The 288,358-nt window shown below is 43.3% G+C and overlaps 1 protein-coding gene and 1 long non-coding RNA gene across 3 annotated transcripts; both read right to left on the bottom strand.

Moving 5' to 3' along the window:
* Positions 1–53,562: 53,562 nt before the first annotated feature.
* Positions 53,563–249,629, bottom strand: LOC121573950 (opioid-binding protein/cell adhesion molecule-like). Of its 2 annotated transcripts, XM_041886367.2 has the most exons (8): positions 248,826–249,626; positions 134,347–134,579; positions 106,079–106,204; positions 79,686–79,814; positions 73,403–73,523; positions 72,675–72,826; positions 72,015–72,050; positions 53,563–55,237 (listed from the first exon to the last, which is right to left on the bottom strand). In XM_041886367.2, the coding sequence occupies exons 1-8, from the start codon at positions 249,113–249,115 to the stop codon at positions 55,131–55,133; spliced, it is 1,194 nt and encodes a 397-aa protein (XP_041742301.1). In that variant the 5' UTR covers positions 249,116–249,626; the 3' UTR covers positions 53,563–55,130. The 2 variants fall into 2 exon arrangements, with proteins under 2 accessions (XP_041742301.1, XP_041742302.1); XM_041886368.2 differs by lacking the exon at positions 72,015–72,050 and having other exon boundaries at positions 53,563–55,225; positions 248,826–249,629.
* LOC121573953 lies at positions 142,028–144,209 on the bottom strand. Its single transcript, XR_006002121.2, has 3 exons — positions 143,806–144,209; positions 142,787–143,295; positions 142,028–142,650 (listed from the first exon to the last, which is right to left on the bottom strand). It is a non-coding gene; the product is annotated as an uncharacterized LOC121573953 (long non-coding RNA).
* Positions 249,630–288,358: the final 38,729 nt, after the last annotated feature.

Genomic DNA, 288,358 nt, shown 5'->3' with positions numbered 1-288,358 from the left:
CTTAAACTTGACAACTAACAAAAAGCAATGGCTGTGTTGAAATAGTCAATTAATGAGCTGTTGTAGGCCTTTTGTTCCATCTTAATGTGTAATGTTTAAAAGCTTTTTTTCGTTTGTTGAAATATTGCAGCATATAAATATGTGTCCAGATTTCTCTATGGTGGCTTAAGTCAAATTAAAGGTATTTGTTTTTTTTTTGCATTTTATAAAAATACACTCAGAGCTTCAAAAAAACAAAACACGGGAAAGTTATACTGAAAGTTGATAAACGTGTTATCCCACTTACGAGACAAGTAGGAGAAAATAATCTTGAAAGATTGTGTTTATGCCCATTCAGCATCGTTCACACCCACCCATCTCTTTAAAAATGCACATGCATGGCCAACCGTCAGCATCGTCAACCCCTCAATTAAATTTACATTTTACATTTTGGTTCGGATGGGGTTAGAAAATTTAACTAAGCTCATGAGGGATTTATAAGTTATATTCTTCAAGAATCAATGGGTATATGTCATGAATTTAAATGTCCAAAAATGGATTTAGCAATTGGAGATTACCCAATTAAGTGTGTGCTTTACTACTGTATTTATACTTTGAATATCCCTTTTCAACTTTTAAATACACAGAAACAATGGTTTGTATTGTACACTGTATTTGTGACTTTACAGGCCACTTACAATTATCATATGAAACCAATGCCGATAAACCAGTATTCAGAATTATGGCTGTGGTGTTCATGAAATTTTGTCAGCTGGTTATTGTCATGCAAAAGACTGCCGGTCTCACAGTAATTGACTGTTAATTAACATAAACATGTTTAGCATCTCCAGGCCTCCATGCATACAAGTGGCATACAAGCCGCTGATGCGCGCCTTTGGAACATCTACATTTAAAAAAGTATAATAAATCAATTGAACATACACCATCACAATAAATACATTATTTATTTTAGGCATGTCTAAAGAAACATTATGATATGAAGAAAATGTATTTCAGAACAGAATACAAGTTGGCCTACTGTATGTTATCTGGCTATGCACCATGCCATAGGCTGTAGGCTTGTTCATTTAGCAGACAAGATATGCTTATTTTATATTTATTGATTTTATAGTAAGAAGAATATAATTGAACTTAGCTGAATAAAATAGAAATGATATTTTTCCCATTCTGGAGCGAGTGCGCATATGAAGTGGCTATGTTCAGCGTAAAAGTGATCATCTGAAACAGGCCCTATATGCTAGATTTAGAGTTATTTGGCAACTTTAGTTGTGAATGACACAAACCTTAGAATGTCTTACAAATCAAAACATATATGGGCTGCATGATGTTACTGTAGGCTATTAATGATTTGAGAAAGTCGCAAAAAAAGCTTACGGTCTGTTCCTTGCCTCAGGCTGCACATGCTGTTCTCTAATCAAGTGATCATATTTTCACCCATTAGTCTATTCTCAATGTAATCGTGTCTTTACTAATATGTAAAATGAGTTTCAATTTAGAATGGCCCATTATCAAATGGGCAGGAACAGGGGAAAAAATGACATTTCATCCATATGCATTCTAATAGCGAATGGAGGCCACTTTTTCGCTGGTTTGTTTTTCACTCATGCTGGGTAGGCTACTCCGGTTATTTCACTCCGCACATCAACCACTGTTTGTGGAGCATGCAGCCTCTCGCTGCATGACAGGTGATATTCCGCCCAAACTCTGTATGCCATGGGCTCTCCAACCCTGTTTCTGCATCTACCCAGTGCTTAATTTCGGAAACCAAGTGAAATCTGTTCAGGAAGATTGATTGGTTTCACAGAGAAAAATATTAATTTCAACTGATGACAGCCCCTCTCTCTGCGCGCTCAAGAAAGGTATGAAGGAGAGAGGAGAGGAGATGGAAACGCACGGAGGTGAGATATTCTGTAGCTGAAGGTAATGTCAGCCTATTAATTATGAAAATATAAAAAATGCCCCATTACTAGGCTATTCAAAATCAAATACAAATGTACTATAATTGTAGGCTAACTCTGAATTTGTTTAATTTTGGAGTATAGGCCAGACCAAATATGTACCAAAGACATCTTAAATCAGTTTTTTGTTTATGTTTTTCTGCCATGCATAATATGAGGTAGTCTATGTATTGTATAGAGGCACAATTATTAATGTAATTCATTAATTTTTTTCAGGCTTGGGCTCATACAGGATATAGGCCTATGCATATGCATAAGCACTAATATGCATATCTGTGTTTTGAATCAATCATCACCTTAGAAAGCGCTGTCCATTTAATTGCATTAGGGTTTGAAACAAAATCCACAATGACCATGTTTTCCGCTCAGTTTCAACCTGTGGTTGAACTTCTTTCTTCAAATTGATCAATCACAGTGAGGTGAGTTTTAAAAGCACATACTGTTTTCATGATAAGTGTTTGATGTGATTTCGATTGCATTTGCATTGATGTCAGAGTGGTTAGAGGGACAATAGAGCCCTGAGTACCAGGCCATTAGTGACCTGATGATCATTAGTGAGTTGGGTACTACCAACTCATGTCCAGAGTGCATTAGCGGAGATTACATGGAATTTTACTGCGGTCATGGCTCATGACTGCCACTGCCAAACAAATAAATGTCATGTACTAAACAGATAATTAAATGCTTGTTTGTTTGTTTATCTGGATTTCTGCATGCATTTGGCTTCGTCAATCTCACCCTCAGGCATTAGTTGGCCCAATAGGTCACTCCTGTGGCATTAGATAAAGAACTCCATATGGAATATCATCCAGGAAACAGGTAAAACAAACAGTTGTTTGGTTGGGATTTTGTTTTAGTTTAAATTTGGAATGCATAAGGAGCACATAGGGCGATCATTCCCTGGATTCTGTCTTTTGTGGTCAGACAGCACATTCATTGGCCCTTGACAAAAGGGATGAGGAGGTAGATAGATGACTGTCACCTCATTAATCATGTTTTGGTTTCCTCCCCAAAGAGGGACTATTTTCCGGATGCCTCAGCACTGGTGTATTTCTTTGCTCATATCACCTTTCGTTTTGAAGCAGTGTTGGCCTATGTAGACAATGAATCATGCAAAACCAAATTATGCCCAGCCTTCACTGTAATTGTTTTGCTCCTTGACTTTGCAACACAGAAGATGTGTCATATTTTAAGGATGAACACCAAAGTACATTAGCCATTCCTGCAACTTCAACCACAAAACATCCTTACAACAAATCACCTTGAAATGTATCTCAATTGTATTGATACTCGATTATCATGACTTTGTGGTACTGTATGAAGATACGTCTTTAATAAATGTGTTCTCATACCCTTTGATCATTTAATTAACTTTCTTATGTTAATTTAGTATCAGTATGTTCAGTACCATCCTTTTTTGATATGTGACATCACAAACTTTAATATAATGAATGTATGAATATAACTAGTTTAACATAAACATTTTATTTCCCGAGTGGCGCAGTGGTCTAAGGAACTGCATCGCAGTGCTAGCTGTGCCACTAGAGATCCTGGTTCGAATCCAGGCTCTGTCGTAGCCGGCCGCGACCGGGAGGCCCATGGGGCGGCGCACAATTGGCCCAGCGTCATCCAGGGTAGGGGAGGGAATGGCCGGCAGGGATGTAGCTCAGTTGGTAGAGCATGGCGTTTGCAACGCCAGGGTTGTGGGTTCGATTCCCATGGGGGGCCAGTATGAAAAAAATAAAATAATGTATGCACTCACTAACTGTAAGTCGCTCTGGATAAGAGTGTCTGCTAAATGACTAAAATGTAAAATGTAAATGTAATTTCATCAAATTTGTATGAAGGCATGAATACTAAAGGGATTTTCTTACAATCTAGTCCATACAGTAAATCTCATCTGTATAATTTCAATTTTAAGTTGTACAACTTATTGTCTTGTTTGAAAGAGTTAATGAACTCACCTCTACAAAATTAATTTTCTTGTCTATATGCGTTTTCATGTGATCTGTGCTAGTTAATTATGCCTATCCATGCCTGCTAATTATTTTACCGTTTAACACTCCACTCCTGATATCACAGGAAAATTGTCAGTGCTCTGTATAGATGTGATTAAAGCATGGGATAATCACACAAAATATCAAGAGAACCTCACAAGTCCAATATACCAAGTCTGCCTTTTTTTACTCCAGGAAATAGATCAAATGTGTAAATTGATATAATCAAGGTCCTCACCTACTGTGATGGTGGGTGAATAGGCCTATGGCAGTAATAAAGGGACAAATCCTTGCTAGGGAATTGTAGACGTGATTCAGATTTTTGTGTAGTTATTCCTTTGGTATGTACACATTGTTTACGTAGACAATGAAACAATTGGACATTTAAGAAACAAATTGCTGTAGCATGGACAAAAGTGGTCAGGGAACTTTCTACAGTTCTTTTTTAGAGCTGCACCCCATGCAAATAGGAAGCTTCAGGAAATTTGGCCTATGAGCTATTGAACACTATTCCTATTCCAGATAGCTATTGAATATTGAGGATGAATATTAGTAGACAATCAAACAAGTGGATCATTTGAAAAAACAAATGGCTGTAGCATGGACAAGTGAGGTCAGGGAATCCACCACAGTTGGTTTTAGATCCAGGTCTATTGAAGATAAATATTCGACGTGAAAGGTCGGGTTCATGCAAATGTCAGGGCTGAATATTGTACCTACAGTTCCTTCAGAAAGTATTCATACCCCTTGATTTATTCTACATTTTGTTGTGCTAAAGCCTGAATTCAAAATGTATTAAATATATATTTTTTCTCACCCATCTACACACAATACCCCATAATGACAGTGAAAACATGTTTTTAGAAATGTTTGCACATTTATTGGAAATCAAACACAGAAATATTCTATTTACATAAGTATTCACACTCCTGAGTCAAAACATGTTAGAAACACCTTTGGCAGAGATTACAGCTGTGAGTCTTTCTGGGTAAGTCTCTAAGAGCTTTGCACACCTGGATTGTACAATATTTGCACATTATTATTTTTGCAATTCTTCAAGCTCTGTCAAGTTGGGTTGTTGATCATTGCTAGACAGCCATTTTCAAGTCATGCCATAGATTTTCAGGCCGATTTAAGTCAAAACTGTAACTAGGCCACTCAGGAACATTCAATGTCATCTTCGTAAGCTACTCCATTGTATATTTGGCTTGTGTTTTAGGTTATTGTCCTGCTGAAAGGTGAATTTGTCTCTGTGTCTGTTGCAAAGCAGACTGAACCAGGTTTTCCACTAGGATTTTGCCTGTGCTTAGCTCTATTCCGTTTCTTTTAATCCTACAAAACTTCCTAGTCCTTGCCGATGACAAGCATACCCATAACATGATGCAGCCAACACCATGCTTGAAAATGTGAAGAGTCGTACTCAGTGATGTTTTTGCTACGGCTGGCCATGCTTTCCACCTGCCTACCACTACCCCGGCCACCAGCTCTGCACCCTCTGCTGCAACTTGCCGATGCCCCCCCCCGCTTCTCCTTCACACAAATTCAGACAGCTGATGTTCTGAAAGAGCTGCAAAATCTGGACCCCTACAAATCATCTGGGCTAGACAAACTGGACCCTTTCTTTCTAAAACTAGCCGCCGAAATTGTCGCAACCCCTGATACTAGCCTGTTCAACCTCTCTTTCGTAACGTCTGAGATCCCCAGAGATTGGAAAGCTGCCGTGGTCATCCCCCTCTTCAAAGGGGGTGACACTCTAGATCCAAACTGTTACAGACCTATATCCATCCTGCCCTGCCTTTCGAAAGTTTTTGAAAGCCAAGTTAACAAACAGATCACCGACCATTTCGAATCCCACCGTACCTTCTCCGCTAGGCAATCCGGTTTCCAAGCTGGTCATGGGTGCACCTCAGCCACGCTCAAGGTGCTAAACGATATTATAACCGCAATCGATATTAGACAGTACTGTGCAGCCGTCTTCATCGACCTGGCCAAGGCTTTCGACTCTGTCAACCACCGCATTCTTATTGGCAGACTAAATAGCCTTGGTTTCTCAAATGACCGCCTCGCCTGGTTCACCAACTACTTCTCAGATAGAGTTCAATGTGTCAAATCGGAGGGCCTGTTGTCTGGACCTATGGCAGTCTCTATGGGGGTGCCACAGGGTTCAAATATTGGGCCGACTCTTTTCTCCGTGTATATCAATGATGTCGCTCTTGCTGCTGGTGACTCTCAGATCCACCTCTACGCAGACGACACCATTTTGTATACATCTGGCCCTTCATTGGACACTGTGTTAACAAACCTCCAAACGAGCTTCAATGCCATACAACACTCCTTCAGTAGCCTCCAACTGCTCTTAAACACTAGTAAAACTAAATGCATGCTCTTCAGTCGAACGCTGCTGGCACCCGCCCACCCGACTAGAATCACTACTCTCGACGGGTCTGACCTAGAGTATGTGGATAACTACAAATACCTAGGTGTCTGGTTAGACTGTAAACTCTCCTTCCAGACTCACATTAAGCATCTCCAATCCAAAGTGAAATCTAGAATCGGCTTCTTATTTCGCAACAAAGCCTCCTTCACTCATGCTGCCAAACATGCCCTCGTAAAACTGACTATCCTACCGATCCTTGACTTCGGCGATGTCATTTACAAAATAGCCTCCAACACTCTACTCAGCAAATTGGATGTAGTCTATCACAGTGCCATCCGTTTTATCACCAAAGCCCCATATACTACCCACCACTGTGACCTGTACGCTCTTGTTGGCTGGTCCTCACTACATATACGTCGCCAAACCCACTGGCTCCAGGCCATCTACAGTGGGGGAAAAAAGTATTTAGTCAGCCACCAATTGTGCAAGTTCTCCCACTTAAAAAGATGAGAGAGGCCTGTAATTTTCATCATAGGTACACGTCAACTATGACAGACAAATTGAGATTTTTTTTCTCCAGAAAATCACATTGTAGGATTTTTTATGAATTTATTTGCAAATTATGATGGAAAATAAGTATTTGGTCACCTACAAACAAGCAAGATTTCTGGCTCTCACAGACCTGTAACTTCTTTTTTAAGAGGCTCCTCAGTCCTCCACTCGTTACCTGTATTAATGGCACCTGTTTGAACTTGTTATCAGTATAAAAGATACCTGTCCACAACCTCAAACAGTCACACTCCAAACTCCACTATGGCCAAGACCAAAGAGCTGTCAATGGAAACCAGAAACAAAATTGTAGACCTGCACCAGGCTGGGAAGACTGAATCTGCAATAGGTAAGCAGCTTGGTTTGAAGAAATCAACTGTGGGAGCAATTATTAGGAAATGGAAGACATACAAGACCACTGATAATCTCCCTCGATCTGGGGCTCCACGCAAGATCTCACCCCGTGGGGTCAAAATGATCACAAGAACGGTGAGCAAAAATCCCAGAACCACACGGGGGGACCTAGTGAATGACCTGCAGAGAGCTGGGACCAAAGTAACAAAGCCTACCATCAGTAACACACTACGCCGCCAGGGACTCAAATCCTGCAGTGCCAGACGTGTCCCCCTGCCTGTCCAGGCCCATCTGAAGTTTGCTAGAGTGCATTTGGATGATCCAGAAGAGGATTGGGAGAATGTCATATGGTCAGATGAAACCAAAATAGAACTTTTTGGTAAAAACTCAACTCGTCGTGTTTGGAGGACAAAGAATGCTGAGTTGCATCCAAAGAACACCATACCTACTGTGAAGCATGGGGGTGGAAACATCATGCTTTGGGGCTGTTTTTCTGCAAAGGGACCAGGACGACTGATCCGTGTAAAGGAAAGAATGAATGGGGCCATGTATCGTGAGATTTTGAGTGAAAACCTCCTTCCATCAGCAAGGGCATTGAAGATGAAACGTGGCTGGGTCTTTCAGCATGACAATGATCCCAAACACACCGCCCGGGCAACGAAGGAGTGGCTTCGTAAGAAGCATTTCAAGGTCCTGGAGTGGCCTAGCCAGTCTCCAGATCTCAACCCCATAGAAAATCTTTGGAGGGAGTTGAAAGTCCGTGTTGCCCAGCGACAGCCCCAAAACATCACTGCTCTAGAGGAGATCTGCATGGAGGAATGGGCCAAAATACCAGCAACAGTGTGTGAAAACCTTGTGAAGACTTACAGAAAACGTTTGACCTGTGTCATTGCCAACAAAGGGTATATAACAAAGTATTGAGAAACTTTTGTTATTGACCAAATACTTATTTTCCACCATAATTTGCAAATAAATTCATTAAAAATCCTACAATGTGATTTTCTGGAGAAAAAAAAATCTCATTTTGTCTGTCATAGTTGACGTGTACCTATGATGAAAATTACAGGCCTCTCTCATCTTTTTAAGTGGGAGAACTTGCACAATTGGTGGCTGACTAAATACTTGTTTTCCCCACTGTATAAATCACTGCTAGGCAAATCCCTGCCTTATCTTAGCTCATTGGTCACCATAGCAACACCCACCCGTAGTATGCGCTCCAGCAGGTATATCTCACTGGTCATCCCCAAAGCCAACACCTCCTTTGGCTTCCATTCCTTCCAGTTCTCTGCTGCCAATGACTCGAACGAATTGCAAAAATCTCTGAAGCTGGAGACTCTTATCTCCCTCACTAACTTTAAGCATCAGTTGTCAGAGCACCTTACCGATCACTGCACCTGTACACAGCCCTTTTGAAATTAGCCCACCCAACTACCTCATCCCCATATTGTTATTTATTTTGCTAATTTGCACCCCAGTATCTCTATTTGCACATCATCTCTTGCACATCTATCATTCCAGTGTTAATACTAATTGTAATTATTTTGCACTATGGCCTATTTATTGCCTTACCTCCATAACTTGCTACATTTGAACACACTGTATATATATTTTCTGTTGTATTTTTTACTTTATGTTTTGTTTACCCCATATGTAACTCTGTGTTGTTGTTTTTATCGCACTGCTTTGCTTTATCTTCGCCAGGTCGCAGTTGTAAATGAGAACATAACACTTTGTATTCAGAACATGAAGTTCATTTCTATGCCATTTTTTTTTGCAGTTTTACTCTCTATCTGTTTTAAAATCACTGTTGGTCTCATGGCGAAATCCCTGAGAAGTTTCTTTCCTCTCCGGCAAATTAGTTAGGAAGGACACCTGTATCTTTGTAGAGACTGGGTGTATTCATACAGAATCCAAAGTGTAATTAATAACTTCACAATGCTCAAAAGGATATTCAGTGTCTGCTTTTTTTTTTTTTTTTACCCATCTACCAATAAGTGCCCTTTGTGAGGCATTGGAAAACCTCCATGGTCTTTGTGGTTGAATCTGTGTTTGAAATTCACTGCTCGACTGAGGCACCTTACAGACAATTGTATGTCGGGTGTAAAGGGTTGAGGTAGTCATTCAAAAATAATGTTAAACGCTATTATTGCACACAGAGTGAGTCCATGCAACTTTTATGTTACTTATTTAGGCTTGCCATAACAAAGGGGTTGACTACTTATTAAGTCATTACCTTTCATATTTTCATTTTTAATTAATTTGTAAAACTTTCTAAAAACATAATTCCACTTTGACATTATGGGTTATTGTTTGTAGGCCAGTGACACAACACATTCAGACTGTAACACAACAAAATGTGGAAAAAGTCAAGGGGTGTGAATCATTTCTGAAGGCACTGTATGTAGATGACTCCTACATATGATTAATGGTTGATTCAGTGTGGCTGGTTGTGTGAGTGTATGTCACACCCCAGATGGTTAATGGCCTCAAGTGAACTATACACATAGGCTCTAATAAAGGCCATACACATATACAGAAGTTATTTTAAACTTCATAGCATACATTTTACATTTTTACATTTTAGTCATTTAGCAGACGCTCTTATCCAGAGCGACTTACAGTTAGTGAGTGCATACATGTATGTTTTATTTTCATACTGGTCCCCCGTGGGAAACGAACCCACAACCCTGGCGTTGCAAACGCCATGCTCTACCAACTGAGCTAAACGGGACTCTCATAATTCATAATGTGAGAGAATAAGTATGCTAAAACAAGACTGTATTGAAGCCACACAATGAACAATCAAAGATGTAAATCATTTTTATGGATGAGATTAACTAACGAGATTTGCTGCAAGCCATGAAATTAGATGTACAAATGAGCATTCAGCATGCAGACAAAATAAGACATTTCACAAGGCTAACCTAGTTAAACATATATGTAGCATTGATTTGACTAATGCATTCTGGTCCAGTCGGGTCTTTAATACTGTATTTTCCGTGTTGCTTTGGGGAGCAAAAGGTGGCTGGTGTGAAACACAGATTCCCAACCATCATTAGCACTCCAAAATCAGTCAAGCAGACCTTTTTGCAAAAAAACAACAACAATAAAACAAAAAAGAAAGTGCGAGTATAAAAAATCCTGTTCCATCTGAGTGAGATCCCACGTGGAAGGAGCCGCACCCCGGTACATTTCAGTACAGATGGTATTCACTTTGGTTCTGATAAGCACCAAATAGCCGGACTGTGATACTCTGTTCCTCAGTCGGCACTGCACGGGCCTGTAAGGCAATATTTATCGGGCCGATCAAAGATATTTAGCCTCCATTAAGATCATCTGCTGCCTTGAAGAGTGATACAATTGGGGGGGAAGGTGGTGAGAGAAATAAACAATTGGTAAGGAAGGATTGCTAACTTTGTGACTCCATTTTGACACTAATTAGGAGGGGAAATAACACTGGGAGAAAGTGAGGGGAGATATGGTGTCTGCGGGGAGCCAGGAGGCAAACAGCTGTGACCTTTCTCCCGTGTTTACATGTCTATCATGGGCTTGGGTGCAGAGTTGAGCATAACCAATCAGCCTGTTCACTCTATTAACATTAACATTCATATTCGGCTTCTGAAGAGCCAACTACTAATGTAAGCTGTGGGAAAACCATTTCCAGCTAAATGTAAAGTGGTAAACACTTGACTATACATGTATTGTTATTTACAAGACCCAATACACATCAAACATGTTAGCCTGAATTTGGCACAACTTGAGTTTAGCTTGCCAGTATGCAGTATGTGAGTAAATCTACTTATATGGATTAGGAAGTATATACAGAATTCAGTGGATCCCTTTTGGAGTTATGCATGTTAAGTTTCACATTCGACATGTTGTACGTTTAACTTTCAAAAACGGGTCAAATTACTGACAAACATTCAGTCATTACAGTTTCAGAAGTGTAACATTGCCGTTTTGTTTTTGTCTGCCTAATTGATGAACTCCTTAAATTTAGAACCAACAAGTGCTTCAATGCCTATAAAAGCAGGGAAGTGGCTGCCTAGCTATCTGCTATTGATGGCAACCAGCTGTGCTGACTGTCAACTGAGGATAGACTGTTTGCATTGATCATGAAGTAAGTTACAGCGTGGAGACTCCTTTCATTATCAGTCAATATGGCTGCAGACAGACATGCATTGACTTCTATTGTATTTACTGAACTTCTCCCCAATTTATCCTTATTCTGTACTTTTCCTAGAAAATTGCCTGTTAAAGAAAAGTGATCCCCCTTTACAAAATAAAGAAAGTACCGTACAGTTAAAGATGTAATCTTATCGATGGGTCCATTTTCTTTTTAACGGTGCCGTTTTGTGCTTTCTCACAATTGCAGCAAGCAGATGTTTGCATGAATTAAATATCGGTTGAGGATGAAGTAGAACAGCAGGGTAGCGAGTGCAGAGAAGCAGAGGAGCCCAATTTGGAAGCATTTTGGGGGAAAAAGACAGCAATACACAACACAAACCTAAAGATGTGCTACACACTTAACTGTACACCCAATGGAAAAATATGGCTTTAAATAATAATCTGTCTGCAAAGCATTCCTCCTGGTAATGACCTATTCTCTAAGTGATGTCTTGGAGGAGAACACTAGGAGCTCTGCGCCTCTTTTCACATGTATTATCTATGGGGAAATGTGCTCCGTGCAATTAACATCCGGTTTCGTGGTGGTACGGCAGGGTAGAGAAACAAGATTCAACCTATTAAGGAAGCCCCCATGCTGTAATGGTACATAATTGATAGGTGAGAGGAGAGCACTTGAAACAGACCACTACAGTTTGTACTCAGAATCAAGAGGCCATTCTTTGGGGCATGGCCATTAGCGGGAGTTGGCACTGTGTTTGGATCAGGCCACAGTCAGTCGTGGCCAGGGTCAGTGAGAAATCAATGGGGCTCTCCGGTTATTGTGACAGTCACCACACACCCTCTCTAGGGACAGCAAATGTTCAGGCTAGTGCACTATGGAAGCTCTGGTCTATAGCACACATTTCATTTTTGCTTAGGAGCACTTTTAAACTCTCTCAATGGCTAAAGCAGTAAGAAATAGTATCATCCTAAATTAAAACATTTAATTATTTTCTTGAAAGTCGGGACAATCCTTTTCCAGCAAAGAAACTTTGCATTATTTGAGCCTAAAAAATACATTTAGGGGGATTTTATGAGGGAAACAATTTGCTTTTGGAATTGTCCACATATTTTCAATATTATTCATTTCCATGTCGGCTCTATGCCTGGAAATGCCCTTGTCCGGAGCAAAGGATCCCAATTTCAAACCCAAAAAGTTTTTTGTTTTTTTGGGGGCAATAATTAATATTAACTGAAAAATGATATTATGTAGTAGTCTCTTGCAATAGCCCTCTCTTTGTCTTCTCTCAAAACTGTGATTCCTAAAAAATGTGTCCGGAGATTTGGTGAACTCCGTCAGATTTGTCTAAAATTAATCAGGAACGAGCAGGGTCAGCTACACCATAAGCACCCCTATTTCATGTTCTCATTTCATGTAGTACAACAAGACCGCTCATGGTCTGTACAGTTCTCTACTTTTGATAGATTTAAACAAACAATATTGAAATCACCACGGTCACAACCATAAACTGTCAATTCCATCTCCCTGATAGATTAAGATAGGATATGAATTTTGGTTAAAATATGTTTATTTTAATTAGGTTCCAGTCATGACACAACTGAGGAAAAAGACAATTGTTACTTTGTATACCACTTGAATGAAGAAGAAGAAGAATGCAATTCTTGTCAACACCGTAAAACATAAACTCTGTCAGATTGCTGAAAGATCTGATAGAATGGTTTCTTTTATTGGGGATTTTCAAATGAATCATTTTATATTGCATTTGTATTTTTAGAGGTACAAATATGTATGTTTTGAGTATTTGCTGTCAACTCAATCAGTGGCTTGTCACTCCGTCACTGATGGCTGACTACCTTAAGATTATTATTTTTGGTCAATATTATGAAATAATATTTTAATCACTGTTCTGCAACATATGCTTAAACTATTGACTTATTTGCTATGTTAGATCTAAGGGATAATGTTTGCTTTATAACTGAAAAACATGCCAAAATGCTAACCAAATTAACCCTGGAGTATTATATAGCGCTATAAAATAAAACTAAAATAATTTTGGAGATTTGTATTACATACAGTATTTGAATAACCTAATATTAGAATTAAACAATCAAGAGAGGCACATGCACGTACCGATGGGGAGTGAGTAGCTCCATTTTGTACCGTCAAAACTGTGATTATATGTAGAAGACAGACAACATAGTTTAAATTAAGCCTCTATAATCTATAGATCAATATATTCACAAGCAACCGGGAGAGAGTGAATGGTCAGTTATATAGAACAACAAACCAATATGTGGGTAAGTCATGGATTCCCTTAGAGGAAAAGACAAAGAACAACTTGGAGATGCAAATGAGAGCAATGAACAGCTAAAAAATATCCAGGAAAACATAGCTAAAAGGCTCTCAATGCTCACCAAAACCCCAATTTAATATGTTGTTAAAAAGTAGATTTCCTTGAAAGGAAAGTAGAGTCTATTGTGTCAGATATGCATATACAGGGTGGGCGCGTGGACGAACAGGACAAGAAAATTGGCCTTCTGGAAACAAAGGGGCAAACTTTAGAAGATGAACTGGGCCAGCAAGAAAACAGAATGAGACAAAACAACATGAGGATATTGTCCCTACCAGAAGATGAGGAAAAAGGAGACCTTTCCAGCTATGTCATCAAGCTGATATCGGAGGAGCTTGGCATGGATGTATCACCGGAGGATCTGGAGTGATGCCATCGGATCGGCGTGAAACAGAAGAACGCTAAATATCCTCGCACTGTAATCTTTAAGCTGTGGAACTATCAGACCAAAGTCAACATTCTGAAGGCACAGGGGGGAAAGGAGATCAAAATCCATGGCCAGTCCATTTGAGTTGTCCAGGACCTTTCTACTAAGCTGAGGAAAAAATGCAAGCAATTAATTCTGATCACATAGTCACTGGAGGAAAAAGGAATCAAGTCTCAACTCCGATTCCCGGCAGTGCTGTGGGTATGGAAGGGAACACAGAGGATAGAGTTCACAAGTGCTGATGAAGCCCTGAACAGGCTGCAGGAAATCTTTCCAGTTGAAAGAGAGCCCAATGCCCTGAGGAGAGGAAGAAGCGGAAAAAAAGAGAGAAGCACACTTGGCTACATACAGTGATGCCCAAGACCAGTTTATCGTAAGTTGAGACATTCTTTCCCCCTCTCCCCAATACAATCTAGACTCTATTGTCCCCAAGTAACTGTTCTTCTCTAGGAAGTAACAATACAATTAGCCTATGCCAATGAGATACATGGACACTGAAAAGACAATATAAAAGGGGAAATATAGCATGTATGTCAATAATTGTCAATAATTGTTCTAAGGATGTGTGTGTGTGTGTGTAGGCGAGAGGGTGTGAGTGTGTGCATGTGTGTGTATGTGTCTGTGCATATGAATGAGAGAGTGAAGGATGGTATGAATATGAATATGTGTAGTAGGTCGGGAGAGAATGGGTGTGCGGAGGCATAGGTATATGTTGTGTATGAATGAATAAGAATAGATGAGTAAGTAGATGTATAGAGGGGTGTAAATAGAGGGGGAAAAGATGGGAGGTTGGGATAAACTTGTCCTGGGTGGGTAAGAGAGGGCAAGGATGGGAGGGTGGGACAAGCTTGGCTTGGGTGGGCAAAGGTGAGTAGAGATTGAAGGTTGGGATAAGCTTGCCTTGGGTGGGATAACGGGGCGAGGACTGGGAGGGTCTGGTGGAGAGGGATGGATTTGGTTTGGGAGAGAGAGAAGGAAGGACTTAATTATACTACAGTGTAATTTTATTTATTCATTTGTGACTTGTAAACCCGCTGAAAAATGAACAAGAGTTCTGGACAGGTTAGGAAAGGATGTCAAATTATTATTATTCGTTGTTTGTCATTATAAGTAAGATTCTATGGTGGTTATTGGGGAGAATGGTGAGGGGCTTTATCCGGGGAATTGGGATGGGGTGACTGGGAGGGCATCAGACACTCCTCTGAGGTGTGTGTGGGGCCTCCACTCATCCCATTTCAGTCTCTCAGTGGACCCACACTCCCCAAGTAGACCCCACCAGCCGCTATACTTTAATTTATAAGGTGATGCAAAATGACCACAGTACTTAAGTGGCAGTCTTTGTCCAATGTACAGTCCATTCGGAAAGTATTCAGACCCTTTGACGTTTTCCATTTGTTACGTTACAGCCTTATTCTAAAATGGATTAAATTAAATGTTTCTTCATCAATCTACAAACAATACTCCATAATGACAAAGTGAAAACAGGTTTTTAGAAATCTTTGCACATTTATTAAAAATAACAAACAGAAATACCTTATTTACATAAGTATTCAGGCCCTTTGCTATGAGACTCGAAATTGAGCTCAGGTGCATCCTGTTTCCATTGATCATCCTTGAGATGTTTCTACAACTTGATTGGAGTCCACCTGTGGTAAATTCAATTGATTGGACATGATATGGAAAGGCACACACCTGTCTATATAAGGTCCCACAGTTGACAGTGCATGTCAGAGCAAAAACCAAGCTATGAGGTCGAAGGAATTGTCCATAGAGCTCAGAGACAGTGATGAGGCACAGATCTGGGGAACGGTACCAAAAAATGTCTGCAGCATTGAAGGTCCCCAAGAACACAGTGGCCTCCATCATTCTTAAATTGAAGAAGTTTGAAACCACCAAGACTCATCCAAACTGAGCAATCGGGGGAGAAGGGCCTTGGTCAGGGAGGTGACCAAGAACCAGATGGTCTCTCTGTAGAGATGGAAGAACCTTCCAGAAGGACAACCATCTCTGCTGCATTCCACCAATCAGGCCTTTATGGTAGAGTGGCCAGACAGAAGCCACTCCTCAGTAAAAAGCACATGACCGCCTGCTTGGAGTTTGCCAAAAGTCACCTAAAGGACTCTCAGACCATGAGAAACAAGATTCTCTGGTCTGATGAAACCAAGATTGAACTCTTTGGCCTGAATGCCAAGCGTCACATCTGGAGGAAACCTGGCACCATCCCTACGGTGAAGCATGGCAGTGGCAGCATCATGATGTGGGGATATTTTTCAGCAGCAGGGACTGGGAGTCTAGTCAGGATCGAGGGAAGAATGAACGGAGCAAAGTACAGAGACATCCTTGATGAAAACCTGATCCAGAGCGCTCAGGACCTCAGACTGGGCCGAAGGTTCACCTTCCAACAGGACAACGACCCTAAGCACACAGCCAAGACAACACCGGAGTGGCTTCGGGACAAGTCTCTGAATGTCCTTGAGTGGCCTAGTCAGGACCCGGACATGAACCCGATTAAACATCTCTGGATAGACCTGAAAATACAGTGGCTTGCGAAATTATTCACCCCCCATGGCATTTTTCCTATTTTGTTGCCTTTCAACCTGGAATAAAAAATGTTTGTGAAACAAACAAGAAATAAGAAACAAAAACTGAAAACATGAGCGTGCATAACTATTCACCCCCCCCACCCCCCAAAAGTCAATACTTTGTAGAGCCACCTTTTGCAGCAATTACAGCTGCACGTCTCTTGGGGTATGTCTCTATAAGCTTGGCACATCTAGCCACCCATTCTTCAAGGCAAAACTGCTCCAGCTCCTTCAAGTTGGATGGGTTCCGCTGGTGTACAGCAATCTTTAAGTCATACCACAGATTCTCAATTGGATTGAGGTCTGGGCTTTGACTAGGCCATTCCAAGACATTTAAATGTTTCCCCTTAAACCACTCAAGTGTTGCTTTATGCTTAGGGTCATTGTCCTGCAGGAAGGTGAACCTCCGTCCCAGTCTCAAATCTCTGGAAGTCTGAAACAGGTTTCCCTCAAGAATTGCCCTGTATTTAGCACCATCCATCATTCCTTCAATTCTGACCAGTTTCCCAGTCCCTGTCGATGAAAAACATCCCCACAGCATGATGCTGCCACCACCATGCTTCACTGTGGGGATGGTGTTCTCGGGGTGATGAGAGGTGTTGGGTTTGCGCCAGACATAGTGTTTTCCTTGATGGCCAAAAAGCTTATTTTTTTTCTTTAAGCAATGGCTTTCTTCTGGCCACTCTTCCGTAAAGCCCAGCTCTGTGGAGTGTACGGCTTAAAGTGGTCCTATGGACAGATACTCCAATCTCCGCTGTGGAGCTTCAGAGCTCCTTCAGGGTTATCTTTGGTCTCTTTGTTGCCGCTCTGATTAATGCTCTCCTTACCTGGTCCATTAATGTTGGTGGGCGGCCCTCTCTTGGCAGGTTTGTTGTGGTGACATATTCTTTCCATTTTTTAATAATGGATTTAATGGTGCTCCGTGGGATGTTCAAAGTTTCAGATATTTTTTTATAACCCAACCCTGATCTGTACTTCTCCACAACTTTGTCCCTGACCTGTTTGGAGAGCTCCTTGGTCTTCTTGGTGCCGCTTGCTTAGTGGTGCCCCTTGCTTAGTGGTGTTGCATACTCTGGGGCCTTTCAGAACAGGTGTATATATACTGAGATCATGTGACACTTAGATTGCACACAGGTGGACTTTATTGAACTATTTATGTGACTTCTGAAGGTAGTAATTGGTTGCACCAGATCTTATTTAGGGGCTTCATAGCAAAGGGGGTGAATACATATGCACACACCACTTTTCCGTTATTTAAGTTTTAGAATTTTTTGAAACCAAGTAATTTTTTTCATTTCACTTAACCAATTTGGACTAGTTTGTGTATGTCCATTACATGAAATCCAAATAAAAATCAATTTAAATTACAGGTTGTAATGCAACAAAATAGGAAAAATGCCAAGGGGTATGAATAATTTTGCAAGGCACTGTATGAGGGTGTTGGGCATTCCATACAAGGGAAGGATCATAGTTAATGTATATATTACATATATAGAGCATGTGGGCTGAGCAGACATTTAACAAAAAAACAAAAAAATAATAACAAAGCAAAGTATGCCTTTGTACTTGAGGCGCAATGGCATTTTAGAGCTTTTAAACTCCAACTCCTCTCCTAATGTACCTCCAAAGAACTGTGGATTATTTCATGGTATATACAGTGCATTCGGAAAGTATTCAGACCCCTTTACCTTTTCCACATTTTGTTACGTTACAGCCCCCCCCCTCATCAATCTACACACAATACCCCATAATGACAATGCAAAAACAGGTTTCTCGATTGTTATGATGTCTTTTCATGGTGTTGTGGGAACAAGGTTACATTTATTAGATAGGTGACTCTTGGTGCCGCAGAGTCTGAATAACAAGGATTCCTGTATGTCAAGGGAGCTTACTGGTGGTTTATCTTAGAATGATTGATAGATATAATATACTGACTTGGGTACAGGGTAATACCATGAAAGAAGGGAGTGCCCACTGATGGTTAACAGATGTTGTGTTAGCAATATGTAACAGGGACTATAAGAAGAGAGATATTTTCTTTGTCCAGTAGTTCGGATGACAAGAGGCAAAGCACGTGCCGTTTGTTAGACGAACCACAGTACAGTGTCTATTAAATATTTGTATCAACTCTCCATCTAAGTGTTAAATATATTCTTGCATCCTGAATTACTTGATACACAAGAAACTCATCATAACATTGATTTTTTTGCAAATCTATAAGAAATATAAAAATGTAATGTTACATTTACATAATTATTAAGACCCTTTACTCAGTACTTAGTTGAAGCACCTTTGGCAGCGATTACAGCCTCGAGTCTTCTTGGGTATGACGCTACAAGCTTGGCACACCTGTATTTGGGGAGTTTCTCCCATTCTTCTCTGCAGATCTTCTCAAGCTCTGTCAGGCTGGATAGGGAGTGTCGCTGCACAGCTACAGTGCCTTGCAAAAGTATTCATCCCCCTTGGCATTTTTCCTATTTTGTTGCATTACAACCTGTAATTTAAATAGATTTTTATTTGGATTTCATGTAAAGGACATACACAAACCAGTCCAAATTGGTTAAGTGAAATTAAAAAAATTACTTGTTTCAAAAAATTCTAAAACATAAATAACGGAAAAGTGGTGCGTGCATAAGTATTCACCCCCTTTGCTATGAAGCCCATAAATAAGATCTGGTGCAACCAATTACTACCTTCAGAAATCACATAAATAGTAAAATAAAGTCCACCTGTGTGCAATCTAAGTGTCACATGATCTGTCACATGATCTCAGTATATATACACATGTTCTGAAAGGCCACAGAGTATGCAACACCACTAAGCAAGGGGCACCACTAAGCAAGCGACACCATGAAGAGCAAGGAGCTCTCCAAACAGGTCAGGGACATAGTTGTGGAGAAGTACAGATCAGGGTTGGGTTCTAAAAAAATATCTGAAACTTTGAACATCCCACGGAGCACCATTAAATCCTTAATTAAAAAATTGAAATAATATGGCACCACAACAAACCTGCCAAGAGAGGGCCGCCGAACCAAAACTCACAGACCACGTAAGGAGGGCATTAATCAGAGAGGCAACAAAGAGACCAAAGATAACCCTGAAGGAGCTCTAAAGCTCCACAGCGGAGATTGGAGTATCTGTCCATAGCACTGCTTTAAGCCGTCCACTCAACAGAGCTGGGCTTTACGGAAGAGTGGCCAGAAAAAAGCTATTGCTTAAAGAAAAAAATAAGCAAACACGTTTGGTGTTCACCAAAAGGCATGTGGGAGTCTCCCCAAACATATGGAAGAAGGTACTCTGGTCAGATGAGACTAAAATTGAGCTTTTTGGCCATCAAGGAAAACGCTATGTCTGGCACCAAACCCAACACCTCTCATCACCCCGAGAACACCATCCCCACAGTGAAGCATGGTGGTGGCAACAACATGCTGTGGGGATGTTTTTCATCAGCAGGGACTGGGAAACTGGTCAGAATTGAAGGAATGATGGATGGCGCTAAATACAGTGCAATTCTTGAGGGAAACCTGTTTCAGACTTCCAGAGATTTGAGACTGGGACGGAGGTTCACCTTCCAGCAGGACAACACTTGAGTGGTTTAAGGGGAAACATTTAAATGTCTTGGAATGGCCTAGTCAAAGCCCAGACCTCAATACAATTGAGAATCTGTGGTATGACTTAAAGATTGCTGTACACCAGCAGAACCCATCCAACTTGAAGGAGCTGGAGCAGTTTTGCCTTGAAGAATGGGTGGCTAGATGTGCTAAGCTTATAGAGACATACCCCAAGTGTCTTGCAGCTGTAATTGCTGCAAAAGGTGCCTCTACAAAGTATTGACTTTGGGGGGGGGGGGTGAATAGTTATGCACGCTCAAGTTTTCAGTTTTTTTGTCTTATTTCTTGTTTGTTTCACCCCCCAAAATATTTTGCAACTTCAAAGTGGTAGGCATGTTGTGTAAATTAAATGATACAACCCCCCCCAAAAAAAAAAATTCAATTTTAATTCCAAGTTGTAAGGCAACAAAATAGGAAAAATGCCAAGGGGGGTGAATACTTTCGCAAGCCACTGTATGTCATGTCTGCTAAAATGTTTTATTTGGTTCTTCATATCCTGAGGCCGCATTTATTGTAGCTGGCAACTTTAATATAGTAAATCTGAGGAAAAAGCTACTAAAGTTTTATCAACACATTGCCTGCAGTACTCACACGTAAAAAACTCCCAACCATTGGTACTCTCCCTTCCGGGATGGCCTCCACCGCCCTCCCTTCACCAAATCAGATCACAACTCTATTCTGCTCCTCCCTTCCTATAGGCAGAAACTCAAACAGTAAGTACCCGTGCTAAGGTCTATTCAACGCTGGTCTGACCAATCGGAATCCATTTTTCCAGATTGTTGTGATCACGCAGACTGGGAATGTTCCGGGTTGCCTCTGAGAATAACATTGACATACACACTGACTGAGTTGATAATGAAGTGTATAGGGGATGTTGCTCCCACTGTGATGATTAAAACCTATCCAAACCAAAAACCGTGGATAGATGGCAGCATTCGCACAAAACTGAAAGCGCAAACCAACGCATTTAACCACGGCAAGGTGATTGGGAATATAGTAGAATACAAACAGTCCAGTTATGCCCTCCATAAGGCAATCAAACAGGCAAAACGTTAGTTTAGAGAAAGAGAGAGTCGCAATTCAACGGCTCAGACACGAGACGTACTGTATGTGGCTTATAAAGGGAAAACCAGCCACATCGCGGACACCGACTTCTTGCTCCCAGACAAGCTAAACACCTTCTTTGCCCACTTTGAGGATAACACAATGCCGCCGACGTGAGTAAGACATTTAAGAGTGTTAACCCTCGCAAGGCTGCCGGCCCAGACGGCATCCCTAGCCGCGTCCTCAGAGCATGCACAGACCAGCTGGCTGGAGTGTTTCCCTATCCCAGTCTGCTGTCCCTCATTTGCTTCAAGATGTCCACCATTGTTCCTGTACCCCAGAAAGCGCAGGTAACTGAACTAAATGACTATTGTCCCGTAGCACTCACGTCTGTCATCATGAAGTGCTTTGAGAGGCTAGTTAAGGATCATATCACCTGGGGCCTCCCGAGTAGCGCAGCGGTCTAAGGCACTGCATCGCAGTGCTAGAGGTGTCACTACAGATCCGGGTTTGATCCCGGGCTTTGTCGCAGCCGGCCGCGACCGGGAGACCAATGAGGCGGTGCACAATTGGACCAGCGTAGTCCGGGTTAGGGGAGGGTTTGGCTGGCTGGGATGTCCTTGTCCCGTCACGCTATAGCGACTCCTCGTGGCGGCCGGGCACATGCATGCTGACTTCGGTCGTCAGCTGTACGGTGTTTCCTCTGACACATTGGTGCGGCTGGCTTCCAGGTTAAGCGAGCAGTGTGTGAAGAAGCAGTGTGGCCTGGCAGGGTCGTGTTTCGGAGGATGCATGGCTCTCGATCTTCGCCTCTCCCGAGTCCGTACGGGAGTTGCAGCGATGGGACAAGACTATTAACTACCAATTGGATATCACGAAAATTGGGCAGAAAAATGTGTATAAAAAACACACAAAAAAACAAACAAAGGATCATATCACCTCCACCTTACCCGACACCCTCGACCCACTGCAATTTGCATACTGCCCCAATAGATCCATGGATTATGCAATCGACATCGCACTGCACACTGCCCTATCCCATCTGGACAAGAGGAATACCTATGTAAGAATGATGTCATTGACTACAGATCAGCCTTCAACACCATAGTATCTTCCAAGCTCATTATTAAGCTCGGGCCCTGGGTCTGAACCCCGCCCTGTGCAACTCGGTCCTGGACTTCCTGAAGGGCCGCCCCCAGGTGGTGAACGTAGGCAACAACACCTCCACTATTCTGATCCTCAACACAGAGGACCCACAAGGGTGTGTGCTCAGCCCCCTCCTGTACTCCATGTTCACCCATGGCTGCGTGGCCATGCAGGACTCAATCATCAAGTTTGCAGAAGACACAACAGTGCTAGGCCTGATTGGAGTGGTACCAGGAAAATAACCTCTCCCTCAACGTCAACCAAATGAAGGAGCTGATCGTGGACTTCAGGAGACAGCAGAGGGAGCACGCCCCCATCCACATCGACGGGGCCGCAGTGGAGAAAGTGAAAAAGCTTAAAGTTCCTCGGCGTACACATCACTGACAATCTGAAATGGTCCACCCACACAGTCAGTGTGGTGAAGAACGCGCAACAGCGCCTCTTCGACCTCAGGACGCTGAAGACATTTGGCTTGGCACCTAAGTCCCTCACAAACGTTTACAGATGCACCATTGAGAGCATCCTGTCAGGCTGTATCACTGCTTGGTATGGCAACTGCACCGTCCGCAACAGCAGGGCTCTCTAGAAGGTGGTGCAGTCTGCCCAACGCATCACCGGGGGCACACTGCCTGCCCTCCAGGACATCTACAGCACCCAGTGTCACAGGAAGGCCAAGTAGATCATCAAGGACCTCAGCCATCAAAGCCACGGCCTGTTCACCCCGCTATCATTCAGAAGGCGAGGTCAGTACAGGTGCATCAAAGCTGGGACTGAGAGACTGAAAAACAGCTTCTATCTCAAGGCCATCAGACTGTTAAATAGCCATAACTAGCTGACCTCCACCCAGTACCCAGTACCCTGCCCTGAACTTTGTCACTGTCACTAGCCGGCTACCACCCGGTTACTCAACCCTGCACCTTAGAAGCTGCTGCCCTAAGTACATAGACATGGAATACTGGTCACTTTAATAACGTTTACATACTGTTTTACCCATTTCATATGTACAGTTGAAGTCGGAAGTTTATATACACCTTAGCCAAATACATTTAAACTCAGTTTTTCACAATTCCTGACATTTAATCCTAGTAAAAATTCCCTGTCTTAGGTAATTTAGTATCACCACTTTATTTTAAGAATGTGAAATGTCAGAATAATAGTAGAGAGAATGATTTATTTCAGCTTTTATTTCTTTCATCACATTCCCAGTGGGGTCAGAAGTTTACATACACTCAATTGGTATTTGGTAGCATTGCCTTTAAATTGTTTAAATTGGGTCAAATGTTTCGGGTAGCCTTCCACAAGCTTCCCACAATAAGTTGGGTGAATTGTGGCCCATTCCTCCTGACAGAGCTAGTGCAACTGAGTCAGGTTTGTAGGCCTCCTTGCTCGCACACGCTTTTTCAGTTCTGCCCACACATTTTCTATAGGATTGAGGTCAAGGCTTTGTGATGGCCACTCCAATACCTTGACTTTGTTGTCCTTAAGCCATTTTGCCACAACTTTAGAAGTATGCTTGGGGTCCATTTGGAAGACCCATTTGCGACCAAGCTTTAACTTCCTGACTGATGTCTTGAGATGTTGTTTCAAAATATCCAGATAATTTTCCTTCCTCATGATGCCATCTATTTTGTGAAGTGCACCATTCCCTCCTGCAGCAAAGCACCCCCACAGCATGATGCTGCCACCCCCATGCTTCACAGTTGGGATGGTGTTCTTTGGCTTGCAAGCGACCCCCTTTTTCCTCCAAACATGACGATGGTCATTATGGCCAAACAGTTCTATTTTTGTTTCATCAGACCAGAGGACATTTCTCCAAAAAGTACGATCTTTGACCCCATGTGCAGTTGCAAACCGTAGTCTGGCTTTTTTATGGCGGATTTGGAGCAGTGGCTTCTTCCTTGCTGAGCGGCCTTTCAGGTTATGTCTATATAGGACTCGTTTTACTGTGGATATAGATACTTTTGTACCTATTTCCTCCAGCATTTTCACAAGGTCCTTTGCTGTTGTTCTGGATTTGATTTACACTTTTCGCATCAAAGTACGTTCATCTCTAGGAGACAGAACGCGTCTCCTTCCTGAGCGGTATGACGGCTGCGTGGTCCCATGGTGTTTATACTCGCATACTATTGTTTGTAAAGATGAACGTGGTACCTTCAGGCGTTTGGAAATTGCTCCCAAGGATGAACCAGACTTGTGGAGGTCTACAATTTTTTTTTTTAGGTCTTGGCTGATTTCTTTTGATTTTCTCATGATGTCAAGCAAAGAGGAACTGAGTTTGAAGGTAGGCCTTGAAATACATCCACAGGTACACCTCCAATTGACTCAAAATATGTCAATTAGCCTATCAGAAGCTTCTAAAGCCATGACATCATTTTCTGGAATTTTCCAAGCTGTTTAAAGGCACCGTCAACTTAGTACATGTAACCTTCTGACCCACTGGCATTGTGATACAGTGAATTATAAGTGAAATAATCTGTCTGTAAACAATTGTTGGAAATATTACTTGTGTCATGCACAAAGTAGATGTCCTAACCGACTTGCCAAAACTATAGTTTGTTAACAAGAAATGTGTGGTGTGGAGCGTATGTAAACTTCCAACTTCAACTGTATATACTGTATTATAGTCAAGGCCATCCTATTCAACTATTTCTGTACATATACTATTCTATCCTACGTACTCTTCAGACATACTACATATTCATTCCATTATTTTACTTTTAGATTTGTGTGTATTGTTGTGTATTGTTAGATATTACTGCACTGTTGGAGCTAGGTGTCACGGTTTCGGCCGAGGCTGCCTCCCTCCCTTGTTCGGGCAGGCTTCGGCGTTCGTTGTCTCCGGAATACTAGCTGCCACCGTTGTATGTTTCATGTTCGTTTGCTTTTGTCTGAGTGTTGTCACACCTGTTTTCATTTAGTGTCATTAGTGTCCTATTTAGTTCCCGTTGTGTTTGTCAGGTGTTGTGTATTATTGATTGTGTCAGACGTGTTTTCGCTCGGTTGAGCTTCTCTCCACTGCGCTGGAGTTTACGCACCTGTTTGTGCGCTGTTTTGTTTCTTTTTCGCCTTCGTGCGTATTTCGCCTTCGGGCAAGTGTTGTCCGTTTGCCGTGTTTCAGCTTAATACAAGTCTGTTGGATTATCCGTCTGCGTCCTGCGTTTGATTCCGCCACTGCACCTACAGCACGCCTTGACAGAATAATACACCACAATGGAATCAGCAGGAGCCGCAGCAGCCCAGGCGACTCTGGAGGACAGGGTCCGGGAGCAAGGGGACCAGATCCTGCAGATGGGGACCGCACTGCAGGAGGTGATCACCACCATCCGAGGCTGGGGGACGCCTCCACCGCCACCCTCCGTGCCAGCACCATCGGCCAGTCAGCCTATTCCCGCACCAGAACCCCGAGGAGTCCGACTCTCGCTCCCGAGGGCTTACGATGGGACCGCGGCCGGGTGCCAGGGTTTCCTTCTCCAGGTGGAGCTGTACCTGGCCACCGTGCATCCGGCGCCCTCGGGACATGAGAGCGTGTCCGCCCTGATCTCCTGCCTGTCCGGGAAGGCGTTGGAATGGGCCAACGCGGAGTGGAGGAGGATTGACGCGGACACCATAACGTACAACGAAGTTCTCCCGCCGCTTCAAGGCGGTGTTTGACTCATCCCCGAGGGAAAGCGGCGGGGAGCGTCTGGTCTTCCTCCGGCAGGGGAGGAGGAGTGCTCAGGAGTTCGCCCTCGAATTCCGTACTCTAGCGGCAGATGCAGGGTGGAATGATCGGGCCCTCGTCGATCACTACAGGTGTAGTCTACGAGAGGACGTCCGTCGGGAGCTGGCCTGTAGGGACACCAGCCTCACGTTCGACCAGTTGGTCGACATGTCCATCAGGCTGGATAACCTGCTAGCTACCCGCGGGCGTTCCGAGGGGGTCCGTCCATTTCACCCTCCAGCGCTTCCGAGCCGTGCCCCATGGAGCTCGGGGGCGCTGGCGCTAGAGAGAGGAGGGGTCGGCTTACTAGGGGGTCCATCCCTTGCACCAACTGTGGTCGGGGAGGACACACCGCGGCTAGGTGCTGGGGATGGCCTCCTAGGGGAGAGGACGACAGGTCCCGCACTGGGGATTCCCTCCAGGTGAGTAGGCGCCCCACTCACCCAGAGCTCTCTGTTGCACATTTTTGTATGCCTGTGCGTTTTCCACAGGTAGATTCAGGCGCGGCTGGGAATTTTATTGATAAAAAGTTTTGTTTAGCGTTAGGGATTCCCCTTCTTCCTGTTGATGTTCCTTTAGATGCCCTAGATAGCCGTCCGTTGGGTACGGGCTTGATCAGGGAGGTCACGGCGCCACTTAGGATGTGTGCGCAGGGGGGTCATCAGGAGATGATTCAGCTATTTCTGATTGACTCTCCTGCGTATCCGGTGGTGCTGGGCATGCCCTGGTTGAGTACCCATAACCCATCCATTTCGTGGCAGGAGAGGGCTCTGATGGAGTGGTCTGCTCAGTGTGTGGGTAGATGTTTGGGTGTTTCCGTAGGGCCTACCTCGGTGGAGAGTCCAAACCAGGTGCCCGCATTGCACGTTCCCCCTGAGTATGGGGATTTGGCTATTGCGTTTAGTAAGGCGAGGGCGACGCAGTTGCCGCCCCATAGGCAGGGAGATTGTGCGATAGACCTCCAGGCAGGAGCTGCGCTCCCACGGAGCCATGTGTATCCTCTGTCTCAAGAGGAGAAGAAAGCTATGGAGACTTACATAGAAGAATCTCTGAGACAAGGATACATACGGCCTTCCACTTCCCCTGCGTCCTCGAGTTTCTTTTTTGTGAAGAAAAGGGATGGTGGTTTGCGCCCGTGCATCGATTACCGTGGTCTCAATCAGATTACGGTGAAGTACAGTTATCCACTCCCGCTGATTGCGACCATGACTGAGTCGTTGCATGGGGCGTGTTTCTTCACTAAATTAGATCTCAGGAGCGCGTACAACTTGGTGCGCATCAGGGGGGGCGATGAATGGAAGACAGCCTTTAGTACCACCTCGGGCCATTACGAGTATCTGGTCATGCCATACGGTTTGATGAACGCTCCGTCAGTTTTCCAATCATTCGTGGATGAGATCTTCAGGGACATGCAGGGGCAGGGGGTGGTTGTGTACATTGATGACATTCTCGTGTACTCGCCTACCCGTGTCGAGCATGTGGCCCTGGTGCGTAGAGTGTTGCGGAGGCTGGTGGAGCACGACCTGTATGTGAAGGCAGAGAAGTGTCTGTTTTTCCAGGAGTCGGTCTCCCTTTTTGGGGTATCAGTTGTCTGCGTCAGGGGTGAAGATGGAGGTAGACCGGGTGTCGGCCGTGCGTAATTGGCAAACACCAACCACTGTGAAGGAGGTGCAGCAGTTTTTGGGGTTTGCGAATTACTACCGGAGGTTTATCCGGGGTTTTGGACAGGTGGCAGCTCCCATCACGTCTCTTTTGAAGGGGGTCCGGTGCGTCTGCAGTGGTCGGCCGAGGCGGACAGGGCGTTTGGGAGGCTGAAGGACCTGTTTACCTCGGCCCCGGTGCTGGCGCATACGGATCCCTCTTTGCCGTTCCAGGTAGAGGTGGACGCGTCAGAGGCCGGTCTAGGAGCCGTGCTTTCACAACGGTCTGGCGCGCCACCTAAACTCCGCCCCTGTGCCTTTTATTCTAAGAAGCTCAGTCCGGCGGGAGCGGAACTATGACGTAGGGGACAGGGAGCTGTTAGCCGTGGTACAGGCCCTAAAGGTGTGGAGGCACTGGCTTGAGGGGGCTCAACACCCTTTCCTCATTTTGACGGCCCACCGTAACCTGGAGTACATCCGGGCAGCGAGGAGGTTGAACCCTCGCCAGGCAAGATGGAATATGTTCTTGACCAGGTTTACTTTTAAGATCACGTACATCCCTGGGTCACAGAATGGTAAGGCAGATGCGCTGTCTCGGCGGTATGACACGGAGGAGAGGTCCGTGGAGCCCACTCCCATACTGCCGGAGTCGTGTCTGGTGGCACCGGTAGTGTGGGAGGTCGATGCTGAACTCGAGCGGGCGTTACGCACCGACCCTAGTCCACCACAGTGCCCGGAGGGTCGGAAGTACGTTCCGCTCGAGGTTCGGGATCGATTGATCTATTGGGCTCACACGTCACCCTCCTCTGGACATCCGGGTATCGGCCGGACAGTGCACTGTCTTAGTGCCAAGTACTGGTGGCCCACGTTGGCAAGGGATGTGAGGGTTTATGTTTCCTCCTGCTCGGTGTGCGCCCAGTGTAAGGCGCCTACTGCCTAGGGGTAAGTTACTACCCCTGCCCGTGCCACAACGACCATGGTCCCACCTCTCGGTGGATTTCCTTACTGACCTTCCTCCTTCACAGGGGAATACCACTATACTGGTCGTTGTGGACCGATTTTCTAAGGCCTGTCGGTTGCTCCCCATGCCGGGCCTTCCTACCGCCCTGCAAACTGCCGAAGCCCTATTCACCCATGTGTTCCGGCACTACGGGGTACCCGAGGATATTGTGTCTGATCGGGGTCCCCAATTTACCTCCAGAGTCTGGAGGGCCTTTATGGAGCGGTTGGGGGTCTCGGTGAGCCTCACCTCGGGTTACCACCCGGAGAGTAATGGGCAGGTGGAACGTGTAAACCAGGATGTGGGCAGGTTTCTTAGAACATACTGCCAGGACCGGCCGGAGGAGTGGGCAAGGTACGTTCCCTGGGCCGAAATGGCCCAGAATTCCCTACGCCATTCCTCCACTAACCTAACCCCTTTCCAATGTGTGTTAGGTTACCAGCCGGTTCTGGCACCCTGGCAGCAGAGCCAGATCGAGGCTCCCTGCGGTGGATGAGTGGGCGAGGCGCTCGGAGGAGACATGGAACGCTGCACACGTCCACCTGCAGCGGGCCCTCCGACGTCATAAGGCGAGCGCTGATCTCCACCGCAGTGAGGGACCGGTGTACGCACCTGGTGATCGAGTCTGGCTCTCTACCAGGAACCTGCCCCTCCGCCTGCCCTGTCGGAAACTGGGTCGGCGGTTTGTAGGGCCATTTAAAGTCCTGGGAAGGTTGAACGAGGTGTGTTATAAATTACAGCTACCTGTTGAATATAAAAGTATTAACCCCTCGTTCCATGTGTCCCTTCTCAGGCCGGGTGGTAGCTGGCCCACTCCAAGACAGTGAGATCAGGGGAGACTCCTCCGCCCCCATTGGACATCGAGGGGGCACCGGCGTACTCCGTGAGGTCCATCTTGGATTCGAGACGTCGGATGGGGGGTCTCCAGTATCTAGTGGAGTGGGAGGGGTACGGTCCGGAGGAGCGGTGCTGGGTGCCGAGGAGAGACATTTTGGACCCGTCTCTCCTGACGGAATTCCATCGTGGGCACCCGACGCGCCCGGCTCCGCGTCCTCCGGGTCGTCCCCGAGGCCGGAGTCAGCGCACGTCTGGAGCCGCACATCAAGGGGGGGGTACTGTCACGGTTTCGGCCGAGGCTGCCTCTCTCCCTTGTTCGGGCAGGCTTCGGCGTTCGTTGTCTCCGGAATACTAGCTGCCACCGTTGTATGTTTCATGTTCGTTTGCTTTTGTCTGAGTGTTGTCACACCTGTTTTCATTTAGTGTCATTAGTGTCCTATTTAGTTCCCGTTGTGTTTGTCAGGTGTTGTGTATTATTGATTGTGTCAGACGTGTTTTCGCTCGGTTGAGCTTCTCTCCACTGCGCTGGAGTTTACGCACCTGTTTGTGCGCTGTTTTGTTTCTTTTTCTTCTTCGTGCGTATTTCGCCTTCGGGCAAGTGTTGTCCGTTTGCCGTGTTTCGGCTTAATACAAGTCTGTTGGATTATCCGTCTGCGTCCTGCGTTTGATTCCGCCACTGCACCTACAGCACGCCTTGACACTAGGAACACAAGCATTCACTACACCCGCAATAACATCTGCTAAATATGTGTATGCGACCAATACTATTTGATTTGATTTGATTTGTAATATTAAAGGCAAATTTAGGGAGCCTCCAAAGTGGCTGAAAATGTTCATCTCTACAAATAATTTAGAGGACACCTGGAGATTACTCTTCCCAACTACAAAATAATATTCATTTTTTCTCAAGGTAAGAAAAGTTTTTCAAGAATTGACCACATTGTTATTTCCAAAAATGCACTCAACAATTTACTGGATTCAAAAATTCATGATATAGTGAAATTCTCCTGTATAATGCTTGATTACACCAATAGAAAAAACACTGGAGAATTTGGAGAATGAACAGAGCACATCTTCTGGACCCGAAATGTATTAAATACGTAAAATACAAGTTTTAAAAAATGTTTACCATTACAAATGTAGACAAAGAGGACAGAGAAAAGCCGACCCCAGATACAATTTAGGATGCCTTTAAGGCGTACATTAGGGGAATGATAATCTCATATTCCGAAAAGTTAAATCTGATTTAGAAATTTAAGACAAATAAATCAATATCTTACAAAAAGCCCTTAAAAAGTATTTACAAGGTAAAGAAGAAAATACAACTTCTGAACTTAAGCAGGAATACAATATTTCACGTTTGAAGAGAGCCTACAACTATAGATTAAACTCCAATATAGCATACTACTTAATGGCAAATAAACATGGTAAATATCTCTGAGCTCTCAAAAAAATTATACACGCTAAACCAGTTATAATTCTAAAAGATAAAGATACGGTAATTAGAAACAACAATGCAATTAAAGACAATATTAAAAGCTTCTATGAAATGGTATATAAATCAGAAATAAACAACAGTTGGACGGATCCTACTGTCACGGAATCAGCCGAGGCTGCCCCTCCTCCTTGCTCGGGAAGGCTTCGGCGTTCGTCGTCCCCGGAGTACTAGCTGCCACCGATCTATGTTTCGGTGTTTGTCTAGTTTGTCCTGATTGTTTGCACCTGTTTCCCATTATGTTATATTGTATTCCCTTTATAAACCCCTGTCTCTCATTGGTTATTGTGTGTGATTGTTTTCTGTTAGGTCACAGTGCTGGTTGTATGCGTTATTTGTTCCTCCCTGTTTGGAGGTTTGTTTTGTACTTTCTTTACTGTGTTAAGTAAAGTACGTTCTGCCAGTAGTTCGGTGTCCTGCGCTTGACTTCGTTTCCCGCATACACATCACCTTGACAGAATCACACACCACTCATGGAGTCAGCAGGAGCGGCGGTGCCAGCTGGATCAATGGAGGAACGCGTTGAATACCAAGCAGCCATGATCCAGGCTCTCGGCACCGCCATGGAACAGGTGGTGAGCACTATTGGGCAATGGGAAAGAGAGGGTCTGCCTACGCCTTCTCCAACGATACCCCCACCATCGGCGATGCCCATCGCTTCACCTCCGGGGTCCAGTTGGATTCGGCTCTCGCTCCCGAGGACTTATGATGGCACAGCGGCCGGGTGTCAGGGTTTCCTGCTCCAGGTTGAACTCTACCTAGCAACCATCCACCCGGTGCCCTCGGGATACGAGAGCGTGTCCGCCCTCATCTCCTGTCTGTCCGGCAAGGCGCTGGAGTGGGCCAATGCCGAGTGGGGGGGAATAGACGCCGCTACTGTCAACTATGCGGAGTTCACCCGCCGCTTCAGGGCAGTATTCGATCATCCACCAGAGGGTAAAGCGGCGGGTGAGCGTCTATTCCACCTTAGACAGGGGAGGAGGAGCGCACAGGAGTTCGCGCTGGACTTCCGGACGCTGGCTGCCAACGCGGGATGGAATGACAGGGTCCTCATCAACCACTACAGATGCAGCCTGAGGGAGGATGTGCGTCGGGAATTGGCCTGCAGGGACACCAACCTCAGCTTCGACCAACTGGTGGACATGTCAATTCGCCTGGATACCCTGTTGGCTACCTGCGGACGTCCGGATTCAGGGCCGTCCATTCCATCCCCCATCACTTCCGAGCCGACCCCTATGGAGCTCGGAGGTGCTGGTGCTAGGGAGACCAGGAGAGAGACCAGGAGGGAGGCCGTCCCCTGCACCAACTGTGGCCGCAGAGGACACACTGCTGGTCGGTGCTGGGGAGGGTCTCCTAGGAATCGAGGCGGTAGGCAGCGCACTGATGAGTCATTCCAGGTGAGTAGGCACCCAACTCACCCAGAGCTCTCTGTTGCGCATATGTGTATTAAAGTTGTGTTTCCCGAGGTTTCTCCTCACTCCCAGCATAAGGCGCTAGTAGATTCAGGCGCAGCTGGGAATTTTATCGATCGCCAACACCTATAAGTTAGGGATTCCGATTGTACCTGTTGATGTGCCCTTCCCCATCCATGCCCTAGATAGCCGCCCTTTGGGGTCAGGATTGATTAGGGAAGTCACAGCGCCGCTCAGGATGAAAACGCAGGAGGGTCATGAGGAGATACTACGTTTGTATTTGATTGCTTGTCCTGCGTTTCCCGTGGTGTTGGGGCTTCCCTGGTTAACGTCTCATGACCCCAACATTTCATGGCAACAGAGGGCTCTCAAGGGATGGTCTGATCAGTGTTTCGGGCGGTGTGTAGATGTTTCCGTAGGGGCAACGACGGTGGAAAGCCTGAACCAAGTTCCCACCATGCACATTCCACCTGAGTATGCCGATTTGGCACTCGCCTTCTGTAAAATGAAGGTGACTCAATTACCACCTCATCGACAGGGGGATTGTGCGATAGACCTCCAAGTAGGCGCTGCGCTTCCACGTTGTCATGTGTATCCTCTGTCTCAGGAGGAGACGGCGGCTATGGAGACATACGTCACAGAATCTCTGAGACAGGGATACATACGGCCGTCCACTTCCCCTGCGTCCTCGAGTTTCTTTTTTGTGAAGAAGAAGGATGGGGGTTTACGCCCGTGTATTGATTACCGTGGTCTCAATCAGGTCACAATCAAATACAGCTATCCTCTCCCTCTGATTGCTAGTATGACGGAGTCATTCACGGGCGCGATTCTTCACAAAATTGGATCTCAGGAGCGCGTACAACCTGGTGCGCATTAGGGAGGGAGATGAGTGGAAGACAGCATTCAGTACCACCTCGGGTCACTATGAGTACCTCGTCATGCCATACGGTTTAATGAATGCTCCTTCAGTCTTCCAATCATTTGTGGAACGAGATTTTCCGGGACTTGCATGGACAGGGTGTAGTGGTGTATATTGATGACATTCTAATATACTCCGCTACACGAGCCGAGCATGTGTCCCTGGTGCGTCGAGTGCTTGGTAGACTGTTAGAGCACGACCTGTATGCGAAGGCAGAGAAATGTCTGTTCTTCCAGGAGTCCATCTCCTTCCTGGGACATCGGTTGTCCGCGTCAGGGGTGGAGATGGAGATTGACCGCGTTTCTGCCGTGCGTAATTGGCAGACTCCCACCACGGTGAAGGAAGTGCAGCGGTTCTTGGGTTTTGCCAATTACTACCGGAGGTTTATCCGGGGCTTTGGACAGGTAGCAGCTCCCATTACCTCCCTGCTAAAGGGGGGTCCGGTGCGTCTGCAGTGGTCGGCTGAGGCGGACAGGGCGTTTAGACATCTGAAGGACCTGTTTACCTCGGCTCTGGTGCTGGCACATCCGGATCCCTCTTTGGCGTTCCAAGTTGAGGTGGATGCGTCCGAGGCTGGGATCGGCGCTGTGCTGTCTCAGCGCTCGGGTACGCCACCAAAACTCCGCCCCTGTGCTTTCTATTCTAAGAAGCTCAGTCCGGTGGAGTGCAATTATGACATGGGGGACAGGGAGCCATTGGCTGTGGTTCAGGCCCTGAAGCTGTGGAGGCATTGGCTTGAGGGGGCTAAACACCCTTTTCTCATTCTGACTGACCATCGTAACCTGGAGTACATCCGGGCAGCGAGGAGGCTGAACCCTCGCCAGGCAAGGTGGTCTATGTTTCTCTCCCGATTTGTATTTAAGCTCACCTATAGACCAGGGTCACAGAACGCTAAGGCAGACGCCCTGTCCCGACTATATGACACAGAGGAGAGGTCCATTGAGCCCACTCCCATACTCCCGGAGTCTTGTCTGGTGGCACCGGTGGTGTGGGAGGTTGATGCGGACATCGAGCGGGCGTTCGTGCTCGATCCTACTCCCCCACAGTGTCCAGAGGGTCGGAGGTACGTGCCGCTCGAGGTTCGCGATCGATTGATATATTGGGCTCACATGTCACCCTCCTCTGGTCATCCTGGTATTGGTCGGACAGTGCACTGCCTTAGTGGGAAGTACTGGTGGCCCACTTTAACTAAGGACGTGAGGGTTTACGTTTCCTCCTGCTCGGTGTGCGCCCAGTGTAAGGCGCCTAGACACCTGCCCAGAGGGAAGTTACAACCCCTACCCGTTCCACAACGGCCGTGGTCTCACTTATCGGTGGATTTTGTCACGACCTTCCCCCCTCCCAGGGGAACACGACAATCTTGGTCGTTGTGGATCGGTTTTCGAAGGCCTGCCGTCTCATTCCTATGCCAGGTCTCCCTACAAACTGCTGACGCCCTGTTCACACACGTTTTCCGGCACTACGGGGTGCCTGAGGATATAGTGTCTGATCGGGGTCCCCAGTTCACCTCTAGAGTCTGGAGGTCGTTTATGGAACGTCTGGGGGTCTCGATTAGCCTTACCTCAGGTTTTCACCCCGAGAGTAACGGGCAGGTGGAGAGAGTGAACCAGGATGTGGGTAGGTTTCTGAGGTCCTATTGCCAGGACCGGCAGGAGGAGTGGTCAGGATATATTCCCTGGGCAGAGATAGCCCAAAACTCACTCCGCCACTCCTCCACTAACCTTACGCCTTTCCAGTGTGTGCTAGGTTATCAGCCGGTCCTGGCACCTTGGCATCAGAGCCAGATCGAAGCCCCTGCGGTGGACGAGTGGTTTCGGCACTCGGAAGAAACCTGGAACACTAAGCATGTCCATCTGCAGCGGGCTATCAGGCGGCAAAAGGCGAGCGCCGATCGCCACCGCAGTGAGGCTCCGGTGTATGCACCGGGAGATCGGGTCTGGCTCTCGACCCGAAACCTGCCCCTTCGCCTGCCCTGCCGGAAGCTGGGTCGGCGGTTTGTGGGGCCATTTAAAGTCCTGAGGAGATTGAACGAGGTATGCTATAGGTTACAACTGCCCATTAATTACCGCATTAACCCCTCGTTCCATGTGTCTCTCCTCAGGCCGGTGGTGGCTGGTCTACTCCAGGAGAATGAGATATGAGAGGCTCCTCCGCCCCCGTTGGACATCGAGGGGCTCCGGCGTACTCAGTCCGTTCCATCTTGGATTCGAGGCGTCGGATGGGGGGTCTGCAGTACCTCGTGGAGTGGGAGGGGTACGGTCCGGTGGAACGGTGCTGGGTCCCTAGGAGGGACATCCTAGATCCCTCCATGTTGAGGGACTTCCACCGGAGTCATCCGACTCGCCCTGCTCCGCGTCCTCCTGGCCGTCCCCGAGGCCGGGGTCGGCGCACGGCTGGAGCCGCGCGTCAAAGGGGGGGGGTACTGTCACGGAATCAGCCGAGGCTGCCCCTCCTCCTTGCTCGGGCAGGCTTCGGCGTTCGTCGTCCCCGGAGTACTAGCTGCCACCGATCTATGTTTCGGTGTTTGTCTAGTTTGTCCTGATTGTTTGCACCTGTTTCCCATTATGTTATATTGTATTCCCTTTATAAACCCCTGTCTCTCACTGGTTATTGTGTGTGATTGTTTTCCGTTAGGTCGGCAGTGCTGGTTGTATGCGTTATTTGTTCCTCCCTGTTTGGAGGTTTGTTTTGTACTTTCTTTACTGTGTTAAGTAAAGTACGTTCTGCCAGTAGTTCGGTGTCCTGCGCTTGACTTCGTTTCCCGCATACACATCACCTTGACACCTATAGCCTTCTTAGACTCAACAACCCTGAAGCAATTATCAGCAGACAAAAAATAATAACTAAAATCGGATATCACCCAAAAATAAATATTAGATACTAGTCTTTCTACCCCCCCACCCCACCCCTCCCCCACCCCTCCATAAAAAAAGGGTGGTTGTCCCACTGGCTATCCTAAGTTGAATGCACCAATTTGTAAGTCGCTCTGGATAAGAGCGTCTGCTAAATTACTTAAATGTTAAATGTTAATACTGTTAAAACATTTGCATGGAGAAAAGCACCAGGAATGGATGGCTTTCCCATAGAATTGTATTAGAAATGTTGGGACAAAGTAACGCCGCTATTTACACAAATGAAAACACACGTCACTCAATTCAGTACTTCCTAGTTCCATGTATCAAAAAGTTATTTCAGTTATATTAAAACCAGGAAAATAAATATAAGAATACAAGAACATGTTTCAGTTTAATACAATATGCAAAAAAAACAAGATATAGATCTCTAAATGGCTATTGATGCCGAAAAGGCTTTTGACCGTCTTGAATTGCCTTTTCTATTCAAAACTTTGGAAGCTTTAAACTTTCCAGCTGAAATAATACATGTAATAAAAATATTATATACACTACCGTTCAAAAGTTTGGGGTCACTTAGAAATGTCCTTATTTTCGAAAGAAAAGCAAATTTTTTGTCCATTAAAATAACATCAAATTGATCAGAAATACAGTGTAGACATTGTTAATGTTGTAAATGGCTATTGTAGCTGGAAACACCTGGTTTATAATGGAATATCTACATAGGCGTACAGAGGCCCATTATCAGCAACCATCAGTCCTGTGTTCCAATGGCACGTTGTGTTTGCTAATCCAAGTTTATCATTTTTAAAGGCTAATTGATCATTAGAAAACCCTTTTGAATTATGTTAGCACAGCTGAAAACTGTTGTGCTGATTAAAGAAGCAATAAAACTGGCCTTCTTGAGACTAGTTGAGTATCTGGAGCATCAGCAATTGTGGGTTCGATTACAGGCTCAAAATGGCCAGAAACAAATAACTTTCTTCTGAAACTCATCAGTCTATTCTTGTTCTGAGAAATTAAGGCTATTCCATATGAGAAATTGCCAAGAATCTGAAGATCTCGTACAACGGTGTGTATTACTCTCTTCACAGAACAGCACAAACTGGCTCTAACCAGAATAGAAAGACGAGTGGGAGGCCCCGGTTCACAACTGAGCAAGAGGACAAATACATTAGAGTGTAACACCAGTCTCAACATCAACAGTGAAGAGGCGACTCCGGGATGCTGACCTTCTAGGCAGAGTTGCAAAGAAAAAGCCATATCTCAGACTGCCCATCTTAACCTTTTCTTTTTATTGGCCAGTCTGAGATATGGCTTTTTCTTTGCAACTCTGCCTAGGTGGTCAGCATCCCGGAGTTGCCACTTCACTGTTGATGTTGAGACTGGTGTTTTGCGGGTACTATTTAATAAAGCTCCCAGTTGAGGACCTGTGAGGCACCTGTTTCTCAAACTAGACACTCTAATGTATTTGTCCTCTTGCTCAGTTGTGCACCGGGGCCTCCCACTCCTCAAGGAAATTTCTAAGTGACCCCAAACTTTTGAACGGTAGTGTAAATGTCCTAAAACAAGAACATACACAAATAATATGTTATTGGATTAAATTTATTTAGAAAGGGGCGCAAGTCATGTGTCACGGTTTCGGCCGAGGCTGCTCCTCCTCCTGGTTCGGGCAGGCTTCGGCGGTCGTCGTCCCCGGAGTACTAGCTGCCACCGATCTATGTTTCATGTTCGTTTGGTTTTGTCTGGATGTTGTACACCTGTGTCTTGTTAGTCCTCGTTAGTGTCCTATTTAGTTCTCGTTGTGTGTGCTTGTCGTTGTGTGTGATTGCGCTTCTGTTTCGTGTTTGGAGCTACATTTTCCCTCCAGTGTTTTGGAGAGGTTATTTTGCACATGTTTGTGCGCCGTTTGTTTTGTCGCCTGTGTGCGCCGTGTATTCGCCTTCGGCTTATTGTGCTTCTGTCTTTGATATATATTGCACTAAAGCCTTTGGACTGAGCCTCTGCGTCCTGCGCATGATTCCTACACACACCGCAATGGAATCAGCAGGATCGGCAGTGACACCTGTGTCGCTCGAGGAGCATCTCCGTGGGCAAGAGGGCCAGATAAGACAACTGGAGACCGCTCTACAGGAGGTAATCAACACCTTGCACCGATGGGAGGCCAGCAGGGTACCCACACCTCCACCTACCCTGCCCACGGCATCGGTCGGTCCACCAGTCCCAGGTTCGGAACCCAGGGGGATTCGGCTCTCGCTCCCGAGGGCGTATGACGGAACAGCTGCCGGGTGTCAGGGGTTCCTCCTGCAGGTGGAGCTCTACCTGGCCACTGTACACCCGGTGCCCTCGGGATACGAGAGCGTTTCCGCCCTCATCTCCTGTCTCACGGGCAAGGCGTTGGAGTGGGCTAACGCCGAGTGGAGGAAGATGGACGCCAACACCATCACCTACGCCGAGTTCTCCCGCCGCTTCAAGACCGTGTTCGACCATCCACCTGAGGGCAAAGCGGCGGGGGAGCGTCTAGTCCATTTGAGACAGGGGAAGAGGAGCGCTCAGGTGTTCGCTCTAGAGTACCGGACTCTAGCGGCGGATGCAGGGTGGAATGAACGGGCTCTCATCGACCATTTTCGATGTAGCCTACGAGAGGACGTTCAACGTGAGTTGGCCTGCAGGGATACCCATCTTACCTTTGACCAGTTGGTCGATATGTCCATCCATCTGGACACCCTGCTGGCCACCCGTGGACGTCCCGAGGGGAGTCCGTCCATTCCGCCCTCCGGCACCTCCGAGCCGAGCCCTATGGAGCTCGGGGGTGCCGGCGCTAGAGAACGGAGGAGGAGGAGCCCGAGGGGGCCTGTCTCCTGCACCAAGTGCGGTCGTGGAGGGCACACTGCGGCCAGGTGCTGGGGAGGGTTCTCCGGGGGAGAAGACAACAGGCCACGCACTGGGGGGCCTCCCAGGTGAGTAGACGTCCCACTTACCCAGAGCTTTCTGTTGCGCACTTTTGTATACCTGTTTGTTTTCCACAGGTTGCACCTCATTCCCAGCATAAGGCGCTAGTAGATTCAGGCGCAGCTGGGAATTTTGTTGATCGAAAGTTTTGTTTTGAGTTAGGGATCCCTCTCCTACCTGTTGACAAACCTTTTCCCGTTCATGCCTTAGATAGCCGCCCGTTGGGGTCGGGGTTGATCAGGGAGATCACAGCGCCACTTCGGATGTGTGCGCAGGGGGGTCATGAGGAGACTATACAGCTGTATCTGATCGACTCTCCTGCGTACCCAGTGGTGCTGGGGATTCCCTGGTTAAGCACCCATAACCCTGCTATTTCGTGGCAACAGAGGGCTCTCGATGGGTGGTCTGCTCAGTGCGAGGGGCGATGTCTGGGTGTTTCCGTGGGGCGACTTCGGTGGAAAGTCCAAACCAAGTGCCCGCACTGCACATTCCGCCTGAATATGGGGATTTAGCTCTCGTGTTTAGCAAAACTAGGGCGACGCAGTTGCCTCCTCATAGACAGGGGGATTGTGCGATTGATCTCCAGGCAGGAGCAGCGCTCCCACGGAGCCATGTGTATCCTTTGTCTCAAGAGGAGAGAAAAGCTATGGAGACTTACATAGCCGAATCTTTGAGACAGGGATACATTCGGCCCTCCACTTCTCCCGCCTCCTCGAGCTTCTTTTTTGTGAAAAAGAAAGATGGAGGGTTGCGCCCGTGCATTGATTACCGTGGTCTCAATCAGATTACTGTGAAATACAGTTATCCACTCCCTCTGATTGCGACCATGACGGAGTCATTGCATGGAGCGCGGTTTTTCACAAAACTGGATCTCAGGAGCGCGTATAACTTGGTGCGCATTAGGGAGGGTGACGAATGGAAGACAGCGTTTAGTACCACGTCAGGTCATTTCGAATATCTCGTCATGCCATATGGGTTGATGAATGCTCCATCAGTCTTCCAATCCTTCGTAGATGACATTTTCAGGGATATGCAGGGACAAGGGGTGGTCGTGTACATTGATGACATTCTGGTGTACTCGTCTACCCGAGCCGAGCATATAACCCTGGTGCGTCGTGTATTGAGGAGGCTGTTGGAGCACGACCTATATGTCAAGGCAGAGAGATGTCTGTTTTTCCAGGAGTCGGTCTCCTTTTTGGGTTATCGGTTGTCCGCGTCAGGGGTGAGAATGGAGGTGGATCGTGTGTCCGCTGTGCGTAATTGGCAAACCCCAACTACTGTAAAAGAGGTGCAGCAGTTTTTGGGCTTTGCGAATTACTACCGGAGGTTTATCCGGGGTTTTGGACAGGTGGCAGCTCCCATCACGTCCCTTCTGAAGGGGGGTCCGGTGCGCCTGCAGTGGTCAGCCGATGCGGACGGGGCCTTTAGGAGACTGAAGGACCTGTTTACGTCGGCTCCGGTGCTGGCGCATCCGGATCCCGCATTACCCTTTCAGGTCGAGGTAGACACGTCTGAGGCTGGTATAGGGGCCGTTCTCTCTCAACGGTCCGGCACGCCACCTAAACTCCGCCCCTGTGCTTTTTACTCAAAGAAGCTCAGCCCGGCGGAGCGTAACTATGACGTTGGGAACAGGGAGCTGTTAGCTGTAGTTCAAGCCCTTAAGGTGTGGAGGTATTGGCTGGAGGGGGCTCAACACCCTTTCCTCATTTTGACTGACCATCGGAACCTGGAGTACATCCGGGCAGCGAGGAGACTGAACCCTCGCCAGGCTCGATGGAGTATGTTTCTCACCAGGTTCGTATTTAAAATCACGTACATCCCTGGGTCCCAGAATGGTAAGGCGGATGCGCTGTCCCGGCGGTATGACACGGAGGAGAGGTCCGTTGAGCCCACTCCCATACTACCGGAGTCTTGCCTTGTGGCACCGGTGGTGTGGGAGGTCGATGCCGAAATCGAGCGAGCGTTGCGTGCCGACCCCAGCCCTCCACAGTGTCCTGAGGGTCGGAGGTACGTTCCGCTCGAGATTCGGGATCGACTCATTTACTGGGCTCACACGTCACCCTCCTCTGGACATCCGGGTATCGGCCGGACGGTGCATTGCCTTAGCACTAAATACTGGTGGCCCACTTTGGCTAGGGATGTGAGGGTTTATGTCTCCTCCTGCTCGGTGTGTGCCCAGTGTAAGGCGCCCCGACATCTGCCCAGGGGTAAGTTACAACCCCTGCCCGTTCCACAACGACCATGGTCCCACCTATCGGTGGATTTTGTGACAGACCTTCCCCTCTCTCAGGGGAATACCACCATCCTGGTCGTTGTGGACCGGTTCTCTAAGGCCTGTCGTCTTCTCCCTATGTCGGGTCTTCCTACTGCCCTACAGACCGCTGAGGCCCTATTTACCCACGTCTTCCGGCATTACGGGGTGCCCGAGGATATAGTGTCTGATCGAGGCCCCAGTTTACCTCCCGTGTTTGGAGAGCGTTCATGGAGCGTTTGGGGGTCTCGGTTAGCCTTACCTCAGGGTACCACCCGGAGAGTAACGGGCAGGTAGAACGTGTCAACCAGGATGTGGGTAGGTTTCTGAGGTCGTATTGCCAGGACCGGCCGGAGGAGTGGGCATGGTACATTCCCTGGGCCGAGATGGCCCAGAACTCTCTCCGCCACTCCTCTACTAACCTAACCCCCCTTCCAATGTGTGTTGGGTTACCAGCCGGTTCTGGCACCTTGGCAGCAGAGCCAGATCGAGGCCCCTGCGGTGGATGATTGGATGAGGCGCTCGGAAGAGACGTGGAACGCTGCCCACGTCCACCTGCAGCGGGCCGTCCCTTCGTCACAAGGCGGCGCCGATCTCCATCGCAGTGAGGGGCCGGTGTACGCACCCGGAGATCGAGTCTGGCTCTCTACCAGGAACCTGCCCCTCCGCCTGCCCTGCCGGGAAGCTGGGTCGGCGGTTTGTGGGGCCCCTTTAAAGTCCTGAGAAGATTGAACGAGGTGTGTTATAGGTTACATCTACCTGTTGAGTATAAGAATATTAACCCCTCGTTCCATGTGTCTCTTCTCAGGCTGGTGGTAGCTGGTCCACTCCAGGACAGTGAGATAGGGGAGACTCCTCCGCCCCCACTGGACATCGAGGGGCTCCGGCGTACACCGTTCGGTCCATCTTGGACTCTAGGACGCCGGATGGGGGTCTCCAGTATCTCGTGGAGTGGGAGGGGTACGGCCCGGAGGAGCGGTGCTGGGTGCCGCGGAGGGACATCCTAGACCCATCTCTCCTGTCAGAGTTCCACCGGGACCATCCCGCGCGCCCTGCTCCGCGTCCTCCTGGTCGTCCCCGAGGCCGGGGTCGGCGCACGGCTGGAGCCGCGCGTCAAGGGGGTACTGTCACGGTTTCGGCCGAGGCTGCTCCTCCTCCTGGTTCGGGCAGGCTTCGGCGGTCGTCGTCCCCGGAGTACTAGCTGCCACCGATCTATGTTTCATGTTCGTTTGGTTTTGTCTGGATGTTGTACACCTGTGTCTTGTTAGTCCTCGTTAGTGTCCTATTTAGTTCTCGTTGTGTGTGCTTGTCGTTGTGTGTGATTGCGCTTCTGTTTCGTGTTTGGAGCTACATTTTCCCTCCAGTGTTTTGGAGAGGTTATTTTGCACATGTTTGTGCGCCGTTTGTTTTGTCGCCTGTGTGCGCCGTGTATTCGCCTTCGGCTTATTGTGCTTCTGTCTTTGATATATATTGCACTAAAGCCTTTGGACTGAGCCTCTGCGTCCTGCGCATGATTCCTACACCACACCCACCTTCAGCATGCCTTGACATCATGTCCTCTCTCACCACTCCTGCTTGCACTGGCAATTGAACAGCTTGCAGAAAGAATTAGACAGGACCTGAACGTAACAGGTATCAGTATTGGTAAACATGAACATAAACTAAACTTATTTGCAGATGATCTCCTGATATACCTGACCAATATTGAAAACTCAATGCCCCCTTTGCTTAAAATATTTTCTGAATACTCTAAAATCTCAGGATATAAAAATTAATGTGGAAAAATCAAAATAATGGCATTAGGAAAAATATAAATAATAACTCACGATCTACAGCAATCCATTAAGTGGACCCAAAAAATATTATATACTTTGGATGCTTAATAAGTGACAACAAACAACAAACATATAAAGATAACTTTCATCAACAATATGAAAGCATATCTAATTAAATGGAACAATTTTCCCATAAATCTTACAGGTAGAATAAACCTATTCAGAATGGCAAGGATTCCAAAGTTGTAGTATTTATTAATGGTAATAACAATTACCCCACTGAAAAAGTATACTAGGTAATAACAGACTTTATAAGCGCAAATAAAATTAATAGAAAAAAAAGGAAAGTTTACATCTTCCTAAGTCTGAGGGTAGTTTAAACCTTCCAGACTTGGAAATGTATCAACTCGCTACACAAGGCTATAACTTGGAAAGTATTCAGACCCGTTCACTTTTTTCGACATTTTGTTACAAAATGGATTTAATACAATACACACAATACCCCATAATGACAAAGCGAAAACATTGTTAGAATTGTTTTGCTAATTTATTACAAATAACAAACAGAAATACCTTATTTACATAAGTATTCAGACCCTTTGCAATGAGACTCAAAATTGAGCTCAGGTGCTTCCTGTTTCCATTTATCATCCTTGAGATGTTTCTACAACTTGATTGGAGTTCACCTGTGGTAAATTCAATTGATTGGATATGATTTGGAAAGGCACACACCTGTCTATATAAGGTACCACAGTTGACAGAGCATGTCAGAGCAAAAACCAAGCAATGAGGTCGAAGGAATTGTCCATAGAGAGCTGAGACAGGATTATGTCGAGGAACAGATCTGGGGAAAAGTACCAAAACCTTTCTGCAGCATTGAAGGTCCCCAAGAACACAGTGTCCTCCATCATTATTAAATGGAAGAAGTTTGGAACCACCAAGACTCTTCCTAAAGCTGGCCGCCTGGCCAAACTGAGCAATCGGGGGAGAAGGGCCTTGGTCAGGGAGGTGACCAAGTACCCGATGGTCACTCTGACAGAGCTCCAGAGTTTCTCTGTGGAGATGGGGGAACCTTCCAGAAGGACAACCATCTCTGCAGCACTCCACCAATCAGGCCTTTATGGTATAGTGGCCAGACGGATGCCACTCCTCAGTAAAAGGCACATGACAGCCCACTTGGAGTTTGCCAAAAGGCACCTAAAGGACTCTCAGACCATGAGAATCAAGATTATCTGGTCTGATGAAACCAAGATTGAACCCTTTGGCCTGAATACCAAGAATCACGTCTGGAGGAAACCAGGCATTGCTCATCACCTGGCCAATACCATCCCTACGGTGAAGCATGGTGGTGGCAGCAGCATCATGCTGAGGGATGTTTTTCAGCGGCAAGGACTGGGAGACTAGTCAGGATCGAGGGAAAGATGAATGGAGCAAAGTAAAAAGAGATCCTTGATGAAAACCTGCTCCAGAGCGCTCAGAACCTCAGACTGGGGCAAAGGTTCACCTTCCAACAAGACAACAACCTTAAGCACACAGCCAAGACAATGCCGGAGTGGCTTCGGGACAAGTCTCTGAATGTTCTTGAGTGGCCCAGCCAGAGCCCGGACTTGAACCCGATCGACCATCTCTGGGGGACCAGTATGAAAAAATGTATGCACTCACTAACTGTAAGTCGCTCTGGATAAGAGCGTCTGATAAATGACTAAAATGTAATGTAAAATCTGTTCTTGTCACGACTTCGGCCGAGGCTGCCTCCCCTCCTTGTTCGGGCAGGCTTCGGCGTTCGTTGTCACCGGAGTACTAACCACTGCCGCCCCAATCATCATCACAATTGTCTTGTATTGTTATCACACACACCTGGTTCTAATCCCCTAATTAGTCAGTGTATAAGTGCCCCCTTGTCCTTGTGGGTGATTGTTTATTGTGAAGCTCGGTGGAGCTTGTGTATATTGTTCGATGGGAGTATTTTCCTGTGTGCCTTGTATTTTCCAGTGCGCCTGTTTTGTGCCCTGGAGTATGTTTGACACAGTTCTGCGTAAACCTGTATTTAGCAGATTAAAGCCTGTTATTCTGTGATTTACCCTCCTGCGCCTGACTCCTTCAACACCACCTTATCACAGAATCACCCACCTGAATATGGAGTCAGCGGGAGAAGAGCGCATGCCTGGAGTCGTGGCACGGGTCCAGGAGCATTCCACGATGCTGGCCAGCTTGGGGGAAGCGATGGATCGGGATCTTCAGACCAGCTGGCCAACCGGATCCAGCCACCTACACCCCAGCACCCGGAGGGATCCAGATATCCCGACCACGGGCGTTTGATGGGACGACGGCGCTGTGCCAGGGATTCCTCCTCCAATTGGAGCTTTACTTCGCCAGCATCAGGCCCGGAACCATCGGAGCGGGAGAAGGTGTCCGTCCTCGTTTCCTGCCTCTGTGGGAAATCCCTGGAGTGGGCCAACGCGGTGTGGAACGAAGGAGGAGCCGCGTTGGAGGACTACAGGGAGTTTGCTCGCCTCTTTCGGGCAGTCTTCGATCACCCGCCTGACTGGTCCATCTGAGGCATGGGACGAGGACCGCGTAGGAGTTTAGGACGCTGGCAGCGGGGTCCGGGTGGAACGAGCGGGCCCTGATCGACCATTTCCGGTGCCATCTGCGGGAGGACATCCGACGGGAGCTAGCCTGCCGAGACACCATGTTGTCCTTCAACAAACTGGTGGACATGGCCATTCGTTTGGACAATCTGCTGGCAGCCAGAGGACGTCCTGGTAGGGGTCTGCCCGTTTCCACCCCGGACGACTCGGATCCCGAGCCGATGAAGCTGGGTGGAGCCGCCGGCCGAGAGAGCGGAGGAGGACAGCGACAGTGCCACTCTGGTGGGACGAAGGGACAATACACTACACGTCGTAGTCAACGTTATTTTAGGCCGGGAGGCGGCAGGCAGGGCACTCACATATCACCCCAGGTATCGAACACCCACACTTGTTCAGAGCCCTCTGCTGTGCACTGTACCCTACCTATCCACTTTCCCGATCTCATGGTAGTTCCCCAGTGTAAGACGATAGTCGATTCAGGCGCAGCTGGGAACTTTATGAACAGGGCATTCGCACGCCGTCAAGGCATACCATTGGTTCCCCTATCCATTCCACTCCCCATCAGAGCACTCGATAGTCGACCAATAGGGTCCGGGTTTGTTACGGAAGTCACGATACCAGTCACCATGATCACCCAGGAGACTCATTTTGAGCAGGTAATTTTTTCGATTATTGAATCTCCTGCTTTTCATGTGGTATTAGGTATCCCTTGGCTAGCACTCCACAACCCCACCTTCTCATGGCCACAGAGGGATCTCACGGGGTGGTCGCGAGAGTGTCAGGGTAGGTGTCTAGATGTTTCCATTGGTGCAACCACGGTGGAAAGTCCAGACAGTACCTCCACCGTGCGCATTCCCCCTGAATACCTCGATCTGGCGCAAGCGTTCTCTAAAACGCAGGCGACTAAATTACCACCTCATCGGGCGGGGGATTGCGCGATAAACCTCTGGGTAGATGCTGTACCTCCCAGGAGTCATATATACCCCGTCACAGGCTGAAACGGCGGCTATGGAAACCTGTCACCGAGTCCCTGCGCCAGGGGTATATACGTCCCTCCACTTCACCCGCCTCCTCGAGTTCCTTCTTTGTGAAGAAGAAGGACGGAGGTCTGCGCCCGTGCATTGATTATCGACCACTGAAAAGGGAGACGATAAGATTTAGTTATCCTCTCCCCCTCATTCCTTCGGTGATTGAATCAATGCATGGAGCGCGCTTCTTCACCAAATTAGATCTCAGGAATGTGTACAACCTGGTGCGTATCCGAGAGGGAGATGAGTGGAAGACAGCATTCAGCACAACCACGGGCATTATGAATACCTGGTGATGCCCTATGGTTTGATGAATGCTCCCTCAGTTTTCCAGTCCTTTGTGAACGAGGTGTTTCGGGACATGCTTGGTCGCGGTGTAGTGGTCTACATCGATGACATCCTAGTGTATTCCGCTACGCGCGCCGAGCATGTGTCCCTGGTTCGCAAGGTGCTGGTCCAACTGTTGGAAAATGACCTTTATGCTAAGGCAGAGAAGTGTATGTTTTTCCAGCAGTCCGTCTCCTTCCTTGGATACCGCATTTCCACCTCAGGTGTGGAGATGGAGGGAGATCGCATTTCAGCCATGCGTAATTGGCAGACTCCAACCACAGTTAAGGAGGTGCTGCGCTTCCTTGGCTTTGCCAACTACTTTTATCCAGGGCTTTGGCAAGGTCGCAGTTCCCATTACTTCCCTGTTGAAGGGTGGGCCGTCCCGGCTCCGCTGGTCTGCTGAGGCTGACCTGGCCTTCAGCAAACTGTGGAGCCAGAGCGACCGAGGCTCCTGCGGTGGATGACTGGTTTCGGTGTGCGGAGGAGACGTGGGACGCTGCCCACGTTCACCTCCAGCGCGCCGTGTGTCGTCAGAAGGCCAATGCTGACCGTCACCGCAGTGAGGCCCCAATTTTCGTACCGGGGGATCGGGTCTGGCTCTCGACCCGGAATCTGCCCCTCTGCCTGCCCTGTCGGAAGCTGAGCCCGCGGTTTGTGGGACCATTCAAAGTCCTGAGGAGAATCAGCGAGGTTACGTATAGGTTGTTATTTCCCCCTGATTACCGTATTAACCCCTCGTTTCATGTGTCTCTCCTCAGGCCGGTGGTGGTTGGTCCGCTCCAGGAGTCTGAGGTGCGGGCAGGCTTCGGCGTTCGTCGTCACCGGAGTACTAACCACTGCCGCCCCAATCATCATCACAATTGTCTTGTCTCGTTATCACACATAGCTGGTTCTAATCCCCTAATTAGTCTGTGTATACGTGTTCCCTCTGCCCCCTTGTCCTTGTGGGTGATTGTTTATTGTGAAGGTTAGTGAAGCTTGGTGGAGCTCGTGTATTTTGTTAGACGGGAGTAGTTTCCTGTGTGCTTTATATTTTCCAGTGCACCTGTTTTGTGCCCTGGAGTGTGTTTGACGCAGTTCTGCGTAAATCTGTATTTTGCGGATTAAAGCCTGTTATTCTGTGATTTACCCACCTGCGCCTGACTCCTTCAACACCACCTCATCACAGTTCTAAAACGTTTGACCGATAGTGTATATTATAAAAAATTACTAAACAATCTAGGCCTTTAAACACTTGTTGGACAATAAATGTACAAATGAAACGCCTTTTATGTTTTCTGATGAAGTTGACATAAATGCAGTCAGTTGCATAAAAATAATAACAATATAATTACGAGGTTGTTCCTTTACATGGTGTGATAGCTGATACTTTGGTCTATCAAAATATTTACTTCAAATGTAAATATTATGAAAAATATTTATGAACAAAAAGTAGAGATTGTCCCATCTTCCAAGAATCCCTGTATTTTATATTACGCCAATTTCCCCAATGTGGACAGTTTGTGTTACTACATAACTACACAACCTCGCATTTTCATAAAAACACAACATTTAGTGGAATTACTTTTTGTTTCAGATTGTTGATGTTAATATAAAAGTTAACAGTCATCACAAATACAGTAAGTCGATTGCATTAAACAGATTAATATATTTGGTTTGGTACCATAGATTTTTTGTATTTGCGCCTGTCTGTCGCAGGACTTACAACGCCATTATTTTTAAACTCAACTGGCACAGAAAATTTGGGGCACTCTGTATAAAAGTCGATGGTCGCACACCAATACACCGATTTGAGAGTCAAACTATCACTTAAAGGAACGTTTGTTTCATTAGTCCATTGTTGATTTAGTCCCAAAATGTCTTGCATGTCAGCAATCAAGTTTTCAAGATAGATAACTTTCGCAGTATCATATGATGCAAAAAAAATAATTGTTTTCCTTTAAATAACAGCCAACCGTTGTCAGTGTTGATATCCTATGCCGGGTCATGATTCGTTGAAGGTCAATAACAAAGCAACTGATTTGTTTCTGCCCCGTTTCGGCAGCCTCCTAGAATCTCTATCCGACATTATAGAAATTAGATGACGGTCTTTAACAAACTCTCTTCTAAGCAGTGATGTAAAAAAAACATCTCTGATTCCATGTGGCCTTTGAATAGCATTATTTTAAACAGCTCATACTCCCCAAACATTTGCCCCGTTCTATTGATTTCAATGTGATATTGATGTTCATGTGACAAAAAAAACATTTTACACTTATCACGTTGGTCACCCACTTCAATCAAAATGCAACACTTAAAACATTTTGCTAAGTGTCTTCTACAAGTTGTCCTCTAACCAGTGATGTACACATTATTCCCAGATTGTGTTTTTTTAGCTGTGTTAGTTTTAACAGGACATGCAACCTAATTTCCCACCTCTTGCGCTATTGATTTCAACGTGATAATCAATATTTGAGTGATTGACAAGACAGTGTTGCATTTCTCTTTGTTGGTGATCCCCACATATCAAAATGCAACATTATACAATTTTGCTGACCGTCTTCTGCAGGTTGTCCTCTAACCAGTGATGTCAAAATATCTCCAGTTTCCAAGTGTTTTTTGAGTTGTGGTAGTTTCAACAGCGTATACAATCTGATTTCCTCCCTAATCAATATGAGTGATTTATTGCCATTTGTCAAAACAACAGTAATATGTAATATGATTACTATTGTTGCACATGTACAGTACAGTATGTGTAGATAGTACATTTAATGTTTAAGTTTTCAATATAGCATGAACTGTTTCTGCATATTAGTTATTGATTTGGACACGTTAAAACTGTGTTTTTACATTCGGCTATTTATCAAAATGTCTTGTCAACAGGAATCAGCGACAGTATCATTTTCTATTTAAGTTTAGGAACATAATTTGAACTTTCAACATTAATTTCCAATGGTATTGTACTTAATCTGGTAAAAAAAACTGCTGAATGAGTCCAAAAACATGCTTTGATTTATTTATTTTGATGATATACCAGAAATCACAAAAACGGATTTACCCTGCCAACTCTCTCCACCTTCTGGCAGACCACTGGCATGATAGGCAGATTGATTTACCTAACGCACGTTAGCAGATTGGAGATGTCTCCCAAACAGAAAAATACACAATATGCAGGTCTGTCATGTGGGTTCTAGACAGGTATGGCTGACATGATGGAGTGACACAGTATCTGGAGACACCAGGTTATTTCAATTACCCAATGAAGCAAACAAACATGAATGATTGACTTGCAATTCCAAAGCATAGCAATGTGCACACTCAAACAAAGATGGTCAAAGCATGGGGCATTTACGATCATTTTTTATTATTATTGTCAGTTTGAAATTTGAACACACAATCTTCAACAACAAAATACATATGAACCAACAATATTTTACATTACAGGGAGTCAAATATAATGTAATTTTCCATTCACTTTGGAATCAACCAGAATAAAGGGACCACTGTGACTGACCTATGTCGGGTGAATGACTTGACTGTATTGGGGTAGAGGGAATGTATGTTCCAGTCATCAGAGATTCAAATTAAGTCGATCATGAGATTTGGTCATGCACCAACAAAGACATTTCTCTTGATAACTGAGACAAAAGTGCATCCGTATGCCGCCAATGTCAACAATTTTGTTTAAATTCACTGCTATTTCCAAAGTCCCTTTTCAAAAATGAATTATACCAAATGCCAATGCATACTTAAATGTCACATCACAAACAGCACTATACTATAGGGTAGGTCCAATATAAGCTCAGTCAAAAATAATAATTGGAAATAAGTTTCTGTGATGGTTATACCGTGGACTTCTCAGAAGCCCCAGATGTTGCTTTCTGTACATATGTTTTAAAACAACTACAAAAAAAGTCATACAACTTTTATTGAATCTACCCTTAGCATGGCCTTCATTGAGCCCATATTATTATATAGTTGCAGTCACTAGAATGAGGTTAACCCCATATTTCCATCATATCTTTCAACAGACATTGTGATCTGTTTTGTCAGTACATCACCACAGCAGAACACTTTACTAATTGTGTGGTACTTACTTAACCTTTATTTATCCCATTGAGGTCTGAAGACATCTTTTACAAGGGTAATACTCATGTGGTATTTATTTTTTAATGGATTTGGGATTCAAACAATTAAGCCGGTGTGGAGTGGGTAACAGGTGCGCTATCTCACTTTATTAGCTAAGTGCTTTAACATTTGGGACAATGACTTCAAACAAGTTCAATAACAATTTACAATAATTCCGATGCCTTGTGCATCATGAATTACAGTCATGTATATTCCTAATCATTATAAAATCAATGCGACCCTCACACAGACATAGCCCATTTGAAATTATTATCTGCTATAATATGGCCTATTTTGATGGTAGCACCACAGGTTTGAACCATTAAAATGTCAAATATTTCATAACATCAAAATGTGTCCCTTTCTCCACATTTGTGAATACAATATTAAAGGCAGACTTCATCGTACACGGCGTGCTGATATCAACAACAGAAGACTGACAAAATTGACTCCTAATTTGTGCCCTTCCTTGAGCCATTCCCATTTAAGGAAGAGCCAATACCAGCAGTCCTGGCAGATTAGATTTTGTTGTTGATTTCTGGGAGAAAACAGGAAGTCGCCCCGTTGTTCATGATAATGTCATAATGTTGAGTCTACCTTTAAGACCTCTGAATTAGGATTTGTTGGTCATGAGCTCCACAAGTGCTTAGTCTGATATAGGCAACGTTAAAACCAACACGGGAATTAATCATTTAGGAGACAGCGATGAGAGATGAACATTCAGGTGTGTCTGCAATGTCCTGTCAGAGAGCTGTGGAATAGCAATACATCCCTTATTTCATTGTGTGTAATCCATCTCTTATTACATCTGTCAACGCTACTCTGAACATTGGTCTTGCTTACATTTACATTACAGTACATGTATCTATTGAAATACATGGTGTTTAGAGGTCAGACTGAATTAAATCAAGACCAGGGTCAGCAATCATAAAGGGTCTCAGAGTAGTTGTGCTGTTCTAGGATCAATTCCCCCCTGTCCATGTCAACACATTCATTTTGAAGGCAACACTGACCCCAGATCAGCACTCCTTCTCTGAGACGTTTTGTGATTATGGGCACAGATATTTTAATAAAGTTAAAAAATCCTTGTATACTGAACAAAAATATAAATGCAACATGCAACAATTTCAAAGATTTTGCTGAGTTACAGTTCATATAAGGAAATCAGTCAATTGAAATAAATTCATTAGGCCCTAATCTATTGATTTCACATGACTGGGATACAGATATGCATCTGTTGGTCACAGATACCTTGAAAAAGGTAGGGGTGTGTATCAGAAAACCAGTCAGTATCTGGTGTGACCACCATTTGCCTCATGCATCGTGACACATCTCTTTCGCATAGAGTTGATCAGGCAGTTGACTGTGGCCTGTGGAATGTTGTCCCACTCCTCTTCAATGGCTGTGCGAAGTTGCTGGATATTAGCAGGAACTGGAACACGCAGTCGTACACGTCAATCCAGAGCATCCCAAACATGCTTAATGGGTGACATGTCTGGTGAGTATGCAGGCCTGGGACATGGGGATGTACATTATCATGCGAAACATGAGGTGATGGCGGCGGATGAATGGCACGACAATGGGCCTCAGGATCTCGTCACGGTATCTCTGTGCATTCAAATTGCCATAGATAAAATGCAATTGTGTTCGTTGTCTGTAGCTTATGCCAGCCCATACCATAACCCCACCATGGGGCACTCTATTCACAACGTTGACATTAGCAAACTGCTCGCCCACACAACGCCATACATGTGGTCTGCGGTTGTGAGGCCGGTTGGATGTACTGCCAAATTCTCTAAAACAACGTTGGAGGCAGCTTATGGTAGAGAAATTAACATTAAATTATCTGGCAACAGCTCTGGTGGACATTCCTGCAGTCAGCATGCCAATTGCACACTCCTTCAAAACTTGAGACAGCTGTGGCATTGTGTTGTGTGACAAAACTGCACATTTTAGTGGCATTTTATTGTCCCCAGCACAAGGAGCACCTGTGTAATGATCATGCTGTTTAATCAGCTTCTTGATATGCCACACCTGTCAGGTGGATGGATTATCTTAGCAAATGAGAAATGCTCACTAACAGGGATGTAAACAAATTTGTGCACAACATTTAAGAGAAATAAGCTTGTTGTGCATATGGAACATTTCTGGGATCTTTTATTTCAGCTCATGAAACTGGGACCAACACTTTACATGTTGCGTTTATATTTTTGTTCAGTGATTTCACATAGCATCGATTGTGCTTGCCTGTTATACAAAACCTAATTGAGCATACTTTTGTAAGTATGTTTTCTCCATAGTGTTAAATTAAGTGGATGGTTATAGAAAGTGTTCTTGTAGCTCCTGAATGTCACAGAGACGTCAAATAGGAGATATACCCGATTTCAAATAAATCCAAACTCAATCCTGATTATTTAACTCAGTATACAACACTGTATGATAATATATTAATGTATCTGCGTTCTATTGGGAGACAATATAAGCAATCTATTTGCATTGCCAGTCAAAATGTACCAGTTCAACACAACCAAACAATTAATACTTATTGGTTATGAGAGAGTATTTTGGAACAAACTCAAAACAATGACCATACAAAAATACTGATATTAACAGCTGAGAACCTTTAGAGGTGAATCATATCTTCCACTTCAGTCCAATTTTCACTTAATCTCCCATTGACATAAATGCATCACTAAGTGACTGATGTGGAAGTTAGGATTTTCCCTTAGAGTGATCCATAGAGTTGCTATTGGACACAATCTTCCTCCTTAGATTCCCACACTGGTTAGTTGAGACGGGAATACTTCAGAATTGTCCCCAAAGTGTGCAAGTGACCCATGTAAATACATTATAAGTTACAAAGTACCTTAAGGTAACACCAGCTGTAGTGACATTAATAAACTTTGCAAGAGATTACATTAATTGAAGTTAGATGTCCACAAAAATGGAAATAAACTCCCTTTCCATTCATAACTAGTTAAGTAATTATTCTTCACACCACCTTGTATAGACTTGTGCCAGTTAAAAGGGAAGACAAACATGGTCTTTGCACAACTAAATACAACTTTTATATTTTATTTAACCCTTTGAATATATGTGTTAAAAACAAAAAAAATAGCATAGCACAAACAACTGAAAAGATCAACATTTACAATGATGAGAGGAAGAAGAACATTTGTCGAATACCATTTCTTCTTAACCGTTGTGGTTTGTCAATGTATCAGAATCAGAAATAATTACAGCAAAAACAAACACGATTACAGGCTTTTAGGCCCTAGAGTGATTTCAGTCCTTCTGGTCCTTGCCTGTGTGTGAGGTGTTTGTTTAGTTCACCTCATACACGTAACTCTTGGGGCTAAGACTCTCGGGACTAAGATGACTGTCAGTAAGTGGAAATTTAGATAAATTAAATGTAAATAACAGACAAACCACATCGGACAGGTCTATTTTTGAGACCCACAAGAATAAACATTTAAGAATCATATCATAATGGGAGGCAAAATGAAACAAATCAAAACAAAAAAAGCAATTTGTTACGTCCTTAAAACTCAACATAAATGAATTTTTAAAAGTATATGTTACATAATAATTTTTAGCGGTTCGACATTATGTAGTAGGGTAGCCCATGCACTCTGTGCATCACGTTTGTGGTTCCAGGTGAGAGAAAACACACAAGACATGCAACCTTGCCCCTCGGATGCCAGAAAGCCCACTGCATCAAAACCTGAGCAGAAACGGAAGGAGGATGGCCAGAAGTAGACAGGTGTAGGTGTGTACGTGTGTCCCCATCGAGCTGCTGTTCCCATCCTGCACTGCTCCGGGTCCTGTCATTGCGAAGGTGGAGGGCGGAGGAGAGGGAACAAAACACTTGGATGAGTTTGAGGCATTCAAGATTAGTTTTGCACTTTCTCTTGCCTAAACCTGTCGGATGGATATTGACTATGTAAATCTTCTGATAACAAGTGATTCACTGCTCTAATACCTTCTCACCAGCACTCTTAACTCGCTGTCTGCTCAAGGAGAGGTGTGTCTCACCGATACTCGCAAGTTTGTGTGGTAGTAATAAAATATACAACTACTTCCTACTTTCCCCTAACGTCTCCTATAGGTTTCAGTACTGTTAATCATCTACGGGTTAGTGATTTATCATGTGTTGATCACGTTTTTTTAATAATTAGTTTTGCGGGTATTAGGTTAGGTTATAAAGTGGATTCATTACAAACCTGCCAGTAATGCAAAGGTTTCAGAGGTTGTCTTTTCTAACACAGATGAAGTCAACAATAACACATTGGTTGACCCCTCTAAAAAGAGAGATTATATGAAAGAAGGCACTCAAAAAATGGCAACAGAGCAGCTCAAAAGCAAATGCTGCTCACATGTAAAATTATCTGAGTAATTGACACTGAGCACATAATTGTTAGGCCTACTGCTGATAGGTAGCTCTCTCTGCTCTCTCCCTCCCCTCTGTCTGTCCTTGATTGCAGGAGTGAAGTCTGGTGTGCGGGAGTCAGGGTTCCAGCTGCAGCTCATTCACCATATCACCTCAGCCTTTAAGACCCGGTCAAACTTACCACTCATCGTCAGATCATAGTCAAGACGACCATGTTAGTCTCGCTGCCGACTCAACCTGGTTATTTTTGCTCTTTGTGTTTTTGGTCTATTCTATTTACTTTTTCTCCTGTGCCACAGATATTTGGAACCTGACTCCTGCCTCCGCTTCACTCCTGCCACCACCACCCTGCTCTCCATTACCGGACCTCTCTTTTGGACTCACCACGGACACTAGGACATTACGGTACCACACCTGCCCTGATCTGGATCTGTTACCCTCCCTGTACCTGGACTTGCTCTTCCCATATATTTGGAAACCTGGACTTTGAACATTGTAAATAAACCTGTTAAAACTTCTCTGGCTTGGTGTACTTGTCTGCATTTGGGTTCTTATCCAGTTAAATCATAACAGTATGATCTGACCAACATGAACCCAGCAGACAGTAGCTCGGATACCACCCCAGAGTGCACTCAAATTTGGACTGCCATAGCCAATCAGGGCATTTTACTTGGCCAACATGATACCCTGTTTAAAACGATTGCTGAGGACAGTCAGGTGCTGCTTAATCAGGTTCAATTACTCTCCAATCAAGTATCTGCCCTTACTACTCCTTCAGCCCAGATCAGAGAGCCTTTTGTTCCTGCTCCAGAGCGCTATGACGGGAACATGGGAACCTGTGGCGATTTTTTGACTCAATGCTCGTTAGTGTTTGAACAACAGCCCCTCACCTACGCCTCAGAAAGAGCCCGTATTGCCTACCTTATCAACTCTACTAGCGGTTCCGCTCGTGCCTGGGGATCCGCGGTCTGGGAGAGTCAGTCGGACATTTGCAACGCTTTACGTTGCCTTCACCACGGAGATGAGGAAGGTTTTTGACCACCCCGTACGAGGCAAGGAGGCTGCGAAAGCGGCTGTTTTCTCTTCGACAGGGGGCTCGTAGTGTGGCGGAGATGGCAGTGGAGTTTCGGACTTTAGCAGCAGTGAGTGGTTGGAATGACGAGGCATTACAAGGAGTGTTCATCAATGCTTTGTCTGAGACCTTAAAAGATGAATTGGTGTCATATGATGAATCGCCTACGCTGGATAATCTTATTTCACTCACTATCAGGTTGGATAATCGGATTCGGGAGCGCCGCCGGGAGAGGAGTGTTAGTTCCAAGCAACCTGTCTGTCATCAACAAACTCCTCCCTGCATCGTCCCTACGGAGAGAGCCGTGTCTTCCCGAGTCGATACGAGGAGCACTGAACCCGAAGCCATGGAGGTGGGTCGGGTGCGGTTGTCCTCAGAGGAGCGTGCACGTCGTATTCAGGCTCGGGTCTGCCTGTATTGTGGAGAAGCTGGTCATTTCGTTCCTTCCTGCCCAGTTCGTCCGGGGAAAAGGGCCGGCTCATCATTAATGGGAGAAGTTTTGGTGAGCCGAGCAGCGGATTCTTCCTCTTCTCCCCGCATTCTGCTCCAGGCATCCCTCCAGTGGCAGTCCCAGAATTTCTCTGTTAGTGCGCTGATTGACTCTGGTGCCGACGAAAGCTTTTTGGATAGAGAGTGGGCTCAACAAATGGATTTGGAGACTGTTCCTATGGACTGTCCGCTGCAGGCTAAGGGTCTAAATGGACAATTGTTGACCCGCATTACCCATCAGACTGTTCCTGTTTGTCTTAGAGTGTCGGGAAATCATCAGGAGAACATTCAATTCCATATTATCGACTGCCCACAGACTCCCCTGGTCCTTGGTATCCCCTGGCTCATAAAACACAATCCACACATTGATTGGGTGACAGGTAGCATTGTTTCATGGAGCACATTTTGTCATGTGAATTGTTTGTGTTCTGCTCAGACTCCTGCCAGTACTGTGCCTCAACCTCCACTGGAGTCCATGGATCTTTCTGCTGTTCCTGACGTGTATCATGACCTGGCATCCGTTTTCTGCAAACACAGAGCTACTTCTCTTCCTCCTCACCGCGCGTTACGACTGCGCCATTGACCTCCAGCCAGGAGCCCCGCTCCCCCAGCAGTCGCCTGTACAATCTCTCCCGGCCGGAGACGGAGGCTATGGAGAACTACATTCGGGACTCCTTGGCGGCAGGTATTATGCGTCCTTCCTCGTCACCTGTAGGAGCGGGATTCTTTTTTGTCGCTAAGAAGGATAAGACCCTCAGACCCTGTATTGATTACCGTGGACTTAACAACATCACCATTAAGAACAAGTATTCTCTGCCTTTGATTAATTCTGCTTTTCCCCTCCTTCATGGTGCTACCATCTTTACGAAACTGGATCTACGAAATGCGTATCACCTGGTGCGCATTCGTAAGGGTGATGAATGGAAGACTGCCTTCAACACACCCTTGGGACATTTTGAGTATCGGGTTATGCCTTTTGGGTTGTCTAATGCCCCTGCTGTTTTTCAGGCACTAGTCAATGATGTCCTTCGGGACATGTTGAATCGGTTTGTTTTTGTCTATCTGGATGATATCTTGATTTTCTCAGAGTCCTCCCAGGAACATGAACTGCATGTGCGCCAGGTGTTGCAAAGGTTGTTGGAGAACAAACTGTTTGTGAAGATGGAGAAATGTGAATTTCATGTGTCTGAGACCTCTTTTTGGGTTACATCATAGCTCAGGGGGAGCTGCGGATGGACCCAGCTAAGATCTCTGCTGTCACGGACTGGCCAGCTCCCTCTACCCGCAAACAACTTCAACGATTCCTGGGGTTTGCGAACTTCTATAGGAGGTTCATCAAGGACTACAGCCGCATTGCGGCGCCACTCACCGCTCTCACCTCCATCTCACGACCGTTCGCTTGGAATGAAGGGGCCGAATCAGCGTTCGAAGAACTGAAACATCGCTTCGCCTCGGCTCCCATTCTGATGCAGCCGGACCCCGACCGCCAGTTTGTCGTGGAGGTGGATGCATCCGACACTGGGGTAGGTGCAGTGTTGTCACAACGTTCTCCTGAAGATAACAAACTGCATCCCTGTGCTTTTCTCTCAAGGAAACTTTCTCAGGCAGAGAGGAATTATGATGTTGGAAATCGTGAACTGCTCGCCGTTAAGCTGGCTCTCGAGAGTGGCGACATTGGTTGGAGGGGGCGGAACAACCCTTCATCGTTTGGACGGATCATAAGAATCTGGCTTACCTCCAGTCAGCGAAGCAGCTCAACCCCCGTCAAGCCAGGTGGGCACTATTTTTTGGGAGATTCAATTTTTCTCTGTCTTACCGTCCTGGGTCACGCAACGTCAAGCCTGACGCCCTGTCTCGTGTTCATTCGGCTGTTGATACTGGTAGTAACCCTGAACCCATTTTGCCTCCTACCTGCAGTATTGCAGTCATCACATGTGACATCGAGGGGATTGTTAGACAGGCTCAACATCATCAAGCTGACCCTGGGAGGGGTCCTCCTAACCGGATGTTTGTCCCTGAGTCTGCTCGCTCCCAGGTACTTCAGTGGGCTCACTCGTCTCCCCTTACCTGTCACCCTGGAGTTTCGCGGACCCTTGATTTTGTGCGACGGAAGTTCTGGTGGGCCACGATGGAGGCGGACACTCGAGCCTTCATTGCTGCTTGTACGGTATGTGCACGAAGTAAAAACTCCACCCAGGCCAGCGCTGGTCATCTACGACCTCTACCTATACCCAGCCGGCCCTGGTCGCATATCGCTATGGATTTTGTCACTGGACTTCCCCCCTCATCTGGTAAGACTGTCATTCTTACGGTGATTGATTGTTTTTCTAAGTTCGCTAATTTTTTGGCCCTACCTAAACTGCCCACTGCCAGAGAGACGGCTGATATTTTGGTTGAACATGTGTTCCGCTCTCATGGTCTACCCACGGATATTGTCTCTGACAGGGGTCCCCAGTTTGTCTCCCAGGTGTGGAAAGCTTTCTGTAAAGCTTTGGGCATTACATCCAGCCTGTCCTCTGGATATCACCCCCAGACCAACGGGCAAGCCGAGAGAGCGAACCAGGAGATGGAGACCGCTCTTCGCTGTGTCACTGGGTCTAACCCTGGGTCATGGAGCTCCATGCTCCCCTGGGTGGAATATGCTCATAACACCTTGACTAACGCTTCCTCTGGTTTGTCTCCTTTTCTGTGTGCTCTGGGTTATCAACCTCCCCTGTTCCCTTCCCAAGAGAGGGAACTTGCGGTACCCTCGGTGCAGTCCCACATGCGCCGCTGCTTCAAGGTCTGGAGGAAGGCCAGGGTAGCTCTGTCCCGAGCTTCGGCGTACATGCAGAGGCAAGCCAACCGTCACCGGTCCCAGGCTCCCGGTTACTCTCCTGGTCAAGAGGTATGGCTGAAGTCACGGGACCTTCCATTGAAGGTGGAGTCTAAGAAGATGGCGCCTCGTTTTATAGGACCGTTCAAGATACTGTCTATTGTTAATCCCTGCGCGGTTAAGCTACAGCTTCCTGCCTCCCTACGGGTTCATTCCACCTTTCATGTTTCCCAGATTAAGCCTGTGTCGGTTAGCCCTTTGTGCCCGCCCTCTCGTCCCCTCCTCCGCCCAAGATCGTGGGTGGGGGTCCGGTCTACACTGTCCGGCGACTTCTGGATGTTCGCCGCCGAGGTCGTGGTTTCCAGTACCTGGTGGATTGGGAGGGTTATGGTCCCGAGGAACGTTCCTGGGTGCCCAGGAGCTTCATTGTGGATCCTGATCTGGTCCGAGAGTTTCATAGGTTACATCCCGAGAAACCCCGTCGGCCGCCAGGTGGCGTCCGTAGAGGGGGGTACTGTTAGGCCTACTGCTGATAGGTAGCTCTCTCTGCTCTCTCCCTCCCCCTCTGTCTGTCCTTGATTGCAGGAGTGAAGTCTGGTGTGCGGGAGTCAGGGTTCCAGCTGCAGCTCATTCACCATATCACCTCAGCCTTTAAGACCCGGTCAAACTTACCACTCATCGTCAGATCATAGTCAAGACGACCATGTTAGTCTCGCTGCCGACTCAACCTGGTTATTTTTGCTCTTTGTGTTTTTGGTCTATTCTATTTACTTTTTCTCCTGTGCCACAGATATTTGGAACCTGACTCCTGCCTCCGCTTCACTCCTGCCACCACCACCCTGCTCTCCATTACCGGACCTCTCTTTTGGACTCACCACGGACACTAGGACATTACGGTACCACACCTGCCCTGATCTGGATCTGTTACCCTCCCTGTACCTGGACTTGCTCTTCCCATATATTTGGAAACCTGGACTTTGAACATTGTAAATAAACCTGTTAAAACTTCTCTGGCTTGGTGTACTTGTCTGCATTTGGGTTCTTATCCAGTTAAATCATAACAATAATAAACTACCCTGGGCCAAACGGTTGCTAGTGTCATTAGGTACCAGACCTGGGTTCAAATACTATTTAGGGTATTTCTATGACTTTCAAAGACATTTGGAAGTAAAAATGTATATATGTTTTATTTGAAAAGACAAGTAGTTAAATATAGGAATGCATTTGGAGATACACTTGGAAAGTATTTGAAAATACTCAAATTGTCACACCCTGATCTGTTTCACCTGTCTTTGTGATTGTCTCCACTCCCCTTCCAGGTGTCGCCCATCTTCCCCATTATCTCCAGTATATTTATACCTGTTTCCTCTGTTTGTCTGTTGCCAGTTTGTTTTGTTTCGTCAAGTCTACCAACATTTTTCCCCTTGCTCCTGTCTTTTTCAAGTTCCTGTTTTCTAGTTTTCCCGGTTTTGACCATTCTGCCTGCCCTGACCCTGCCTGCCGTTCTGTACCTTGTCACACCACCCTGGATTATTGACCTCTGCCTGCCCTGACCCTGAGACTGCCTGCTGTTCTATACCTTTTGGACTCTGATCTGGATTACTGACCTGTCGTTTGCCTGCCCCCTGTTTTTGTAATAAACTTTTGTTACTTCAACACTGTCTGCATCTGGGTCTTCTCCTGAAACGTGATAGTAAGAACTGAACCTGACTGACCCAGTAGACTCGGACCAGCTCTGCAAAGCCATCTCCTCCCAAGGAGCCACCATTGGAAGGCACTAGGAGTTGCTTCGTGGTCTCATGGAAGTGTTCCAGACCTTGGCTGAACGCCATGACCGAGCGTTTAACACATTGCTGGAGCAATTCCGCGGGTTGTCTGTTAGGCAGCCTACCACGACGGTAACCTCCCAGCTTCTCAGTAACCCGGCTGTTAGCAGCGTGGCCTCCCCGGCCACCCCGGTTTCCCGAGAACCCTGCTTACTTCTCCCGGAACGCTTCGCTGGAGTGTCTGGAACCTGTCAGGCATTTCTGGCTCAGTGTTCACTCATCATCGAGCTGCAGCCCTCCTCCTTCCCCTTGGACCATTCTAAGATAGTGTACCTCATCACGCTGATGTCCGGGAGGGCTCTTGCCTGGGCTACGGCAGTCTGGGAACAACAGTCGGCCGTATGCTTCAGTCTGGAGGAGTTCTTGCAAGAGGTAAAGAAGGTTTTCGATGCTCCTGTCCGGGAGAGAGGCTGCCTGGAAGTTACACCAGCTTCGGCAAGAATGCCGCAGTGTAGCAGAGTATGCAGTGGATTTCCGCACGTTGGCAGCTGAGTGTGCCTGGAATCCGGAAGCGCTGTTCGACACGTTGCTGCACGGAGTATTGGAGGAAGTATAGGACGAGCTTGCAGCCCGGGAACTACCGACGGATCTCGAATCGCTCATCGTCTTGACCATTCGGAACGATGGCCGGCTACGGGAAGGAGAGGAAGGATTCCACCTCGCCTCCGAGGCATCCCGGAAGTCCCTGATGGCTCCGTTGCCGAAAGAACCCGAGGCTACCTGAGTTCCCCCGAGAGTCTCCGAAGTCTGCCGATTCACCTCATCCCGAGCCGATGCAACTAGGCAGAGCTAGGCTGTCTCCAGCCGAACAGCAATACAGGCTTCACACGAAGAGTTGCCTGTATTGCGGGACTACTGGTAATTTTCTGTCTACCTGTCCACTAAAAGACCAGGCTCACCGGTAAGAGCGAGTACTCTGGTGGGCAATACGGATAACTTTTCTTCTCCCCTTACTCGCACCCCCTTTCATGCCATCTTGATGTGGGGGAACCAGTCAAAATCTCTCCGGGTACTGATCGACTCTGGGGCCAATGAGAGCTTTATGGACACTACCCTGGTGTCCGAGCTGGGCATCCCCACTCAGCCCCTCTCCATTCCCATGGATGTTAGAGCGCTGGACGGGCGCTCTATAGGCCGGGTCACCCACAATACCACCCCCATCAACCTACGAGTTTCAGGGAACCACAGCGAGACGATCCACCTGGGGGGGTACTGTCACACCCTGATCTGTTTCATCTGTCTTTGTGATTGTCTCCAACCCCCCTCCAGGTGTCACCCATCTTCCCCATTAACCCCAGTATATTCATACCTGTGTTCTCTGTTTGTATGTTGCCAGTTCGTTTTGTTTCGTCAAGCCTACCTGCATTTTCCCCCTTGCTCCTGTCTTTTTCAAGTTCCTGTTTTGACCATTCTGCCTGCCCTGACCCCGAGCCTGCCTGCCGTTCTGTACCTTGTCAGAGCACCCTGGATTATTGTCCTCTGCCTGCCCTGAGACTGCCTGCCGTTCTGTACCTTTTTGACTCTTGATCTGGATTACTGACCTGTCGTTTGCCTGCCCCCTGTTTTTGTAATACACTTTCGTTACTTCGACACTGTCTGCATCTGGGTCTTCTCCTGAAACGTGATACAAATACACTGACATAAATACATTCCCATGCATTTAACCCAGGTATTAGGAAATAGTATTTGAAAATACTTTCAAACAGTAGGATATTTATAGGATATTATATGAAAAAAGTTTCAAACACTTCCATTAGAAGTAGTTGATTTGGGCCATATTATTTGAAAATACTCACACATACAAAATATTATTTAAATAACAAATACACATGGATTTGAACCCAGATCTATTAGGTACCCAATTCAAAAGAGGACATTATTGTTCTGTTTACTTATTACCCAGCATAGATACAGTGCCTTCAGAAAGTATTCACACCCATTGACTTTTTCCACATTTCCTTGTGTTACAAAGTGGGATTAAAGTGGATTTAATTGTCATTTTTTTGTCAACTATCTACACAAAATACTCTAATGTCAAAGTGGAAGAAAAAGTATAATATATATATATATATATATGAATGGAAAATAAAACCCTAATATATTTTGATTGACATTACATTTTACATTTTTTCATACTGGCCCCCCGTGGGAATCGAACCCACAACCCTGGCGTTGCAAGCGCCATGCTCTACCAGCTGAGCTACATTATGGGGTATTGTGTGTTGATCAGTGACATAAAATAAAAAAATTATATTCAGGCTATAACACAACAAAAGTTGGAAAAAGTCAAAGGGTGTGAATCCCTTCTGAAGGCACTGTATGTCCATGGTATCCCTGGCACATCTAGGTTAGCTAAAATAGCTATGCTAATCAGGACATTCCCAGACTATGGAATATTCCAATCCCGATTCCTGCTGATTGAATGTTTAAGTGGGGGCATTTTGGTGGCCATATAAGCATTGCCACAGCATCTGTTATTACCACTGCATCTGTTATCAACTATTTGGCCCCTTATCACCACCATTATTATCATCATCTTACTGTATGATATGATGAAACCTTGACCAGCCATGCCGCCCGCCCGGGTCAGCCTTAATTATGGCTGGCTATAAACAAGCTAATCAACTGAGAAAAAGGAGACAAGCAATAACCACTGATAGACAGCGGAGGAAAGAGCAGGACCCGGGCCTTTTTTCTCTTGGCTGGAAGAAGGTCTGACTTTTCAGTCTAAATTGATGCGCGATAGCAGTGGCTGGGCTAATGGTGTGGGGCCTGGAGTTGTATGCTGGTCCAATTAAAACTTTCTTACTCACTTATACATTCTTGTGAGTTTCAAAATATGCTATAGCATACAATAATATCTTCTTGCAAATTACAGTACGTTTACCACATTAGCAGTTTTTTTATTCATCTATTTAAAAGATAGTAGTGATGGTGGTATTAGTTACTTAACACATTGACGTTAAATAAGATTGGACCCATTTCAAGTTAGCATTTGGATATTAGCTGCTGATATCGAAAACATTTACTAAATTCCAAGCATGATTAATTTCCTGTTAATTTGATAGATTTTATTTTAACCCTGTGGGTTCAAATTATTGGTCAGTGTTGAGGTAGAAATGTGTAAATTATATGCATCATCAAATTATATAACATTCCGGGGAAAAATGTAAATGCTGTTTTGTCACCAGCAGGGCCAGCGCCAGAACAAATCAGTTGGACGGGCCTTTTATTTCCATAGGCGGGACCTCCTATGTGGGCACGCAGTTGCGTGTTCACAATTTTTTTAATAGGTGTAATAGTAAAGACCATATACAGTTGGTGAGTTTCAAGTTTGGGGAAGCTTACAATTTATCCTACCATTTCTACCGATCTGTGTGCCAGTTATGATTATTTTTATTTGCATATTTTTGTGGAACAGTTTGGCCTTTATGGTAGTGTGGCCAGACGGAAGCCACTCCTCAGTAAAAGGCACATGAAAGCCCGCTTGGAGTTTGCCAAAAGGCACCTAAAGACTCTCAGACCATGAGAAACAAGATTCTCTGGTCTGATGAAACCAAGATTGAACTCTTTGGCCTGAATGCCAAGCGTCACGTCTGGAGGAAAACGGACAACATTTCTACGGTGAAGCATGGTGGTGTTAGCATCCTGTTGTGGGGATGTTTTTCAGCGGTAAGGACTGGGAGACTGGTCAGGATCAAGGGAAAGATGAACGGAGCAAAGTACAGAAAGATCCTTGATGAAACCCTGCTCCAGAGTGCTCAGGACCTCAGACTGGGGTGAAGGTTCGCCTTGCAACAGGACAACCACCCTAAGCACACAGCCAAGACAACGCAGGAGTGGCTTTGGGACAAGTCTCTGAATGTCCTTGAGTTGTCCAGCCAGAGCCCGGACTTGAACCCGATCAAACATCTCTGGACAAACCTGAAAAAAGCTGTGCAGTGACACTCCCCATCCAACCTGACAGAGCTTGAGAGGATCTGCAGAGAAGAATGGGAGAAACTCCCCAAATACAAATTTACATTTATTTTAGTCAGTTAGCAGACGCTCTTATCCAGAGCGACTTACAGGAGAATTAGGGTTAAGTGCCTTGCTCAAGGGCACATTGACAGATTTTTCACCTAGTTGGTTCAGGGATTCAAACCAGCGACCTTTCGGTTGCTGGCCCAACGCTCTTAACCACTAGGCTACCTGCTGCCCTTAATACAGGTGTACCAAGCTAGTAGCGTCATACCCAAGAAGACTCAAGGCTGTAATCGCTGCCTAAGGTGCTTCAACAAAGTACTGAGTAAAGGGTCTGAAGACTTATGTAAATGTAATATTTCAGTTTTGTATTTTTTATAAATTGCTAAAATGTATTGTGTGTAGATTGATGAGGGGAAAAAACAATTTAAAACATTTTAGAATAAGGCTGTAATGTTGCAAAATGTGGAGAAAAAAAAAAGCTGCATGTGTGACATAACTCCACCAGTCCTATTTATGATAGCATTTACAAAGATTATACCTTTTTTTTTTTATTAAAAAAGTATGCTTTTTTTAATCAATTAGTATATTTGAGTTTAACCACAATATTTGTTCTATTATTTGTTTTGTATTTTCTGGTGGATTAAACTGAAATTGCAACCAACTTACTATGGCTTGTTTAAAAATAGCGATATTTTGGAGATGATTTCATTTTCAAATAACCGAAAGTGAGAGGTTGTAATCTGAATAAAGGGAAAAAGGCAAATTTTGAACATGGAGTGAGACATTCTTAATAATCTGCTAGAGAACCAGTTCGGATTTAAGTATAACTTTTGTATGACTGACAACTTTCGTGAGAGGTCTAATGCTTTAATATTTAATAATTTCTGCCCTCCGAACTCATATTCATTATATAAATAGGCCCGTTTAATTTTGTCTGGCTTGCCGTTCCAAATAAAATTTGGTAGCATTTCTATGTTGAAATTTTTTTTAAAAATTGGTGCATTTTTCCCAATATTCCATCCAGTTCGCTTTATTTTTATAATATATTACACTTAATCGTTCTTGAATAAGTTCCTAACTAACTTTTTCTGTGCGTCTATGGTATAGTTTTTATTGCCGTCTATCTGTACTGTTAGTCCTTCCATTTCATTTGTTAATTTGGAGTCTTTTGACCTAATTTGCTTTTGTTTTAGAGATGAGTACTAAATTGCATGGCCTCTGAAGGCACATTTAAAAGTGACCCATACAATAAGGGGATCAGCTGTACCTATATTATGTCAGAAAAGGTCCATTATAAATTATTCTGTCCTAGTTAAAAACAAGTTATCATCCAATAGGCTTTGATTACATTTCCATTATCCTCGCCCACGTGGAGGCTGGGAGTGTTGGAAAGCTTTTTCAAATATTGAGGAAGAGGCTGGGAGTGTTGGAAAGCTTTTTCAAATATTGAGGAACTATCATTCGCAATGGGTGTTAACAAAAATACTTTTTGACTTGTGTGAGGCGAAGAAGAAATTACAGAGAAGCTCAGCTTATTAGTGGTGTACGTGGTGAGTTAAGACAATCAGAAATCAGACATTGCCAAATGGGCACTTTCCTAAATATGCATACATTCTGGAGAGAGATGCACCATATCTTCGCCACACACCCCTCCCCTTCTTCTTGAGGCAACATTTTAAATTATCCTCAAGAGACATTATCTTCACACATATCTTAGACGCTTTTCACTGACAGCCGCAACTCAATCAACTAGAACAATTGCCATGCGCACTACCCAAATTGCAGGCTTCCCAAATAGGCATAGGCCTAGACACTTGTGATTTGAAACAATCCACAGCAAAAAAAATAAAGAAGCTATTGATCCTCCGTGGCTAAGTCATGCTCCCTGGTGAAGTATTTTGACAGATTTTTTTTAGACGGGAGTATAATTTTGGCGAAACATACATTTACTTTAGGTCAATCCAGCATTCTAACAGTGCAACGTGCACCCGTCAACTTTCCTTTCCAATTTGCAAGAGGCTGAAGCTAGAGATCTGTAGCCTATATAATGATGAGATGCTCATGTCTCCACCTTAACAATGGGAGTCTTTGTCCCAAAGGCGGGAAGGCAGGCGACAAGCTTAGGTCTGCATATTATACCCATATAAACACATTGGGCATATTCTGGACAGATTAGGAGAGTGAGCCCTTTCGGGTCGCCTATTCCTCTCTGCTGAAGCTACACTACCGTTCAAAAGTTTGGGGTCACAGACTGGCCAATAAAAAGAAAAGATTAAGATGGGTAGTCTGACATATGGCTTTTTCTTTGCAACTCTGCCTAGAAGGTCAGCATCCCGGAGTCGCCTCTTTACTGTTGACGTTGAGACTGGTGTTTTGCGGGTACTATTTAATGAAGCTGCCAGTTGAGGACCTGTGAGGTGTCTGTTTCTCAAACTAGACACTCTAATGTATTTGTCCTCTTGCTCAGTTGTGCACCGTGGCCTCCCACTCCTCTTTCTATTCTGGTTAAAGCCAGTTTGCGCTGTTCTGTGAAGGGAGTAGTACACAGCGTTGTACGAGATCTTCAGTTTCTTGGCAATTTCTCGCATAGAATAGCCTTCATTTCTCAGAACAAGAATAGACTGACGGGTTTCAGAAGAAAGTTCTTTGTTTCTGGCCATTTTGAGCCTGTAATCGAACCCACAATTGATGATGCTACAGATACTCAACTAGTCTCAAGAAGGCCAGTTGTATTGCTTCTTTAATCTGCACAACAGTTTTCAGCTGTGCTAATATAATTGCAAAAGGGTTTTCTAATGATCAATTAGCCTTTTAAAATGATAAACTTGGATTAGCAAACACAACGTGCCATTGGAACACAGGACTGATGGTTGCAGATAATGGGCCTCTGTATGCCTATGTAGATATTCCATTAAAAATCAGTCGTTTCCAGCTACAATAGCCATTTACAACATTAACAATGTCTCCACTGTATTTCTGATCAATTTGATGTTATTTTAATGGACCAAAAAATTGCTTTTCTTTCGAAAACAAGGACATTTCTAATTGACCCCAAACTTTTGAACGGTAGTGTACATCACAGGAGAAAGCATCCGAGCGAGCGAAACAGCGCCCCTCTATATGTAGCCCATGTATCTGATGCTGTCTGGCCAGAAATATTATGACATGCCATACTCTTTTAGTCCAGACAGCATCAGATACATGGTTTAAACATAAGGGGCGCTGTTTTTCTCGCTCGGATGCTTTAACTGAAATTGATGAGTCTTTCTGTCGGCGCGCGTCTCGGTCAAATATATGAACAATATTTCAATATTTTATTTGGATGGGCAAGGAGGTACGGTAGGGCGGCCAGGCCCCCTAAGGCCCACCCATAACGCCCTGGTCACCAGTATATAGTAAAATAATGTTTAGTACTGTTTTGTCACCAGTATATAACAACAGTAATGTACACTCACCGGCCAGTTCATTAGGTACACCACCCCGTTTACGAAAAATGGATTGCTCCTACAGACAGTGAGTCATGTGGCTGTGGTTTGCTATATTAAGCAAGCAGACAGGCATCGAGGTATTCAGTTACTGTTCGATTGAACATTAGAATAGGCAAAACAAGTGACCTAAACAACTTTGAGCATGGTATGATCGGTGCCAGGCACACCGGATCCAGTATCTCAGAAACGGATGCCCTACTGGGCTTTTTACGCACAACAATGTCTAGGGTTTCCTGAGAATGGTGCAACAAACAAAAACCATCCAGCCAGCGGCAGTCCTGTTTGGCGAAAAAACAACTTGTTGATGACTGAGGTCGAAGGATAATGGCAAGAATTGTGCAAGCTAACAGGCGGGCCGCAATCAGAAAAATAACGGCACAGTACAACAGTGGTTTGCAGAACGGTATCTCGGAACGGACAAGCCGTCGATCCTTCGCAAAACTTGTCGATCCTTGTCACAGAAGGGCTATTGCAGCACACGACCACACTGGGTTCCACTCCTATCAGCTAAAAACAAGAAGAAGCGGCACCAGTGGGCACGCAATCACCAACACTGGACAATTGAGTGAAATAAATATGGCTGGTTCGACGAATCCCGGTTCCTGTTGCATCATGCTGTGATGGCAGAGATTTGACATGATTTGGCATGAGAGCATGAGTCCCTGGACCCATACTGCATGTTGTCAACGGTACAGGCTGGTGGCGGTGGTGTATCACCATCCAATCTGCAGCAACTGTGTGATGCCATCCCTGTGAAACGTTTCAGACTTGTAGAATCCATGCCCCGAAGAATTCAGGCTGTTCTAGAGTCAAAGGGTGGTCTGACCCGGTACTAGATTTGTGTACCTAATAAACTGTGTATAGAACTGTTTGTCATCAGTATATAATAACAATAAAGTATAGTACTGTTTTGTCACCCGTATGTCATGTTGTATCCATAACGTACTGTATTAAAATGATGGTGCCCATAAGGTCTGGGATTTTATTCACCTAGAGTGGGAACAAGACTTGTTCATTTAGAGACTAAATGTAGTATTATTGATTTGCTCTTAACATTAACAATTGAATCCAGGCCAGACAACAACAATCCATTCCAAAGTCGGAGTAATCCTCGAACTCCATAAAGTAATGCCCTAGATAAGCATCCAAGTGCTTGGATCACATATCATATTGTATGTGATTTGGGACAAGTTTTCTTGAGGGCGAGAGTGGTACAATTCTAGAGGCAATTGTCACAACTGTTGTGTTATGTCACCTTTCAAGATGGATTTTTAAATCTCAGTAATGACCTTTGTGCGAAGCTCATATTGAATGTGAATTTATACTGTATGTAGGAGGCTGATGAGACGATCTATATAATAAGGCTTATATGAGTTAAACATATTTCCATTCTTTGGCCTTGCGGGGTCCTATGGTTCAGAAGGGCTTTCGAAATCCCATATAAAATAATATTGGACCACATGGGGAATTATTGAGAGAGAGAGAGAGAGAGAGAGAGAGAGGGACGAGATTATTGCTGTTTTTTACTTTGAAGCTGAGTAACACAATGATTTCTAATTTCCTTTGGATTTTCTTGGGACATCTATCCAACGGTGCTGCCACAGTAGATTATTCCTAAACCTTACAATAATAGTGCCGCTTTCCCCCCACAATCCAAATCAAAGCAAGTAATACATCTCTGAAGAGGGGCCCCACAGTTAATGGATCCCGTTTTACTTCCATTCCAATCATGAGTCTAATTAATACAATGATGACGTTGAGCACACATCAAATCAATCATTAAAATGTGCATCGCTAACACATTGCTAAGGGGTCAGTCGTCGGGCTACACTATAGTAGTAACGTTCATTACAAGTATTAGTTATAACTAACTAGAGGGAAGTTCGGAATGGAAAAAAAACACATGGCATTGAAAAAGAAACGGGAATTAGGAATGTGTGTATATGATTCCTATAAAGACACCATTCCACAACCAGACAGACAAATTATTTAACAAATTGTCACAACAGCTAAAACACACACAACACAAATGATAGTTTTAGGACAGATAGATACTTACACAGCAGATGAAGCACATGCAAAATCAAAATGAAGCCATGCCACATAGCGAGGCGGTTAGGCAGTTGAAAAAGGAAGAACAAAACAGAGTTCTTCATTGACCATTTCCACAGTGATTTGACTGACTGACTTTCTCCTCGTCCGGCCCTCTCCCAGGAAATGTAACTTGTCAGACATACATTTTTAACTTGTTCTCAATATTCATAAATTAAATTGGAAGCTAATAACATTTTTATGAGCAGCCCAGTAGCCATCTGACAATCTCATTTTGTCAGGCACTGCTCAAACATTATCTGGTCCCTTCCAGGGGCAGAAACATAGTCCTCCTGTCATCTCAGTATTATCACTGAGTGCTACACCAGTGATATTGGCATCTAATCAGTTTGTTGTCAATGTGAAAATGGCAATGTTTATGATGCGTTGTTAGAATTCTGTTAGCGCATCAGAGAGGTGAGAGTGAGTCGAAACACATGCTCATGCTGAATACCGGTACTAACCTTGCAATAATGTTGAGCTAGTAGGCTCAATAACCTCTACACCAGAAGAACAGAACAGAGCAAAATATATAAAACAAACAAAAGCAAACAATCATTAACAATGTTGCCTTAATGTGAACAACACAAAAGTCAAGCTGGTGAATGAGTCTTTAGCTTTGTGGTGCAGTATTAAAGGCATACATGATGTGAAAGGTGTTACTGTTAACCTAAATCATTATGATGATGTGCGTTAGATTAAGGCACAGATTACTAGACTTAGTATGCAGTTCTTCTTACACAAAATCAGTTTGAGGCGTTGATGTTAAGTATGGAAATTGCCTCAGTTATTTATATCAAACAAATTAAATAAAGAGGAATCACAGTCCATTTAAAGTGAACTGTGAGTCATGCACTGTGTAGAAATAACAGAAGTAAGAAATATTCAGTACACTTTATCATAACTTTCATGAATAGGCATTAATACATTATTTATAAACTATTACTAAATAAAAATTTCACTATTTGTAAACATTCATAATAAACCTTTATAACATGTTTAATAATTTATGAAGCATTTAGAAACATGTATAATGGCTTATTCATAAACGTTTTTAAAAAGTGTTACCAACAGACAACATTTTCATTTCGTTGCACCTTGAACACATGGTTTCATGTACTCACCATAAAGGACAAAGCTTGCGTTGGAGCTGCCCAGTTTGTTGATGGCGATGCACGTGTAGTTGCCATAGTCTGCCTCTGAGACGTTGAAGAAGGTCAGCTTGGAGAGCTGCCCGGCGTCCTCGATCTCCATGCCGTCTAAACCATTGAAGATCCTTGAGGAGAGAGAAGGAAACAACTCTGTAGTCAATTAATTCATTTATGAATTTATTTGACCAATTTAAAATGCATATAGAGCTGCCTCAGCCATGCAAGTAAAACAATACATAAAACTTCCTTGTAGGGAAACTCACTGCAGCTAGAAGTTAACGGAAGTCTGAGATAACCGCTATGTCGACTACATATAATATGTCATCGTTATGTTAATGACAGTGACTGTGTCTTGACCATGTATAATGTTAAGAGGTATTACACGAAATTATATGGCCGGTAGGCTTTGAGAGTCTAACCATTTGGTCACTCCACACGTTCTCGTTCTCTCTCTCTCTCTCTCTCTCTCTCTCTCTCTCTCTCTCTCTCTCTCTCTCTCTCTCTCTCTCTCTCTCTCTCTCTCTCTCTCTCTCTCTCTCTCTCTCTCTCTCTCTCTCTCTCTCTCTCTCTCTCTCTCTCTCTCTCTCTCTCTCTCTCTCTCTCTCTCTCTCTCTCTCTCTCTCTCTCTCTCTCTCTCAAAAATCTAAAAGCCTGGAAAAAGCACAGATTCATCATGTTTGCAAACATGCACAACAATTTACCTTCTGTCGTATCGATACCACTCAAAGTCTGCCTCAGGCACCGCATCCACTTCGCACTCCAGCACCCCTCTCTGGCCAAGGGCCACGCCAACGTCTCTGCCCTCTGACACACTAGGGGCATCTACAGGCACACAAGAGGGCACTCATGGGATCAGCGTGCCGGAGAGGCAGTCAAGGTTAGGGCTGTGGCGGTCACAAAATGTTGTCAGCCGGTGATTGTCAAGCAAATAACTGTCGGTCTCACGGTAATTGACCGTTAATTAACATAAACACAGACAGTGCCTTGCAAAAGTATTCATCCCCCTTGGCATTTTTCCTATTTTGTTGCATTACAACCTGTAATTTAAATAGATTTTTATTTGGATTTCATGTAATGGACATACACAAAATAGTCCAAATTGGTGAAGTGAAATGACAAAAAAATACATGTTTATAAAAACTCTAAAAAATTAATAACGGAAAAGTGGTGCGTGCATATGTATTCACCCCCTTTGCTACGAAGCTCCTAAATAAGATCTGGTGCAACCAATTTCCTTCAGAAGTGACATAATTTGTTAAATAAAGTCGACCTGTTCGCAATCTAAGTGTCATATGATCTCAGTATATATACACCTGTTCGGAAAGGCCCCAGAGTCTGCAACACCACTAAGCAAGGGGCACCACCAAGCAAGCGGCACCATGAAGACCAAGGAGCTCTCCAAACAGGTCAGGGACAAAGTTGTGGAGAAGTACAGATCAGGGTTGGTTTATAAAAAAATATCCGAAACTTTGAACATCCCACGGAGCACCATTAAATCCATTATTAAAAAATTGAAAGAATATGGCACCACAACAAACCTGCCAAGAGAGGGCCGCCCACCAAAACTCACGGACCAGGCAAGGAGGGCATTAATCAGAGAGGCAACAAAGAGACCAAAGATAACCCTGAAGGAGCTGCAAAGCTCCACAGCGGAGATTGGAGTATCTGTCCATAGGACCACTTTAAGCCGTACACTCCACAGAGCTGGGCTTTACGGAAGAGTGGCCAGAAAAAAAACATTGCTTAAAGAAAAAAATAAGCAAACAGGCATGTGGGAGACTCCCCAAACATATGGAAGAAGGTACTCTGGTCAGAAGAGACTAAAATTGAGCTTTTTGGCCATCAAGGAAAACATTATGTCTGGCGCAAACCCAACACCTCTCATCACCCCAAGAACACCATCCCCACAGTGAAGCATGGTGGTGGCAGCATCATGCTGTGGGGATGTTTTTCATCGACAGGGACTGGGAAACTGGTCAGAATGGAAGGAATGATGGATGGCGCAAAATACAGGGAAATTCTTGAGGGAAACCTGTTTCAGTCTTCCACAGATTTGAGACTGGGACGGAGGTTCACCTTCCAGCAGGACAATGACCCTAAGCATACTGCTAAAGCCACACTTGAGTGGTTTAAGGGGAAACATTTAAATGTCTTGGAATGGCCTAGTCAAAGCCCAGACCTCAGTCCAATTGAGAATCTGTGGTATGACTTAAAGATTGCTGTACACCAGCGGAACCCATCCAACTTGAAGGAGCTGGAGCAGTTTTGCCTTGAAGAATGGGCAAAAATCCCAGTGGCTAGATGTGCCAAGCTTATAGAGACATACCCCAAGAGACTTGCAGCTGTAATTGCTGCAAAAGGTGGCTCTACAAAGTATTGACTTTGGGGAGGTGAATAGTTATGCACGCTCAAGTTCTGTTTTTTGTCTTATTTCTGTGTAAATCAACTGATACAAACCCCAAAAACATATATTTTAATTCCAGGTTGTACAGCAACAAAATAGGAAAAATGCCAAGGGGAGTGAATACTTTCGCAAGCCACTGTAGCCTACAAGCCACTGACGCAGACCTTTGGAACATCTACATTTTAAAAAGTCTAATTAATCCATGTAATATAGCTATCACCTTCACAATAAATCCATTATTTATTTTAGGCAGGTCTAAGGAAGCATGATATGAAGAAAATGTAGTTTATTTCAGAAGAACAGAATAGCATACTCTGAGTTGTCCTTATGTTAGGTCCTGATGTGGCTACGCCAAATGGCTGTGGGTTACACTAGTTAATTTAGCAGACACTATTTGCTTAGAATTCCGTGGCATTATTTTATATTATTTCATAGTATGAAGAATACAATTGAACAAAGCTGAATAAAATATACATATTTTCTCCAAACAATTTGAGGGAGTGCGCACATGCGGCTATTCTGTGTTGAGCGGTTAACAAAGAAATAGGTACTTCTATATGCTTAATTTAGAGTTATTAATGTAACTTTAGCTCTATAAACGTTGGGGTATATGTTTAGATTTTTAATACATTGTAAGGCTGCATAATGAGAGTCTAATGACGATTAGAAAAAATTTGCTTGAAAGGCATGAGCTCCGCAATAGTCTCTCATTCACAATTAGACAAGCACTTGATAATGCCTCGAATTTCACGGCAGCATCCCCTTCGTGGCAGTAATGCACCCTAAAAATCCATGCCTTTTGCGGCCCGGAGTGTTGCGTTGTGCCCTTCTCCCTGAGTGTGCTGCGCAATCCGAAGCACCTCTCACTCACATGGCTCTCCGTCATGTGATCAGATCTTTCTCACAGGCTACAAGTGAAGACAGACACATCGGGGACGCAACTGCACGTGTCCTTATCCAATTCCGAGGTGCATATTGAAGACATTGGAAGAACTGTCCAAATGTAATGATAATATATAATTCACAAGTGATAGGCTAATATTGTCACCCATCAGACTATTCTTGATTTAATCTTGTCTTTACATATACCAAATAATATATGTGTGAAATTTGTTTTGATTTAGAATGGACCATTATCATGCACCTGTCTCGAAACAGGGGCAGCGGGAATAAATACATGTCATCTATGCACTTAAATAGTGGATGGAGGACGCTTTTCCCTTAATTCATTTTCATGCCAGACAGGTAGGCTATACTCCTGTTGTAAAGATAAGCAATGTCCTTAATATTAGGAAAGTTGAGAAATAAATATAGTAGGCCTAGCCTATAGAAAGCTGATGGGATCCTTCTCTATTTAGTAGAGGCCATCACTCTGTTTTCTCATGCAATTGCATAGCCTATAGAAATGGGCTCTCATGAAGTGTTTGATTTGATTTTCTAATACATTTGCATTGATGTAACAGTGATTAGTGGGACAATAGAGTGCTGAGTACCAGGCAGTTAGCAAGGCTGGTAGGCTACTAATGACCATGAGCAGCATCAGAACTTGGAGAAGCCTAATTATCGTGACTAAATGGTCATGTGGAATTTGACTTCCTTCATTACTCGTGACCGCCGGTGTGGTGGTAATACGGTCACCGCAACAGCCCTAGTCAAGGTATCACATGGGGGTCATGTGTAAATACAGTTGAACAGTTGTAATCAAGTTGAATGGCCAATCTTTGGAGGACAAATGTTTAAATGCAGTGGCGTTTAATTGAACTGGTACTTCAGAGCATGTGGGCTGCATTTCAAGCATAGCACAGTTAATGTTGTAATGTGACTGCCAGCAGCTCCGCGGGTGCATAGGCCATGCGAGAACATTGCTTGGATTGTTTTGTAAGCTATTTGATATCAGGGGGAACTGCCCCAATGAAATCGTAGGATTTCATAGCATAAATTATAACAGCACAAAGTAAATGGACTGTCCTAGGGTGCTCAAAAAGTGCGCTCAGTCAGAACTTCTGGGTCTGCTCTAGTCTCCCTCCCAATGAGTCTCTCGCGCCAGACAGCTTACTTCCGCACTAGAGACTAGAAGGTATAGATGGCGCTAAAGCAAAAAGATAATTGTAATTAACTTGTAAATAAATAATCATAACAGTCATGGAAGCCTGGGACCTGATAAACCGGACATCTGCATCCAACAAGAGTCGAAGGACAGAGGGATGCACTAGCTAGAACCAAAAAAGCATTACTGTGGCTGGCCAATTTTATTGTTCATCAGCTATAGCTAGCTGGTAGCTTGCTAGCTAGTTAGCGCCCATGCCAATTTCAAGTCTTTCTAAACTAATATCTGACTAACTCTGAAATGTTTCAATTATTTCAGGATGGCTAGCACATCATGCTTTGTGACATTATATTAGCTACCTATACCCAGTTAGATACAGTGAGGGAAAAAAGTATTTGATCCCCTGCTGATGTTGTACGTTTGCCAACTGACAAAGACATGATCAGTCTATAATTTTAATGGTAGGTTTATTTGAACAGTGAGAGACAGAATAACAACAACAAAATCCAGAAAAACGCATGTCAAAGATGTTATGAATTGATTTGCATTTTAATGAGGGAAATAAGTATTTGACCCCTCTGCAAAACATGACTTAGTACTTGGTGGCAAAACCATCGTTGGCAATCACAGAGGTCAGATGTTTCTTGTAGTTGGCCACCAGGTTTTCACACATCTCAGGAGGGATTTTCTCCCACTCCTCTTTGCAGATCTTCTCCAAGTCATTAAGGTTTTGAGGCTGACGTTTGGCAACTTGAACCTTCAGCTCCCTCCACAGATTTTGGGATTAAGGTCTGGAGACTGGCTAGGCCACTCCAGGACCTTAATGTGCTTCTTCTTGAGCCACTCCTTTGTTTCCTTGGCCGTGTGTTTTGGGTCATTGTCATGCTGGAATAACCATCCACAACACATTTTCAATGCCCTGGCTGAGGGAAGGAGGTTCTCACCAAAGATTTGACGGCCCCGTCCATCGTCCCTTTGATGCAGTGAAGTTGTCCTGTCCCCTTAGCAGAAAAACACCCCCAAAGCATAATGTTTCCACCTCCAGGTTTGACGGTGGGGATGGTGTTCTTGGGGTCATAGGCATCGTTCCTCCTCCTCCAAACACGGTGAGTTGAGTTGATGCCAAAGAGCTCGATTTTGGTCTCAACTGACCACAACACTTTCACCCAGTTCTCCTCTGAATCATTCAGATGTTCATAGGCAAACTTCAGACGGGCCTGTATATGTGCTTTCTTGAGCAGGGGGACCTTGCGGGCGCTGCAGGATTTCAGTCCTTCACGGCGTAGTGTGTTACCAATTGTTTTCTTGGTGACTATGGTCCCAGCTGCCTTGAGATCATTGACAAGATCCTCCCGTGTAGTTCTGGGCTGATTCCTCACCGTTCTCATGATCATTACAACTCCACGAGGTGAGATCTTGCATGGAGCCCCAGGCCGAGGGAGATTGACAGGTATTTTGTGTTTCTTCTATTTGCGAATAATCGCACCAACTGTTGTCACCTTCTCACCAAGCTGCTTGGCGATGGTCTTGTAGCCCATTCCAGCCTTGTGTAGGTCTACAATCTTGTCCCTGACATCCTTGGAGAGCTCTTTGGTCTTGGCCATGGTGGAGAGTTTGGAATCGGATTGATTGATTGCTTCTGTGGACAGGTGTCTTTTATTCAGGTAACAAGCTGAGATTAGGAACACTCCCTATAAGAGTGTGCTCCTAATATCAGCTCATTACCTGTATAAAAGACACCTGGGAGCCAGAAATCTTTCTGATTGAGAGGGGGTTAAATACTTATTTCCCTCATTAAAATGCAAATCAATTTATAACATTTTTGACATGCATTTTTCTGGATTTTTTTGTTGTTATTCTGTCTCTCACTTTTCAAATAAACCTAGCATTAAAATTATAGACTGATCATTTCTTTGTCAGTGGGCAAACGTACAAAATCAGCAGGGGATCAAATACTTTTTTCCCTCACTGTAATGTGTTTTCACTTATTGCATCTGCATGCAGGTTGCATTCTTCCTGGTGCACTCGTTCGTTTGTGAGCTGGCTGCTAGTTCTAAATAGTATAATCTAATCTGTTCAAAACAGTGGCAGCATGTGCAGCAGTGGTCATTCAGTTTTTTACATGCAAAAGTGAAATAGGTGTATTTATGATGTTGTTCAAATTCACATATCTTTTTATATATCTTCTCAAAGAAACTACTGGTAGTTCGAAAACTTGGCATCATATTTCTGTCATGCTGCTTTGTTGACAACTCCAACCGCCCGCACATTCAGCCAATCCGCAGCCGCCACTGGCTTCATCCATGTGTCTATATTAAATCCCTGCTCATGAGACCATTGACTCAGTGAAACTGTCTGCGAGGGAATAGAATGCTTAGTACAAACCGTAGCAAACCGTTTTGCAACGGAAAACATTTTGCAACAAGTCTCTCTTACTGGACAAGTTTAGGTTAGCCCCTCTCCGTTTCGGCCTGTTTGCTTCCGTTTGGTTCCTAGTGAATACACGCCAGGACTGGGCTGAGATTGAACTCACAGTTGACTGTGATCTCAACGGTCTGGACGTCTGTGGCGATGTCGTTGATGGCGGTGCATTCGTACATCCCCGCTCTCTGTTTGGAGATACTGGGGATGTCCAGGTACTCGTCCTCCGATACCAGGTCAGCTGTGGAGGTAAACAACAAGAAGAGGTTAGGTAAACAATAGGTGAGGTAAGCAACAACAACAACAACAACCCCAACATGTGAGGTAAACAACAACAACGAGGTGAGGTGAAATTAGGTGTACGGCCATGCTATATCAAATCAATGGCCCAATTATTCACCCCACTGTTCTCTAAAATACTTATCGTACATGTTTTCCCATTGGAGAAAAGGGTCAGCCATCATTTTCTAGACCGACCTTATCGACCAACTTATCAAAAGGCAGGGTGATTGAACTGGTCAAAGCCTCACCCTCACATGAAACAGGAATGAAATAACTCAGGTTGTATGAGATTTTGATCCAGGTGGGTTGAAATATGCATAAACAAAAAGATTGGTGATAAAATGCTAAATGGTTCAGTATTAATGTTGTTTGGAGATGGGTGATGGCCACATCAGGGTTGTGTGTTTGATACCAACATTTTTTATTTTTTATTTATTTAACCTTTATTTAACCAGGTAAGCCAGTTGAGAACAAGTTCTCATTTACAACTGCGGCCTGGCCAAGATAAAGAAAAGCAGTGTGATAAAAACAACAACACAGAGTTACATATGGGGTAAACAAAACATAAAGTCAAAAATACAACAGAAAATATATATACAGTGTGGGCGAATGTAGTAAGTTATGGAGTTGAGGCAATAAATAGGCCATAGTGCAAAATAGTTTGCACTAATTTCAGAATGGCTGTGTACAGGTGCAGTGATCGGTAAGAAGCTCTGACAACTGACGCTTAAAGTTAGTGAGGGAGATAAGAGTCTCCAGCTTCAAATATTTTTGCAGTTCATTCCAGTCATTGGCAGCAAAGAACTAGAAGGAATGGCAGCCAAAGGAGGTGTTGGCTTTGGGGTTGACCAGTGAGATATACCCGCTGGAGTGCAGACTACGGGTGGGTGTTGATATGGTGACCAGTGAACTAAGATAAGACAGGGATTTGCCTAGCAGTGATTTATAGATGACCTGGAGCCAGTGGGTTTGGCGACGAATATGTAGTGAGGGCCAGCCAACAAGAGTGTACAGGTCACAATGGTGGGTAGTATATGGGGCTTTGGTGACAGAATTGATGGCACTGTGATTGACTACATCCAATTTGCTGAGTAGAGTGTTGGAGGCTATTTTGTAAATGGCATCGCCGAAGTCAAGGATCGGTAGGATAGTCAGTTTTACGAGGGCATGTTTGGCAGCATGAGTGAAGGAGGCTTTGTTGCGAAATAAGAAGCCGATTCTAGATTTAACTTTGGATTGGAGATGCTTAATGTGAGTCTGGAATGATAGTTTACAGTCTAACCAGACACCTAGGTATTTGTAGTTGTCCACATACTCTAGGTCAGACCCGCCGAGAGTAGTGATTCTAGTCGGGTGGGTGGGTGCAAGCAGCGTTCGGTTGAAGAGCATGCATTTAGTTTTACTAGTGTTTAAGAGCAGTTGGAGGCTACGGAAGGAGTGTTGTATGGTGTTGAAGCTCGTTTGGAGGTTTGTTAACACAGTGTCCAATGAAGGGCCAGATGTATACAAAATGGTGTCGTCCGCATAGAGGTGGATCCGAGCATCACCAGCAGCAAGAGCGACATCATTGATATACACAGAGAATAGCGTCGGCCCGAGAATTGAACCCTGTGGCACCCCCATAGAGATTGCCAGAGGTCTAGACAACAGGCCCTCCGATTTGACACATTGAACTCTATCTGAGAAGTAGTTGGTGAACCAGGCGAGGCAGTCATTTGAGAAACCAAGGCTATTTAGTCTGCCAATAAGAATGCGGTGGTTGATAGAGTCGAAAGCCTTGGCCAGGTCGATAAAGACGGCTGTGCAGTACTGTCTTTTATCGATCGCGGTTATTATATCGTTTAGGACCTTGAGCGTGGCTGAGGTGCACCCATGACCAGGTACGGTGGGATTCGAAATGGTCAGGGACCTGTTTGTTAACTTGGCTTTCAAATACTTTCGAAAGGCAGGGCAGGATGGATATAGGTCTGTAACAGTTTGGATCTAGAGTGTCACCCCCTTTGAAGAGGGGGATGACCGCGGCAGCTTTCCAATCTCTGGGGATCTCAGACATTACGAAAGAGAGGTTGAACAGGCTAGTAATAAGGGTTGCGACAATTTCGGCGGCTAATTTTAGAAAGAAAGGGTCCAGATTGTCTAGCCCAGCTGATTTGTAGGGGTCCAGATTTTTCAGCTCTTTCAGAACATCAGCTGTCTGAGTTTGTGTGAAGGAGAAGTGGAAGGGGCATGGGCAAGTTGCAGCGGAGGGTGCAGAGCTGGTGGCCGGGTTAGTGGTAGCCAGGTGGAAAGCATGGCCAGCCGTAGCAAAATGCTTGTTGAAATTATTGATTATTGTAGATTTATCGGTGGTGACAGTGTTTCCTAGCCTCAGTGCAGTGGGCAGTTGGGAGGAGGTGCTCTTATTCTCCCAAAACTTTTTGGAGTTAGTGCTACAGGATGCAAATTTCTGTTTGAAAAAGCTAGCCTTTGCTTTCCTAACTGATTGTGTATATTGGTTCCTGACTTCCCTGAAAAGTTGCATATCGCAGGCGCTGTTCGATGCTAATGCAGTACGCCACAGGATGTTTTTGTGCTGGTCAAGGGCAGTCAAGTCTGAGGAGAACCAGGGGCTATATCTGTTCTTAGTTCTGAATTTTTTGAATGGGGCATGCTTATTTAAGATTGAGAGGAAATCATTTTTAAAGAACAACCAGGCATCCTCTACTGACGGAATGAGGTCAATATCCATCCAGGATACCCGGGCCAGTCAATTAGAAAGGCCTGCTCGCTAAAGTGTTTTAGGGAGCGTTTGACAGTTATGAGGGGTGGTCGTTTGACCGCGGACCCCATTATGGACGCAGGCAATAAGGCAGTAATCGCTGAGATCCTGGGTGAAGACAGCGGAGGTGTATTTAGAGGGTACATTTGTCAGGATGATATTTATGAGGGTGCCCATGTTTACAGATTTAGGGTGTACCTGGTAGGTTCATTGATAATTTGTGTGAGATTGAGGGCATCTAGTTTAAATTGTAGGTTGACCGGGGTGTTAAGCATATCCCAGTTTAGGTCACCAAGCAGTACGAACTCTGAGGATAGATGGGGGGCAATCAGTTCACATATGGTGTCCAGGGCACAGCTCGGGGCTGAGGGGGGTCTGTAGCAAGCGGCAACAGTGAGAGACTTATTTCTGGAAAGGTGGATTTTTAGAAGTAGAAGCTCAAACTGTTTGGGCACAGACCTGGATAGTATGATAACATGGGCCACATGCACTGAATACATGTAATAACTGTAAATCACTTTGGATTTGTACATCGATAATGACCATAACTACACTCAGGAATTTAATTGACTTATTGACTACATCACAAAGAACTGATGTTATTGTATTGTGGGAAAGTCAAGATCAACTACAAGCTCCTATGATTCCAAGCAACAATGATTAATGAATTGATTGACTAGCCAGATGCTTAAAGAACCAATGAACCCCTTTGTGTCAGGATTCTGACTGAGAGAAAGGTTTAAGTGTGAATCAATTGGAGACTAACCCAGAACATGCACAATGTCACATCATCATCAGCAGTGTACAGCATCATGAAGACGAATGATCCAGATCAATCATGCAATGAGCTGATCTGTTTTGAAATGCTTGGGTCATAAGAACATCACATGTTAGAAACAATTAAAATACTTTGCTTCAGGGGATTGAGGGGTCGGGGCTATTTCATGTCTTGTATATTAAGTGTCCTTATTCAACTGTTATTGTCTGTCTTTGGAAAACTGAAAATGTATAGATAAAGAAAGAAAATATACTATTTTGAAAAGTCTACATCTACAGAGGCTTTTGGAGCAGCCCATTTATGTTGTATTCCTCACTCTATCCTTTCCTTAAACATGTCGACCCAAAACTAAAACAGCCTCCACGCTCGTCACCATTCCGCATACTGACACTTTCCTGTGGAAAACATGACTAGCTGATTAGCGTAGCCGCCTTTGTAGTATTGCGATTTAGCCATCACAGCTCTGCTCACAGCTCGAATCACCTGACGAGGGTCAGGAGAACCCTTGGAATGCACAGGTGGTCTTGTCTCTCGTGTCCCTGATTCTCTCTCGCTCTCGTGTGTCTCTCTTGTGTCCCTCTCCCTCATCTCCCTTTCCCTCTCTATATCTTTGTCTTTCATCATTCTCATTAGCCTCTCATTATATTAACTCACTACTTTTTTCACTACTGCAAAGTCCAATTCAGACTGCATCAGGAAGCGAATTATCGGTTTCATAAAAAAACATATTTCGAGAACTAGATCTAATCTGTGCAGTTGTGTGTCAATAAATCAAATGTTCTTAGGAATGTTATGTAGCCTACTTAGCAATTAGCGGTTTAAATCTCCCCTTCATCACGGTTCTCTGTAGCTCAATTGGTAGAGTATGGCGCTTGTAACGCCAGGGTAGTGGGTTCGATCCCCGGGACCACCCATACCTAAAAATGTATGCACACATGACTGTGTCGCTTTGGATAAAAGCGTCTGCTAAATGGCATATTATATTATTATTATTATTATTATTATTATTATTATTATTATCATTCTGTTCAGAAACTCAGAAATGTCAAACTAACTTACATGTCTGTATATGTGTACCACACTGTCCAAAGAACAAGCTGAATCCATACCATACACCCTATGAAGGATAACAATATGCCTTATAGCAGGCTGTGTATCTAGCTGGGTATCTATCGACAGCGTTATGGCAGATTCTCAAGACCTTTAACTGAGGGGTCATCAGAAGACAGAAATCGACAGACTGTCCTCGTGCTCAACTACTGTACATACTGTATAGGCAACAGTAGACAAACTGCAACAACATATCCTTCACAACTTCACGAGTACAGACTGGGCATTTTCTTCAAACTCTGAAAATGTACTATCTATATGTGAAGGGTCAAAGAAGATTTATCATTACCAACAAGGTGATTTGAAGAGAAAAGACAAGCAAGAGTATATCTATCACACTTTAAAGTGGCTGGGTTAAGCATGGCTTTTTACGGTACAACACAGGCAGTTTGTAGGGGCCATGATTGCCAAGCTGGAGCTATTTTTATCAAATCAATGGTTCCTGGCCCATTTTATGGCTGCCATAAAATATGTGTGCCGTTGGGGGAAAGTAGCTAGCTGCTATCTGCAGTCACAGAGGAGACAAATCCCATGAAAACCAGCGAAAACGCAGCAGCGTATGCCAGTGGGAACCCGCAAATTCCGCTTCCTGTGTGGAGGAAAAAGAGAGGAAGGCCGTGGAGGCCATGTTGGCTCAGCCAAGGCGGAGTTGCCTATCAACTGCAGGCGTTACTGTGCAACTATGAACACAAAATGCTTGTGTGAGAAATACTGAAATAGACTGTATCAAATATAACAGACTGTACACTTTGGAGAAAATCTAACAAATAAACACTGTGTTAAAATGCAATCCGCTACTTGAAAATCCTGAATACTCAATACTGAAGTACTCAAGTAGTTCTTGATACTGAAGGGGTACAGGAGGACAAGCTGTCAGTGAGAGACGAGATGCCACATAGATAACACCGCTTTCTCCACGCTGTATCTCCAGTTGCCATCCATTTCTCGCAGACAAAGAAAAAGTGTACACTCAGGAGACCAGACCACACAGATGGAGAGAGCAGAGAGGTAGGGGTGGGAGGGGGCTGGGATAGGCTCCCTGTTGCCGAGGCTCCCTTGCACTCGCTGTGTCTTTGAAAACCAAGGAAGCACCACACTTGTGACGCAGGGAGATTCCGGTTATAGATATATATATACATATATATATATATATACATATATATATACAGTGGGGAGAACAAGTATTTGATACACTGACGATTTTGCCGGTTTTCCTACTTACAAAGCATGTAGAGGTCTGTCATTTTTATCATAGGTACAATTCAACTGTGAGAGACGGAATCTAAAACAAAAATCCAGAAAATCACATTGTATGATTTTTAGGTAATTAATTTGCATTTTATTGCATGACATAAGTATTTGATCACCTACCAACCGGTAAGAATTCCGGCTCTCACAGACCTGTTAGTTTTTCTTTAAGAAGCCCTCCTGTTCTCCACTCATTACCTGTATTAACTGCACCTGTTTCAACTCGTTACCTGTATAAAAGACACCTGTCCACACACTCAATCAAACAGACTCCAACCTCTCCACAATGGCCAAGACCAGAGAGCTGTGTAAGGACATCAGGGATAAAATTGTAGACCTGCACAAGGCTGGGATGGGCTACAGGACAATAGGCAAGCAGCTTGGTGAGAAGGCAACAACTGTTGGCGCAATTATTAGAAAATGGAAGAAGTTCAAGATGATGGTCAATCACCCTCGGTCTGGGGCTCCATGCAAGATCTCACCTTGTGGGGCATCAATGATCATGAGGAAGGTGAGGGATCAGCCCAGAACTACACGGCAGGACCTGGTCAATGACCTGAAGAGAGCTGGGACCACAGTCTCAAAGAAAACCATTAGTAACACACTACGCCGTCATGGATTAAAATCCTGCAGCGCACGCAAGGTCCCCCTGCTCAAGCCAGCGCATGTCCAGGCCCGTCTGAAGTTTCCCAATGACCATCTGGATGATCCAGAGGAGGAATGGGAGAAGGTCATGTGGTCTGATGAGACAAAAATAGAGCTTTTTGGTCTAAACTCCACTCGCCGTGTTTGGAGGAAGAAGAAGGATGAGTACAACCCCAAGAACACCATCCCAACCGTGAAGCATGGAGGTGGAAACATAATTCTTTGGGGATGCTTTTCTGCAAAAGGGACAGGACGAATGCACCGTATTGAGGGGAGGATGGATGGGGCCATGTATCGCGAGATCTTGGCCAACAACCTCCTTCCCTCAGTAAGAGCATTGAAGATGGGTCGTGGCTGGGTCTTCCAGCATGACAACGACCCGAAACACACAGCTAGGGCAACTATGGAGTGCTCCGTAAGAAGCATCTCAAGGTCCTGGAGTGGCCTAGCCAGTCTCCAGACCTGAACCCAATAGAAAATCTTTGGAGAGTGCTGAAAGTCCCTATTGCCCAGCGACAGCCCCGAAACCTGAAGGATCTGGAGAAGGTCTGTATGGAGGAGTGGGCCAAAATCCCTGCTGCAGTGTGTGCAAACCTGGTCAAGACCTACAGGAAACCTATGATCTCTGTAATTGCAAACAAAGGTTTCTGTACCAAATATTAAGTTCTGCTTTTCTGATGTATCAAATACTTATGTCATGCAATAAAATGCAAATTAATTACTTAAAAATCATACAATGTGGTTTTCTGGATTTTTGTTTTAGATTCTGTCTCTCACAGTTGAAGTGTACCTATGATAAAAATTACAGACCTCTACATGCTTTGTAAGTAGGAAAACCTACAAAATCAGCAGTGTATCAAATACTTGTTCTCCCCACTGTATATATATATATACAGTGGGGAAAAAAAGTATTTAGTCAGCCACCAGTTGTGCAAGTTCTCCCACTTAAAAAATGAGAGAGGCCTGTAATTTTCATCATAGGTACACATCAACTATGACAGACAAATTGAGAGAAAAGTTTTCAGAAAATCACATTGTAGGATTTTTAATGAATTTATTTGCAAATCATGGTGGAAAATAAGTATTTGGTCACCTACAAACAAGCAAGATTTCTGACTCTCACAGACCTGTAACTTCTTCTTTAAGAGGCTCCTCTATCCTCCACTCGTTACCTGTATTAATGGCACCTGTTTGAACTTGTTATCAGTATAAAAGACACCTGTCCACAACCTCAAACAGTCACACTCCAAACTCCACTATGGCCAAGACCAAAGAGCTGTCAAAGGACACCAGAAACAAAATTGTAGACCTGCACCAGGCTGGGAAGACTGAATCTGCAATAGGAAGCAGCTTGGTTTGAAGAAATCAACTGTGGGAGCAATTATTAGGAAATGGAAGACATAAACCACTGATAATCTCCCTCGATCTGGGGCTCCACGCAAGCTCTCACCCCGTGGGGTCAAAATGATCACAAGAACGGTGAGCAAAAATCCCAGAACCACACGGGGGGACCTAGTGAATGACCTGCAGAGAGCTGGGACCAAAGTAACAAAGCCTACCATCAGTAACACACTACGCCGCCAGGGACTCAAATCCTGCAGTGTCAGACGTGTCCCCCTGCTTAAGCCAGTACATGTCCAGTGCATTTGGATGATCCAGAAGAGGATTGGGAGAATGTCATATGGTCAGATGAAACCAAAATAGAACTTTTTGGTAAAAACTCAACTCGTCGTGTTTGGAGGACAAAGAATGCTGAGTTGCATCCAAAGAACACCATACCTACTGTGAAGCATGGGGGTGGAAACATCATGCTTTGGGGCTGTTTTTCTGCAAAGGGACCAGGACGACTGATCTGTGTAAAGGAAAGAATGAATGGGGCCATGTATCGTGAGATTTTGAGTGAAAACCTCCTTCCATCAGCAAGGGCATTGAAGATGAAACGTGGCTGGGTCTTTCAGCATGACAATGATCCCAAACACACCGCCCGGGCAATGAAGGAGTGGCTTCGTAAGAAGCATTTCAAGGTCCTGGAGTGGCCTAGCCAGTCTCCATATCTCAACCCCATAGAAAATCTTTGGAGGGAGTTGAAAGTCTGTGTTGCCCAGCGACAGCCCCAAAACATCACTGCTCTAGAGGAGATCTGCATGGAGGAATGGGCCAAAATACCAGCAACAGTGTGTGAAAACCTTGTGAAGACTTACAGAAAACGTTTGACCTGTGTCATTGCCAACAAAGGGTATATAACAAAGTATTGAGAAACTTTTGTTATTGACCAAATACTTATTTTCCACCATAATTTGCAAATAAATTCATAAAAAATCCTGTAATGTGATTTTCTGAATTTTTTTTTCTCATTTTGTCTGTCATAGTTGACGTGTACCTATGATGAAAATTACAGGCCTCTCTCATCTTTTTAAGTGGGAGAACTTGCGCAATTGGTGGCTGACTAAAAACTTTTTTTCCCCACTGTAGCTCTGCTGAGGAGTCCAACTGGCGGCACACTCCGTTAATGGTATTCTACAGCAATGGATACACTTGCTGCTCCAGCTCAAATTGAAATAGGATTTTAATGCGGAATATGTTCTTGTTATAAACATAATACTCCCTCTGTTGGTTTTATAGACTAGTGATGGGACTGTACAAGTGAATAACAGAATTAGCAGCTTTTCCTAATTAGGGAGAATGTTACCTTCTTATCTTCCCAGCTGGAAAGCCAAACTACCCACATGGAAATATAAGACAGGTTTTAACATCCAGCTGTGGACCTATTCAATCGGCCTAATTATTTCACCATTTGAGAAATAAATACACATCATGATCACCCCCCGTAAACTTTTAATGCGGCAAATATCAATTTGGAATGGATATTAATTAACGTAAATTGGCGTCACGTGTTTTGGTTTAATTATCTTGTAATAAGTGCAACCTGTTTTTGTCTGGTATAGTTTCGTGCGGGTGGGTATTTCTGTATTTCGTTAACCTACTTAATGAATCAGCAGTTCATATTCAAAATGACTGGATTGCTTTGTCGCTTGACATTGAGCCTCTGCACACTCTTTCTTTTCATTGGATCCCAATGGCAGTATCTTCTAAATAATTCAAATAATGTATCTTCAAATGAAAAGACAGGCTCATAAGTGCATAATAATTAACTCCCGTGTGTGCTGTTGCCATCTCTTCTATCTTTAACAGACATCATACATAAGGCTTGACAACAATGGAAGAGTTGACTACAGTACATACAGTATGAGGCTAGAAAAGCATGTACATACATACACAGCCTTGGGTTATATACGTGAACTTCACAATATTCAACAAGGTATTTATAGTATGCACATCTTACAGTGAGGCTTCAAAGGTCTATTGGTCTATAAATTGTGCCTTCTTGTTTTATACTGATGCTAAAATGTTTATTCTATTCTACGGAGCCATTTACTTTATGTTCATATTCTTTATATTTTTTCGTATTTATTTTTGTTGTTGAATTGTCGAGAAGGAACCTGCAAGTAAGCATTTCGTTGGACGGTGTATACCATATGTATCCTGTACATATGACTAATACAACTTGAAACTCTGAAACTACAAACGGCAAACTTCACCTCAGTGCCAACACCAACACTTGTTAAACCTGGCATTCAGTTACCTCTGTGCTTCATTGTGAAACGAAGCAGAAACTAAGAGGATCTACCTCCAAAGGCTCCAATTCCACTGTGTAAATGCAGTTAAGAGCAATTGGTAAAAACCATGAGCCTTGAAAGGAATAAAGCTGTTTCTTTGAGTGCATATTCTAAACACACTAGGCTTAAAGTGGAACTGACAGCGCTTTAGCAACATTAAATCTTATTAAAATCTGTTCATATACAACCCCAGGAAGAATGACACTTGTAGTTTTTTAAAAACGTTTTCTGACAAGCGATCACTTAGATATGGTAATTTTCATGTTTTCATAAATTCATACAATGTTTGGGAATGACGTTTACATTTGAAGTCGGAAGTTCACATACACTTAGGTTGGAGTCATTAAAACTTGTTTTTCAACCACTCCACAAATTTCTTGTTAACAAACTATAGTTTTGGCAAGTCGGTTGGGACATCATTTGAGTCAATTGGAGGTGTACCTGTGGATGTATTTCAAAGCCTACCTTCAAACTCAGTGCCTCTTTGCATGACATCATGGGAAAATCAAAAGAAATCAGCCAAGACCTCAGAAAAGAAAAATGTAGACCTCCACAAGTCTGGTTCATCCTTGGGAGCAATTTCCAAACGCCTGAAGGTACCACGTTCATCTGTACAAACAATAGTACGCAAGTATAAACACCATGGGACCACGCAGCCGTCATACCGCTCAGGAAGGAGACACGTTCTGTCTCCTACAGATGAACGTACTTTGGTGCGAAAAGTGCAAATCAATCCCAGAACAACAGCAAAGGACCTTGTGAAGATGCTGTGTCACGATCGTCGTAGAGAGTGGACCAATGCGCAGCGTTAGTTGCAAACATACTTAACTTTATTATCTATAGTGATAATAAAACAACAAAACAATAAATGAAACGTGCAGTCCTACGGTTAACACGGAAACAAACCAAACGGAAACAAGATCCCACAAACACTAAGGGAAACAGACTGTTTAAATATGGCTCCCAATCAGAGACAACCAGCAACAGCTGACACTCGTTGCCTCTGATTGGGAGCCACTCTGGCCAACATAGAAATACCACAACTAGAACTCCCACACAGAACATAAACACATAGAATTTACACACCCTGGCTCAACATATAGAGTCCCCAGAGCCAGGGTGTGACAGTATCCCCCCCAAAGGCGCGGACTGCGACCGCGCCTGAACATAAACAAACCAGGGGAGGGCTGGGTGGGCATTCCTCCTCGGAGGCGGTTCTGGCTCCGGGCTTGACCACCACCCTCTAATAATCCCCCCGTAGCGCCCCTGGTCCGGTCTGGCCCTGCTGGCTGGAGCTAGACTGGACATCGTAGGAGCGGCTTGCTTCAGCTCCGGTGTGGAGCAGCTGACCGGTACCTGACCAGGCACCGGTGACCCAGGCACGGGTTGTGCCGGACTGACGACGCACACCCCTGGCCTGGTGCGTGGAGCAGGGACGGGCCGGACCGGGCTGACGGTGCGCACCCCTGGCTTGGTGCGTGGAGCAGCTACGGGCCGGACCGGGCTGACGATGCGCACCCCTGGTTTGGTGCGTGGAGCAGGAACGGGCCGGACCGGGCTGATGATGCGCACCCCTGGCTTGGTGCGTGGAGCAGCAACGGGCCGTACCGGACTGACGATGCGCACCCCTGGCTTGGTGCGTGGAGCAGGAACGGGCCGCACCGGGCTGACGACTCGCACCCCTGGCTTGGTGCGTAGCGCAGGAACAGGCCGGACCGGGCTGACGATGCGCACCCCTGGTTTGGTGCGTGGAGCAGGAACGGGCCGGACCGGGCTGACGATGCGCACCCCTGGCTTGGTGCGTGGAGCAGCAACGGGCCGTACCGGGCTGGCGACGCGCACCGTAGGCTTGGTGCGGGTAGCAGGAACAGGCCGGGCCGGGCTGGCGACGCGCACCGTAGGCTTGGTGCGAGTGGCAGGAACAGGCCGGGCCGGGCTGGCGACACGCACCGTAGGCTTGGTGCGAGTGGCAGGAACAGGCCGGGCCGGGCTGGCGACGCGCACCATAGGCTTGGTGCGTGGAGCAGCAACGGGCCGTACCGGACTGACGATGCGCACCCCTGGCTTGGTGCGTGGAGCAGGAACGGGCCGGACCGGGCTGACGACTCGCACCCCTGGCTTGGTGCGTAGAGCAGGAACGGGCCGGACCGGGCTGACGACTCGCACCCCTGGCTTGGTGCGAGTGGCAGGAACAGGCCGGGCCGGGCTGGCGACGCGCACCGTAGGCTTGGTGCGAGGGGCAGGAACAGGCCGGGCCGGGCTGGCGACGCACACCGTAGGCTTGGTGCGAGGGGCAGGAACAGGCCGGACCGTACTGGGAACACACACCACTGGCCTTAAACGGGGATCAGGAACGGGCCGGACCGGACTGGCAATACACCTCAGTACCTCTCGCCGTGCCACTACATCTTCCTTCCCTCTTCTCACCAATGGCTCCCGTAACCTGGTGGCCTTCTGAATTCACCCCTTATCTGCCTCCAGCAGCCCCGTCGTCCATGCCATGTGCCCCCCCCTAAAAATATTTTGGGGTTGCCTCTCGTCCGTCCGACGACGACACTGTTGACGCCGTTGCTCCTCTCTCCGTCGCGCCTCTACCGTCTCACTCCATGGACGGCGATCCATCCCGGCCTGGATTTCCTCCCAGGTCCAGGACCCCTGCCCGTCCAATATTTGCTCCCACGTCCAGGCTGCCTGCTCCTGGACACGCTGCTTGGTCCTGGTATGGTGGGATCTTCTGTCACGATCGTCGTAGAGAGTGGACCAATGCGCAGCGTTAGTTGCAAACATACTTAACTTTATTATCTATAGTGATAATAAAACAACAAAACAATAAACGAAACGTGCAGTCCTACGGTTAACACGGAAACAAACCAAACGGAAACAAGATCCCACAAACACTAAGGGAAACAGACTGTTTAAATATGGCTCCCAATCAGAGACAACCAGCAACAGCTGACACTCGTTGCCTCTGATTGGGAGCCACTCTGGCCAACATAGAAATACCACAACTAGAACTCCCACACAGAACATAAACACATAGAATTTACACACCCTGGCTCAACATATAGAGTCCCCAGAGCCAGGGTGTGACATGCTGGAGGAAACAGGTACAAAAGTATCTATATCCACAGTAAAACGAGTCCTATATCGACACAACCTGAAAGGCCGTTCAGCAAGGAAGAAGCCACTGCTCCAAAACCGCCATAAAAAAAGCCAGACTACGGTTTGCAACTGCACATGGGGACAAAGATTTCTGATGAAACTAAAATAGAACTGTTTGGCCATAATGACCGTCGTTATGTTTGGAGGAAAAATGTGAAAGCTTGCAAGCCGAAGAACACCATCCCAACCGTTAAGCACGTGGATGGCAGCGTCATGCTTTGGGGGTGCTTTGCTGCAGGAGGGACTGGTGCACTTCACAAAATAGATGGAAAATTATGTGGAAATATTGAAGCAACATCTCAAGACATTAGTCAGGAAGTTAAAGCTTGGTCGCAAATGGATCTTCCAAATGGACAATGACCCAAGCAAAACTTCCTATAGAAAATGTGTGTGCAGAACTGAAAAAGCGTGTGTGAGCAAGGAGGCCTACAAACCTGACTCAGTTACACCAGCTCTGTCAGGAGGAATGGGCCAAAATTCACCCAACTTATTGTGGGAAGCTTGTGGAAGGCTACCCGAAACGTTTGACCCAAGTTAAACAATTTAAAGGCAATGCTACCAAATACTAATTGAGTGTATGTAAACTTCTGACCCACAGGGAATGTGATGAAATAAATAAAAGCTGAAATAAATAATTCTCTCTGCTATTATTCTGACATTTCACATTCTTAAAATAAAGTGGTGATCCTAACTGACCTAAAACAGGGAATTTTTACTAGGATTAAATGTCAGGAATTGTGAAAAACTGAATTTAAATGTATTTGGCTAAGGTGTATGTAAACTTCTGACTTCAACTGTATATAGTAAGGCATTTGTGAAAATTCTATAGCAACATAGAGTGGGAAAGCGGCCGTGCGTTTGGACAATGAATAGACATTGTAGTAGATAAAACCTAATAAAAACATCTGTCTTGTCCAGGACCGGAGTCTATGAAGACCGGTGTGACATAGCCAATCAGAGCTACAGTTGGACTATATACAATAAGCCATTTGCCACACGGGCCTGCCATCATTTACTTTGAACTGGACTGTGTTTTTACAGGGAGTCGCAACAGTGTGAATTTAGATCATTAGAATGCTTTCGCAAAAAGCCAAAAAATACAAAAAATGTCTGCAAATATGTAAATACCACAGGAGTCCTCTTACATTTGGGAACTTCACAGTCCTATTGATCAAACAACCATGAAAAGGTAGGCTCTCTCTCCCTCAGTTGCCTATGCACATGAACATGATCAACAACTAATGCTAGCCAGAGCGAGAGAAGCTCAAATCTAACAAGGGAACTTTAGATAAACCCTCTCAAACTTTTTAAGCTAGTTGGCCATCAAAATTGCACTAAAACGATGGGGAATAGTAGCCAGATCGTCCATCTGCAGCTTGTCTGCCAATGAATGCTTGTCCCAACCCACGTTTTGACAACTGAATGGGGACTTGCCTGCCTGCCCGCCAATTTGATCGATGCCAAATACATTTGATTGACAACTAAAAGATATGCTAACTGTGGATAACAGTCGTTCAAGTTCAGCATAGCTAGCTAGCTAGCAAAGTGATAACCATTTATTTTTAGCTAACCAAATGACACCTGCCTCTCTAGCTGTAGACTTAAGAAGAAGCCCACTCAGTACCATTGACTCAAATGTAAATGTCACAGACATGTCTACCTCGGATCAGCCTCTCAGAATAGCACTAAAAACAAACAAGCAACCCAGAAAAGGACAGAAAACAGCCCATATTAATATATGTAGCCTGAGAAACAAGGTTAATGAAATTGACAACTTAATAACATCAGAAAACATTCATATTCTGGCCATCTCTGAAACACGCTGTTATGATGAGTTTCTCGGGTATCAAAGAATCAAGGATGCAAGGATATACTTAGACACTTTGTAGAAAGTTAATGCAAATGTTTAATGATCGGTACTGGGTTCGTTACAACAATGACCAGAGCTTTGTCCTTGGTGTTACGAACTGATTTGATCAAAGGAGCCACTCTCCCTTATATACCCTCTGTTACCATCTTCCTGGCATACATCTGGTAAGTCTTCATTGGCACTCCCTGTCCTTGATGTTCATCACCCTTATCCCAAGTCATATATCCTGTCCCATCAATCATTCTAATATCAACCTCAGTAATCTCCTTTGACATAAGGAATGCAGACTCAGTGGAACCCAAGTCAATTATCCCCTAACTCTTCACTGGTCCACACAATACTATGAAATGACATCATTACACACACTTAGATCATTCCTTTGATGATGCAGTAGTAGCTATACGCGGTTATTAAATATATATGAAAAATTGAAATGCAAATGGAGGAGGTGTTGCCATGTATGTCCAGAGTCATATTCCTGTTAGGCTGAGAGAGGATCTCATGTCAGATCATGTGGAAGTAATATGGCTATAGGTTAATCTGCCTCACTTAAACCTATTCTCGTAGGAAGTTGCTATAGACCACCAAGTGCTAAAAGTCAGTATTTTCACTATTTGTGTGAAATGTTGGATAATGTATGTGATATCAGAGAGGTATATTTTCTGGGTGACCTACATATTGACTGGTTGTCATAAAGGTGTCTACTCAAAAAGAAGCTCCATGCTGTAACCAGTGCCTGCAATCTGGTTCAAGGTATCAGTCAACCTACCAGGGTATTTACAAACAGATCAGGAACTAAATCATCCACGTGTATTGATCACATCTTTACTAATGTTGTAGAAATCTGCTCTATAGCAGTATCCACACTTATCGGATGTAGTGATCATAATATAATAGCCATATCTAGAAAAAACAAAAGTTCCAAAGACTGGACCTAAAATTGTGATTTAAAAAATCATACAAGAGGTTTTGCAATGATTCCTATGTCAAAGATGTGAAAGATATGTGTTGGTCTGATGTGTGTAATGAGGAACATCCTGACGCTGCACTTGAAGCATTTATGAAACTGCTTCTTCCGGTTCCTGATAGGCATTCGCCCATCAAGAAACTGACTCTTAGAACTGCCAAATCCCCATGGATAGATGATGAATTGAACAACTGTATGGCTGAGAGGAATGAGGCAAAGGGAATCGCAAATAACTCTGACAACACAGTAGACTGGCAAACATACAGTCAATTAAGAAATTCAACTAAACAAAAAGAAGAAGAAACTATACTATTGAACAAAGGTAAATGATATAAAGAATGATAGTAAAAAGCTCTGGAGTACTTTGAATGAAATCCTAGGCAAAAAAGCAAACTCGGCTCCATCCTTCATTGAGGCAGATGGCTTGTTCATAACAAAACCCTTTGATATTGCCAACCACTTTAATAACTTTGTTGTTGATAAGATTAGAAAACGTAGGTATGACATGCAAACAACAAATGCTGAGCCTTCATATTCATGCATAATGGACCAAATAATGAAAGACAAGCACTGTAGTTTTGAGTTCCACAAAGTGGGTGTGGAAGAGGTAAAAATATTGTTGCCATCTATAAATAAAGACAAACCACCAGGTACTGACAACCTGGATGGTAAATTGCGGAGGTTGGTAGCGGAATACATTGTGACTCCTGTTTGCAAAATATTCAAAATAAGACTAGAAGACGGTGTGTGCCCTCAGACATGGAGGAAGGTAAAGGTCATTTTGCTACCCCAAAATAGCAGAGCACCCTTTAATGGTTCAAACAGCTGACCAATCAGCCTGTTACAAGTGCTTAGCAAACTTGAAAAAAGTTGTGTTTGATCAAATACAAAGTTATTTTACAGAAGAAAAAAATTAACAACAGACTTTCAGCATGCTTATAGGGAAGGACACTCAACATGCTCGGAACTGACACAAATTACTGATGATTGGCTGAAAAAAATTGATAGTAAGAAGATTGTGGGAGCTGTTTTGTTAGACTTCAGTGCAGCTTTTGATATGATTAATCATAACCTATTGCTGAAAAAATGTAGGTGTTATGGATTTGCATCCTCTGCCTTATTATGGATTGAGAGTTACCTATCTAATATACTGAACAAGAATATACAGGGCATTAAGAAAGTATTAAGATCCCTTGACTTTTTTTTATAGCCTTATTCTAAAATGGATTAAATTGTTTTTTCCCCCTCATCAAGCTATACACAAAACCCCATAATGACAAAGCAAAAAAAGGATTAGATATTTTAGCAAATTTATTGAAAACAAAAAACTGAAATATCACATTTACATTATTATTCAGACTTTGTCGAAGCACCATTAGCAGCGATTAAAGCCTCCAGTCTTCTTGGGTATGACGCTACAAGCTTAGCACACCTGTATTTGGGAAGTCGCTGAACAGCTATTTTCGGGTCTCTCCAGAGATGTTCGGTCAGGTTCAAGTCCGGGCTCTGGCTGGGCCACTCAAGGACATTCAGAGACTTATCCCGAAGCCACTCCTGCGTTGTATTGTCTGTGTGCTTAGTGTCATTGTCCTGTTGGAAGGTGAACCTTCGCCCCAGTCTGAGGTCCTGAGGGCACTGGATCTCTCTGTACTTTGCTCCGTTCATCTTTCCCTCGATCCTGACTAGTCACCCAGTCCCTGCCACTGAAAAACATCCCCACAGCATGATGCTGCCACCACCATGATTCACCATAGGGATGGTGCCAAGTTTCCTCCAGACGTGCCGCTTGGCACTCCGGCTAAAGAGTTCAATCTTGGTTTCATCAGACCAGAGAATGCTGTTTGTCATGGTCTGAGAGTCCATTAGGTGCCTTTTGGCAAACTCCAAGAGGGCTGTCATGTGCCTTTTACTGAGGAGTGGCTTCCATCTGGCCACTCTACCATAAAGGCCTGATAGGTGGAGTGCTGCAGAGATGTTTGTCCTTCTGGAAGGTTCTCCCATCTCCACAGAGGAACTCTGGAGCTCTGTCAGAGTGGCCATTGGGTTCTTGGTCACCTCCCAGACCAAGGTCCTTCTCCCCCGATTGCTCAGTTTGGCCGGGCGGCCAGCTCTAGGAAGAGTCATGGTGGTTACAAACTTCTTCCATTTAAGAATGATGGAGGCCACTGTGTTCTTGGGAACCTTCAATGCAGCAGAAATGGTTTGGTTCCCTTCCCCAGATCTGTGCCTCGACAAAATCCTCTCTCGGAGCTCTACGGACAATTCCTTCGACCTTATGGCTTGGTTTTTGCTCTGACATGCACTGTCAACTGTGGGACCTTATATAGACAGGTGTGTGCCTTTCCAAATAATGTCCAAGCAATTGAATTCACCACAGTTGGACTCCAATCAAGTTGTAGAAACATCTCAAGAATGATCAATGGAAACAGGATGCACCTGAGCTCAATTTCGAGTCTCATAAATTTGCAAACATCTAAAAACCTATTTTCACTTTGTCATTATGGGATATTGTGTGTAGATTGATGAGGGATTATTATTTTTTAAATCCATTTTGGAATAAGGCTGTAATGTAACACAATGTGGAAAAAGGGAAGGGGTCTGAATACTTTCCAAATGCACTGTAAACGCAACATGTAAAGTGTTGGTCCCATGTTTCATGAGCTGAAATAAAAGATCCCAGAAATGTTCCATAAACACAAAAAGCTTATTTCTCTAAAATGTTGTGAAGAAATTTGTTTACATCCCTATTAGTGAGCATTTGTCCTTTGCCAAGATAATCCATCCACCTGACAGGTTTGGCATATCAAGAAGCTGATTAAAAAGCATGATCATTACACAGGTGCACCTTGTGCTAGGGACAATAAAAGGCCACTCTAAAATGTGCAGTTTTGTCACGCAACACAATGCCACAGATGTCTCATGTTTTGACGGAGCATGCAACTGGCATGCTGACTGCAGGTATGTCCACAAGACCTGTTGCTAGAGAATTGAATGTTCATTTCTCTACCATAAGCCGCCTCTCCAATATTGTTTTAGAGAATTTGGCAGTACGTCCAACCTGCCTCACAACTGCAGACCACGTGTAACCACGCAAGCGAAGGACCTCCACATCCGGCTTCTTCACCTGCAGGATCGTCTGAGACCAGCCACATGGACAGCTGATGAAACTGTGGGTTTGCGCAGCCGAAGAACTGCTGCACAAACTGTCAGAAACCGTCTCAGAGAAGCTCATCTGCGCGCTTGTCGTCCTCACCAGGGTCTTGACCTGACTGCAGTGCATCGTAACCGACTTCAGTGGGAAAATGCTCACCTTCGATGGCCAATGGCACGCTGGAGAAGTGTGCCCTTCATGGATGAATCCCGGTTTCAACTTTACCGGGCAGATGGCAGACAGCGTGTATGGCGTCATGTGGGCGAGCGGTTTGCTTATGTCAACGTTGTGAACAGAGTGCCCCATGGTAGTGGTGGGGTTATGGTATGGGCAAGCATAAGCTACAGACATGAAACCCAATTGCATTTTATCAATGGCAATTTGAATTCACAGAGATACCGTGACGAGATCCGCCGCCATCACCTCATGTTTCAGCATAATGCACAGCTCCATATTGCAAGGATCTGTACACAATTCCTGGAAGCTGAACATATCCCAGTTCTTCCATGGCCTGCATACTCACCAGACATGTCACCCATTGAGCATGTTTGGGATGCTCTGAATCGACGTGTACGACAGCATTTTCCAGTTCTCACCAATATCAAACAACTTTGCACAACCATTGAAGATGAGTGGGACAACATTCCACAGACCACAATGAACAGCCTGATCAACTCTATGCGAAGGAGATATCACACTGCATGAGGCTAATGGTGGTCACACCAGATACTGAATGGTTTTCTGATCCACGCCCCTACCTTTTTTTAAAAAGGTATCTGTGACCAACAGATGCATATCTGTGTTCCCAGTCATGTGAAATCCATAGATTAGGGCCTAATGAATTTATTTCAATTGAATGATTACCTTATATGAACTGTAACTCAGTAAAATCTTAGAAATTGTTGCATCTTGCGTTTATTTTTTTGTTCAGTGTATAATAATCATGCATTGAAGTGCATCCATCTATTCTGCCAACAATGCCTTATTGTACGTCATGGAATTTTGAGTCAATTTGAACCTATATTTTTAATTTTCTTATAAAGTTGGTTTTGAAGCATAAACTGGGAATTTGATATTTTTTACATATTATGATTATCTGTTTCATATCTCAAAGTAGTTAAAACGCTGTCAGTTCCACTTTAATGCTAGTTTTAGGCCTAACATAAATTGTGCATTTGACAGCCAATTTTGACAGTGCAAGTAGTCTGTGCTTCCTTGTTTTAAACAAAAGAAACATTGGGCCATGACCCATGACATTTAGTATGAGAAGTTGGCAAAGGCAGTAATAGCTGCACCCTATGAATTTACAAAGGTATACTGTATAATAAAGTCTCTGATTGCTCTTGTTCAAGGCCAAAAAGGCTGAGATGCCCAAAGCTTTCTCAACTGCAAATTAATTTACCATCATTCTCTTGTTTTGTTCATCATTAGTATCACTAGTTAACACTCACTGTTTGTCTTTCACGGGTAAAAGAAAACAGAGCAAACCACAGCCAAGTGTAATCTTGCTGTAAAGGTTAAATAAAAATACAATGCAGTTACTATCTTGTGCACTCAGGAACAAGTCCGTGCCCACTTTTATATTCTATTTAGATTCAGATTTTGGAAAAGGTGTAGCACTCATAACGTTCAGTATCCTGTATCTCAAGAGCACGCAATGTCAGGTATGAAATGTAGAAGTGTGGGAGAGAAACACAACAGCTGTCATTATTTTTCAAAGGATTCTCTATTGGGATATGTGCACTTTTACATTTTAGCAGAGCGACTTACAGTAGTGAGTGCATACATTTGTCATTTTTCGTACTGGTGAGAATCAAACCCACAACCCTGGCATTGCAAGCGCCATGATCTACCAATTGAGCCACATGGGACCACAAATGACCACTTACACACAAATAGGGCTTGTGAGGACTAGTAATCACTAGACACTGGGAAATATGGAAGTAATACATGCTATTAAAGGGGAAAACATGAGCATAACGTCTCCCATCAGTGCATGCCAAACGCGGATATAATGCAGTAACAATCTAGTGCAGTTACAGTATGGTTCACAAGCATTAGAATTACCTCATATACTGTAGCTAAATCATACAGTAGAGAAGGCCTACATCCAGGGGTGAAATTGGGGGAGAACTCATCCCAATTCCACCCCTTCCAACAACCACATGTAGATACAAAACATAAAACCTACCTCAGGGATAACAGCCGTAAGTAATGGATTCAACTGAGCTATATAGTGCATTCAGAAAGTATTCACACCCCTTTACCTTTTCCACATTTTGTTCTGTTACAGCCTACATTTATTAAATTGAGATTGTGTCACTGGCCTACACACAATACCCCATAATGTCAAAGTGGAATTATGTTTTTAGACATTTGTACAAATTAATAAAAAATGAAAAGCTGAAATGTCTTGAGTCAATAAGTATTCAACCCCTTTGTTATGGCAAGCCTAAATAAGTTCAGGAGTAAAAATGTGCTTAACAAGTCACATAATAAGTTGCATGATCTCACTCTGTGTGCAATAATAGTGTTTAACATGATTTTTTAATGAGTACCTCATCTTTGTACCCCACACATACAATTATCTGTAAGGTCCCTCAGTCGAGCAGTGAATTTCAGATTCAACCATAAAGATCAGGGAGGTTTTCCAATGCCTCTCAAAGAAGGACACCTATTGGTAGATGGGTATAAATAAAAAAGCAGACATTGAATATCCTTTTGAGCATGGTGAAGTTATTAATTCCATTTTGGGTGAAGGCACTGTATGTACCTCCCCACCCGTCCCTCCAACTGGCTGCATGCACATCAAATCAAATCAAATTTTATTGGTCACATGCGCCGAATACAACAGGTGCAGACATTACAGTGAAATGCTTACTTACAGCCCTTAACCAACAGTGCATTTATTTTAAACAAAAAAGTAAGAATAAAACAACAACAAAAAAAGTGTTGAGAAAAAAAGAGCAGAAGTAAAATAAAGTGACAGTAGGGAGGCTATATATACAGTAAAATAAAGTGACAGTAGGGAGGCTATATATACAGGGGGGTACCGTTGCAGAGTCAATGTGCGGGGGCACCGGCTAGTTGAGGTAGTTGAGGTAATATGTACATGTGGGTAGAGTTAAAGTGACTATGCATAAATACTTACTTAACAGAGTAGCAGCAGCGTAAAAAGGATGGGGTGGGGGGGCAGTGAAAATAGTCCGGGTAGCCATGATTAGCTGTTCAGGAGTCTTATGGCTTGGGGGTAGAAGCTGTTGAGAAGTCTTTTGGACCTAGACTTGGCACTCCGGTACCGCTTGCCGTGCGGTAGCAGAGAGAACAGTCTATGACTAGGGTGGCTGGAGTCTTTGACAATTTTGAGGGCCTTCCTCTGACACCGCCTGGTATAGAGGTCCTGGATGGCAGGGAGCTTTGCCCCAGTGATGTACTGGGCCGTACGCACTACCCTCTGTAGTGCCTTGCGGTCAGAGGCCAAGCAGTTGCCATACCAGGCGGTGATGCAACCAGTCAGGATGCTCTCGATGGTGCAGCTGTAGAATTTTTTGAGGATCTGAGGACCCATGCCAAATCTTTTTAGTCTCCTGAGGGGGAATAGGCTTTGTCGTGCCCTCTTCACGACTGTCTTGGTGTGTTTGGACCATGATAGTTCGTTGGTGATGTGGACACCAAGGAACTTGAAGCTCTCAACCTGTTCCACTAAAGCCCCGTCGATGAGAATGGGGGCGTGCTCAGTCCTCTTTTTTTTCCTGTAGTCCACAATCATCTCCTTTGTCTTGGTCACGTTGAGGGAGAGGTTGTTATCCTGGCACCACACGGCCAGATCTCTGACCTCCTCCCTATAGGCTGTCTCATCGTTGTCGGTGATCAGGCCTGCCACTGTTGTGTCGTCGGCAAACTTAATGATGGTGTTGGAGTCGTGCCTGGCCATGCAGTCATGGGTGAACAGAGAGTACAGGAGGGGACTGAGCACGCACCCCTGAGGGGCCCCCGTGTTGAGGATCAGTGTGGCAGATGTGTTGTTACCTACCCTTACCACCTGGGGGCGGCCCGTCAGGAAGTCCAGGATCCAGTTGCAGAGGGAGGTGTTTAGTCCCAGGATCCTTAGCTTAGTGATGAGCTTAGAGGGCACTATGGTGTTGAATGCTGAGCTGTAGTCAATGAATAGCATTCTCACGTAGGTGTTCCTCTTGTCCAGGTGGGAAAGGGCAGTGTGGAGTGCGATAGAGATTGCATCATCTGTGGATCTGTTGGGGCGGTATGCAAATTGGAGTGGGTCTAGGGTTTCTGGGATTATGCTGTTGATGTGAGCCATGACCAGTCTTTCAAAGCACTTCATGGCTACAGACGTCAGTGCTACGGGTCGGTAGTCATTTAGGCAGGTTATCTTAGAGTTCTTGGGCACGGGGACTATGGTGGTCTGCTTGAAACATGTTGGTATTACAGACTCAGTCAGGGACATGTTGAAAATGTCAGTGAAGACACTTGCCAGTTGGTCAGCACATGCTCGGAGTACACGTCCTGGTAATCCGTCTGGCCCTGCGGCCTTGTGAATGTTGACCTGCTTAAAAGTCTTACTCACATCGGCTACGGAGAGCGTGATCACATAGTCGTCCGGAACAGCTGGTGCTCTCATGCATGCTTCAGTGTTGCTTGCCTCGAAGCGAGCATAGAAGTGGTTTAGCTCGTCTGGTAGGCTTGTGTCACTGGGCAGCTCGCGGCTGTGCTTCCCTTTGTAGTCTGTAATAGTTTTCAAGCCCTGCCACATCCGACGAGCGTCAGAGCCAGTGTAGTATGATTCAATCTTAGACCTGTATTGACTCTTTGCCTGTTTGATGGTTCGTCGGAGGTCATAGCGGGATTTCTTATAAGCGTCCGGGTTAGAGTCCCGTTCCTTGAAAAGCGGCAGCTCTACCCTTTAGCTCAGTGCGGATGTTTCCTGTAATCCATGGCTTCTGGTTGGGGTATGTACGTACGGTCACTGTGGGGACGACATCATCGATGCACTTATTGATGAAGCCAGTGACTGATGTGGTGTACTCCTCAATGCTGTCTGAAGAATCCCGGAACATGTTCCAGTCTGTGCTAGCAAAACAGTCCTGTAGCTTAGCATCTGCGTCATCTGACCACTTTTTTATTAACCGAATCACTGGTGCTTCCTGCTTCAGTTTTTTGCTTATAAGCAGGAATCAGGAGGATAGAGTTATGGTCATATTTGCCAAATGGAGGGCGAGGGAGAGCTTTGTATGCGTCTCTGTGTGTGGAGTAAAGGTGGTCTAGAGTTTTTTCCCTCTGGTTGCACATTTAACATGCTGGTAGAAATTAGGTAGAACGGATTTAAGTTTCCCTGCATTAAAGTCCCCGGCTACTAGGAGCGCTGCATCTGGATGAGCGTTTTCCTGTTGATTAATGGCCTTGTACAACTCATTCAGTGCAATCTTAATGCCAGCATTGGTTTGTGGTGGTAAATAGACAGCTATGAAAAATATAGATGAAAACTCTCTTGGTAAATAGTGTGGTCTACAGCTTATCATAAGATACTCTACCTCAGGCGAGCAAAACCTTGAGACTTCCTTAGTATTTGATTTTGTGCACCAGCTGTTGTTTACAAATATACACAGACCGCCGCCCCTTGTCTTACCGGAGTCTGCCGTTCTGTCCTGTCGATGTAGCGTATAGCCTGCTAGCTGAATGTTATCATTGTTGTCGTTCAGCCACGACTCCGTGAAACATAAGATATTACAGTTTTTAATGTCCCGTTGGTAGGATAACCGTAATCTTAAATCGTCAATTTTATTCTCACATCAACCTCTTTGATGCCAAATGACATAGCTCAAAGACTAACTGCTTGTTTGTGCACTTTAGCCATTCTATACAGTATAGACACTGAAGGAGGCGATAATTGTGTAAATGTGCATACGTCTTCAATGTTTTCAGGGGGTACTGGTGCAACAAGTGACAGTTGCTCTTTTTCAGCCAACGTGCTGCAATTATGGCTCCCCCCAGTCGAGAAGAATCCTGCAGTGCGTGGAAAATGGAGGCCCATCAAAGCAACTCGCCACTTATCTCCTAAAAGACAGGGCTAGTCACATCCTTGTCGTATTAACATTTCAATTCTGCGGTCCTTGTAGCGACACAAAAGGAGAGAGAGAGAGGGGAGGAAACTGTATCTACATGAAATGTAGCTCATTACAAATGCAAGTTTCCTCTTGCCTGATTAAATGAAGCATAGACACTGAGATAGGCAGACTATCTTATGGTTTTCCCTCTTTACAAGATAGTGGTATGTTTGAGCACAGTGCTCTAAATCTACTCAATGAACATATACTCGGACAACATATACTCTCTTTGCAACAACACTTCACACTATGCAAATGATTCTGAAATGTATCCCATCGTTCACTCACTTGCCTCCAAAACATTTACATCTCTCCAATTATCCCAATTAATTATCCCAAATGCATTGACAGCAATGTCTTTCTAGACATATCATTAGTGGGTAATGGTGATTAGGGAACAGGTAGTATACAGATAATGAGATACTCAGAAAGGAAAAGGATGCAGTTCACCAAGTGTCATTGGGGTTACCTAATGTCAAAGTGATAGACTGTGGATAGTTGAGAGAGAGGGGGAGTGTGTGTGTATATGTGTGTATATGTGTGTGTGTGTGAGAGAGTCAGTGAGTGAATGAGTGAGTGAGTGAGTGAGTGAGTGAGTGAGTGATTGATTGAGTGAGTGTGAGGGGGTGGGACTGGGGAATGAGCGAGAGTGTGAGAAAGAAAGAGCTAGAGAGAAAGAGTGGAAATGTAAATTAACAAGTAATTGAGGTGAGAGGCTGATAGGTTTTGTTTTACCTGAGGGAGAGAGGAGTTTCCAGGTGAACGAGGGTTCTGGTTTGCCGCTGGCTTGGCACATCAGGGTGACGTTGGAGCCTTCGTTGACCACGATGTCCTTCGACAGGTTGATGATTGTGGGGGGCACTACACAACACATAGAACATGACATTTATTTTATATTTGTAATATTTTAATTAAAAAAATTTGGACAATAAACAAAAACATGCATTGTTTTACCATTTTAATAGAACATTATTGTAGTAACTTTGTTACCCAGAATTTGGATTTGAAGATTAAATACAAAATATTGAAATATAAATACTGTAAATATGACAGGTGCGAGCAACGGAGTTCTCTGAATCTGATATCAAGTTAGCGTTGGGACAGCTACATCAGAGTGTCTCTTATAAGCCAGACTCCAAAAAGCGGAGGAGCACTCAGAAAAAGATAGCCTTTCCCGACATTACAGTTTACCCTTAAAGGCATTCACTGCTGGTACAGTGGACTGAACAAAGAGCCAGAGCTATTCAACCATGACCTCAATCAAAATGTGACCGTGTCACAGGAGTTATTCCACCTGAAAGGAAGATGGTGTATTAAATAGGCCTCAGTTTGCTGTTTGGGCCATGGGTGCAACTAAGGGCCACCGTAGTCTGCTCACCATCAATACACTCAGATAAATTCAGCTAGAACTAGGCCTACTCAAGTTGGGGGTGAACGCAAAGTAAGAAGAAAGAACAAAGTACACTAAACACTACTATGTTTGGTTGGAGTACATTCAGATGAAACCATTTCTACAGATCATAAACATTGGGTTTTAGAATATGGTACAGAGAGAGTAAACCATGGTTGCAAACCACAGATGTGATCTGAAGATACGGTCCTGAAAACCATGACCTTGAGCGAAGCGAGTGCAGATCCATAGAGGAAAAGCCAGCCACTATCAGGAGTCTCTTACCAGAACACACGTTTCAGCGTTTACTTTACACCTGCTCTTCACTCAAAAGCTCACTCCTGATGGTGCAAAGCACTGAAATTCTCACCTGCAAAGATCCGGAAACCAGTCTTTCAAATATATATATTTTTTCTATAAAAAGCAAAAGCACTAGGAATAGCCCTTGACCTAAAAACAGTCAAAGTATGAAGGGGAGGGAGTTGAGCAGTGACTACTATACGAGAAGGGAAATCAGCAAGCAAGCCTTACAATTTCTCCCCCTTTCTAAGGTCATGTGTAGATGTGATACAGCTTTTGTCAAATTGATGTCCAAAGTGGATGTAAAAATAAATAATTGCTAACCCTAACCCTTTTCCTAACCTTAACCTAATTATCCTAACCTGCTACATTAATTATCCTAACTTGCTGTGTAAGTTCTCCTAAATCTGCTACGAAAAGTCAATTTTGACAAAAGCTGTGACAATAGCCCTTTCTATGTCCCTCCTCAATGTAACTCTGGACCTAGCACAAGCTGCAAATCATAAGTGAAGTAGCAATAAACATTGTTCAATTGGGTGCTTTTCCACTAAGCCTATATATCCTTCCTCCCAAGCCACTTTGGGGAGTGAAAATGTCATCCATTTCCTACAACTGCATTTAAATGACATTGAAATATAGTGATATTGTAGGCTACATTGAAATGAGGCGCTGTGTGAGGCCAAAGCATCAGTATGTTCCACATCAGGGATGGGCAACTCTAGTCCTCTGGGGCCGGGGTGGTGTCACACTTTTTCCGCATCCCTAGCAAACTCAGCTGATTAAACTAATTGCATTCTCAACTGAAGATTAGTTGATTACTGGAGGTGTGCTAGCTGGGGCAAAGTGTGACACCACCAATCAGGCCCCCGAGGACTGGAGTTGCCCATCCCTGTTCCACATCTTTCTTTCAGGAAGTGTAATAGCACACTGACAAGCTATTTACCAAGAATAATGTGCCCCACCTGTGACGCTTTTCATCTCCCCAGCAAATGACAGGTAAGGTATCTACCAAACCAAAGAGAGGTGTCCTCGTGTTTTGACATCTCCAATATGTCCTGTCAACGGACATGTTTTGTTTCTCTCTCTTTATTCTTTTTTAACTTTCAAGGATTTATATTTCCAAGAAGACCAAGACAATATATACAGTGGGGAAAAAAAGTATTTAGTCAGCCACCAATTGTGCAAGTTCTCCCACTTAAAAAGATGAGAGAGGCCTGTAATTTTCATCATATGTACACGTCAACTATGACAGACAAAATGAGAAAAAAAAATCCAGGAAATCACATTGTAGGATTTTTAATGAATTTATTTGCAAATTATGGTGGAAAATAAGTATTTGGTCACCTACAAACAAGCAAGATTTCTGGCTCTCACAGACCTGTAACTTCTTCTTTAAGAGGCTCCTCTGTCCTCCACTCGTTACCTGTATTAATGGCACCTGTTTGAACTTGTTATCAGTATAAAAGACACCTGTCCACAACCTCAAACAGTCACACTCCAAACTCCACTATGGCCAAGACCAAAGAGCTGTCAAAGGACACCAGAAACAAAATTGTAGACCTGCACCAGGCTGGGAAGACTGAATCTGCAATAGGTAAGCAGCTTGGTTTGAAGAAATCAACTGTGGGAGCAATTATTAGGAAATGGAAGACATACAAGACCACTGATAATCTCCCTCGATCTGGGACTCCACGCAAGATCTCACCCTGTGGGGTCAAAATGATCACAAGAACGGTGAGCAAAAATCCCAGAACCACACGGGGGGACCTAGTGAATGACCTGCAGAGAGCTGGGACCAAAGTAACAAAGCCTACCATCAGTAACACACTACGCTGCCAGGGACTCAAATCCTGCAGTACCAGACGTGTCCCCCTGCTTAAGCCAGTACATGTCCAGGCCCGTCTGAAGTTTGCTAGAGTGCATTTGGATGATCCAGAAGAGGATTGGGAGAATGTCAGATGAAACCAAAATAGAACTTTTTGGTAAAAACTCAACTCGTCGTGTTTGGAGGACAAAGAATGCTGAGTTGCATCCAAAGAACACCATACCTACTGTGAAGCATGGGGGTGGAAACATCATGCTTTGGGGCTGTTTTTCTGCAAAGGGACCAGGACGACTGATCCGTGTAAAGGAAAGAATGAATGGGGCCATGTATCATGAGATTTTGAGTGAAAACCTCCTTCCATCAGCAAGGGCATTGAAGATGAAACGTGGCTGGGTCTTTCAGCATGACAATGATCCCAAACACACCGCCCGGGCAACGAAGGAGTGGCTTCGTAAGAAGCATTTCAAGGTCCTGGAGTGGCCTAGCCAGTCTCCAGATCTCAACCCCATAGAAAATCTTTGGCGGGGAGTTGAAAGTCCGTATTGCCCAGCGACAGCCCCAAAACATCACTGCTCTAGAGGAGATCTGCATGGAGGAATGGGCCAAAATACCAGCAACAGTGTGTGAAAACCTTGTGAAGACTTACAGAAAACGTTTTACCTGTGTCATTGCCAACAAAGGGTATATAACAAAGTACTGAGAAACTTTTGTTATTGACCAAATACTTATTTTCCACCATAATTTGCAAATAAATTCATTAAAAATCCTACAATGTGATTTTCTGGATTTTTTTTCCTCATTTTCTCTGTCATAGTTGACGTGTACCTATGATGAAAATTACAGGCCTCTCTCATATTTTTAAGTGGGAGAACTTGCACAATTGGTGGCTGACTAAATACTTTTTTTCCCCACTGTATATATATCTATTATTTTTTTTTCGAGAGGAGCCTTGTCTAATTCAGTACCAGAAAAATGCAAACAAGACACAATTCACCTCGTGGCTGATGTATTGATTGCCTTTGTACTTTGAACACTATTTGAGAAGAGTGCAGTGCAAGGCCTAATCCTTGTCTTTGTGGAACCCTTGCAGAGAACAAAAAGGAAACAGTCAGCACAAATATACATAAACAGTCAGCACAAATATACATAAACAGTAAGCACAAAAATACAAATAATCATATTATTTAGGGAGCCACTGGGAACATAATGGCATGCCACTCTCTAAAATGCTGAAGCACCGTTTAGAATTTGTTGGAAATTTGTGAACTAATGTGACACATTTGTGTCAAATGTCACACCGTCACTTTAGTCGACAAGTCAGAGGAATGTCTAATGATTTGGTGACTCTTCACTGAGTTCCCCCCGAGATGCACACCTACACACATACCCACGGAGAGGTTGGAGAACAGGATCAACCACAGTGCAGCGCCCCTGGAGCAGTTTAGGAGTTAAGTGCCTTGCTAAAGGGCACAACGGCAGGAGATGGTGACTAGGTCAGGACACTAATGCCAGCAATCAGATGTATATATATACATACATACATACATATCCTTTAAAATATATATTTCCCTTTATTACCCTCCAACCCCACCACCCCTTCCCTAATTGGAGCAAACTAGTGAACAACAATGCTTAGGCTTCTACTTCCAGCTTATACATACTATATACACTTTATGGACACAGTCAATTTTACAATAATTATATTTTGTTTGTTTTTACTCCTGAACTTCCTCTACCCTCAACCTCTCCGATCATGTTCATGATGTCCATCCGGTTTGCTTCTATATGCCATATCTTTCTAACTGTGCTCTTTCACAAAAGCTCTCAACCTATATACTTATTATTGACACAGTATGCTTACATTATTAGTTATCTTGTTGTTATTAGCTGTTGTTAGTTGTTATTGGTCCCATCCTTCAACTCAATTCAACACCACCTGTTATGATGTCAGGTCATAGGATAGTGAGGACCGAGGTAGAGTTACGAGATAATTGGTTTGGGGCCATGGAGTCTACATTCCCTATGTCAAAGGAGATTAGTGATGTTTATGATAGTATGATTGATGGACAAGATATAATGACATGGGGCAAAGGGTAATAACAACAGAGAAAGGGAGTGCCCATGATGGTTGCCAGATGTATGTGAAAGGAAGGATAACCAAGGGTATATAAAGGGAGAGTGGACCATAACACCACCCATCTATCTCTTAACACCATCAATATTTGATTTCTATTTGCCATATATTTTTCAGCTGTACTGTGATGGTTTAAAAAGTTCTGAACCTTTCTATTCTCATTGTTTCTACAGATTGTAAATTGAAAATAAACATTTTTCCTAAAAGTATTATTATATTATTGATCGATTGACTATGACTTTTCAGAACACCCAGTAATGCTATATGCAGGGTTAGCTCCAGGTAAATATTGCAATCCTTTAGCCATTCCTGGACCTGTGTCCAAAAACAAGCTACAAATGGACAGTACCAAAACAAATAAACTAATGAAAACAGGGAATTTTTACTAGGATTAAATGTCAGGAATTGTGAAATACTGACTTTAAATGTATTTGGCTAAGGTGTATTTAAACTTCCGACTTCAACTGTACATTTAAGCTTTCAAGCATCCATTAAAAACCCCTTCATATAGCTAAAAAGCCCCTTCATATAGATGTTGTATCATCTTCACCATATTTCATATCCACTCAACAAATATATTAACACAATTTCTAAGATGTTACTGAGTTACAATTCATATGAGGAAATCAGTCAATTGAAATAAATAAATTAGGCCTAATCTATGAATTTCACATGTCTGGGAATACAGATACAGTGAGGGAAAAAAGTATTTGATCCCCTGCTGATTTTGTACGTTTGCTCACTGACAAAGAAATGTTCAGTCTATAATTTTAATGGTAGGTTTATTTGAACAGTGAGAGACAGAATAACAACAAAAGAATCCAGAAAAACACATGTAAAAAATGTTATAAATTGATTAGCATTTTAATGAGGGAAATAAGTATTTGACCCCCTCTCAATCAGAAAGATTTCTGGCACCCAGGTGTCTTTTATACAGGTAACGAGCTGAGATTAGGAGCACACTCGCAAATGGAAGAAACATAAAATAACTGTCAATCTCCCTCGGCCTGCGGCTCCATGCAAAATCTCACCTCGTGGAGTTGCAATGATCATGAGAACGGTGAGGAATCAGCCCAGAACTACATGGGAGGATCTTGTCAATGATCTCAAGGCAGCTGGGACCATAGTCACCAAGAAAACAATTGGTAACACACTACGCCGTGAAGGACTGAAATCCTGCAGCGCCCTCAAGGTCCCCCTGCTCAAGAAAGCATATATACAGGGCCGTCTGAAGTTTGCCAAAGAACATCTGAATGATTCAGAGGAGAACTGGATGAAAGTGTTGTGGTCAGATGAGACCAAAATCGAGCTCTTTGGCATCAACTCAACTCGCCGTGTTTGGAGGAGGAGGAATGATGACTATGACCCCAAGAGCACCATCCCCACCGTCAAACATGGAGGTGGAAACATTATGCTTTGGGGGTGTTTTTCTGCTAAGAGGACAGGACAACTTCACCGCATCAAATGGGCGGGGACATGTAGCGTCAAATCTTGGGTGAGAACCTCCTTCCCTCAGCCAGGGCATTGAAAATGGGTCGTGGATGGGTATTCCAGCACGACAATGACCCAAAACACACGGCCAAGGCAACAAAGGAGTGGCTCAAGAAGAAGCACATTAAGGTCCTGGAGTGGCCTAGCCAGTCTCCAGACCTTAATCCCATAGACAATCTGTGGAGGGAGCTGAACGTTCGAGTTGCCAAACATCAGCCTCGAAACCTTAATGACTTGGAGAAGATCTGCAAAGAGGAGTGGGACAAAATCCCTCCTGAGATGTGTGCAAACCTGGTGGCCAACTACAAGAAACGTCTGACCTCTGTGATTGCCAACAAGGGTTTTGCCAGCAAGTACTAAGTCATGTTTTGCAGAGGGGTCAAATACTTATTTCCCTCATTAAAATGCAAATCAATGTATAACATTTTTGACAGGCGTTTTTCTGGATTTTTTGTTGTTATTCTGTCTCTCACTGTTCAAATAAACCTACCATTAAAATTATAGACTGATCATGTCTTTGTCAGTGGGCAAACGTACAAAATCAGCAGGGGATCAAATACTAGTTTCCCTCACTGTATGCATCTGTTGGTCACATACTGTATACCTTTGAAAAAAAGGTAGGGGAGTGGATCAGAAAACCAGTCAGTATCTGGTGTGACCACCATTTGCCTCATGCAGCGCGACACATCTCCTTCGCATAGAGTTGATCAGGCTGTTGATTGTGGCCTGTGGAATGTTGTCCCACTGCTCTTCAATGGCTGTGTGAAGTTGTTGGATATTGGCAAGAATTGGAACACGCTGTCGTACATGTCAATCCAGAGCATCCCAAACATGCTCAAAGGGTGACATGTCTGGTGAGTATGCAGGCCATGGAAGAACTGGGACATTTTCAGCTTCCAGGAATTGCGTACAGATCCTTGCCGTGCATTATCATGCTGAAACATGAGGTGATGGCGGCGGATGAATGGCACGACAATGGGCCTCAGGAGCTCGTCATGGTATCTCCTTGCATTCATATTACCATCGCTAAAATTCAATTGTGTTTCTTGTCCGTAGCTTATGCCTGCCCATACCATAACCCCACCTCCACCATGGGGCACTCTGTTCACAACGTTGACATCAGCAAACCGCTCGCCCACACGATGCCATACACGCTGTGTGCCATCTGCCCGGTACAGTTGAAACCGCGACTCATCTGTGAATCTTCTCCAGCATGCCACTGGCCATCAAAGGTGAGCATTTGGCCACTGAAGTCAGCTAAGACGCTGAACTGCAGTCAAGTCAAGAACCTGATGAGTACGACAAGCACGCAGATGAGCTTCCCTGAGACGGTTTCTGCAGAAATCATTTGGTTGTGCAAACCCACAGTTTTATCAGCTATCCGAGTGGCTGGTTTCAGACGATCCAGCAGGTGAAGAAGCCGGATGTGGAGGTCCTGGGCTGGCGTGGTTACACATGGTCTGCGGTTGTGAGGCCGGTTGGACGTACTGCCAAATTCTCCAAAACGAAGTTGGAAGTGGTTTATTGTAGAGAAATTAAACATTCAATTATCTGGCAACAGCTCTGGTGGACATTCCTGCAGTCAGCATGACAATTGCACCCCCTCAACACATGAGACATCTGTGGCATTGTGTTGTGTGATAAAACTGCACATTTTAGTGGCCTTTCTTTGTCCCCAGCACAAGGTGCATCTGTGTAATGATCATGCTGTTTCAATCAGCTTCTTGATATGCCACACCTGTCAGTGGATGGATTATCTTGGCAAAGGACAAATGCTCACTGACAGGGATGTAAACAAATTTCTTCACAAAATTTGAGAGAAATAAGCTTTTTGTGCATATCGAAGATTTCGGGGATCTTTCATTTCAGCTGATGAAACATGGGACCAACACTTTACATGTTGCGTTTATATTTTTGTTCAGTTTAGCATATTTTCTGACATATGTATCTGTTTCAGTGTCTGTTTCCTTGATTTCGCATTTACAATTTAAAGTAACGCGTCCCATCGTACAAAGTTTGACGATCACTAACTGAATAAATATCAAGACTGCAACACCACTATTTTATCTTATTTTAGTCACATTGGGCTTGTTTTGCTAGACATTTTCCATGAATAATGTATCACATGTCAAGTTAATCCTTAGTTCCCTCCCGTATGAATGACAAAGTGCACAGAAAGTTTGTCAGCTACACTTTGTTTGTCTTGGTTTTCTCGGGCTGTAGTAGTTCTTCGAGTTAGGGGTGAATCTTACAATATTTCTGGAGCTAAAAAAATACCTTCTTCAGTTGAGGAACTGAATGTGAGCTGTCATGTCACTGTAGAACTTCAACTGACTGCTCATATCATTTACCATGGCACAGCTCCGTTCAATTTCTATTCCTAAATCCTAGTCAGTGCATGTGTCAAAATTGAATAGAAACTGATATTCAATTGAAATCATCCAAGTGAACAGACTGCTACACGGATGTGACATCTCTGCCAGTGACAGTCTTCAGTCTAAACCCAGTTGATACTGTCAAATTGGCGTATTACTGTATCCAAATGGTTGTATTTTCAAGATATATAGCAAATAATCTAAAAACATGTGAGTTATCCAGTCCACCGACAGAAAAGAACACACCAACACAACTGGAGGCTGCTGTTTTTTTAAATTTATTTAACCTTTATTTAACCAGGTAAGCCAGTTGAGAACAAGTTCTCATTTACAACTGCGACCTGGCCAAGATAAAGCAAAGCAGTGGGATAAAAACAACAACACAGAGTTACATATGGGGTAAACAAAACATAAAGTCAAAAATACAACAGAAAATATATATATACACAGTGTGTGTGAATGTAGGAAGTTATGGAGGTAAGGCAATAAATAGGCCATAGTGCAAAATAGTTCCAATTTCGTATTAACACTGGAATGATAGATGTAAAAAAGATAATGTGCAAATAGAGATACTGGGGTGCAAATTAGCAAAATAAATAACAATATGGGGATGAGGTAGTTGGGTGGGCTAATTTCAGAATGGCTGTGTACAGGTGCAGTGATCGGTAAGCTGCTCTGACAACTGACACTTAAAGTTAGTGAGGGAGATAAGAGTCTCCAGCTTCAGAGATTGTTGCAATTCGTTCCAGTCATTGGCAGCAGAGAACTGACCTGGAGCCAGTTGGTTTGGCAACAAATATGTAGTGAGGGCCAGCCAACAAGAGCGTACAGGTCACAATGGTGGGTAGTATATGGGGCTTTGGTGACAAAACGGATGGCACTGTGATAGACTACATCCAATTTGCTGAGTTGAGTGTTGAAGGCTATTTTGTAAATGACATCGCCAAAGTCAAGGATCGGTAGGATAGTCAGTTTTACGAAGGCATGTTTGGCAGCATGAGTGAAGGAGGCTTTGTTGCGAAATAGGAAGCCGATTCTAGATCTAACTTTTGATTGGAGATGCTTTATGTGAGTCTGGAAGGAGAGTTTACAGTCTAACCAGACACCTAGGTATTTGTAGTTGTCCACATCCTCTAAGTCAGACCCGCCGAGAGTAGTGCTTCTAGTCGGATGGGCGGGTGCAAGCAGCGTTCGGTTGAAGAGCATGCATTTAGTTTTACTAGCATTTAGTTTTACTAGTGTTTAAGAGCAGTTGGAGGCTACGGAAGGAGTGTTGTATGGCATTGAAGCTTGTTTGGAGGTTTGTTAACACAGTGTCCAATGAAGGGCCAGATGTATACAAAATGGTGTCGTCCGCATAGAGGTGGATCCGAGCATCACCAGCAGCAAGAGTGACAACATTGATATACACAGAGAATAGAGAGTCGGCCCGAGAATTGAACCCTGTGGCACCCCCATAGAGACTGCCAGAGGTCCAGACAACAGGCCCTCTGATTTGACACATTGAACTCTATCTGAGAAGTAGTTGGTGAACCAGGCGAGGCAGTCGTTTGAGAAACCAAGGCTATTTAGTCTGCCAATAAGAATGCGGTGGTTGACAGAGTCGAAAGCCTTGGCCAGGTCGATGAAGACGGCTGCACAGTACTGTCTTTTATCGATCGCGGTTATAATATCGTTTAGGACCTTGAGCGTGGCTGAGGTGCACCCATGACCAGCTCGGAAACCGGATTGCATAGCGGAGAAGGTACGGTGGGATTCGAAATGATCGGTGATCTGTTTGTTAACTTGGCTTTCAAATACTTTCGAAAGGCAGGGCAGGATGGATATAGGTCTGTAACAGTTTGGATCTAGAGTGTCAAAGACAGCCCACTCTCTTTCCCTCTACAACTGTGCAACCCAAATTTGACTACATATAACATATGTATCTCATATTTGTATTCACTGTACCCCTTCCATTGTGTGATTATCTACCCCTCTGTGTGTTAGACTTATAATGACCTGAGGGGTTTTACCAACGGCAGCCATTTATAGTAGATGAAGTGTTTCAAGTAAAGTGTTTCAAGTAATTGATTAAAGAAAGCTGCACGAGTGTGACTCTGATCATTCAAAATATATGCCTATTTACTGGTAGTCATATAGGCCTATGTACCAACCATATTTCTACGCATGTGAATAACCAGCCGAGTGCACAAAAAGCACTTTCAAAGCCAACAAAGTGATTCCTGTGAGGTCTTTCCTTCTATATTGCAGTCTTTCACACGGCCAATAAAGAGATCGGCCTGTGTGAATGTGTCCCAAATGGCAATCTGGGAATAGGGTGCGAATTGGGACGCAAACCTGTGTATGTGTTGCCACCAGATTGAAATTCTCCAACCTTTATATGAGGTAAAGCATGTTACATTTATTTTTAATAGAGCTGTCCCTTCCCTTCACTTTTGATGGAGGATTTCAGAGCTTCAAAGGATTCTTAAGTCAACAGGCTGCTATGCTGAATCAAAATAATTTGCTTCGTGTCTGGCTGGCTGTATTAGCCCTATATTCTTAACCTAGAATCCCAGCTGCTTCACTATTGGAAGCCAGGAGAAAATATTATTACAGAAGATGGAGATTCCCTCATGCACATTGGTGGTATGGTCTTTGAGATTTTGATCCGTCATGAAATGAAGGCCTTACCTGAACAAGGCCTTATGAGACACTGAACCCAATTATTTCCAAGCTCAGGCCCGTAGAGATGACTAAAACCAGGACATCTCAATTAGCAAACTAGGATATCCACCAAAATAACAACTACAGTCATCATCTTGAGTGTGATTGCCAACAAAAAGATTGTTTCAGTGCACATCCAGGTGAAACCAATCATTCCAACGCTGTAACATCTCATATACAGCCACTCAAGTCGTAAGCAATCCGCTTTATTTTGCCCAATGTGACAAGACAAGATGTTCTTGCTCCTCAGTGAAGAAATAAACACCCTTACAGTGAATTCATTTTCTCTAATGGCTCCACAGCTGTGGCAACGTTGTTTGCATCTTGTGGAAATGTCAGATGATTTGACATGCAAATGATGACCTCTTCCAGGCATTGATTAACATGTAAATGTAGTAATCAAGCACGGCATATTTGCTGCATCTGCATTTCCACTGATGCAATTTGCCTTATATCGTAAACAGGACTGGGTCATTCCTTTGAGCGAGATAGCTACTTTGCAGAGAATTCCCTTTTCAGTTCTCAGACCCATTACATAAGTACTGATGATCTTACAATTTTACCTGCTTAAGGCATATCCCACAATCAATATTTCATTATTAATTTGGATTTATAGGAATTGTCTGGGTTCTTTCAGGGGTGTATTTTTATAGACTATACACTTAGCAAAAAGGGTTATTCGACTGTCCCCATAGGAGAACACTTTTTTGTTCCAGGTAGAACCCTTTTAGGTTCCAGATAGAACCCTCTGTGGAATGGGTTCTACATTGAACCCAAAAGGGTTCTACCTTGAACCAAAAAGGGTTCTTCAAAGGGTTCTCCAATGGGGACAGCCGAATAACCCTTTTAGGTTCTAGATAGCACTTTTTTAGACTTGCAGACAACAACAAAAAAACTTTGTGGCAGTTACTTGGACTACAATAAATGATTTGAACAGTTCATCTGGGTAGATACTTGAGGTGTTATGGCTTACACCATCTTATTCACCATAAAGCAGTGATCTAACGGTGTGGAACTGTATTTCAAATGAGGTCATATCTGAAGTCATTCAATCAAACACCTTAAATAATTTTGTCGATAGGTTGGCCACATCGCATAAAATACAGTTAATGATCCCTTTACCATTAGACAATACATTAGAATGTTAACTCAAGCCAAAGCACAGTTTAAAGTGATTATCTCAGGCAAATCCTATCCTTATTCAGCTCAGACTAATTCATGCTCTAAATCTAAATGTAATGAGTTTACGGCATAATATATGGATGAGAAAATAAAGCATGCGGAGGAAGTAGACCAAGTTCAAACCGTAAGCACTGAGCGAATTGGAGGGGAAAACAACAACTATGGGAAAAGAGACCAAACAACATGCCGTGCAGTCCCGTAGCCTCGAGACATTCTCATCTTCCCTCGTAAATGCGGATGACAGTGGTGAGAGCTCGGAAGAGCTCTGTGTGTGGAGATGATGACAAATTGGCTTTGTTTCTCCTTGACCTCCTCTCCTTAACACACACAACAAGAGCAACTACTTAAAGAAAGTAGATAGATAGATAGATAGATAGATAGATAGATAGATAGATAGATAGATAGATAGATAGATAGATAGATAGATAGATAGATAGATAGATAGATACATTTACATTTACATTTTAGTCATTTAGCAGACGCTCTTATCCAGAGCGACTTACGGGAGCAATTAGGGTTAAGTGCCTTGCTCAAGGGCACATTTACGTCATTTAGCAGACACTCTAGTCCAGAGCGACTCACAAATTGATGCATTCACCCTATAGCCAGTGGGATAACCACTTTACAATTTTTGGGGGGGGGGGGTAGAAGGATTACTTTATCCTATCCCAGGTATTCCTTAAAGAGGTGGGGTTTCAAATGTCTCCGGAAGGTGGTGAGCGACTCCGCTGTGTGTGGGGGGAGATAGATAGATAGATAGATAGATAGATAGATAGATAGATAGAAACCACTTCGAGCTGGGGCCTTTCAATCAGCGCGTCTAGCATCTTGGCATAAACTCACGCCTACATTTCCCTGCCACCTCTGCAAACATCATCGTGGAGATTTTTCCTCCCACGTCAGCAAAACTGGCTTGAGAGAATAAATGAGCACACAAATAGGAAAGACATTTAAGTACTTAACAGGCTCTTGATTTCAAATCGGCAAAGCAAACATTCAAAAGCTTGTGACGTGTTATTCGGTGTAATTGCTTCCCATCAGCGATCTCCTGAATGCGATGTAATCTCCCATCAACAAAAAATCTACCCTGTGCCATATACAGTCATGAGGGACTATGACACCACCAAAACAGAACACACTGAGTTGGAGATAAGGCACAAGCCATTTAGCATTTGAGCATGTCCGGCTATGGCCCTAAAACAATCAGTTGCAGATATAATAATGCCTTACTGTGGGTTCAACAGGAATGTTTATGTTTTATTGAAATTTCATGTGAACACATTAGAAGAACAGCTTGTGTCAGTTCTAACATGGTTAACACCTCAGATACACTGTAAACATTAATTAAATTTGTCTCTGTAAAGACACAAGTATGTTGAACTACCTCTGAGCAAGGGAGCTCATTCCAGTTTCTAACCCCTCTCTATCTCTCTCAAAACATGAGTGAATATACAATAATAAAATACAAGTTCTCTGGAACCACAAAATACATAAAGATTGTTAGCAACCTTTCATCCAGGCTATTAGATAATCGCTGTACCTATCAACATTTAAAATAATAATAATAATAATGCAGTTTGACATAGGGGCCAGACTGAAAACCTGCTATTTTTCCATCTTTATTATTTTCCCCTGGCCCTACCACCCCTCCCCTAATTTGGAGTAAACTAATGGACAACAACACTTAGGCTTCTACTTCCAGCTTATGCATACTACAAACACTTTACAGACACAGTACATTTTACATTAGTTATCTTTTTTGTTTGTTTTTAGTCCCACCCTTCACCTACCCTCATCCCCTCCCATCTACAGTGTGACCATGTGCCATGGAATCGGTACATCGAAAATCTCTTCCCAACTATTTTGGTCCTTAAATTAAACTGGTACATTTTTTTATTTATCACAAGTTTCTTTAATCAATTTTGGTCTAGTATGCAGGGCCGACAGACAAGTTCCTTGCCTTCTCCCCCTTCCACTTGCCTCCTTCATTTTTACAGTCATTCTGCAATCAGTGGGTTGTAATTTTGGATAGAGCAGACATTTCCATATATTTTTGTTAACTGCATGTGTCACATAACTCCACCAGTCCTATTGATAATATAATTTACAAAGATTATACCATAAAAAAAAAATATATATACTGTATTTTTTTTAATCAATTAGTATATTTGAGTTTAACCATAATATTTATTGTATTATTTGTTCTGTCTTTTCTGGTCGATTAAACTGAAATTGCAACCAGCTTTCTATGGCTTGTTTTAAAAATAGCGATATTTTGGAGATGTTTTTAATTTCAAATAACTGAAAGTGAGAGGTTGTAATCTGAATGAAGGGAAAAAGGCCATTCTTGAACACGAGGTGAGCCATTCTTACTAATCTGCCAGAGAACCAGTTCGAATTTAAGTATCGTTTTTGTATGACTGAAGCCTTTAGTGAAAGGTCCAATGCTTTAATATTGAATAATTTCTGCCCTCCGAATTCATATTCATTATATAAATAGGCCCGTTTAATTTTGTCTGGCTTGCCGTTCCAAATAAAGTGGAATATGTTTTGCTCATATAATTTCAAAAACGAGTCGTTAGGTGTAGGTAGGGCCAAAAGTAAATACGTAAACTGGGATAAAGAGTTAATTAGGGTGATTTTTCCACAAATAGATAGGTAGTGTCCTATCCACTGCTCTTTTTAAAGAAACATTCAGCTCACTGATGGCCACCTGTGGTTAGGTTAATCTCTCAGTTGCACCATCAGTCACAGCGCTGTATACTGACTTGTTGGCATCAATTAGAGGCCCTGCAAAGAAAGGGTTATTCTGCTGATATGCCTGTTACACAAAGCACCTTTTTGTCCAAAGATTCTGCCATCTAGAACAGTTATTTTTTACTCTTGTGCCAAACTATGACAAGGAATAGATGTATAGTAAAGACACTTCTATAGTCCATGCTTTCTTTGATGGATATTGGCATTGTGTCTAATAGCCCGGAGGCAAAACAAGACCAGGAGAGAGGATTGTGAATATGTCAACAGCTATATTAGCTCTGAAAGGTATATAGCGCTAGAGGCAGCAAAATTAGCGCTTGGCAATGTTGACTGATCATTGTTATCTGATTACACCTGTATTCACGGGTCATGCCGTTGACGGTCGGTCAGTCAGTTGAGGATCGCTAAACACATTCCTTATACATATTCAATATAAATAGCCATGAAATACTCAATCATTCTCATTAACAACTAAAACACGGTTATTATACAATAGTAACGGCTTGTTTTGGCAGACGATAAAGTTGAATACATTTCCAAATGCATTTTTAATACATTTTACTTTGTTACTTTTTTTTTCATTTGAGTAATTTAGCAGACGCTCTTATCCAGAGCGACTTACAGGTAGTGCAAATATTTTAAGATAGTTAAATTGGACAACCACATATCTCACTCATAAGTACATTTTTCCTCAATAAAGTAGCTATCAGCAAAGTCAGTACCAGTATGGGGGGGGGGGCTGTGGGATTATCTAAGATACTCTTTGAAGAGGTAGGGTTTCCGATGTTTTCAGAAGATGGGCAGGGACTCTGCTGACCTAGCTTCAGGGGGAAGCTGGTTCCACCATTGGGGTGCTAGGACAGAGAAGAGTTTTGACTGGGCTGAGTGGGAGCTTCCCTTCCGTAGGGGTGGGAGGGCCAAGAGACCAGAGGTGGCAGAACGGAGTACTAGAAAGCATACCTTTTGTGTACACAATACAGTAAACATTTTTTGTATTCTGTTGTGGGCTTCAAAGCGTACACGCATATTTACATGTCAAAAACGTAAGTTGAAAATGATGATGTCGGTGCTTCCTGTTGACAAGACATATTGATAAATAGCCCAATGTCAAAACACAGTTTTAAAGTGTCCAAATCAGTAACCGATATGCAGAAACAGTTCGTGATATATTGAAAAGATAAAATGTACTGTCTACACATACATGTGCAACAAGAGTAATCATATTACTTGTATTTCCTTAAACGAGCACCTTATAAACTGCACATGCACCAAAAAACAAGTGGGTCGCCAACACGGTAAGTGTAATGCAACACTATTTGTTAATCATTTCCATCAATATCAATAGAACAGGGGGCAAATGTTTGGGGTGTAGAGCTGTTTAAACAAACACTATTCAAAGGCCACACGGAACCTTGGAATAACCTATACATGGTTGGTTAGATGAACATTTGTACAAGGCTTCCATCTATATTTTGGAATGGTGGATGTTGATATCGGGAGGCTGCCATCACGGAAAAGGGAACAAACTACTTTTTCTGTTAACTTCAACAAATCACAACCCGCCATAGGATATCAACAGTGAAAATGGTTGGCTGCCATTTAAGTGATAGTTTGACTTTCAAATCCGAGTATTGGTGTGTGGCCAGTGACTTTTATAGAGAGACCGCCCCGAATTATCCGTTCGATTTGAGAAAGAAAATGATAACTGCGTTCTAAGTCCTGCGACCCCCAGCGCGTATGACAAAATCAACAGTACAAAACCAAAGATATTGATCTGTTTTATGCAATTGATCTTGTGTCATCGTGTTAACTATATACTATAGGATGTGTAATTCCCCCCCAATTCTATGTGGTCAAATACATTTACATTTAACATTTTAGGTTGATAGTAAATTAAGCAAACTCTGATTTTTTCAATAATCACATGTACTTCTCCTAAGCACAATTTAACCAGGCATTCTAGACTAGAGCATCCACAGGGTCTGTGCAGCCGGCTGAACGTTTCACATCCCTAAATTTAGATCTTTCCACAGGTCTGTTTGTCAAACGCCCCAAGCTTTAGCCAGAGCGATTTACTGTGGCTGCAGTAAGTGGGTGGAAGTGACTGCAGTAGGTAGGTGGTGTGAGTAGTGCAATTGTAGAGGAAGAGGCAGGGGGGGGGGGGAGAGTTGGACAAATTCCCATCAAAAGGTTGTTCAGTAATGAGGATGTTGCCCACACCCCCCGCTGAGACCTCCCCATTGCTTCCCTCCCACAACATGTGACTTTTACCCTCCGTTCCTCTTTGATCTGCCTTTTAATTAGAGTTGACACATTTACAAATGTAAATACACATGCACAGTCGCCTGATAGGAGCACACTCAATTAAAGCACACAGAGATCTGAAAACCACAATGATGACATATTATGATCAGCGAGGTTTGAGAAGACATCCACTATTCATTTTGAAAACCCACATAAGAAGACTGACTATGATGACTATGGCTGCGTCACAAATTACACCCTATTCAACATTTAGTGTCTTATTTTGACCTGGGCCTTGTTCAAAAGTAGTGCACTATATAGGGAATAGGGTGCAATTTGGAATGAAGAATGACGACTATAACTCTCTTTGATAAATTATTCCAAAAAGTAAGTCTGTTCTAACGAGCACATCCTACTCCCAACACATTAGCAAGCACCCCTCTCTGAAGTAGAAATCTAACAGCTCTCTCCACTTATGAAGATTTCACTACACGACTTCAGGTTTTTTCGTTAATATCTAGAAATGCAGAGGGTTAGCCAATAGCCAACTACTCCTACTGTCTGAGTCATGGGCTGGCAGTTTCATTATTTTGGCAGTTATCATCAAGCGCTAAAGTAATTCAAAGAACAATTCTTAAGAAACTATTTTTCATAGTGCATTTTGTCAAAATGAAAGGTTCCAAGTGTAATCTAGTGCTGTACCTGTGCAACAAAGAAAGGACCTTTTTATTTTTGACAGTGAGGACAAACCCGCTAGTAATTAAGTTTGCTTCAAATTAAAGGCCGGAGAAAAATATAGACTGAAAATGTTTTTGATCTGTAAAGCGGTGCTGTGCAGACTTCCAGGACACTAAATGTCTTTGAGTTGCCAGACTTGTTGAATTATTCTGATTGAAAAGAGTTGTCTGTTTGTTCTTTCATATTCAATGCATAATGTTCTCTTTAAAATCATAGCTTAGCTAACAATGCTGAAGACCAAGAGCCTGATAGAAAGTAATGAGATAAACTACAGAACTAACATACATACACTAGGAAAGACAATACTCCATATATGCAATACCCTTGCAGTAAATATTGTGGAACTGGAAACAGACACCATTGGCGCTTTCTAGAGTTCATGATTACCTCTATCGAAAAGCCATAGCCCCAGAGAACACCTAGCCCGTATACCCCCTAGGCACCTGTGTAGATTTGAGAAGACTACGTACTGTAGGTGTAAGCAATATTGCACCAAAGAACATCCAAGGTCACTGTCCTCAAACTCCCCCATTACATCATCATAAACCTAGTCTCAGAAAAACCTCAATTTGCACCTATACTGGTATGCTACATCATAACATTTTCCCCTTTTATGGCACACAGCGGTATTTAAATATTTTTGCCATCAAAGCTGTGAGAAAATGAAGTTTCAAGCTATTGGAGAACATACAGTGGGGTCTGTAATTATTGGATTCCTTGACAAAGATGAGCAAGAAAGACTGTATAAAATACAGGGTCATATGGTCATATGACATGCAAATAGAGCTCTTTGGCCACGTACACCAGAGGTGGGTTTGGCCTTCGAAAGAACAATGCATATGCAGAAAACACCTAATTCCTACTGTAAAATATGGTGATAGTCCTTTGATGTTATGGGTCTATTTTACTTCCACTGGTCCTGGGACCATTGTTAAGGTCAACGGCATCATGAACTTTACCAAGTACCAGGACATTTTAGCCAAAAACCTGGTTGCCTCTGCCAGGAGGCTCAAACTTGGCACAAGTGAATCTTCCAGCAAGACCATAACCCCAAGCACACATCGAAATCCACAAAGAAATTGTTAAATGACCACAAAATCAACAAGTCTCTGGACTTGAATCCCATTGAAAACCTGTGGTTTGAATTGAAGAGGGCAGTCCATAAGCGCAGACGAAGGATATCAAGGATCTGGAAAGATTCTGTATGGAGGAATGGTCTAAGATCCCTCCCAATAAAACATTTTAGAAAAAGGCTCAGTGTCGTTATCCTCACAAGGGGAGGGGGCTGGAGTATTGAAAACAGGGGTGCCAATAATTTGTATTTGTATTAATATTATTATTTGTTGTTAAACAAAATCCATTTCCCTGAGCAATTGTATTAGTATTTAAAAAAAACATTTTAGCATACAATATACCTTAGTATTTGTATTATTTACTTTATACAGTCTTTTTTGCTCATCTTTATCAAGGGATCCAATCATTCCGGACCCCACCGTACAGACTGGCCTTGCATCTCAGCCTGTTCAGTTCTCTTCTGTTCCGCCCTAATGCTCTGATGCTCAGCAATGACACCGCCATCAATCAAATTGCCTCAGGATCCGCTGACTAGGAAAAATATACTATCTCAGGGGTGCAATGCCATTGATGGGGCTCAAATCAGACCATTGTCCACTTTATTAGAACATATGTCTTGAACACTGGCAATTTTAACAAGAAAATATTGGTGGGGCAAACTCCATCAACAAAGCTCATATGCATCGAAACCAGTACAGTGAGGGAAAAAAGTATTTGATCCCCTGCTGATTTTGTACATTTGCCCACTGACAAAGACATGATCAGTCTATAATTTTAATGGTAGGTTTATTTGAACAGTGAGAGACAGAAAAACAACAAACAAATCCAGAAAAACGCATGTCAAAAATGTTATAAATTGATTTGCATTTTAATGAGGGAAAGAAGCATTTGACCCCTCTGCAAAACATGACTTAGTACTTGGTGGCAAAACCCTTGTTGGCAATCACAGAGGTCAGACGTTTCTTGTAGTTGGCCACCAGGTTTACACACATCGCAGGAGGGATTTTGTCCCACTCCTCTTTGCAGATCTTCTCCAAGTCATTAAGGTATCGAGGCTGACGTTTGGCAACTCTAACCTTCAGCTCCCTCCACAGATTTTCTATGGGATTAAGGTCTGGAGACTGGCTAGGCCACTCCAGGACCTTAATGTGCCTCTTCTTGAGCCACTCCTTTGTTGCCTTGGCCGTGTGTTTTGGGTCATTGTCATGCTGGAATACCCATCCACGACCCATTTTCAATGCCCTGGCTGAGGGAAGGAGGTTCTCTCCCAAGATTTGACGGTACATGGCCCCGTTCATCGTCCCTTTGATGCGGTGAAGTTGTCCTGCACCCTTAGCAGAAAAACACCCCCAAAGCATAATGTTTCCACCTCCATGTTTGACGGTGGGGATGGTGTTCTTGGGGTCATAGGCAGCATTCCTCCTCCTCCAAACACGGCGAGTTGAGTTGATGCCAAAGAGCTCGATTTTGGTCTCATCTGACCACAACACTTTCACCCAGTTCTCCTCTGAATCATTCAGATGTTCATTGGTAAACTTCAGATGAGCCTGTATATGTGCTTTCTTGAGCAGGGGGACATTGCGGGCGCTGCAGGATTTCAGTCCTTCACGGCGTAGTGTGTTACCAATTGTTTTCTTGGTGACTATGGTCCCAGCTGCCTTGAGATCATTGACAAGATCCTCCCGTGTAGTTCTGGGCTGATTCCTCACCATTCTCATGATCATTGCAACTCCACGAGGTGAGATCTTGCATGGAGCCCCAGGCCGAGGGAGATTGACAGTTCTTTTGTGTTTCTTCCATTTGCGAATAATCACACCAACTGTTGTCACCTTCTCACCAAGCTGCTTGGCGATGGTCTTGTAGCCCATTCCAGCCTTGTGTAGGTTTACAATCTTGACCCTGACATCCTTGGAGAGCTCTTTGGTCTTGGCCATGGTGGAGAGTTTGGAATCTGATTGATTGATTGCTTCTGTGGACAGGTGTCTTTTATACAGGTAACAAACTGAGATTAGGAGCACTCCCTTTAAGAGTGTGCTCCTAATCTCAGCTCGTTACCTGTATAAAAGACACCTGGGAGCCAGAAATCTTTCTGATTGAGAGGGGGTCAAATACTTATTTCCTCATTAAAATGCAAATCAATTTATAACATTTTTGACATGCGTTTTTCTGGATTTTGTTGTTGTTATTCTGTCTCTCACTGTTCAAATAAACCTACCATTAAAATTATAGACTGATCATTTCTTTGTCAGTGGGCAAATGTACAAAATCAGCAGGGGATCAAATACTTTTTCTCTCACTGAAGACTACATACACTGGCTACACATTGAATGCAATAATAACCAATCCCAGAAATGAGTTTTGAGCCGAACACACAAACATTATACCATTTGGGTTATGATCAGTTTATAGCTACTTCCCAGATCGAGCATACTTTTATAGAGTAAACTACTAGTAATTGGTCTGCAATATCGTGACACTGCGTGTGTCTGCCTGCCTGTTACAAAGGGGCCTGGATAACAATATGCTTCATCTATTGCACAGATACAGTTCCATCACATATATTTATAACTAACCCTTCTTCTACATGTGGTTCCATGGGTATTACAGTCTGCCATCAAACATCAACAAAAAGACATGTAGCCTATAGGATATTATAGCTAGCCTATCTCAAAACAGATGTTAGCCACTGCCCCATTATAAAATAAAATAGTATTGGTCGCATACACATATTTTGCAGATGTTATCGCAGGTGCAGCGAAATGCTAGCTCCAACAGTGCAGTAGCACCTAACAATACACCACACATCTATATATACATCTATATATATATATATACAGTGGGGAGAACAAGTATTTGATACACTGCCAATTTTACAGGTTTTCCTACTTACAAAGCATGTAGAGGTCTGTAATTCTTATCATAGGTACACATCAACTGTGATAGACGGAATCTAAAACAAAAATCCAGAAAATCACATTGTATCATTTTTAATTAATTAATTTGTATTTTATTGCATGACATAAGTATTTGATCACCTACAAACCAGTAAGAATTCTGGCTCTCACAGACCTGTTAGTTTTTCTTTAAGAAGCCCTCCTGTTCTCCACTCATTACCTGTATTAACTGCACCTGTTTGAACTCGTTACCTGTATACAATACACCTGTCCACACACTCAATCAAACAGACTCCAACCTCTCCACAATGGCCAAGACCAGAGAGCTGTGTAAGGACATCAGGGATAAAATTGTAGACCTGCACAAGGCTGGGATGGTCTACAGGACAATAGGCAAGCAGCTTGGTGAGAAGGCAACAACTGTTGGCGCAATTATTAGAAAATGGAAGAAGTTCAAGATGACGGTCAATCACCCTCGGTCTGGGGCTCCATGCAAGATCTCACCTCGTGGGGCATCAATGATCATGAGGAAGGTGAGGGATCAGCCCAGAACTACACGGCAGGACCTGGTCAATGCCCTGAAGAGAGCTGGGACCACAGTCTCAAAGAAAACCATTAGTAACACACTACGCCGTCATGGATTAAAATCCTGCAGTACACGCAAGGTCCCCCTGCTCAAGCCAGCGCATGTCCAGGCCCGTCTGAAGTTTGCCAATGACCATCTGGATGATCCAGAGGAGGAATGGGAGAAGGTCATGTGGTCTGATGAGACAAAAATAGAGCTTTTTGGTCTAAACTCCACTCGCCGTGTTTGGAGGAAGAAGAAGGATGAGTACAACCCCAAGAACACCATCCCAACCGTGAAGCATGGAGGTGAAAACATCATTCTTTGGGAATGCTTTTCTGCAAAGGGGACAGGACGACTGCACCGTATTGAGGGGAGGATGGATGGGGCCATGTATCGCGAGATCTTGGCCAACAACCTCCTTCCCTCAGTAAGAGCATTGAAGATGGGTCGTGGCTGGGTCTTCCAGCATGACAACGACCCGAAACACACAGCCAGGACAACTAAGGAGTTGCTCCGTAAGAAGCATCTCAAGGTCCTGGAGTGGCCTAGCCAGTCTCCAGACCTAAACCCAATAGAAAATCTTTGGAGGGAGCTGAAAGTCCGTATTGCCCAGCGACAGCCCCGAAACCTGAAGAATCTGGAGAAGGTCTGTATGGAGGAGTGGGCCAAAATCCCTGCTGCACCAAATATTATGTTCTGCTTTTCTGATGTATCAAATACTTATGTCATGCAATAAAATGCAAATTAATTACTTAAAAATCATACAATGTGATTTTCTGGATTTTTGTTTTAGATTCCGTCTCTCACAGTTGAAGTGTACCTATGATAAAATTACAGACCTCTACATGATTTGTAAGTAGGAAAACCTGCAAAATTGGCAGTGTATCAAATACTTGTTCTCCCCACTGTACATATACACGTCTCTATCTATCTATCTATATGTAAATATATATCTATATATATATATATATATTCACTGTACACTACCAGTCAAAAGTTTGGACACACCTACTCTTTCAAGGCTTTTTCTTTATTTGTACTATTTTTTACATTGTCGAATGTCACGGTTTCGGCCGAGGCTGCTCCTCCTCCTTGTTCGGGCAGGTTATGGCGGTCGTCGTCCCCGGAGAACTAGCTGCCACCGATCTATGTTTCATGTTCGTTTGGTTTTGTCTTGATGTTGTACACCTGTGTCTAGTTAGTCCTCATTAGTGTCCTATTTAGTTCTCGTTGTGTGTGTGTATGGTGTTGTGTGTGATTGCTCTTCTATCTTGGTGTTCTGAGCTACGTATCTTCCCTCTGTTGTTTGGAGAGGTTTTCGCACATGTTAGTGCGCCTTTTGTTTGACGCCTGTGTGCGCCTTTATTTCGCCTCCGGGCTAACTGTGCCACTAGAGATCCTGGTTCGAATCCAGGCTCTGTCGCAGCCGGCCGCGACCGGGAGACTCATGGGCGGCGCACAATTGGCCCAGCGTCGTCCAGGGTAGGGGAGGGAATGGCCGGCAGGGATGTAGCTCAGTTGATAGAGCATGGCGTTTGCAACGCCAGGGTTGTGGGTTCGATTCCCACGGGGGGGCAGTATAAAAAAAAAAAAAAAAAGATGTATTCACTAACTGTAAGTCGCTCTGGATAAGAGCGTCTGCTAAATGACTAAAATGTAAATGTAAATGTATTGTGCTCGTGTACTACGTGAAAAATTCTTTTGGACTTAGCTTCTGCGTCCTGCGCTTGATTCCTGCACCACACCCACCTTCAGCACCCCTGACATCGAATAACAGTAAAGACATCAAAACTATGAAATAACACATATGGAATCATGTAGTAATCAAAAAAGTGTTAAACAAATCAAAATACATTTTATATTTGAGATTCTTCAAATAGCCACCCTTTGCCTTGATGACAGCTTTGCACACTCTTGGCATTCTCTCAACCAGCTTCATGAGGTAGTCACCTGGAATGAATTTCAATTAGTCCCCTGTAGCTCATTTGGTAGAGCATGGTGCTTGCAACACCAGGGTTGTGGGTTCGTTTCCCACAGGGGGCCAGTATGAAAATGTATGCACTCACTAACTGTAAGTCGCTCTGAATAAGAGCGTCTGCTAAATGACTAAAATGTAAATGTAATTAACAAGTGTGCCTTGTTACAAGTTAATTTATTGAATTTATTTCCTTCTTAATGCGTTTGAGCCAATCAGTTGTGTTGTGACAAGGTAGGGGGTAGGGGTGGTATACAGAAGATAGCCCTATTTGGTAAAAGACCAAGTCCATATTATGGGAAGAACAGCTCAAATAAGGAAAGAGAAATGACAGTCCATCATTACTTTAAGACATGAAGGTCAGTAAATACGGAACATTTCAAGAACTTTGAACGTTTCTTCAAGTGCAGTCGCAAAAACCATCAAGCGCTATGATGAAACTGGCTCTCATGAGGACCAACACAGGAATGGAAGACCCAGAGTTACCTCTGCTGCAGAGGATTAGTTCATTAGAGTTACCAGCCTCAGAAATTGCAGCCCAAATAAATGCTTCACAGAGTTCAAGTAACAGACACATCTCAACATCAACTGTTGAGAGGAGACTGTGTGAATCAGGCCTTCATGGTTGAATTGCTGCAAAGAAACCACTACTAAAGGACACCAACAAGAAGAAGAGACTTGCTTGGGCCAAGACACACGAGCAATACACATTAGACCGGTGGAAATGTGTCCTTTGGTCTGGAGTCCAAATTGGATATTTCTGGTTCAAACCGCTGCGTCTTTGTGAGAAGCAGTGTGGGTGAACGGATGACCTCTGCATGTGTATTTCCCACCTAAAGCATGGAAGAGGAGGTGTTATGGTGTGGGGGTGCTTTGCTGGTGACACTGTCTGTGATATATTTAGAATTCAAGGCACACTTAACCAGCATGGCTACTGCAGCAATACGCCATCACATCTCGTTTGGGCATAGTTGGACTATCATTTGTTTTTCAAACCTCTGAGCTGTGTAAGGGCTATTTTACCAAGACAGAGAGTGATGGAGTGCTGCATCAGATGACCTGGCCTCCACAATCCCCCGACCTCAACCAAATTGAAATTAATTGGGATGAGTCGGACCGCAGAGTGAAGGAAAAACAGCCAACAAGTGCTCAGCATATGTGGGAACTCCTTCAAGACTGTTGGAAAAGCATTCCAGGTGAAGATGGTTGAGATAATGCCAAGAGTCTGCAAAGCTATCATCAAGGCAAAGGGTGGCTATTTGAAGAATCTCAAATATAAAATATATTTTGATTTGTTTAACACTTTTTTGGTTACTACATGATTCCATATGTGTTATTTTATAGTTTTGATGTCTTCACTATTAAAAAAATAATATATTTATTCAATTTTGAATTCAGGCTGTAACTATCTGAAGGCACTGTAGAAGTGGGTAAAACAGTATATAAACATTATTAAAGTGACCAGTGATCAATAACTATGTACACTGGGCAGCAGTCTCTAAGGTGTAGGGTAGAGTACTGGGTGGTAGCTGCCTAGTAACAGTGACTAAGGTTCAGGGCAGGGTACTGGGCGGAGGCCGGCTGGTGCTGACTATTTAACAGTCTGATGGCCTGGAGATCTAAACTGTTTTCAGTCTCTCGGTCCCAGCTTTGATCCATCACCAACCACTCGACTTGAATCTTCTTTTCCAGCTTTATTTTAATGGATGGCCATATTTCAAAGTTTAGGTGGCTATGAGAACTGAGACGGTGTATCTCTACATTTCCTTCAAAACGCCAAGTTATTAAATTATTTGCTAGAAGATAGCGAATCTAGTCCAGACGTGGTAACAGTGCGTGGTAAACAACTAGCAAGCTATGAAGTTGACACACCGGTCCATTCAAAGTTACTGGGCATAAGATGTTGATTTAACTGTGGCCAATGACAATGAGCTGTCTTGTGCGGGCACTTCTACTGTAAATCAATGGAGCACCGAAGATGTGCTCCATTTTGCTGGCTAGCTCTCCCAGCAGGTGAGTGACAGCCCCCAAGAGTGACAGCCCCCTGAGCCAATCACGTGCAACCAGAGAAGATCAACAATGCCTACGCTCTGTAATTTCTCTGTCTGCCCCTCCACCACATAAAGCACAGAGTGAGGCTGAAACAGCTGCATTTTGGAGCTGCCTTACTCAACAAACATTTTCCAAAACAACAATACAATGGGAAAGCATATGCTTTATTAGATTAAGCAATTTAAAAAAAAAAAAAATTAAAATTGTTTGCTTACTGACATGATAAATTGTTGTGACATGAAATAACAGAATTGCATGCACATTTCCTGGATTTTGGTGGGGCGGAGCCACCTGCCCCATGTGACGCATCGCATCGCCACTGGGCTTGGAGAATACTTATCATGAAGTTCACGAGTTTCTGAGATGAGCCCTGTGTTGGTGAATATTGTTTACAGCAATGTTCTGGGTCGTATTTATTAGGCACCAAACGAAAGAAAACAGACTGAAACAGGGAGGGACTACCTGGCCTTAAATCAGAAATGCTAATTTTTGTTTTCAGTTGCAAAATGTTTCGAAACGTGTGTCGTAATGAATACAACCCTGGATTCAAGCTTCTAGTAAATGCATACGGGGGTACTCAAGGTGATGTAGTCTTATATACTTCATATGTATATAGTCCCCTGTAGCTCAGTTGGTAGAGCATGGCGATTGCAACGCCAGGGTTGTGGGTTCGTTTCCCATGGGGGGCCAGTATGAAAATGTATGCACTCACTAACTGTAAGTCGCTCTGGATAAGAGCGTCTGCTAAATGACTAAAATGTAAAAAATGATTAGACTGTGAACGAGCACCACACGATGGATGCTTTCCATACTGTACGTTTTACAAGTTAGGTAGAATCTACTGGGAGATTGTAAAAGCTAATAAAACAATTACACCACCAACTAATGGATGCACAGATAATAACGGATGACTTATTGAAGTGCATTCACGGACTGGTGTTGTTCTACATGTTCTTCTCCCTTTATTTATATTGATTTATTTTTACATCCCTTCCACAGCGAAAGAGAAAGTAGAGCAATTTGCTTTTCTATGGGGTAATAAGAGGTTCTCATTCACTGAGGGGTATGAAGGCCATCAAATACACCAGAGAGGGAGATGCACACGCACACACATAAAGAGAAAGAGAGAGAGGGAGAGCGACACACACACAAGCACAAAGACACACACAGAAAGAGGGAGAGATATACGAGAGAGAGAGAGAGAGAGAGAGACACACACACATTCTGTAAATCAGACAAAATATGTTTTTCTACTTCATCTGCCGAGACAGTATCTAGATTCTAAGGCTTTGGCTTACCTTGGACGATGATGTGCACTGACGTTGTCCTCGGTCTGCTGCTCGTCTGCACCGCGCAGGTGTACGGGCCTTCATCTGTCATGTCCACGTCCTCAATCTTGATGGTGAACTCCTCCTGATTGAGTGTAACCAGGCTCACCCTGGGATCCATCGACCACTTATCCTTGCCGGCGTAGAGTATACTCGACCGGTTGAGCCAGGCCGTGTGTGTGACGATGTCCCCCTGTGCGCACCTGTAGGACCAGAAAGAAGGAACATTACCAAATCAAACACAAGGTGAAATACAAATGGAACAGTAACGCTTTGCTTTGCAGCTAGGTGAGAAACCACAGCAGGCCCCATTTGCGATGTCACAGCTTTGCCTCTGTGGCATTTGTCACTTCTGCTCTAGTGATGAGAGTGAGGGTAGTGTCAAGGGGGGCTGTTGTGTCATGAAGGAAAAATAAGACAGAAGTCACATGCTTGTGTATGATCAATATCGAGTGGCAATGGCTGTCATTGCAAAGGACCAGAGTGGGAAACAACTAAGCATCTTGTGATGCCTCTGTGGACTGATTTCTCTAGGATATCTAAGAGAACATGACCTTTGTTGCTTTAGAAATATGTACTACATGTGGTGCATTCAAATGTCTTCTGTGAGATACAGTAAATGTCAATATCCTTTCCATCACTGTCAAACTTTTTGGAGGAGTTAGTCCAGGGGTTATCCATGTCAAGTGTTCTTTGACAAATCACTAATATCTGTCAGTAGATTACTATATTTATTATGTTAACTATGCTAAATCATATGCAATTACAGTAAGAGCTAATGTAATTTCCATCATACTCTATTTGTGGCATCCCTGGATAAACTTAGGTTTACTGTTATATAATGACTTGACGGTAACACAAGAAGACTTACAACGTGGGTAGTGCACGTGTGTGTGTGTGTGTTTGTGTGTGTGTGCATGTGTGACGTGTGTGTGTGTGCATGTGTGTGTCTGTGCCCATGCAACTCCAATTAATGGAAAGCTGAGACCTTCCTTAGTCACTTTGCTGGAAGAGATCCAACAGAACACACTGTAACCTCTTTGGCTGATTGGCATATCTGGTCGGTCATCTTCCTTGTCTTTCATTCACGCCATTCCTCCGAAATGGGAAAAGCATAGGCATATACATACATATATTACCACATATACTTATAAGTGCAATGAAACTGCTGTTTTAACCCCTGGCATTTCTTTTTAAAGATAAGGCAGCAAATGCAATTTTAAGAATAACTCCTGAAAAACATGCATAAAACTTGCACAATATAAGTGTTTGCCAACCTGAGCAACAACTCTGAAGTTAAAGACATTCTCTGGTACTTTTGTATACTTTTTAGCCAGTATCAAATCAAATTTTATTTGTCACATACACGTGTTTAACAGATGTTATTGCAGGTGTAGCGAAATGCTTGTGCTTCTAGCTCCGACAGTCCAGTAATATCTAACAAGTAATATCTAACAACTTCACAACATATACCCAATACACACAAATCTAAGTAAGGAATGGAATTAACAATATATGCATATATGGACGAGCAATGACAGAGCGGCATGGACTACAATACAGTAGCATATTATAGAATAAAGTATATACATATGAGATGAGTAATGCAAGATATGTAAACATTAAAGTGACTAGCATTCCATTTCTTAAAGTGGCCAGTGATTTATATAGGCAGCAGCAGCCTCTAATGTGCTAGTGATGGCTATTTAACAGTCTGATGGCTGTTTTTCAGTCTCTCGGTCCCAGCTTTGATGCACCTGTACTGACCTCGCCTTCTGGATGATAGTGGGGTGAACAGGCAGTGGCTTGGGTGGTTGATGTCCTTGATGATCTTTTTGGCCTTCCTGTGACATTGTGTGCTGTAGGTGTCTTGGAGGGCGGGTAGTTTGCTCCCGGTAATGTGTTCGGCAGACCACACCACCCTCTGGAGAGCCCTGTGGTTGCGGGCGGTGCAGTTGCCATACTAGGCGGTGATACAGCCTGACAGGATGCTCTCAATTGTGCATCTGTAAAAGTTTGTGAGGTTTTAGGTGCCAAGCCAAATTTCTTTAGCCTCCTGAGGTTGAAGAGACTCTGTTGCGCCTTCTTCACCACACTGTCTGCGTGGGTGGACCATTTCAGTTTGTTAGTGGTCCCCGAAAATTGCGTACTACGTCATAAATGTGCAGATATGTGCACCATGTCATTGCTCACTCTGTGCATGCGTCTTGCTAGCTGTCACTCAAATGGCGAGGGGCTGAAGCTCATTGGCTGAAACTCTAATTGCTAGAGGGCTGGCCCACGTGGGGGTAAATGTAAGGAAAATGGTGCCGCACACTTTCCAGAAAACAGTTGCTTTCAAACTAGGGATTCCATGGCTAATAGAGGTAAGTCAGTAATTCTGCTCATTGACTATGCATGTATGAATTACACATTGACACATCCAGCCCAAAGCAGAAGTTCAAAAAATACTTCCTAGTCGCCAAAGTACCGGATCATGTCTTCAAATGCCCACATCAGTGAAAATCCAATTTTTTCAGCCGACAAATGATGCCTAGTGCATACCGGTGATGCTGCACAACGATTTCAGACAATAAGTCATCGTTTTAGTCAAAGTATGATATACAGTGCATTCGGAAAGTATTCAGACACCTTGACTTTTTCCACATTTTGTTACGTTACAGCCTTATTCTAAAATTGATTAAATTATGTTTTTTCCTCATCAATCTACACACAATACCCCCCAAAAAACAGAAATACCTTATTTACATAAGTATTCAGACCCTTCGCTATGAGACTCGAAATGCATCCTGTTTCCATTGATCATCCTTGAGATGTTTCTACAACTGGACTGGAGACCAACTGTGGTAAATTCAATTGATTGGACATGATTTGGAAAGGCACACACCTGTCTATATAAAGTCCCACAGTTGACCGTGCACGTCAGAGCAAAAACCAAGCCATGAGGTCGAAGTAATTGTCCATAGATCTCCGAGACAGGCTTGTGTCGAGGCACAGATCTCGGGAAGGGTACCAAAGAATGTCTTCAGCATTGAAGGTTCCCATGAACACAGTGGCTTCCATCATTCTTCAATGGATTAAGTTTGGAACCACCAAGACTCTTCCTAGAACTGTCCACCCGGCCAAACTGAGCAATCAAGGGAGAAGGGATTGTGATTGTAAGTGCTTACGTTTACTGGCTATATTCCTTCTGCTTGTCTGACTCATCAAATAATCTGTTAATGATTTGATTCTTTGAGGCCCCGTGTAGCTCAGTTGGTAGAGCATGGTGTTTGCGACGCCAGGGCTGTGGGTTCGATTCCCACGGGGGGCTAGTATGAAAAAATGTATGCACTCACTAACTGTAAGTCGCTCTGGATAATGCTCTGCTAAATGCCTAAAATGTAAAATGTCAGGGAGGTGACCAAGAACCTGGTGGTCACTCTGACAGAGCTCCAGAGTTCCTCTGTAGAGATGGGAGATCCTTTGTCGTGGAAATACTTCTCAAAGATATCTCTCAGACACTGGAGCTTGTGAGTTCAGAATAGACTTGATTACAAAGTAACAAGCCGAGCTGGTCCGTGGAGCAACTGCCAGTCCCAGACTCTGAGCTCTCTTTTTATACAGCTTCATCTTCTCATATCATATAGGAACCCCGTCTTTATTCAAATAGCCACCCTCCCTTGACCTTGAGCCACTATGGTTTCTTTGTCTAGCCTCTTTCCTGTCTATGCCCATGTCTGCTTGGTTTCCCCTCATCTTGGCTAACTCTATTGGTGGTGTGATTAAGACAGTTCCTTTAAAAATAATATACATACACACCTGATGATAATTATATAGTACATTGATTACTGCAGTCACAATGTGGTTGTCCAGTCATGCATCTCAAATCAAATAAAATGTTATTTGCCACATGCACCGAATACAACAGGTGTAGACATTACAGTGAAATGCTTACTTACAAGCACTTAACCAACAATGCAGTTAAAAAAATAAATAGAAAAATATTGAAGTAAAAAATAGAAAATAATTAAAGAGCAGCAGTAAAATAAGATAACAGTAGGGCGGCTATATACAGGGGGTACCGGTACAGAGTCAATGTGCGGGGGCACCGGTTAGTCGAGATAATTGAGGTAATATGTACATGTGGGTAGAGTTAAAGTGACTATGCATAAAAAATAAACTGAGTACCAGCAGCGTATCAGGCAGGAGCTAACGATTGGAGCAGCGGTAGTTCTTTGAAGCTTGCTAACACTTCTCAGTTTACAAGGTTGTTAAGTTTTCCAGTTTTCCTTTATATTAGTGCACAATAATGTCTCTTCGCATTCTACCTTTGATTGCAACAACGTTACAGCTAAACTCACGTTGTTTCGTTATTTTTATCAAACTTTTTCGTTGTCTTCTGTGCCGAGCATATTCACAAGCATCATCCTTTCTCTAGCTGCACGCTTCGCACCTCTTCTCCCGTCTCACGATAATATTGGCTAACACCAAAGCTTATATAACTCTTGACTGGTTGATAAAACTGTCCATTAACGAACACAGTTCCTCAAGCTATATACAGTGGGGAGAACAAGTATTTGATACACTGCCGATTTTGCAAAGCATGTAGAGGTCTGTAATTTTTATCATAGGTACACTTCAACTGTGAGAGACGAAATCTAAAACAAAAATCCAGAAAATCACATTGTATGATTTTTAAGTAATTAATTTGCATTTTATTGCATGACATAAGTATTTGATCACCTACCAACCAGTAAGAATTCCGGCTCTCACAGACCTGTTAGTTTTTCTTTAAGAAGCCCTCCTGTTCTCCACTCATTACCTGTATTAACTGCACCTGTTTGAACTCGTTACCTGTATAAAAGACACCTGTCCACACACTCAATCAAACAGACTCCAACCTCTCCACAATGGCCAAGACCAGAGAGCTGTGTAAGGACATCAGGGATAAAATTGTAGACCTGCAAAAGGTTGGAATGGGCTACAGGATAATAGGCAAGCAGCTTTGTGAGAAGGCAACAGCTGTTGGCACAATTATTAGAAAATGGAAGAAGTTCAAGATGACGGTCAATCACCCTCGGTCTGGGGCTCCATGCAAGATCTCACCTCGTGGGGCATCAATGATCATGAGGAAGGTGAGGGATCAGCCCAGAACTACACGGCAGGACCTGGTCAATGACCTGAAGAGAGCTGGGACCACAGTCTCAAAGAAAACCATTAGTAACACACTACGCCGTCATGGATTAAAATCCTGCAGCGCACGCAACCTTGCGTGCGCTGCTCCCCTGCTCAAGCCAGCGCATGTCCAGGCCCGTCTGAAGTTTGCCAATGACCATCTGGATGATCCAGAGGAGGAATGGGAGAAGGTCATGTGGTCTGATGAGACAAAAATAGAGCTTTTTGGTCTAAACTCCACTCCCCGTGTTTGGAGGAAGAAGAAGGATGAGTACAACCCCAAGAACACCATCCCAACCGTGAAGCATGGAGGTGGAAACATCATTCCTTGGGGATGCTTTTCTGCAAAGGGGACAGGACGACTGCACCGTACTGAGGGGAGGATGGATGGGGCCATGTATTGCGAGATCTTGGCCAACAACCTCCTTCCCTCAGTAAGAGCATTGAAGATGGGTCGTGGCTGGGTCTTCCAGCATGACAACGACCCGAAACACACAGCCAGGGCAACTAAGGAGTGGCTCCGTAAGAAGCATCTCAAGGTCCTGGAGTGGCCTAGCCAGTCTCCAGACCAGAACCCAATAGAAAATCTTTGGAGGGAACTGAAAGTCTGTATTGCCCAGCGACAGCCCCGAAACCTGAAGGATCTGGAGAAGGTCTGTATGGAGGAGTGGGCCAAAATCCCTGCTGCAGTGTGTGCAAACCTGGTCAAGACCTACAGGAAACGTATGATCTCTGTAATTGCAAACAAAGGTTTCTGTACCAAATATTAAGTTCTGCTTTTCTGATGTATCAAATACTTATGTCATGCAATAAAATGTAAATTAATTACTTAAAAATCATACAATGTGATTTTCAGGATTTTTGTTTTAGATTCCGTCTCTCACAGTTGAAGTGTACCTATGAGATAAATTACAGACCTCTACATGCTTTGTAAGTAGGAAAACCTGCAAAATCGGCAGTGTATCAAATACTTGTTCTCCCCACTGTATATTAGTTCCCAGGGGAAAGGCTATGAAGTCCATTTTGTTTCTCTCTGTTACATTCCCCCCTGCTAAACCCTGACATACCAGTGACCCTCCTCCAGCCACCCAGGTCCTGGAACACAAGGAAAACATAATACATTGCTGCAACTTTTTACATACTCATCTCTATTCCCCACCGGAATGTTAGCCGTATTACCTCCCCATGGGCGTCTTACCCTTTGAACATTATCTGAATACCCCTTCTCCCGGACTACACCCTGTGCTACATTCTCCCCATCTATGGCTCCTTCCCCCTGACCACCCCAAGTGTCTGTGTGGAATGGCATGTGGAATGTATACAAGGTTAGTGTAGTCTGTCACTACAGATCATGTGTTCTCTGTTGGGTGACTGGACTGTACAGTGTCCTGGCCTTATGAACACTGCTTTCTCTTGTCTTCTTGCCCAAGCACAGCCTTTGCACTGCTTCAACCAGCTCTGGACATCCTTACTCATTGTGGGCCAGTAATAGCTCTGTCTCATCATCTCAAGGGTGCTTCCCTCACTCGGAGACACAGTGGCTCAGGCACGACTAGCTACCACACTCTCTCGCCATCCCTAGGGTTCTTGATGCGGCGGAATAGCACTTTGAATCTTCAGACATTTTCACTGATAAGTCAACTTTTTCAGCTGCGGCCCCACACCCCGCAGCTGACCTGGTCCAGGTTGGGCACTTGTCTTCGTAGCAGTGAGGACAGGACCAATGGTGGGGACTTCCTCTGGAGTCTTTGGATCTCGTTCCAACTGTATCCATGGATGTCCCCTACCACATAAACGTCTTTCTTTGCAGGCCCCAGCCATGCATGTACATCTCCTGTCTTTGCCACACATTTAGGCTCTCCCTGAGGATATCTTATTTTTTCTCGTCTTGCCTGCGGCAAGGCACTAGATTCTTCTGACAGCCTAACCTGTAGCCTTTCAAACTATTTATCTAAATCTTCTTGCTCGGCCATGTTTGAGCCCTCAAAGGCCTGGGACCTTTAACTCGTAGTACAGCGCTTAGCTTTTAGGGGGCTGTATTAAAGGATTATTTCAATCTCGTTCGTGATGCCAGATGTGAAGACGGGTAGACTAGCCTGCCTTAGTAGGGGTCCTACCCGATCGTCTATGGCTATGAAGTCCATTTTGTTTCTCTCACCGTTACATATGATAGCCTATTAGTTAGTTCACATAAATATGATTTTATTTATTTGGACAGTGAAGCTAAAACATTGAATTTGGCTCTACTCCAGCATTTTCAATTTGAGATCAAATGTTTTATATGAGGTGACAGTACTGAATGTCACCTTTCATTTCATGGTATTTTCATACATATCTGTTTTACCTTTTAGAAATGTATGCACTTTATGTATCTAGTCCCCCCATTTGAAGGTGTCATTGCATTTAGTCAAAAGTGTAGTATTTGGTCCCATATTCCTAGCACACAATGACTACATCAAGCTTGTGACTCTACAAACTTGTTGGATGTATTTGTAGTTTGTTTTGGTTGTGTTTCAGATTATGTTGTGCCAAATAAACATTAATGGTAAATAATGGATTATGTCATTTTGCAGTCACTTGTAAATAAACATATAATATATGTTTCTGAACACTTCTACATTAACCATGGCAATCATTAATGAATCGTGATTAATGATGAGTGAGAAAGTTACAGATGCACAAAGATCATGCCCCCAAAACATGATTTTTGGGAAGTATGATGTTTATGCTTCTAACTTTCTCACTCATCATTATTCACAATTCATTCATGATTATCATGGCAGCATCCACATTTATTTTTGTCTTCTTCTGATGACTGGGAACTCGCCCCCAGTGATGAACTGGTCCATCCGAACCACACTTGAACAAGGGAATCTATATTCGGAGAGCCTGTTTGTGTCCTGCCCTTGACTTTGGTGCAGGGCATGTGATGTCCATAGCCTCTTCGTCGCAAAACTCCCTGATCTTCTCAAAAGTATACGTTTGTCTAGCTGTGTCCAGTCCAGGTGGTGCTTGTACACGCAGACCATCTATGGGAGGAAGGACGTCAGCGTTGCGCAGCAGCTGAAACCTGGTCCTGACTGAGTCCGAACGCTCCTTGGCGACAACAACACCAGGCTCCAGAGCATTGAAGATTTAAAACAGGATATAACAAAAAAAAGAGAATACATTACAACCTTGCATAACATCAATTCACCTCCCAAGTTTAGATAAGAAGAATAACCTCATACAATGCAATGAAAATGATATTCACCTGAAGTGCTGGTACTACTTGATCTGTGGCAGCGGCCTGAAGTACGGAGTCAGGTGTTGTTGCCAGCCATAGCTTTCCACCACCACCGTACCATTCTCCAGTCCAACCAGCTGTGGGATGTTGACCCCTGTCACAGTGCTGTCCTTCACAACACAAGCAATCTCGGACAAAGTGTTCACTCTGGTCTTTCTGAAGTGCTGCTTGACGAGGCCGAAGCACCATTCGGGGGCAAACTTGGTGTGGCCTGTGATCAGGAAGTGAAGGTCCAGACTGTGGTGGAGCTTGTGCATGGTCTGCCAGGCACAATACCAGAGCACAAACTTGTTCTTGTTTTGGCCACTGCAGTCATCACAATTCAGGTCCACATGTTTCCCCAACTCCATAGTTGGTGAAGAAATGGTGCATGTAGTTGATGACTGTGCTGCTGCCTTTGCTGGATGACATGCCTTCATCAATCAAGTAGTTGACTTGTTGACTGTTGGAGGAGAGTCAGGCGTGTTCTACTGATGCTGAAAGACAAATTCCAGACAAAAATATTTTAGCATTATTATATAATAGATAGCCGTAATCACCGTCAGACACACCTGGCTAACTTGATTGGCCAGGTAATCATTTGGCGAAATCCAAGTATTTTGTTTAGACATGTAGCTAGCTAGCTAGCTAAACAATGAACCATAATCCTAATCCATAGAGTACTAGCAATACAAACCGATTGTCATAGCTACCTAAAGTTAACCAAATAGGTTCAATGTTAGCTAGTTAGGCTATAACTAGCTAACATTAGGCTATAACTAGCAATTCTAATGGCTTGCTGAGATAATATTACTACACAGATCATAAACCTAATATTAGCTAGTGAGGCAGCCATCTAACATCAGCTAGCTAGCTAACAGTACGCTTTAACTTGGGGTCTTTTGTTTAGACATCTAGCTAGCTAGCTAAACAATAACTTGCAATGAAAACAACTTTCTGACAAAATTAGAAATGTATAATATCTGAAACTGTAGCTAGACTCTTACCCGTATACATGGATGAACGCTTCACGGGAGACTGCAACCCCTTTCATTAAATAAGACGTCCTGTGTCGTTTCCGTTTTGTTTGTACAGCTTGTTTAGGCTGTTGTGTCAAGTCACTCTGGTTCACACTGACCGTGTGCAATGCTATAAGAATCATCAGATCTTTCTCCCTCTCTGTCACTGATGCAATGGTTGTCCTTATTTTGAAGATGTTATCCGGAGACAGGTGTTTTATACAACAGCCTTCTGTGTTCTCTTTTCGACTCCCTCTGCATTTGCAATCAAACGCCAGAATTGTATTCAACTCCTTATCACCCTCTGCTTCTACCAGACATTCAACTGATTTCAAAACTCGATCAACTTCTTCCGTGACAACAACACTGTTGATCGCCATTTCTTCCCCATCACTGTCATCAGAAGACTCTACAATGTCTTCTTTAATTAAAATGTTTTAACTTAAATCAGGGATTTCCTCATCATCTGATTCATTTTCAGAGTCAGAAAGAGCCAGCATGGTACCGTCGTCCTCCTGAAAGTAGTCCATCACAACCATTTCCCACTGACCAATCCGAAACTCATCTATCGGCATGTCCAGCCCACCCATTATCTCAGCCAATCATGGCTAGCGGGAAGGTTCCTGTCTTTTCCTGTGGCTAAACCAACTAGGCTCGTAATTGAACAACTTTATTCGTATTTACAGATGGCATACAAGTTGGTTATTAAGACACATTAAAGTTCAAATGTTCCAGAAGGCATTTCTGCCAAAAAACGCATTTTGATTTAAAGAAATTTAAAAAAACGTTCAAATGCTTCTCCTGTGAAGTCGTCACTTGCGACATATCACATTTATGAAAACGTGAAAATGACCATATCTAAATGGTTGCTTGTCAGAAAATGTTTTAAAATGTGTCATAATCTTCCTGGGGGTTTGTATGAACAGATTTAATACGATTTCATGCTGCTAAAATGCTGTCAGTTCCACTTTAAATGCAACAATGTTTCACACACAGAGATGGTTAACAACAGCAAGCGTGCTGCAATGAACAGTTCCACTCACCAGATGATGATCATTTGAAACTGAATTTATTGTGTAAAGTTATTCTTGAAAAGCAACAACATCCTCTTTGAGAACACCTGCTGCCGCCGCTGCAAACTAGCCGATAACAAAAGCTAGCTAGCTAGACCATGGGAAAACTACTGCTCGCTATTGCATAAGGCAGAAGTTTCCATACGTTTTTGTAAAAATGGTCCCACCCATTAAGTCAAAATGTGATTGGTTGATTGCACTGTCACTCCAAAACTTTGCCCTAATACAGTTGAATGGCAGATGTCTTTATCTGGTCTTGGTCTTGACTCAGACTCAATTTGCTCCAGTCATGGTCTTGAATCGGTCTCGCTTTAGGTGGTCTTGAACAGAACACTGCAGCCAGGCATGCAGTCAGGTCAGCCTTACAAGCCTAGCTGGCACTACACGGGTTCAAGGCTGTGATCGATGGAAAGGCAACCAAGGTACGTTATTTATAGGATCACAGGGCCATTAGAACCAACTAGCCGCTTAGCCTTTGTCATGCCAACCAATCAGAAGCGGAGAATTAGGAAAACTAGCTAATAGTGAGGTCGGTTTTTTGAGGTTGGTTTGGTTTCGGTTAATAAAAAATAATCTTTTTTAATTTATTTCGGTTTTGATACTTTTTTTCAACATTAAATGCACTATGCATTACAGTTGAAGTCGGAAGTTTACATACACCTTAGCCAAATACATTTAAACTCAGTTTTTCACAATTCCTGACATTTAATCCTAGTAATAATGCCTGTCTTTGGTCAGTTAGGATCACCACTTTATTTTAAGAATATGAAATGTCAGAATAATAGTAGAGAGAATGATTTATTTCAGCTTTTATTTCTTTCATCACATTCCCAGTGGGTCAGAAGTTTACATACACTCAATTAGTATTTGGTAGCATTGCCTTTAAATTGTTTAACTTGGGTCAAACGTTTCGGGTAGCCTTCCACACGCTTCCCACAATAAGTTGGGTGAATTTTGGCCCATTTCTTCTGACAGAGCTGGTGTAACTGAGTCAGGTTTGTAGGCCTCCTTGCTTGCACACGCTTTTTCAGTTCTGCCCACAAATGTTCTATATGATTGAGGTCAGGGCTTTGTGATGGCCACGCCAATACCTTGACTTTGCTGTCCTTAAGCCATTTTGCCACACGTTTGGAAGTATGCTTGGGGTCATTGTCCATTTGGAAGACCCATTTGCGACCAAGCTTTAACTTCCTGACTGATGTCTTGAGATGTTGCTTCAATATATGCACACATTTTCCTTCCTCATGATGCCATCTATTTTGTGAAGTGCACCAGTCCCTCCTGTAGCAAAGCACCCCCACAGCATGATGCTGCCACCCCCGTGCATCACGGTTGGGATGGTGTTCTTCGGCTTGCAAGCATGCCCCTTTTTTCTCCAAACATAACGATGGTCATTATGGCCAAACAGTTCTATATGTGTTTCATCAGACCAGAGGACATTTCTCCAAAAAGTATGATCTTTGTCCCCATGTGCAGTTGCAAACCGTAGTCTGGCGTTTTTATGGCGGTTTTGGAGCAGTGGCTTCTTCCTTGCTGAGCGGTCTTTCAGGTTATGTCGATATAGGACTCATTTTACTGTGGATATAGATACTTTTGTACCTGTTTCCTCTAGCATCTTCACAAGGTCCTTTGCTGTTGTTCTGGGATTGATTTGCACTTTTTGCACCAAAGTACGTTCATCTGTAGGAGACAGAACGCGTCTCCTTCCTGAGCGGTATGATGGCTGCGTGGTCCCATGGTGTTTATACTTGCGTACTATTGTTTGTACAGATGAACGTGGTACCTTCAGGCGTTTGGAAATTGTTCCCAAGGATGAACCAGACTTGTGGAGGTCTACAAAAAAAATTTCTGAGGTCTTGGCTGATTTCTTTTGATTTTCCCATGATGTCAAGCAAAGAGGCACTGAGTTTGAAGGTAGACCTTGAAATACATCCACAGGTACACCTCCAATTGACTCAAATGATGTCAATTAGCCTACCAGAAGCTTCTAAAGCCATGACATCATTTTCTGGAATTTCCCAAGCTGTTTAAAGGCACAGTCAACTTAGTGTATGTAAACTTCTGACCCACTGGAATTGTGATACAGTGAATTATATGTGAAATAATCTGTCCGTAAACAATTTTTGGAAAGATTACTTGTGTCATGCACAAAGAAGATGTCCTAACCGACTTGCCAAAACTAAAGTTTGTTAACAAGAAATTTGTGTATTGGTTGAAAAACAAGTTTTAATGACTCCAACCTAAGTGTATGTAAACTTCCGACTTCAACTGTATGTGGGTTGAATGCTGTAACAACACAGAATAAAACAATGAATGAAAGTCCCATAATGGTAGTGACTGCCCATTACTGCTTATCACTTATTAACCATCATTTGTTCACAGTACTTTACTTTAATAACATATTTCAGTTGTTGTGTATATTACATTTGTTTTATTTGATGACTTTATTATTGAATTCCAAGTCATCATCTCATCTCTATAGAGCTGCTGCCTATTCTGTTTGACAAAATCACTATTTAGTAGTTCTTCAAATTAAATAAGTCATACTTTTATGACTGCTGAATGCCAACTAACAATCACTTAGATAATGTATTTTCCGGTAGAGATACATCGCGAAGGAACTGCTCTCCCTCTTGATCGCACATTATTCTGTCTCTTCTCTCCATGTCTGCTCACACTAACTTAACATAGCAGACACAAGAGAAACACAAAGACCGGACAAGTAGGCGCACAATGTATTATGGTCATTGTAGTTAATTACCACATTATCTGTGCTAAACTATGTAGAATGTTGGCCTGTTGGAAACTACAACTCCCTACTACATCACACAGTTCGGGCATGATCTGATTTCTCTAGAGAAACTGCGCAATGAGCGCATTGAGCTCACCTGAAAAAATAAATATGAAATGGAATTCAAATAATTGAACCGACATTGGTCAATTAGTTGTTTAAAAAACGAAAATTGCTCAACATTTGTAGGAAGTAGTCCCGTTCATTTATCATGCTGCGTATCAGCAAAGCAAATAATTGTTATTTATTTTTATTGAGACAATTGATGCCTTTCAGCACATTGTCGGTTATGGTGGAGGGTGTGAGGAATTTTAATTGGGACACATCCGGACATAAATATCATGCCGGTCTGTCTGCAGTGTATCTTACATATCCTTGTCTATGACATGTTTAAACTGGGGTACAGAGACAAGGAATGCCAAAGTATAAAATATAGTAAATGGAGGAGCTAATTGAGCTGAATCATAATTGGCAGCTGAATCATAATGCGCCACCTCCATGCCATCCCGGACGCTGTGACTTTAAAGAAGCCTAATGGGTATTTTTTCAAAGTGCAACTTCATTTGTGTGTGTCTGTTCCTCGAGAAGACAAGGTGATTTTCAGCTCAGGAGCTAATCCGACTGCAGCATGCTACGAGCAATCAGAATGACTGTTGGTCTGTCACACTTCATTTTTAGGCCCTGGCAAATCCAACCGATTACTTTAATTGTCCATTAATTGTGCAATAATTATTCCCTCCATCTCCGATTATTTGTACCCTCCCCTTGGTTAGGTGGTAACAAGGGGACTTTCATGCTTGCCATGGATGTAATTATAACACAATTACTAGTTTGGTCCAGTGTAGACAGATGTACTGATATGTTATGCTGCTAGAGAGAAAATGGAGGAGATGTAAGCGTGGAAGATAGGGCTATGTATGAACTTAATTATATTCGTCTCATTTGGTTCCTAGAATTAAATGAATGATGCAGTCGTGTATACAGTATGTATTTACCTATTCACTGTTGGAGCACTGGGTATGTCTACTGTATCTTTATGAAAACATGTATCTGACAGAAACAGATTTTGGGGGGGATTCAAGGTCCCTGAGAAACCATTTCATCAAAATTATGAATGCCATTATGTCACTGCCTTTACATGTGAAATATTGGCAGCTACACAAATCTCACACTATCTCAGTACATTCCAACGTTTTTGTTGTTGAAAATTGTCTCCTTTTAGCCATCAAAGCGAGTTGCTAGTTCAAGGTAACATGCTTCTGTATGGCGCCGTCATGTCCTAACTTAAGTGCTGGGAGTTTATACCGACATATAAATGGTTTTGAAAGTCTAGAAAAAAACTACACGACTTTTGCCCAGACGTTGTTGTTGTGCGCCTTAGCAATGTCTGACTTTTACGCACCTTTGTTACACTAATAATGTACATTGGATTAGCTATTGTTATTCGCTGGCAAAAGGGAAACAAGGGCCTCCCTTGTCTCTGATGCCTTGATTTATTGTATTTACTCTGGTGCTGTGTAAAACATTTGTATGAGGCGTGCAGAAGCTAGCGCCCCAGTGGTCTGGCCCCTGTGTGTGGGGCGCTGCGAGAAAGTTAATATGATTCATGCGGGTGCTGGATCCTTGGCTGGGTTTTGTGTCCAGCTCAATTAACCGAAGGCTCATACACCATCCCACATGTCAGGAGCCCAGAGCACATCAGCCCATCCCAACAGCTTACAGCCTGTGTGTGTGTGTGTTTGTGGGGTTGGTTGGTTGATGTGTGTGTGTGTGTGTGCACAAGCTAACTGTTTTGATGTGTTAATTTGGGGCATGAAAACGTGTGGGTGGATGGATGCTTTCTTTCCTGTTTTCTTTTCCACGGTGTCAAATGCTTTCACCCAGTGAAGCCAGCTCCGAACAAATCTCCTATTCCCCAAACAAGTGTACCGTCATCTTATTTAAGTGCCCCCGCGAGGCCCAAAGCAAGCAAACCAACCTAGCCTACATGACCCACCGGTGACCCCAGCTAGGAGTGGATATAAAACCAGAGATACAGTGTAGTGCATTAATCTCGGAACACATGGGAAATCCCAGTGTTATTGCACAGTAGTATTACAGCTTTAGGTTCTATTGCAGCTTGTGGTTCTATGTACGAATTGAACCAATGAACAAGTCACCGTTTTTACACTCATGCTGTCTTCATTTCTTGGCAATTGGCACTGGCAAGGCTGTTTCAAATATGGCCTGAAAACATTATTCATACAATACTCATACATTGTTTTCAACCATCATGTCATCTCCCAGAGTGACATTCAAATGGATCCCCCTGAGTTGCAAGCTACAAACAAACATTTCCGCCTGCTTTTTTGAGCTGTGTTCTAATGAAAGGCTTTGGCCACGATAGTACTGGTCTACGAGATCACTAGTGAATCGTACTGCATGCGGACATGTGAAGTCCCCCAATGGTTTTAAATGAGGGCCGGGCCCAGTCTATTGCCTGCCTGTGTGTGTGTGTGGAGTGTGTCACACATTTCGCACAAGTAATTTGTGTCTATTTCACGATAATTTGTGAAAGTGGGTTTGTGTGGGAAGCCAGGTGGGGTTGGTTCACCAGTGTGGATCAAGGGAATAGAATCAATGATCTCTCTCTCTCTCTCTCTCTCTCTCTCTCTCGCTCAACTGAGCCCACAATGTAAATCAGAACATAGTTGTTTATAGATGTTTTATCATTAGAATGATAATGAAAAACAAATTCAAGTGGTAGGATGTTGTTGGATTTGTTGTCTAAAACCCAATTTCTGAACTGGTGTGTTTGTTACCAGAGTTCACAGTTAAGGCATTCAGTTATGTAAAAAACTCTAAGAACGATTGAATAATATTGCCTGATAATGGCCACCTGCCTGATAATTGCAGGACCATTATATGTGCGTTGCCACCATTGAATGTACAAATGTTTTATGACCACTCACACCGTGTTATTACCAAATCCCCCATATAATCAGCAATCATTCAGTCACCATGTTACGCAGAGTCAACATTTTGCTTAGGGCAGATTTACAGTGCACAGACACACACACACACATACACACACACACATTGTGTGTGAGAGTTTTTTGCTGCCCTCAATAAATAATCCAAACAACAATGGGTCCAAGTCTCTATTTGACATTCTGGACTATGCTATCCTAAATGCTACGCTATGCTAAAACATTTTGTGAAATTGCCCTGACTGAACAGATTCATGATCAATGGTGAAACAGTAGCTGATAGCAGACGTGCATATGGCCTAACAGTTGTGGGGACGCCATCCTGTGATCACGTCGACTATTCGAAAGACTATTGTCGTCTGCAAGTTAGGGCTGGGCAATATGGCCTAAAAATCATATCTCAGTTTTTTCAAACTTATGTGTGATTCACAATATATATCTCCATTTTTGTACAATTAAAAGGTCAAATACACTGCATTTCAAACAGACAGCAATAATCTAATGAATTCAGGGCTCGTGAAGTTTTACCAAGGCTAAATATAAGCCTTCCACAACCATAAGACCCACTAATAATGTAATTATTTTATCAAAATAGTTAAACTTTTTTTGCAATAATGACTTTTCTGGCTTTCAAGTCTGTCTATGAAAATGCCCTTTTTTACTAGAACCATGCATAATGCACATTCACTAATAATGACTCACTTCTTGTAGCAGGCATTAGCCTATAGAAAATTAACACGCCTCATCAACAACCTCTCAAGCCCTTGTGCTAGTGATTAGCCACCTAATCATTTAATATTTTTATTTCAAGTTTAGCCAACTTGGATCTATTTGCAAGCTAACAAGGTTGAACAGTTGAATTATTATGAACACACCCTTCTGTCTGTCTCCAACTGTTTGAAAAGCATGTTAGCTTGTCCACTTTGTTCAGATGTTGAAATCAAGTGGCCTGTCTTATTCCTCAGAATGACAACGAGTTGCCAATTCCTTATATCATTGTGTTTTATGCTTATTGCACATTTATAAAACACACTCTAGCCAATGACTGTTATACTAGTGGTACGTGGTACCAATGTCGCGTGCGACAAACTGAGCATTCATTTTCCAGAATCAATGTTAATTGATACTCTTGTTTTAGTAGTGTCTGCTCTGCGCGCAATTTGAGTAGTTGAGATGTAAAAAGTGTTTCATTTGAAAAGTTAACTTATCTATTACAGTAAAATAATGTGTTTTAGTGTCCATATTACCGATTATTTTGGACTAAACCTCAAACGCAAATAGCGAGTTGAAACCGCTTGCCAGAGAGGAAGATGTGATCTCTCAACTTTGTTGGCGTAGAGGCAGGGTGAGGGGCTTTGTGTGTGTGTAAACCATAGAGGACGAGCCGAAGCGAGAGGTTTCACACTCGCTAAAATCTGTCCACAATAAAGCCAATTTGTTTCTATGGGCTTATTTTGGACCTAAACTTGTCGCCTGCCTTCCCGCCTTTTTGGGACAAGGACTCCCATGTTAGGGCGGAGACGTACATCTCGTCATTATATACAGATCTCTTGTGTAAATGGGGAAGGTACACTCAGCACAGAGGAGCGAAGGAGAGGAGACCAAAAATGCAACATGAGAACAAGCGGACATAAACGCTCATAAAAACGAGACAGGCATTTGGAATATCGTGCAAAAACATGAATTCAAATTAATTCAATATATCACCCAGCCCTACTGGAAGTTATCCAGGAGTTATACATTACAGCTGTTCATTTATCCTGGGTGCATGGATGTTTAATCAAACCAAAAATAAATACATAACTTTGTCACAAAACAGTCAAGGCTGTTTGTGGTAAAACGTATTTTCCAAATAAGCTTACTGTAGCCTCTTTTACCCCACACGCCATCTAATTGATTTATATGTTCAATCTCAGGTAGTTCCACACAAAACAGGGACAAGACATAGTGAGGCTCTCATTATATGGTGAATCTCTTATTATGTATCAATGACCTCAACTATTAAGCCCTATGGACTTCTTTCCGTTCACTGGCAAGTTTATGGAATGCCATACAGGTATGGATTGTGTGGTGTATGAGAGACACCTGTATGAGTGGCACTAAGCTAGTACCCATTTGTGTTGGTACACCAAAGAATAATACAGGATTGGCCATGATGGTCTTGTCATTCCTTTAAAGTGCATTTAAATTACATTAGCAACCTTTTCTACTTGAGAACTAAAGTGCAGCATTACACCACCTCTACATAAACACTGCCAAGAAACTATTCCAAGGTGCATCATTTCAAGGTTGAATAAACAATCTTCTTTACTTTACTTGCAACAGAGACTCTTAAAATGCCCTTTTCATACAACAGCACATTTATGATGTTGAATTTACATAGTGCTGGGGGCGTGTTGAGCAGGGCACAATGTTGTGGACCATTCTGTTAGAAATATGATTATGTAGAACAAATATGCCTCACGGCTGCATTTAGAAAGGCAGCCCAATTCTGATATTTTTTCCACTAATTGGTCTTTTGACCAATCATATCAGATCTTCTCACATCAGATCTTTTTCAGAGCTGATCTGATTGGTCAAAAGATCAATTAGTGGAAAGAAAATCAGAATTGAGCTGCCTGTCTAAACACAGCCTCTGGCATGTAGACTAAGGAATCATATCAGTTCTATTTATGAAATTTCTATCAGCAACGTTCCTTAACGTTTGCCCACTGACACAACTGATGTGAAATAACACAGGGCATTCTTTGCATTTATATGCAATGCTTTTACATGCAGATGGACTAAACCAGTAAGCACAGGTTCTGTCAAAGATTATTATGTAACTTTATTTATGGACAACCATTAATACTGTAAGTCGCTCTGGATAAGAGTGTCTGCTAAATGACTAAAATGTAAAATGTAATACAGACCCCTCAAATGATCATGACCTCACATTTTACATATTGTGAAGCTCATATGACAAGCGGTAGTGTGAAATTTAAGTGACAGCTACTGATTAAAATATAATGGGGTTAGGAAAGGGGGTACCATTCCTATTCTGAGATGGTACCTGAGTTAATGGACTGTTGATATCGTCTCATTTAGCTGCACTTCACATTGTTATGGTGCTCTCAAATAGGAAAGCAAGCACGCGTGTTTGTGCCTCTCTCTTCTTTCGTCATGGGATGATACTATTTATAGCAATATCATTGATGGGAGACATTTGTGTTTATTATTGTTTATTTTTGTTCAATCCCTCCAAGATTGAGTGACTAATGAAAGCTCTCCCTTCCTCAGAATGCTTTCACATTAATTCTTACATGTTTTAATCAAATTTTTTTGCTTATGACTCTGTTTTTCTTTACAAAATTGTTATTTTTGACCTCAAGGCACATTTATTTCCTTTTGCTTTCAGTTTGTATTTGTTTGGTTATGGATATTAATCATTTCAACTCAATCTATTGGCATCAAGTTTTCTTCATAGAAGATGACCTCTAACTGATAGAGGTTAATCAAAGACGTACATCTGTGTATTAAAATAACTTAATAGAATACGCTGGTCAAAGCAATGTCTCTCCCCTGATCTGCAATGACCCACAAGCTGTGCGTCTTTGCAATGTCTGATGTTTACAGGCCATGGCAATACATCCACAGAGAGTCTCCTCCAAATTCATGAGAAACCCTCTGACTAATAAGCTTAGTTTAGCACAACGTTTTATTTGATATTCTCCAGTACAGAGCCCTTCCATTAACTGCTTGTGGATATTCCAAAATGCGTAAAAAACAGAAAGACCAGCCAACACCCAAATATAAAATATGTATGTCACAGGAAACCAACATTTACCTTTCTAGTTGTTGTATTTGAAGAGTTAGTTTTACATTTGTATGCAGACTTTTTGCAGAGCCGTCCATATTGTTTAATACATCTCAACCATACAAAATGAATCTTCATCTTTTGTAGTACTTAAAACATCAATTGTTGTATTCCCTATGAACTAGCCAATGATGAGACTGCATTAAACATTAACCAACTCCATTGAAGCTCGCAGTGAACAAAGTACACTTGCAACCTATAATTGTGGGGAAGAGAAATGGCATGTATTTCTAATGATATGCACAGTGCAGTGTCAGCGTGCACCAGGGAGGAGGCAAGAAGTTGTTTATTTCACTTCTTAATTTTCACTTCCTCCTATGCAGTAGTTGGATCCCTTTCATAGCGCTGAAAGGGTCAACACTTTGTTTGGATTAAATTGGTTTGCAGTGTGTGCGACGGCGTTGAGGGAATAGCGCAGGATAAAATATTTATTTTTCTTTATTTGTAGGCATTATGGGGATTTGGTGTGGAGGTTGAACACACTGTACTGTATGACAACCTTGCATAGCACATGGTTTCAAAAGCAGGGCTCTTGCTTAACAACACCCCATAGCAGGCGACGGCTTTTTGCAAGTTGAGAATCATTTTACTGTATAATCAATAACATGCAACCTGAGAGATATATTGTTTGTTCTCAACGGGCTTCGCAATCTCAGAGACCCAGGTAAGTGCTACAACATAAGGGGACATCTTCCTTATGCTATGTCTATTGGCATCCTCATATCACCTTGTCAATCACAATTTATTTCCAATATCTCTGACTTTCCTATTACCTCTCCCCCAATGTCTCTCAACATGTTGTTGAGTTATCTTTACATTTATATGTACCCAGTAGGGTTCTCCAATCTCCTGCTGTGCTCTCCTCGGTTTTATCTCCTGTAAGGTTTCTGGAATGATAAATAAAATCCTAACTATGGCACTTTGAGCATTTGCAATTCTGAAAAACTGAGACAGAAGGGGCTGAATATTAAGTAAATAGTTGACTTCGGTGACATCATTTCTATTTTTGAGTAGAACCAGAATGTCCTGGGAGAGTTGCTAATGCTCCATGTGGCTCTCACGACAACCTTGTACTTTTTGCACCTCGTAGTGCATCTCCTTTAGGTATTACTGGTAACAAATCATTGTAGAGGCTTTGTGGTTACATTCACCATGGGACACATTTGTCACAGTAGCCATGTCCCAGGATGAATTATTGATTCACTGTGGTGCACTTCAGAGCAAGAGGACAAAAATAGTGTCATACTTGGAGAACATTAAAACATATATTTGTATGGTTCCATGTAAGGATGTCCCGCAGTATATCATAAAAAATAAAAATAAACATCGGGTTTGAACTTCACACTTTTAACACCTGCCCATTACAATGCATGACCGACGTTCTCTCCAGTTCCCCAGATAATGCGTGCCCTTGACTGGCAGCCAAAAAAAGGCAAAATCAGCTACACCTCAGCCCACTCCCAGGTGATTTTGGAGGTTACCCTTTGTGAAAGAAAGTAGACCAACAGGGTAAATAAGGCCATTATGCCATCAACTGGTAACTGGGTCAGGGATTCATCAAGATAATGTATATTTCATAATGAAGAAATAGGAGATGTTTTATAGAATGTGTTGTTGTCAATGGATCCGGAAGAGAGTTTTCAACAGTTTAATAAAAGTCTATGGCTCTCTACCTTGAATTACCATTTGTTGAATTATTCAACTTCCTGTCAAAGAGGTGGTAGTCTGGGGATTATGTTAAAGTACCCCTCCAGAGGAAGTTGTCGTCACTATTTCTTCTTAATTCCTGTCCTAGTGCGGTTTAGTTCCACCCTCCGAACACTGATTTATGGCTCCTTATAAATATTGATTTTATTCGGGCATACACATCTCCACCTTCCGTGTGCACGGCCCAAATGTTCTCTGGCACATCCCACAGCAAAACACAGCAAAAAGCCACGGTCAGGGTTGCTTTGCTAATACCTACGGCGCACTACGATTTTACCGGCGAAGCTAGAGACTAGCTAACTTACTCACTGAACTTATAAAGCTAGCTAGCTAGCGAGGTAGCTTCCGGTAACTATTAGCAACTGTGGATAATTGTTTCCAATGTTGTTTCAAGCATAAGAGTACCTGTAACTATGCTAGCTAGCTACCATTCAGCTGTTTTTCTGATAACCTCATTATCTGAAGAGTAAAGGTTAGGTAGTTAGTAGCTAGCTACTGTACTCAATGTATCTAGCTTGTTAGCTACCTGACGAGCTAACTAAACAACAGCTGGAACAACATAGCTGAAATGTTTACAAGTATCCCCACTAGCTGGCTACTAGATTACCAATATAACAGTTGGCCCTAAAGCCTTTTGTAGGGAGCCAAGGAAAACAACTTCTGCCCGTATCAGTGATGGACACTAGCTAGAATGTGGACCAATACTTTTATAGCAATATAGCTAGGTAGTTACTAATACAATAGCCCAACTTCTTGCAAATTTGTTTTGATGAGGCGGTTAAAATAAGGCTGTCACTTGGTTAAATCATGAATCATACTCTGTACCAAATGCATTGCCTATCAATAAACATCTGACAATGTATACATCAGGTAATTCTACTGTATGTGCCTTATTAGCATTCAGGACTCGAACCACCCGGTTTATAATATAGGTTATCAAATCAAATCAAATGTTATTTGTCACATGCGGCGAATACAACAGGTAGACCTTACAGTGAAATCCTTACGTACAAGCCCTTAACCAAAAATGCAGTTTTAAGAAAGAATAAAAAAAAAAAACTCCTATATAAAATAATATGAAATAAAAGTAACAAATAATTAAAGAGCAGCAGTAAAAATAACAATAGCGAGGCTATATACAGAGGGTGCCGGTACCGAGTCAATGTGCGGGGGCACCGGTTAGTCGAGGTAATTGAGGACTGAGCACGCCCCCATTCTCATCGACGGGGCTGTAGTGGAACAGGTTGAGAGCTTCAAGTTCCTTTGTGTCCACATCACCAACGAACTATCATGGTTCAAACACACCAAGACAGTCGTGAAGAGGGCACGACAAAGCCTATTCCCCCTCAGGAGACTGAAAAGATTTGGCATGGGTCCTCAGATCCTCAAAAAATTCTACAGCTGCACCATCGAGAGCATCCTGACTGGTTGCATCACCGCCTGGTATGGCAACTGCTTGGCCTCCGACCGCAAGGCACTACAGAGGGTAGTGCGTACGGCCCAGTACATCACTGGGGCCAAGCTTCCTGCCATCCAGGACCTCTATACCAGGCGGTGTCAGAGGAAGGCCCTCAAAATTGTCAAAGACTCCAGCCACCCTAGTCATAGACTGTTCTCTCTGCTACCACACGGCAAGTGGTACCGGAGTGCCAAGTCTAGGTTCAAAAGACTTCTCAACAGCTTCTACCCCGAAGCCATAAGACTCCTGAACAGCTAATCATGGCTACCCGGACTATTTGCACTGCCCCCCCACCCCATCCTTTTTACGCTGCTGCTACTCTGTTAATTATTTATGCATAGTCACTTTAACTCTACCCACATGTACATATTACCTCAACTACCTCAACTAGCCGGTGCCCCCGCACATTGACTCTGCAACGGTACCCCCCTGTATATATAGCCTCCCTACTGTCACTTCATTTTACTTCTGCTCTTTTTTCTCAACACTTTTTTTGTTGTTGTTTTATTTTAACTTTTTTTTGTAAAAAATAAATGCACTGTTGGTTAAGGGCTGTAAGTAAGCATTTCACTGTAATGTCTGCACCTGTTGTATTCGGCGCATGTGACCAATAACATTTGATTTGATTTGATTTAATATGTTCCTGTAGGTAGAGTTATTAAAGTGATTATGCGTAGGTAATAAACAGAGAGTAGTAGCAGCAGCGTAAAAGGGGGGGCAATGCAAATAGTCTGGGTAGCCATTTGATTAGATGTTCAGGAGTCTTATGGCTTGGGGGTAGAAGCTGTTTAGAAGCCTCTTGGACCTAGACTTGGCTCTCCGGTACCGCTTGCCGTGCGGTAGCAGAGAGAACAGTCTATGACTAGGGTGGCTGGAGTCTTTGACAATTTTTAGGGCCTTCCTCTGACACCGCCTGGTATAGAGGTCCTGGATGGCAGGAAGTTTGGCTCAGGGATGTACTGGGCCTTACGTACCACCCTCTGTAGTGCCTTGCGGTCGGACGCCGAGCAGTTGCCATACCAGGCAGTGATGCTACCAGTCAGGATGATCTCGATGGTGCAGCTGTAGAACCTTTTGAGGATCTGAGGAACCATGCCAAATCTTTTCAGTCTCCTGAGGGGGAATAGGTTTTGTCGTGCCCTCTTCACGACTGTCTTGGTGTGCTTGGACCATGTTAGTTTGTTGGTGAGGTGGACACCAAGGAACTTGAAGCTCTCAACCTGCTCCACTACAGCCCTGTCGATGAGAATGGGGGCGTTCTCGGTCCTCTTCTTTTTCCTGTAGTCCACAATCATTTCCTTTGTCTTGATCATGTTGAGGGAGAGGTTGTTGTCCTGGCACCACACGGCCAGGTCTCTGACCTCCTCCCTATAGGCTGTCTCGTCGTTGTCGGTGATCAGGCCTACCACTGTTGGGTCATCGGCAAACTTAATGATGGTGTTGGAGTCGTGCCTGGCCATGCAATCATGAGTGAACAGGGAGGACAGGAGGGAACTGAGCACACACCCCTGAGGGGCCCCCGTGTTGAGGATCAGTGTTTCGGATGTGTTGTTACCTACCCTTACCACCTGGGGGCGTCCTGTCAGGAAGTCCAGGATTCAGTTGCAGAGGGAGGTGTTTAGTCCCAGGGTCCTTAGCTTAGTGATGACCTTTGAGGGCACTATGGTGTTGAACGCTGAGCTGTAGTCAATGAATAGCATTCTCACATAGGTGTTCCTTTTGTCCAGGTGTGAAAGGGCAGTGTGGAGTGCAATAGAGATTGCATCATCTGTGGATCTGTTGGGGGCGGTATAAAAATTGGAGTGGGTTTCTGGGGTTTCTGGGATAATGGTGTTGATGTGAGCCATGACCAGCCTTTAAAAGCAGTCCATGGCTACAGATGTGAGTGCTACATGTCGGTAGTCATTTAGGCAGGTTACCTTAGTGTTCTTGGGCACAGGGACTATGGTGATCTGCTTGAAACATGTTGGTATTACAGACTCAGACAGGGAGAGGTTGAAAATGTCAGTGAAGACACTTGTCAGTTGGTCAGCGCATGCTCGGAGTACACGTCCTGGTAATCTGTCTGACCCTGCGGCCTTGTGAATATTTACCTGTTTAAAGGTCTTACTCACATCGGCTACGGAGAGCGTGATCACACAGTCGTCCAGTACAGCTGATGCGCTCATGCATGTTTCAGTGTTACTTGCCTCGAAGCGAACATAGAAGTAATTTAGCTCGTCTGGTAGGTCCGTGTCACTGGGCAGCTCGCGGCTGTGCTTCCCTTTGTAGTCTGTAATAGTTTGCATGCCCTGCCACATCCGATGAGCGTCAGAGCCGGTGTAGTACGATTCGATCTTAGTCCTGTATTAACGCTTTGCCTGTTTGATGGTTCGTCGTAGGGCATAGCAGGATTTCTTATAAGCTTCCGGGTTAGAGTCCCGCTCCTTGAAAGTGGCAGCTCTACCCTTTAGCTCAGTGCGGATGCTGCCTGTAATCCATGGCTTCTGGTTGGGGTATGTACGTACAGTCACTGTGGGGACGATGTCATCGATGCACTTATTGATGAAGCCAGTGACTGATGTGGAGTACTCCTCAATGCCATCGGAAGAATCCCGGAACATATTCCAGTCTGTGCTAGCAAAACAGTCCTGTGGCTTAGCATCTGCTTCATCTGACCACTTTTTTATTGACCAAGTCACTGGTGCTTCCTGCTTTAGTTTTTGCTTGTAAGCAGGAATCAGGAGGATAGAATTATGGTCAGATTTGCCAAATGGAGGGCGAGGGAGAGCTTTGTGCACGTCTCTGTGTGTGGAGTAAAGGTGGTCTAGAGTTTTTTTTCCCCTCTGGTTCACATTTATCATGCAGGTAGAAATGAGGTAAAACAGATTTAAGTTTCCCTGTATTAAAGTCCCCGGCCACTAGGAGTGCCGCCTCTGGATGAGCGTTTTCCTGTTTGCTTATGGCTGTATACAGTTCATTGAGTGCAGTCTTAGTGCCAGCATCGGTTTGTGGTGGTATATAGACAGCTACGGAGAGTATAGATGAAAACTATCTTGGTAGATAGTGTGGTCTACAGCTTTTCATGAGATACTCTACCCCAGGCGAGCAAAACCTTGAGACTTCCTTAGATATCGTGAACCAGCTTTTGTTTACAAATATACATAGACCGCCACCCCTTGTCTTACCAGAGGCTGCTGTTGTATCCTGCCGATACAGTGTATAGCCCGCCAGCTGTATGTTATTCATGTCTTCGTTCAGCCATGACTCTGTGAAACATAAGATAATACCGTTTTTAATGTCCCGTTGGTAGGATATTCGTGCCTTTAATTCGTCCACTTTATTATCAAGCGATTGTAAGTTGGCCAGTAGTATCGATGGCAAAGGCAGATTAGCCACTCGTCGCCGGCTCCTTACCAAGCACCCCGATCTCCTTTCGCGATATCTCCTTTTCTTTCTACTGCGAATGACGGGGATGAGGGCCCTGTCGGGTATCTGGAGTAAATCCCTCTCATCCGACTCATTAAAGAAAAATTATTTGTCCAGTTCAAGGTGAGTAATCACTGTTCTGATGTCCAGAAGCTCTTTTCGGTCATAAGAGACGGTAGCAGCAACATTATGTACAAAATAAGTTACAAACAATGCAAAAAAACACACAAAATAGCACGGTTGGTTAAGAGTCCATAAAACGGCAGCCATCCCCCCCTCAGAATGCTAAGTCATGGCAGACATATTGCCAATAGTAAAACTCCCCCTGTAATAGCTTTGTCTGGAGAGTATGACTGCCTGACAAACTGCGGAATACAGAATCCTTGGGTCTGCCGTGTTTCTGATCAAGGCTTGTTTCATTTCGTAAGTTCATAAATCATTCTCCTCCTCTCTGCTCAGTGTGATTGTCAGCTACCTCTGTGATGGAAAAGTGTCTCGGCGGTGCTCGCTCGGCTCAACAGATGGGCGGGAAAAAGTTGAGAGGGCTTCACCAGATGGTTAAATGGAAGAAGAATTATCCAGAGGACCACCTCTCCCGAATGCAAATTCAAAAACATTTAGGTGAGTGGGTTTGGAACCGTAGGTTTAAACTGAGAAAGTACTCAGTGCTTTATCACTATTCTAGTATTCGGACTGTGGATTAAACGTCTAGTTTCTATTGTCTACATTGTTGGCTTTATATTAACTCCATTTCAGGAGTTTGTAAGAGGCAGTATTTTACATACAACTTGACCCAGTGTATGCTATATGCAGTTTAAACAGTTTAGCGGTCAACAAAAACAACCTCAAGTCAAAAGGGATGTAAAACACAGGACATAACGAAGGGTAAATAAGAAGCACTTGTGTATAAACTTAATATGACACACAGAGGTTTCATGACCTACTGTACTTTAAGTGTGATTCGCTTGGCTCCCATTCCCTCTTTAAAGGCACTTTTAGGACTAATTATGTGATCTTAGCCATTATGCAGTTCACAATAGCTCGGGGAGGGCCTTAGTTTTGATAACTGACTGCTTTTTATTTGCTTTCCCCTAATCTCTGTAAAATTATCTCGTGAAAGTTTGTCATTTCCTGTATTACTTCTGGGGGAATGCCGTTAACAATTGTGATTGTGATGTGGGCGAGGATATTGGAAATTTAATCAAAGCCTATTGGATGATAATTTATTTATAATTAGAACAAAGGAATTTATAACTGACTTTTTCCAACATAACATAGGTACAGCGAATCCCCTTATTGTATGGGACACCTTTAAATGTGCCTTTAGAGGCCATGCAATTCAGTACTCATCTCGAAAACAAAAGCAATTTAGGTCAAAAGAGTTTATACTAAGAAAGGAAATAGAAAGTCTAACAGAACAGATAGATGGCAATAAAAACTGTAACATAGAGGCTCAAAATAAATTAGAGGAAAAACAAAAATAAATGGAGAAACTTATTCAAGAAAGATCAATTGTAATATAGTATAAAAATAAAGCAAACTGGATGGAATATGGGGAAAAATGCACAAAATTCTTTTTTAATCTTCAACATAGGAATGCTACCAAAAATAACTTAATGAAACTGGTTACAATTGACGGAGTCACCCATAATTCACCAAATTATATTTTGAAGGAAGAAACAAAGTACTTTAAGCGTATGTTTTCTTTTCAGTCGCCTCCATCTCCTCTAACTGAAGCTAATTGTAGAGAATTTTTTTCTATTGATAATGTCAAATTAACAGCCACACAGAAAGACTCATGTGAAGGTGAAATTACAGAGGAGGAACTTCTGGATGCAATTAAAGACTAAGTCCGGGAAAACTCCAGGGTTGGATGGCATACCAGTCGAGGTATACCAAACCTTTTTTGATATAGTAAGAGGACCGTTATTAGCATGTTTTAACCACTCCTATGTAAATGGTAGATTATCTGACACTCAAGAAGAAGATCTCATTATTACTGAAACAGGATACAAGTGGAAAATATAAAGATCCAGACCATTTACAAAATTGGAGGCCCCTTACACTTCAGTGTTGTGATGCAAAAATCCTAGCAAAATGTATAGCGCATAGAATTAAAAAGGTATTGTCGGATATTATTCATTCTAATCAGACAGGCTTTTTACATGGAAGATACATTGGAGATAATATAAGGCAAGTATTGGAAATAATAGAACACTATGGAAAATATGGGAAACCAGGCCTGCTATTCATAGCAGACTTCGAAAAGGCATTTGATAAAGTTTGACTGGGGTTTATATATCAATGCCTGGAGCATTACAATTTTGGAGAATCTCTTATAAAATGGGTCAAAATCATGTATAGTAACCCTAGGTGTAAAATAGTAAATAATGGCTATTTCTCAGAAAGTTTTAAACTGTCAAGAGGAGTGAAACAAGGTTGTCCACTATCGGCATATCTATTTATTGTGGCCATTGAGATGTTAGCTATTAAAATCAGATCCAATAATAATATCAGAGGATTAGAAATCCAGGGCTTAAAAACAAAGGTGTCATTGTACGCTGATGATTCATGTTTTCTTTTAAATCCACAACTAGAATCCCTCCACAGCCTCATAGAGGATTTAGATACATTTTCTAACCTCTCTGGATTACAACCAAATTATGACAAATGTACTATATTACGTATTGGATCACTAAAAAATACAATTTTTACATTACCATGTAGTTTACCAATAAAATGGTCTGATGGGGATGTGGATATACTCAGAATACATATCCCAAAGGAAATAAATGATCTCACTTCAATAAATTTTAATAGAAAGTTAGCAAAAATAGATAAGATCTTACTACCATGGAAAGGAAAATACCTGTCAGTTTGTGGAAAAATCACCCTGATTAACTCTTTAGTATTATCCCAGTTTACCTATTTGCTTATGGTCTTGCCTACGCCTAGCGAACAGTTTTTTAAATTATATGAGAAAAAAATATTCAATTTTATTTGGAACGGCAAGCCAGACAAAATTAAAAGGGCATATTTATATAATGAATATGTCAAGAGTTGCTGTAGGTAGGTGTGGTGTGGAATCAGGCGCAGGACGCAGAAGTTAAGTCCAACAAAGACTTTAGTAGATCACACAAAATATAATCCAAAAACAGCCCGGAGGCGAGAAAAGCGCGCACAGGCGTAAACAAACGGGCGCACTAAACAAGTGCGTAATCTTCTCCTTAAAACAAACAAGGAGGTAAGCTACAAAATAGCGCACCAAAACAGGTAGCGCAGCAACACGACAAGGAACAATTACACACAACACCTAAACTAACAACAAGGAACTAAATAGGGTGCTTAATGAGACATAACACAAAACAGGTGTGACAAACAGACAAAACCAATCAAACAAGAAACATAGAACGGTGGCAGCTAGTACTCCGGAGACGACGACCGCCGAAACCTGCCCGAACAAGGAGGAGGGGCCGCCTCGGCCGAAACCGTGACAGTACCCCCCCCTTGACGCGCGGCTCCAGCCGTGCGCCGCCCCCGGCCTCGGGGACGACCAGGAGGACGCGGAGCAGGGCGCGTAGGATGACCACGATGGAATTCGGTCAGCAGGGACGGATCCAGAATGTCCCTCCTCGGCACCCAGCACCGCTCCTCCGGACCGTACCCCTCCCACTCCACGAGATATTGGAGACCCCCCATCCGGCGTCTCGAATCCAGGATGGTCCGAACAGTGTACGCCGGAGCCCCTCGATGTCCAACGGGGCGGAGGAGTCTCCTCTATCTCAAAATCCTGGAGTGGACCAGCTACCACCGGCCTGAGGAGAGACACATGGAACGAGGGGTTAATATTCTTGTAATCAATGGGCAGTTGTAACCTGTAACACACCTCGTTCAATCTCCTCAGGACTTTAAAAGGCCCCACAAACCGCCGACCCAGCTTCCGGCAGGGCAGGCGGAGGGGCAGGTTTCTGGTTGAGAGCCAGACTCGATCTCCAGGTGCGTACACTGGCCCCTCACTGCGGTGTAGGTCGGCGCTCGTCTTCTGTCGACGGATGGCTCGCTGCAGATGGACGTGTGCAGCGTTCCCACGTCTCCTCCGAGCGCCGCACCCACTCATCCACAGCAGGGGCCTCGATCTGGCTCTCATGCCAAGGTGCCAGAACCGGCTGGTACCCTAACACACACTGGAAAGGGGTTAGTCTAGTGGAGGAGTGGCGGAGAGAGTTCTGTGCCATCTCGGCCCAGGGCACATATCTCGCCCACTCCTCCGGCCGGCCCTGACAATATGACCTCAGAAACCTACCCACATCCTGGTTGACTCGTTCGACCTGCCCATTACTCTCCGGGTGGTAACCCGAGGTAAGGCTCACCGAGACCCCCAACCGTTCCATAAATGCTCTCCAGACTCTGGAGGTAAACTGGGGGCCTCGATCGGACACTATATCCTCGGGTACCCCGTAATGCCGGAAGACGTGAGTAAATAGAGCCTCAGCGGTCTGTAGGGCAGTAGGAAGACCCGGCATGGGAAGGAGACGACAGGCCTTCGAGAACCGATCCACAACGACCAGGATGGTGGTATTCCCTTGTGAGGAGGGAAGGTCGGTAACAAAATCCACCGAGAGGTGAGACCAGGGTCGTTGTGGAACGGGCAGGGGTTGTAATTTACCCCTGGGCAAGTGTCTGGGCGCCTTACACTGGGCACACACTGAGCAGGAGGAGACATAAACCCTCACATCCCTGGCTAACGTTGGCCACCAGTATTTTGTACTAAGGCAGTGCACTGTCCGGCCAATACCTGGATGTCCAGAGGAGGGTGACGTGTGAGCCCAATAAATCAGCCGATCCCGGACCTCGAGCGGGACGTACGTCCGACCCACCGGACACTGTGGAGGGCTAGGGTCGGTGCGTAATGCCCGCTCGATCTCCGCATCGACCTCCCACACCACCGGTGCCACCAGACAAGACTCCGGTAGTATGGGAATGGGCTCCACGCACCTCTCATCCGTGTCATACCGCCGAGACAGGGCATCTGCCTACCCGTTCTGGGACCCAGGGATGTAAGTGATCTTGAACACAAACCGGGCGAGAAACATAGTCCATCGAGCCTGGCGAGGATTCAGTCTCCTAGCTGCCCGAATGTATTCCAGGTTACGGTGGTCGGTCAGAATGAGGAAAGGGTGTTGAGCCCCCTCAAGCCAATGCCTCCACACCTTTAGGGCCTGTACTACGGCTAACAGCTCCCTGTCCCCTACGTCATAATTCCGCTCCGCCGGACTGAGCTTTTTAGAATAAAAAGCACAGGGGCGGAGCTTAGGTGGTGTGCCGGACCGTTGTGAAAGAACTGCCCCGATACCGGCCTCAGACGCGTCTACCTCTACTTGGAAGGGTAAAGTGGGATCCGGGTGCGCCAGCACTGGAGCCGAGGTAAACAGGTCCTTCAGTCTCCCAAAAGCCCTGTCCGCCTCAGCCGACCACCGCAAGCGCACCGGACCCCCCTTCAGAAGAGACGTTATGGGAGCTGCCACCTGTCCAAAACCCCGGATAAACCTCCGGTAGTAATTCGCAAAACCCAAGAACAGCTGCACCTCTTTAACCGTAGTTGGGGTTTGCCAATTACGCACGGCAGACACCGGTCAACCTCCATTCTCACCCCTGACGCAGACAACTGGTAACCCAAAAAGGAGACTGACTCCTGGAAGAACAGACATTTCTCGGCTTTGACATACAGGTCATGCTCCAACAGTCTCCTCAATACCCTGCGCACCAGGGCTACATGCTCGGCCCGAGTAGAACTGTACACAAGAATATCATCTATGTACACCACTACTCCCTGCGCCTGCATGTCCCGGAAAATCCATCTACAAAAGATTGGAAGACTGATGGAGCATTCATTAAACCATATGGCATGACGAGATACTCGTAATGGCCGGAGGTAGTACTAAATGCTGTCTTCCACTCATCGCCCCTCCCCTAATGCGCACCAAGTTATATGCGCTCCTGAGGTCCAATTTTGTGAAGAACCGTGCCCCGTGTAAGGACTCCGTCATGGTCGCAATCAGCGGGAGTGGATAACTATATTTCACAGTCACCTGATTGAGACCGCGGTAATCAATACACGGACGCAAACCTCCATCCTTTTTCTTCACAAAAAGAAGCTCGAGGGCGCGGGAGAAGTGGAGGACCGTATGTATCCCTGTCTCAGAGACTCTGCAATGTATGTCTCCATTGCCCTTTTCTCCTCCTGTGACAAAGGATACACATGGCTCCGCGGAGCGCAGCTCCTGCCTGGAGGTCTATCGCACAATCCCCCTGCTATGAGGCGGCAACCGTGCCGCTCTTGTTTTACTAAACACGAGTGCCAAATCCTCATACTCAGGCGGAATGTGCAGTGCTGGCATCTGGTTCGGACTCTCCACCGAGGTCGCCCCTACGGAAACACCCAGACATAGCCCCTCACACTGAGCAGACCACCCTTTAAGAGCCTTCTCTCGCCACAAAATCGTAGGATCATGGGTAATCAACCCCAGTACCACCGGATACGCAGGAGAGTCGATCAGATAGAGTTGAATCGTCTCCTCATGACCCTCCTGCGTCATCATCCTAAGTGGCGCCGTGACCTCCCTAATCAACCCAGATCCTAACGGACGACTATCTAGGGCATGTACAGGGAAAGGCTTATCGACCGGAAGGAGGGGAATCCCTAACTCAACACAGAATTTACGATCTACAAAATTCCCAGCTGTGCCTGAATCGACTAGCGCCTTATGCTGGGAACGAGGTGCAACCTGTGGGAAACAAACAGGTAATGTTATGTGTACGACAGAAAGCTCTGGGTAAGTAGGGCGCCTACTCACCTGGGAGGACTCCCCAATGTGTGACCTGCCATCTCCCTCACCAGGGGACCCGCCCCAGCACCTAGCCGCGGTGTGCCCTCCGCGGCCACAGTTGGTGCAGGAGACTGCCCCCCTCGGGCTCCTTCTACTCCTCCCTCTAGCGCCAGCACCTCCGAGCTCCATCGGGCTCGGCTCGGAGGCGCTGGAGGGTGGAATGGGCGGCCCCCACCTGGGACGTCCGCGGGTCGCAAGCAGGGTGTCCAGCCGAATGGCCATGTCCACCAACTGGTCAAATGTTAGTGTAGTATCCCTGCACGCTAACTCTCTGCGGACGTCCTCCCGAAGGCTGCATCTAAAGTGGTCTATGAGGGCCCGCTCATTCCACCCTGCATCTGCCGCTAGAGTCCGGAACTCCAGCGCAAACTCTTGAGCGCTCCTCATCCCCTGTCGGAGGTAGAATAGACGCTCCCCCGCCGCCTTCCCTTCTGGTGGATGGTCGAAGACCGCACGGAAGCGGCGGGAGAACTCCGCATAGGTGACTGTGGCGGCGTCTATTCCCCTCCATTTGGCGTTGGCCCACTCCAACGCCTTGCCGGTGAGACAGGAGATGAGGGCGGAAACGCTCTCGTATCCCGAGGGCGCCGGGTGTATGGTGGCAAGGTAGAGCTCCACCTGTAACAGGAACCCCTGACACCCGGCAGCGGTGCCGTCGTACGCCCTCGGGAGCGAGAGCCGAATCCCACTGGGTTCCGGTTGTTGGACGGGCGGGTTGACCGAAGGTGATGGTGCGGTAGGTGGAGGTGTGGGTACATCGCTGGTCTCCCAACGATGGAGAATGTTCATCACCCGGTCCAAAGCGTGCCCGATCTGATTAATCCGATCATCTTGACCTCGGAGACGCTCCTCCATGATGTCGGTGGGTGCTCCTGCTGATTCCATTCGATGGTGTGTAATTCTGTCAAGAGTTGCTGTAGGTAGGTGTGGTGTGGAATCAGGTGCAGGACGTAGAAGTTAAGTCCAACAAAGACTTTAGTAGATCACACAAAATATAATCCAAAAACAGCCCGGAGGCGAGAAAAGTGCGCACAGGCGTAAACAAACGGGCGCACTAAACAAGTGCGTAATCTTCTCCTTAAAACAAACAAGGAGGTAAGCTACAAAATAGCGCACCAAAACAGGTAGCGCAGCAACACGACAAGGAACAATTACACACAACACCTAAACTAACAACAAGGAACTAAATAGGGTGCTTAATGAGACATAACACAAAACAGGTGTGACAAACAGACAAAACCAATCAAACAAGAAACATAGAACGGTGGCAGCTAGTACTCCGGAGACGACGACCGCCGAAACCTGCCCGAACAAGGAGGAGGGGCCGCCTCGGCCGAAACCGTGACAGAATATGAATTCGGAGGACAGAAATTATTAAATATTAAAGCATTAGACCTATCACTAAAAGCTTCAGTCATACAAAAGTTATACTTAAATCCGAACTGGTTCTCTAGCAAATTAGTAAGATTGTCTCACCCAATGTTCAAGAAAAGCCTTTTTCCCTTTATTCAGATTACAACCTCTCACTTTCAGTTATTTGAAAAGGAAATAATCTCCCAAATATCACTATTTCTAAAACAAGCCATAGAAAGTTGGTTGCAATTTCAATTTAATCCTCCAGAAACGACAGAACAAATAATGCAACACATATTGTGGTTAAATTCAAATATACTAACTGACAAAAAAATATAATCTTCGTAAATGATATCATCGGTAAGACTGGTGGAGTTATGTCGCACATGCAGCTAACAAAAACATATGGGAATGTCTGCTCTACCCAAAATTACAACCAAATAATTGCAGCCTTACCGCAAAAGTGGAAGAGGAAAGTGGAAGGGGGAGAAAGTAAGGAACTTGTCTGTCGGCCTTGCATTAAAGAACATAATTGTTTAAGGAAAACTGTGATAAATAAAAAAGTATATCAGTTTCACTTAAGGACCAAAGGATTGACAGCCGTCCCATATAGATTGCAAAATAGTTGGGAAGAGATCTTTGACGTACCGATCCCATGGCATAGTGTTTATGAACTGACACGCAAAACGACAGCGGATTCAAAAATTAGAATCTTTCAATTTAAATTATGATATAAAATTATTGCTACCAATAGAATGTTATTTATATGGGGGATACAATCTTCCCAGCTCTGCAGATTTTGCTGTGAAGACACAGAATCATTAGATCATTTGTTTTGGTTATGTCCATTTGTAGCTTGTTTTTGGACACAGGTCCAGGAATGGCTAAAGGATTGCAATATTTACCTGGAGCTAACCTTGCAGATAGCATTACTGGGTGATCTGAAAAGTCATAGTCAATCAATCAATAATATAATAATAATAATAATATGCCATTTAGCAGACGCTTTTATCCAAAGCGACTTACAGTCATGCGTGCATACATTTTTTTTTTTTTTTTGTGTATGGGTGGTCCCGGGGATCGAACCCACTACCTTGGCGTTACAAGCGCCGTGCTCTACCAGCTGAGCTACAGAGGACCATACTTTTAGCAAAAATGTTTATTTTTAATTTACAATCTGTAGAAGCAATGAGAATAGAAAGGTTCAGAACTTTTGTAAAACATCACAGTACGGTTGAAATATATATGGCAAATAGAAATCCTATATGGATGGTGTTAAGAGATAGATGGGAGGTATTGAATAGAGTTGAATGATGGGACTAATACCAAATAACAACAAATAATAACAAAGATAGCTAATAATGTAAGCATACTGTGTCCATAATAAGTATATAGGTTGTATGTTGGGAGCTTTTGGGAAAGAGCACAGTTAGAAAGATATGGCATTTAGAAGCAAACCGGATGGACATCATGAAAATGATCGGAGAGGTTGAGAGTAGAAGAAGAAAAAAAAAAAAAAAATAAAAAAATAAAAAATATATATATATATATATATATATATATATATATATATATATATATATATATATATATATATATATATATAATAGAATTATTGTAAAATTAACTCTGTCCATAAGGTGTAGATAGTAAGTATAGACCGGAAGTAGAGGCCTGGGCATTGTTGTTCACTAATTTACTCCAAGTAGGGAAAGGATGGTGGGGTTGAAAAGTAATAAAGGGGAGTATATATATATATATATATATATATATATATATATATATAAAACATGGGGGATTGGAAGTGATGCAGACAATTACATTGATAGAAGATACAATCTATCTGCAATATTAAGCTGATCCATTCCCCCCAAAAAAAAAAAAAAAAAAGAAAAAAAAAAGAAAAAAATTAACAATTGTGATTACCGTTGTGCAAATGAAGGAAGCGACGTCTCCTCCCTCGCAAACGGAAACGTTTGGCTAAACCCTACCCTTCCGCTAATTTCACCTGCATTTATCATGGCCAAAAAGCACACTTTTGTTTTCATACATTTTTACGATACAGCCAATTTTGACTTTGTGGATGTGGAATCTAGTTGGAAATCACCATACCAATTTAAGCACCGCCTTCGCCCAATCCTGATTCGTCCAAATAATCAACAACGAAAACCCCAAACCAGGAACTACTGCTGCTCGTAATCACATAATTCTATGTGAGCCTTGACATATTCTCGTCCTTTCATCTGTCCATGAGAATCTGTCCACGAGAGATTACCTTCCCCTTGCTACCTGACTGTTAAATAACACAAGGAACCATGCTGAGACAAATTCAATCTGAGGTCGCCATAAAACAGAGGAGGGTCAACAGCTCGGAGCCAATTCCGCAAGTGGCGCATATCAAGAGAATAAAGATGTTGTACCCTACCATTCTCTCCCTCTCGCTCTCTCCACCTGATGGAAAATAGTCTTATTTGTAATGTGTTCACCCACTGCTGTGCCCAAGTATTATGTACCGTAGTAAGTCACACCAGAGTTTTTCCAAGGAGATGAAGACCAGAAGAATTGCTGACTGATATGGCTAGATGGATATCAGGTGGTGTCTCTTTATCATTCATTACCCACTTATGCTGAACTAAAATATAAACGCAACATGTAAAGTGTTGGTCCCATGTTTCATGAGCTGAAATAAAAGATCCCAGAAATGTTCCATACACACAAAAAGCTTATTTGTCTTAAATTTGGTGCATACATTTGTTTACATCCCTGTTAGTGAGCATTTCTCCTTTGCCAAGATAATCCATCCACCGTACAGGTGTCACACAACACAATGCCACAGATGTCTCAAGTTTTGAGGGAGTGTTCAATTGGCATGCTGACTGCAAGAATGTCCACCAGAGCTGTTGCCAGAGAATTTAATATGAATTTCTCTACCATAAGCCGCCTCCAACGTCATTTTAGAGAATTTGGCAGTACATCCAACCGGCCTCACAACCGCAGACCACATGTAACCATGCCAGCCCAGGACCTCCACATCTGGCTTCTTCACCTGCGGGATCGTCTGAGACCAGCCACCTGGACAGCTGATGAAACTGAGGAGTATTTCTGTCTGTAATAAAGCCCTTTTGTAAAAAAAAAAAAAAAAAAAAATTCTAATTGGTTAGGCCTGACTTCCCAGTGGGTGGGCCTATGCACTCCCAGGCCCACCCATGGCTGTGCTCCTGCCCAGTCATGTGAAATCCATAGATTAGGGCCTAATTTATTTATTTAAATTGTCTGATTGTCTTATATGAGCTGTAACTCAGTAAAATCGTTGAAATTGTTGCATGTTGTGTTTATATTTTTGTTCAGTAGTTATTTTTTAACAGTGACTCCATTAGCATCAACCAATCTATAATTAGTTTCACCCTTCCATCTTTTAATCAGCCCAAGATTATGGAAAAGTTGTCAAAGAAAGATGAAAGAGGCATTAAAGGAGAATGCAGCGGGCGACGACATAGTTGCTGGTGAAAAATGTAAGGAGGATTACCAGTGGAGAGTTTTGTAGACTCGATGGATATGAAATCGCAGCCTCATTCACTCAGATAATTGCTATCCCCGTTCATTTGTGAACCTTGACACTCGGATTAGCCCCTTTATGTTTTGGAGACGCGGTTTAATGCTCAAACTTTCAAGCCCACTGTGGGCAATGCAACCACAGACAACGTTTTAACAGTTACAGTAGTTCAATTGATAATTGGACCCCAAAAGCGAGACCTTAAGTTTGACAAATTAACAGCTTGGATACTTATAGTATTACCTTTTGGAATGCATATGAATCTGAACATAATGTGTACAGTATAACTAGCTTACATATTGTTTGGTGTTTAACTCTGCATGACCTTTTAGCAGAATGAACACACAGCTGAATGAATGACCATTATCAAAACACCCAGCAAATATGATTAAAAACAACCATAAAATCCTAATGCAGATACACATTCACCATTAAACTTGGTCAAGACACCGATTAGCCCTTCACATCTGACATATATCAATTAACCACATTTCTTTATTTTAACCAAACAGTCCCATAACCTCAAAACGACCTAAAAACAAGTTCAAATAATTTAAAAAAAACACAAAAACATAAACCGCACCTAGCTGCAAATATAAAGATCTGTGAGTCTGGGATATTCCCTCCAGTTTAATTATCCCATTTTCAAGCTGCAGAGCTCCACTCGTCCATCCAATCCTCCAATCCGCCCCCAACTCGTTACCCAGGTGATTGAATGGGCTAGCCTACCGAAACTGTGGCAGAAACCTGATATTGATAATACCATATGCAGTTTAAATTAGTCTGGGGGCCTAATCAATACTGTGCAATTGTCAGGCCTTTACAGTGACCTCCGCCCTCTGCTGATGAGCATCAATCTGGACTCGGGCGGAGAGGCAAGGAAGAGCAGTGGCCCATGATGCAGATAAACAACACACACACAAGGACACACACACACGGACACACACCGGAGAATATGCATACAAGTGGAACAGTAAAAGGCTGCTTGTTTATCTGCCATTCACTGACATGTATGTAATATTATTAGAGAGTAAAGGAGACGCAAAGCATCCAGATAGTAGGCCGAGTCTATACGTGCAATAGAAATGGATTGGGTTGGGCCTTGTTGTTTTCTTTACTCTACATCGACAGCTGAGATGGATAGACTACTGTATGAATGCCCTGGGAAACATTGTATCGACAATACTAACCTATTGAATGATGAACAATAGTAATAATGGATTTGCATTTGATTGAAATTATAAAACAGGTTGTTTGGATCCTAGATGCTGATTGGACGAGCAGCGTTCCAAGCCGTGCTGTATTCACCGATATTGGCATACCTGTTCCTGCTAACAGTTCCATCTAAATTATCACTGCACTTCCATAATAATATAATTATGTTCATGTTACTGTCTGAATATATCTCAACTCGCACATTATTTCCCCCCTTTTCTAGCCTAGCATTTGGTTTGTAACAGCGGGGGTTTATGTAAACCTTGTTGTCTGCCTGTCCGACCTCTTAAACAATGTTTCAATTTTGACCATAGAGAGTAAACAGAGTCCAGACGAGACATCAACTTTTTCTGAGCCAGGTGAAATCACGCATCAGCATCATTGTTATGGATATATCCAACTAAATGTCAATAGAAAAAAAGCTAAAACAAACGAAAATGCAGCTAAATTGCCTGTTGTGCCTTATTGCTTAAAGTGGTCGTTTAACCAAATTACAAAAATAACATATTGGTTTCCTTAACCTGTCAGCTGTCTATGGGCAAGTTATGAGAGCAATCCATGCTTAGGTTTAGATTCCCTGACACTGTGCAAACCAATATGTCATTTTGTTATTTAATACATTTCCCACACAATAGAAAATACACTTTACCCCCCTCCTCCCTCTCTGTGGATGACTTCGTCAACCATTTTGAAAAGAAGGTTGACGACATCCGATCCTCGTTTGTTAAGTCAAATGACACTGCTGGTCCTGCTCTCACTGCCCTACCCTATGCTTTGACTTCTTTCTCCCCTCTCTCTCCAGATAAAATCTTGCGACTTGTGACGGCAGGCCGCCCAACAACCTGCCCGCTTGACCCTATCCCCTCCTCTCTTCTCCAGACCATCTCCGGTGACCTTCTCCCTTACCTCACCTCGCTGATCAACTCATCCTTGACCGCTGGCTATGTCCCTTCCGTCTTCAAGAGAGCGAGAGTTGCACCCCTTCTCAAAAAACCAACACTCGATCCCTCTGATGTCAACAACTACAGACCAGGATCCCTTCTTTCTTTTCTCTCCAAAACTATTGAGCGTGCCGTCTTTAGCCAACTCTCTTGCTATCTCTCTCAGAATGACCTTCTTGATCCAAACCAGTCAGGTTTCAAGACTGGTCATTCAACTGAGACTGCTCTTCTCTGTGTCACGGAGGCTCTCCGCACTGCTAAAGCTAACTCTCTCTCCTCTGCTCTTGTCCTTCTAGACCTGTCTGCTGCCTTTGATACTGTGAACCATCAGATCCTCCTCTCCACCCTCTCCGAGCTGGGCATCTCCGGCGCGGCTCACTCTTGGATTGCGTCCTACCTGACCGGTCGCTCCTACCAAGTGGCGTGGCGAGAAGCTGTCTCCGCACCACGTGCTCTCACCACTGGTGTCCCCCAGGGCTCAGTTCTAGGCCCTCTCCTATTCTCACTATACACCAAGTCACTTGGCTCTGTCATATCCTCACATGGCCTCTCCTATCATTGCTACGCTGACGACACACAACTAATCTTCTCCTTTCCCCCTTCTGATAACCAGGTGGCGAATCGCATCTCTGCATGTCTGGCAGACATATCAGTATGGATGACGGATCACCACCTCAAGCTGAACCTTGGCAAGACGGAGCTGCTCTTCCTCCCGGGGAAGGACTGCCTGTTCCATGATCTCGCCATCACGGTTGACAACTCCGTTGTGCCCTCCTCCCAGAGTGCGAAGAGCCTTGGCGTGACCCTGGACAACACCCTGTCGTTCTCCGCTAACATCAAGGCGGTGACCCGATCCTGTAGGTTCATGCTCTACAACATTCGGAGAGTACGACCCTGCCTTACACAGGAAGCGGCACAGGTCCTAATCCAGGCACTTGTCATCTCCCCGTCTGGATTACTGCAACTCGCTGTTGGCTGGGCTCCCTGCCTGTGCCATTAAACCCCTACAACTCATCCAGAATGCCGCAGCCCGTCTGGTGTTCAACCTTCCCAAGCATAATTCCCGCTCAGCCCAGTCAAAACTGTTCGCTGCTCTGGCACCCTAATGGTGGAACAAGCTCCCTCACGACGTCAGGACAGCGGAGTCACTCACCACCTTCCGGAGACATTTGAAACCCCACCTCTTTAAGGAATACCTGGGATAGGATAAAGTAATCCTTCTACCCCCCGCCCTTACTCCAACCCACCCCCCCCCCAAGAAAAAAATAAACATTGTAAAGTGGTTATCCCACTGGCTATAAGGTGAATGCACCGATTTGTAAGTCGCTCTGGATAAGAGCATCTGCTAAATGACGTAAATGTAAATGTAAATGTATGTCTTTAAAAGGTTTATGAAGTAGCATTTATACTTTTTTTCTATATTTTTATTACAGATTTTAAATTTACAGATTTTAAACTTTTGCAGCAGTTTTTTTATATTGATATTTTACAAAGAACAGCTCCAAACCCCCTCCCCACCTACCCCAATCCCACCCTCCTTTCCATCCCAAGAAAACATTTATGAAAATACTATTAATATAAGATGCATGTACCATGGTTTAGAAAACAGTGAATGTCTACATGTCATAAATGAGACAGTGAAATATATATATATATATATATATATATATATATATATATATACAGTGAGGGAAAAACAAGTATTTAGTCAGCCACCAATTGTGCAAGTTCTCCCACTTAAAAAGATGAGAGAGGCCTGTCATTTTCATCATAGGTACACGTCAACTATGACAGACAAATTGAGAAAAGAAAATCCAGAAAATCACATTGTAGGATTTTTTATGAATTTATTTGCAAATGATGGTGGAAAATAAGTATTTGGTCACCTACAAACAAGCAAGATTTCTGGCTCTCACAGACCTGTAACTTCTTCTTTAAGAGGCTCCTCTGTCTTCCACTCGTTACCTGTATTAATGGCACCTGTTTGAACTTGTTATCAGTATAAAAGACACCTGTCCACAACCTCAAACAGTCACACTCCAAACTCCACTATGGCCAAGAACAAAGAGCTGTCAAAGGACACCAGAAACAAAATTGTAGACCTGCACCAGGCTGGGAAGACTGAATCTGCAATAGGTAAGCAGCTTGGTTTGAAGAAATCAACTGTGGGAGCAATTATTAGGAAATGGAAGACATACAAGACCACTGATAATCTCCCCGCGATCTGGGGCTCCACGCAAGATCTCACCCCGTGGGGTCAAAATGATCACAAGAACGGTGAGCAAAAATCCCAGAACCACACGGGGGGACCTAGTGAATGACCTGCAGAGAGCTGGGATCAAAGTAACAAAGCCTACCATCAGTAACACACTACGCCGCCAGGGACTCAAATCCTGCAGTGCAGACGTGTCTCCCTGCTTAAGCCAGTACATGTCCAGGCCCGTCTGAAGTTTGCTAGAGTGCATTTGGATGATCCAGAAGAGGATTGGGAGAATGTCATATGGTCAGATGAAACCAAAAAAGAACTTTTTGGTAAAAACTCAACTCGTCGTGTTTGGAGGACAAAGAATGCTTAGTTGCATCCAAAGAACACCATACCTACTGTGAAGCATGGGGGTGGAAACATCATGCTTTGGGGCTGTTTTTCTGCAAAGGGACCAGGACGACTGATCCGTGTAAAAGAAAGAATGAATGGGGCCATGTATCGTGAGATTTTGAGTGAAAACCTCCTTCCATCAGCAAGGGCATTGAAGATGAAACCTGGCTGGGTCTTTCAGCATGACAATGATCCCAAACATTTTACATTACATTTTAGTCATTTAGCAGACGCTCTTATCCAGAGCGACTTACAGTTAGTGCATACATTATTATTTTTCATACCCCCTGTGGGAATCGAACCCACAACCCTGGCGTTGCAAACGCCATGCTCTACCAACTGAGCTACATCCCTGCCGGCCATTCCCTCCCCTACCCTGGACGACGCTGGGCCAATTGCGCGCCGCCCCATGGGTCTCCCGGTCACGGCTGGCTACGACAGAGCCTGGATTCGAACCAGGATCTCTAGTGGCACAGCTAGCACTGCGATGCAGTGCCTTAGACCACTGCGCCACTCGGGAGAGTACACACCGCCTGGGCAACGAAGGAGTGGCTTCGTAAGAAGCATTTCAAGGTCCTGGAGTGGCCTAGCCAGTCTCCAGATCTCAACCCCATAGAAAGTCTTTGGAGGGAGTTGAAAGTCCGTGTTGACGTGTACCTATGATGAAAATTATAGGCCTCTCTCATCTTTTTAAGTGGGAGAACTTGCACAATTGGTGGCTGACTAAATAATTTTTTCCCCCACTATATATATCTATATATATCTATATATATATATATATATATATATATATATATATATATATATATATATATATATATATATATTCTGGCCACTCAGTGTAAGTCACAGATAGTTAGTTTTAGATTGCTAAATTAGTTTTGCGGCCAGCTATTTAAACTTGTTATCATGGTCGAATTTCCGGCTGGGGGGCCCCCATTGGTTTTGTTAGTCAGTCTCACTCAGATATCATATTAAAAACTGCAAACATTTCTCTCCACCCAATGGCAAAATGTGTAGAATTGCATGGGTATGAGGGTATGGACGTGGGTACGCAGTTCCGCGAGAAACTGCGGCCCCTCATGATGAGTTCATATTTTTTGTGGTCCCCACCCACATCAAAGTTGCCCATCCCTGATCTATTGCCATAGAGGCAGTCTGGGTCAACATCTTGAATTGGAGTCAAATGAAGTAGACGGCAGGTAGCTTAGTGGTTAAGAGCGTTGTGCCAGTAACCGAAAGGTCGCTGGTTCTAATCCCCGAGCCGACTAGGTGAAAAATCTGTCGATGTGCCCTTGAGCAAGGCACTTAACCCTAATTGCTCCTGTAAGTCGCTCTGGATAAGAGCGTCTGCTAAATGACTAAAATGTAAGTAGCATTTCTGTGTTTTATTAATATAGTAATGATTCACAGGATGTTCCATTGCCGGCTGGTGAAACTACTCACCCAACGATAAAGGAAATAATATTCTTTATTTCGTCATTTTGGCAAGGTAAAGAAAACTGAACTAAAGCATCACAATTGAAATGGCAGTACCATATTGTCACCACACCAAACACTTCTAATTTCTTTATCCCTTTTCAATATAACTGGCCATTGCCAGTGACAAGTAACCAATTCGATTAGTTGTTTCCATCCAGTAGAAAGACCCACTGATCCAAACTATATTTCCCATGTTTCCCGGGCATTGGCACTACTGCAGAAGATTGATTAAGATACGGTAGACGTGGAGAGCACCGCTCTCTAGCCTCTAGTGCTTCAGGGTCATTGGATCAAATTTCAAGAGGGAAAGCTGCTGTTGGACCAATGAGGGGAGCACTGATGCTCTGAGGGCTCTAAAGTGTGGAGCATCACTGACATGTGTTGCAATATAAGCAACACTGTAAACAACAGATCGGCTCCACGAAAGTGTCCATAGTCTATCTCAATAATGTTGTCCCATGCCCTCACATGTACAAACCAAGGCCAACAAACAACCACTACAGTGCCATCAGAAAGTACTCATACCTTGACTTATTCCACATTTTGTTGTTTTACAGCCTGAATTCAAAATGGATTAAATGGATTTGTTTTCTCACCCATCCAGAATTTTTTGGAAATGTATTGAAAATGAAATAAATAAATATCTAATTTACATAAGTATTCACACCCCTGAGTCAATACATGTTAGAATCACCTTTGGCAGTGATTACAGCTGTGAGTCATTCTGGGTAAGTCTCCAAGAGCTTTGCACACCTGGATTGTACAATATTTGCACATTATTATTAAAACAATTCTTCAAGCTCTGTCAAATTGGTTGCTGATCATTGCTAGACAGCCATTTTCAAGTATTGCCATAGATTTTCAAGCCAATTTAAGTCAAAAGTGTAACTAGGCCACTCAATAACATTCAATGTCATCTTGGTAAGCAGCTCCAGTGTATACTTGGCCTTGTGTTTTAGGTGAATTTGTTCCCCAGTGTCTGTTGGAAAGCAGACTGAACCAGGTTTTCTTCTATGATTTTGCCTGTGCTTAGCTATATTCCATTTATTTTATCCCAAAAAACTCCCTAGTCCTTGCTGATGACAAGCATGCCTATAACATGATGCAGCCACCACCATGCTTGATTTGCCCCAAACATTGTATTCAGGACATAAAGTTAATTTCTTTCCCACATTATTTGCAGTTTTACTTTAGTGCCTTATTGCAAACAGCATGCATGTTTTGGAATATTTTATTCTGTACAGGCTTCCTTCTTTTCACTCTGTCATTTATGTTAGTATTATGGATTAACTACAATGTTGTTGATCACTCCTATTAAACTCTGTAACTGTTTTAAAGTCACCATTGGCCTCATGGTGAAATCCCTGAGTGGTTTTCTTCCTCTGCCTGTATATTTGTAGTGACTGGGTGTATTCATACACCATCGAAAGTGTAATTAATAACTTCACCATGCTCAAAAGGATATTCAATGTCCGCTTTATTTAATGTTTTACCCCATCTGGCAATAGGTGCCCTTCTTTGCAAGGCATTGGAAAACCTCCCTGGTCTTTGTGGTCGAATCTGTGTTTGAAATTCACTGTTCGACTGATGGACCTTACAGAAAATGGTATGTGTGTGGTACAGAGATGAGGTAGTCATTCAAAAATCATGTTAAACACTTATTAGTCCATGCAACTTATTATGTGACTTGTTAAGTACATTTTTACTCCTGGATGTATTTAGGCTTGCCACAAGAAAAGGGTTGAATACTTATTGACACATGACATTTCATTTTTTCATTTTTAATTAATTGGTAAAAATGTTTAAATACATAATTCCACTGACAAAGGATCTCAATTTAATCCATTTTAAATTCAGGCTGTAACACAACAAAAATGGAAAAAGTCAAGGAGTGTGAATACTTTCTGAAGGCACTGTAGCTCCTAACCCCCCTAGACACTTGTAAATCTGAAAAGATTGGATCAGTTTAAGCAATATGGCAAAACTTCCAACTAGCCTATCAGAGGGCAAGGCTGACCCACTATTATATTGCTTATAACTATCCAAATATTTTGGATCTAGCTATGACGTGCCTAGGGATTATAGGGGTTAGGGGTTGTTTTTGGATGGGGGCCCATGTCTCCCCCTTGAGGATCAAACAGCATCGTCTGATCTTAGGCTTTGCCTATGTTGTTGCCATCATACTCATCACGGCTCAAGCTCTGCGCCCCGAGGGGCAACAGAGTCAATGTCCTCGCAAGATTGCCTAAGGTCCCCTAACGCTCCGATCTGCCACAGCAACGTCCAGGTTATCACACATACACATGCTCCACCAGCCAGTCCCGCTGGCAGCAATCTGCTCCTCAAATGCTAGGGGTGGCTTTTCAATGTTCAATGACAGTCATCACCGTAATGTGACTTTCTCTAACTGCACATCATTGCTTTTTTCAAAATGAACCCCAAAGATAATAGTAGGACTACAGCTTACATTCTAGAGCTTGGGTGAATGGAGCCCCCAGTTCAATGTGTATTCTTAAGCGTAATATATGTGATGATTACAATATGATAAATAATGATAAAAGATGACTGAGGGGTAGCCTGTTAGACGCAACTGCTGTGGTCTCACTACAGGAGATGTGTGTTTGCATGTGCATGCTAGCATTCATTTTTCACTACACATGACAAGTGTAGGGAAGGCTGTGTGTATGTGTGTGTTTTCAAGCATCTGAGAGAGAGAGAGAGAGAGAGAGAGAGAGATATGAGAGAAAGAGAGAGGAGACAGTAAAGGAGGGAGAGAAGAAAGGAGGAAGTAAGGGAAGGAGAGAGAGAGAAAGGAGGGATAGAGAAACTGAGAGAGGAAAAAGAGAGGGAGGGGGATAGAGAGAGAGATTGATTCACAGTCTGCATTTTATAGATTTCATTACAGATGCACTTATTGATATGCAATAACTTTTTCAGTCCTATATCAAGTGACACAGTGTTTGTGTGGTTATGTTTCATGGTGCTAGTTCTACTCAGTTGGTAGAGCATGGCGCTTGTAAACAGTATGGAAATGTATGCACTCACTAACTGTAAGTCGCTCTGGATAAGAGCGTCTGCTAAATGACTAAAATGTAAATACTAGACCTACAATACATCTCTTAGGTAATGGTCTTATCTATCCAGCCAGGTCACTTTCACCCAGTCCTTTCTAACTAGTTCACAAATGTGTAGATGATCAAAACTAGGACACCACTGCAACCCATTCCTTCAAATAATTGCCCTTCGTTCTATGTAGTGTTGATGTCGCCCTCTGTTGGTGGGATTTGTCAGAGGCACTGACAGAACACCATTTAAAAGTCTACAATAGGACCTTATGTGAATTGTGATTTCTGACATTGCTGTCACGTGGGTTTTGTTTATTTCGGATCCCAACTATCCTTCACAGAGAGAGCTGGTTTGTATTTTTTCTTCCCCCCCCACTTGCCTTTCCCATGTTTATGAAAACCTAATTAAGACACAATGGTGTTGTGATTGCGGTGCTCAAGTCACTTGCCATGAAACAAACACATTTGCAAGTGAAGCTCGAGTGGATTCACTTTTCTGCAATTGAGACATTGTTTCCAGGTATACACACAATTTAAAATAATGGCTTCTGTTACATGTCTTCAATTAGCCATATGGAGGAGATGCTGTGCTTATTCAACATGCAACACAAATTGACTTCAGCATGTCTATTGTTAGCCTTGCAAGCCGCCTGATATTACGAGATTACATGAATGTTCCCTACCACCGAATGATAGCGCTGCTGTAATCAGTCTGGTAATTACGAGGCTATTCTATTGTAGCTGTGGGTAGAAAACAATGGTGAGTAGCTAAGCATTTCTCTGTGCTACAATAATGACATAAAGCAATGAAAACAAAACAATTGAATGTTTACTGCTTAACACGTTCTTAATAACTTGTACCTGTTTGAGGACTTGGAACCCTTCAAAACAAATAGACTCATTTTAAAACATCCTATGTGACTCTGTTACCCTCCCAGAGGGAATTTGTTGCTAGTGAAAGACCTCGACATATATGCCGTTTGTAAAAAATAATATATACAGTTGAAGTCGGAAGTTTACATACACTTAGGTTGAAGTCATTAAAACTTATTTTTCAACCAGTCCACAAATTTCTTGTTAACAAACTATAGTTTTGGCAAGTCGGTTAGGACATCTACTTTGTGCATGACACAAGTTATTTTTCCAACAATTGTTTACAGACATATTTTTTCACTTATAATTCACTGTATCACAATTCCAGTGGGTCAGAAGTTTACATACACTAAGTTGATTCTGCCTTTAAACAGCTTGGAAAATTCCAGAAAATGATGTCATGGCTTTAGAAGCAAGGAGGCCTACAAACCTGACTCAGTTACACAAGCTCTGTCAAGAGGAATGGGCCACAATTCACCCAATTTATTGTGGGAAGCTTGTGGAAGGCTACCCGAAACATTTGACTAAAGTTAAACAATTTAAAGGCAATGCTACCAAATACTAATTGAGTGTATGCAAACTTCTGACCCACTGGGAATGTGATGAAAGAAATAAAAGCTGAAATAAATCATTCTCTCTACTATTATTATGACATTTCACATTCTTAAAATAAAGTGGTGATCCTAACTGACCTAAAACTGAGAATATTTACTAGGATTAAATGTCAGGAATTGTGAAAAACTGAGTTTAAATGTATTTGGCTAAGGTGTATGTAAACTTCCGACTTCAACTGTAAGTATATTTTAGCAATTACATTTACTTTTATCGGTGCAGAATGCTGAAGTAGCCATGCTTGTTCAGTGTGCCTTGAATTCTAAATAAATCACAGACAGTGTCACCAGCAAAGCACAGCCACACCATCAAACCTCCTCCATGCTTCACGGTGGGAACCACACATATGGAGATCATCCATTCACCTACTCACAAAGACATGGCGGTTGGAACCAAAAATCTCTAATTTGGACTCATCAGACCAAAGGACAGATTTCCACCGGTCTGATGTCCATCGATCTTGTTTCTTGGCCCAAGCAAATCTCTTCTTCTTATTGGTGTCCTCTAGTAGTGGTTTCTTTGCAGCAATTCGACCATGAAGGCCTGATTCACGCAGTCTCCTCTGAACAGTTGATGTTGAGATGTGTCTGTTACTTGAACTCTGTGAATCATTTATTTGGGCTGCAATCTCTGAGGCTGGTAACTCTAATGAACGTATCCTCTGCAGCAGAGTTAACTCTGGGTCTTCCTTTCCTGTGGCGGTCCTCATGAGAGCCAGTTCCGTATTGACTGACCTTCATGTCTTAAAGTAACGATGGACTGTAGTTTCTCTTCGCTTATTTGAGCTGTTCTTGCCATAATATGGACTTGGTATTTTACCAAATAGGGCTATCTTCTGTATACCACCCCTACCTTGTCACAACACAACTGATTGGCTCAAACACATTAAGAAGGAAAGAAATTACACAAATTAATTTTTAACAAGGCACACTTGTTAATTGAAATGCATTCCAGGTGACCACCTCATGAAGCTGGTTGCAAGAATGCCAAGTGTGCAAAGCTGTCATCAAGGCAAAGGGTGGCTACTTTGAAGAATTTCAAATACTACATGTATACTACATGATTCCATATGTGCTATTTCATTGTTTTGATGTCTTCACTATTATTCTACAATGTAGAAAATAGTAAAAATAAAGAAAAACCCTGGAATGAGTAGGTGTGTCCAAACTTTTGAATGGTACTGTATGTCAACAATCCTTCCTCCAAATGACCATTTTATGGATTAAATATTGTGAAAATCCCCCCAAAAAAATCATGGTATTTTTTTTGTCCTGGTTTCGTCAGGATTCACTCTTTTGTGGATAGCCATGGTAGACATTAGACTGGACCCTTTTATTTATCTTTTGACCTAATTTCCATGTCTCCTTGATGTAATCTATTGTACTGTTTTGCTTCCTTCCATTTCTACAAGTATGCAATTTTTGGTTCCTTTAACAATTTTCGAAAAATGTTCCTCCTTAAAAGGCAGCCGCTGTTAATCAAATCATAAATTTGCCGTGGGGTTATATGGGGCACTTCGATCAGGGAACCAAGAGCACTCGATCCAGCCAAGTCCAAAGGGAACAAAACTATTTGGTAAAATGCCTTCGGCAGACGAATCAAAGGCTGCAATCAGGAAATCAAGCTGTTTGGTGAATTGTCCCTGAAGCGTCATCAATGAGTCTGAATAGCTTGTTGATTTGTCCTTCACTCCTACAAAGGCAACTCTCAATGTGTTTGCATGTAAACTGGGGGTGGCGCTTCAAATCCTCTCAATTCCACTGAAAAAAACTCCGAGTGGAAAGGCATCCATGGTGTAGCTGTGAAAGTACATAACCTTATAAGTAAACAACCTGACAGTACACAATCGTTTCCAGAGGAAAATGGTTTTCCTATGATTTGAGATGATTGTAGCAGATCTACAAGCTCACTTGCAAATTAATCCCTTGACAGCAGCCAACAAGTAAACAAATCTATATATTTGCATGTGAGAGTAGTTGGGGCTGCCGCTGCTCGACAGAAATTTCACAGAGGATCATGTCTACAAATTCTACCCATTAATACCCCCCTCCCGTTAGTTTCATCACGTTAATAAGCTTGAAATGAAAAAAGACAGAACGTATTGGCCTTGTTACGTAGGAAGTGATAAGGCCCTGTACTACACATAAAACACAGAGGAGGGAAATAACAGCAAGCGACAGGCATTCCACACAACAAGGAAATAAGCTACAGCTACTATACTGTACAATGCAGGTCTCCAACTGGCTCTTTTGCTATCTAATATGGGTCGAATCCTTACTTAAAAATCTGTGCTGGAATATTATTGGCTCTGTTGTTGTGACAAAGGAAACTTTGCTAGAGAAATTATATTATCCATGCATTGGTCAAGCAGACAAGTGAAGTTTGTTCAATAGGTTTGGTCAAGTATCGCAGGGGGGTTACATGAAATGAATATTAGCATGTAACATTTGAGTGTAGAGATCAATGCAGAGGGAAATTAATTTCCGCCCCCTACTAGATGCTCAGGCTACTATGAGGAAGGCTAAATTGACTGGATACATGAAGTGGTTTCTTTCAGCACTGCACTCGCTGGCAGTCGTGTGATGAAATTTCCCTGCTATACACTTGAGTGCCTCTTCCATCACGTAGTCAAAGAGAAGTTGAGAGGAGGCAGAGTGTATCTATCATTTGTCTCCTTTCACATTGAAGATGGGTACAATGTACACTGAGTATACCAAACATTAGGAACACCTTCCTATTATTGAGTTGCAACCCCCCCTCCCACCCTTTTGCCCTCAATTCGTCGAGGCATGGACTCTACAAGGTGTCGAAAGTGTTTCCACAGGGATGCTGGCACATGTTGCCTCCAATGCTTCCCCCAGTTGTGTCAAGTTGGCTGGATGTCCTTTGGGTGGTGGACCATTCTTGATACACACGAGAAACTGTTGAGCATTAAAAACACAGCCACGTTGCCGTTCTTGACACAAACCGGTGGCCTGGCACCTACTACCATACCCCGTTCAAAGGCCCTTACATTTTTTATCTTGCTCATTCACCCTCTGAATGGCACACATACACAATCCATGGCTCAATTGTATCAAGGCTTAAAAATACTTCTTTAACCTGTCTCCTCCCCTTTATCTACACTGATTGAAGTGGATTTAACAAGTGACATCAATAAGGGATCATAGCTTTCACCTGGATTCACCTGGTCAGTATATGTCATGGAAAGAGCAGGTGTTCTTAATGTTTTGTATACTCAGTGTATAATGTAATAACATTTTCTGAAAACCCTGGATATGTTTGCCATTCAAGCCAGGATTATTGCCTTTACATCCAGAGTAATATCCTGGTTGGTTAGTCTGCTATTGTTTTTTTCTTCATATTCTATGAACAACCTACACCATATATACAAAAGTATGTGGACACCCCTTCAAATTAGTGGATTCGGTTTATTTCAGCCACACCTGTTACTGACAGGTGTATAAAATCGAGCACACAGCCATGCAATCTCCATAGACAAACATTGGCAGTATACTGGCCTTACTGAAGAGCTCAGTGACTTTCAAAGTGGCACCGTCATAGGATGCCACCTTTCCAACAAGTCAGTTTGTCAAATTTCTGCCCTGCTAGAGCTTCCCTGGTCAACTGTAAGTGCTGTTATTGTGAAGTGGAAACGTCAAGCCTCACACGTTCACAGAACGGGACTGCCGAGTGCTGAAGCACGTAAAAATTGTCTGTCCTCGGTTTCAACACTCACTCCTGAGTTCCAAACTGCCTCTTGAAGCAACTTAAGCACAAGAACTGTTCGTTGAGAGCTTCATGAAATGCGTTTCCATGGCCGAGCAGCCACACACAAGCCTAAGATCACCATGCGCAATGCCAAGCGTTACCTGGAGTGGTGTAAAGCTTGCCGCCATTGGACTCTGCAGGCAGTGGAAAAGCGTTCTCTGGACTGATGAATCACACTTCACCATCTGGCAGTCCGACGGATTAATCTGGGTTTAGCGGATAACAGGAGAACGCTACCTACCCCAATGCATAGTGCCAACTGTAAAGTTTGGTGGAGGAGGCTGGGGCTATTTTTCATGGTTCGGAATTGTAATGCCGATTGCGAGCAAGTCCTAATCGCCCAACATCAGTGCCCGACCTCACTAATGCTCTTGTGGCTGAATGGAAGCAAGTCCCCGCAGCAAGGTTACAACATCTAGTGGAAAGCCTTCACAGAAGAGTGGAGGTTGTTATAGCAGCAAAGGGGGGGACCAACTCCATTTTAATTACCATGATATTGGAATGAGATGTTCGATGAGCTGGTGTCCACATACTTTTGGTCATGTAGTGTATGTGAAATGTTTTATGAATGTAATGTTTGTGTACTGTACATTGTTGTAAGCAACTATGCACAGTTACAAATGCCTACAGCAAGTATTATAATGCTCTATACCCCTTTTACATATGTATTCGATTTGAAACTCGCCCTCAGTTTATTGGCTGGAGTACATTGGTGACATCACCTTCCCTGAGATCTGAAGCCAATGCTGACCGTCACTCATGCTGACAGACCAGTTTATTGCTCTGTTGGATAAAAGGCGCTGCATGGTCATTCCAATGTCTGCATTGGCCGTGCAGCCTTTACGGTGATATGGCCTCTGTAGAAGTCAGGGCATTCATACTTCTTCCACTTCGCCAAGCAGCGCAGAGCTGTTGTGAAGTAAGTTGTCAAGGAAGTGAGTTTGTGTTTATACAGGACATCCCGCCCTCACCAACCGTCAACCAATCATGTCAATGCGGAGCCATACGGAGCCCTCCACATTGTTACAAAATTTGAGAGGCGCACGGCGATGCGGTACAGAGCTCAATTTGGCCTCTGCGTGCCTCCAGAGGCTTCAAATTGCGTCACACCATCCATACGGCGCCTGCGACAACATTTTTGGATCAATTATCAATTGGCTCTAACACTTGGCTTTGAGTTGTGTATGATGTTGTGTAGAAGGTGGTGTGTTAAAGCCCCCCTTGAGACAAAACAGAATGCACTCTGTTACACCTAAAACATTAGGAACGCAAAGGTAATAAGAATTAATTAAAGGGATAGTTTGGGATTTTGGCAATAATGCACTTTATCTGCTTTTTTCTATATCTCTCTCCCTGTATCTCTCTCTCGACTGGGACAGATTTCATTCATTGTATCAAATGGCACACATCAAGTAAATAATAATTTTGGGGGTGCTTATATTTGTCCTGTGTAATGGAAATGTATTTCTGAGACACCCACAGGGAGTGGGGTCATGGCCAGGGTCACCATTATCCAGCGCCCCTGGAGCAATCGGGGTTAAGTGCCTTGCTCAAGGGCACAGCGACAGATTTTTCACCTTGTCGGCTCCGTGATTCGAACCTGGCCCAACGCTCTGACCTCGAGGGTACCTACCACCTAAAGCAGACAAGATAACAATTTAGAAAAAAAATTCACCTACAGTGTACAATTTTAACAAATTGATCTTGCCTGAAACACACTGAATGGATAAGTGATTAACCACTCTTCATTGGTGAAACCAATAATCTCTTGCTAAATTGAAAATAAAATTTGATCTCCCCCAGAGCAATTGTCTCATTCTTGTGTCAATGTAAAAGCACCTTATTGCTATTCTTCGCTATGCCTCATAATATTAACCAGTGTCACGTGAATTTGAGAAAGATGGATAATTTCAAGACTTCTCATTTACCAGATGTTTACGATTTGAGAAATACTGTGTTATGTTGTCGTAAAGGGGGCCTCTGTTACTGTATATATATACACATACATACATACATATAGTGGGGAGAACAAGTATTTGATACACTGCCGATTTTGCAGGTTTTCCTACTTACAAAGCATGTAGAGGTCTGTAATTTATATCATAGGTACACTTCAACTGTGAGAGACGAAATCTAAAACAAAAATCCAGAAAATCACATTGTATGATTTTTAAGTAATTAATTTGCATTTTATTGCATGACATAAGTATTTGAACACCTACCAACCAGTTAGAATTCCGGCTCTCACAGACCTGTTAGTTTTTCTTTAAGCAGCCCTCCTGTTCTCCACTCATTACCTGTATTAACTGCACCTGTTTGAACTCGTTACCTGTATAAAAGACACCTGTCCACACACTCAATCAAACATACTCCAACCTCTCCACAATGGCCAAAACCAGAGCGCTGTGTAAGGACATCAGGGTTAAAATTGTAGACCTGCACAAGGCTGGGATGGGCTACAGGACAATAGGCAAGCAGCTTGGTGAGAAGGCAACAACTGTTGGCGCAATTATTAGAAAATGGAAGAAGTTCAAGATGACGGTCAATCACCCTCGGTCTGGGGCTCCATGCAAGATCTCACCTCGTGGGGCATCAATGATCATGAGGAAGGTGAGGGATCAGCCCAGAACTACACGGCAGGACCTGGTCAATGACCTGAAGAGAGCTGGGACAACAGTCTCAAAGAAAACCATTAGTAACACACTACGCCGTCATGGATTAAAATCCTGCAGCGCACGCAAGGTCCCCCTGCTCAAGCCAGCGCATGTCCAGGCCCGTCTGAAGTTTGCCAATGACCATTTGGATGATCCAGAGGAGGAATGGGAGAAGGTCATGTGTTCTGATGAGACAAAAATATAGCTTTTTGGTCTAAACTCCACTCGCCGTGTTTGGAGGAAGAAGAAGGATGAGTACAACCCCAAGAACACCATCCCAACGTGAAGCATGGAGGTGGAAAAATCATTCTTTGGGGATGCTTTTCTGCAAAGGGGACAGGACGACTGCACCGTATTGAGGGGAGGATGGAAGGGGCCATGTATCGCGAGATCTTGGCCAACACCCTCCTTCCCTCAGTAAGAACATTGAAGATGGGTCGTGGCTGGGTCTTCCAGCATGACAACGACCCGACACACACAGCCAGGGCAACTAAGGAGGGGCTCCGTAAGAAGCATCTCAAGGTCCTGGAGTGGCCTAGCCAGTCTCCAGACCTGAACCCAATAGAACATCTTTGGAGGAAGCTGAAAGTCCATATTGCCCAGTGACAGCCCCGAAACCTGAAGGATCTGGAGAAGGTCTGTATGGAGGAGTGGGCCAAAATCCCTGCTGCAGTGTGTGCAAACCTGGTCAAGACCTACAGGAAACGTATGATCTCTGTAATTGCAAACAAAGGTTTCTGTACCAAATATTAAGTTCTGCTTTTCTGATGTATCAAATACTTATGTCATGCAATAAAATGCAAATTAATTACTTAAAAATCATACAATGTGATTTTCTGGATTTTTGTTTTAGATTCCGTCTCTCACAGTTGAAGTGTACCTATGATAAAAATTACAGACCTCTACATGCTTTGTAAGTAGGAAAACCTGCAAAATCGGCAATGTATCAAATACTTGTTCTCCCCACTGTATATATATATTGTGATGTCACGAGAGGCTGTGTCCTGGAGGGACGTTACATCCCCCTGAGGTGGCTGCAAACCCAGACAGCTATGGCTCCATCTGCTGGTATGGTCGGGAACTCCAACCCTCTGTGGCCAATCTTCCCACGCAGCTGAAACCAATCAGGGGCTGATAGGCTGGGGTTGTTTTGGAAGGGAAGAGACACGGTCGGGAGGGTGGGCTCGGGGAAGAAGAGAATTGTGTTATAATTTCGTTAGTTGCCGAAGACCTTTAATAAAAATCCTTGTTTTGGTTGAACCTGGACTCCTTGCACTACTTGGGCAACCCCGCTGGAAGCGGTAGCCTCTCGTGGCATCACAGATGGTGGAGAATACGGGCACGCTCAAGCGTTAATAGTGCATGTCAGAGGAGGATACCGAAGGTTTGATCACCCAGTTTTCCAAGTTGGCCGTAGGCTCCCCGCCCGACTGAAATGGAGGACATATTGAAAGCCCTTGTTGCTGGCCAGCAAGCCCAGATGCAAGCAAACGTGGCTCTCTTGGAGGAGCAAAAGAAAGCCAACCTTCTGAAGGCAGAGGAATTGCAGTTGCAGAGACAGAGGGTGGTCCAAAATACCCGCCCAATAAAGGCAAGTGACTTTATATCTAAGATGGGAGCTACCGATGACATTGAGGCATACCTGCATGCATTTGAGGCCACGGCCACTAGGGAAGCCTGGCCCAAGCAACAGTGGGTTGGTCTGTTAGCCCCCTTCCTAACCGGGGAAGCGCTGAATGCTGTCCGGGACCTGGGCCCTGACCAGGTTACTGACTATGATGCCCTGAAGTCTGAGATCCTCAGCAGATATGGACTCACAAAATTTGGTATGGCCCAGCGCTTTCACAGTTGGACCTTCCAACCAGACCAACCTCCTCGGGCGCAGATGCATGAACTTGTCCGAATCGCAAGGAAATGGCTGGATCCGCAGAGGAATACAGCAGCGGCGGTGGTGGAGGCCGTTGTGGTGGATCGTTACCTACGCGCCCTGCCTTATGAGGCAAAACGGTTCATCAGTCAACAGGCCTTGACCACGGCTGATCTGACCGTGGAAGCTGTGGAAAAGTACCAGGCCACAGCGGAGATGCTGAATGCTTCCCGAAAAGACCCCAGGAGTGCGGCCCCACCACAAATGGGAAGGACCCGTCCAAAGGACCCCAAGGTCTCGAACCCAGCCACGTCAGGACTTATCCCGGCTCCAGGGGGAGCCAGAAACCAGGCGGGTCCAAGAAGAGTACACCAGGAGGGGGGAAACTCGACAGTGTTACCGGTGTGGGGAGATGGGACATATCTCCTGGCAGTGTGGGAAACCAGCCGATGAACCTATGCCCACTGCGGAGTCCTCCAGCTCAGCACCCACACACCGGGTTGCCTCGCTCTTGGGAGTCGTAGATGGCGGCCCAGATCGACCCCCCACCTGCCCGGTAACTGTGAATCACCATGATGTGGAGGCCTTACTGGATTCTGGTAGCCGGGCCACCCTGGTGCGTAAGGATTTGGTGGGCCCAACGTGTCTGACCCCGGGGAAAGTCCTCCCAGTTTCCTGTGTCCATGGGGACACCAGAGAATACCCCATTACTGAACTTACAATGACCAGCACACGGGGAACCATACACACGACGGCGGGGGTGGTTGATTCCCTCCCCGTCCCTGTCCTAATTGGACGAGACTGCCCAGCCTTTTACCCACTCTGGAGAGAGTCTCAGGAGAGGATAACCCGAGTACCTCGGAAACGGAGAGGCAAGACTCATCCTGGGAAGGCTCCGGTGCAATCCTCCGAGTTACTCACTCCCGCCCGGGCTCTGATAGGGATGGCAGGTGCCCAGACCGACACCGAGACTGGTCCGGATACGGGAGAAGAGAACGCAGCCCAGGAAAGTGCTCCGTTCTCCAGTGAAGAAGACGTCCCAGGAACCGGCGCGAGAAGAGGTTCAGCTGGGTCCAAATCTGTCCCCACATCAACGACAGATGGCCCTGGAACTCGTGGAGCAGAACCAGGATGTCTTCTCCTCCCTTCCCGGTCACACAGAGGTGGTCCAACATGAGATCCGCACCATGCCTGGCCGAACGGTAAACCAGCGCCCGTACCGCGTGCCAGAGGCTCGTAAAGTGGTTATACAGAAGGAGGTAAGGAAGATGCGGGAGTTGGGAGTAATCGAAGAGTCCCACAGTGCCTGGGCAAGTCCCATAGTACTAGTTCCCAAGCCAGACGGTTCAGTACGATTTTGTAATGACTATCGAAAGTTGAATGAAGTGTCTGAATTTGATGCATACCCAATGCCTCGTGTCGATGATTTAATAGACTCCTTGGGGCATGCTCGTTTCATAACCACTCTTGATCTCACAAAAGGCTACTGGCAGGTGCCCTTGACCCCGAGCGTCTAAGGAGAAGACAGCCTTTGCCACCCCGGGAGGGGCTCTACCAGTATACCCGACTTCCGTTTGGTCTCCACGGGGCACCTGCCACGTTCCAACGCCTGATGGATCGAGTCCTTGCGCCCCACAAGAGTGCACGCAGCGGCTTATTTGGATGATGTGGTTATACAAAGTCAGGATTGGGCCAGCCACCTACCCCGGTACAAGCGGTGCTGGATTCGCTCAGGGAAGCAGGGCTCACGGCAAACCCGAAGAAGTGCAAGGTGGCCTTCAGTGAGACAAACTACCTGGGGTACACCATTGGGCGGGGGTTGGTCAAACCACAGGAAGCCAAACTGCGGGCCATACAGGACTGGCCGCAGCCCATCAACAAGAAGCAAGTAAGGTCATTTTTGGGCCTCGCTGGCTACTATAGACGCTTTGTTGCAGATTTTGCTACCATAGCGGCACCATTGACGGAGCTGACGACCAAACGCCACTCACGAATGGTTAAGTGGAACCCTGCGGCGGAGGCGGCTTTCCGCAACCTGAAGCGAGCACTCTGCTCCAGTCCGATCCTGGTGGCACCAGACTTCAAGAAGGAATTCATGGTCCAAGCGGATGCTTCGGAGGTGGGTCTGGGTGCTGTCCTCACCCAGGCACATGACGGGGAAGAACATCCCATTCTCTACCTAAGCAGGAAGTTACTTCCAAGAGAGAAGAACTATTCAACGGTGGAGAAGGAATGTCTGGCTGTAGTCTGGGCCCTGGAGTCCCTTCGGTTCTATCTCCTGGGCCGACGTTTCATGGTGGTATCTGATCACGCCCCTCTGCAGTGGATGGCCAAGAACAAGGAATCAAACAGTAGAGTAACCAGATGGTTTTTGAGCTTGCAACCGTTTAACTTTTCGGTTGTCCACAGGGCTGGCAAGCACCACGGAAATGCGGACACCCTCTCCCGGCGTGATGCCTTCTTCACTGCCTTTACCCCGACGAGGACGTCGGTCCCGAGGAGGGGGATGTGTGATGTCACGAGAGGCTGTGTCCTGGAGGGACGTTACATCCCCCTGAGGTGGCTGCAAACCCAGACAGCTATGGCTCCATCTGCTGGTATGGTCGGGAACTCCAACCCTCTGTGGCCAATCTTCCCACGCAGCTGAAACCAATCAGGGGCTGATAGGCTGGGGTTGTTTTGGAAGGGAAGAGACACGGTCGGGAGGGTGGGCTCGGGGAAGAAGAGAATTGTGTTATAATTTCGTTAGTTGCCGAAGACCTTTAATAAAAATCCTTGTTTTGGTTGAACCTGGACTCCTTGCACTACTTGGGCAACCCCGCTGGAAGCGGTAGCCTCTCGTGGCATCACAATATATAGTGAGGGGAAAAAGTATTTGGTCCCCTGCTGATTTTGTACGTTTGCCCACTGACAAAGACATGATCAGTCTATAATTTTAATGGTAGGTTTATTTGAACAGTGAGAGACAGAATAACAACAACAAAATCCAGAAAAACGCATGTCAAAAATGTTATAAATTGATTTGCATTTTAATGAGGGAAATAAGTATTTGACCCTTCTGCAAAACATGACTTAGTACTTGCAAAACCCTGGCAATCACAGAGGTCAGATGTTTCTTGTATTTGGCCACCAGGTGTGCACACATCTCAGGAGGGATTTTGTTCCACTCCTCTTTGCAGATCTTCTCCAAGTCATTAAGGTTTCGAGGCTGAAGTTTGGCAACTCGAATCTTCAGCTCCCTCCACAGATTTTCTATGGGATTAAGGTCTGGAGACTGGCTAGGCCACTCCAGGACCTTAATGTGCTTCTTCTTGAGCCACTCCTTTGTTGCCTTGGCCGTGTGTTTTCGGTCATTGTCGTGCTGGAATACCCATCCAAATCCCATTTTCAATGCCCTGGCTGAGGGAAGGAGGTTCTCACCCAAGATTTGACAGTACATGGCCCCATCCATCGTCCCTTTGATGCGGTGAAGTTGTCCTGTCCCCTTAGCAGAAAAACACCCCTAAAGCATAATGTTTCCCACCTCCATGTTTGACGGTGGGGATGGTGTTCTTGAGGTCATAGGCAGCATTCCTCCTCCTCCAAACACGCCGAGTTGAGTTGATACCAAAGAGCTCAGTTTTGGTCTTATCTGACCACAACACTTTCACCCAGTTCTCCTCTGAATCATTCAGATGTTCATTGGCAAACTTCAGACGGCCTTGTATATGTGCTTTCTTGAGCAGGGGGACCTTGCGGGCGCTGCAGGATTTCAGTCCTTCACGGCGTAGTGTGTTAACAATTGTTTTCTTGGTGACTATGGTCCCAGCTGCCTTGAGATCATTGACAAGATCCTCCCGTGTAGTTCTGGGCTGATTCCTCACCGTTCTCATGATCATTGCAACTCCACGAGGTGAGATCTTGCATGGAGCCCCAGCCGAGGGAGATTGACAGTTATTTTGTGTTTCTTATAACATTTTTGACATGCATTTTTTTGGATTTTTTTGTTGTTATTCTGTCTTTTTTATTATTTTATTATTTTTTATTTCACCTTTATTTAACCAGGTAAGCCAGTTGAGAACAAGTTCTCATTTACAACTGCGACCTGGCCAAGATAAAGCAAAGCAGTGCGATAAAAACAACACAGAGTTACATATGGGGTAAAAAAACATAAAGTCAAAAAATACAACAGAAAATATATATACAGTGTGTGCAAATGTAGCAAGTTATGGAGGTAAGGCAATAAATAGGCTATAGTGCTAAATAATTACAATTAGTATTAACACTGGAATGCTAGATGTGCAAGAGATACTGGGGTGCAAATAGAGATACTGGGGTGCAAAAGAGAAAAATAAATAACAATATAGGGTAGTTGGTTGGGCTAATTTCAGATGGGCTGTGTACAGGTGCAGTGATCGGTAAGGTGCTCTGACAACTGATGCTTAAAGTTAGTGAGGGAGATAAGAGTCTCCAGCTTCAGAGATTTTTGCAATTCGTTCCAGTCATTGGCAGCAGAGAACTGGAAGGAATGGCGGCCAAAGGAGGTGTTGGCTTTGGGGATGACCAGTGAGATATACCTGCTGGAGCGCAGACTACGGGTGGGTGCTGCTATGGTGACCAATGAGCTAAGATAAGGCGGGGATTTGCCTAGCAGTGATTTATAGATGGCCTGGAGCCAGTGGGTTTGACGACGAACATGTAGTGAGGACCAGCAAACAAGAGCGTACAGGTCACAGTGGTGGGTAGTGTATGGGGCTTTGGAGACAAAACGGATGGCACTGTGATAGACTACATCCAATTTGCTGAGTAGAGTGTTGGAGGCTATTTTGTAAATGACATCGCCGAAGTCAAGGATCGGTAGGATAGTCAGTTTTACGAGGGCATGTTTGGCAGCATGAGTGAAGGAGGCTTTGTTGCGAAATAGGAAGCCAATTATAGATTTAACTTTGGATTGGAGATTCTTAATGTGAGTCTGGAAGGAGAGTTTACAGTCTAACCAGACACCTAGGTATTTGTAGTTGTCCACATACTCTAGGTCAGACCCGTTGAGAGTGGTGATTCTAGTCGGGTGGGCCGGTGCCAGCAGCGTTCGATTGAAGAGCATGCATTTAGTCTGTTCAAATAAACCTACCATTAAAATTATAGACTGATCATTTCTTTGTCAGTGGGCAAACATACAAAATCAGCAGAGGATCAAATACTTTTTACCCTCACTGTATATATGTATATATATATATGTATATATACAGTGGGGAAAAAAAGTATTTAGTCAGCCACCAATTGTGCAAGTTCTCCCACTTAAAAAGATGAGAGAGGCCTGTAATTTTCATCATAGGTACATGTCAACTATGACAGACAAATTGAGAAATTTTTTTCCAGAAAATCACATTGTAGGATTTTTAATGAATTTATTTGCAAATTATGGTGGAAAATAAGTATTTGGTCACCTACAAACAAGCAAGATTTCTGGCTCTCACAGACCTGTAACTTCTTCTTTAAGAGGCTCCTCTGTCCTCCACTCGTTACCTGTATTAATGGCACCTGTTTGAACTTGTTATCAGTATAAAAGACACCTGTCCACAACCTCAAACAGTCACACTCCAAACTCCACTATGGCCAAGACCAAAGAGCTGTCAAAGGACACCAGAAACAAAATTGTAGACCTGCACCAGGCTGGGAAGACTGAATCTGCAATAGGTAGGCAGCTTGGTTTGAAGAAATCAACTGTGGGAGCAATTATTCGGAAAAGGAAGACATATAAGACCACTGATAATCTCCCTCGATCTGGGGCTCCACGCAAGATCTCACCCGTGGGGTCAAAATGATCACAAGAACGGTGAGCAAAAATCCCAGAACCACACGGGGGGACCTAGTGAATGACCTGCAGAGAGCTGGGACCAAAGTAACAAAGCCTACCATCAGTAACACACTACGCCGCCAGGGACTCAAATCATGCAGTGCCAGACGTGTCCCCCTGCTTAAGCCAGTACATGTCCAGGCCCGTCTGAAGTTTGCTAGAGTGCATTTGGATGATCAGAAGAGGATTGGGAGAATGTCATATGGTCAGATGAAACCAAAATATAACTTTTTGGTAAAAACTCAACTCGTCGTGGTTGGAGGACAAAGAATGCTGAGTTGCATCCAAAGAACACCATACCTACTGTGAAGAATGGGGGTGGAAACATCATGCTTTGGGGCTGTTTTTCTGCAAAGGGACCAGGACGACTGATCCGTGTAAAGGAAAGAATGAATAGGGCCATGTATCGTGAGATTTTGAGTAAAAAACCTCCTTCCATCAGCAAGGGCATTGAAGATGAAACGTGGCTGGGTCTTTCAGCATGACAATGATCCCAAACACACTGCCCGGGCAACAAAGGAGTGTCTTCGTAAGAAGCATTTCAAGGTCCTGGAGTGGCCTAGCCAGTCTCCAGATCTCAACCCCATAGAAAATCTTTGGAGGGAGTTGAAAGTCTGTGTTGCCCAGCGACAGCCTCAAAACATCACTGCTCTAGAGGAGATCTGCATGGAGGAATGGGCCAAAATACCAGCAACAGTGTGTGAAAACCTTGTGAAGACTTACAGAAAACGTTTGACCTGTGTCATTGCCAACAAAGGGTATATAACAAAGTATTGAGAAACTTTTGTTTTTGACCAAATACTTATTTTCCACCATAATTTGCAAATAAATTCATAAAAAATCCTACAATGTGATTTTCTGGATTTTTTTTTTTCATTTTGTCTGTCATAGTTGACGTGTACCTATGATGAAAATTACAGGCCTCTCTCATCTTTTTAAGTGGGAGAACTTGCACAATTGGTGGCTGACTAAATACTTTTTTTCCCCACTGTATATGGGACGGCTGTCAATCCTTTGATCCTTAAATGAAACTGATATACCTTTTTATTTATCACTGTTTTCCTTAACCAATTAAGTTCCTTACTTTCTCCTTCTTCCACTTTCCTCTTCCATTTTTGTGGTAAGGCTGCAATTATTTGGTTGTAATTTTGGGTAGAGCAGACATTTCCATATGTTTTTGTTAGCTGCATGTGCGACATAACTCCACCAGTCCTACCGATGATATCATTTACGAAGATTATAACTTTTTTTAACATTCTGTCAAAAAATAAAGGTTTATTGTCACTTAGTATATTTGAAATTATCCACAATATTTGTTGCATTATTTGTTCTGTCGTTTCTGGAGGATTACATTGAAATTGCAACCAACTTTCTATGGCTTGTTTTAGAAATAGTGATATTTGGGAGATCATTTTCTTTTCAAATAACTGAAAATGAGTGGTTGTAATCTGAATAATGGGAAAAAGGTCATTCTTGAACATTGGGTGAGATAATCTTACTAATTTGCTTGAGAACCATTTCGCATTTAAGTATAACTTTTGTATGACTGAAGCTTTTAGTGATAGGTCTAATGCTTTAATATTTTACAATTTCTGTCCTCCGAATTCATATTCATTATATAAATAGGCCTGTTTAATTTTGTCTGGCTTGCCGTTCCAAATAAAATGGAATATTTTTTTCTCATACAATTTAAAAAACTGTTCGCTAGGCGTAGGCAAGACCATAAGCAAATAGGTAAACTGGGATAATACTAAAGAGTTAATCAGGGTGATTTTTCCACAAATTGACAGGCACCCACCTTTCCATGGTCACAAGATCTTATCTACTTTTGCTAACTTTCTATTATAATTTATTGAAGTGAGATCATTTATTTCCTTTGGGATATGTATTCCGAGTATATCCACATCACCATCAGACCATTTTATTGGTAAACTACATTGCAATGTAAAACATTTATTTTTTATTGATCCAATACGTAATATAGTACATTTGTCATAATTTGGTTGTAATCCAGAGAGGTTAGAAAATGTATCTAGATCCTCTATGAGGCTGTGGAGTGATTCTAGTTGTGGATTTAAAAGAAAACATGAATCATCAGCGTACAATGACACCTTTGTTTTTAAGCCCTGGATTTCTAATCCCCTGATATTATTGTTGGATCTGATTTTAATAGTTAACATCTCGATGGCCACAATAAATAGATATGCCGGTAGTGGACAACCTTGTTTCACTCCTCTTGACAGTTTAAAACTTTCTGAGAAATAGCCATTATTTACTATTTTCCACCTAGGGTTACTATACATGATTTTGACCCATTTTATAAGAGATTCACCAAAATTGAAATGTTCCAGGCATTTATATATAAACCCCAGTCGTACTTTATCAAATGCATTTTCGAAGTCTGCTATGAATAGCAGGCCTGGTTTCACCAATTTTCCATAATGTTATATTGTTTCCAATACTTGCCTTATATTATCTCCAATGTATCTTCCTTGTAAAAAACCTGTCTGATTAGAATGAATAATATCCGACAATACCTTTTTAATTCTATGCGCTATACATTTTGCTAACATTTTTGCATCACAACACTGAAGTGTAAGGGGCCTCCAATTTTTTAAATGACTGGATCTTTATATTTTCCACTAGTATCCTGTTTCAGTAATAATGAGATCAGACCTTCTTCTTGAGTGTCAGATAATCTACCATTTACATAGGAGTGGTTAAAACATGCTAATAGCGGTCCTCTTAGTATATCAAAAAAGTTTTGGTATACCTCGACAGTATGCCATCCAACACTGGAGTTTTCCCTGACTTAAAGTATTTAATTGCATCCAGAAGTTCCTCCTCTGTAATTTCACCTTCACATGAGTCTTTCTGTTTGGCTGTTAATTTTACATTATCAATAGAAAAAAAATCTCTACAAGCTTCAGTTAGAGGAGATGGAGGCGACTGAAATGAAAACATATGCTTAAAGTACCTTGTTTCCTCCTCCAAAATATAATTTGGTGAATCATGGGTTACTCCGTCAATTGTAATCCAATTTCATTAAATTATTTTTGGTAGAATCACTCTCCTTCTTGGTCAAGCCTGGAGGTGTGTTCGGTCATTGTCCTGTTGAAAAACAAATGATAGTCCCACTAAGTGCAAACCAGATGAATGAGGTGGTAGACATGCTGGTTAAGTTTGCCTTGAATTCTAAATTAATCACAGACCGTGTCACCAGCAAATCACCCCCACACCATCAAACCTCCTCCTCCATGCTTCACGATGGGACCCACACATGCAGAGATCATCCGTTCACCTACTCTGCGTCTCACAAGACACGGCGGTTGGAACCAAAAATATCTAATTTGGACTCCAGACCAAAGGACAAATTTCCACTAGTCTAATGTCCATTGATAGTGTTTCTTGGCAAGTCTCTTCTTATTATTTGTGTCCTTTAGTAGTGGTTTCTTTGCAGCAATTTGACCATGTTGAGATGTGTCTGTTACTTGAACTCTGTGAAGCATTTATTTGGGCTGCAATTTCTGAGGCTGGTAACTCTAATGAACTTATCCTCTGCAGCAGAGGTAACTCTGGGTCTTCCATTCCTGTGGCGGTCCTCATGAGAGCCAGTTTCGTCATAGCGCTTGATGGTTTTTGAGACTGCACTTGAAGAAATGTTTAAAATTCTTGACATTTTCCGGATTGACTGACCTTTATGTCTTAAAGTAATGATGAACTGTCATTTCTCTTTGCTTATTTGAGATGTTGTTGCCATAATATGGACTTGGTCTTTTACCAAATAGGGCTATCTTCTGTATATCACCCCTACCTTGTCACAACACAACTGATTTGCTCAAACGCATTAAGAAGGAAAGAACATCCACAAATTACATTTTAACAACAACACCTGTTAATTGAAATGCATTCCAGGTGACTATCTCATGAAACTGGTTGAGAGAATGCCAAGAGTGTGCAAAGCTGTCATCAAGGCAAAGGGTGGCTACTTTGAAGAATCTCAAATATACAATAAATGTTTTGGTTACTACATGATTCCATATGTGTTATTTCATAGTTTTGATGTCTTCACTATTATTCTACAATGTAAACATTTTTAAAAATAATGAAAAACCCTTGAATGAGTAGGTGTGTCCAAACGTTTGACTGGTACTGTACATCTATTACTATAGCCCATACTCCTCACATAAGTGTTTCTTGCCTGTATCAAATTCAGTTACCTGCTTTCAGTTTACTACCCTTGTCAGTTTGTCGCATGTCACAGTATGTGTGCTGGGGGAAACTATTTGGCCATAACTAACAAAACATGCATATACTGTACTTTCATAAAAGAACTTGGAGAAATACTATATTGCTTGACAACAGCCTCACCTTTTGTGTTAATAAAAATAAGCCTTTGAGGGATGTTACATATATACAGTTGAAGTCGGAAGTTTACATATGCCTTAGCCAAATACATTTAAACTCAGTTTTTCACAATTCCTGACATTTAATCCTAGTAAAAATTCCCTGTCTTAGGTCAGTTAGGATCACCACTTTATTTTAAGAATGTGAAATGTCAGAATAATAGTAGAGAGAATGATTTATTTCAGCTTTTATTTCTTTCATCACATTCCCAGTGGGTCAGAAGTTTACATACACTCAATTAGTATTTGGTAGCATTGCCTTTAAATTGTTTAACTTGGGTCAAATGTTTCGGGTAGCCTTCCATAAGCTTCCCACAATAAGTTGGGTGAATTGTGGCCCATTCCTCCTGACAGAGCTGGTGTAACTGAGTCAGGTTTGTAGGCCTCCTTGCTCGCACACGCTTTTTCAGTTCTGTCCAAAAATGTTCTACAGGATTGAGGTCAGGGCTTTGTGATGGCCACTCCAATACCTTGACTTTGTTGTCCTTAAGCCATTTTGCCACAACTTTGGAAGTATGCTTGGGGTCATTATCCATTTGGAAGACGTTCATCTCCAGGTGCGACAAAACTAGAGCCTGTAGGACCTGCCTTGTTGATAGCGTTTTTAAGAAGGCAGAGCAGCGCTTTATTATGGACAGACCTCTCCCCATCTTAGCTACTGTTGCATCAATATGTTTTGACCATGACAGTTCACAATCCAGGATTACTCAAAGCAGTTTAGTCTCCTCAACTTGGTGTTTCCACATTATTCATTACAATATTTAGTTGAGGTTTAAGGTTTAGTGAATGATTTGTCCCAAATACAATTCTTTTAGTTTTTGAAATATTTAAAACTAACTTATTTCTTGCCACCCATTCTGAAACTGACTGCAGCTCTATGTTAAGTGATGCAGTGATTTTACTTGCTGTGGTAGCTGACGTGTATAGTGTTGAGTCATCAGCATACATAGACACACAGGCTTTACTCAGAGCCAGTTGCAGGTCATTAGTAAAGATTGCAAAAATAAGGGACTTAGGTAGCTGCCCTGGGGAATGCCTGACTCTACCTGGATTATGTTGGAGAGACTTCCATTAAAGAGCACCCTCTGTGTTCTGTTAGACAGGTAACTCTTGATCCACAACAGGGAGTACAGGAGGGGGCTAAGCAAGCCCCCCTGAGGGGCCCCTGTGTTGAGGGTCAGCCTGGCGGATGTGTTGTTGTCTACCCTCACCACCTGGGAGTGGCCCGTCAGAAAGTCCAGTATCCAATTGCAGAAGGAGGTGTTCCTAGGGTCCTTAGCTTAGTGATGAGGTTGGAGGGCTCTATGTTGTTGAATGCTGAGCTGTGGTCAATGAACAGCATTCTCACATAGGTGTTCCTTTTGTCCAGGTGGGAAAGGGCAGTGTGGAGTGCAATAGAGATTGCATCATCTGTGGATCTGTTGGGGCTGTATGCAAATTTAGTGGGTCCAGGGTGTCTGGGATGATGGTGTTGATGTGAGCCATGGCCAGCCTTTCAAAGCATTTCATGGCTACAGATGTGAGTGCTACGTGGCAATAGTCATTTAGACAGATTACCTTGGCGATTTTGGGCACAGGGACTATGGTGGTCTGCTTGAAATGTGGGTATTACAGACTGGGTCAGGGAGAGGTTGAAAATGTCAGTGAAGACACTTGCTAACTGGTCATTCTCTGAGTACGCGTCCTGGTAGTCCATCTGGCCCTGTGGCCTTGTGAATGTTAACCTGTTTGAAGGTCTTACTCACATCGGCTACGAAGAGTGTGATCACACAGTATGGTTCAGTGTTGCTTGCCTCGAAGAGAGCATAGAATGCATTTCACGGCTGGGTTTCCCTTTGTAATCTGTGATAGTTTGCATGCCCTGCCACATCCGGCGAGCGTCAGAGCCGGTGTAGTAAGATACAATCTTAGTCCTGTATTGATGCATTGCCTGTTTGATGGTTTATTGGAGGGCGTAGTGGGATTTTTTATTAGCATCCGGATTTTTGACCATACATACATTAGGATATGTACGTACGGTCACTGTGTGGACTACGTCGTCGATGCCCTTATTAATGAAGCCGGTGACTGATGTGGTAAACTCCTCATTGCCATCGGTTGAATCCTGGAACATATTCCAATCTGTGCTAGCGAAACAGTCCTGTAGCTTAGCGTCCGCTTCATTGGACCACTTCCGTATTGAGCGCATCACTGGTACTTCCTGTTTGAGTTTTTGCTTGTAAACAGGAATTAAGAGGGAGTTATGGTCAGATTTGCCAAATGGAGGGCGAGGGAGAGCTTTGTATGCATCTCTGTGTGTAGAGCAGATGTGATCTAGAGTTTTTTCGTCTCTAGTTGCACAGGAGACATGCTAGTAGAAATCAGGTAAAACTGATTCAGTTTCCCTGTATTAAAATCCCTGGTCACTAGGAGCGCTGCATCTGCGTGAGCATTTTCTTGTTTACTTATGGCCTTACACAGCTCGTTGAGTGCGGTCTTAGTTCCAGCATCGGTTTAGGATGGTATATAGACATTTTCTTCACTGACTAGTGAGGAGCAGCAAAAAACCCTAAAAGCGTCCAGAGTTGGAGGTAACACTGTGTAGGGGCTGTGTGGCTTCTTTGCGGTCGCAAATCATTACATTCAGTGAAGTAATAGGGACAGAGTCAAAAGCTATGCAACTACTACCCATGCCGTTTACAAGAGGTCCAGTAACAATACCGGGCTCATTCTTCATAGTAGCTGGAGTGGAACCAATTTTGGGTTTGGATAATTTTTGTGAAATGCCAGGGGAATGGATTCTAAAAGGTAACAAGGTAAAGTTGGCATGACCAAACACTCCTCGCACGCTCAGAAAAACCCTGGGGGTTTTCAATTTCATGAGACACTTTATTGCATCTGTAATGAAAACATTTTTGTTGCTGATTAAGATTTAGCATAGTGAAAACTAACAAAATGTACATTTTCTCTTCCAGGAGAGGATAGGGTGTCCCTATCTCTCCCTTTCAAATGTTTCCTGAGGCCATTGCCTTGGGTGAGCAGTTAGTGAAATTATGCAGTTCTATAAAGTATAAAGGTACCCGGATCCAGCCGTTAAGGGAGCTCCCAATTACTTAAGGCCATTTGCGTGTTTTTGCCCTTATTTTTTACCACACACATACACAACCCACCCGTTAAGAATATCTGTTAGTGGTGTTAATACTGTGTCTGCTTGATTGGCTGTGGTCAATTATTTGGTTTTAATAGGTTCTTCACGGGTGAGAAATGATGCACCTTAAAGGGAACACAAATGAAATTTTCTGAAGTACAGTGCCTTCGGAAAGTATTCAGACCCCTTGACCTTTTACACATTTTGTTACGTTACAGCCTTATTCTAAAATTGTTTAAATCAAACAAAATCCTCAGCAATCTACACACAATGTTCTATAATGGCACTGCGAAAACTGGTTTTTAGAAATGTTTGCAAATGTATTAAAATATCAAAACAGAAATACCTTATTTACATAAGTATTCAGACCCTTTGCTATGAGACTCAAAATTGAGCTCAGGTGCATCCTGTTTCCATTGATAATTCTTGAGATGTTTCTACAACGTGAAATTCAATTGATTGGACATGATTTCTAAAGGCACACACCTGTCTATATAAGGTCCCACAGTTGACAGTGCATGTCTGAGCAGAAACCAAGCCATGAGGACGAAGGAATAGTCCACAGAGCTCCGAGACAGGATTGTGTCGAAGCACAGATCTGGGGAAGGGTACCAAAAATGTTTTGCAGCATTGAAGGTCCCCAATAACACAGTGGCTTCCATCATTATTAAATGTAAGACGTTTGGAACAACCTAGACTCTTCCTAAAGCTGGCCGCCCGGCCAAACTTAGCAATCGGGGGAAAAGCGCCTTGGTCAGGGAGGTGACCAAGAAACCGAGTATGAAAATGTATGCACTCACTAACTGTAAGTCGCTCTGGATAAGAGCGTCTGCTAAATGACTAAAATGTAAATGTCACTGACAGAGCTCTAGAGTTCCTCTGTGGAGATGGGAGAACCTTCCAGAAGGACAACCATCTCTACAGCACTCCACCAATCAGGCCTTTATGGTAGAGTGGCCAGACGGAACCCACTTCTCAGTAAAAGACACATGACAGCCCGCTTGGAGTTTGCCAAAAGGCACCTAAAGACTCTCAAACCATGAGAAACAAGATGATCTTGTCTGATGAAACTAAGATTGAACTCTTTGGCCTGAATGCCAAGCGTCATGTCTGGAGGAAACCTGGCACCATCCCTACGGTGAAGCATGGTGGTGGCAGCATCATGCTGTGGGGATGTTTTTCAGCGGCAGGGACTGGGAGACTAGTCAGGATGGAGGCAAAGATGAACGGAACAAAGTACAGAGAGATCCTTGATGAAAACCTGCACCAGACTGCTCAGAACCTCAGACTGGGGCAAAGGTTCCCCTTCCAACAGGACAACGACCCTAAGCACACAGCCAAGACAACGCAGGAGTGGCTTCGGGACAAGTCTCTGAATGTCCTTGAGTGGCCCAGCCAGAGCCCGGACTTAAACCCGATCGAACATCTCTGAACAGACCTGAAAATAACTGTGCAGCGACGCTCCCCATCCAACCTGATAGAGCTTGGAATGGGAGAAATTCCCCAAATACAGGTGTGCCAAGCTTGTAGCGTCATACCCAAGAAGACTCGAGGCTGTAATCGCTGCCAAAAGGTACATCAACAAAGTACTGAGTAAAGGATCTGAATACTTATGTCATTGTGATATTTCCGTTTTTTATTTTTATTCCATTTACAAACATTTCTAAAAACCTGTTTTTCCTTTGTCATTATGGGGTATTTTGTGTAGATTGAGGATTATTTATTTATTTTTATTCAATTTTAGAATAAATATGTACCGTAATAAAATTTGGAAAAGGTCAAGGGGTCTGAATACTTTCCAAATGCACTGTATCTATTTTCTGAATTTTGGTTGCACACATGTAAGTTCTCCTGATGAGAAATGTACTGAAAAACAATGTAAATCTGATACAGGGAATGTTTGAAACAATGAGTCTGAAGTACAGGGAAAGAAAAGGGAAAGAACAGACTCACTTAATGGTGTTGACCTCTGTTATGACTTTGCGGTGAGGCCTGTTCACCCTCACTAAAAAGATCAGAGACATTGGGTGACATTTTTGTATAATATGTCAACGCTGATAATTATGAAGAAGTGTTTTGCCGTTATTTGTTTTGTATTTTTTTTGTCTTTGCTTTAATACAAATCTCACCAGATTGGGTCTGCTGTATTGTCGAGATTCCTCCCAAGGGTTAGCCCTCTAACTCCCTGACCCTGTAACTTGGCGGTGAGATATGATAGGGAAGTATATGATAGGGAAGTATAAGCCAACTTGTAAAATGGTTTCAACAGTGTTTTGTTATTCTCCTTGACATTTGTTTTAGACATTTGTATTAAGAATATTGGAAAATGTAATAATTAGTCATACAGTGAATAGTTTGTCTGGATTCCCGGAATCAGAAATGCCTTAAACTGTTGTTCTGGTCTGTCTTCGAGGTTATGGCGATAAGTGTCCCCGGATGGTATCTATATGCATAGAAGGGATAATTCGACCGAGAACAGTGTGAGCCTCACCCTCTCTAACCGGCTGAAGTAATGGCGACAATGGCGCCCACTACGGCCCTGTCCTTCACCACTTCTACATGAGACATGAGTCCGAGCCAACAACCTGTGTACAGCATCCAGTCGAAGCCATCTCTCTCTCAGAAGTGTGGTATGGGTCCTATTACTGAGAATGTGGAGTGACCATGGAGAGAGATCACTTCTAAACTTATCTCATGCTGCTGATGCACTGGTCGGAAAATGGACAAGACAGAATGACCGTAAAGGATGGTTGTGGCAGCTCAGGTGAGATTTGTCTGTTTGGGAAAATCAGGACACCATCAAGTTCCATTCACTCTGACATGCATGAGTTACATGTGTGCCATTGTGAGGATGAACTGTAAAGCTACACTATATATACAAAAGTATGAGGACACTCCTTCAAATTAGTCGATTCAGCTATTTCAGCCACACCCGTTGCAGACAGGTGTATAAAATCGAGCACACAGGTATGCAATCTCCATAGACAAACATCGGCAGTAGAATGGCCTTACTGAAGAGCTCAGTGACTTTCAACATGGCACCGTCATAGGATGCCACCTTTCCAACAAGTCAGTTCGTCAAATTTCTGCCCTGCTAGAGCTGCCCCCGTCAACTGTAAGTGCTGTTATTGTGACGTGGAAATGTCTAGGAGCAACAACGGCTCAGCTGCGAAGTGGTAGGACACACAAGCTCACAGAACAGGACTGCCGAGTGCTGAAGCGCGTAGCGCATATTAATCGCCTGTCCTCGGTTGCAACACTCACTACGGAGTTCCAAACTGCCTCTGGAAGCAACGTCAGCACAATAACTGTTCGTCGGGAGCTTCATGAAATGGGTTTCCATGGCCGAGCAGCCGCACACAAGCCTAAGATATCCATGTGCAATGCCAAGCGTCGGCTGGAGTGGTGTAAAGCTCACCGCCATTGGACTCTGGAGCAGTGGAAAGACGTTCTCTGGAGTGATGAATCACGCTTCACCATCTGGCAGTCCGACGGACAAATCTGGGTTTAGCGGTTGCCAGGAGACGCTGCCTGCCTGAATGGATAGTGCATAGAGTAGGAATAATGGTCTGGGGCTGTTTTTCATGGTTCGGACTAGGCCCCTTAGTTCCAGTGAAGGGAAATCTTAACGCTACAGCATACAATGACATTCTATACTGAACAAAAAAATAAACGCAACATGCAACAATTCCAATGGTTTTATTGAGTTACAGTTCATATAAGGAAATCAGTCAATTGAAATAAATGTATTATGCCATAATATATGGATTTCACATGACTGGGCAGGGGCACAGCCATGGGTGGGCCTGGGAGGGCATAGGCCAACCCACTTGGGAGCCAGGCCCACCCACTGAGGAGCCAGGCCCAGCCAAAAATGAATTTTTCCACACAAAAGGGCTTTATAACCGACATAAATACTCCTCAGTATCATCAGATGTCTGGGTGGCTGGTCTCAGATGATCCTGCAGGTGAAAAACCCTGATTCAGAGGTCCTGGTCTGGCATGGTTACACATCGTCTGTGGTGGTGAGGCCGAATGGACGTGCTGCCAAATTCTCTAAAACGATGTTGGAGGTGGCTAGAAAAATTAACATTCAATTCTCTGGCAACAGCTCTGGTGGACATTCCTGCAGTCAGCATGCCAATTGCACACTCCCTCAAAACTTCAGACATCTGTGGCATTGTGTTGTGTGACAAAACTGCACATTTTAGATTGGCCTTTTATCGTCCCCAGCATAAGGTGCACCTGTGTAATGATCATGCCATTTGATCAGCTTCTTGATATGCCACACCAGGTGGATGGATTTGAGAGAAATAAGCTTTTTGTGTGTATGGAACATTTCTGGGATCTTTTATTTCAGCTCATGAAACCAACACTTTACATGTTGCATTTATATTTTTGTTCAGTATAGACGATTCTGTGGTTCCAGCATTGTGGCAACAGTTTGGGGTGTTTAATTTATAAGTAATTTCAAAGCTTATGTAATGTTGAACAGTAAGGGGGGGGATGTTGAGTTCTAACTAGCTTTGTGCATGAAAAGTTACTGTGTAAGACAAGGGGAAGTACAGAAGGTTTCTGTCTGTTCAAACATGTTATTGCTGAACATTAATTTCCTAAGGAAGGAGGTAAAGAGCAACAGTCTAGTCTCAGTTCCTGATAAGGCAGGCCAAGGTTGGTGAAACTAGGAGGGATGTGGAACTCAAGTTGAGATAAGGTCAATAGTCGAAGAGAGAAGAAACCTCTGGGAGGGGGGACGACTCTCCAACTACAGTCCTATCTTGCACACACACATTTCCATACCCATGAAGGTTCTAGACTTAGGCAGGGCCATGACAATACCACTAAGAGGAACAGACTGGGTTCCTGCCTAGAGAAGGATTGTTTATCTTAGACATGCAAGGAGGTGATTCCGCCTAGTCGGAAGGTATAAATGTATGCTTGTGTGACTTGTATGTTGTGCTTGCAGTTGAAGCACACAGTGGGTTGAATAAAGTTGGTTTGAGTTTTTTCTAGCCGTCCATTTGAGTTTTTACTCTGTTTGTTCAGAACCTAACAGCAACGAAAAATATAGATATAGCAGGGGATGTAAAGCCATAACACATATGTCAAAAGCTGCACTGAAGTCTAACAAAACATATGTGTTATGGCTTTACATCAATCTTTTTATTATCAATTTCTCTCAGCCAATCATCTGTCATTTGTGTAAGTGTCGTACATGTTGAATGCCCTTCCCTATAAGTGTGGTGAAAATCTGCTGTTCATTTGTTTACTGTAAAATAGCATTGTATCTGGTCAAACACAATTTTTTCCAAAAGTTTACTAAGGGTTGGTAATGGCTGATTGGTCAGCTGTTTGAGCCAGGAAAGGGTGCTTTGCTATTCTAGGGAAGCGGAATTACTTTTGCTTCTCTCCAGGCCCGAGCGCACACACTTTCCTGTAGGCTTAGATTGAAGAGATGGCAAATAGGAGTGGCAATATCATCCACTATCATCCTCAGTAATTCTCCATCCAAGATGTCAGACCCAGGTGGCCTGTAATTGTTGATAGACAACAATAATATTTTTTTCACCTCTTCCATATTCACTTTATGGAATTCAAAGTTACAATGCTTGTCTTTCATAATTTGGTCAGCTATACATGGATTTATAGTACGTTTGCAAATCAGCTGTGCAGCCAGACTTATTTGCGATCTATTTTGATGACTTAATTCCTGTACTGTTTGTAACTACCCTGGTAGGTTGATTGATAACCTGAACCAGGTTGCAGGCATTAGTTACAGTTTGAAGCTTTCTCTTGAGTGGGCAGTCTGATGAAAGCCAGTCAATATTTAAATCACCCAGAAAGTATACCTCTCTATTGATATCACATACATTATCAAGCATTTACACATGTTATCCAAATACTGACTGTTAGCACTTGGTGGTCTATAGCAGCTTCCCACCAGAATGGGCTTTAGGTGAGGCAGATGAACCTGTAGCCATATTATTTCAACAGTATTTAACATGAGATCCTCTCTAAGCTTTACATGAATGTGGTTCTGAATATAAAAACAGCCACACCTCCACCTTTGGCATTTCTGTATTTTCTGTAGATCTTATAACCATTGTGACGTCACGAGAGGCTACACAGCTTTCAGCGGGATTGCTCAAGTAGTGCAAGGAGACAAGGTTCAAACAAAACAAGGATTTTATTATAGGTCTTGGGAAATTAACGAAAATATAACAAAATTCTGTTCTCTTGTGGCTCTTTAAGGGTTAACAGTTCAGGGATGTCTCTTCCACATCCAAAATCATAATTCTCACTCGCTCAGATAACTTTTCCCCAGCCTTACTGTAGTCCACATTGCAGCTAGTGGCCAACCCAGCAAAAAGTCCTTCCAAATGTCTCTCACGTATTTCCACAGGTGCATATATCCAAAGGTGAGTATTTCCCAAAGGTAAGTATCTCCAAATCCTTATATTCCTCATGGAAGTGGACGTGCAGCACTCTTGTCCTCCAGAGAGCCCAGGTTGGAGACTGTGTCTCTTCCCTTCCCAAACCTTCAGCTCATCAGCTCCTCATTTGTTTCAGCTGCGTGGGAAGATTGGCCATAGAGGGGTGGAGTTCCCGACCATACCAGCAGATGGAGCCATAGCTGTCTGGGTTTGCAGCCACCTCAGGGGGATGTAACGTCCCTCCAGGACACAGCCTCTCGTGACATCACACATCCCCTTCCTCGGGACCGACGTCCTCGTCGGGGTAAAGGCAGCGAAGAAGGCATCACGCCGGGAGAGGGCGTCCGCATTGCCGTGGTGCTTGCCAGACTGCTCTCTCTTCAACTCCTCCAACTCTAGGACCAGGGACTCAGCCTCCTGTTGTCTCTCCTTGAGTTTCTTACTGAACGCATCAGCCTTGGTTTTAGCAGAGTTTAGCTTCTGTTGAGCAGCTTTCAGTTCCTTCTCTCTCTCTGCCTCCGCATTCTTCATCTTGTTCTCCAACACCTTGTACTTCTCCTCTGCCTTCTTCTGGACCTCCTTACTACTGCGCAGGGTCTCCTCACACTCCTCGATGGTCCTGCGCAGCCTCTCCAGCTCCTCCTGTTGCTTAGGGAAGGAGCTCTGTTGGAGTTTAGCCTGGAGGATATCTACCTCTTCTGTCTTCATGTCTAACTGTTGCTTTAACAAACGATACCTCTCAGCGGTCCCCTTCAGACCAGACAGTTCTTTGTCCAGATTCTGTAGCTCCGTCTCTGTGTCGGTCTGGGCACCTGCCATCCCTATCAGAGCCCGGGCGGGAGTGAGTAACTCGGAGGATTGCACCGGAGCCTTCCCAGGATGAGTCTTGCCTCTCCGTTTCCGAGGTACTCGGGTTATCCTCTCCTGAGACTCTCTCCAGAGTGGGTAAAAGGCTGGGCAGTCTCGTCCAATTAGGACAGGGACGGGGAGGGAATCAACCACCCCCGCCGTCGTGTGTATGGTTCCCCGTGTGCTGGTCATTGTAAGTTCAGTAATGGGGTATTCTCTGGTGTCCCCATGGACACAGGAAACTGGGAGGACTTTCCCCGGGGTCAGACACGTTGGGCCCACCAAATCCTTACGCACCAGGGTGGCCCGGCTACCAGAATCCAGTAAGGCCTCCACATCATGGTGATTCACAGTTACCGGGCAGGTGGGGGTCGATCTGGGCCGCCATCTACGACTCCCAAGAGCGAGGCAAAACGGTGTGTGGGTGCTGAGCTGGAGGACTCCGCAGTGGGCATAGGTTCATCGGCTGGTTTCCCCACACTGCCAGGAGATATGTCCCATCTCCCCACACCGGTAACACTGTCGAGTTTCCCCCTCCTGGTGTACTCTTCTTGGACCCGCCTGGTTTCTGGCTCCCCCTGGAGCCGGGATAAGTCCTGACGTGGCTGGGTTCGAGACCTTGGGGTCCTTTGGGACGGGTTCTTCCCATTTGTGGTGGGGGCCGCACTCCTGGGGTCTTTTCGGGAAGCATTCAGCATCTCCGCTGTGGCCTGGTACTTTTCCACAGCTTCCACGGTCAGATCAGCCGTGGTCAAGGCCTGTTGACTGATGAACCGTTTTGCCTCATAAGGCAGGGCGCGTAGGTAACGATCCACCACAACGGCCTCCACCACCGCCGCTGCTGTATTCCTCTGCGGATCCAGCCATTTCCTTGCGATTCGGACAAGTTCATGCATCTGCGCCCGAGGAGGTTGGTCTGGTTGGAAGGTCCAGCTGTGAAAGCGCTGGGCCATACCAAACTTTGTGAGTCCATATCTGCTGAGGATCTCAGACTTCAGGGCATCATAGTCAGTAACCTGGTCAGGGCCCAGGTCCCGGACAGCATTCAGCGATTCCCCGGTTAGAAAGGGGGCTAACAGACCAACCCACTGTTGCTTGGGCCAGGCTTCCCTAGTGGCCGTGGCCTCAAATGCATGCAGGTATGCCTCAATGTCATCGGTAGCTCCCATCTAAGATATAAAGTCACTTGCCTTTATTGGGCGGGTATTTTGGACCACCCTCTGTCTCTGCAACTGCAATTCCTCTGCCTTCAGAAGGTTGGCTTTCTTTTGCTCCTCCAAGAGAGCCACGTTTGCTTGCATCTGGGCTTGCTGGCCAGCAACAAGGGCTTTCAATATGTCCTCCATTTCAGTCGGCGGGGAGCCTACGGCCAACTTGGAAAACTGGGTGATCAAACCTTCGGTATCCTCCTCTGACATGCACTATTAACGCTTGAGCGTGCCTGTATTCTCCACCATCTGTGACGTCACGAGAGGCTACACAGCTTTCAGCGGGATTGCTCAAGTAGTGCAAGGAGACAAGGTTCAAACAAAACAAGGATTTTATTATAGGTCTTGGGAAATTAACGAAAATATAACAAAATTCTGTTCTCTTGTGGCTCTTTAAGGGTTAACAGTTCAGGGATGTCTCTTCCACATCCAAAATCATAATTCTCACTCGCTCAGATAACTTTTCCCCAGCCTTACTGTAGTCCACATTGCAGCTAGTGGCCAACCCAGCAAAAAGTCCTTCCAAATGTCTCTCACGTATTTCCACAGGTGCATATATCCAAAGGTGAGTATTTCCCAAAGGTAAGTATCTCCAAATCCTTATATTCCTCATGGAAGTGGACGTGCAGCACTCTTGTCCTCCAGAGAGCCCAGGTTGGAGACTGTGTCTCTTCCCTTCCCAAACCTTCAGCTCATCAGCTCCTCATTTGTTTCAGCTGCGTGGGAAGATTGGCCATAGAGGGGTGGAGTTCCCGACCATACCAGCAGATGGAGCCATAGCTGTCTGGGTTTGCAGCCACCTCAGGGGGATGTAACGTCCCTCCAGGACACAGCCTCTCGTGACATCACACCATGTATTGCTACCACTGTATCATCAAATGTATTATCTAAGTGACTTTCAGAGATTGTCAGAATATGAATGTTATCTGTTATTAGCAAATTATTGATTTCATGAACCATGTTTCTTAAGCTACATATGTTAACGTGGGCTATTTGTATCACTTTTCTGGGATGCTTGATTGTTTTTCTTGCTTTACTGGGAAGCTTAGCAGAGGTAGACATACTCTGGTTATTTTTATTAGTGCAGGGTGAGCTGCACACAGTGGACTTCCTACTAGGGCACACCACCTCAGTGCTAACAGTACAATAGCTGTAGGATCAGCAGAGGCATTCCGGGCAGTAAGAGGGACACAAATTAGGTTATTTTTACAGCATTATATTATATTATTTACATTGTGTCTTCCAATGCCCCTAGGATAATGTACATTTGCTGAAGCATTATGACAACTCAGCGACACAATGGTAGGGATGAACTGAGCTGGGCTTGGTTCATTGATAAGTAATTGTCTCAATGCAGCCTTATAATGCTGTGAAAGGATCCAGGAACTCAAATGATTTGGGTGGATCCCATCCTTCTTATAATATGAGTTTTGTTTCCAGAAGGTATCAAAATTGTCAAATGTTACACCCACAGAGCTGCAATAGTCTCGTAGCCAGTTATAGAGGGCTAAAAGTCTGCTGAACCGTTCAATGCCACGATTTAGGGAGGGCAGAGGGCCAGATATTATTGGGCATTTGTTGGTGTCAAGTAGAGACCCAATCAGTTCTTTAAATCCATCTTCAGCTGTTCTGAGCTGCCCTTTATAATGTAATTTGACCCCACATGAACCATGACAGTATCAGCCCAAGGTGACTGACTCAGCCTCGGGAAGCAACCTGGTGATATCCTTTACATTTGCCTCAGGAAAACACAAAGTCTTTGCCCCAGGTACAGATATATGCCTAACCATCGAACTCCCTATCACAATCGCCGTAAATGATCCGGCCTCTGCCGTGTCTCGAAGCAGATTGTGAGGCCAGAGCCACAGAACTCACCTGAGAAGAGGGCTGCTGAGACGCTGGCTGCGTGTAGGCCACAACAGCCAAAGGGACAGAGCTCTGATCCAGAGAGCACGGCCCAGTGAAGGGGGCCGCGGTGGTCCAGGCTGTGCCCAGGCAGTTGATTGAGTAGGACAGGGAGAGGTAGGTGGAGGGGCATCCACATCCATAGAGGGAACACCCAAGCCCCCGGCAGAAGACAGCTGGTACAGGGGCTCAAAGCGATTTGAAAGTCTTAAGTCCGGACGCGGGGGAAGAAGGCAGGCACGCCGAGAATGATTCTTCTCCTTCTTTCTGGTTCTTACGCTCACCTGGAGTCGAACAATGAGCAGCCATTTTCTTGTTCAAGCTAGTAGAGGGATCCAGTGTCGGAAAGGTCCCATTATGATCCTCTTGGATGTTTTGATAGTCTCATAGAATCCTTATTCAGTTCAAGGTCAACATTTGTATTTCTTCATGACGAGTAATAATCCTTTCTTTAGCTGCATCAAGTTCAATAAATTTTTCACAAATGAAGGTATCCATTGGACCTTTCCCCGTGACAACAACGAACATGTTGCAGATTATACATTTAATAGCACGCGAGTCCCCAGCAGATTCAAATTAGTTTTCATTGCTGCATGCCGACAGTCCAAGGTAACAAACATTTCCCGGCTCTGCCGGGGACATAGATGCTCCCTCCATGGCTGTGGACGCCCCCACCAGTCCCCCGCACAGCTGTGTTGTTGTCTGTCTCTCGTTGAATGTGAAGAGCGAGAGAGACCGCAGGGGAGCGGGTGATGTCTGGGTCAGTTATCAGTGGCAGGTCGCCAGCTGTTCCTTGCTACGCAGTGTTGCGTGTTAGTGTTCGGTGTAGCCACTCAGAGCAGTGTCGGGCGTGTCCCCAGTGTCTTGTTAGCTAGTTAGATGTATTTCTCTCACGACAGCCAACAATAACTAAACTAAATGTAGTTATCATACTAATCCAATGTTTGTCGGCTACAATATTTACATCAGAGTTAGCTAGCAGCAGTAATTACCCCACTGGGGTACAGTGAAATGGTTACCTGCATAGTGGAGTCTTTTTGTTTAGACATGTAGCTAGCTAAACAATTAACCATAATCCCAACTCATAACAGTACTACCCTACATGAATCTACAGGTAGCTAAAGCTAACCAACTAGCTAGGTTCAGGCTATAACTAGCAATGCAAATGGCTCGGAGATACAAATAACATTACTACACAGATCATACACATAACGTTAGCTAGCGAGCCAGCCAGCTAACATTAGCTAGATAGCTAACAATACACTTTAACTTGAAATGAAAATGACAAAATTACAAACGTGTAATATCTGAAAATGTAGCTAGCTAGACTCTCTTACATGGATGAATGGTTCTCCATCTCTATCATGGATGCCATGGTTGCCCTTACTTTGAAGATGTAATCCAGACAGATGTTTTATACAACAGCCTTCTGTGTTCAATTTTCGACTCCCTCCGCATTTCCAATCAAACGCCTGAAATTTCTCCATCTCCTTAGCTATCATACTCTGCTTCTACCGGGCATTTTTCAAAACTCGGTCCTCCAGAAAGTGGAGAGCCTTAGGAACACTTGTGCAGTTCTTTGTGATCTCTTTAAACAAATCCGCTTTAGAAAGGATTACCTACACATACTAAGCAGCTCATGTTATAGACAGAAGCGTTCTACATGGCAGACCAATCCGAACTCATCTCTCGACATTTCCAGCCCATCCATTCTCTCAGCCAATCATGCCTAGCGGGAAGGTTCCTGTCTTTTTCTGTGGCTAAACCAACTAGACTCGTAATGTAAAAATTTTCTTCGTATTTACAGATTTACAGTTTGTTTTTAAGGCACATGAAAGGTCACATGTTCGAGAAGGCATTTCTGCCCAAAACACATTTTGATAAACATTTTAAAAAATATGTTGAAATGCCTCTCCTGTGAAGTAGTGACGCGCAACATATGCCTAGTTTCCTGAAACGAGTCACATATGTTAATGTGGGCTATTTTTAGCACTTTTCTGGGATTCTTGATTGTTTTTATTGCTTTACTGGGAGGCTTATCAGAGGTAGACATGACAGTGATATTTATGTTTGAGCTGATAGTGCAGGGTGAGCTGCACACAGTGGACTTCCTTCTATGGTAAACCGCCTCAGTGCTAACAGTATAACTCATAGGTGCATGATTACTGCATACAATAGCTGGTGACACTGAACACCACTCAGACACCTGCTGTTGCTGTTTGGGTATCACCCAATTTTTGTATCTCTAGTTGAGCTCCATGACTGAGGAAAAGTACAAATAAAATCAAAAAGACAAATTATTTTAAGAGTTCACTGGTGACTAGTCAACCAACCCTTCCCTGTTTGCAGTTTTGCACCACATACGATTTTAAGCCCCTTGAGGCCATGGTTTTTATTACAAACGCGAGCTATTACATAATGGCGGTCATGCAATGTCAAACAATAATCCCCATGTTGCAAGTAGTTATTGAAAACACTGAATGATTGAATACGAGCTCAAGGACAAGTTACAATAAGGAGTGGGTGAAAAAATTACAATATTAGTAAGGATGGTGTTTAGTTAAGTTTTAGGCAAAGAGAGCTGTCGGTGGAGACTTTTGGTCTTTTGAGGATGTTCTTCTGTAATATGCTTTCTGCTGTGATTCTATGTAATCATTGAGCCCTCTCATCTATCAAGCTACTATGGGATCTTTCAAGGAGAAAAGCAACAACTACATGGTCGGCTGTAACTGCTATACCCGCCCCTTAAAAGTGCATTCGGAAAGTATTCAGACCCCTTGACTTTTTCCACATTTTGTTATGTTACAGCATTATTCTAAAATGGATTAAATAGTTTCCCCCCCCCCCTCATCAATCTACACACACACTACCCCATAACGACAAAGCAAAAACAAGTATATAGAAATTTTAGCAAATGTATAAAATAAAATAAACTGAAATATCACATTTACATAAGTATTCAGACCCTTTACTCAGTACTTTGTTGAATAACCTTTTCCAGCGATTACAGCCTCGAGTCTTCTTGGGTATGACACTACAAGCTTGGCACACCTGTATTTGGTGAGTTTGTCACATTCTTCTCTACAGGTCCTCTCAAGCTCTGTCAGGTTGGATGGGGAGCATCGCTGCACAGCTATTTTCAGGTATCTCCAGAGATGTTCAATCGGGTTCAAGTCTGGTCTCTGGCTGGGCCACTCAAGGATATTCAGAAACTTGTCCCGAAGCCACTCCTGCATTGTCTTGGCTGTGTGCTTAGGGTCCTTGTCCTGTTGGAAGGTGAACCTGTTCATGCTCTGTTCATCTTGCCCTCGATCCTGACTACTCTCCCTACCGCTGAAAAACATTCCCACAGCATGATGCTGCCACCACCATGCTTCACCGTAGGGATGGTGACAGATTTCCTCCAGACGTGACGCTTGACATTTAGCCCAAAGAGTTCAATGTTGGTTTCATTAGACCAAATAATCTTGTTTCTCATGGTCTGAGAGTCCTTTAGGTGCCTTTTGGCAAACTCCAAGCAAGCTGTCATGTGCCTTTTACTGAGAAGTGGGTTCCGTCTGGCCACTCTACCATAAAGGCCTGATTGGTGGATTGCTGCAGAGATGGTTGTCCTTCTGGAAGGTTCTCCCATCTCCACAAAGGAACTCTGGAGCTCTGTCAGAGTGGCCTTCAGGTTCTTGGTCACCTCCCTGACCAATCCCCTTCTCCCCCGATTTCTCAGTTTGGCCGGGCGGCCAGCTATAGGAAGAGTCTTGGTGGTTCCAAACTTCTTCCATTTAAGAATGATGGAGGCCACTGTGTGCCATGGGTACCTTCAATGCTGCAGATCTTTTTTGGTACCCTTCCCCAGATCTGTGCCTCGACACAATCCTGTCTTGGAGCTCTACGGACAATTCCTTCGACCTCATGGCTTGGTTTTTGCTCAGACATGCACTGTCAACTGTGGGATAGGTGTGTGCCTTTCCAAATCATGTCCAATCAATTGAATTTACCACAGGAGGAATCCAATCAAGTTGTAGAAACATCTTAAGGATGATCAATGGAAACAGGATGCACCTGAGCTCATTTTCGAGTCTCATAGCAAAGTGTCTGAATCCTTACAGTTGATGTCAGAAGTTTACATACACCTTAGCCAAATGCATTTAAACTCAGTTTTTCACAATTCCTGACATTTAATCCTAGTAAAAATGTCCTGTCTTAGGTCAGTTAGGATCACCACATTATTTTAAGAATGTGAAATGTTAGAATAATAGTAGAGAGAATTATATATTTCAGCTTTTATTTCTTTCATCACATTCCCAGTGGGTCAGAAGTGTACATACACTCAATTAGTATTTGGTAGCATTGTCTTTACATTGTTTAACTTGGGACAAACGTTTCGGGTAGCCTTCCACAAGCTTCCCACAATAAGTTGGGTGAATTTTGGCCCATTACTCCTGACAGAGCTGGTGTAACTGAGTCAGGTTTGTAGGCCTCCTTGCTCGCACACACTTTTCCTGTTCTGGCCACACATTTTCTATAGGATTGAGGTCAGGGCTTTGTGATGGCCACTCCAATACCTTGACTTTGTTGTCCTTAAGCCATTTTGCCACAACTTTGGAAGTATGCTTGGGGTCATTGTCCATTTGGAAGACCCATTTGCGACCAAGCTTTAACTTCCTGACTGATGTCTTGAGATATTGCTTCAATATCATCAACATAGTTTTCCTTCCTCATTATGCCATCTATTTTGTGAAGTGCACCAGTCCCTCCTGCAGCAAAGCACCCCCACAGCATGATGCTGCCACCCCCGTGCTTCACGGTTGGGATGGTGTTCTTTGGCTTGCAAGCCTTCCCCTATTTCCTCCAAACATAACGATGGTCATTATGGCCAAACAGTTCTATTTTTGTTTAATCAGACCAGAGGACATTTCTCCAAAAAGTACGATCTTTGTCCCCATGTGCAGTTGCAAACCGTAGTCTGTCTTTTTTATGGTGGTTTTGGAGCAGTGGCTTCTTCCTTGCTGAGCGGCCTTTCAAGTTATGTTGACATAGGACTTGTTTTACTGTGGATATAGATACTTTGTACCTGTTTCCTCCAGCATCTTCACAAGGTCCTTTGCTTTTGTTCTGGGATTGACGTGCACTTTTCACACCAAAGTACGTTCATCTCTAGGAGACAGAACGCGTCTCCTTCTTGAGCGGTATGACGGCTGCGTGGTCCCATGGTGTTTATACTTGCTTACTATTGTTTGTACAGATGAACGTGGTACCTTCAGGCGTTTGGAAATTGGTCCCAAGGATGAACCAGACTTGTGGAGGTCTACAATTCTTTTTTCTGTGGTCCAACGTAAGTGTATGTAACTTCCGACATCAACTGTATGTAAGTAAGGTATTTCTGTTTTGTATTTTTAATACATTTGCAAAAATGTCTAAAAACCTGTTTTTACCATGTCATTATGGGGTATTGTGTGTAGAATAATGAGGGAAAAAAATTAATTTAATCAATTTTAGAATAATGCTGTAACGTAACAAAATGTGGAAAATGTCAAGGGCTCTGAATACTTTCCGAATGCACTGTACATGATTCCTATTGTGCTTGTTTGTATTTGTAACCACTGCCAACGTCCCGAGTGACACACTTATCCGCGGCTCACTATGGAGAAAGGCCCTGTTACACGATAAGAAATAATGGAAACGTCAAGTGTGCACAGGGCTGTAATGATGGAGCTAGCCATGTGCAACAGCCGACTGGACAGTTGGAGGGAAGCTACACTTAACCTTCGAGATGAGACAAGGCAAAGGCCCACATGGGGATGCCATGTTCATGCCAGTCAGCCTGTGCACCGGATGCTTCCTATCTGTGATAATTAATTTCCCACGATGCCATCGCATTTGCATGCAGCCAGGAGTCACAAGCTGGAATAACCCTTTCCAATTGATGAATAGACCGATACACAAGCAGACCCTGTCCTGCTGTATATATAAAAATACATATACAAATAAATAAAAAATCCCTATAAAAGGCAAGCAGACACTGCCTCATAAATATTGAGATACAGCCAAGGCGGTACGGAAAAGAGGTAAGAGACAATCCTCTGGCGGATCCCAAATTACACCAAGTAACATTCACTGCTGCTCAGCCAACATTTAGATCATGAAACATGTCAGGGGGCAGCTGGCTCAAGAGTAGTTAGAGAACAGAGGGAGAGAGCGCAACTCCTGGCCTACCTCAGCAGAATACACAAACACTCTCCAGGAGACTCCCCAGGTGCAGCGGAGAGCTGGCTGAACCCCACTGCTTTTCAGCAAGGTTTTTTTGTTGGCCGACCTGGCCGTAACACTCCCGAGGCTTTGGTTAAAAAACGACTCTGCTCAAAACTGATTTACACCTCAAATGTAACCCCTCAACCGAAGAGCCATATATGTGCGTTTTTCATTTTCAGATAATTACTGATCTTGTATCTTATTATAAGTTCACTGTAATGTCCAGAGTTCTCAACTGACATGGAAATGTATTGTACATGTTGTCTATTCATTGTCTGTATGCAATATCAAACTCTGAATGATTTATATTGATTATACAACTGGAAATATACCATATCACCAATATTTTCCAAAATGGAGCTACTGTATATGGTTCTTCGGTTGAAGGGTTCAATTAAGGAGTTGAGTTGTAATAGTGCTAAGCCAAGTTGATGTCTCTGACTGGGTTGCTTGTAATTGTTTTAATGGGTTTGGCAGTTCGTCTTAATGCATGTTCAAATGCCAGATGTATGTTGTTTTGATGGAGGCGCACAACGTATCATTGAGATATATTACAGGACATAAATAAAAACAATAACTACAATAGTGTGAAGCAGTTACCAAGGCACCATATTAAATGCATAAATAAAACCCTTGGTGGAAGTTGCCCAGGTAACTATGTTCTCCAGGCATCATTATGGGAGTGAACAAGGTTACAGGAGAAGATAAACTAGTTTAATTAACAGTAACCTTATTTTCTCTCTGACCTGAAACAAGGGGATCTTTGAAAGAACACCCTATAGAAGGTTATACATTTTCCAAATATGAAAATAGTTATCTAAGTGGCTTAGCATTTTTGACTTTCCAGAGAGGCAAAAAAAAAAGAAAAAAGATTAAACCGGCCAACTTCAAAGTAGAGATACTTCCATCTCAGCTTGAGAGACCCAAATGAACCCATTTTTAAACTAGATTAAAACATTCACCTTTGAAGGGGGAGAAAATCTACCACCTCAGGTGTGCTCAAATTCATCAGAAGTTCTGTCAGCAGATGAGAAGAGAGCATTCTTATTTTTTCAACTTTTACGTTGGAACACGATTCCTGCACTGCACCATATCAATATTATTCCAAGGTTTCACGTTCAGCTGGATGTCATCCTGCAATCAACGCAAACAGGAGATGATTACAAAGAAAAAGGGAGAAACCTCATCCTTTCCCCCCCTTAAAACCATGCAGAGCTTGCAGATCTAGCTAGCTAGCTTAGCTCTCTCTCCCTCTCTCTCTTCATTGATTAGGGAACAAAGGATGCTTTTATCAGAGCAGAACATGGGAGAGCAAGGAAGCTGTCACTTCTGGAGACCTGGCTGATTAGAAGAACCCAGCTGGAGCACCTTCATCTTCTTCACATGCTCCTGTTCTCCATGCGAGCCTCTGTGATGTGGAAATTTCTCCAGATTGATTTGTCTGCTTGTCAACTCCCCACATTTGCCCTCGCTTCCCAGGGACTTAAAAGACACTTGCCTCTACAAAAAGACCACAGCACTCAGATTTGAGGGGCCAATTTGCTCAGGGGAGTCAATATGGGTCCTTTGAACCCATCGCGATGGAGTGGTAGTCACAGTTCTCTGTGAAGGAGCCACATACTCCATACATGCATATAATCTTAGCTTCTGGGATTTACCATTTGGTTTTTGAAGAGTACAACTGGTTTAACATATCAATAATGCGAACTCCAGCTTTTGTACAAACACAGGAGTTTTAGGAGTAGATGATGGTATCTCTAAAATATACTTCTTGTTTATATTAAAAGTGTTTCACGACAATGATAGTTAAAGTGGAACTGACAGCGTTTTAGCAACATTAAATATTTTTAAAATCTATTCAAATACACCTCCAGGAAGAATGACACCTTTGTTTTTCTGACAAGCAAGCACTTATATATGGTCATTTTCACATTTTCATAAATTCATAGAATGTTTGAGAATGATGTATAGTAAGGCATTTGTTACAATTCTATAGCAATACAGAATGGGAAAGTGGCCGTGCGTTTGGACAATTAATAGGCACTGCAGTAAATAAAACATCTGTCTTGTCCAGGACCGGAGTCCTCAGTTGCCTATGCTCATCTACAACAACAAGATCAACAACGAATGCTAGCCAGAATGAGATAAGCTTAAATCTAATGAGGGAAATGTGAACCCTCTCAAATGTTTTCAGCTAGTTGGCCATCAAAATTGCTTTGAAACAATGGGGAATAGTAGCTTGCTTGTCCATCTGCAGCTTGCCTGCGAATGCTTGCTCGTCCCAACCCACATTTTGACAACTGAATGGGAACTTGCCTGCCTGCCCGCCCATTTGATCAATGCCAAATACATTTGATTGACAACTAAGAGATATGCTAACTGTGGATAACAGCTGTTCAAGTTCAGCATAGCTAGCTAGCTTGCAAAGCAATTCACATTTCTTGCTAGCAAATCAAATGACACCTGCATCTCTAGCTGTAGCCACCAAAAAACGATATTAGGGGAAAAAGTTGGTCACTCACCCATTCCTCCAATGACATGACATCCTCCCAGCAGCTAGCTAGCTAGCTAATATTAGGCTCTGTGTTTTTAGCTTGCTAAAATAAATAGCTAGCCACATAAATAGATACACTAGCCCAGGGATGTCAAACTCAAAAAGTGCACGGGCCATATTGAAAAAACACAACAAATTTAAAGGGCCAGACATAGCATATTTTACAAAAAACATGCAACTGCAAACCAAACTGGCCGTTGTTTTATTAGAAAAAATATGGCCCTTTTATAAAATATCCAATTATGTACATAGGATGAGGTATATAGCATTTGAACATATTAAAACAAAAGAAGAGATACAGTTGAAGTCGGAAGTTTACATACACTTAGGTTTGAGTCATTAAAACTCGTTTTTCAACCACTCCACAAATTTCTTGTTAACAAACTATAGTTTTGGCAAGTCGGTTAGGACATCTACTTTGTGCATGACACAAGTTATTTTTCCAACAATTGTTTACAGACAGATTATTTCACATATAATTCACTGTATCACAATTCCAGTGGGTCAGAAGTTTACATACACTAAGTTGACTGTGCCTTTAAACAGTTTGGATAATTCCAGAAAATGTTCCAAGCTGTTTATTGGAAAATTTCAGCTTCATTACTTTAGAAGCTTCTGATAGGCTAATTGACATCATTTGTGTCAATTGGAGGTGTACCTGTGGCTGTATTTCAAGGCCTACCTTCAAACTCAGTGACTCTTTGCTTGACATCATGGGAAAATCAAAAGAAATCAGCCAAGACCTCAGAAAAACAATTGTAGACCTCCACAAGTCTGTTTCATCCTTGGGAGCAATTTCCAAACGCCTGAAGGTACCACGTTCATCTGTACAAACAATAGTACGCAAGTATAAACACCATGGGACCACGCAGTCGTCATACCGCTCAGGAAGGAGACACGTTCGGTCTCCTAGAGATGAACATACTTTGGTGCGAAAAGTGCAAATCAATCCCAGAACAACAGCAAAGGACCTTGTGAAGATGCTGGAGGAAACAGGTACAAAAGTATTTATATCCACAGTAAAACGAGTCCTATATCGACATAACCTGAAAGGCCGCTCAGCAAGGAAGAAGCCACTGCTGCAACACCGCCATAAAAATGCCAGACTACGGTTTGCAACTGCACATGGGGACAAAGATCGTACTTTTTGGAGAAATGTCCTCTGGTCTGATGAAACAATAATAGAACTGTTTGGCCATAATGACCATCGTTATGTTGGTAGGAAAAAGGGGAAGGCTTGCAAGCCGAAGAACACCATCCCAACCGTGAAGAACGGGGGTGGCAGCATCATGCTGTGTGGGTGCTTTGCTGCAGGAGGGACTGGTGCACTTCACAAAATAGATGGCATCATGAGGAAGGAAAACTATGTGGATATATTGAAGCAACATCTCAAGACATCAGTCAGGAAGTTAAAGCTTGGTCGCAAATGGGTCTTCCAAATGGACAATGACCCCAAGCATACTTCCAAAATTGTGGCAAAATGGCTTAAGGACAACAAAGTCAAGGTATTGGATTGGCCATCACAAAGTCCTGACCTCAAACCTATAGAAAATGTGTGGGCAGAACTGAAAAAGCGTGTGCGAGCAAGGAGGCCTACAAACCTGACTCAGTTACACCAGCTCTGTCAGGAGGAATGGGTCAAAATGTACCCAAAATTGTGGGAAGCTTGTGGAAGGCTACCCGAAACGTTTGTCCCAAGTTAAACAATGTAAAGACAATGCTACCAAATACTAATTGAGTGTATGTAAACTTCTGACCCACTGGGAATGTGATGAAAGAAATAAAAGCTGAAATAAATCATTCTCTCTACTATTATTCTGACATTTCACATTCTTAAAATAAAAGTGGTGATCCTAACTGACCTAAGACAGGGAATCTTTACTAGGATAAAATGTCAGGAATTGTGAAAAACTGAGTTTAAATGTATTTGGCTAAGGTTTATGTAAACTTCCGACTTCAACTGTAAATCAAATTTGTCCAGTTTCGCTGCTATGCTTGCAGATATGCATAATATGCTGCATCCCTAATCAAAAAGTATTTAATATCTCCAAATAACAAAAACTTAGCTATATGTTTGTTGTAACATTTAAACTTAAAACTTTTTTTTAAATGTTTTGTTGCACTGCATGGATCACCGGTGCGGTTGAATGCAGCATTGATGTATGGTGTACTCAAAATGTATTGTAATTGAGTAGCCAGCCTAGGCTACTGCTGAAATGTTGCTGTAATAGGCTTCTATTTCTCATTTGCATGGTGTTTTGTTGCAGGTTTAGTTTTTTGGTTATTCATTGTCAAGCTTTAAAAACCGATGCCAGATTGCAACACTTTAGTAGCCTAGCTAGGACTGTGGCATGTGTCTGTACACGTTCCCTCCTCTGCGCAGCTGTAAATGGGACACACGAAAGCGGCGCAATTGAAGTGGAATTCACCAATGCGAGCGCCTCAGGCTGTAATTTCATAAAGTAGATGGCTTAACTGTTGACTCATTTGTCCTACTTGGCCCACGGGTCTTGTGTTTGACACGTGCGCTAGCCTATTAGCCACGTTATGACTGACTTTTGATCATTGCCCTTGCTTGTATTGTATTGACATTCCCAGCCTTAATTACAGTCGTCCGTTTTTGTTTAAAATATTGAGTCATTGAAACTGAAACAGTGCATCCCGAATGGGTGGAAGTAGCAAACAATGTACCAAGCCATCTGTGATTTACAACCTGATAGTTATATTTTTGGGATTACCAAGACACGTATTGGTGAACTATAGTAATCATTATTTGAACTGCATCCATCTATTCTGCCAACAATTCCTTACTGTAGGTCATGGAATTTTGAGTCAAATAGAACCTATGGTTTTGAAGCATAAACTGGGAATTGAAATTTTTGACTGCAATTCATCTTTGAGCAGAAAAACATACACTGGGTTAAAAACGGAGGTAGGAAAGGTGGTTGCTGTTATGACATGTCTGTTTATGGCGTAAGTGAACAATACACACATGCACACGCACACACACACATAAATACCTTGACAGTGAGGTAAAGGTACAATTACTGAAAATGTATGAATTTAGTGTATTTTTAGTAGTTTTGGATATCGTCTAGGCCAGGGGTGTCAAACTCATTCTATGGAGGGCCTAGTGTATGCAGGTTTTTGGTTTTTCCTTTCAATTAAGATCTAGACAACCAGGTGAGGGGAGTTCCTTACTAATTAGTGACCTTAATTGATCAATCAAGTACAAAGTAGGAGTGAAATCCCACAGACACTCGGCCCTCCGTGGAATGAGTTTGACATGTGGTCTAGGCCTGTTCAGGACTATTTTCTAAGCAAGAGAACATTCAACCTGTCTTCTCTTGAGATTAAAGTATTTACTGCAAGATATGAATTGCCACAATTATGTTTGTTCTTCAAATTATGTATTTTATTAAAACAAAACATTAAGTAAATAGTCCAAATTATCTTGAACAAATAAATTAAAGGTTCAATTTAAAATGAAAAATTGTGTGATGGGCACAATTTCAAATGACAAAATGGGTCTCCAAAATAAACAGAACAAATGCTCAATTAAGTTATGGGTCCATACATGTTAAGAGAAGAGATAGAACGACATCAGTTAAATTACTGAAAGAATTTCAACAAGTGTTTGCATGTCATTTATTCAACAACAAAAATGTATTTAGCAACTGACCCACAAATTTAAAGAATCCTGTAAGAGTCTGCTGACTTCCACAGGCTTCAAGATTCATTTTATTAGGCATTTCCTCAGCTATCTGTAATACAGGTACGATTGAAGAACAACGCAGGTGTAAAACACAGGCTTTGCTACACAGAAAGCAGCAGTTGACTACTCCATTGTCAACACTTTTATTAAATCAGTAGTTCTATATCAATATCTTTGAAAATACCATATAAGTATCACTAGCTTTTAAAACAATTCAATCTGTTTTATTTTATCATATTTTGGACCAGAGTGAGGCTCTCTCTCCACTTGCCTACCTTTTGTTCCTGCAGTGAGGAGGATTTACCATCTTCATCGAATGTTTTCATATTTATCTGCAGATATTTACCAAAAAGCCTACCATTATGCAAATTAGGGATCTAAATGAACGTCACTTACCGATGCGATTCAGTAGGCTACTGATGAGTCACTCACTTTAAAGTCACTCTCTGGCAAGTCCTGAGGGACTTCATATCTAAAATACGAACGAGATCTTTAGTTTACTTCCCTATGCGATACCATGGACACATAATTAAGTTGTATGATTTATGAATGGCAAGGATATATGAGATTGACTTTATTCAGTCAATTCAACCCATTTTATAAACTAGTCAAGCATGCTGTTCGTCAATCAAAGCACATTAAATAGCCTGTGCACCACCACTCTGTGGACGCATATGAAACACCTGAAAGAAAATAAATGTGCCAGAAAACAATAAGCTAAGTGGATTTCCACAATGTTTTACCACAATGTTTGGGAAGTGCAAATTCACTCACTTAGACAATGAGAGCAACAACAGCACACACAACACACACACCCAGGTACCGAGAGGCGGGACAGACAGCAGACAGTCAAATCAGCAGTGTTTCCATGTCATCACTCGGAGAGGTGCCTGTCCTATCAATAGATTGTTCTTTCCAGCTGACCTTTCTCTGATTAGCGAATTGAAAAGTAGCCCATTTTTTTAATTATTATTTTTATTAGTCCATCCACCACAACCCCTCTTCGGAGGACAAAAGTAACATTGTTTTCACATTTTTGTTTTTACAGCTTTTTGTTACATATACATTTTACACACACTTTACGTACATTTGACATACATTATACTTTTTTTTGCACAGTTACAAAACAAATACATGTATTTTTATTTTTTGATATACACATAACATTTTGGATAATTCGTACTCTGACATCTATATAGTGTTTTCAGTAATAACTATTACCGATCATGAGCTTTTTAAACCCAACCCTCTGCCACTCTCAGCCCATCCCACCTATCTCTGTAGACCACCTCCTTTTGATTTCCAAAAGTAGCCTAGTTAATTTAAGTGGAAAAGGCAGCTGGCTGAAAATGAGTCTGTTTAATTGGATGTTTAACCGCTAGTGGAAAACACTGCTGACATACTCTGTGGAATAGACCGACATTGAGGCACATGGAAGTCTATTTTAGATGAACAGTATGCTGTTATGCATCCTCACAATTTCAATTATAAATCTGAAAAATTGCCAATGTCGCAGTTTTTTAGCAAAATGTTTGTGATGGATTTTTCTGCTATATGATTAAAATTGAAGAGAGCACACTGCCTGGAATTTGTCATTAAGTTATGCATGTCATTTGTGATGCTCCTTCTTCACAATAGCTCTTCATGCGATGGCAATAAAAGAGTATAAAGTAGAATAGCTGTTTGTTTAATCAATCGATGGCCTTAGTTTTCTTTCTTTCAATCTAGCTATCAATATAAATGTAAATATGTGTATTGTTAATGGCACCATTGTCAATTCCTTTGACAAACACAAACATTTCATCATAATGTGCTGTATAATTAGTGGTAGACTACTGCAGTATATTTGAAAAATGGGGCAATCCAGTGACAATATATTGAAATCCAGACTTAATTTCCCTTAACACATTCAAGCCAAGTATTGGCCCAAAATTGGGTTCAGTACACTTGGGCATAAATACAGTTATGTTACATCACCAGGCATACTAGGTAGGGCCCTCAAAGCACACACTATTTTACATTTTAGTCATTTAGCAGACACTCTTATACAGAGTGACTTACAGTTAGCGAGTGCATACATTTTCCATACTGGCCCCCCATGGGAATCGAACCCACAACCCTGGCGTTGCAAGCGCCATGCTCTACAAACTGAGCTATGGGTGAAAACCCCCCAACAAAAAACAAAAATGTCTTATGAATATGAATGATTGGCAAAAATATGATCATGCATTTTCATTTTGCAAATCTAAATATTTTGTAGAAAGTCGTCTTTAACGAGCAGATACTGTATGTTGCAAATATAGTATTTTCAATCCTAAAATCAGTAGAAAGGCTGTATTTATGATATTATGTATTATTTATTATTTATGGTATAGGGAAGCAACATAATCGTAAATGAGTTCCTATTGAACCATTTGGCACTGAGCGACTAGCCTTTGAACATTAGGTGATATCGAACTATAATAAATTCCAGTCTTACCCCATTCCTTAAACCCAGCAGTGCTTTAAATGAGTCTCATCCCTCTGTTCCCACTATGGGGGCGGGGGGGGGGGATCACTTTGGTTGTGTTGGCATAGCGAGCTGACTGCCATTTGGGAAGATATAATATGTCTTAAATACCATCTGAATCTCTCTTATCCCAGAGACGGATCTCTAACATCCCTCTTCTGTTCTGTTAATGGTAGGGGAGCCTCCCCAGAGCAATAAGTAGCGAGGCACTGGTATTTCTCTCGCAAATTGCCTCGCGTTAGGAAACTATTATGATTCGGGCCTCTGCACTAAATATAAAACAAACCCCGGGAGTCTTCGCACTCAAGTGAACGTCAAGGAAGGCAAATTGTAATGAGCTACATCGTTGCCACGCCATCCGACAGCCATTTAGCTGAAGTTATGAATGTGAGTGTGTGTGGTGACTGGCGTGTACTATAAAATGTGAACATCAGTATGAATGAAGTGTGAGAACTTCAATCCATAAAGCAACTTAATTATGTATGAAGAAACAACTTCCAACCACGGCTACAAACTGCAGTGCACTTTGGGTATGTTTGTTTGCAGTTGATTGTGTGTGTGTGTGTGTGTGTGTACACATGACTGTGTATGTGTTAGTCAGAATGCATCCATCTGTCTGTCTCTGTCTGTCATTCTGAATACCAGTAGCTTACAGTGAGTGTCTGTATGAGGGTATGCAGCATGCTCTGTATGTCTTTCAGTATTGATACTGTATATATTCGCGCTGAAGGGGAGGTGGAAGCACATGTCCCTTAAGCACATTATCCAGGGCACCCTCTCCCTTTCCCTCTCCACGCTCGCTAGCTAATACCTGGGCAAGGCTTCAGCCTTGGATAAGTAGGCTACGCTAACATTACAGCACTGCACATGCTCTCTGAACTCTGCACATGGGCCAGAAAAGTCTAATGCAGTTTACCTCAATAATGCAGCAAAGCTGAAGCCCTGCTTGAGGAAATGCTGACTGTATTGTGCTTCTAGCACGTTAACCTCTTAAGGATCGGATCCTTTTTTTCAATTTTCGCCTAAAATGACATACCCAAATCTAACTGCCTGTAGCTCAGGACCTGAAGCAAGGATATGCATATTATTGATACCATTTGAAAGGAAATGCTTTGGAGTTTGTGGAAATGTGAAACTAAATGTAGGAGATTATAACATATTAGATCTGGTAAAAGATAATACACAAACAAAAATACATGCATTTTATTTTTTTGTCTTTTTTTGTTACATCATCTTTGAAATGCAAGAGAAATGTAGGCTATGCTTTTTGTCACCCCACTTTTGATCTGAAATCACCATCACCCACTAGTTAACCTGTCATTTTTGCAGATTAAGTGTTTGAGCTAGTAATGTATCAACATTTATCTTAAAATATTTGCTATGACATAGCCACTGAATAAAAAGCAAAATGTTGGAATTAAATTATTAATGTAACAATTAACTCATTAGGATTTGGGACACCACGGAAGAAGTTGTTTATAGAGTTACCATCTCCCGAATTAAACTCTAAAAGGTCTTCTTTACCTATCACTATGTATAAAACAGTCAACATATCAATCATTACCACTTATCAGTCTTCATTCTGAATGGTCGCAGAATTCTTGGATCTGCAGGAACCCCAGCTTTACTTATGAATCAGCATTACACAAATTGGCTTAATTATTTATTTACTAGCTAACTAAATAAGAACACAAAATACATACATACTTAATACATGAGAAAAGTCCCTAGCGGACTACTAACAGCATGACTGCTTGGTTATCAAAAGAGGGAGGGGTAAAGGAAGCGGGAGAGGGAGAGACAAAAAGAGAGTCAAACTTATTGTTGATACATTTGGAAACTACCCTCAAAGTAATCATCATACTTTGCTCACGAACTACCGCCCGTTTTGGAGTAAGAAACCAATCAATGTATTGTTGACCCAAGCCATCTTGGAAAGGAGGTTTTGGCTGGGTCTTCGCTCAGCTCACTTGTAAGGCTCTGATTGTCCACCAGAGGTCACAATGTCTTTCTTCTTTGTTCTGGCTTGCAGTGGCGTGTACTCAGAGCAGATACTCAGATGCACCAGTGATTGTCTGAGATGGGATTTTCTCCCATCTCAGACAATCTCGGTCTCTGAGCTCACTCGGGACGTGTCTAGTCACCGTACATAGCTTTTATGAAAACGTACGATCTCGTTAGAAAACTCTAATCACATTCCTATGTTTTTGTTTTTTTTTGGGGGGGGGGGGATGGATCAGCTTAATATTGCAGATAGATTTTATCTTCTATCAATGTAATTGTCTGCATCACTTCCAATCCCCCATGTTTTTTTATTTTTATATATATATTTCCCCTTTATTACTTTTCAACCCCACCATCCTTTCCCTACTTGGAGTAAATTAGTGAACAACAACGCCCAGGCCTCTACTTCCGGTCTATACTTACTATCTACACCTTATGGACAGAGTTAATTTTACAATAATTCTATATATATATTCCTATCTTAACAAAAATTATCTCGTAATTCTCCATATTATATACACAATATATTGGATGTAAATTTAATAATAATAATAATAATAATAATATGCCATTTAGCAGACGCTTTTATCCAAAGCGACTTACAGTCATGCGTGCATACATTTTTGTGTATGGGTGGTCCCGGGGATCGAACCCACTACCTTGGCGTTACAAGCGCCGTGCTCTACCAGCTGAGCTACAGAGGACCAACTTGACAGATAAAGTGTGTATAATTTCCAAATTACAGTATTTTCGTTATAACATTTTTAATGACATCAAAAAATAATAAACTATATGACATGATTAGTCTTTAGATCCCCACTGACCATTCACCACATTCCAATCCAGTGTTCACTTTTTTGGACGTAAAAGTTTTGGCGGCAAAAGTATTCTGGAGACAAAGCATATTCCTTTACCAATACTGAAGAGCAAGGGAGAGATTCCCCTCCTGCCTAATTTACGACAGAGTGTTAAGGTGTCAAAACCAGCCTTTGAACCTCACCCAGTAGAGTCATAACATTTTAAAGTTAGTGAACCGGTGAGAGGTAATCGATTTTCTGACCTATACATGCTACATTTGGATCGGTTTGGGGTCCTGTGGACCGATGCACTCATGTCTTAAACATTTGAATCAGGGACTGATGCATATTGGTGAATCGTTATATCCCGACTACCAATGAAAAGTTGTTGTAGGACATTACATTTACTGTTAAATTAATCAATTACATGGCTGTCTAGCAACAAAATCATAGTAGTTCTGAGCAATTTTGGTTTATTTAGTTTTTAAATAACTTTTATTTTTTTGTGAGCTCAACACGCCTTTTCTCTAGATAGAAATCTAATCAAGCATGAACTGTGGGATGTTGCAGGAAGATGTAATTTTCAACAGGCCACAATATGCATCATAGTTGAGCGCAAAAAACGTGGTAATTAACTACAATGACTAGAATCCATTGCACCTACAGCTGCCTGTTCTAATTGGTTCTTGGCCAGGCAAGCCTGTGGGGCCGGCAGACAGACATGGAGAGGGAGGAACAGTACCAGAATGTGTTGCAAACAAGAGGGATAGAGAGCAGTTGCTTAGGTATCGCTACCCGACAAAACATCTAATTGATTGATAGTTGTTATTCATCAGTCTTAAAAGTATGCCTTATCTACTTTGAAGAACTAATGAAATTGTGATTTCGTCAGACAGCAGGCAGCTAGGCTACTAGCCTAAATAGGATGACTCTTTGGGGAGCACAGAGATAGGTGGCTGGCTGGCTGATACTACCTGAGCAGAAATGAGATGATGACTTGGAATTAAATAAAAAGTAATCTAATAAAAAAAGGTAATAGACAAGTGATAAGCAGTAATGAATGGGCAGTCACTACCATCATTAGGGTTTTATTAATTACATAATAAAGTCATCATGCTAAAAACAAATATGTAATAGACAAACAAAATATTGTATTTAAGTAACGTAATGTTAATAAATGATGGTTAGCTTAATAAGTGAAAGTAATGGGCAGTCACTACCATCTATTGTTTTATTCTGTGTTGTTACAGCATTCAACCCACATAATGCATTTATAAAAAATAGAACTACATTTAAACCGAAATTGAAAACCGTGATTATTTTTCAAAGGACGAACCTAAACTGTCACGGTTTCGGCCGAGGCGGCTCCTTCTCCTTGTTCGGGCAGGCTTCGGCGGTCGTCGTCTCCGGAGTACTAGCTGCCACCGTTCGATGTTTCATGTTTGATTGGTTTTGTCTGTTTGTTACACCTGTTCATTGTTAAGTGTTCATTAGGCACCCTATTTAGTTCTCTTGTGTTTGGTCAGGTGTTGTGTGTAATTGTTCGATGTCACGTGTAGATGTTGGTCCTCTGTTCTGTGCTCTCTGTATTTTCGTATTGTTTGAGAGAGTCCTGCACGTTGTGCACATTTACTTTGGACAGTCCAGTGTACGCTTGTTTCGCCTGTGGCCTGTTGCCGTGTTGGCTTGTACTGTCGGACTTCACTAAAGACATCTGTTTTTTGAATCTCTGTGTCCTGCGTGTGATTCCACGTTCCCTCTACACTCAACCCTGACATAAACCGAATCAACCTCAAAAAAGCAATAATCGCTCAGCACTAATATTTTGAGTTAGCAATCTTGGTAATGTGTTTTGAGTTCTAACTATTTCAGCAGTGGTGGAGAAAGTTACACAGTAAAATACTTATTGAGTAAAAGCCTAAAAGTATTTGGTTTTATATACTACCAGTCAAAAGTTTGGACACACCTACTCATTCAAGGGTTTTCCTTTATTTTTACTATTTTTTACATTGTAGAATAATAGTGAAGACATCACAACTATGAAATAACACATATAGAATCATGTAGTAACCAAAAAAGTGTTAAACAAATCAAAATATTTTATATTTGAGATTCTTCAAACAGCCACCCTTTGCCTTGATGACAGCTTTGCACACTCTTGGCATTCTCTCAACCAGCTTCATGAGGTAGTCACCTGGAATGCATTTCAATTAACAGGTGTGCCTTCTTAAAAGTTAATTTGTGGAATTACTTTCCTTCTTAATGCGTTTGTGCCAATCAGTTGTGTTGTGACAAGGTAGGGGGGTATACAGAAGATAGCCTTATTTGGTAAAATACCAAGTCCATATTATGGCAAAAACAGCTCAAATGAGCAAAGAGAAACGACAGTCCATCATTACTTTAAGACATGAGGGTCAGTCAATACGGAACATTTCAAGAACTTTGAAAGTTTCTTCAAGTGCAGTCGCAAAAACCATAAAGCGCTATGATGAAACTGGCTCTCATGAGGACCGCCACAGGAATGGAAGACACAGATTTACCTCTGCTGCAAAGGATAAGTTCATTAGAGTTACCAGCCTCAGAAATTGCAGCCCAAATAAATGATTCACATAGTTCAAGTCACAGACACATCTCAACATCAACTGTTCAGAGGGGACTGTGTGAATCAGGCATTCATGGTCAAATTGCTGCAAAGAAACCACTACTAAAGGACACCAATAATAAGAAGAGACTTGCTTGGGACAAGAAACATGAGAAATTGACATTAGACCCGTGAAAATGTGTCCATTGGTCTGGAGTCCAAATTAGAGATTTCTGGTTCCAACCGCCGTGTCTTTGTGAGACGCGGTGTGGGTGAACGGATGATCTCCACGTGTGTAGTTCCCACCGTAATGCATGGAGGAGGAGGTGTTATGTTGTGGGGGTGCTTTGCTGGTGACACTGTCTGTGATTTATTTAGAATTCAAATTACATTTAACCAGCATGGCTACTTCAGCATTCTGCAGCGATACACCATTCCATCTGGTTTTGGCTTAGTGGGACTATCATTTGTTTTTCAACAGGACAATGACCCAACACACCTCCAGGCTGTGTAAGGACTATTTTACCAAGAAGGAGAGTGATGGGGTGCTGCATCAGCTGACCTGGCCTCCACAATCCCCTGACCTCAACCCAATTGACATGGTTTGGGATGAGTTGGACCGCAGAGTGAAGGAAAAGCAGCCAACAAGTGCTCAGTTGGAAAAGCATTCCAGGTGAAGCTGGTTGAGAGAATGCCAAGGGTGTGCAAATCTGTCATCAAGGCAAACAGTGGCTATTTGAAGAATCTCAAATATAAAATATATGTTGATTTGTTTAACACTTTTTTGGTTACTACATCATTCCATATGTGTTATTTCATAGTTTTGATGTCTTCACTATTATTCTACAATGTAGAAAATAGTAAAAATAAAGAAAAACCCTAGAATGAGTAGGTGTGTCCAAACTTATGACTGGTTCTGTATATATAAAATAAAACAAGGTAAAATGCCCCACCAACATTAGACCAATCATGTTCTGTGTATATTTGGTGTAACGTTGGTGGAATATCCTTCTAACCCTAAGAAAACTGGACACAGGAATGTTCTTGCAACGTTCCAATGAATATACTTAAGTATCAAAAGTAAAAGTATAAATCATTTCAAATTCCAGATATTAAGCAAACCAGACAGGACCAGTTTCTTGTTTTTTATTTATTTACGGGTAGCCAGGGGCACACTCCAACACTCAGACATAATTTTCAAATGAAACGTGTGTTTAGTGAGTCCGCCAGCAGTAGGGATGACCAGGGATGTTCTCTTAATGTGTGTGAATGGAACATTTTCCTGTCCTGCTAAGCATTCAAAATGTAACGAGTACTTTTGGGTGTCAGGGAAAATGTATGGAGTAAAAAGTAAATTATTTTCTTTAGGAATGTAGTGAAGTAAAAGGTAAAGTAAGCAAAAATATAAATAGTAAAGTAAATTACAGCTACCCCAAAAAAGACTTAGGTAGTACTTTAAAGTATTTTAACTTTAGTACTTTACACCACTGTATCAAATTAATTTCTAAAGAGCCAAAAATAAATCTGATCATTCTTGATCCTATTTTGACAGGTAGCACATCAAAATGTCAATTATGCATTCCCTGAAAATGTTAGCTGAAATCGGTAACGTATTTCTTGAATCATACAGCTGTATTGTTATCGAGCAAAATGGGTCAATTTATTGTGATATTACTTTTTGCCCATATCACCCAGCAAATAAGAGCAGGCTTGGCCATTCTTATGACAGATTTATCTGGGGTGATCAGCTATACGGAACTGGTAACAAATGGCTAACAAATTACAGTAGAAGAGCGTGTGTCTTCAGGTGCTTCAGGGTTTGCTTAGTAGTTCTGTTCTCACAGTATCAACCTACATAATCCTATAACATTTCCTGGGTAGCCAAACATGAATTTGCACAAAGGGGTCAATTTCAATTTCCCACACCCCATTACAGTGTTTTGGTAATTTCTTGAATAGCTTACCAGGGGTCTTAAAATGGCTTCAAAGCGAGGGAGTGAAAAAGACGGAGAAAAAAACAGAAATCATCAAGAAATCATACTGTGAACCGCCCCTGTTCCTCAGTTTAGTGAATCCCCACTCCTGTAATCCACAGGAAATACAAGATGATTTCCATTTTTTTTAAGTGGCTGGTGAATGTAGGCCAAGCTGGTTCCACTGCATATGTCGGAGACAATACAATCAAATCCAATGCCAGCGAACTGTGTCTCCCTCTTTCTCTGTTGAAGATTTGTGGGTTTATATGGCACGTTCACCCATTTGTTTTGATAATACAAGTCAGACTTCCCCAAGCTTTTAATGGGATGGAAAGACATAAGTCAGGAAAACAAAATACAATTTAATACGACCAACAAAACTGCAGTCAGCAAAAATGGCCCGTTTCATTAGTGTCCGGGCCAAATGGGTCCTGTGGCTGTGTCAGAATGGAATAGGCCTAAGTCTTGTGGAAAGGTGTAATGAGGTACATAGCCAATTCTGACAGACCTGGAAATGACACAAACAAAATCATGTTTGACCGCAAATTCCATTCCCTAGGGGGAGCCTTTGTGGAAGTCTATGATTGTATTTTTTTGTGATTAGTGCGATCCCTGCGGGGATAACGAGTGGCTGCCAGTGTTTCTTGGCTGCAGTGGGTTAATGACAGAGCTCACTGCATGCCAGGGCCCCTTAGCTAAGGATCCGTGGTGAATTCACAGCCCTGGATCTGATATTGAGCTTTTTGGTTCCAAGCCAGACCATGCAAATGGCAGCACAATGCCATTAGCCCCCTGACATCGGGGACAGAAATAGCTGACAAACAGCTGTCTCAAAGACACACCCCATGGCAGCCGGACAGCACTCCCTCTCCTCGCTTCGTCTTTGATAAAAAGCAAAAAATAACAGGTTCAACTTATCAACGGTAAGCCGGACGAAAGACGTGAGGTACGTGCATGTACAGCGACACTGCACCATTAATTTGCATAATGGCTTCTCAAAATCTTGTTATAGTTTATTGTCTTGAGTATCCCTTTCCTTCCACATCCACTCTGCTACTATTTTCCTTGTCTCCCCTGAGTGTTCTCTGACCACATCTCCAAACCTGTCTTGGTCTCCAGATGACAGCATCTGGTTAATTGTAAATTGAGGACAATGCATGAAATCGTGGAGATGATAGATGTAAGACTAGATGAGGCAAGGTGAGGGGGGAATAGGATTACAAAGATAATCCCTAACATCCTTCGGTGAAATCAAATTATCACCTTCTCAATCTTGGTCTAGGGGTAACTTCGGGGAGAAATTAAATATATCTTTGAAGAGGGCTTGAACAACTCTGACAGTAACATGGACTGGCAAAATAAATCTCCATGTTGAAATTGTTGAACAGCTGTAACACCCTGGCTCTGGGACTCTATATGTTGAGCCAGGGTGTGTTCTTTCTGTTGTGTTTATTTCTATGTTGGCTAGAGTGACTCCCAATCAGAGGCAACGAGTGTCAGCTGTGGCTGGTTGTCTCTGATTGGGAGCCATATTTAAACTGTCTGTTTTCCCTTTGTGGTTGTGGGTTCTTGTTCCGTGTTGGTCTATGTTACCTAGGACGTTACGAGTCGTTTGTTGTTTTGGTTTACTGTCCGTGTTTATCGCTAATGATAAATAAACATGTTCGTTCATCACGCTGCGCCTTGGTCCTCCTCTCTTGACGACGATCGTGACAGAAGAACCCACCATACAAGGACCAAGCAGCGTGTCCAGGAGCAGGCAGACTGGACATGGGAGGAAGCGCCGGGAAAGGAGATGGAGAGGCTGGCGATGGCCCAGGTGGGCAAATCGTGGTCCTGGGAGGACATGCTCGGGGGCAAAGGGCCATGGGCTAGGATTAAGGCCCTGGCGAGAGAGGAGCAGCGGCGTCAGCAGTGTCATCGTCGGACGGACGAGAGGCAACCCCAAACATTTTTTAGGGGGGGGCACACGGCATGGGCGGCTGGGCAGCAGGAGGCTGCCACAGGGCGATTTGGAGAGGAGGCCACCGGGTTTTGGGGGCCAGAAGGCAGGTTGGCGGAGCCTGGATGGAGAGCAGAGCCAACTCCCCGTACTCAGGCATGGCAGCATGAGACTGGGCAGGTTCCGCGGTATGCGGAGCTGCGCACTGTGCCACGAGTGGTCCGGCATAGTCCGGTACGTCCTGTGCGAGCACCCCGCACGTGTTGTGCGAAGGTGGGCATGCAGCCAGGACGGAGTGTGCCGGCTCAGCGCTCGTGGCCTCCAGTGCCTCTCCTCAGTCCCGGATATCCTGCGTCAGTGTCACGTGCTGTTATGCCAGTACGGGTACACAGCCCTGTACGTCCTGTGCTGATGCCTCACACAGAGTGTGTGAAGGTAGGCATTCAGCCAGGACGGGTTGTGGCAGCTCTTCACTCCAGGTCTCCTATCCGTCTCCACAGCCCGGTCCGGCCTGTCCCTGCTCCACGCACCAAGCCTACGGTGTGCGTCGCCAGCCCGGTCCGGCGTGTCCCTGCTCCTCGCACCAAGCCTACGGTGTGCGTCGCCAGTCCGGTCCGGCCTGTCCCTGCTCCTCGCACCAAGCCTACGGTGTGCGTCGCCAGCCCGGTCCGGCCTGTCCCTGCTCCTCGCACCAAGCCTACGGTGTGCGTTGCCAGCCCGGTCCGGCCTGTCCCTGCTCATCGCACCAAGCCTACGGTGTGCGTCGCCAGTCCGGTCCGGCCTGTCCCTGCTCCTCGCACCAAGCCTACGGTGTGCGTCGCCAGCCCGGTCCGGCCTGTCCCTGCTCCTCGCACCAAGCCTACGGTGTGCGTCGCCAATCCGGTCCGGCCTGTCCCTGCTCCTCGCACCAAGCCTACGGTGTGCGTCGCCCAGCCCGGTCCGGCCTGTCCCTGCTCCTCGCACCAAGCCTATGGTGTGCGTCGCCAGCTCGGTCCGGCCTGTCCCTGCTCCTCGCACCAAGCCTACGGTGTGCGTCGCCAGTCCGGTCCGGCCTGTCCCTGCTCCACGCACCAGGCCAGGGGTGCGCATCGTCAGCCCGGTCCGGCCCGTTGCTGCTCCACGCACCAAGCCAGGGGTGCACATCGTCAGCCCGGTCCGGCCCGTTCCTACTCCACGCACCAAGCCAGGGGTGCGCATCGTCAGCCCGGTCCTGCCCGTTCCTACTCCATGCACCAAGCCAGGGGTGCGATCGTCAGCCCGGTCCGGCCCGTTCCTACTCCACGCACCAAGCCAGGGTGCGCATCGTCAGCCCGGTCCGGCCCGTTCCTACTCCACGCACCAAGCCAGGGGTGCGCGTCGTCAGTCCCGCACAACCCGTGCCTGGGTCACCGGTGCCTGGTAAGGTACCGGTCAACTGCTCCACTACGGAGCTGAAGCTAACCGCTCCTGCTAAGTCCAGTTCAGCTCCAGCCAGCGGGGCCAGACCGGACCAGGGGCGCTATGGGGGGTTTATTGGAGGGTGGTGGGCAAGACCGGAGCCAGAACCGCCGCCGAGGAGGAATGCCCACCCAGCCCTCCCCTGTTTTGCTCTAGTTGAGGCGCGGTCGCAGTCCGCGCCTTTAGGGGGGGGGTACTGTAACACCCTGGCTCTGGGACTCTATATGTTGAGCCAGGGTGTGTTCTTTCTGTTGTGTTTATTTCTATGTTGGCTAGAGTGACTCCCAATCAGAGGCAACGAGTGTCAGCTGTGGCTGGTTGTCTCTGATTGGGAGCCATATTTAAACTGTCTGTTTTCCCTTTGTGGTTGTGGGTTCTTGTTCCGTGTTGGTCTATGTTACCTAGGACGTTACGAGTCGTTTGGGTTTACTGTCCGTGTTTATCGCTAATGATAAATAAACATGTTCGTTCATCACGCTGCGCCTTGGTCCTCCTCTCTTGACGACGATCGTGACAACAGCAAATAGTTATATGCACCAACGAATTATTCTGCACTAACAAATTTGATGGCTAGTCTGTAAAGAAAATGGTTGTTACATTTAGCATTTTAAATGAAATGAAAATCAATGAAAATCAATAACACAATAATCAGAGAAAGATAAATTAATGTTTCCTGTGAGATGTCTTGTTGCCAACATTCATTATCGTCTTATAATGTGGGGCATTGGCAGATTCCTTGCTAAACTACCACAATATTCAAGGGTTACATTGCAATAATGAGGTCACTGGTTGACAGAGGCTGTTGTACAAGAAAAACATTACCAAAATGATTGTGTGCCGAGCCTTAAATTGAATATCAATCAAGCCAATAAAGCAGAAAATGTCAATTTTAAGACATAGCACAATGCAGAAACTGCACTATATTATGTAGTAGACACAAAGATCTTGGCTAGTTAGCATATGAAGGCTTACGTATGTGCTTAACCCAACCTAAAAAAAATGTGGCTAACGATTGCTGTTCAGCAAGTTGAGGATGATTATACCACCACATAGAGAGGTCACATGGCTGTGGGACTAGACTCATCTGTCCAGGAAGATAAGCAGCTCAGAAGACCCTCAGTACACCCCGTCGCCATAGTGACATTCACCGCTGGTCGCTAATCGCTAACCTCAGTATTTTCAGATTACAGGTAGGTGGGGATGGAACACAAAATGTCTAGTAATTCACTTCGTTTTGCAAATGTGCAAACATCAGACAGCCACACTGGTCATCTTTGTACATCCACATCTCCCCAGAGTCATTCGAAAACTTCTTTAGTGCTATATTTGAAATGAGGACGAGGGAGAAAACCCCCAGCTTGAATGGCATGCAGCAGCCGGTCTTGTTTTAAGTGAAGTTAAGTGAGCAGTGCGCCTCTGCTCTGGAATTTTGTGCGGATTTGATTCAGTCCAGTAACTTCGGATTTACAGTGATAAGGAGAGCAGCTACAATAGTTGACAACATGGAAGGGACAAGCACCATGGCTGAGGAAAGATTGTATCAAAGATTGTATCAGAGAGTTTGAGGCAAAGTGCTGGGTAGAGTTCCCCTCCACCTAATGATAGGTTTTTCTGCAATAAGTATGTGTTTATTTATACTCTTGCAGATTTATAGAGATTTATACAATGGGTTGGTCTAATCCTGAATGCTGATTGGTTAAAACCACATTCCAGACAGTGTCTATTCCACAAGTTACCACCGGATAAATCTAAGACGTTAAAATGCCTATTTAGTCTGTTCCATCTGACTGCACAATCCACTGTCTCATCAGCCCAGCCAAGCAATTTATAAACTTGATCTTCACAATAAAAAGCATCTAGACATTATCTCACATTTCTTTTAGACTAACATTTTGTTTTCAACAGCAGAGATTTATATAAACCTTGCAAATGTCGGAAAGACAGTAAAAAAAAGTATTTAGTCAGCCACCAATTGTGCAAGTTCTCCCACTTAAAAAGATGAGAGAGGCCTGTAATTTTCATCATAGGTACACGTCAACTATGACAGACAAATTGAGATATTTTTTTTCCAGAAAATCACATTGTAGGATTTTTTATGAATTTATTTACAAATTATGGTGGAAAATAAGTATTTGGTCACCTACAAACAAGCAAGATTTCTGGCTCTCACATACCTGTAACTTCTTCTTTAAGAGGCTCCTCTGTCCTCCACTCGTTACCTGTATTAATGGCACCTGTTTGAACTTGTTATCAGTATAAAAGACACCTGTCCACAACCTCAAACAGTCACACTCCAAATTCCACTATGGCCAAGACCAAAGAGCTGTCAAAGGACACCAGAAACAAAATTGTAGACCTGCACCAGGCTGGGAAGACTGAATCTGCAATAGGTAAGCAGCTTGGTTTGAAGAAATCAACTGTGGGAGCAATTATTCGGAAATGGAAGACATACAGTGGGGAAAAAAAGTATTTAGTCAGCCACCAATTGTGCAAGTTCTCCCACTTAAAAAGATGAGAGAGGCCTGTAATTTTCATCATAGGTACACGTCAACTATGACAGACAAAATGAGAATTTTATTCTCCAGAAAATCACATTGTAGGATTTTTAATTAATTAATTTGCAAATTATGGTGGAAAATAAGTATTTGGTCAATAGCAAAAGTTTCTCAATACTTTGTTATATACCCTTTGTTGGCAATGACACAGGTCAAACGTTTTCTGTAAGTCTTCACAAGGTTTTCACACACTGTTGCTGGTATTTTGGCCCATTCCTCCATGCAGATCTCCTCTAGAGCAGTGATGTATTGGGGCTGTCGCTGGGCAACACGGACTTTCAACTCCCTCCAAAGATTTTCTATGGGGTTGAGATTGGCTAGGCCACTCCAGGACCTTGAAATGCTTCTTACGAAGCCACTCCTTCGTTGCCCGGGCGGTGTGTTTGGGATCATTGTCATGCTGAAAGACCCAGCCACGTTTCATCTTCAATGCCCTTGCTGATGGAAGGAGGTTTTCACTCAAAATCTCACGATACATGGCCCCATTCATTCTTTCCTTTACACGGATCAGTCGTCCTGGTCCCTTTGCAGAAAAACAGCCCCAAAGCATGATGTTTCCACCCCCATGCTTCACAGTAGGTATGGTATTCTTTGGATGCAACTCAGCATTCTTTGTCCTCCAAACACAACGAGTTGAGTTTTTACCAAAAAAGTTATATTTTGGTTTCATCTGACCATATGACATTCTCCCAATCCTCTTCTGGATCATCCAAATGCACTCTAGCAAACTTCAGACGGGCCTGGACATGTACTGGCTTAAGCAGGGGGACACGTCTGTCACTGCAGGATTTGAGTCCCTGGCGGCGTAGTGTGTTACTGATGGTAGGCTTTGTTACTTTGGTCCCAGCTCTCTGCAGGTCATTCACTAGGTCCCCCCGTGTGGTTCTGGGATTTTTGCTCACCATTCTTGTGATCATTTTGACCCCACGGGGTGAGATCTTGCGTGGAGCCCCAGATCGAGGGAGATTATCAGTGGTCTTGTATGTCTTCCATTTCCTAATAATTGCTCCCACAGTTGATTTCTTCAAACCAAGCTGCTTACCTATTGCAGATTCAGTCTTCCCAGCCTGGTGCAGGTCTACAATTTTGTTTCTGGTGTCCTTTGACAGCTCTTTGGTCTTGGCCATAGTGGAGTTTGGAGTGTGACTGTTTGAGGTTGTGGACAGGTGTCTTTTATACTGATAACAAGTTCAAACAGGTGCCATTAATACAGGTAATGAGTGGAGGACAGAGGAGCCTCTTAAAGAAGAAGTTACAGGTCTGTGAGAGCCAGAAATCTTGCTTGTTTGTAGGTGACCAAATACTTATTTTCCACCATAATTTGCAAATAAATTCATTAAAAATCCTACAATGTGATTTTCTGGATTTTTTTTCTCTCAATTTGTCTGTCATAGTTGACGTGTACCTATGATGAAAATTACAGGCCTCTCTCATCTTTTTAAGTGGGAGAACTTGCACAATTGGTGGCTGACTAAATACTTTTTTTCCCCACTGTACAAGACCACTGATAATCTCCCTCGATCTGGGGCTCCACGCAAGATCTCACCCCGTGGGGTCAAAATGATCACAAGAACGGTGAGCAAAAATCCCAGAACCACACGGGGGGACCTAGTGAATGCCCTGCAGAGAGCTGGGACCAAAGTAACAAAGCCTACCATCAGTAACACACTACGCCGCCAGGGACTCAAATCCTGCAGTGCCAGACGTGTCCCCCTGCTTAAGCCAGTACATGTCCAGGCCCATCTGAAGTTTGCTAGAGTGCATTTGGATGATCAGAAGAGGATTGGGAGAATGTCATATGGTCAGATGAAACCAAAATAGAACTTTTTGGTAAAAACTCAACTCGTCGTGTTTGGAGGACAAAGAATGCTGATTGCATCCAAAGAACACCATACCTACTGTGAAGCATGGGGGTGGAAACATCATGCTTTGGGGCTGTTTTTCTGCAAAGGGACCAGGACGACTGATCCGTGTAAAGGAAAGAATGAATGGGGCCATGTATCGTGAGATTTTGAGTGAAAACCTCCTTCCATCAGCAAGGGCATTGAAGATGAAACGTGGCTGGGTCTTTCAGCATGACAATGATCCCAAACACACCTCCCGGGCAACGAAGGAGTGGCTTCGTAAGAAGCATTTCAAGGTCCTGGAGTGGCCTAGCCAGTCTCCAGATCTCAACCCCATAGAAAATCTTTGGAGGGAGTTGAAAGTCCGTGTTGCCCAGCGACAGCCCCAAAACATCACTGCTCTAGAGGAGATCTGCATGGAGGAATGGGCCAAAATACCAGCAACAGTGTGTGAAAACCTTGTGAAGACTTACAGAAAACGTTTGACCTGTGTCATTGCCAACAAAGAGTATATAAAAGTATTGAGAAACTTTTGTTATTGACCAAATACTTATTTTCCACCATAATTTGCAAATAAATTCATTAAAAATTCTACAATGTGATTTTCTGGATTTTTTTTCTCATTTTGTCTGTCATAGTTGACGTGTACCTATGATGAACATTACAGGCCTCTCTCATCTTTTTAAGTGGGAGAACTTGCACAATTGGTGGCTGACTAAATACTTTTTTTCCCCACTGTATATTGGCACGGGTGTTGTTAGACCCGAGACGAATTCGAGGGCCGGCAAACTGTGCCAATATATCCTCCAAACACTGGCTTCGAATTAGTAGAAGTATTTACTCCTGGTACCTTGTCATAAAGATATATACAGTGGGGTCTGAAATTAACACCCATGATAAAGATGAGCAATAATGACTGTATAAAATAAATAATTCAAATACTGAATTAATGCTCCAAAAGAATTGACAAATTATATTATTTTATACTAATATAATTGCTCAGAGAAAGAGATTTAGTTTAATAAGTAATACATTTTATTCTCAAAAAGCCAAGGGTCAAAATGATTGACACCCCTAAAGAGTCTTATAAATAAAGTATTACAAAGTTTGGTATTTGGTATTTCACAAATATTTGTGGCACAAATGTCACTGTCTTAAAAGTAATTTAAAAAACTAATTCCACCACAGAGCAGTCAACACAGACAATATGAACACATTTGTCCAACCATAACAAAATGGATGGCTAATGCAGAAAGAGATAATTGATAGATTCTGGCAGCACCATAACTTTCACAAATACGACAGGCAGCCATTGCGTCAGTCTTTTTCAACTAGCAGGTTTGGTTAGGTTTTTTTTATTTTTATTTTTTTATTTAACCTTTATTTAACTAGGCAAGTCAGTTAGGAACAAATTCTTATTTACAATGATGGCCTAGAGAATAGAGTGCAATAGAATGAGTGATACTCAATAAAATCTACTTCATTAAAAGGGGGATATTATTTTCAATGAAAACATTGAAAATAGTTGATTTAATGATTGAACATATAGATTTAACAGGCGATCAGTTCCTACAGTGAGCGCCAGGGAACCAATCAGGACAACACAAGGTTAGTGGTATTATTACTTACACATAAAAAAATACTTTGCTACAAAGTCTACTGTGTATAGTGTTAAATGTAACCCTGCCTTGCATAAAGCTTCCAGAATTCATAATTGCAGAAGAGCACTGTAATCAGATGAACTAATAGTTTTTATGACATAACATTAAAATACTTTTCTCTACTAAAACCTGTCTTTTTTATTTTTCAAAGTCCATTGCTTAACAGTGTATGTGTGTAAAGAGTGAAATTAATATTTTAAAATATATTGTAACCATTCTTTGCATAATGCTCAGCCCTGCTATAGTAGTTCACTAAACTACAGAGTATGTTGTCCATTGAAGTTGTTCTCTGGCTCTTTTGATATCCGATTCAGAATGAATAACAACAAGGTTTGTGGTAGTTTGAAAGGGTTTTTTCCACCTTAGGTCATGAGTGTTTCCAATTCACATGACCCGACAAGAAAAACCCCAGCCCTATTGTCATAGCACAGATGAAAAGGGAATATATCTATAATAATAATATTTTGTCATAGCCTATGAATATGACCCTGAGTTTTACCTGACCAGGTCATGAGATCAGGAAAAACTACAGCCCCCAGAAAAGACACATACAAAATTTGCCACACCACTTTTGAACCTGTGGCGCCACCTCTGTGTAGAATTGCAGGAAATTAACTTGAAAACAAAAAATTATCTCTGTCGTCAAGAGGGGGGCCACTAAAATGTTTTGCTGCAAGGTGGGAGGCCCCCCCAACCAAATCATGCTTAGGGCCCCCAAAAGGCCAGAGCTGGCCCTGCGTAATCAACAGGTGCAACCAATGGACTGGGTGGGGGGTGAATTTGACCATGTCAAGAGGACTTGCGGGCAGTGGGTTCTGAACAACAATGACACATTTAAAAAATATATATATATATTATTGTTTCGGGAAATTATCCCACCACCCAAAACAGCACTTTGGAGACTGGAAGGGCAAAGGAGCATGTGCTCTGCACAGGTAAAGCCCTATCTGTGCACATGCCTGCATAGGGGCTTCTTCCACCATAAGCACCTTAGTTCAACACCATTACACAACAACAATCATTTGGAGTTAATTTTAACTGATGTTAAGGACTATTGCTTCAGAATGAAGTGTCTGGTATATAGGCTAATCCTCTGGAATCCCTCTCAATGACAAATGTACATGACACGTAAATTACCATAGCCAACATTTAGAATGGTATCATTTAACCTGACATAAACCACTCTTCTTGTACTTTCAATTGGCAAAGCAACGTTGGACTCATAGTTAGCACAACTTTTTATAACCATGCACACGCAATGAGTGTAAGAATAATGAGAAAGTGTTTTACCTGAGAAAGACGTTTTCGCCTTGCCTGACAGTAATATTGTCCATCACTTTACTATCGGTTTGGGATTCATCTTGACTGTGGACAGGCAAACCTGCGGGGACAAGAAACAGCAGCCTGAAAGACAGAACTACCAGGCACTTCCAAGACACTGCAAAGTATCCACAAACATCCATCTTCGGTTTATAAATCCCACTGCTTGTCGAGACACAATGCTTCCGTTGTTTTAAAAGGCAAATGCGTATAACCGTCCTGTGGAGCGAGCGCGGGTTAGTTAATAGCCTACTGTTCATCTGTTAATCCAAATATGTTTTCCTGGTGCAGCATAACCTATGCAAGAGGGTAGCTATCCTTCCTGCGCAATCAAAAATATATCGGCAGCCTGTTCCATTCTGTTCTGCAGCTCGCATGGAAATGTTTACTTTTCCTTTCCAAATGGACCAGCTGCTTGTATTGATGATGACAGTGCGCAATTTCACGTTCAAGGAAAATTAACGGTTGCCGTTGTGGACAGCATGCAGAGCAACCCCAAAGCAGGTATTTCGGTTGAGATGACGTGATAAAACTTCAACCACTGGTGCCAAATGCGCAGAAAAGAGCACAAACAACAACACTCATGCGTGATTATCTCGTTTCAAACATATGCAGACTTTCTTGTGATTGGCCCTATAAAATATAGTTTTAGTGATCTCCACCATCCCTTCAGCACTGTACCGAGGTGCTCGGGGTTTGTTGCACATTACAACTAGGCAGGGATAGCAGCACTAATGTCCGAACGATTATCAGGTTAATTGAATCCATTATTTTCCCAATCTTTACAAGTATGCACCACCAATTTGAGTTTGTTGCTAAACCCCCTCACAGTAAGAGCTCTGGCAAGTGGAGGGAGAAAGGGAGAGAATGAGAGGGGACGGGCGGGGCGGGGCGGGGCGGGGGGTTGTCATGGTAGCAGGGACCTGGTGAATCGCTCTGTACAGGTGTGTGGGCATTACTGTTAATCAAATCAAATTGTCTTTGTCACATGCGCCAAATACAATCGGTGTAGACCTTACAGTGAAATGCTTACTTACAAGCGCTTAACCAACAAGTGTTAAGAAAGTATTTACTAAAATAACCTGAAGTTAAAAAAAGAAAAGAAAATAAAATAGAAAAATAACAAATAATTAAAGAGCAACAATAAAATAACAGTAATTTGACTATATACAAGGGGTACTGGTACAGAGTAAATGTGTGGGGACACAGGTTAACCGAGGTAATTGAGGTAATATGTAAATGTAGGTAGAGGTAAAGTGACTATGCATAGATAAAAAAAACAGAGTAGCAGCAGTGTCCCGTTGGTAAGATAGTCTTGATCGGAGCTCATCCAGTTTATTATCCAATGATTGCACGTTGGCTAATAGTACGGAAGGTAGAGGCGGGTTACCCACTCGCTGTCAGATTCTTACAAGGCACCCCGACCTACGTCCCCTATATCTCTGTCTCTTCTTCATGCGAATGACGAGGATTTGGGCCTTGTCCGGTGTCTGAAGTAAATCCTTTGCGTCCGACTCGTTAAAGAAAAAATCTTTGTCCAGTACGAGGTGAGAAATCGCTGTTCTGATATCCAGAAGCCCTTTTCGGTCATAAGAGATGGTGGTAGAAACATTATGTACAAAATAAGTTACAAATAACGCAAAAAAACACACACAATATCACAATTGGTTAGGAGCCCGTAAAATGGCAGCCATCTCCTCCGGCGCCATTATTATCAAGGATTCAATTGTAAACATGGATAAACTGTGTGTGTTTTGATACAGATGCTATAGACTAGGCCTACAGATAGCCTAGTAGCCGATATTGTCCAAACCTTGAACCGGGGAAATTGAAGTGAAATTGCTGGGTATGACTCAACTGTTTTGGTGGTGTGGATAAAGGCATGCAGACTAAATATACCGCCCATGACTCATAGCATGCATTTTCACACCCCTGGCTATTACATTTGTGTCAATCATCTAATAGCAGTGGAATTATTTTTTATTTATTTTGTACCCCTTTTTTTCCCCAATTGGTAGTTAAAGTCTTGTCCCATCGCTGCAACTCCCGTACGGACTCGGGAGAGGCGAAGGTCGAGAGCAATGCTTCCTCCGAAACACGACCCTGCAAAGCCGCACTGCTTCTTGACACACTGCTCGCTTAACCCGGAAGCCAGCAGCACCAATGTGTCGGAAGAAATGCCGTACAACTGGCGACCGTGTAGGCGTGCATTCGCCCGGCCCACCACAGGAGTCGCTAGAGCGCGATGGGACAAGGACATCCCGGCTGGCCAAACCCTCCCCTAACCCAGACGACACTGGGCCAATTGTGCATCGCCTCATGGGCCACCCGGTCGCGGCCGGCCTCGACACCCCGGGATCGAATCTGGATCTGTAGTGACGCCTCAAGCACTGCAGTGCCTTAGACCTCTCGGGAGGCCTAATAGCAGTGCATTTATATAGCCTAAGCAAGCCATCATTCCAGAAGTTCCATTATTGATTCCGAAAAATCATTTGTGCAGCCAAAGTTTAAATGAGTGTGAAGAGCAGGCCTTTAAAAGTTGGCAGTTCAACGGCAGTTATTTAGTGGAAGACTCTCCTAAACACTTTAAAGCCCATCTTTGAAGGAGGGCCAAATGAAATTATAAGCAGTCATTATTAAAAGGATGGAACAGGAAACACTTTGAAACCTAAAATGAGTGTTCTTATTGTAGAAATTCAGGTACAATCTCCTCCATTTTGTGCCTGCTGAACATGACCCTGTGTCTGTCAATCACAATGACACAATCACAGAATGAGATTATATTTCTATGGACACAACCACCAATCAGGAAACAGAAACACATAGTGGAACAATTACTGTAGCAGGTATGCAATGAGCCATTACCACTGGGTGGATAGTTTGCTTTTGTACATTATCAATACCATTCAACAACTCAGCACTTGCACAGTGTCTTTCTTCATGCAATATTAAACAAAAAAACAGCCATCATATAGTTTTAGCACCTAAAGTAAAGGCATAGACGATTGCAACTTTCTTACCGTATTTATTGCTGATATCAGTCCTATGAGTCAGTCAAAATATTTATTTTCAGCCATTTTATAAAAGCTGGGTGAGCTTGATTATGTTTCTAACCCAAAGAAATGATCCTTTGTGATACAGGCACACATATTTGCCACATACAGTATCTGTCATCAGAGCCATTGAAACTCAGTGAACAATGGATTGCAATTTGCCTAATCTAGCCTAATTTTGGTCCTCCACAAAAGGCTGTCACAGTTCATGTCAAGTAATTTATGTGGCAGCTAAGTGCTGTTAGGCTGCACTTCTGTCTGGACCCAGTCATAAAAGGGGAAGGTCCTCCATGGTCATTAGCCCGGCTGATGATGCTTATTTTTGTTCAGTGTATTTGGATCCCATGAGAACTTTGTGAAAAGCCAATACAGCAAATGTGAATGTTTTACTGAGTTTTCCCATGGTGTGGAATAACTGGAATTGCTTTTGGCTCATCTGGGAGGTGCGCGACCGCGATATGCTCGTCTATAGCTCCTGGAAAAAACTATAATTAGGAGTAAACAAACAAGACGTGAAAAACGGCCGGAGAGGCATCGGTCGCCGAGAGGAGTCTGTTGAAGAAGACGTGGTTATGGCTTTAGAGAGGGATTCCAAGTGGCTCGGGAATCAGAATGCGATGGTGTACCCCCTCCCCACAGGGATGAGTCATCTCCCAGATCTCAATCATAGGAGGGGCTCAAGCAATCGACAAGAGAGAAGGCCCTATAGCTCAAGGTGGCCGGTGGACATCTTGGAAGTGGAAGAGACCATTACTTTCTAATAAAAAGATTGATGCCGATGGACCCCTCTTTATCACCTCTTGGTAATGGCTCCCTGACTTCGGAAAGCAGATTAAGTGCACTTTGCAGTGACACTATATTCAGCCATCACAGTGTGGGGACAGTGAAGGTATAGGGCAGTATGAGCACCAACTCCTTTTGAGAGATGAACATGCATACTACCTGACCACAGGTTAGGCAGGAGTTAAATGTATTTTATAAAGTGTCTTCTTCTTTTTTATCTGTCTCTGCGAGAGAGTTGTGTGGGAAGAGAGAATAGCTTCACTCTGTACAGTATATCATGCTATAGGGAGCATATCTCTGGAAACACTAAATACCGCAGTGCTGTATGTCTCCAGCAAGGGCAGTCAACCGTGCATCATCACCACAAAAAAAAGAGGAAAAAATAAACTGTTTTGAATCTATTCACATCTAGTTGCCAACGCGCTGATAAAAAAATGGACTTTATTGTTGCATTGTTAATCGAGTCTAAGGCTGCATTTACACAGGCAGCCCAATTCTGATATTTATTTTCTCTAATTTATCTTTTGACCAATCACATCAGATCTTTTCACGTCAGCTCTTTTTCAGAGCTGATCTGATTTGTCAAAAGACAAATGAGAAAAGAAAAATATCAGAATTGGGCTGCCTGTGTAAACGCAGCCTTAGAGGCAAAGGATATTTATACTGGGGCTATTATGGGAGGACCAAATTAATGAGAATTGTGAGTGAGTTGTGAGGAGCGGGGATGTGTGTTTGTGTGTGTGGTGTTGTGTGATTATTTTACCTAGCTGTTTTAAAAGCCCAGCTGCTCCGCTTCGAAGGTTTGTTTCCCTCGACAATTTCACTTTAATAAACACGTTTTGCTGTTCTAAGGGCTTTTGCAGTAGATCATTGTAAAAGTGTCCGCTTGAGACGGGACTGTACACATGGCTATTCGTTATGGGGTTGCATTCTCATGGACATAATACCATCTTCTTGGACAAGATTTCCCTCTGGAGGGAGAAAGCTGCTCTCTGTCACTAATAATGCACCATCATGAACCCATAATGATATATACATGGTAACTTTAGCTGCTTTCACGCCTAGTTTGTTTCACTCTGACTATCAAAGACACACAAACACACAGTTTGGTAAGGTTTTGTTAGAACTTAATTTTGTGAGTTAAAATACATTTTCCAACAGTAGTGCACTGTTTGTCATCATTTTTGTTCATGCAGATGGAGTCATGGTCAGCTAACTCATAACATGTGTAGGCTTTACATAGATGGCTCCAATGAATATGAAGCACAGTCATAAGGCATCTAAATATATATATATATCTGACATCTCTTTCACAGTTTATAAAGTAGAAAAGTGTATGTGCAGCGCAGGGCCATCTGGTTCACTGTGTTTCCCTATTCAATTCCCCGACTTTGATTAGTCAATCATCTTTAATGTGCTTTGATTGAACACTGTTACATAGCTCCCTTGCTGTTTCAATCTTTATCTGTAATAATAACACAGTGGGTTTATGAAAGTATTCCAAATGAGCTCACTCGGAAGTCTGAGAAGTCAGAAGGAAAAAATAAAAAACATAAGTCAGTCCAGAAGTTAACCCTTTCACAGAACCAACCTTAATAAGCCTTTCACAGAACATACATTTCATCTGAACTGAACTGAGCTGAATTAAAACGCCTGAGTACATATTTTCTGAAAGACAGAGTCGTAAGTACGGACCTCTTTATTGGTCAGTTGATAAGACCTCAACATCGAAGATAAGGTGGCAGTTGCTTAAACCCACCCCCACAGTTATTTTTCTACCTTGCTAAGAAAACCATAAGCCTTCATTAAGCTCTAAACCAATGTGTGTCAACATTTTCCTCTCCTTTATCTCACCTCTTCTGCAATATTAACTATAATTACCCACATGTCATATTTATCCTTTTTTAACCTCAATCTGATGAGACCCAACCTGGTCTCAGAGCATTTTGTATTATTCTGTTCGTAAATCCGAGACACTCCATTTAGTATGATATCTTACATTTGGTATGGTTACATAAGACAGATGGTTACTTAGGAGGATGGGTGGGCGTATAACACGAACGTCTAGCAACCCAAAGGTTGTGAGTTTGAATCTCTTCACAGACAACTTTAGCATTTTAGATAACTTTTCAACTACTTACTAATTTTTTGCTACTTTGCAACTACTTAGCATGTTAGCTAACCCTTCCCCTAACCTTAACTCATTTAGCTAACCCTTCGCCTATCCCTAACCTTAACCCATCTAACCTAACTCCTAAACGTAACCCTAACCTCTAACCCTAACTCCTAGCCTAGCTAACGTTAGCGAGCATTAGCCACCTAGTTACCTAGCTAAAATTCGTAATGTATCATACATTTTACAAATTTGTAACATATTGTATGTTTTGCAAATTTGTAATATATTGTATGTTTTGCAAATTCGTAACATATAATACAAATTGTAATTTGTAACATATCATACAAAATGGATGATGGACATCCACAAATGAATATCTGCCATAACATATATTTAATATTAATTAATGAATATGCCATTTAGCAGACACTTTTATCCAAAGCAACTTACAGTCATGCGTGCATAATTTTTTTTTGTGTATGGGTGGTCCCGGGGATCGAACCCACTACCTACCGTTACAAGTGCTGTGCTCTACCAGCTGAGCTACAGAGGACCACATATAGAGTGGGGGAAAAAAGTATGTAGTCAGCCACCAATTGTGCAAGTTCTCCCACTTAAAAAGATGAGAGAGGCCTGTAATTTTCATCATAGGTACACGTCAACTATGACAGACAAATTGAGCATTTTTTTCCAGAAAATCACATTGTAGGATTTTTAATGAACTTATTTGCAAATTATGGTGGAAAATAAGTATTTGGTCACCTACAAACAAGCAAGATTTCTGGCTCTCATAGACCTGTCACTTCTTCTTTAAGAGGCTCCTCTGTCCTCCACTCGTTACCTGTATTAATGGCACCTGTTTGAACTTGTTATCAGTGTAAAAGACACCTGTCCACAACCTCAAACAGTCACACTCCAAACTCCACTATTTACGTTACCTACGAGTAAAGTACGTTTTCGATTAGCTCTGTGTCCTGCGCCTGACTTCATCCTACCGCATCACACTGACCTCCTGACACTAAATGGAGTGTCTTGGATTTATATACAGAATAATACAAAATGTTGTGAGACCAGGTTGTGAGACCTTAATCACCATGGAGACCCCTCCAACGTAGAGGATGCAAGTGTTGTGCTGTAATGAGCCTGCTCCTATAGAATTCACAGCATCTACAGACGTGTTAGCTATGCTTTCAGTACAAATCAAAAATCAAACACACTGCTGTTTTTGTGTCCTCTCTCTCTCTCAATGCGACTAGTTATTATGGGGTTTCATTTGCACTCGCCTTGCTGCTCTAGCCTGTTAGTGCTTCAGCGAAATGCGAAAGGAAGTACAAAATCATTAAGACCAAGGGATTGTAGGAAAAGGCTTGTTATGGAGTGGAACACAATGGGAAGGTGTATACTGCTTGATCTCTGAATCTCCTATGTACACATCACCATATATCCTAGCATACAGTACCAATTATGTTTTTTTATCCCTTACAACACTCCAAAGGTTTGTCAAGAAATGTCACACCACGCTGTGTGAATGGGGAAAAAACGCATTTAAAAAAAGACACACCTTGCGGTCTAACAAACTACCTTGCGAGACAAAAGCGACATTCACATGCTTGTTATTTTCCCTTATCTCATTGATAGTAACTCCTGTGTTCAGAGGTTGGCTGCGATGTGAAATTACATGTGCAAGAACAGGCACAATGATTGGCAGCCACCAGTACTGTGAAAACACACATATCGGCTTGAGTCGACACCTGCCTTCACAAAACATTTGTATTCAGCCTTGAAACACATAGATATATACATGCGGGTTTGTGTGTGTGTGTGTGGGGGGGGGGGGCTGATGATAACCAGGGAACTTTTACTACGCTGTGTAATTAATGTTTTTCCCAGTGCAAAATAAAGATAAGGACTCCATTAGGCCCTTAAAACATTCCGAGATAATGGATTTTTTTGTCAGTTGACGGAGCAGCTCATGTGGGACAGGTGGGATTTACTCCCGGGCTCCGTCGGTGCGGCGACAGCAGCCAGGGCCAAGGCAACTAGTGAAGGATTCCGCCACCGGAGAAGAAGTCAGCGGCATTTGATGCACCGTTGGTACCGAAGGCAAATGAGATTAAGGAGAGGGGGAATGGAATTTACTCTTTCACTGACAGATTTACAGATAACCGGCAAAAGGGCTGTAAAACCCATCATCTGTGGAGTGAATTACACACCGCTTGGAACAACTTGTTTGGTTTAGGAAATCTACATAACCCCCTTCGATTTACCTGCTTCCCACATCCCTCCTCAATTTTCTCACTGGCTTGCCTTCTCTTTTTCTCTCTCTCTTACTCGCTTGCTCTTTCTCTCGCTCTCTTTTTCTCTCTCTCCAAGGGTGAACAGAAAGGATGGTGGTATTTGTCAGTGCCTTGACTCAAGGCTCAAGTAGTCTTTCATCTGTTGGTTAATCCATGATTGTTACCATCATCTGCAACCTTTGATCTTCTCTGTGGCCACAATAGGATCATGTCTATGCCAGGCCTAAGTTTTGACTGCTGCACAGTATATTTCTTGATGGGGTAAAATAGGGAAATCTGAATATGACTGGATGGATATTACCATCTAAGACCACTGGTTGTCCTATACTCCCTTAGCAATAACACAGAGAGTTCACACATAACTGCACTGCCTATGCAGCAGTAAAGCTGTGAGAACTATTTATTTCACCTTGGGAATTCTGAGAGAACCAATAATAACACTAAATGTAATGTCAGCGGGTCATCCATTTGAAAATGATTCATATTACTATTTTTTTCCACTTCAGTTGATCTTTCCATCTTGCTTGGGTAGTGGGAGTGGCCAATGGTGCGGTTTTAAAGCCCCCCCTCTGGCCACAGATACAATATTTTGCTGTTTAAAAGCTAATTTCCTGCAATTCTAAACATTTTGCCATGCTTATGCAATCTGGGTGACTCAAACATTATAACAAAATCAATGCCAACCAAATGCCATGACATTTTTGGAATTTTAGATTCTCCCTGACTATCTGTTTTATTTTGGTGATTGTTAGTTCTCCAAAAATATATTGCTCCATTATCGTTTCTACATATTTTATATCTGATTTTAGTCGTTTAAGTTTACACTGAAAACATTTTACCATCCCAATAAAGGTTATTATTATTATTATTATTATTATTTATTTTTTATTGCAATGGCGGCCACGATTTATATAAGGAATATAAGGTAAACATGGCTTAGTACCGTAGAGTTCATGTTGACCTTGTCTACTGTATCATCAAATATATACTGTACAATGAGAGCTACTGTATGTTTATGGCCTTAATCTTATGATTGTATCTATTATTCATAAATCCCCTGAAGTATTTGATGCGATGTCTAATGCACGTCAGCATAGCAGCAAGGCAACTTCATGAGCTGCTACCAGTACATTATTCATGGTTTTAAGTCAAAGAAAACATAGTTTTACCTATAACTCTTGTTCAATTTAACTGTAAAGTTTTAATTTGGTGCATTGTTATGATTTTTGCACTGATATTTAACACTGACAGCTTAAATATCAAACATAGCCACTCAAAGATGTAAAATGCCAAATTGGGTGGTCTAGCTAATCAACGAAACAATGGTAGCTATATAATCATCAAAATCATAGCTGATTATGTGGTTCATTATGACTATACTATAATGGAATGAAGTCTCCACACACACGCAGGCTCAATGCACAGTGTCATATAATAAAATGAAATATGTGCCATGATCCTGAGTGTGTGGACACTTCATTCCATTACAGTATTGTGCCATGATCCTGAGTGTGTGGACACTTCATTCCATTACAGTATTGTGCCATGATCCTGAGTGTGTGGACACTTCATTCCATTACAGTATTGTGCCATGATCCTGAGTGTGTGGACACTTCACTCCATTACTGTATTGCTCGTCATCTCCTGCACCTCAGCTACAGAAGGATGTGTGACAGATTATTCTAAGTTATTTCATTATGACTATACTACAATACATAAAATGGATTTAAATTAATTTTTCCCACTTCATCAAGGACTTTATATTAAAACAAATTGCTTCAAATGGAATGTGAAGCCATAAGTAAGTTGTGCATTAATGTAATCCAGTTCATTAACAGGCCAGTTCAACAACAAGTGAAAAGGTTGCTTTTCAGTGGGGCAGGGAGATAATGTACTGTATCTTGGAGCAGTTCTTTCAAAAACTGTGCTTACGTCATTCAAAGCATCCCATCTATCTCTTGGATATACATTTGTCTCTCACAAGCTGCTTTTAACCTCTTAAGAATCAGAGCCTATTTTTCAATTTTCGCCTAAAATGACATACCCAAATCTAACTGCCTGTAGCTCAGGACCTGAAGCAAGGATATGCATATTATTGATACCAAAACACATGCGTTTTTATTTGTATCATCTTTGAAATGCAAGAGAAAGGCCACAATATAATATTGCAGTTTAGGCACAATTTAGATTTTGGCCACTAGATGGCAGTTTCACATTGATCCAGTGAAGCATTGCAATACTGGACTATGCTGCCCAAATGTGCCGAATTGGTCAATTGATACATTTTAAAGTACACAACTATAGACAACATACAAAATTACATGGTAATACAAAATGTAAGTTTACACACTCCCAGGAATGTCATACATGATGGCTCATTAGCTTATACACTAACTTTCACACATCTAGATGGCCGGGCGGGGTGGGTGTGGAGCCAGAGACAGCAGGGGTTCAAACGGTAGAACCCAGTTACTACATTTGAATATAAAAATTGATTTTATCAAACAAAACTATGCTACATTTTATCTCTGGGTCCCTCAGGATGACAAATCAGAGCAAGATTACTGAATTTTACTGTAAGTACATTATTTACCTTCAGAGGTGAATGTATCAAACCAGTTGACGTGATACATTTTTCTCTCAAACAATAGCATGGTATTCTTTCACTCAAATAGCTACTGTAAATTGGACAGTGCAGTTAGATTAACAAGAATTTAAGCTTTCTGCCCATACAGCTGCACCATCGAGAGCATCCTGACTGGTTGCATCACCGCCTGGTATGGCAACTGCTTGGCCTCTGACCGCAAGGCACTACAGAGGGTAGTGCGTACGGCCCAGTACGTCACTTTAACTCTACCCACATGTACATATTACCTCAACTACCTCAACTAGCCGGTGCCCCCGCACATTGACTCTGCAACGGTACCCCCCTGTATATATAGCCTCCCTACTGTCACTTTATTTTACTGTATATATAGCCTCCCTACTGTCACTTTATTTTACTTCTGCTCTTTTTTTTCTCAACACTTTTTTTGTTGTTGTTTTATTCTTACTTTTTTTGTTTAAAATAAATGCACTGTTGGTTAAGGGCTGTAAGTAAGCATTTCACTGTAATGTCTGCACCTGTTGTATTCGGCGCATGTGACCAATAAAATTTGATTTGATTTGATTTGATGTCCTGGAAGGTTTGCTGTTACGTACAACAGTCATGCTAATCACATTAGCACATGTTAGCTCAACCGTCCCGTATACGGGACACCGATCCCGTAGAGGTTAAACCCCACTCTCATTCATCCCTTCTTAGCCTCTGTCCATTTTAGTTACTGCCATTTTGCCATTTTCTACAGCCACACCCCCCAGGGTGAACAGACTCATTCAACTCCTGCAGCAGTTTAGCTCAGTTGGTAGAGCATGGCACTTGCAACGCCAGGGTTGTGGGTTAGATTCCCACGGCGGGCCAGTAGGAAAAATTAAAAAATAAAAATGTATGCACTTAAGTCGCTCTGGATAAGAGCATCTGCTAAATGACTAAAATGTAAATGTGTGGGTACAAAAAAATTAACGTATTTTGTCACCATCCATATATCCCATCATTAAGTGCCATTTGCCATCTCTCCCAAAGAAAGTGGACCTTTCTCAGACAGCGAAAGGAAATAGCTGAAATGTTCAAATCTTGTTGCTGCTGGATTATTTTGCTGTTACAATATAGGTCAAATTAAGATCCTACATCTGTACATAGTTTCTCTTAAAATGCCAGGTATAAAATTGCCAGATTGCCTTTTCCCCAGTAGGTCTTTATACTCTTTGTGGTGAAACCAACACACGTGCGCACACACACAGAGAGAGAGACACACATACACATGTTTTGGCATCAATTACTTGGTATGGAGATTGGATTTCCAACATGCCTTTTTACCATTTTTATTTTTTAAATGTGGACCAATTGAATCTTGCTGGAATTAAGGAAATGCCTTGTACGTATTACCATCTAATATGATGTTAATGTCACGGCACCCCTTTGCCGAGCAGGGGGAAATAGAAGAGAACACAATCTGTCTCTTTCAAATATAAGGCATTTTATTGATCACCTAATCGTTGAACACTCCAAGGGCACTGGGCTTATCAGGTTCAGCCTGGTATTATCTTTCCGACTCAAAATATGCAATTGAATACCCTACTCTCTGAACTTAGGCAATGTCATGAATGTTCAAGTTGTTTGTCTCTTCAGCACTAGGAACAGGTAAAAAAATTATCATATCGATGCTGGTCGTTAAAAACAAGCGCAGCCTACATTTTCACTACGATTTCTGTGCGCGCGCTGACTGAAATCACTTTGCTTATCTGAATGGACTCTTCACATCTAAAACAAGCATTTAACAGAACGCTAGCTAGATGGTTCTCCTTTGTATCTACCTCCTTTAACAGATTTAATTGAGAAGGTGAAGGGTTTATTAAAACTCTGAAAAGACTGTGTCAAGTGTCAAGAGTATGTTTAAGGCCTTGGAGTTGTATACATGTAAAAAGTATTGGCTAAATAGTGCAGAATGGTGGGTGTGGAAGCAAATCAAATCAATCATGGTGACAAACAACTTGTGAAATGTGACATGACGTGATTGCTGAAGCGCTATCAGAAAAAACGCATCGGGCATGCCTTTTGACCTTTCTGAGAGTAAGAGAATATACGATGGAATAGATATTAGTCATTTTTAATGCATTTCTTCTATGTTCAAAGGCGTTTTTTGTGACGCTTGTGCTGTTTGCTCTACATTTAACCATGGCAAGGTGACTAGGAATATGGCAGAATGCATACAGTGTAGCTACTCACTCCGTAAGGCAATCAAACAAGCAAAACGTTGGTATAGAGACAAAGTGGAGTCAGACACGTATGTGACAGGGTCTACAGACAATCACAAACTACAAAAGGAAAACCAGCCACATCGCCGAGACCGACGTCTAGCTTCCGGACAAGCTAAACACCTTCTTCGCCCGCTTTGAGGATAACACAGTGCCACCGACGCGGCCCGCTACCAAGGACTGTGGGCTCTCCTTCTTCGTGGCCGACATGTGTAAAACATTTAAACGTGTTAACCCTCGCAAGGCTGCCGGGTCCTCAGAGCATGCGCAGACCAGCTGGCTGGTGTGTTTACGTACATATTCAATCTCTCCCTATCCCAGTCTGCTGTCCCCACATGCTTCAAGATGGCCACCATTGTTCCTGTACCCAAGAAAGCAAAGGTAACTGAACTAAACGACTATCACCCCGTAGCACTCACCGCTGTCATCATGAAGTGCTTTGAGAGACTAGTCAAGGATCATATCACCTTTACCTTACCTGCCACCCTAGACCCACTTCAATATGTTTACCGCCCCAATAGATCCACAGACGATGCAATCGCCATCACTCTGCACACTGCCCTATCCCATCTGGACAAGAGGAATACCTATGTAAGAATGCTGTTCATTGACTATAGCTCAGCATTCAACACCATAGTACCCTCCAAGCTCATCATTAAGCTCGAGGCCCTGGGTCTGAACCCCACCCTGTGGAACTGGGTCCTGGACTTCCTGACGGGCCGCCCCTCAGGTGGTAAAGGTAGGAAACGACACCTCCACTTCGCTAATCCTCAACACTGGGGCCCCACAAGGGTGCGTGCTCAGCCCACTCCTGTACTCCCTTTCACCCATGACTCCGTGGCTAAGCACGCCTCCAACTCAATCATCAAGTTTGCAGACGACACAATAGTAGTAGGCTTGATTAACAACAATGACGAGACAGCCTACAGGGAGGAGGTGAGGGCTCTGGGAGTGTGGTGCCAGGTAAAATAACCTCTCACTCAACGTCAACAAAACAAAGGAGATGATCGTGGACTTCAGGAAACAGCAGAGGGTGCACCCCCCTATCCACATCGACGGGACCGCAGTGGAGAAGGTGGAAAGCTTCAAGTTCCTTGGCGTACACATCATTGACAAACTGAAATGGACCACCCACACAGAAAGTGTGGTGAAGAAGGCGCAACAGAGCATCTTCAACCTCAGGAGGCTAAAGAAATGTGTCTTGGCACCTAAATCCCTCACAAACTTTTACAGATGCACAATTGAGAGCATCCTGTCGGGCTGTATCACCACCCGGTACGGCAACTGCACCACCCGCAACGGCAAGGCTCTCCAGAGGATGGTGCTGTCTGCACAACGCATTACCGGGGGCAAACTACGCGCCCTTCAGGACACCTACAGCACCCGATATCACAGGAATGCCCAAAAAATCATCAAGGACATCAACCACCTGAGCCACTGCCTGTTCACCCCGCTATCATCCAGAAGGCGAGGTCAGTACAGGTGCATCAAAGCTGGGACAGAAAGACTGAAAAACCGCTTCTATCTCAAGGCCATCAGACTGTTAAACAGCCATCACTAGCACATTAGAGGCTGCTGCCTATAGAAATAGACTAGAAATCACTGGCCACTTTTAGAAATGGAAACTAGCCACTTTAATAATGTTTACATATCTATTTTACTCATCTCATATGTATATACTATATTCTATACTATTCTACAGTATCTTAGTCCGTGCTGCTCTAACATCACTTGTCCATATATATATATATATATATCTTCATTAATTACTTAGATTTGATTTGTGTGTATATGTTGTGAAATTGTTGGATATTACTTCTTAGATATTACTGCACTGTCAGAGCTAGAAGCACAAGCATTTCGCTACACCCTGCTAAACACGTGTATGTGACCAATAAAATTTGATTTGATTTGACTTGGCATACAATTCTAGTAATACATTGGTTAGTGGCAGTGGAGGCAGAATGCCGGTGAATGTGTGGAGGTATGTTGGGCATACTTATAACGAGCCCAGGGTCAAGGCTATGCATTTACTGTGGTTAACCTTGTGCATGTGTCAGATTCAGCTCCCAGTACAAAGAGAATGGTAATGACTAAAGTGACTACCAGATGGAATCGGGACAAGAAAACAAGGCCAATAAAACCTTATTTAATGTATAGCTTTTTAGTTTGCAATATTACCCACATACAGTATTTACATGGCCATGTAGATATGAGATCTAATCATATTTTTCTGACCATGAAACCCTGAGAATCACCTCTATTTTCCTCCAAATTCAGTTCAATAAGAGTTCACTGTTGTCACATCAAGAGTTGTTTACTGTATAGGCTTAAGATCTCCCATGAGCTATATGTAGTATTGGCCAGCAAGTCCATTCTGATGACGAGTTCAGTCGTGAGCAAGACAATTATGAAACGAATGCCATTGTATGGCAATCAAAAGAGAACAAATGTCATAGCACCTGTTAGGGATCCAATTATTTATGATATTCAGCAGCTATTCATTTTCCTTTATTACAGCTGTCATTGTGTGGTCTTGGCATGCCATTTCAATAGACTACATCCAGGGACATCAAAAGTTAACCTTTCCCTTTTGAAAGGAAATGTTTTACTTATGAGCCGAGCATAAAGGACATCTCTGTCTGACATAGAAACAGCTGGAAAATGTGAATAGCTGTTAGGTAGCATTTAAAGAGAGTGGACAGCAGACAGTCTATGGTGTCATACTGTCATTGATTCATTGTTATCTGACAGATAACATATGCCAAACACATAAAGAGTAGGAGTCATAACGATGTGTTTTTTCGTTGACACTCAATGCCTTTTTATTCCACAAAGTCATAAAACTATATTTATTGGTCTTAGTTGCTGTAAACAAATTTCAACTTACAGCAAATGTCTGCGCAATACAGTGATGCCGGCTAGAGTGATTGAGAAGATTCGCAAAACTCATTTTAACCATGAAGGATGTTTTTAACCAGAAATGTGTTCGAAAGTTCAAATCCCCACACTCAGAGATAACCTCTCCCTGCTTTCCACCACTAAACACATTCCACTTACTTTTCTTGCTGTCTCCTCTCATACTGATCCACAACGGTACATGAAGCCACTGGGGTCAGCCTGGCCTGTCGTGCAACCAGTGGCGGCTCCTGAAAAAATTCTCAGGAGGGGCAATTTTTCTGATGATTTAGGTGACCTACACACATTTTTAAAAAGATATGTCCAGCAACAACATGAAGACAGGGGCAGCATATAAGTCAATACCAGAATCATTTATTGACTGATCTCAGGGAGTGCTCCTAATCTCAGCTTGTTACCTGTATAAAAGACACCTGTCCACAGAAGCAATCAATCAATCAGATTCCAAACTCTCCACCATGGCCAAGACCAAAGAGCTCTCCAAGGATGTCAGGGACAAAATTGGAGACCTACACAAGGCTGGAATAATAATAATAATAATAATAATAATAATATGCCATTTAGCAGACGCTTTTATCCAAAGCGACTTACAGTCATGCGTGCATACATTTTTGTGTATGGGTGGTCCCGGGGATCGAACCCACTACCTTGGCGTTACAAGCGCCGTGCTCTACCAGCTGAGCTACAGAAAGTGGATACTCATGGATGCGCATCGCAATTGTAAAATGTCAACACAATTGGAGACACCACGTCATTTTTGGAGACATGTTATTGACAGTAAACTATTGTAGATGCGACTGCTAACTAAATAAAACATTTTAGCTGGCTAGCTAATCATCTTAGCTAAATGTGGGGCAAACAATTCAGTTATTTACCGTTAATTTGAGGGATTGGGGTGAAAGAAATCGAGTTACATAGTGATACTTTACGATATACTGTATTGACAATATCGCAATATAACCATATCCACCCTGTCCAAAGTCTCTACTTGGTCTCAGTTCTCCAGTAAACTTGTGATTATCAACACTAACCTCATCGTTGTGGCGGCGGACAGCTAGCCTGTATCCCTCATCCAGTTGAGTGGCAATGTTATTTTTTCGTTCGTACCATTTTTTGGAAAATCCTCGGGTGTAGGACTTCCCCCCTTTAGTAGAAACCTGTTGAATTATTAAATTTGGTCTGGGAGGTCCTAATTGTTTCGTTGCCAATTTATCTTCATTTGTTCGCCGACAAAAAAGGAAATTCTTTCAAAGACACAATCGAGTTGCACTGAAGCCTAGCCATGTTGATAGTAGTAGTGAATTGATTGACGCTGCTACCCTCTCTTTTCTTAGTTACGTTCATGTGACGAAAGCGCGTAAGTGCAAGCCCACAGACACCCATTGAGATTGTATTGAAGGCTCTGAAATTTGAAAAAAATAGATTTTACATGGGAGTCTATGACAGAAGTTCTGGGCGATTTTCAATCTGACTGAAATCGCCCCAAAAGGGGGTGGAGCCATTTGAAGCACGACTTTAGCCTGATTCGACATTTAGTGGCAGTGTGGCACTGTGGCAGATCAGACGTATAGATTACAACACTGATAACTACTGTTGCCGTGATATAATTGATTAGAAAAAAAATCCCTTCCTTTTCCCGTTTGGCAGTGCGTCGCCCATATCGCCCTATTGAACAGGCCGTCCCTGCGTGCAACTCTATGCTTTGTTGATAAGAAGAAGGAGTCTTCAGCAGGGGAAATGTACGCTCCATTCCCTGCTCTCTTTCTGCATTGATCCAGCCAAAGTTGGCATGATGACAAAGTGGCTCATTACGCGCTGTAGGAATTAGGTGAAAGTGTGGCAGACATGAGGGTTGTCGTCGTGGCATCCTGGTGTGTCACCTTGGCTCTCTGGAGGGGACGAGCCAGCGGGAAGATACACAGCTGGGCTGGGTATGTGCTTGTGTGCGTGTGTGTGTGTGTGTGTGTTCATGCGTGCGTGCATGTGTGCGTGTGTGGATGCATATGTGTGTGCACTCGTGAGTGTGTGAGTGGGTGTGTGTCCCATGGCTGGTTAAGTCTATACCACATTAACAGATTTTCCTTTCACCTCATTAGAAAGCAATGACGCCGAAGGAGATGGCTGCCGTTTTACGGGCTCCAAACAAATTGTGCTATTGTTTTTTTTCATGTTATTTGTAACTTATTTTGTACATAATGTTTATGCCACTGTCTCTTATGACTGAAAATAGCTTCTGGATATCAGGACAGCGATTACTCACCTTGTACTGAACAAAGATTTTTTCTTTTAACGTGTCGGACGCGAAGGATTTTCTACAGACACCCTACAAGGCCCAAATCCCCGTCATTCGCATGAGAAAGAGACGGAGATATCGGGGAAGTAGGTCGGGGTGCCTTGTAAGGATCCGACGGTGAGTGCGTAATCTGCCTCTACCATCAGTCCTATTAGCCAACATACAATTATTAGATAACAAAATAGACTAACTAAGATCACGTATATCCTACCAACGGGACATTAAAAACTGTAATATCTTATGTTTCACCGAGTCGTGGCTGAACGACGACATGGATAACAGACAGCTGGCGGGATATACACTGCATCTGCAAGATACAACAACTGCCTCTGGTAAGTCAAGGGGTTTGTGGTCTGTGTATATTTGTACACAACAGCTAGTGCACAAAATCTAATATTAAAGAAGTCTCTAGGTTTTGCTCACCTGAGGTAGAGTATCTCATGATAAGCTGTAGACCACACTATTTTCAAGAGAGTTTTCATCTATATTTTTCGTAGCTGTCTATTTACCACCACAAACCGATGCTGGCACTAAGACCGCACTCAATGAGCTGTATAAGGCCATAAGCAAACAGGAAAACGCTCATCCAGAGGCGGCGCCTAATGCAGGGAAACTTAAATCCATTTTACCTAATTTCTACCAGCATGTTAAATGTGTAACCAGAGGGAAAAAAAACTCTAGACCACCTTTACTCCACACACAGAGATGCGTACAAAGCTCTCCCTCACCCTCCATTTGGCAAATCTGACCATAACACTATCCTTCTGATTCCTGCTGAGAAGCAAAAACTAAAGCAGGAAGCACCAGTGACTCGGTTCATAAAGAAGTGGTCAGATGACGCAGATGCTAAGCTACAGGACTGTTTTGCTAGCACAGACTGGAAAATGTTCCAGGATTCTTCCGATGGCATTGAAGAGTACACCACATCAGTCACTGGCTTCATCAATAAGTGCATCGATGACGTCGTCCCCACAATGACCGTACGTTCATACCCCAACCAGAAGCCATGTATTACAGGCAACATCCGCCCTGAGCTAAAGGGTAGAGCTGCCGCTTTCAAGGAGCGGGACTCTAACCCGGACGCTTATAAGAAATCCTGCTATGCCCTCCGACAAACCATCAAACAGGCAAAGCATCAAGACAGTACTAAGACTGAATCGTACTACACTGGCTCTGACGCTCGTCGGATGTGGCAGGGCTTGCAAACTATTACAGACTACAAAGGGAAGCACAGCCGCGAGCTGCCCAGTGACACGCGCCTACAAGTAGAGCTAAATTACTTCTATGCTCCATTTGAGACAAGCAACACTGAGGCATGCATGAGAGAATCAGCTGTTCCGGACGACTGTGTGATCACGCTCTCCGCAGCCGATGTGAGTAAGACCTTTAAACAGGTCAACATTCAAAAGGCCGCAGGCCAGACAGATTACCAGGACGTGTACTCCGAGCATGCGCTGAGCAACTGGCAAGTGTCTTCACTGACATTTTCAATCTGTCCCTGACTGAGTGTGTAATACCAACATGTTTCAAGCAGACCACCATAGTCCCTGTGCCCAAGAACACTAAGGTAACCTGCCTAAATTACTACCGACCCGTAGCACTCACGTCTGTAGCCATGAAGTGCTTTGAAAGGCTAGTCATGGCTCACATCAACACCATTATCCAAGAAACCCTAGACCCACTCCAATTTGCATACCGCCCCAACAGATCCACAGATGATGGACTCCACACTGTACTTTCCCACCTGGACAAAAGGAACACCTACGTGAGAATGCTATTCATTGACTACAGCTCAGCATTCAACACCATAGTGCCCTCATAGCTCATCACTTAGCTAAGGACCCTGGGACTAAACACCTCCCTCTGCAACTGGATCCTGGACTTCCTGACGGGCCACCCCCAGGTGGTAAGGGTAGGTAACAACACATCTGCCATGCTGATCCTCAACACCGGGGCCCCTCAGGCCTGATCACCGACAACGATGAGACAGCCTATAGGGAGGAGGTCAGAGACCTGGCCATGTGGTGCCAGGTCAACAACCTCTCCCTCAATGTGATCAAGACAAAGGAGATAATTGTGGACTACAGGAAAAAGAAGAGAGCTTCAAGTTCGTTGGTGTCCACATCACCAACACTATCATGGTCCAAACACACCAAGACTGTCGTGAAGAGGGCACAACAAAGCCTATTCCCCCTCAGGAGACTGAAAAGATTTGGCATGGATCCTCAGCTCCTCAAAAAGTTATACAGCTGCACCATCGAGAGCATCCTGATTGATTGCATCACTGCCTAGTATGGTAACTGCTCGGCCTCCGACCACAAGGCACTATACCGGGTAGTGCGTACGGCCCAGTACATCACTGGGGCCAAGCTTCCTGCCATCCAGGACCTCTATAAAAGGCGGTGTCAAAGGACGGCCATAAAATTGTCAAAGACTCCAGCCACCCTAGTCATAGACTGTTCTCTCTGCTACCGCACGGCAAGCAGTACCGGAGCGCCAATCTAGGTCCAAAAGGCTTCTTAACATCTACCCCCAAGCAATAAGACTCCTGACCAGCTACTCAAATGGCTACTCTCTGTTTATTATCTACAGTGAGGGAAAAAAGTATTTGATCCCCTGCTGATTTTGTACGTTTGCCCACTGACAAAGAAATGATCAGTCTATAATTTTAATGGTAGGTTTATTTGAACAGTGAGAGACAGAATAACAACAAAGAAATCCAGAAAAGCGCATGTCAAAAATGTTATAAATTGATTTGCATTTTAATGAGGGAAATAAGTATTTGACCCCTCTGCAAAACATGACTTAGTACTTGGTGGCAAAACCCTTGTTGACAATCACAGAGGTCAGACGTTTCTTGTAGTTGGCCACCAGGTTTGCACACATCTCAGGAGGGATTTTGTTCCACTCCTCTTTGCAGATCTTCTCCAAGTCATTAAGGTTTCGAGGCTGACGCTTGACAACTCGAACCTTCAGCTCCCTCCACATATGTTCTATGGGATTAAGGTCTGGAGACTGGCTAGGCCACTCCAGGACCTTAATGTGCTTCTTCTTGAGCCACTCCTTTGTTGCCTTGGCCGTGTGTTTTGGGTCATTGTCATGCTGGAATACCCATCTTGCCCTGGCTGAGGGAAGGAGGTTCTCACCCAAGATTTGACGGTACATGGCCCCGTCCATAGTCCCTTTGATGCGGTGAAGTTGTCCTGTCCCCTTAGCAGAAAAACACCCCCAAAGCATAATGTTTCCACCTCCATGTTTGATGGTGGGGATGGTGTTCTTGGGGTCATAGGCAGCATTCCTCCTCCTCCAAACACGGCGAGTTGAGTTGATGCCAAAGAGCTCCATTTTGGTCTCATCTGACCACAACACTTTCACCCAGTTCTCCTCTGAATCATTCAGATGTTCATTGGCAAACTTCAGACGGGCATGTATATGTGCTTTCTTGAGCAGGGGGGACCTTGCGGGCGCTGCAGGATTTCAGTCCTTCACGGCGTAGTGTGTTACCAATTGTTTTCTTGGTGACTATGGTCCCAGCTGCCTTGAGATCATTGACAAGATCCTCCCGTGTAGTTCTGGGCTGATTCCTCACCGTTCTCATGATCATTGCAACTCCACGAGGTGAGATCTTGCATGGAGCCCCAGGCCGAGGGAGATTGACAGTTATTTTGTGTTTCTTCCATTTGCGAATAATCGCACCAACTGTTGTCACCTTCTCACCAAGCTGCTTGGCGATGGTCTTGTAGCCCATTCCAGCCTTGTGTAGGTCTACAATCTTGTCCCTGACATCCTTGGAGAGCTCTTTGGTCTTGGCCATGGTGGAGAGTTTGGAATCTGATTGATTGATTGCTTCTGTGGACAGGTGTCTTTTATACAGGTAACAAACTGAGATTAGGAGCACTCCCTTTAAGAGTGTGCTCCTAATCTCAGCTCGTTACCTGTATAAAAGACACCTGGGAGCCAGAAATCTTTCTGATTGAGAGGGGGTCAAATACTTATTTGCCTCATTAAAATGCAAATCAATTTATAACATTTCTGACATGTGTTTTTCTAGATCTTTTTGTTGTTATTCTGTCTCTCACTGTTCAAATAAACAAAATAACCTACCATTAGAATTATAGACTGATCAGTTCTTTGTCAGTGGGCAAACGTACAAAATCAGCAGGGGATCAAATACTTTTTTCCCTCACTGTATGCATAGTCACTTTAACTGTACCTACATGTACAGTGTGGGAAAAAAGTATTTAGTCAGCTACCAATTGTGCAAGTTCTCCCACTTAAAAAGATGAGAGAGGCCTGTAATTTTCATCATAGGTACACGTCAACTATGACAGACAAACTGAGGGAAAAAAATCTAGAAAATCACATTGTAGGATTTTTTATGAATTTATTTGCAAATCATGGTGGAAAATAAGTATTTGGTCACCTACAAACAAGCAAGATTTCTGGCTCTCACAGACCTGTAACTTCTTCTTTAAGAGGCTCCTCTGTCCTCCACTCGTTACCTGTATTAATCGCACCTGTTTGAACTTGTTATCAGTATAAAAGACACCTGTCCACAACCTCAAACAGTCACACTCCAAACTCCACTATGGCCAAGACCAAAGAGCTGTCAAAGGACACCAGAAACAAAATTGTAGACCTGCACTAGGCTGGGAAGACTGAATCTGCAATAGGTAAGCAGCTTGGTTTGAAGAAATCAACTGTGGGAGCAATTATTCGGAAATGGTAGACATACAAGACCACTGATAATCTCCCTCGATCTGGGGCTCCACGCAAGATCTCACCCCGTGGGGTCAAAATGATCACAAGAACGGTGAGCAAAAATCCCAGAACCACACAGGGGGACCTAGTGAATGACCTGCAGAGAGCTAGGACCAAAGTAACAAAGCCTACCATCAGTCACACACTACGCCGCCAGGGACTCAAATCCTGCAGTGCCAGACGTGTCCCCCTGCTTAAGCCAGTACATGTCCAGGCCCATCTGAAGTTTGCTAGAGTGCATTTGGATGATCCAGAAGAGGATTGGGAGAATGTCATATGGTCAGATGAAACCAAAATATAACTTTTTGGTAAAAACTCAACTCGTCGTGTTTGGAGGACAAAGAATGCTGAGTTGAATCCAAAGAACACCATACCTACTGTGAAGCATGGGGGTGGAAACATCATGCTTTGGGGCTGTTTTTCTGCAAAGGGACCAGGACGACTGATCCGTGTAAAGGAAAGAATGAATGGGGCCATGTATCGTGAGATTTTGAGTGAAAACCTCCTTCCATCAGCAAGGACATTGAAGATGAAACGTGGCTGGGTCTTTCAGCATGACAATGATCCCAAACACACCGCCCGGGCAACGAAGGAGTGGCTTCGTAAGAAGCATTTCAAGGTCCTGGAGTGGCCTAGCCAGTCTCCAGATCTCAACCCCATAGAAAATCTTTGGAGGGAGTTGAAAGTCCGTGTTGCCCAGCGACAGCCCCAAAACATCACTGCTCTAGAGGAGATCTGCATGGTGGAATGGGCCAAAATACCAGCAACAGTGTGTGAAAACCTTGTGAAGACTTACAGAAAACGTTTGACCTGTGTCATTGCCAACAAAGGGTATATAACAAAGTATTGAGAAAATTTTGTTATTGACCAAATACTTATTTTCCACCATAATTTGCAAATAAATTCATAAAAAATCCTACAATGTGATTTTCTGGATTTTATTTTCTCAATTTGTCTGTCATAGTTGACGTGTACCTATGATGAAAATTACAGGCCTCGCTCATCTTTTTAAGTGGGAGAACTTGCACAATTGGTGGCTGACTAAATACTTTTTTTCCCCACTGTACATATTACCTCAATTACCTCGACTAACCTGTGCCCCCGCACATTGACTCTGTACCGGTACCACCTGTATATAGCCTCACTACTGTTATTTTACTGCTGCTCTTTAATTATTTTAATTTTAATTTTAATTCATCTATTTTTTACTTAACACTTTTTTTTTTTTTACTGCATTGTTGGTTAAAGGCTTGTAAGTAAGCATTTCACCGTATGGTCTACACCTGTTGTATTCGGCACATGAGACAAATACAATTTGATTTGATTTTATCCTTTATTTGCTCCCTTACGTAAAAAACAAAACATGGTGGTAAACTCCTCTGATAAGTTGCTGTGCATCAGAGAGCTTTTTGACAAGCCTTGGAGGGAAAACACTTTCTTCCTATCCTGTTCCATTTCACCACTATGAAAAATGTTATAGGGGACAAGTGGCCCAGACTCTCGAGTCTATTCCAAATTAATACCAGTTCACAGTGCATGTTATATGGAGGCAACCTAACCAAGGTTAGCTAACCCCCATCTGGAGGCGAAAGCCTACTGGAATAACTCCCACACAACTAAACATCTTCCATTAAATCTGAACACTGTTATTACCTTACAGTTTCTCAGTAAATAACACAAGTCGGAAACATGACTGCAGAGTAGCAGTAATGTGTGCCTTCAGGCTGTACTTAGGCTACTTGCCTAACTGCCAACTGTAATAGTAAATGGCACAAAGTGGAGCTACTTTTAATTAATCCCAAAGAAATGCATTTAACCCTAACTCATTGCTATTGCTACTACTACTACTACTACTACTACTACTACTACTACTACTACTACTACCTTCAGTAGTTTAAGGATTTCCTTTGAAGTCTTATATCTAACTAATAAAAAATAACACTACATTTCACTCAATTTCCACTCCACGTTTAATTATAAATACCTACTGCTTGCATACCCCACAACACATCCCATCAGAGGTCTCTTCACAGTCCCCAAGTCAAGAACAGACTATGGGAGGCGCACAGTACTACATAGAGCCATGACTACATGGAACTCTATTCCACATCAAGTAACTCATGCCAGCAGAAAAACTAGATTCAAAAAACAGATAAAAATACACCTTATGGAACAGTGGGGACTGTGAAGTAACACAAACATAGACACATGCATAAAAACACACAATAACATATGCACTATACACACATGTACACAAGGATTTTGTGTTATATATATGTGGTAGTAGAGTAGAGGCCTGAGGGCACACACTTAATATGTTGTGAAATCTGTTATGAATGTATTGTAATGTTTTTTAAATGTATAACTGCCTTAACTTTGCTGGACCCAAGGAAGAGTAGCTGCTGCCTTGGCATAATAAATACACATAGAAACAGTTCAAAACTGAAGGCACTTATGCTTTATATGCTCTTTGGAGCAACCTTTAGGAGACTTTAGAAGAAGCAGACATAAAATCTATTGATATAAATCCTCCTCCATACTCTCAAAACTGGTCCTGTCTCTTTTCATGTCACAAATAAACCAAGAGAACATGAAAAATAACTGGAAAATAAATAGACACAAAATATTTATTAAATTTCCACCTACAATCAACCCAGCACTCGATGGAAAACAGACTGATAAAATAGCTTCTGGTCCTGCTTCTTTTACTGCTCAAAAGCCTGAACGTCAAAATGGCTCCAACATATTGTCCACTCAGTAGGCAGGTTTCCACTGACGAGGTTTATTTGACAAAAGCAATGTTGCAACAACAAAAAAATATTGCAACGTGTAATGGAAAAAGCAGCAATAAAAGAAATCGTCTAAAGATCGAACACATTTTGATCAGTTCGACAGGGATATATTTTTATTTGTCTAACTTTCTTTAATGCCTCAAATTATGATGGAAACTGTGTTTTTTTAATAAATAATGTCATCACGTACACTACCGGTCAAAAGTTTTAGAGCACCTACTCATTCAAGGGTTCTACATTGTAGAATAATAGGGTAGTCATGAGGTAGTCACCTGGAATGCATTTAAATTAACAGGTGTGCCTTCTTAAAAGTTAATGTATACAGAAGATAGCCCTATTTGGTAAAAGACCAAGTCCATATTATGGCAAGAACAGCTCAAATAAGCAAAAAGAAATGACAGTCCATCATTACTTTAAGACATGAAGGTCAGTCAATACGGAACATTTCAAGAACTTTGAACGTTTCTTCAAGTGCAGTCACAAAAACCATCAAGCGTTATGATGAAACTGGCTCTCATGAGGACCGCCACAGGAATGGAAGACCCAGAGTTACCTCTGCTGCAGAGGATAAGTTCATTAGAGTTACCAGCCTCAGAAATTGCAGCCCAAATAAATGCTTCACAGAGTTCAAGTAACAGACACATCTCAACATCAACTGTTCAGAGGAGACTGTGTGAATCAGGCCTTCATGGTCGAATTGCTGCAAAGAAACCACACCAATAATAAGAAGAGGCTTGCTTGGGCCAAGAAACACTACCAATGGACATTAGACCGGTGGAAATCTGTCCTTTGGTCTGATGAGTCCAAATTAGAGATTTTTGGTTCCAACCGCCCTGTCTTTGTGAGACGCGGTGTGGGTGAACGGATGATCTCCACATGTGCATTTCCCACCGTAAAGCATGGAGGAGGAGGTGTTATGGTGTGGAAGTGCTTTTCTGGTGACACTGTCTGTGATTTATTTAGAACTCAAGGCACACTTAACCAGCATGGCTACCACAGCATTCTGCAGTGATACGCCATCCCATCTGGTTTGGGCTTAGTGGGACGATCATTTGTTTTTCAACAGGACAATGACCCAACACACCTCCAGGCTGTGTAAGGGCTATTTGACCAAGAAGGAAAGTGATGGAGTGCTGCATCAGATGACCTGGCCTCCACAATCCCCCAACCTCAACCAAATTGAGATGGTTTGGGATGAGTTGCACCGCAGAGTGAAGGAAAAGCAGCCAACAAGTGCTCAGCACATGTGGAAACTCCTTCAAGACTGTTGGAAAAGCATTCCAGGTGAAGCTGGTTGACAGAATGTGCAAAGCTGTCATCAAGGCAAAGGGTGGCTACTTGAAGATTATCAAATATAATCAAATATAATATAATCAAATATAAATTTTACCATCCAATTATTTCTGATCTACAGGAGTGCAACTTTCCCAATGGCACGGACCATGAGGATACTTTGGCACATGAGAATTATTAAAATATGAAACGTATGAGTAAATTCTTGCATTCTATTCATGCTGGCTTTTGCGGGCTACCTGAGACATGAAACAGATAGGTGGGAGGGCATACAGGCTGTCGCCAATTTATTAAAGTGCAATTTGCCTAAATGTATCATAGGAACACTTCAAACACTAGTTAATTTTTTGGGTGAAGTCATTGTTTCCAGTAGTTTTTATTGACACAAGACAGTTCAATGGAAACGCACCGTAGCAGGCAATTTTCACATCTGTTTTCTATGCAAACTTTCTAAATGTCGACAAAAAATCACTGTACAAGTTAATGAGCGTAGCTAACAACTGTGGGAATAAGTTAGCCAGCTAGCATCATGACCAAATTAATTGTTTCAGAGTATTGCACAAACTTTTATCATAAACATATTGATCCCTCTTTGATATCTCCCACTGCATGGCTGTGGCACTTGATAATATGTCAACAAACAGACAGCCAGACATGCAAAGCGTCCATAATGTACTCGCAACCTTGGATATTCAGATGGAATGCTCGGAGTGGCCTACATAGCCTGCTCGCTCCAGTGCCCTGTCCTCTGATGTCAGCCCAAGAGGCAGACAGGGGAGGAGCAACTCAAACCCTCGGCAGATGGTTCAAATCCATATTGCATTGAGCACAAGCTGCCGACAACTGATACAGACCGGACCGAGAACAGGGCCTTTGCTTCTCAGGGCATTTCGTCTGGCATGGCCAATCTGCACTTTACGTCACAATGAATATTGTGTAAACTGCATGGAAGGTGATAACACCAACAGTATCACACTGAATCAATCAGGATGCAGAAACACGAGTTATATGCTGCTTCAGGATTCAAACGCAACTCTTATTCAGCTTCTAAATAGGGGATTCTGACCCCTTTTCACAGCCAGGTACATTCAGTATATAAACAGTTAAAACCTTGGAATTACTTTACAATACGCTACTGAAATTATTACATTATATAAATGTTGAATTGAGTATTCTACCCCACATCATTATGCTTACAGGCAAATGTAAACAACATTATGAAGGGTACACCAATTGTTGGAGCCATATGTGCAATAATTGCTACAGCCATAAGCATATCAGCGTAACGATATAGGTCTACCGTCGAGTGTCTGCTTGACTGATCGAAATATGACACAGCATGAGAACATTGTACAGGACAAATAAGACCAACACTTTTTTCCTATTAGTTTTTTTCCTATTTTTGTCTACTAAATCCTATATATTGTCTTTGATTAGGGATAAAATATAGCCCTTCTCATCAACAAAAATACTAATGTGTTCATGTTATCTGGTGAATTATAACCCCTCATTCTTGCTCCCCTTCAATTACATAAGGAGTGGAAATGATTCAGAAATTCATGAGATCTTCCCATCAAGCATTAAATGTGGGGTAAAAATATGTATTAGTACACACACTTTGATGTGGCACACCACTGACGTGTTTAAAAAACTAAGCACACACACTGAGCAGTTATTACAGGAGGAGTTTCCTGAGGAGGTCACACATGTAGTAAAGATAACAAGCTCTGCTCACTGTCCCCACCACTAATAATGCATAAACCTCAGCATGTCTACCAATGGGGTACTGCTACTGATACCAGACATGAGCCCTTAATGTCAGGCTTCGGGGCGAAGAAAAACACTGCAATTATTGTATGACAAGGGAGCATCACTAACTGCAGATGTGCCACAGCATTGTTTTTTAACATCTATCCTTTATTACTCGCAAATAACTCGAAGGAAGAAGATGCATTATTTCCTCCACTCTCTCAATATGCGAAATGCGCACCACTTCCCACAACCTTGACTTGTTTTGTTTTTTTACTTCCTGGCTGGTTCTTTCACGAGAATGAGGTCGGATGATGTTCAATTAGAGAAAAAAAAATATGCAGTCGTCAGCAATCCTGGCGCAATAAATATGGTAACAAAGTCAGCCCAAGGTGAGGGTCCAGCACAGCAGACTCGTATATCACAGTCAGAGGCTATGCTCCTCTGATCAGGCCACAATCCTGTCCAATCCAAACAACTTCACCGACCTGATCCCTAACAACGCTGTCAGTAAACACTGTCTTAATGACATAGTGAAACCACCTGAATAACCCAATACATATTTAATCGGACCTGATCGATCCGCTTCCAAGACTCTTCAGTTAGCCCTTACTCTTCAATCTCCGACCCTCCCTCCACTTTTGTTCCCGATATATTCCACCAGATTAAGAGATATTTTCTTCCATATCGTTCACACTACCGGAATCCATTTGAATATGTGCATAAGAAACACTTTGAAATGATCAAAGAGGAAATTGCCATCTGCATTTATGAGCGAGATAGGTCACTAGTAGCAGGTACCAGAGGCTGAGTGAGGACACAGCTGGGCCAGGGAAAGCTGATACTTTATAGGGGTTAGCCTCCAGACACATCCCAGCCGTGGCCAGTGTCTCCCAAAGTAATTGAATTGGATATCGCTCCTGTCACTCTAATAGTCAGAAGTACAGTCATCCGCTCAGTTCAGGCACAGGAGCCCCAATTCTACATTTGAAAGCCTAGAAGCAGAGAGGTGGTCACTGTCATCCTATATACACAACACGCCAGTGTGATAGATGATCGAAAACGCAGGGTGCAGCTGTGAGGTATCTAACTACTTAATCAATGCTATGGGACCAAAACCATTCCAGTGATCACTCACCTGCACCAGACAAAGACTTAAGGGAACTGAAGGTTTGCAGGGCTAACTGCCTTTAAGCAGAGACAGAGGGGCCAAATGTACTGGTTTCTTGGTATATCATTGCACAATGTTGATTGCAGACAGGAAGCTTGAGGGGAAATAGAAGATTACCAATTCTCGTTTGATTTAATCAAAGGCAACCCTATCTTTCTTTTCTATTTGCAATTTAAAGATGGTAAATCCATGCTCTTGAATAAGGTACTGTAAATAGAAGTGGTGGGCACCAATACAGAAAGTTGGTATCAATATCAGTTGCATTTTGATATGATACATTTGCAAACAGTTCTAAGAGTTGCCAAGTGTTAATAAGAGTTGCAACCGATCCTTAAAACCTCTTAGATGTTAAGTCCCATATTTGGGGGACTTTGAGCGGTTCTGGACCGGTTCCGACTGACATTTTGTTGTACAAAGCGCGCCGTGAATGTCGTAGGGTCCCGTGTATTATAATGTCAGAAAGCCCCATCTCTCTGCTCTCGGCTTCCACTCTCGACGTGAAAAAATACTAAATAATTTCATAGAATTGAACTGACCACTTTTTCTTGGCCACTTTTCTCAAAATCACACATTTGAATGGGTCTGCACACATTTGAATGGTGTCTCTTCGCCACTCAGTGGACATTTAGGACAAAAATTCTCTGCCGGCAGTTATATGACATAGTGAAAGTACAGTATTGGCACTAAGTATGATCATATTTATTTTACAGTTATAAAACATTTAAAATATTATAGGAAGTCATTTATAATTTGATTGTTACTATATTTAGAAAGCATTTCAGTCATGTCAAGCCCTATTGCCCCCCTTTTGTTAAATAGGAAAACAATAATATATGATTTTTCATATTTTCATAATATGAGGTTGTGTCCTCAAATGTGAGTATACCTCAGCAATGTATAACTATTTTGACCAGAAAGGTGAGTTTCGGATCTTTCTTAAACTATGCAACATTACCAGTTATTTTTTATAAAAAATAATTATGTTTGGGTATGTCTATTTACTGTAGGTGGAAATCTACATTTTGCCCAACTGGAGCCCCATTCTGCCATCTTTCAGATACTCTGACATTTTATAGACCAGTCACTAGAGTAGACTATCCTCCTGATACAAGACTATAATCTGTAACAGTTATCACATTCATCTTAATACCCTCAGGCTTGTTATGCATACACTCTTTATCTAAGAGTCAATGTCATATACATTACAGATGAATAATCCTTAAAACACTATATACCCTGGCCATATGGTAGGCCCTGGACTGGATGGTCCTGTGTGTCAGTGTGGCCCATGATTACTGCCCACACGCTCATTGTTTTATTCATTTTGGCCCTGGGATTCATGACTCATCACTGGCCTCTCCGTTTGCCAATGTTCATCTGTAGGTTGATTTCCATTTAACCTCTCATAACCAGAAGCAAATAATAAACCCATGGTCCATTCTGGTGGGTTTATTTTACTGTCTGTTGGCCATCTTGAATCAAAGGTGAAGAGAGAAATACCATCACTGGGGCATTTTCTTCTCCCATAACTCATGTTGCATCACTGCAAGTGTTCTTTGGAAACTGTGCAGGAGTTGACCTTTTAGGAGAAGTGCTCTGACTGAAACATCCTGGTTTCAACTGCTCAGGCAAGGAACTTGATGAGCAGGGGCCTTGTACACTTGAACATCACCTAAATGGAACTCACACACACACACACACACACACACACACACACACTCCTTGGATTGCATGGATGGAGGTTTCCTCTTCATACCGTTTCTGACAGTGACATGACAGCATTTCTTCGAAGCTGTGGGTATACATCCACAGGGTGACAGCAGGGGATATAGAGAACTGCCAGGACTCATGGAGTCGGGAACCCTGTCTAGCCCTTCACTGAGACCTCTCCTGCCACATCGGTAGATAAAGAACCAGCATTAAAGAAAGAGAGAAAGAAAAAGAGTGAGAAAAGAGGATTTCGATGACAACCATCTCAGATTGTTCTAAAATAATTTCTGTAGTTAGAAACAGATACGATTTGTTTTGTTGTTGATGTTTTGACGTTTTTTCCCCTGTTCAGAGAAATTAGTAATTGAACTTATTAGGTCTATGCCCCATCATACAACCTGATATTACCTGATTCTGACCACTAGATGGTGGTGTTACTGCTATACTGGCTCAATCTATTATCCAGTTAGAGGTTGGCAGTTACACATATAATACAAATAAAGGTAAAGGTGAAATTCATGCACTACTGTAACTGGTCACCAATATCCGTCCCAGAATAATGAGTAGTCCTCAATGGGAGATGAGGGGGGGATAAGACTGTAACGTAATTTTTTTTGGGAAAAAGTCAAGGGGTCTGAATACTTTCTGAATGCACTGTAAACCTAACAACTTCAATGACTAATTTCTCTGAACAAGGAAATGAAAACCACCAAATTCACTGAGAATACATTACAGTGGCTTGCGAAAGTATTCACCCCCGTTGGCATTTTTCCTATTTTGTTGCCTTACAACCTGGAATTTTTTGGGGGTTTGTATCATTTGATTTACACAACATGCCTACTACTTTGAAGATGTTAAATATTTTTTGTGGTGAAACAAACAAGAAATAAGACAAAAAGACAGACAAATTGAGCGTGCATTACTATTCACCCCCCCTAATTGTGCAAGTTCTCCCACTTAAAAAGATGAGAGAGGCCTGTAATTGTCATCATAGGTACACGTCAACTATGACAGACAAATTGAGCTTTTTTTTTCCTGAAAATCATTTTTCTATGAATTTATTTGCAAATTATGGTGGAAAATAAGTATTTGGTCACCTACAAACAAGCAAGATTTCTGGCTCTCACAGACCTGTAACTTCTTCTTTAAGAGGCTCATCTGTCCTCCACTTGTTACCTGTATTAATGGCACCTGTTTGAACTTGTTATCAGTATAAAAAGACACCTGTCCACAACCTCAAACAGTCACACTCCAAACTCCACTATGACCAAGACCAAAGAGCTGTCAAAGGACACAAGAAACAAAATTGTAGACCTGCACCAGGCTGGGAAGACTGAATCTGCAATAGGTAAGCAGCTTGGTTTGAAGAAATCAACTGTGGGAGCAATTATTAGGAAATGGAAGACATACAAGACCACTGATAATCTCCCTCGATCTGGCGCTCCACGCAAGATCTCACCCTGCGGGGTCAAAATGATCACAAGAACGGTGAGCAAAAATCCCAGAACCACACGGGGGGACCTAGTGAATGACCTACAGAGAGCTGGCACCAAAGTAACAAAGCCTACCATCAGTAACACACTACGCCGCCAGGGACTCAAATCCTGCAGTGCCAGACGTGTCCCCCTGCTTAAGCCAGTACATGTCCAGGCCCGTCTGAAGTTTGCTAGAGTGCATTTGGATGATCCAGAAGAGGATTGGGAGAATGTCATATGGTCAGATGAAACCAAAATATTACTTTTTGGTAAAAACTGAACTCGTCGTGTCTGGAGGACAAAGAATGCTGAGTTGCATCCAAAGAACACCATACCTACTGTGAAGCATGGGGGTGTAAACATCATGCTTTGGGGCTGTTTTTCTGCAAAGGGACCAGAACGACTGATCCGTGTAAAGGAAAGAATGAATGGGGCCATGTATCGTGAGATTTTGAGTGAAAACCTCCTTCCATCAGCAAGGGCATTGAAGATGAAACATGGCTGGGTCTTTCAGCATGACAATGATCCCAAACACACCGCCCGGGCAACGAAGGAGTGGCTTCGTAAGAAGCATTTCAAGGTCCTGGAGTGGCCTAGCCAGTCTCCAGATCTCAACCCCATAGAAAATCTTTGGAGGGAGTTGAAAGTCCGTGTTGCCCAGCGACAGCCCCAAAACATCACTGCTCTAGAGGAGATCTGGGCCAAAATACCAGCAACAGTGTGTGAAAACCTTGTGAAGACTTACAGAAAACGTTTGACCTGTGTCATTGCCAACAAAGGGTATATAACAAAGTATTGAGAAACTTTTGTTATTGACCAAATACTTATTTTCTACCATAATTTGCAAATAAATTCATTAAAATCCTACAATGTGATTTTCTGGATTTTTTTTTCTCATTTTGTCTGTCATAGTTGACGTGTACCTATGATGAAAATTACAGGCCTCTCTCATCTTTTTAAGTGGGAGAACTTGCACAATTGGTGGCTGACTAAATACTTTTTTTCCCCACTGTATGCACGCACCACTTTTCCATTATTATTTTTTTTAGAATTATTTGAAACAAGTTATTTTTTTCATTTCACTTCACCAATTTTGACTATTTTGTGTATGTCCATTACATGAAATCCAAATAAAAATCAATTTAAATTACAGGCTGTAATTCAACAAAATAGGAAAAACGCCAACGGAGATGTACACTTTTGCAAGGATGAATAAATAATTATACAAACAGCAGCTTCATACTACTTGTCAAACATAGGGAACTGATACTGTATACTGTCCACTGGGGTGGAGTTGGTGTGGGGTCTGGGGGGTCCGTGGGTATTTTGATTCCTCACGCCTTAATCAGTTTTGGTCAAAATTGGACGTTGGATACTATATTTATTGAATATTATATAGTATGAATCCAAGAAATCGAAGTAGCCAATTTGGGTGCAATCAATTAGCTTAATTTCTTAGAGTTCAAATTGTCTTTCAATAAAATAATGTTGCGGGAATGCTTATCTTATCTGTTTCTAACTACAGAAACCATTTCAGAACAATCTGAGATGGTGGGTGTCATGGCTTGCTGAAATGAAATGGAACGACCCGGGAGAGAGAGAGGGTGAGAGAGCATAAGAGAGAGAGAAAAGCTGTGTTTGAATACTCATACTAACCACACTAACCGTACTATTTGTGAAGTAAATTGAGTATGAAGTATGCTTATAGGTCATAGTATGGATATAGTTAGTATTCCAAAAGTTCCCGGATGTCGTACTACATTTGCCAAAATACGAAATATACAAGCAGTGGACACTATTTCCGTGCTTTTAGGGCCCATAATGCAATTCTTCCGAAAATGGGGTTGCTTCACAACGTTTTCAGAATTGAAGAAAATGGCGGAAAATTATGCCGCCGAAGTCCGACGAGAGCATATACAAATTCATTGCTTTAACTAATTATGACAAATGTTAAGAAAATGTTCAGCAATGTAATAAAGTAATGACTTTTCCAATAAGTTACTTTACACGTTATGTTGGCTGACAATTTGTTAGCTACGCTATCCTTACGAACCGCATAGCAAATCACTACAGCAGTTTGTAAGGTATGTTAGCTAGCTACCTAACGTTAGTTTGCTACTAATACATCAAACTTGCCAGTATATTAACTATATGTTATCTAACCAACTACCCAACTGTGTGTTCGTTAATTGTGTTTCGATCTCGGAGCGTTCAGCGCACACACTGGACACTCTGGCCAAGGTGTAGGGTTGATCCGAGCGTTCTGACCTCACAACAGCAGTCAAGCACCCAAGCTAACTGGCTAACGTTGGCTAGCTTGCTAGCTACTTCCAGACACAAATGAGAGAACACCTCACTCGCCCTAGCAGAGCTGGATAGGCTGTTTTCATGTCATCCAGAGCGACTAACTGTGCTGCTGGCAACAATTTAATTATGCTTTTTTGCGGATGTTTACTGACACCGAGAGATGGAGAGGGAGAGAGAGAGAGAGAAAGAGAGAGAGAGAAAGGGAGGAGAGAAAGAGAGGGGGAGAAACAGAGAGAGAGCGAGAGCGCGAGATCGGCCTACCCCCAGAGGATGTCCTTTACGCTCATTTACTTGCATCTCCGAATGCAACATCGTGCCAGTAATTGATTGAATGGTACAGGGATCCAAATTCCTCTAATATATATTTTTACTGTGAGATTTAAAGGCCCAATGCAGCCATTTTTATATCAATATCAAATCATTTCTGGGTAACAATTAATTACCTTACTGTAATAGATTTCCATTCAAATGGGCAAAACTAGAATTTGAATTTGCTAGGACTGTCTGGGAGTGGTCTGAGTGGGGAGGGGAAAACTAAAAACGAGCTGTTATTGGCAGAGAGGTTTGGAACTCTTTGTTATTGGTCTATTAACCAATTTACCGCATGGTGATGTCACCATGGAAAGCCGAAACTCCGCCCATGCAAACCTGCTGATTAGAAGGTCCTGTGTAGATTGTATTTTCAACCAGCAACTATCAGGAAAAAACACTGATCAAATTTGTTCACACTTTTATAGTGTTACTTTCATCGGCTGTTGTACAATATGACATAAAACATAGGAAAAACTGCATTTTGACTGTACTGGGCCTTTAAGTAATATATGTGGCATATAACTAATAGCTTAATATATTTTCATTGAATGAGTGCTCAATGAGTGCGTAAACCTGCTGGCAACAGATCCGAAAGTGACTGCAAAGCGCAATGGCCAGTGGCATTTTGGCACTCTGCCAGGGTTAAGTGTTATTCCTCAATCACCTAAAACTGTTGACTACCATTGACTAGCACAGAGCCATGATGGGGTGTCTATCTTTTCTGACGATTCATGTAGGAGATGGGAAAAAATCCAGCTCTTATATCGTATGTTTTTCCTTGAGTTCCTTGAGACCTGTCCTCCATCCAAGCCCGGCCCTCCTGATTCAATTACACCCTGCATGAATCAATGTAAATAACTATGAAGGATGATTCCATCTGCTAGGCATTTAATTACAGACCCAGGGCTAGCTGGTGACGGCTGACAAACAAAAAAAAAAACGTCAGGGGGATTACATGACATGCCCGTTGTGATGACCGCTCGGGAAAAACGTGGTCAGAGAAAAGCCTTCCTTATTGAAATGTATGTACGTGTTTGACTGGAGAGAGGGGAGGCTGACGTTACGAGCCTGATAGGAACTCTTCATGTTTGCCTCTGCCCTCATCGCCCAAAACAGGAAACGGGTCAATAACCCATCATTAGATGAGCTTCACACTCGGCTGGCTGCAAATTGACTGCCTGAAGGTCCATTTGAGGGATTAAGGAAAAGGAGTAATGCCATTGCTGGGAGATGAGACAACATTGCTCATCTTCTCTACCTACTAAAACACTGCAGCGTGGGTGATTTCCGAATGGGGGGCTCGTTCCGTTGGGCCAAAGAGAGGCGCAGTGACAGGACATAATCCTGTCACCGGGGGCGACGAGGGGAAAGACGGCAGGGCATACATTTGCTTGGATCAACGTCCATAGAAAGACTTTCCCTCCACTGAGCAGCAAAGTGGAACCCCCAAGCATAATATAAGACTGCAGACCGCAGAAATCCACCTTGCAAAGTCAAATATTCCCCAAAGTCTCCTTTGGAAATGTGAGCCTTAATCCGTCCCTTAAGTTATTCCTGGGAATGTTCTTGAGTTGTAAATCCACTTGCTAGTGGACCCTTTCTTCCCACTGACATGAGCCCCTCTTGTAGTGAAAAGGACATATTTTACTAAATATCTGTGAATAAATTTGTCCATACGAATTACACCTAGAGCTAACCTAAAACAACATTATATCACATGAGATCTCTTCTATTCTTTGAAAAGGGCCAGAAATAATGCAAAATCATTCTTGTTGGGGATAAAAACTGAGTGGAGGGATGGGCCCCCCCAAAATGTGGAAGCAGTGGCTCGCGGATCTGCGTACCCACATCCACACCCACAAATGCAGTCAGAACCCCCCGCAGACAGCAAAGAGAAAAAAAATAGACGTTTTAGAGTTAATTTCCTGCAATGCTACACATTTTGCAATGGGGTGTAGAGTAAAAGTTGAAGTTTTAAAGCAGGTTTACTGCAATTCTACACATTTTGCCATGGGGTAAAGAGAAGATTTTGCAATTGTATAACTAATTTCATGCAATGAGGAGTATTGTTGTCTGTAATAAAGCCCTTTTGTGCCCTCATTCTGATTGGCTGGGCCTAGCTCCCCAGTGGGTGGGCTTATGCCCTCCCAAGCCCCTGCCCAGTCATGTGAAATCCATAGATTAGGGCCTAATGAATTTATTTCAATTGACTAATTTCCTTATATGAACTGTAACTCAGTAAAATCGTTGAAATTGTTGCATGTTACATTTATATTTTTGTTCAGTATAATTTTGCCATGGGGTGGAGAGAAATTAGCATTATGTTATTTTTTTTAGCACCTTTTTTTTGTGTGGGGGGGTATTGATCATGTTTGTGATCAGGCATGTTTGTGTTGTGGCACAGTACACAGGGGCATGGTTCGGCAGTCTACGGTCTACAGTGTCAATCAATTTCAGTTGTCTCTTAGGCAACCTGATGTTAGCTTCCATTCTCACTAGGACACCAGTGCAGTACATCTCATTTGCTAACAGAATGTAGATAGACATTACATTTGCCATAACAGAGGGACATAATACTGCTCACAGTGGGCCATAAATGGAGGGACTGACATCCTATTTACACTGCAAAAGCACAATGAAAAACAACAGGCTTATCCTGCACAAATAAGCATTGAATCAAATGCACAACGCTGTTTTCAGGTAGGGGAGAACTGGGTTGGTTTTCACACTTTTTACTAATTAGTGTATTTCTCAGCACCAGTATATCTAAGGTCTTGGGTTGAAATGGGGACCATTTTTATCCTCATATCTTATTCTAACATTGGAGTTATAAGCCATTAAACACACCCTGTCCACTTGTGACAACCAGCCCCATCCCAGGGTTGGTTGTCACATAGTATGGGGTTTTGTATATAGCCAAGTAATCGTTACTCATTGTGTATTTATTCCTCGTGTTATCTTTCTATAATTTTTTCAATTTTTCTCTCTGCATTGTTGGGAAGGGCTCATAAGTAAGCATTTCACTGTCAGTCTACACCTGTTGTTTACGAAATGTGACAAATCAAATTTGATTTGATTTGGTTGTCAAAGTGTTTGCCATTTGTTTTTCAGCAATAATTGAAAAAGTAAAGGCTTTATATTAAAAAAGGTAAAGCCTTAATTAATTGAACAGTATTTCTATCCATCATAATAGGTACTCACACTCAAAACCATGAAAAGGAATAACCCAAAGAGGCCGAGATGCAAAAATAATGTACTTAATTTAATCCATGCTCAAAAGAATACAAAAAGTGAAAGTGCAATGTGCTATAAAACTATTGTCCATTTTGTCCATTTTTGATAGTCTTCTACAAATTGACTCCCTATTTGCCAGTATCTAATCAACTATCTGCTTGCACCTGTTGCGCACAGCAGGTGTGTCTCCTTAAGTACGTGTCTCCCTAATTTGTTTGTACAGCACTGATGAAGGCATTGCACTTTCACTTTTTGTATTATGTTGAGCATGGATTAAATTAAGTACATTATTTTTGCATTTCTACCTCCTTGGGTTATTCCTTTTCATGGTTTTGAGTGCGAGTACCTTTTGAACTCAACAGATATTTTTTATCCTACGCACCG

Source organism: Coregonus clupeaformis, unplaced genomic scaffold, assembly GCF_020615455.1.
Source record: "Coregonus clupeaformis isolate EN_2021a unplaced genomic scaffold, ASM2061545v1 scaf0016, whole genome shotgun sequence".
Taxonomy (NCBI): domain Eukaryota; kingdom Metazoa; phylum Chordata; class Actinopteri; order Salmoniformes; family Salmonidae; genus Coregonus; species Coregonus clupeaformis.
Note: the sequence above shows the minus strand (reverse complement) of the source record. Positions and strands in the feature narration are given on the sequence as shown.

Excerpts from the sequence above, each read along its gene's own strand:
- LOC121573950 (XM_041886367.2), bottom strand. The coding sequence starts at position 249,115 with ATGAACAGTAGGCTATTAACTAACCCGCGCTCGCTCCACAGGACGGTT. Across the intron at positions 72,827-73,402 it reads TGGTATCGATACGACAGAAG|GATCTTCAATGGTTTAGACG; the intron begins GTAAATTGTTGT and ends TCTCTCCTCAAG. Across the intron at positions 72,051-72,674 it reads CGCAAGCTTTGTCCTTTATG|AGGTTATTGAGCCTACTAGC; the intron begins GTGAGTACATGA and ends CTTCTGGTGTAG.